This window comes from Phocoena phocoena, chromosome 9, assembly GCF_963924675.1.
Source record: "Phocoena phocoena chromosome 9, mPhoPho1.1, whole genome shotgun sequence".
NCBI lineage: Eukaryota > Metazoa > Chordata > Mammalia > Artiodactyla > Phocoenidae > Phocoena > Phocoena phocoena.
In genome coordinates this window covers 91,274,706-91,511,812 of record NC_089227.1, presented here as the reverse complement: position 1 = coordinate 91,511,812, position 237,107 = coordinate 91,274,706, and the positions used below count along the sequence as shown (strand labels likewise).

At 43.3% G+C, this 237,107-nt stretch overlaps 3 protein-coding genes across 3 annotated transcripts; 2 read left to right on the top strand and 1 right to left on the bottom strand.

Moving 5' to 3' along the window:
• The first annotated feature begins 3,815 nt into the window (after positions 1 to 3,815).
• Positions 3,816 to 12,373, top strand: ZC3HAV1L (zinc finger CCCH-type containing, antiviral 1 like). Its single transcript, XM_065884321.1, has 4 exons — positions 3,816 to 4,189; positions 5,173 to 5,308; positions 10,786 to 11,044; positions 12,237 to 12,373. The coding sequence occupies exons 1-4, from the start codon at positions 3,816 to 3,818 to the stop codon at positions 12,371 to 12,373; spliced, it is 906 nt and encodes a 301-aa protein (XP_065740393.1).
• A 23,647-nt stretch (positions 12,374 to 36,020) lies between these two features.
• On the top strand, positions 36,021 to 183,302 carry KIAA1549 (KIAA1549 ortholog). Its single transcript, XM_065883799.1, has 20 exons — positions 36,021 to 36,180; positions 95,770 to 98,463; positions 99,567 to 99,655; positions 100,945 to 101,122; positions 102,992 to 103,122; positions 105,322 to 105,505; positions 106,651 to 106,710; positions 107,912 to 108,060; positions 117,335 to 117,512; positions 120,501 to 120,688; positions 129,769 to 129,965; positions 131,684 to 131,799; positions 143,420 to 143,622; positions 146,242 to 146,465; positions 147,379 to 147,532; positions 153,383 to 153,700; positions 164,384 to 164,430; positions 169,786 to 169,946; positions 174,561 to 174,706; positions 183,051 to 183,302. The coding sequence occupies exons 1-20, from the start codon at positions 36,021 to 36,023 to the stop codon at positions 183,300 to 183,302; spliced, it is 5,829 nt and encodes a 1,942-aa protein (XP_065739871.1).
• Positions 183,303 to 215,079: 31,777 nt separating this feature from the next.
• Positions 215,080 to 219,749, bottom strand: TMEM213 (transmembrane protein 213). The gene is made up of 3 exons (XM_065884392.1): positions 219,605 to 219,749; positions 216,124 to 216,195; positions 215,080 to 215,249 (listed from the first exon to the last, which is right to left on the bottom strand). The coding sequence occupies exons 1-3, from the start codon at positions 219,747 to 219,749 to the stop codon at positions 215,080 to 215,082; spliced, it is 387 nt and encodes a 128-aa protein (XP_065740464.1).
• Between the last annotated feature and the right edge of the window lie 17,358 nt (positions 219,750 to 237,107).

The following is a 237,107-nucleotide window of genomic DNA, read 5'->3' as shown; positions in this document are numbered from 1 at the left end:
AACCAGTATTAGGGTAAGTCCTAACAGACCATATACCATCTCTGTATGTGGTAAGGGAAAGAGCGTAGTTACGTTAATTGAAATAAGGATAATAGGACAAGACAAATTACAGATTGTCTAAGAGGAAAAAAGGAATTATATTTTCTCAGGCGAGCTGTAAGTCCTACATAAATGTCCAACAGGACGTTAGAAAGTCGTATAGGGTACCGAATAATTCTTTGTGTGGGACTAACCCATACACTGCAGGGCATCTGTTTTCCCTAGCTACATCCACTCAATGCCAGTAAAAGTCCGCAATTATCGTGAAGCCAACAATCCATCAATTTCTAAAGTACCACAGTGAGAACCACTCACTTAGTTAACACCTAGCATCTTTAGATTAGCTTACTAACCTCCATAAGGAGTCCTTCTATAGATTAAATTGGATGCTTGCCTCCCGGATCTCTGGTTTTTAAAACACTTTGCGCCTTGCTTTGTTCATTTTAAACATCTGTCCAACCTGACGTTGTTTGCTTTCCGCATTAGAGTGTGAGCTCCATGAGAGCTGAGTCAACCTGTCTTGTTCACTGTGCCACCCCAGATACCTAGCTGCCCGCTTGATATGCTGATACATTGGATAAATTTTGTTGAATAAAGTAAGCTCAACTTCTTGTAATTCAGTAGTTGTATTCCTTCCTGTTCTTCTCCAAGCTCCATTTGAGATTATCTAATAAAAGGAAATAAATATTAATTTTGGCTCTGCTGCTTTTATTTGCTCTATTTCCAGGTATCTCCAAAAAGGTAATCAATTGCAGACACCGGTTTATTCAATGGGGGATAGAGGATGTGTGTTGCCCCTTCCAGCTTCATCATTCCAGGACTCAATGACCAAGGAGCCTTTAGCACGCTGCCAGGGGAAGGTGGGGTGGCTGTGATGCAGAAGCCTGCAGTTGGTTGGCACATCTTTTGTCTAAGGGCTGAGACAGGGAGACGCTGGAAACTGCTGACGCACCTTAGGGGCGGGAACAGGGCCAGGCTGAGGCACAAAAGTTAAAAAAATGTAAATGATCTTCAGCAGAATTGTCCTATCAGTCACTCCTTCAAAAGCCCTTCTCCACTCTTTTTTTAAAAAATAAATTTATTTATTTATTTATATTTATTTTGGCTGTGTTGCTGCGCGTGGGCTGTCTCTAGTTGGGGCGAGTGGGGGCTACTCTTCGTTGCGGTGCGCGGGCTTCTCATTGCGGTGTCTTCTCTTGTTGCGGAGCACGGGCTCTAGGCGCATGGGCTTCAGTAGTTGTGTCACGCGGGCTTCAGTAGTTGTGGCTCGCGGGCTCTGGAGTGCAGGCTCAGTAGTTGTGGCGCACGGGCTTAGTAGCTCCGCGGCATGTGGGATCCTCCCAGACCAGGGCTCAAACCCGTGTCCCCTGCATTGGCAGGTGGATTCTTAACCACTGTGCCACCAGGGAAGTCCCCACTCATTCGTTTTTCTTTATTATTATTATTATTTTTTTTCCGGTACGCGGGCCTCTCACTGTTGTGGCCTCTCCCGTTGCAGAGCACAGGCTCCGGACGCGCAGGCCCAGCGGCCATGGCTCACGGGCCCAGCCGCTCCGCGGCATGTGGGATCTTCCCGGACCGGGGCATGAACCCGTGTCCCCTGCATCGGCAGGCGGACTCCCAGCCACTGCGCCACCAGGGAAGCCCCTCATTTGTTTTTAATCATAAAGCTTTGGATGGAGAGAGAAAACCTTTATATGGCAACATAGATATGATTAAAGTGAAGGTAAAATGTGCCATTTGATATGGACTTCAATGTAAATAAAACAATGTATAGCCAACTCATTGCTGTCAAAAACACCTACATTCAAATATACAAAGTGGCATCAAACCAAGCGTGAGCAGATGTTTGAGTTTTTCCACTTAGTTATTTGTTCCATTTGTTTATTTACTTTGCCGTAGCAGGCTCTCAATTTTTCAGAAATGTTTGACGTTGCTGCTCCCCAAGGTTCTATCCTCCCATCTCTGTTCCTCACTTTATTTTTGCTGAGTGACCTTATCAACTCTCACAGCTCCGATTACTAGTACTCTGATGTCACTGAAATAGATAGTCTCTTCAATCTTTCTTAAGCTCTTGACTTGTAAATACAACTGCCCAGTGAGCATCTTCTCTTGGATTGCCCACTGCAAACAACACAATAAAAATTGAGATGATAATCCCTCAACTCCTGTTTCTCTTCTGTTATTCCTTATCCTGTCCTGCTTTTCTAGAAATCCATTCTCATTACTGCCAGGGATCTTTCTAAAACACCTATCCTACATTAGAAGTGTTAAGGAAAGTTACAGTTACTTTTGTTAATTATGAAAATGATGTTAGGATTATGTAGGAAAATTTACCATTTTTAAAAGTCATGCCTACTGAAGTATTGAGGATTGAATTATCTAGAAATTGAAATGGAAACTTACAAGTTCTCAGCCAAAACAATCAGGCAAATAAAATAGGACGAGGTGTTAAGATTTTATAACATGAGGAAATAGATATATATGGGTGCTTATTTCACTGTCCTCTAATTTCCTGCTTGAAAAATTGTCTACTACAAAATGTTTTAAAAAACAAAAACAAAATAAAAAAACACCTATCCTACAATATAGCCAGGCACTGTTTTTAAGTGTTGGGGACACAGCAAGGAATAAGACACACAAAATTCCTGCTTTCACACGTTTGAATTCTACAAATATATAAATAAGTAAGAAGTAAAACATGAGTGATAAGTTCCATGCAGAGACCTGGGTGCTACTTTAGGAAAGGCCTTGCTAAAGAGAAGACGTTTAAGATCAGAGTTGAATGACAAAAAGGAGACATCTAGAAGGGGGTGCGGGGGAGCATTCTAGGCAGAGGGATCACCGTCACTCGCCAGCGGAAATTCCTTCAGTAGCTTCCCAAAGTCTTCCGTAAATCCAAATTTCTTAACACGGCAGAGAAGGTCTTCTGGCATCTGGAAGCTAAAGTGGCCTCCCTCTTTGGCTTCTTTATGTGACATTAACTCGTTTAATCCTCACAACCGCCCTGTTAAAGACAGCAACTCGGCTAGTTGAGTTCCTCAATTATGTTTTATTCATCTTTATACTCTTGCTGCATTAGCGGTTGGCTCAAAAAATAGTCATTAAATCAGCGTGGTGTTGGGCAAAAAGATAGCTCCTTAATGTACAGGTCTAAACAGGTGCTGTCCAACAGAAATATAAAGTGAGCCATTTTACATTTTCTCATAGCTACATTAGAAGTAAAAGAAACAGATGAAATTATAATAACGTTTTATTTAAATATTATCAGTTTAACATCATGAATATGAAGTTTACACTCTCTGCATTCTAAAGTTTCCAAATCCGGTGTATGTGTATTTCACACTTGAAGCACGTTCCAACTGGCACTGGTCACATTTCAAATGCTCAACTGTGGCTAGTGGCTAGGTCCTCCTCTCCCAGCTACCTAACGCCGTCCAGCTAGGCACCTTCCACCACATTCCCTGTTTCATCTTCTTTGTAGCCCTTACCAGTATCTCAGATTCCCCCCGACTATACGAGCCCCTCCAGGCGAGGACTTAACCTTGAAGGGTGCCTGGCGCAGAGCAGGCGCTCAATCAAGTCTGTCCCCGCCCGATTCGCGCCTAGGGTGGACCCAGGCCCCGCGGCCCGCCTCTCTGCGCCGCGGCCCGCAGGCGGCCGCCCCTCGCCCACCCTCCCCCCGGCCCGCCCCGGGAACGGGGTTTGTAGTCGTGGACGTGACTGGGAGGAGTGTGCCCGCCTCGGATTTCCGCACAAGGAGCCGGGCCGCGACCATGGCGGAGCCCACGGTATGCTCGTTCCTCACCAAGGTGCTGTGCGCCCACGGCGGCCGCATGTTCCTGCAGGATCTGCGCGGCCACGTGGAACTCTCGGAGGCCCGGCTGCGGGACGTGCTGCGCCAGGCCGGGCCCGACCGCTTCCTGCTGCAGGAGGTGGAGGTGCGGGAGGACCCGTGGGACGCCGAGGCCGAAGTGGCGGCCGGCGCGGGCGGCGCGGGCGGCGGCGGCGGCCCCTTGGCCTGGCGGGTTGTGGCTGTGTCCTCCGCGCGCCTCTGCGCTCGCTACCAGCGCGGCGAGTGCCAGGCCTGCGACCAGCTGCACCTCTGCCGCCGCCACATGATGGGCAAGTGCCCGAACCGCGACTGCTGGTGAGGCTGCGGACGGGTCGGGGCGGCGGGCGGGACGCGGCGGTCAGGGCGCACGGGCCGCGGGCCTGGCCTGGCCAGCCGGAAGCGGTACCCAGCTAAGAAGTAAGAAAAGGGGTCGTTGGTCCGGGCCTGACGCCCTCCTCCGGAAGGGCGGAAGGAAAGCCCCGGGAAGGGGCCCCTCAGGGTCCTTCGCTGGGAGGCCTCCCCGCGCTCCCAGCTGCGGAATGAGGCGGAAGATCATACGGACTTGGACTTCTCAACAGCCTCCCCCTGCCGCAGATTGCAGCTTCTTCCTCCCCCCACCCCCCGCCCCTCGAGATCTTCCACAGCACGGCCGGGATAAATCAGGTTGGGACTTTTGCGTTCATTTCCACCAGTGGCCCTTTGGGGGCCATTTGAGGACCCCATGAGATTCATGGATCCTTTATCCAGAGATCGGCCCTTCCCACTTGAGCACAGTTTTACAGACGCGAGTCTGTGCTCTCTAGGTTTAGAAAGAGCGATTTAGTTTGCCCCCCCACACCAGGAAACTGAGGGCTGGATGATTTGGAAGAGGTCGTTAGAGGCGGCCTCCTAACTCCAGTCTTCCTCGGTTTCCTCTAGCCCCCCAAAGCGGGGTGGGGGGAGGAGGCATGCATTCTGTTTAAGGTTGGTGGATGGTGGGGTGCGCAGCCGCTTGGGGTGGAGAAGGCCCAGTGCGGTCCTCTGCAGTACCCACCCACGGGCACCCTCTGTCAAGGCAGGTGACTGGGGGAGGGGGTCCCTTTGGCCTTAAAGCATCCTCATTCAGAATTAAATGGCTCTGGGAGGGGAGTTGCTTCATCCCAGCTTTCTTATTATCAGAGCTTATTAGACTGTAGTATCCATGGGTTCATGGAAAATTGTATAACTTCACCTGCAAGTTGAAAGTGACCCTAGGGAAGGGATTTGACAGTCTGGCCCCTCCTTCATCTGGGCCTCTGATCCAGACCTTTGTGTTCTAGGTCTACCTGCACCCTTTCTCATGATATCCACATACCTGTCAACATCCAAGTCCTGAAAAACCAGGGACTGTTTGGTCTCAATGAGGCCCAGCTTCGGATCCTTCTTTTGCAGAATGACCCCTGCCTTTTACCAGAGGTGAGTCACTAAGGAGTCACCCTCATATTGTCTGCACCTTGAAAAAAGTCAGGGGAGAACCTCAACAATCTGCTTACAGAGGACAGCCTGAGGGGAAGGGGGGGTGGGTATAATACAGTGCTGGCCTTTCTGCAGTCTATGATTTTATTGGGCTTTTATACACAAGAAGTGTGGTATAGAAATAATAATAATGGCTACTGGTTTTTTTGAGTTCTTACTGAATGCTGAGTAATTCGTATACCTTAGCTGATGAATAGCCTATGAGTGAGGTATGCCTGTCCCCATTTTACAGGGGAGGCAACTGAGGCTCGATTAAATAACTTGCCCAAGGTCACATAGAAAATGGCAGATTTGAATTTAGTTTTGTCTGATTACGAAGCCTGTGTTCTGTGAATTACCTGTTTATACTTTTGTTGACTTTTCTATCCAGGCGTTTGTCTTTTCCTGTTAATTCATAAGATGTCTTTAACGATACAGATCCCTTTTTTGGTCACTTTGTTACAAATACCCCCCCATTTACTTTTTGGGGGCTTTAGATATTAATTTGAATTGTTTTGGAACTACATTATGTTGTTCCAAAGGTACCCATTATAACTGCTATAATGGTAGAATTAGCACATTTGTATCTGTTTAGCTATACACAAAGAATTTTTTAAACAGAAGGGTTGGAATCCCCAAAGAAAGTATTACGAGAGATCTTGGCAGGAAGGGAGAGGAGGATGCGGCAGCTATAGGGTGGCGGTGGGGGGGGGGGCGGTCTGTTTTGTCTCAGAGAGAAGGGGCAGTGCAACTTCTGTTTACCTTTAGTGTTTATGAGTTTTTTTGACTTATAGAAGCTTAACATTTTTCACTTGTTAAACTTAATGCATTTTTTTCTTTATGGCTTCTACCCGAGTACCCTGGGTCCAGCCTCCAGTGTTCTGTGAGCAGTTGATGGGTTAGCTGCATTTAAGATAGGAGCCTGCCTTCGGTCTAATCATCTGGAACTGGAGGTGTGTGGCACGTGGCACAAAACACGGCCACTTAGACAGCAGGGACCGTGGACAAGCACAGTGGATGAGGCAGGAGTGGTACCTCACGTCTCGTGTGTGAAAATGCCTGGTGATTCCTTTCTGCCACACTCCTAAAGATTCAGTATGTAATATAGGTACAGTACACATAAAAAATCAATAAGGGGCAAGTATTGTGATATTGTGGTTTATAATAAGAAATATATATTTGGTCTTTGTCTCTGCCCCTGGCACAGAGTTCCTAAGACCCTTGGAATTTCCTAAATTTTTTTTTAACTTTTTATTTTATATTGGATTATAGTTGATTAACAATGTAGTGATAGTTTCAGGTGTACAGCAGAGTGATTCAATTATACATATACATGTATCTATTTTTTTTATATTGTTTTCCCATTTAGGTTGTTACATAATATTGAGCAGAGTTTCCTGTGCTATACAGTAGGTCCTTGTTGGTTATCCATTTTACTTTTTTTAAAAATTAATTAATTTATTTACTTATTAATTTTTGGCTGTGTTGGGTCTTCGTTGCTGCGCATGGGCTTTCTCTAGTTGTGGTGAGCAGGGGCTGCTCTTCGTTGCGGTGTGCGGGCTTCTCACTGCAATGGCTTCTCCTGTTGCAGAGCACAGGCTCTAGGTGCGCGGGCTTCAGTAGTTGCAGCACCTGGGCTCAGTATTTGTGGTGTGCGGGCTTCAGTAGTTGTGGTACACAGGCTTAGTTGCTCCGTGGCATGTGGGATCTGCCCGGACCAGGGCTCGAACCCATGTGCCCTGCGTTGGCAGGCGGATTCTTAACCTCTGCACTACCAGGGAAGTCCCTGGTTATCCATTTTAAATATAACGGTGTGTACATTTCAAACGTGAGAGCGATAAAAAGTGACTTTTGTTATGTTCATGTGGTGACTTTTGGAAAGCCTCTAGGTAACCTAGGGATGGGAGCTGGTTTCCCTAATAACCAGTCATGTGATTAGAAGGTTGGCACTTTCAGTCCCACTCCCACCTCCTGGGAGGGAAAAGGGCCTAGAGATTGAGTTCAATTACCAGTGGCCCGTGATTTAAACAATCATGCCCATGTAATGAAGCCTCCATAAAAAACCCAAAAGGATGGCTTTAGGAGAGCTTCCAGGTTGGTGAACATGTGGAGGTGCCGGGAGAGTGGCGCCCAGATAAAGCATGGAAGCTCCACACCCTTTCCCACATACCTTGCTTGCCCTATGCATCTCTTCCATCCAACTATTCCTGAGTTATATATCCTTTTATAATAAACTGGGCATAGAGACTTATACCATCATATCTTAAAATATAAACTACTTTCATTAAACAGTGTGATACTGGTTCCAGAATGTACAGGAGATCAAAGAAAACAGATCCTAGACCTAGCCCCCAAGTCAGAATAATCTATTGCTTCAAGATTTACTAGAGCCGAGCAATTAAGACCATATGTGCTTAATACTGTCTTGTAGAAGCCTTAACTTATACTCGTTTTGTGAATTTTTTTACATTTTTATTTTAATGCTTTTATTTTTCAAAAAACTGTTCTGGCTTCCTGTTTCTTTTTTTCATTAATTGATTCTCACTTCTTTCCTTTTTCAGATGAGCTTTGGAATCATTCAAATTCCTAAAACTATTTTATAGGAATTCTTTGGGGGAGGTAGGAATTGCACTAAAATTATGCGTTCATTTTAGAAAATTGGCATCACAATCGTATACCGTGTTTTGGCTTTACTGATTGAAGTATAATTGATGTGCAGTATTATGTGGGTTTCATATGTATGACGTTTAAATACCTATGGAATGATCACCATGGTAGGTCTAATAATCATGTCTCCATACAAAGTTATTGCAGTATTAGTGACCATATTCTTTATGCTGTATATTATATCACCATGACTTTAAAAAAAATTTTATTGGAGTATAGTTGATTTACAATGTTGTGTTAGATTCTGCTGTACAGCAAAGTGAATCAGTTTTACATACACATATATCCACTCTTCTTTAGATTCTTTTCCCATGTAGGTCATTACGGAGTATTGAGTAGAGTTCCCTGTGCTATGCAGTAGGTCCTTATTGGTTATCTGTTTTATATATAGTATGTATATGTCAATCCCAATCTCCCAATTTATCCCTCCCCCTTCTTTCCCCTCTGGTCACCATAAGTTGTTTTTTTTTTTACATCTGCGACTCTATTTCTGTTTTGTAAATAAGTTCATTTGTATCATGTTTTTAGATTCCACATATAAGCAGTATCATATGATATCTTTGTCTTACTTACTTCACTCAGTATGACAATCTCTGGGTCCATCCGTGTTGCTGCAGATGGCATTATTTCATTCTTTTTTTTTTATGGCTGAGTAATACTGCATTGCATGTATGTACCACATCTTCTTTATCCATTCCTGTGTTGATGGACATTTAGGTTGCTTCCATGTCCTGGCTATTGTAAATAGTGCTGCAGTGAACATTGGGGTGCATGTATCTTTTCGAATTACGGTTTTCTCAGGATATATGCCTAGGAGTGGGATTGCTGGATCATATGGTAGCTCTAGTTTTAGTGTCCATACTGTTCTCCATAATGACTGTACCAATTTACATTCCCACGAACAGTGTAGGAGAGTTCCCTTTTCTCTACACCCTCTCCAGCATTTATTTGTAGATTTTTTGATGATGGCCATTCTGACAGGTATGAGGTGATACTTCATTGTAGTTTTCATTTGCATTTCTCTAATAATTTGTGATGTTGAGCATCTTTTTTTTTTTTTTTTTTTTTTTTTTTTTTTTTTTGTGGTAGGCGGGCCTCTCACTGCTGTGGCCTCTCCCGTTGCGGAGCACAGGCTCCGGACGCGCAGGCTCAGTGGCCGTGGCTCACGGGCCCAGCCGCTCCGCGGCATGTGGGATCTTCCCGGACCGGGGCACGAACCCGTGTCCCCTGCATCGACAGGCGGACTCTCAACCACTGCGCCACCAGGGAAGCCCTGAGCATCTTTTCATGTGTCTCTTGGCCATCTGTATGTCTTCTTTGGAGAAATGTCTATTTAGATCTTCTGCCCATTTTTTGATTTGGTTTTTTGTTTTTTTGATATTGAGCTGCTTGAGCTATTTGTATATTTTGGAGCTTAATCCCTTGTTGGTTGATCCCATGACTTATTTTTTTATTTTCTGAAAATTTTTTTTGAAGTATAATTATTTACAATATTATATTGGTTTCAGGTATATAACAGTGATTCAGTATTTTCATACATTATGAAAAAATCACTACAGTGAATCTCGCATGACTTATTTTATAACTGGAAGCTTGTACCTCTTAATTCCCTTCAATTATTTCACCCATCCTCCACCCACCTCCCTTCTGGCAACCATTCATTTGTTCTCTGATACCATTTTGTTTTAAACCAGGTCATTTGTGTCCACTAGAATTTCCCCACATTTTAGGTTTGACTAATTGTGTGCCTCTAATATCATTTAACATGTTCCTCTATCCCCTGTATTTACTGTAAATTGATAGATCTGGACCTTTGATTGGATTTAGGCTTGATTTTATAGAAGAACTTTTTGTATATTTGGTATATTGTTAGGGTGACTAACAGTCCCTGGCTGCCTGGGACTGGGGGGTTTCCAGCCATGGCAGACTTTCATGCTAATACCTGGAAAGTTGTATTTCCTATTGCATCATCTCAGGAGGTACACAGTGTCTGGTCCCAATGAAAATATTAATAGTGCTCCCTGAAAAATGCCCTAGTTTGGATAATAAATTATCTGTTCACGCTTCCAGGTTGGTTTCCCTGGAAGCAGAGCCTGACATAGTGTTTTAGGTGCATGTGATCTATTGAAGGAGGGATCCTTGGGGAAAATCTGTAAAGTAAAAAAGAGGGAAGGGAGAGTTACAAGCAAGGTGAAGTCTGGCCTTGGCTTTATTCATGCCCGGGCTCTACAGCAAAAATTACATTGAAGAATGGTTCTAGCCTTGAGGCAAGGGGGCCAGCCTTTTGTACCTGCATAGAAGTCACTCACTGGCTACAGGCTCTGGGATAGGAGGGCGGGCCGACTGAGAGTCAAGGTCAGAGAGGGGCAGCTGAACATAGTAACAGCTAGGGGAGATATGGGTGGAGGAACTATCATTTACCCATCTGCCTTTCACCCATGATCATTTTTTTGGCGGGGGGGGTTCACGGGCCTCTCACTGTTGTGGCCTCTCCCGTTGCGGAGCACAGGCTCCGGACGCACAGGCTCAGCGGCCACGGCTCACGAACCCAGCCGCTGCGCGGCATGTGGGATCCTCCCAGACCAGGGCACGAACCCGCGTCCCCTGCATCGGCAGGCGGACTTTCAACCACTGCGCCACCAGGGAAGCCCCCATGATGATTTTAATAGCCACTGATGATCAGAAGGTGCCATTTAGAGAAGCTGTCCTTTATTGGCTTAAGAGATACAGTGAAAATGAATGTCCTAAGTGTTGCTTCACTTCTGTACCAGGTCTGTTTGCTCTACAACAAAGGTGAAGCCCTGTATGGTTACTGCAACCTCAAGGATAAATGCAACAAGTTTCACGTGTGCAAGTCCTTTGTCAGGGGAGAGTGCAGGCTGCCCAAGTGCAAGCGGTCTCATCAGCTAATTCACGCTACATCCCTGCAGCTGCTGCAGGACCAAGGATCGAATATTCCAAGTGTTGTTAATTTTCAGATAATTGCTACCTACAGGCACATGAAGCTGCACAAGACGCTTGAAAATAAAGGTGAGACTCTCAGAGGTAGACAGAACACTGTCAACAGTGTACACTGAGCTGAAAGTGAGTCTGGGGAAAAAGCACTTCCTAGGTTAAGTGCTGCTCTGTCCTTGGGGGAGCTCCGTCAGTCAACATTCTATGATATGGAGCTGTGGTTCTAACCAAAGGAGGGAAGGGATGGAGTTTATTTTCAGCGCTGCCAGCTAATAGCCTCTGCCCAAGTGTCTGAACAGTGTAGCTCCTCGGTAAGTTGGGGGTCAGGAAGTAGGAAGAACAGTCTTAACCGCTTTGGTAGGTGAAAAGAGGAGGGAGGTGGGCTAGTGACTAGAATCTAGGTAAGGATAACGTAGGGATGGCTTTCTTTTATTACATTGAGTTAAAGTTTTTTCTTAAATTTTTAGGAAATTTTAACCACATTACAGAAGAATTTGGAAAATAGAGAGTCAAAATAAAAATCACATGTGACTCCACTCACTCTAATCCATAATAACTGGTACTATTTAATTACAGGCCCTTCAGTCCTGTTACTAGAAAATACTAGTCCAGTGGTGGTCAAAGTCTGCATTAGTTTAGTATCTTTCATTTTCACGTTCTACAACATCATAAATATCTTCTCATATTGCCACATAGTCTGTCCTTTTTTAAGGTCTATCAAGTGTGGCTTGGTTTTCTTAAATCACAATGCGGGAGTACTTATTCCATTAGATTTGCTTATAGCTGAAAATCAGTTTCATTGGGTGGTGGGCTTTGGAGAATTGCTGATAGGAAAACCAGATCATCAAAGTCAGAGTCCCTAAGCTTTAATATGGAATTTTCTTGTGTTGGGATGGTAGTGGCCGACTATGAGTGGTGGTTTGAAGGTAGGGAGGGTTCTGCATGTACCAGTGTCAGAGGCTGTGTAGGTGTGTCCCTAAATGGTGGCAGGGACATTCTGCCCTGTACTGTGGGTAGGGCCTGTTATTCTCTCCATCTGGTCTTGTTTAGTGGGTCTCTCCTAGCTATGAAATGTGACTTTCTGCTTGCTGTTGAGATATATAAATATATATGTATATTTTACTCCAGAAGACACGAACTCACCAAATACAAAGTGTTGGGAGTTTTATCGGTGATCTGATTAGCTGGGCTGATGATCCCAATGTAGAATGAAATTTAGAGTAAAGGGGTATGTCAGGAAACCTCATCTTTTTCTTCTTCTTTTTAGATAATTCAGCTTCTTCTGCTGAGCATTCCCAGGGCCTTGAGAAACAAGGAGTACGCGTAGCTAGGGCTGCAGAGGCCGGTCCTCTGGTCTCTGGCCCTACTGAGTCAGCCAAGAAGCCCTGTGCAGGTAAACCTTAGAGGACGTCAGTGAAATAAGAAGAACGTTGTCCAATTGGAAGGTCTGAAAACAAAGCTTCTGTTGAGATTTAATTTGTAACCATTCACTCATTTAATCGTTTATTAATAATAGCCATAATGATACCTACCTCACAGGTTGTGGTGAGAATTAAAGAAGATGGAGAAGGAGAAAATGCCAGATTGGGAGGATAAAATTGGGGGTGCGTGGTTGAGGATGAGGTTAGACATTGAACAGGCAAAGGGAGAGTAAAACCTGAGAGTAGATGAGGTCAGTCCTGGGCAAATCCTGCAGTTCCTGAGAGCTTTCCCCGGGCTGGCCGGCCAGAGCTCATAAAGAGGCAGGCTCCTGCGGACTTGTTCTGAGACCCAGCCAAGTGCTTTTCTGTACGCCCATATACATAGTTTTTACACTGTGGTATTCAGGGACTACATACACTTTATGCTTTTTTTTTTTTTTTTTTGGTTAATATTCCATAAGCATCTCTCCATATTTGTTCACATTTATCATGCGTAATCATTTTCATGCACAGATAGACTAATGTATCATCATTTGCTTAACTAGTTCCATTATTCTGGGATATTTTGATTCTAACAAATTTTGAATATAACTCTTTTCTTAAAATCCACACAATATTAAGTTTTTACGTTATTCTTTACTTTTGCTTCACGTATAGTTGCTGAATGATACTCTTGATTTTCATTTCTTTAAAAATACATGCGGGAATTCCCTGGCGGTCCAGTGGTTAGGACTCTGCACTTCCATTGCATGGGGCATGGGTTAAAAAAAAAAAATATATATATATATATATATATATATATATATATGCAAGTAAATATTCTTCTGTATGTCTTCTTTCCATATGTCTTTATTTTGTGTAGTTTGTACATGCCCTTTAATTGCTGGGGCGCTCCTCTGTGCTGATGTGACTTGGCCTTTAATAGGCTCCTTAATTTTCGTAAAAGCATGTTGACTGTATATGATATGATATCCAACTCTCGTGGATCCATCCTCAGCCGACACTGCAGAGTATATAACTTACGGGTGCTCACCAGAGATTTCTACCTCACTCTGTGTACTCTCCATTTCTTTTACCAAAGTCTCAGATTCCTGTAGTATGAAGGATGCGTAGCTCATACATTCCTCTAAATTGTATCCATTCTTTCTGTGATCAGGATGGACCATCAGAAATCTATATACCTCACCCATTCCATACTGACTTCTCCCTTCCCCCCTTCGCTCTGCCCCTGCCCACCCAGCTGTCTCTTTTTAGTTGTACCTGGTGTTTATTTCCTTGTTTTCATCAAGGGGTACCACAGAGAAGCAGCTTTGTGAAATTCTTTCCTGTGTTTGTTGTATCAATAGCCACAAATGTTGGTGTGTAAAGTTTTTTTTTTTTTTCTATTTAACTGTCTGGCAATAACATAACATTTGAGAAATAGGGCCAACGTAGTGAGCTTTTCATCAAGCTAAATTTATTTAATTTAGAAATTTTTTTTTTTTTTGGTATGTGGGCCTCTCACTGTTGTGGCCTCTCCCGTGGCGGAGCACAGGCTCCGGACGTGCAGTCTCAGCGGCTATGGGTCATGGGCCCAGCCGCTCTGCGGCATGTGGCATCTTCCCGGACCGGGGCACGAACCCGTGTCCCCTGCATCGGCAGGCGGACTCTCAACCACTGCGCCACCAGGGAAGCCCCTAGAAAATTTTTAATCATGAAAACTTTTCTTTTCCATTGGGGGAGGTGTGCAAAACTGTCCTTTTTAAAGTGAGAAGTTGCTGTGTTTTCTCCTAATGGACAGTAAGAGCCATGCAACTTATGTTAAGCTCTTCATTTTGGTTGCCAACAACAGTATTTCTGAAAGCTCTTATGTTTTGCATATTTGCTTCTTTTTTCTTAGTTACGATTTCTCCGGTGCTAATTAAAAAATTATCTTTATATTTTATTATTATTATTTACGTTTTATTCTTCTACTGTTATATTTCTTTTGTAAGCCATGTTAAATCCTTAATGGAAACAGTATAGTGTATAAATGCATATTCTTTACATTAAAAGACTTAGTAGATTTTTACATTATTGTGTTTTTTATATATATATATATATATATATATATATATTTTTTTTTTTTTTTTTGGCGGTTCGCGGACCTCTCACTACTGTGGCCTCTCCTGTTGCGGAGCACAGGCTCCGGACGCGCAGGCTCAGTGGCCATGGGTTATGGGCCCAGCCGCTCTGCGGCATGTGGGATCTTCCCGGACCACCGGGGCACGAACCCGTGTTCCCTGCATCAGCAAGCGGACTCTCAACCATTGTGCCACCAGGGAAGCCCCTCTTTTTATATATCTTATAATTATGCCTTTATATATGAAGTTATTGACCCTTTGTAATCTTTGTTGCAATATTTTATTCAATTCTATAATATTCCATTTTAATCTTAGTTCCATTGGTATTCATCCTATAAAAACATTTTATGTAATCATACCTGTCTCTTATTTTAATTTGATGGTTCAGCTGTTAGAGAGTTATCAGATTAGAATTTCTTTGACAATTTATCAGGGCTTATGAGATGAAGCTGCACATCTGTAGGCTTCACAAATTCCAAATACCCTAAATTGAATGACTGACTTTCCTCCAGACTTGTTCCTCCTTTTGTTCTTTATTTTGGAGTGTCAGCACCAAATGACTTAAGCCAAAAACCTGCAAATTGTCCTATACTTTTCCTTTCTTCTTATTCCCTGTGTCAGATTGGTTACCCCATGTTGCAGAATTTTCCACTTTAAAAATCTTGCAAATTTTTATCCTCTCTACCCCTTTCTTTCCATCCCCAACACACTGCCTTTTTCTAAACCCTCATCACCTCTTGCATTTAATTTACAGATTCATAACTCAGTGGTTTTCAAGTCTGTCTTGGGAGAGTTTTTTGTAGGAAGTGCGAGATGGACCCCTGTTGCACTTCAAGGATGGTACCCCCATTGTAATTTTTAATATAATAGGCTTTTGTGGATGCCATTGATCTCCTTACCACCCTTCTCTCCCCCTACTGCCTGGTTGACCTTTTGAAATGCAGACCTAATCGTACTGCTTTTTTCTGCCATAACCTTCATTGGTCCCCATCACGGAGGATAGAAGTCATAAAACTCAAATCCCTACAGGGACTAGAAAGTTAAGATAAATGGATAAAGTGAGGTGGATGTGAGAGGAATTGGGGAAGAGAGGAAGTGCTGTGGCAAACTGTCCCATCTAAAAGGGACAACTGCCTCTTGCTTCCACATGGGAATGCGGGGCCCAATTTGACGTATCATCCAATTTGTCAAAAGCAGCCACAAACCCAGAAATTTTTATGATAAATTTTCTGATTTTAAAATATTGACTTTTAATTGAGTTCTTGAAATGCAGCCCAATATTGCGTGTATTGACCTACTTGCAGTTTTTGGGATGTGCCGTTTTATCTTGTGACTCTCTATTTGTAAATGATGCTCCCTATAAGTGCCACTCCTTCCCTCCTCCTGCCTCAAAACCAGGCAAAATTAGATTATTTAAAATGTCAGGTTAGCCTTTCCTGACCCCAAGACAGGCAGCTCTCCTAGTGTTCTCAAAGCTCTAGCATTTCGTACATTGCATTGCAATGCTTTTATTCCCCGGCTTTGAGCAAAAACATTATTTATTTTTTTGGTAATTATAACACTTGGTAGTTAAATATTTTTTGCCGTATAATGAATTAAACTCTGCGTTTGAATCTGTTGATTCAGTATCCTATTGCTCTCGTTGATTCTCTTTCTCCTCACATATTTTTAGTGTTCAAAGGATCTTTTTTTCCCTAAGGAATGTGTTATATAAGGTAAACATCATTTTGATGCTTCGGTTTGAATTGTCTAGGTCTAAAATTAATTCTTTATGACTTATGTTTATGATACTAATTCTTTCCATCAAGGAATTAAGTCTTCATTATGGACGTATTTCTTGATTTCTTTCATTATAATTTGTTCATGTTTTTGTCTAGGTCATGAATATCCCTTATTGCATAAATTCTTTCTTGTCTAAATATATCTGTATTGCTACTAAGTATGGGAATCTCTATCTTCAGAATGCTATTGATTTTCAAAATATTTGTCTTTAGGTGAGTTGTCTTTGTTCTAACAGTATTAGATGGCTTGTTTGGTTTTTTTTTTAAATATAAAATTGTAGCTGCAAAAATATTTGTCTTATGTATTTCTATTATATCTTTTTGTTAAATAAAATTGTAATAAGATATTTTTGGATATTTCCTCATTTAATATGAAGTTAATTATTGGTTTTAAACAAATATTCTCTATTATAATAAGGGAAATAACATCCTTTATTCTTGTTTATTAGAAGCTTTTGGTAGGAATTGGTATCTTTTGATATAATCATATAATGTTAATCATTTAAGTTACCTAATATGATTATATTCATGGTTTTCATGATACTAAAACATCCTTAAATTCTTGAGTAAGCTCCACTTGATAATGCCATATATTCTTTTAATGTATTTTTTATCCTATTTGGTAACTTTCAAGTGTATGCATCTAAACATTCATAAATAAATTTCATTTATATGTTATGTGTGTATGTAGTAATTTCCTTTTTATTGCTATATTCTCAAAATATAAATTTTATTCTAGGTACTGTTTTGAGTTTTTGTAAATTGATTTGTAATGTTATTATAATTTTTTTTTTTTTTGTGGTACGCGGGCCTCTCACTGTTGTGGCCTCTCCCGTTGCGGAGCACAGGTTCCGGACGCGCAGGCTCAGCGGCCATGGCTTACGGGCCTAGCCGCTCTGTGGCATGTGGGATCTTCCTGGACGGGGGCACAAACCCGTGTCCCCAGAATCAGCAGGCGGACTCTCAACCACTGCTTCACCAGGGAAGCCGTATTATAATTTCTATTAAATTTTCTTTCCAGCTTTATTGAGATGTAACTGACATATAACATTGTGTAAGTTTAAGGTGTACAAGGTGATGATTTGATACATCTGTATGCACCTATATATTGCAAAGTGTTTACCACAATAAGGTTAGTTAGCACATCCATCCCCTCACATTCATTATTAGTTTTAAAATAATGTATTATGTATCCGTGAATTACTCTTATTATTTAGGAATATTTTTCCAAAAGAATTTTTTGGGGGGGGAAATACAATAATATTGTAGAAGTTTTGGAGAATACAGGAATTAAGTATTAAGAAGGAAGTCATATAATCGCCCATAATATGACTGTGTAGAGACAATCACTGTTAATAATGTAGGATATTTCTTTCAGTCTTTTTCCATGCACATATTCTTAAATATTGAGAGTATACTATAAATACAATTTCATATTATGCTCTTCTGGATTGATATTGTTTTGTAAGCATTTACCCACATAATTGAAAGCATTCACAATTATATTTGATAGCTGCATTATAGTTTTTAATGTATCATTTATTAATCATAGTCCTATGGTGGGGCATTTATTATTTGCTACATTTTAGTACACTTGATTTTTTTTTTTTATTTGGTTGCGCTGGATCTTAATTTTGACAGGCGGGCTGCTTAGTTGCGGCTTGCCAGCTTCTTAGTTGCAGCGTGCAGCCTTCATAGTTGTGGCATGCGAACTCTTAGTTGCAGCATACATGTGGGATCTAGTTCCCTGACCAGGGATTGAACCCGGGCCCCCTGCATTGGGAGTGCGGAGTCTTAACCACTGTGCCACCAGGGAAGTCCCACACTTGAGTTTTTTAGAGTAGTTTTAGGTTTATAACAAAATTAAGAGGCAGGTGCAGAGGTTTCTCATATACCCTCTGCTCCCACACATGCATAGCCTCTCCCATTATCAAGATCACTCACCAGAATGGTGTATTTTTTAGCAAGGATGCACCTACTTTGTTTTTTTTAGATGTTTATTTTTTAAAATTAAAAAATTTTATTATTTTTTTAAGGCAAATCCATTTATTCATTATTTTTGGGTGCATTGGGTCTTTGTTGCTGCACGGAAGCTTTCTCTAGTTGTGGTGAGTGGGGGTTACTCTTCGTTGTCATGCACAGGCTTCTTATTGTGGTGGCTTCTCTTGTTGTGGAGCACAGGCTCTAGTTGTAGCACACGGGCTCAGTAGTTGCGGCGCGTGGACTCTAGAGCGCAGGCTCAGTAGGTGTGGCACACGGGCTTAGTTGCTCCGCAGCATGTGGGATCTTCCTGGACCAGGGCTCAAACCCGTGTCTCCTGCATTGGCAGGCAGGTTCTTAACCACTGCACCACCAGGGAAGTCCCAGGATGCACCTACACATCATTATCACCCAAAATCCATAGTTTACCTTAGGGTTCACTCTTAGTGTTGTATATACTATGGGTTTGGATAAAAATATAATGACATATATCCATTATTGTAATATACAGAGTATTTTTACTACCTTAAAAAGTCTCTGTGCTCTGCCTATCATCTCCCCTCCCCCGCCCGGCAAACACTGATCTTTTTATTGTCTCCATACTTTTGCCTTTTCCAGAATGTCATATAGTTGGAATTACACAGTATGTAGTCTTTTTTTTTTTTTTGCGGTACGCGGGCCTCTCACGGTTGTGGCCTCTCCCGCTGCGGAGCACAGGCTCCGGACGCGCAGGCCCAGCGGCCATGGCTCACGGGCCCAGCCACTGCGCGGCATGCGGGATCCTCCCGGACCGGGGCACAAACCCGTGTGCTCTGCATCGGACTCTCCCCCGCCCCTGCAGGCGGACTCTCAACCACTGCGCCACCAGGGAAGCCCCTGTAGTCTTTTTAGATTGGCTTCTTTCACTTAGTAATATGCATTTAGGTTCCTCCATGTCTTTGGGGGCTCATTTGTTTTTGGTGCTGAATGGTATTTCATTGTCTGGATGTACCACAGTTTATCCATTCACCTACTGAAGGACATCTTGGTTGCTTCCAAGTTTTGGCAGTTATGAATGAAACTGCTATAAATATCCATGTGGAGGTTTTTGTGTGGACATAAATTTTCAAGTTCTTTGGGTAAATACCGAGGAGTATGATTGCTAGATCATATGGTAAGAGAATGTTTAGTTTTATAAGAAACCACAAAACTGTCTTCCAAAGTGGCTGTACCACCCTTTTCTTGTCTTGTTGCATTAGCAAGGACTTCAGCTCCACGTTGAAAAGGGCTGAGAGGGGACAACATCGTTGTCTTAAAGCTTTGAGTTTCTCACCATTAAGTCTGATATTAGTTGTAGTTTTTTTGTAGATAGTCCTTATCAAGCTGAGAAAGTTCCCCTCTACTTCTAGTTTACTGAGAGTTTTTATCACTAATAAGTGTTGGATCTTGTCAAATGCTTCTTCTGCATCTATTGATATAATCATGTGATTTTTCTTTTTCAGTTGGTCAATGTGATGGATTATGCTGATTGATTTTCAGATGTTGACCCAGCCTTGCATATCTGTGATAAATCCTACTTGGTCATGGTGTATAATTCTTTTCAGACTTTTTTGGATTCGATTTGTTCATATTTTATTGAGGAGTTTTGTACATATGTTCATGAGAGAAATTGGTCTGTAGTTTTCTTATTATGTCTTTATCTGGTTTTGGTATTAGGGTAATGTCAGCCTCATAGAATGAGTTAGGGATTATTCCCTCTGCTACTGTTCTCTGAAAGAGATTGTAGAGAATTGGTATAATTTCTTTCTTAAATGTTTTGTAGGAATCACCCATGAACCCATCTCAGCCTGTTGCTTTCTGTTTTGGAAGGTTATTAATTATGGATTCAATTTCTTTATGATCTATATGATTTAAAAAATTAATTACAAGTATTACTTTGATAAACACAACAACATTTTTTAATAATGTGAAATTTAAAAAAAAACCAACAAATTTCTAACAATGCTGGCAGTCACTGTCTACTGAGCATGATGAACTAGATGTTCACAAATAGGACACGGAGATTTATCCCAGTGATTTTCCTTGCACAGTTCAATAAAGACCAATCTGATATTGACCAATTACTGGTAGAAGTTCTCAGGGAAAGAAACCTGAGTAAGTAGGTGGCACAAGGAGCCAGTTCTCATTTGCTACCTTATTGAGTAAACTAAGACTGTTCTTAAATGGAAAAGAGCTGAAAACATTTTCCATAACATTTGCCTCATTAAAATGAGGCTAACTGCTAAACTTTGCTTCTTGGTTCATATTTCATTAATTAAAATACTTTATAGATAAAGATACTGATATAATTATGTCATTAAGAAGAACAATACATTAATGATTCTATATTTGTTTTTTTAATATCAAAGGTTATTCATGTGAATTGAAGGTTTCTAACATGGTTGATGCCCTAAATGTAAATTCACATTTTTTGAGCTTGTTTCTAAGGTATAAAGGATGACCTATAAAGTGCAAACACACTTTTTTGTAGTAACTACTGGAACTGACAAAATCCTCTAAAATACAAATGAAAGCATCTGAAACAAAAGTTTCAGCATCAAAAATCAGTAGAAAAATACTCACAGAAAGAGGAATGGGAGAAAATAGCCTGAGACCAATTAAAAAAAACGTAATAGTACAAAAAGAACAAAGCCAAAACCAACTGTAGAAATACAAATTTCAAGCAGAATGTTAGATCTGCTTGGGATCTCTAGAGGAGATTAGAGGAAAAATAGGTTAGGATAAAACTACTTTAATGTATTTGTAAGTGCTATAAAAATTAAGATAATACTTAAATGTTTTATGCTTAGTAAAAGTATATAACTATATAGTTAAGTCTATACTATAGCCAATCAGTAATGCCAAAGATTAATTGAAAAATCAAATTCAAGACACGGAAGGACTGAGTAAGAGAGTTATAGTATGACCAGCACAATTATTGACCTAAGCATTAGGACACAGCAATACAATTGTAGATTTTTTTTTTTAACTTTTTTATTGGAGTATAATTGCTTTACAATGGTGTGTTAGTTTCTGCTTTATAACGAAGTGAATCAGTTATACATATACATATATCCTCTTCCCTCTTGCGTCTCCCTCCCTCCCACCCTCCCTATCCCACCCTTCTAGCTGGTCACAAAGCACCGAGCTGATCTCCCTGTGCTATGTGACTGCTTCCCACTAGCTATATCTATTTTACATTTGGTAGTGTATATATGTCCATATATACACTACCCCTCTCTCTTTGTCCCAGCTTACCCTTCCCCCTCCCCATGTCCTCAAGTCCATTTTCTAGTAGGTCTGCGTCCTTATTCCTGTCTTGCCCCTAGGTTCTTCATGACCTTTTTTTTTTTTTTTTTTTTGGATTCCATATATGTGTGTTAGCGTACAGTATTTGTTTTTCTCTTTCTGACTTACTTCACTCTGTTTGACAGACTCTAGGTCCATCCATCTCACTACAAATAACTCAATTTCGTTCCTTTTTATGGCTGAGTAATATTCCATTGTATGTTTGTGTCAAGAACTGTAGATTAAAAAGAATTTCTGAGGAAGCACTAGACTAGCAGCTTAATCAGGGTTGTAATGAGGAGCATTTCCTAGAATTGGAAACAAAAATAAGCCGAGCCTGAAGTTCAAAAGTCTTCCCAGTGTCCTGTCAAATATTATCATTTAAAACAAAAAATCTAAATAAATATTTTAAATTGTTGAACTTTAATAATAAAGAATGTTTTGGGCAACCAAGAAGGGATAGATAACATTTAACGAAATACCAAATAGGATTATTTTGGAACTTGGAATCTAAATAAAAGGCCATAGGGCTTCCCTGGTGGCACAGTTGTTAAGAATCCGCCTGCCAATGCAGGGGATCGGGTTCGAGCCCTGGTCGAGGAAGATTCCACATGCTGCAGAGCAACTAAGCCCGTGTGCCACAACTACTGAGCCCTCACTCTAGAGCCCGCGAGCCACAACTACTGAGCCCGAGGCCCACAAAAACTGAAGCCCACGCACTTAGAGCCCGTGCTCTGCAACAAGAGAAGCCACCCAATGAGAAGCCTGCACACCACAACGAAGAGTAACCCCCACTCGCCGCAACTAGAGGAAAGCCTGCGCGCAGCAACAAAGACCCAACGCAGCCAAATATAAAAATAAATTAATTAATTTAAAATAAATAAATAAAAGGCCACAGGGACTTAAATCAGTATCCTTAAGATACATAAAGCTAATATGTCTCATCAATGTTGAGAAATAGTGATAATTATAACAGCTTCCATTCATTGTACCTTACCTGTGTGACGAGTACAGTTCTAAGTCCTTTTACTCATTTAATTATCAAAACATAGATGAGTAAGATCAATACTGCCCTTAGACCTGGGCAAGAGGGCTCTGCCTGGGGCTCTAGAAGCTTCTCTCTGCTCATGATTTACACCATTTAGGCGCCAGGGAAATGCTTCTCCACATCACTTATACTATGTCCTCAACACAAAAGGTGATTGCTTCTGAAAGCTCTGCCAACATTGGAAACGTGGTTTTAGACTTTGCAGAGGATTTCACTGATGTAAACCTGCAGGTAGGCAAAAACAAATGAACTTATCAAGTCCTGCCTTTCAGATAGCGTGGATACAATAGAATCTTACAAAACGAAATAGCTTTTTCCCAGTAGTTTCCAGTGTCCATTTCCCCTCCTCTCTGTGTTCTAATCAGTAGTTCTGGAGATACTCACAAATTATATAACTTCAACATTGCTGCAAGTGCTCATGGCAGCTGGGGAACATTTTTCGTTATTAAGCAATTCATACTCCTCGACATTTGTATAAGTAGTTTTCCATTTAGCACGTGAGAAGCAGGATATCAGTTCTTTCTGTTAGCACATTGAATGTGGGTATTGGATAGTTTGATGTTTTGCTTTTATAAAAAGATCCTTAAGATTTCATTAAAGTTTCAAAAAATTAAATGGGGAGCTGTACTTCACCTCATGATGTAGGAAGTCCCAAGAAAAAGCTAGGTAACCTACAAAATCATAACTTTTCTTGAGCCCAGGAGAACTGTGGTCACAAGTCAACCAACTTCACTGAAGTCCAAAGAGTGGCAAGATTCTGCAAAGAGAGATGTGACCCCAAAACGATTTCATCTTTGACAGAGCATAGGGGTAGCGGCGGCCCTTACGCAAATGGGTAAGATGAAATCAGGTACATTTTAATGAATTCTTAAAGACCAAGTGTGGGCTAGCATGTCAATTTATAATAGGTATAGCAGAGGAAAACACAAAAATTATTCAAGAACAGCCAAAGTAAATAGACTAAAATGATTAATAGGTAATCTCCCCCTAACACACACTTTTGAAGATATGACTCCATATTATAGCAGTGTTTATGAACACAACGAAAGACGAAAAGAAATTATAATACCCAGCTGGACAAGTGGTCTGAAGGCTGACATTCTCAGGCACTGCTGGAGGGAGAGTCTGTTGAAGACAAGTTGGCAAGACCGTAAAAGATCTTAAAAATATACATCTCTTTGATCGAGTAATTCCAGTTTCAGAAATTTATCATGTGATGATAATAAAAATATGTAGAGCGATTTACTTACAAAATTGTTTATATTTGTTAGGGTCCTAGCAAGAAACAGATGGCACACTTAAACTGGATAAGTGGGGAGAATGTAACGAAGGACTATTTCCAAAGACATGAGTCAGATTCAGGGAAGCCTACAAGGGTCGGTGGAGTACTTGGGCGAGCAGTGATGGGGACGCCACCCTACGCTTGAAGGTGCAAAGGGAGGGACTGTTACAGGAGCCCAGGGAGAGTAGCTGTAGGACAGAACCTCCCACCAGATGAATTCAAGTTCTTATGTTCATGGACACCACCAACTAGTAACCCTTCAGGGAGGACCTGGGGAAATAAATACGCTTGTGTCCCTCTTCTGCCGCTGTCTGATTTCTTGTTGGTGCCTCCCATTGATCAAACCCACAGGAGAGGGAGGAAGGTCAACGATGCAGTCTTGCAAAGGTCAGCTTCCTGAAGCAAATAGCATGGTGGAGACGGGTAGAGGATGAACATGGGCTAATAAAATATCTAGCACAATGTCTGATGCAGCACTGCTTATGGTGGTAAAATATTGGAAGCCACCTATGTGTCCAGCATTAGGGAATTTGCTGAACAACTTAGGATAGGTTCATATATGGGAATACAGCGCCACCATTAAAAATGATGTCCTGGAAGTATTTACTAAGGTGAAAAAATATGCTCATAATATATTGTTGAATGAAACAAAATTTGATGTACAGTCTGGTCCCAATTTTATATCAGTATTCTGTGTGTGTGTGTGTGTGTGTGTGTGTGAGCGCATTTATGCATTTGAAGTGTCTGGAAGAGCATGTGGTCTAATGTTAACAGTGCTTCTTTTGGAGTGGTGAGATCACAGGTAATTTTAATATTCATAACTTTGCTTCTTGGTATATTCTGCTTTTTTTTTTTTTTTTGCGGTACGCGGGCCTCTCACTGTTGTGGCCTCTCCCGTTGTGGAGCACGGGCTCTGGACGCGCAGGCTCAGCGGCCATGGCTCACGGGCCCAGCCGCTCCGCGGCATGTGGGATCTTCCCGGACTGGGTCACGAACCCGTGTCGCCTGCATCGGCAGGAGGACTCTCAACCACTGCGCCACCAGGGAAACCCCTATTCTGCTTTTTCTACAATGTGTAATAAAAAAAAATTAAAGCTCCTTTTTAGAAAAATGAGAAATACGGCATAATCCCAAATTAATTCTGTGAGTCAAATACGTGTTGTCCTTAACACTGACAAGGAAAAATCCTTAAAAATTCTATTAGAAGCCAATTTCATTTTTGAACATGGTTACAAAATTCTTAAATGAAATTCCAACAAAGAATTGAGCAATAATAATTATTGTATATAATTAGATGCCAATTATAATACTGAGTGACTTACCTGCTTATCTAACTTTTTCATACAACACTATGAAGTAGGTATTAACATTTCCATTTTTAGGCGGGAAAACCAAGGCTCAGAAAAGTCATGACCAAAGTTACATGGCTATTAAATGATAAAACAGTATTCAAAGTCTTAAACCCTGTCTTTACCTAAACCCTGTGTTGTCAGCCACACTGTGGCTAAGACGAACTTATCTCCAAGCTTACAAGATGAACAGATCACAAAGAAAACTCTGAATATATTACTTCATGTCAACAACAGAATGAATGGTGAACATCAGAAGATTATAGACACTGCACAGGCATTGTATAATATTTAACAGACTCTCAGAAGCTAGAAGCAGGTAGATACTTTATTAACTTGGCATCTATATCTTTAAAAACAAGTTAACGTGTACATCAACTATACTTCAATTTAAAAAAAGGTCAACATCACACTAACTATAAATTAACTGGTCACTGTCATAATTATTTAGAATACTTTTAGGGATTACTGTCATTGCTTTAAGATGGCAAAAGTGGTTAGAAAAAAAAAAGATCAGAACATTTGTCCAGTAGCCTGATGGAAATTCAGTCATTAATTCAGTAAATATTTATTGGGAACATACTGTGTGTCAGGCACTGTACCAGGCATTGACCAATTAATGGCAAAGGATAATAATGGCTAAAGTAGAGCTTGCTATATGCTAGCTTTTTTCCTAAGCACTTTAGATATACCAACTTGTTTAATCCTCATACAACCCCATGAGGCAGTTACTATTACAACTGTTCCATTTCATAGACGAGGACACTAAGGCACAGAGAGGCTGATGCATCATAGCTAATAAGTGATGGGGCTGTGACACAAAATACAGATAGTCCTAGCCTAAGAGTCTGAGCAATTAACCATTGTGTAAATACCCCTCTCTAAACAAGAAGTAATGATCTCTGTCCTCATGGAGATTTATGATTTAATGGCAAACAAAGACATGAAACCAAACACAAAATTAAATACACAGTTTCAAATAGTAAATGCTAAGGAAGAAGAGACTAACAGGAATCGCTTACTTAGGTGGGGGCAGGGCAGTCAGGGAAGACTGGGCTGAGGAGGAACCCATCAGATGAAGGGTGGGTGAAGGGCCAGGGCCAGTGGGAGAGCCCATTAAGAGGCCCTGGGACGATGCCTGGAAGGATGGTCCCAGCGGCTGGATGTCCCTGCAGGAGTCTGTGAACATTTGCAGGTCATGCTGAGCAGCTGGATTTATTTGAAGAGTGATGGGGAGCTTTTGAAGTTTTGTTTTTTTCGTTTTTGTTTTTGTTTGTTTGTTTGTTTGTTGTGGTACGCGGGCCTCTCACTGTTGTGGCCTCTCCCGTTGCGGAGCACAGGCTCCGGATGCGCAGGCTCAGCGGTCATGGCCCACGGGCCCAGGCGCTCCGCGGCACGTGGGATCTTCCCGGACCGGGGCACGAACCCGTGTCCCCTGCATCGGCAGGCGGACTCTCAACCACTGCGCCACCAGGGAAGCCCTGAAGTTTTGTTTTTATATTAATGAAGTGTTTGTTTTCACTACAGATGTTTCATCTGCAGATGTCTTTTATTTTTTATTCACCTGATGGCTAATCCGTCCTGCACATGGGACTCACTCCAACATCTAATGTGGTCACGGGTGATGGCGCCTGAGTTCCGCTCTGGCCTGAGTCTCAGGCAGACCGCCCCTCACACCCAAACCTGGATTTCAAGTTGATTCTCAGAAGTTTAGAGGGACATAGTACTGAGGGTGGTATGACGTAGTTACTATTATAATTATTCCCATTTTGCAGATGAGGAAACTCAGGTACAGAAAGTGGTGTTTGCCATAGATATCAAATGGCCATCATAGACCAAGTCCAGGATTTATTATTGAATCGGAATAGCGAGTTCTACACTGGCAGTTTCTGTATACTTAGTTTACCACACGGCAGTCATTGTACTTTTATTTCATGGTCAAGCTGTGCGGTCCAATATGGTGGCCGCTAGCCACATGTGGATATTCAACCTTAAATTCATTAAACTTAAACAACATTAAAAATTCAGCTCCTCAGTCACACTGGCCACACTTCGAGTCCTCATAGCTATTTGTGTCCAGCAGCTACTTCACTGGACGGCACAGATTAACAGAACAGTTCCATCATTGCATAAAGTTCTTCTGGACAGCGCTGATCCAGAAATGTCTTAATTTGCTCTTTTAAATGGTGAATGAGCTCCACACAGAGCTGTTTGTGGGCAGGTAATTTTATCATCCGGCTTCTCACAATTTTCATCCAGAGCCTATAAAATTCAAATTTTGTAAGCATATTTTATTCTTTGGAGATTGTTATTTCCTAAAGAGCAGAGATTGGTTCTTTCTCTTTTTCCGTGAAGAGCTTTTAAGTTTATTCACTAAATTTAATAAACTTTTGCTGATGCCAATTACTATAGCTTAACAAACTCTGCACGAGGCTGAGCTAATGTCATGTCTGAAGTGATGACCTTTTATGTTTTTTCTAAAATAAATTTATTTTTGGCTGCGTTGGGTCTTCATTGAGGTGCGCGGGCTTCTCTTGTTGCGGAGCATGGGCTCTAGGCGCGCGGGCTCAGTAGTTGTGGCTCACGGGCTCTAGGAGCTCAGTCTCAGTAGTTGTGGCGCACGGGCTTAGTTGCTCCGCGGCATGTGGGATCTTCCCAGACTGGGGCTCGAACCCATGTCCCCTGCATTGGCAGGCGGATTCTTAACCACTGCGCCACCAGGGAAGCCCCCTTTTACATCTTTTGAACAATCTCTTTTATTTATTTATTTTTGGCTGTGTCAGGTTTTAGTTGCAGCACGCGGGATCTTTCACTGTGGGTCTTGGGCTCTTCGTTGCAGCACGCAGGCTTCTCTCTAGTGTGGCGTGCGGTCTTCAGAGTGCGCGGGCTCAGTAGGTGCGTTGCAGGCTTAGTTGCCCCACGGCATGTAGGATCCTAGTTCCCTGACTAGCATTGGAAGGTGGATTCTTAACCACTGGACCACAAGGGAAGTCCCTTTAAGCAATCTCTTGTTGCTAGTTCATACTGTATAGCACAGGAATCAGCATTTCTTGACATACTTTGAAGTCTGAGAAGTTACTCTGTCAGTGTAAGGATGGATAAGTAGATGCCATGGTACATTCTTCTGGCTCTGGTACCAAAGGACTATGGACAAACTCATGCTCCCCTAATTAATTAATTAGCTTAATTGTTGATGGGGGCAGGGATGGGTGAGGTGAGGAAAGAGACTGGCTTTGAACTTGGTTCTTGTACCTCCAAGTATTCATTGAGCCCCACAACCTGCCAAGCATTGCACTAGACACCCAGGAATGAAGGGGTGAAAACAAGAAAGTCTCTGCCGTTGAAGAACTTACAAACATATGAAGATTTACTCCACATGGACAGTGCAGTGACCGAGGTATCCCAGGGGCTGTGCACAGAGGAAGGGCAACACACCCAGGTTGGGGAGATCAGGGACGGATGAGTGGAGAAGTGATGGACACAACTACAGGGGCTCAAGAGCAGAGATCTCTCCTAGGAAGGGTATCCCTCTAGGGATTTGAGTGAGGAAAGAGTTTTCCAGAAAAGCAGGGAAATTAAGACATATCCATAGAGTGGGTTTGGCTTTCCTTATGCATGTAATTGATCCGCACTCATGACCAGAGGGAAGAACGAGGAACTGAGCTAGGGTATCATCATTATTCTCCTTCTGAACTTGAGCCAGAGTCCATGAGTTTTAGAACCCAGTCAGATGTGAGTTGCAGTTAGTAAAATGCCAGAGAAGGAGGGTGATTCTTTCACCCACTGCTGCCACGATTCTCCTGTGGATTTTTGGCACGTCTTAGGGGAGCTGCCTGTGGGTTTGGGGCTATGTTAGGAAATGGCCATGGAGGGTGTGGGCAGAGGATTGAGCCAGTTGATCTGTGACAGTTTGTGTGTGTGGCGGGGAGGGGATTGGGGGAAGGAGGTAAGGGAAAATGCAACAGAGAGGTGAGGCCTGGAAACCTGCTTCAGGAACATTCTTACTTGCCATTAAGGCCACCAGACTGTGCAAGAGGGACAGACGTCTCCAGTCCAATCCATCCAAGACAAGGATCTTAGTTTTAAACCTTGTATCTTCGGTCATGGGCACTTTGTGGATCTCTCTTTTTCCATTGGATTCCCTTTTTTTTTTTTTTTTTTTTTTTGTGGTACGCGGGCCTCTCACTGTTGTGGCCTCTCCCGCTGTGGAGCACAGGCTCCGGACGCGCAGGCCCAGCGGCCATGGCTCACGGGCCCAGCCACTCCGCGGCATGTGGGATCTTCCCGGACCGGGGCACGAACCCGTGTCCCCTCCATCGGCAGGCGGACTCTCAACCACTGCGCCACCAGGGAAGCCCGAGGAAGACTTTTTTATTGAAAGCACAAATATAACAACATCAAAGGACAGAATGCTCATAATCTCATCATCTTAATACAGCAATTTTAAGTTTTATACAATTCCTTTCAAGTCATACTCATCGCTTTGTCAATTCATAAACCATTTTATATTTAGTTTTTCTCCGTTTAACATTATAACCCAAACACATCCTATGTTTCCTCACAGTTATTGTAACAGAAGCATAACGTTGCCTCTTGTTACTGTAATGTAATTAATTGCATCAAGCCACTCTCCTGATACTGGGCCGTGGGTTGCTGGCTCTGCATTTCCAAAAGAATTACATGTTTCTCTTAATTCCATCTCCTCTGACCTCTGAGAATTTAGTCTGTCAATTATCTTTCCCTTGCATTTTTTAAAATAGATTTTATTTATTTATTTACTTATTTATTTTTGGCTGTGTTGGGTCTTCGTTGCTGCGCGCAGGCTTTCTCTAGGTGCGGCGAGCCGGGGCTACTCTTCGTTGTGGTGCGCAGGCTTCTCACTGCGGTGGCTTCTCTTGTTGCGGAGCACGGGCTCTAGGCGCACGGGCTTCAGTAGTTGTAGTTCACGGGCTCTAGAGCGCAGGCTCAGGAGTTGTGGTGCGCGTGCTTAGTTGCTCCGCGGCATGTGGGATCTTCCCTGACCGGGGCTCGAACCCGTGTCCCCTGCATTGGCAGGCGGATTTTTAACCACGGCGCCACCAGGGAAGCCCCTCCCTTGCATTTTATTCTCTCGCTGTCTTCAGACACCTTCTGTTGTACCTACGGGGATGTTCAGGCTTATCTATCCTAAAACATCTCAACCCTGCCAGATACCTTTCTCTGTAGCCTCCATTATCTCCCAACCAGCTCATTCTTTTACTCTTGTTATTACCCTTCTCCATCCCCATTTCAACAGAAAATTTCTTTTTAATGACCATGTCATAGAGTCCAAAGAGATCTTCTCAGTCCTATTGTCCCTGACATTGACCATGGCCTTCTGAAACGGCCCTCTAGGCCCTTGGTGACATCACATTTCAGTCGTTCTCCTCAGCTTTCTCTCAGAGTCTTTCCCTGTCTTTTTCATTGCCTCCTCTTCCGTTTTTTCAGCATGAAGTTCTTTCTCAAGGGCCTGTCTTCAGCCCTCTTCTCTGCTTTCCTCTCTTCCCAGGCATAGTCATTCACGGTCACATCTTTAGCTAATAATTCTCTGCAAATGATTTCCATATCTGTACTTTTAGCCCTACCTGCCTTATCTCCCAAGCCCGAGGCTCACCTGCACCACCCACCACTCGTGCTAACATCACTCCCTGGGTGCTGGCCCAGCTCCCCGCAGCGCATTCAACACCCAACCTTTTTCGTCCTCCACCCCAGCCTCTCCACTGGCTTCCTTTGATCTACCCTTGCACATATGGCCTCAAAACCTCTGAATCATCTTTTATTCTTTTCTCTCCTCATATTTCATGAGCTGATTTAACATCCAGAATGTGTCTCATCCATTTTCTGATTTCCCCTCAAACTCACAAAGTTCTTAGTTAAAAAAAGTTTAAATACAAAAGCAGTATGCTTGTGTTAAAAATGCAAATGATGTAATATTATTATAGTCAGATGCATTCAGATCTAGAGTAACAAATGAATGTTCCTCTCCATGAAAGTGAACATTTCTCTTCAAATATTTACTCCTCAACCCCTCTCCGAATTCTATTTCTTTTCCCAGTGGGAAAGTGGATTTTTTCATGAATGGAATTACACTATACTGTAATCTTGCTTTCTCCCCTCCCTCATGTGATAGATAGATCTTACAGGGAACAGAATAGAAAGTCCAAAAATAGACCCACATGTACATTGTAATAAATTTTGAAAAAGTATAAAATTGATTCAATGGAGAAATGATAGTCTTTTCAACAAATAGTGCTATAATAACTGGACACCTTATGCAAAAAGTTAACTTCAAACTTTATCTAGCAAAATATATAAAAGTTGACTCAGATGAGTTGTAGAGCTAAAACATTACATTTCTAGAAGGAAACATAGGAGAAAATATTTGTGACCTCGGGTTAGATAAAAATTTACTTAGATAGGACATAAAAAGCATAAGCCAAAAAAAAATTACAAATTGGACTCCATCAAAGTTAAAAACTTATGCTTTTCAAAAGATACTGTTAAGAGAATAAACAGACAGGCTTCCCTGGTGGCGCAGTGGTTGAGAATCTGCCTGCCAATGCAGGGGATATGGGTTGGAGCCCTGGTCCGGGAGGATCCCACATGCCGCGAAGCAAGTAAGCCCGTGCACCACAACTACTGAGCCTGCATGCTGCAACTACTGAAGCCCATGCGCCTAGAACCCGTGCTCTGCAACAAGAGAAGCCATCATAGGGGCTTCCCTGGTGGCGCAGTGGTTGAGAGTCCGCCTGCCGATGCAGGGGACACGGGTTCATGCCCCGGTCTGGGAAGATCCTACATGCCGCGGAGTGGCTGGGCCTGTGAGCCATGGCTGCTGAGCCTGCGCTTCCGGAGCCTGTGCTCCGCAACGGGAGAGGCCACAGCAGTGAGATGCCCGCGTACCGCAAAAAAAAAAAAAAAAAAAAAAAAAAAAAAAAAAAGAGAGACGCCATCGCAGTGAGAAGCCCACGCTTCACAACGAAAAGTACCCCCGCTCGCCACAACTAGAGAAAGCCCACACGCAGCAGCGAAGACCCAACACAGCCAAAAATAAATAAATAAAATAATAATTTTAAAAAATCTTTAAAAAAAAGAGAATAAAAAGACAAGCTATGGGGACTTCCCTGGCAGTCCAGTGGTTAAGACTGTGTGCTTCCACTGCAGGGGACACAGGTTCGATCCCTGGTTGGGGAAATAAGATACTGCCTGCTGCACGGTGTGGCCAAAAAAAAAAAAAAAAAAAAAGACAAGCTATGGACTAGGAGAAAATATTTGCAAAAATACTTATCTGAAAAAGAGTTTATATCCAGGATGTGTAAAGATACTTACAACTTGATAATAAGAAAACAATGCAATTATAAAATTAGTAAAAGATTCAAACAGGCACTTCAAGAAAGAAATATTAATGGAAAGTAAGCACATAAAATGTTGCTCAACATCATTAGTTATCAGGAAAATGCAAATTATAGACCACAACAAGATATCACTGCATGGCTACTAGAATGATTCAAATTAAAATGACTGATAAAACCAAGAGCTAACAAAGACGTGGAACAACCAGAACTCTCATACGTTGCTGGTGAGAATGTAAAATATTATATCCACTTCGGAAGACAGTTTGGCAGTTTTATATAAAGTTAAACATACATTTGCCACATGACGTAGCAATTCGAATCCTAGGTTTTTACTTAAGAGAAATGAAAATGTGCTCACACAAAGACCTGGAAGCAAATGTTTATAGCAGCTGTATTCATAACAGCCAAAACAAAACAGAATTGAAGACAACCCAAATGTCCATCAGTTGGTGAGTGGATAAACAAATGGTGCTATAGCCACTCAGTGGGATACTAGTTAGCAATAGAAAGGGACACATTACTGATGTATGCAACAACTTGGATGAATCACAAGACATTATGCTAAGTAAAGGAAACTAGACACAAAAGGCTACGTACTGTGTCATCCCATTTATATGAAATTCTGGGAAAGGCAAAGCTATAGAAACAGAAATCAGATTGGTGGTTGCCAGGGATTGGGGTAGGGGCAGGGGATAGACTGTAGGCTGGCACAAGGGAACTTTTTAGGGCAATAGGAAAGTTCCATATCTTGAATGTGGTGACAGTTACTCATGCCAAAACCCATTAAGCTGTATGTACACTTTAAAAAAAGGTAAATTTTATCTGATTGAATTATTTGGCTGAATTTACCTGTCTGAATTAAGCCTGGCTAAAAAGAAAAGAAAAGAAAGAAGGAAGGAAAGGAAAGAAAAGCAAAAGCAAAAGCAAAAAAAAAAAAAATATATATATATATATATATATATATATTGAAGTGGAATTTTCTGCACCAGATGGTGAGCTGATTTTAAATTCTGATAGATAAGGCTAAATCATCCTCCCAAATGGCTATACCAATTTACACCTCCACCACTAGAATCTGAGAGTGCCTATTTCCCCATACTCTGGCACAAATGGATATAATCAATTTTTTAAAATGTCTATTTGATGGTGAAATACCTTATGATTCTTGATACTTCAGTCATGCACTGCTAAGATCTTATCCTAATTGGGTCTCTCCACTTGTAGTTGTTTCTCTCTCCAAATCATCTTATATATTGTTAATAGAGTAATCCTTCTTGTGCTTAGTTCTAATATCTCCAAAAATCATTAATGATACCCCATTGCCTACAAAGGTAAATCTAGACCCTTTAGCCAGATGTTTGAGTCCTTATTCTATGCCAGCTTCCCTTTTCTCTCTTCTCTACTTCACCTAAGTGTCTGTCTTATTTTTCTAGATCAGGATCTTAGTTCCCTGACCAGGGATTGTACCTGTGACCCCTGCATTGGAAGGCAGAGTCTTTACCACTGGACTACTGGGGAAGTCCCCTGAGCTCCATGTTTTTAGATTTCATAAATAAGTGAGATCATATGGTATTTGTCTTTCTCTGACATATTTCACTTAACATAATGCCCCTAAGGTCCATCCACGTTGTTGCAAATGACAGGATTCCCTTCTTTTTCATAGCTGAATAATATTCCTCTCTCTCTGTGTGTGTGTGTGTGTGTGTGTGTGTGTGTGTGTGTGTGTGTGTACTACATTTATCCATTCACCTGTTGATGAGTGCTTAGGTAGTTTCCCAGTCTTGGCTATTGTGAGGAATGCTACACTGAGCGTGGGAGTACAGATATCTCTTCACAATAGTGATTTTCTTTGGATATTCACCAAAGAGTTGTGGTGCACGGACTTAGTTGCTCCACGCCATATGGGATCTTCCCGGACCAGGGCTCAAACACGTGTCCCCTGCATTGGCAGGCAGATTCTTAACCACTGAGTCAACCAGGGAAGCCCCTCAGCCATATTCTGAGGGAGGGCTATTTCTGATTCTCCAACAATCTTACCACCAGGCAAGAAGCCTAGTTGGGCTGACGCTGCAAGGCTGGGCCCAGCAGGGCAAGCGGACTGGAGAGCAACGTGCATCCTTTTGTTAATGTGGATGATTCACATTTTCCACTGTCCACTATAGCTTCCTGGCGATACCATAGTGTCCCCAATTCACACCTTTCATAACCTGATTGGTGCAAGCATTCCAAGGGGATGGCAATATCCAAAACTGCCAATTCCATGTTCCAAGGCCTTTAACGCCCCCCACCCCCACCCCGGGCGTCCTCGGAGCTCGATGCCCGGCGCATAGCAGGTACTCAACAAATGTTAACTCCCTCCGTTGCTTTCCTGATCCCAGCCACCCACCCTGAACTCTACCCCGCCAAATGCTGATCCTTTGACACTCTCTTCACCTCCCAAGAGCGTTGCTTTCCCTAAAAGGGCCTAAACGTGTGTGGTTCTCTCCAGCTCTGCTTCAATTCGATTCTGCAGGCGCCTTCTGCAGGCCTACTACGTGCGCGGTTTGCGGGTTTCCCAAACTCAGAGCATCCTGCATGTTCCTTTCCCAATGACCTGGACAGGAGGCAAGACCTCTAGACGGGAGGCAGGATGGGTAGAGCTGTGTGCGCCTTTTCTCGCCTCCTCTACTGCACGTCGAGCTCCTGGGAAGGGAGCCCAACCTTTCTCTCGCTTTGTCCACGAAGGCTGTCCTACCAACGCAGGCGCCCCACTCACACCTGCTGACCCGCACAGACTCGAGCCAGAGGAGGAGCGAGAAGCCCGTCACGTTCGCGCCGGCCAGGTTTTCCGGCTCTGACCCCTCCTCGTGGGCCTCCCTCCCGGCGGGCGCCCCCGGGGGCGGGACGCGCCGGGCCATCAGGGCGGCGGACCGGGTGTTCCGTGCGGGTCGGGGCGGCGCCGGCCGCCGGCCGGGCCCAGGCCTCCAGCGTCCCGCGCGTCCCCACCCAGGAGGCGGATCCCGGGGGCGGGCCGGGCTCCGACCCCGCGCCGCGCAGCCCCCGTGCGCCCGCGACCCGCGCCTGCAGCCTGCAGCCTGCAGCCCCGCAGGCAGGAGTCCGGCCGGCCGGGAGGTGGTGCTCGCCTGCCCGCGCCCGGGCCCGCGCGTTGCCGGGCAGCGGCTTGGAGGCTCCGAAGGGGGCGGAGCGGGGAGGCCGGCGTGCGGCTGGCGGCCCCCGTCCGTCCGCGGTTCCGGCCCCCGGCCAGCCCCCGCCTCGCCGGCCTCCCTCCGCGCCGGTGCGCGGCACCCCGTCCCAGCAGTCGCCGCCGCAGCGGCCGCCCCTCCCGGGCCTGAGAGCGCTAAGCCGCGAGGCCGGGCCGGGGCGCCGACCGGGACAGCCAGAGGCGCGGCGCCGACGCCGAGGCGCGGCCATGGAGGGGAAGACCCGCGCCGGGGTCGCGCTGGTCCCGGGGCCGAGCGGCCGCGGGCCTTCCGCCCGCCGCGCCCGCCGCCGCCGCCGCCGCCGCTCGGGGCTGCTGCTCCCCGGCCTCTGGCTGCTGCTGCTGGCCCGGCCGGCCTTGTGCGCCCCAGGTAAGCACCGCGGAGACCCTCCGGCGCGACCCTGCCTTCCTTCCTTGCTGCTATTTTCAAAATCCGGCTTTCCCCGCCCATCCTCTTTTATTCTCCACAGCTCCCTCGCCCTCCTTTCTTGAGATGCTTTTCCATTCTTGTTGGGCCCAGCAAATAAAGACACGCAGAAAATAATACGAAAAAGCAAGCGGGTTCTGGCCAATCTTGCTGAAGGTCTGCAAAGCTATTCTGTCATCCAGGGAGCCTGTGGCGGGTCTGATAGCTTCATCTCAGAATGTGCCTTTATTTTCCCTGCAAAACGCAGGCACTGGAATTGTATTTGTGCATGGCTATATGAATATGGTTACATCAAATATTTGGAAATACTTTATTGTCGGGGCGAAGGGGTACATTCGGCGTGTTTGCTTGAAAACAGTATTGCATTACTCTGGGTGGCTCTGCTTCCCCCCGATGCAGGCAGCTGGCGGTGTCCCCCAGTGCACCAGGACACAAAGAACATTCAAAGAGTATCTCTTGGAAAGCGCCCTGGCCATGGATCTTTCCAGGGAAATAGCTATTGCTGTTACTTCTGCAAAGGCATTAATACAACAGAATGTGAAAATATTGTGATTCTTAAGTGTCAGGGCATGAAAGGAGTAAGGGTTGTTTTTATAATAGATGCAGTTTACTGACTGTTAGCGTGGAATTAGGAGGCATGATTTATGAAGAAGCATGTGGGCGGGTTTTGTTGTTGAGGAAATGATTTAATTCATATTGCTTCTCTGAAATGTTTATTTGTCCACCCCGAGCCTACACAGAGGATGGTCTGGAAACCATCTCTGAGATGACATGCTGCAAGCCAGTGATTGCCCCAGCACACACACACTTGACCACTTTGGGGGCAGGAAAGGTGGAGTGAGCAGTGCGCAGAGCTGCTGCACACTGAACAAAACCAGAAAGCCATGGAAGCCACTCCAAATCCTCCCTTCTCATGGGAGCAGTGCCAGAGGACTGGCAAGTGGCTTTGGAAGGAAATGGAACACATTTGAAGGTGTCCCTGGACCTCACTGTCAGAATTATAACCAGTGCCAGATAGAGGATGGGACAAAAAAGCATAGGAAGGGACTTAAGGGATCATAGAATGGAACTGCTCCTCTGACTGAAGAGGAAACTGACAGAGAAGTGACTTGCTCAAGGTCACAGGCTAGTTGGTGCAGACTCATCTCTTTTCCATTCTCCTTACGGCTCTTAACCCGTGGACTTACGCACACCTGAGACCTCCTCATAGATTTCCCATAACTGGGTAGAGCCCTGCTCAGGGAGTCACACCAGAGCTGGGGGGACAAAATGGGTCTCTTTCATGCAGTACACAGAGAGTGTAAACAGCTTTGTCTGACCTAGCTCCTCAGCTCCCAGTCCTGCCTCTGAGCGTTCTAGCCTGTGTGTCCAGAGGAGCGGAGACCCAGGGCTTTCCACGAGAAGAGGTAATCGTGAAGAGGGCTCTTGGCGTTAGTCAACAAAGCAAGCCCATCGGATACTTGTGGATTCATCTGCTGGGGGACATGGCAAGCTAATTGTTCTCATTTACTGAGTGCTTGCTGTGTGCCAGGTGCCGCATTTTACTTACATGATCCGATCACACTCATTTTACAGATGAGAAAACTAAGGCTTCAGGAGTTTAGGTTAGTTTGACTCCAGACTGTACGCATGTAACCTCCCTTCAGCTTCCCCACGTGCACACGGCCATCTGGATTTGCTGCAGATGTTGTGGATAATATAAGTAATTCTCTTGATAAATTTAGAATAAATGGAGCTGTTTGTACTGTTCCTCCATAACTTTCTCGTCGGTGCAAGTCTGTTCCTGTTCCCCCTTAAACCCCAAATACAAATATTCAACCTGGTGACTTGAAATTATATTTCCGCTCTAGAGCTGACAGCACGGAAGCAGAGACTTCTTCGTGGGTTGGTGTATTGGGCTCCCCTGGTTGAGGCACGCAGAAAATAATAATCATAAAGCTGTTTCTAGGCTGGGTCATAGGATAGGAACTGAGAAGGGGAGGGACACAGCGCCAGTCCTCAAGGATCCAGGTGGAGACCCAGAGCAGCGCATAAGCAGGTGCCACCCCTGCGCGGACTGTCCCCGGATAGGAGAGGCAGTGAGTGAAAGGGCTCCTTAAGGAAGACCTCTTTAAGGTGGCCCCGATCCACTTGAAGGCTGAGAGGAGTGATATTGGTGGAGGGTGGCTTCCTGATGTAGGATAGCTGGGCATGGTGAGTGGCAGGTGATCCTGAAGAGATGCTGCATTTCAGTCCACGTCTTGTCTCTGTGCCACCAGGACCCTCTGGCTCCTCTTCCTGAGTGTTGTATTTTCACCATTGGAGTGGGGCTGGGGAGGCTTTGCCGAACATGCCGTGGTAGTTCTCTTTCTGAAGAGTAAGTGGTATTAGTCAGAAAGTGGCATGTCTTACTCCTGCCTTGGGTCTCCTAGATGAGGCTGTAGTCCCTTCTGTGGCTGCCTGCAAACTCACGTCTCCTTCCGCAGGTTTGTCTTTCCTTGTTAACTTTTGTTAAATGGAGTCCACCCTCCAGTTGCTCCCCTTATTTCAGTCTTTGTTTAAATTTCTGTGTTTTATTGATTTCTTGTCTATTTCTATTTCATTCAGCATTTTGATTGTGCCCTTTTTTGTTTGTTTGTTTAAACATTTATAAGTTTGGTCTTTTGGAAACAAATTGTAATATTTTGGACTTATTTTTGAATGGAGTCCTTTTAGGAGATCCTACATCCACAATATTAAAAGAAAGGGTTGTGCCCATTTCTTCATCTTATTCAGGGATAAGTCTTTCTTAAAATAATAGTTATGAAATTGATAACTTCGGAAATTATTGGAAGGTACAGAAAACAGGTATCCATATCCCATAACCTATAGCTAACACTGTAAATAATTTTGTCTTTCCTTTGTTAACGTTAATAAAAAGAAAACTGAATTATATGTATTTACTTTTTTCACTTAATATTTAACTTAAGCATTTCCCTATTCATTAAATATTGTTCAAAAACAGTTTCCATCCTAATAATTTACTTAATTATTCTTTTATTATTTCCAGCTTTTTCTGCTGTTATAAATAATGCTATGATGAATAGCTATGTAGGTAAGGCTTTGTCTATATTTCTTTGTGCGTGGGCTCTGCTGGGTGCCTAATACGTGTCTCAGTAGGTGGTTGTTGAATGAATCAACTTTTTATGTAAAGCTGTAATGCTGAAATTAGCCCAAGCAGTTTATGCAGTTCACTGTTTCACTTCATCATAACCAGCATGGAATATTATTTTTAAAACTCTTGTTGCTTTAATTTTTTATTACTTTTGAGTTGAATTTTTTAATATAAATTTATTTATTTATTTATTATTTTTGGCTGTGTTGGGTCTTTGTTGCTGCACGCGGGCTTTCTCTAGTTGTGGCGAGCAGGGGCTTCCCTTTGTTGCCATGAGCGGGCTTTTCATTGTGGTGGCTTCTCTTGTGGAGCACGGGCTTTCTGGGCTTTCGGTGCATGGGCTTCAGTAGCTGTGGCACGGGGGCTCACTAGTTGTGGCACGCGGACTCTAGAGTGCAGGCTCAGTAGTTGTGGTGCAGGGGCTTAGCTGCTCTGTGGCATGTGGGATCTTCCTGGATCAGGGCTCGAAACCGTGTCCCCTGCATTGCCAGACAGATTTTTAACCACTGCTCCACGAGGGAAGTCCCTTGAGTTGAATATTTTCTGTTTATTTTGTATTTGTATTCTGCGAATTTTCTGTTTTTGCTTATTTACCTGTGATATATATATATACACACACACACATATATATTTAATATTTTTCTTTATATATTAAAGATAGCAACCTTTTTTTTCTCCTTTTTGTTGTGTTCTCCCCCTCCAAATGGATTTTCTTTTAAATTTTATATAATCTTGAAATTTGATTATTTTGATTAGCAAAGTCTGCCATTTTGTTTTTCTTCATTGCATTTGTGCTTCATGACATGTTAAATTTTTATCTTAATGCACTATTTTATTATTAGCTTTTTGAGGTGAATATTGTTACACTTTTTGAGTGGTTTAGTACCTATAAACAAAGACTTAGATAAATGTTTCGAAGGTGTGATTCCTCGAGCCTCTTGGGGACGTGTGGGTGCTTGTTAAGAATTTAGATTTCTGTGGCTCACCCTTGGCCTACATCAGAATCTTCGGTGGTAGTAACTGGGAATCTTCCTTTTTAACAAGTTCACAGCTGATTTTTAGGCACCTTCACCTTGGAACCAATGATCCAGATACCATAAACCCCTAATTGAAAGTTAATGGCATTTTGGGGATATACCACTTAATATCTTGCCATTGTCTTTTAACTGTTAGAACAGTTGATTTAAAATCATGACATTGAAACTGTTTTTGGTTATATCTTGTTTGCTTGGTTGTCTTTGGGTTGAGAATCAAAGGGCATAGAGGATGTCATTTTATTTATTTATTTATTTTTTTTTTTTTATGCGTTACGCGGGCCTCTCACTGTTGTGGCCTCTCCCGTTGCGGAGGACAGGCTCCGGACGCGCAGGCTCAGCGGCCATGGCTCACGGGCCCAGCCGCTCCGCGGCATGTGGGATCTTCCCAGACCGGGGCACGAACCCGTGTCCCCTGCATCGGCAGGCGGACTCTCAACCACTGCGCCACCAGGGAAGCCCGAGGATGTCATTTTAAATCCTCACCTCCTGGCCCCTAGGGAACAGCTGCTGTGGTCTTTGTCAGGAAATGCCTCATTTAATCCTGAAAACAAAACCCAGCAGGGTTGTGAAAAGTCACGGGGGACCTGGGAGCCACAGGTTTTTTCTCAGTGCCTTGGGTGCTAGAGGCAGCTAATTACTGTAATTATAATTACACTAGGTTGATTTTCCCAGATAGGAAGATGCTGTTCTCACTGATCTAATTTGTTTCCAAGTTGTGACCACCCACCTTTCATCTGCAGCTCACTGTGACATGATTTCTCTCTCATGTGCTTAGGCAGCATGATTTGTTGGAAAGCACATTGAATTGTGAGTTAACATACCTGAACGTGCTCTTCTCAGCCAGTGACTTGCTGTGTGACTGTGGATAGGTCACCGTGTCCTGGGTTATTTCATCAGTGTAATAAGGGGTCGCTGAGATGATCTCTAAGTTCCCTTTAGCTCTTATATTTCAGGTCCACAGGTTGGATACCTTGGAATGCACTTGTTATAGCAACTGTCCTACTTCTACTGAATGTTTGTGAGTGTCACTGTCTCACTGTCCTGTAGATGTTCTAGCCCAGTGACTAACTGAAGGCCATTGTATTCAATACTTCTTTTTTAAAAAAAATCCTCCTCCACTCTTCCCTCCTGCATCCCCACCCCCAGGACACCCACCGTGTCCATTTTCTCCTGATCCCTTGCCTCCTAGATCCCCACTCCCACCCCACCTCATAAACCTAGTCCCAAGAGCACAGGCTGTGGAGTCAGACTCGGAGGTCACGAGAACCACGGGAGCCCCTGCAGGTGGTTAGGCAAGAAGGAAGTGACATGACCAGATTTGCCACCTGTCACTTCACGGTGGCGTGGGGTTGATGGAAATTTTGAAAACATGTATAGACTTGGTCATGTTTATAGGCTTCAAGGAAGAATCAGTAAAGATACAGTGGTTGAAAATTTAAGAAAGAGTAGAAGTAACTGAAGGGTAATTCCCGCAAAGTGAAGAAGCTCCCGGGCAGGCTGGCGCAGCATAGCGAGTGGGGGAGAAATAATAATGGGGGAAGGAATCGGAGGGGACTGCTGGAAGGTTGGGAGTGAAGCCTAAGGTGATGGGAGAAATCTGTAGTGTCGCCAGTGCATATGTGATGCTGTTTGTCCTGTAGCATCTGACTGGCCGTGTGGCCAGGAAACCTGGGCGGTTGGCTTGAGTCAGAGTTGGGAATCTTGGGCAGACGCGGTGAACGGCCGAGGGCAGTGGAGGGATCTGTGGTGGGGATGCCGTGTGGAGTCTGGACTGGATGAGGAAGGAGGGGGAAGCAGTGGATGGAGCAGTGGGAGAAGAGCGGGGATGTAGGACATGCGGGCGGGAGCGGGGACTAGGACGTGTCGGGTGCAGAGTATTCAAAACGTTGGTGCTGAAAAGGGCCAACAAGAGGGGGAAGTGAAAGGATTTGAAGCCTGAGACTTGCCCTCCTCAGATCGAGGCTCAGCCGCAGAGAGGCTGCTTTTCAACTCCAGTTTGTGCTTCGTGGTAACCGGCCGGCAACTGCCGGAGGGCCGAGTCCTGCTTTGGGGGGTGCTGTGTCTGTTCACGGGGGTGAAATAAGGCAGGACGTTAAGGGAGGGTGAAGGGGGAGCGGCAAGTAGGAGTCCCTGGGGCCGGTGAGGAAGGGGAGGAATCGGCCAGTACGGGGTGGGCTGGAGGAGGAGACAGATGTGGCTGGAAGGGGCGGCAGTGAGCGCCGGAGCGAAGGCTCCCGGGGGTTTGGAGGGTATGAGACCCAGGGAAGAGTGGAGGAATTTACTTTATTTATTTATTTTTAAAATAAATTCATTTATTTTATTTATTTTTGGCTGCATTGGGTCTTCGTTGCTGCGCGCGGGCTTTCTCTAGTTGTGGCGAGAGGGGGCTACTCTTCGTTGTGGTGCGCGGGCTTCTCATTGCGGTGGCTTCTCGTTGCGGAGCGTGGGCTCAGTCGTTGTGGCTCACGGGCTCTAGAACGCATGCTCAGTAGCTGTGGCGCACGGGCTTAGTTGCTCCGCGGCATGGGGGATCTTCCCGGACCAGGGCTCGAACCCGTGTCCGCTGCATTGGCAGGTGGATTCTTAACCACTGCGCCACCAGGGAAGCCCTGGAGGGCTTCACTTTAGGCTGGAGGAGAGCAGGAGGAGGCTAGACCTGGGGGCAGAGATGGGCTGAGGGGCTGGTGACTGACCCCCCCGTTCGTGGGGATGGTGGACAAGGCCCTCTTCTGAGAAGAAGGCAGGTGTGAGAGGGGCTCGGGAGCGTGAGGAAGGAGACCACCACTGGTCTCCGGAGGAGATGGAGAGGAGGTGAGTGGATGAATCGCCGGGGGCTGCAATTGGGAGGCCCGTCTTGGCAGCAGGCCCGGCAGGCGCGCTCTGCTTGCCTTTCCTGCGGCCCTGGTGGCCCAGAGCCTGGGCAGAACGTGAGGGGGTGACAGCCGTCCTGGGCGGTGGGTGGCACATCTCGGCGGGAGGTCGGGGCTTGGGGGCCTCCTCGTGTTGACGGGCAGGTGTCGCGGCCCTGTGGAGCCAATGGGAAACTAACTCTCCCCTCTCCTTTCTTTGTTCTCGTGTTGGGGCCTGTGGAAGGAACCCTTCATTACCGTGGTTTTGGGTGCTGGGATTAACTTTGGAGCCAGACAGCCTGAAGGGCTGCTGTAAACGCTGGGGAAATCCTGCTGGGGAGCCTTCAAAGGGGGAACACACACACATACAGACACACAGACACACACAGTCTTCCACAGCCATCTTGTAGGAGAACTTGCACTGAGCCCAGGAGATAGGTGTGGATGGGGTGGGGGAGGGGAGGGGAGGTGGCTAGGCCTTTGCGCGTGCTGCGTGCTGCGTGCTGCGTGCTGCGTGGAGCAGCCTCAGGAGCGCATTAGGAAGGCACGCACCCAGGTCCCGCCCGGATCTGCTGAATCTACATATTAAGGGCCTGCCTTGGTGAGTTGTCTGCACACTAAGGTTTGAAAAGCTCTGGCCCAGGCGGTGTTTCCTTGAGGTTGGGTGCATTTCCAAGACTTTTGGTTGTTGCCTGTTGGTGGGGAGTCTTTAGCTCGTAAACATTCAGGTTTCAAGTTGGTTGGGAAAACCGAGGGAAGGGGCAGCCGCGGGTTCTGAACTGGGCTGGCGTCTGGTGGGACACGTCGCTTAGAGAACTGCTCCTGCTGCTGTTTGCCCTCGGCCTGGGCGCGTTGGGAGGCCTTTCAGCCAGCCCAGCATTGCCCTGCAGCGATCTTGGTGGTGACAGCTGAGGATTACAAAAGCACCTGGAGGCAGCTGAAGCAAACAGGTGTCAAAAGTGAGGTGAACGTGGAAGCAATTCAAGTGCCCAACAGACATGAACACAATGTGGTCCGTCCATACAAGGGAGTTATTATTCCTTCTTACAAAAGAAGGAAGTTCTCATATAGGCTGCAACATGGATGAGCCTTGACATTAATGCTAGGTGAAGTAAGAAAGTCACAAAAAGACAAAAACTGTATGACTCCAGTCATGTGGTATCTAGAGTTGTCAGAATCACAGAGACGGAAAGTAGAGTGGTGCCTGCCAGGGGCTGAGGGGAGGAGGGAAGGGGAGTTAGTGTTCAATGGGAGCGGAGTTTCAGTTTTGCAAGATGAAGAAAGTTCTGGAGATTGGTGGCACGACAATGTAAATGGACTTAACGCCACTGAACACTTAAAAATGGTTAAGACAGTAAATTTTATGGGGGGTTTTATTTTATTTTTAAAAAACATTTATTTATTTATATTTTGGCTGCGTTGGGTCTTCGTTGCTGTGCGCGAACTTTCTCTAGTTGTGGCCAGCGGGGGCTACTCTTCGTTGCGGTGTGCGGGCTCCTCATTGCGGTGGCTTCTCTTGTTGTGGAGCATGGGCTCTAGGTGCGCGGGCTTCAGTAGTTGTGGCTCAAGGGCCCTAGAGTGCAGGCTCAGGAGTTGTGGCGCACGGGCTTTGTTACTCTGCGGCATGTGGGATCTTCCCGGACCAGGGTTCGAACCCGTGTCCTCTGCATAGGCAGGCGGACTCCCAACCACTGTGCCACCAGGGATGTCCCTTATGTGGGTTTTTTAAAATTACAGTCATTAAAAAACCAACGTGAGGCAGAGTAGGAACTAGCTGGTTGGGTAGCAGGAATGAAAGTTCATCAGAGCTGGGAGCCGCCGTGGCCTGGGGGCAGGGCAGGAACACAGGACAGGTGCTCGCTGTGGGAACATGCCGGCTGAGGCAGCTGACAGGCTGGGATGGAAAGGCCTCTGCAGGCCATCAGAGGCCAGATCTGATGGGGGCAAGTCGGCAGCTGGTGGCTAGGACAGCAGTCACATTTCCTGCACTTGGCTCTGTGGCACCATCAGGGATCTCCAGGCCTCTCAGCCTCAGGACCACTTCACCTCACGTCACCTCATCCCTCATCCCTCACTTCTAACCTCACCTTTCACCTTACACTTTATCTCTCACCTCACCTTTCACCTTATGCTTTATCTCTCACCTCACCTTACCTATCCCTCATACATCACTTCTTACCTCACCTCTCGCCTCACCTCACCTGTATTGTTGAGAGAGCCATTTGATGGAGGATGAGATGGGGATGGGGCTAGGGAAGGGGACTCTAGGAAGGGGCTGGAGTTTTCATCCTGGGCCTGAATAGAGTCTTAAGAATTTATAAAACCAGATTCTTCTTCCTTGCCCTTGGAATTGGGCTTTTACATATTTGGATGCATTTTCAGACTTACAATAGTTTTATTTTTTTTCTGATTGTAAAAATGGTATGTGTTCCTTCCACTAATGTGTACTTACTGTTCCCTCTGCTTAGAACATTCTTATCTCAGATACGATCTCCATGGTTTACTGCACCCCTTCTTTCAGGTCTCTGCTCAAGTCTCACGTCATCAGAGAGGCCTTCTCTAACTCTGTTTTCAAGAAACAGCAGCCCCTCCATAATTCCTTGCACCTGACCCTGATTTGTCTCCACGGCGCTTATCACCATCTTATACGGGTCTGTTTATTCTCTGTCTCCCTCCACTAGACAGTCAGCTCCTCCAGGCCAGACTTGATCTGTTTGGTTCTGAGTTGTTTGTTTACCTGTGCGGCAAATCTTTCTGGAGCAGCCTACTCTGGGCTGAGACTGTGCTGGGCCCTGGGGATGCATCTGTGAACAAAGGTAATTACATGATGATGTAATCACCTTTAGGTGATAAATGCCGTGAAGAAGTGGAGGGGTAAAGGGCTTGGGAGTGAGGGGCTGAAGTGTGAATCTGGGTGGTGAGGGAGGCCACGCGAAGAGGGTGACTGTATTAGCTGCTGGGGCCTCCATAATGAAGGGCCACAAACCCGCGACTTAAACACCAGAAGTTTATTGCGGCAGCGTTCTGGTTGCTAGACGTCCCAGGTCAAGGTCTGCAGGGTCGAGCTCCCTCTGAAGGGCAGTGGTGGGGAGGGTCTGTCCAGACCTCTCTCCTGGATTCTGGCAGGCCTTGGCTTGTGGCAGCGAAACTCCAGTCCTCACGTGGGGTTCTCCCTGTGTGCGTGTCGGTGTTCAAATTTCCCCTTTTTATAAGGACAGTCATTGGATTAGAGGCCCACTCTACACCGGTGTGACCTCATCTTAGCTACCTACATCTGCAGTGACCTTATTTCCAAATAAGGTCACATTCTGGGGTATTCGGGGTTAGGACGTCAACCTATGAATTTGGTATGTGTGTGGGGGGACGTGGTTCAAGCCATAACGGTAACACTTACTCTTAAGATTTGAAGGAGGCCAGAGGGTGAGCCAGGCAGGTCTTTGGGGGGCGGTGTTCCCTGCAGATGAAGCAGCCAGCGCAAAGGTGGGAGTGTGCCCGTGTGGGGGGATGGGAAGGAGGCCAGTGCGCCCAAAGCAGAGACGGTCGGGGAGGGGAGTGGGAGGAAGTGGGTGCTGGGTGGGAGTATCATAGGTGTCACGGGACTGGTCGTCACCCCAGGTAAGGTGGGAATTAGAATGAGAGGAGTGACGTGACGAGGCTTAACACGTCGGATTTGTTGCATATTTAGTGAATACCGATGGCACAAAAAGATGTGTTAGAAAGTGAAAATCACCCCAGATCCCTCCACTCAGATATAACCACTATGACATTTTGGTGTTTCTCCTTTCAGACTTTTTTTTCACACGTATAAGCACACACACATACACGTGGAGGAACAGTGCCGTCTTCTACGTGTTGTTGCTGACTCGCTTTTTGTCACTTTCACACTTTATCATAGAGCCTTTCCCTTGTCAGCAAATATAGATCCACATCATGACTTTACTCAGTGCTGTGGATGTTCTGTACTTTATTTACCCGGTTCTCTGTTGATGGATAATTATATTGCTTTCAACTTGTGCTGTGATAAAAAAACACGGCTGGGCTTCCCAGGTGGCGTGGTGGTTAAGAATCCGCCTGCCAATGCAGGGGACACAGGTTCAAGCCCTGGTCCGGGAAGATCCCACGTGCTGCGGAGCAACTAAGCCCGTGCGCCACAACTACTGAGCCTGCGCTGTAGAGCCCACGAGCCACCACTACTGAAGCCCGCGCACCTAGAGCCCGTGCTCCGCAATAAGAGAAGCCACCGCAATGAGAAGTCCGCGTGCAACAACGAAGACCCAGCGCAGCCAAAAATAGATAAATAAATAAATTAATTAAATTAAAAAAAACAAACCAAAATAACCCCACTGCTATGGGCATCTTTGTACATCTATCTTTTTTTTTTTTTTTTTTTGCTGTACGTGGGCCTCTCACTGTTGTGGCCTCTCCCGTTGCGGAGCGCAGGCTCAGCTGCCATGGCTCATGGGCCCAGCCGCTCCGCGGCATGTGGGATCTTCCCGGACCAGGGCACGAACCCGTGTCCCCTGCATCGGCAAGTCGACTCTCAACCACTGCGCCTCCAGGGAAGCCCTGTACATCTATCTTGGCACGCTTTTCCCATTATTTCCTTAACATAAATTCCTGCAAATAGAACTGTTGGACGAAGCAGCGTTCATGTATTAAATTTTGGTATATATTGCCAAGTTGCTCTCTAGAAAGATTGAAGCAATCAACATTCTCTCTAGCAATGAATCTGAGTGCCAGTTTTGCTTCTACCTTTCCATAATATAGGCTGTTACCAATCTGTATTATCTTTGCCAAACTCACAGGTAAAAAATATCTACTTTAAAAAATCTCTTTTGGGGCTTCCCTGGTGGCGCAGTGGTTGAGAGTCCACCTGCCGATGCAGGGGATACGGGTTCGTGCCCCGGTCCGGGAAGATCCCGCATGCGGTGGAGCGGCTGGGCCCGTGAGCCATGGCTGCTGAGCCTGCACGTCCGGAGCCTGTGCTCCGCAATGGGAGAGGCCACAACAGTGAGAGGCCCACGTACCGAAAAACAAAACCAAAAAAACCCCAAAAATCTCTTTTGCATTTCCTTGCCCGTTAGTAGGCACTCAGGCCTTTGATTGAGGTCCCCTTTGCGTTCCTTTCTCTGGTTTCCCTTGCAGAAATCTCAGGGCTGACCTGGGAATAATAATACCCAACAATTACAGAGCGCTAGCCGTGTGCCAAACATTGTGCTAGGCGCAATGTATCATGTTTAATCCATACAGCAACTCCATGAGGTAGGCACTATTGTTATCCCCATTTTACAGATGAGGAAAATAGAGGTTAGAGAGCTTCACAGACTTGCTTAAGGTCACACAATTAGCGGGAGGAGTCCTCACCCTGGGAGTTTCCTTCGCTCTGGGTCCATGTTAGAGAATGACTCCATGAACTCTGCCATTGAAATGCCCACTCACAGGCTTTGCTCGCTTGGTAGAGTGAGCTCTGTGGATCCAGAGCTTCAGTCAGAGCCACCTGTGGCCCCTCGCCAGCCCCTTGCGTGTGTCAGAAGTCTTGGCTGTGAAGGCACACCCAAGGCCGGGCATGTAGAAGAAGGTGCTCACCAAATATTGGTTAAGAGAAATGAAGGAAGCAGGCTTTTGAAAGTTAGGGTATTATGTGAAGGTGCCATTTTGTTTTACTTCAGATTAAAAATTAAAAATTTCAAAAATAGAAAATTTCAGAAAGTTAAAATTCATATTATGAGCCCCTATTCCATATCCTGCAGCACAGAGGGTAATCGTTTTCCTAATACCAAGTGACATTATCTTACTGCATTTCCTCTCTTATCACGTCCTGGATCATGTCCTTGTGGTTTTGATAATATTTCTACTTTGTTTCAACTGTACTATTTTTCTGTAGCTTGTTTGTGACAGCAGAGTGTGTGGTTGTGATACATCCTCTTTATTAATAAACTGGTGTATACCACCGGTTTAAAAATCCATTTCTCATTAACTTGGAAATTTTGGTGGGAGGAGGTCGATACCTTAAAATAAATACATTGTTTGAATCCCAACCAGTGCACCAAGCTGTCCTACTTCCATTGTTTTATATGCCCCTTGAGCCTTTTTAGTTCTTCATAAAACACAGTGTCTTAACACGTTGAATTCTTGCCTGGATCTGGTGTGAAAGTGTAACCTACATAATTTCCAGAAATCTTAGGCCTGAAACTGTTCTCTTTTTTTTTTTTTCTTTCATCACAGTGTAGATAAGACTTTGACCATTGGCATCCTTCACGTTCCTCTTCTCCCTCTTCCAATTCAGGGTTCAGCTCCTCATGAGAACAAAACAACATGTAATTGTAGAATATGTATTCGATCACTTACGATAAACTAGTGCTGCAGAAACAACCCTCAAATCTCAGTGACTTTCAGTTTGTGGCTTCTGGCTTCACCATGCTGATCTTTCCCTTTATCTCTTTCCTGCACCTTTTGAATCCGGTTCTTGAAATTTTGCTTTCTTGGATCCTATGGTTTCTTCCATATTTGTCTTGGGTTTCCAGTGCCAGAATGCATGTCTGCAGGTAGACCAGATGTATGGAGGTCCCGTTCATTCACATATGCATGCATGCTAACACTTTTTGAGCACTCACCACCACTTGCTGAGTGCGATGCTGGGTGTGGGGATACTAAGATAAACATGGCAGTCAGTCATGGCCCTGAAGGAACTCAGTCCAGTAGGAGGGATAGTCCTATACCTAAATAACTGTCCAGCAGTTTGCTAAGTGTTATAATAGAGGACTGCAGTGGTGATATAAAGTAGTAAGTGTAGGATGGAAGAACTGTGTGGGATATTTTGTTTTAAGATGGGATGTACGATGGAGCATTCTTTTAGTGCTGAAGGGGAACATTGTTTCAGTTACCTGTTACTGCATAACAAATTGCATCAAGATTGAATGGCTTAGGTGGGAGGGAGGGAGACGCAAGGGGGAAGAGATATGGGAACATATGTATATGTATAGCTGATGCACTTTGTTATAAAGCAGAAACTAACACACCATTGTAGAGCAATTATACCCCAATAAAGATGTTAAATAAAAAAAGATTGAATGGCTTAAAACAATAATGATATTTTATTTCTAGTGGTTCTGTGGGTCAGGGATTTGGACAGGGCTCAGATGGGTGATTCTTCTGCTCCATATAGCCTGGCCTGAGGTCCCTGACTTCCTGAGTGTGGTTGGTACTGGGACTGGGCTGGAAGGTCCACGAGGGTTTCCCTCACATGTCTAGTGTCTTCGTGCTCTTCCACATACCCTCCCTCTCTCTCCCCATGTGACTGTCTTGGGCTTTCTCAAAGAGAAGTGGTCTCAGGGTAGTAGGTTGTCAGATTTGGCTTCCAAGAGGGACGAAGCAGAAGCTGCCAGTTCATTTAAGATCTGGGGCTTGAAAGTTCCCCTGCTGCATTCTCCTGGTCAGAGCAAGTCACCGGCCAGCCCGGATTCAAGAGGCGGGAGGGACTAGGATCTACCCATTGGTGGATGGAATGGCACGCGCTTGTGAATTGATGGTTGGTCATCTTTGGAGATTATCGACCACAAGCACAAATTGGTTGAAGATAATGGGGAAAAAGGTACAATTACCAGGGCAAGTTCTCAGAAGAGACAGAAATAAATGATAAAAGCAAATAGGCATTACAATAACTAAGCAACATATAATGTGCTCTTAACCACACGCCAGGCATTCTTCTAGCCACTCGACTTGTATTAATTGTATTAACTTATTTCATTCTGGCAACAACCCTATCAGCTACAGTTATTAATTCCATTTTACAGATGAGGAAACATATACAAGGAGGTGAAGTAGCTCGCCTTAGGTCACACAGCTAGTCACTGGGACAGGAGGGATTCACGCTCCGGAGCATTCTTGGACAGGAAGAATGGTGCCTCTTCCACTGAGACAGATGGGACAGAGGGAGTGATGGGTGCAGGTGAGGGGTGGGGGGATGATGCCATTGAGGAACCTAATCTCTGGTTGCCTCATTTCTTTGGGACAGTAGGGTGGTCATCACTTCAGTGTGATAGGGCAGGAGCAGGTTGAGCTTTGTGCAAGGAGTGGTTTATAACTGTAGGGTCAGTGGACCATAGCAGAAGGAGTAGAGCAGGAAGCTGTAAAGTGATGGTGAATGGTCGAGGGCCCACGGAGGCGAGGGTCATTTGTGTACAGCAGCATCCTCCCTGAGTCCTGTGGGGATTTCTGCACCAGGGTTGTCAGGTAGAGAAGCTACATCTTGGGACTGGTTCCATAGTGGCTCTTCAGCCCATAAGAGTATAATCTGTTTTTTTAAATTTTAATTTTACCTTGATGTATAGTTGATTTAATAGATCTGTTTTCTATCCAGCTGCTGCTATGATTGCTCCAGTCTTACAAGATTTCCCTGGTGGCTCTCAAAAAGCAGCATTTCCATCAGTGATTTGAAAAAAATCCCCCTGCATTGACCCTATAGATGTTTCTTGCCCTTTAACTGGGTGCCTATTTAAAGTACCCTTCAAGTGCCAAACTTCAAGTCTTGAGACAGCTCTTAGGACAACTTAGAATTGGATTTCAGCCACCTGCTGTGCCCCCAGAAGAGACTCTGCTGTTTTTGGTGGGCTGGGGGGTGTGGGCATTGGCTGTCACCGAGGTCACAGGGAGGGGGGGATGGCTTCCGCTCTTCAGGTTGTGCTGATGGCCTGCATGGGGCCCGTCTGGTTATGAAGGCACTGAGGGGGAGAGGCTGCATTTTGTGTCCATCCATTCCCTTTAATTGCCCTTGTTGTGTGGGGTCTGTAGTGCTCTTGCAGTTTCCCAGCACTCCGACCAATTATGTTCCTGGAGACTTTGACTGATTCATAGGAGTATATCTTCCTAATAGTTTGATCGCTTTGGAAGGTCCGGAAGGCACCTCCACCTGTCTTCTTAGTTCTACGTGCCTTAGAAAGCATTTCTTGAGAAAAGCACATTCCATACGGGAGAAACAGCTCTACCTCCAGGAGGGCTCTAGGTAAACTCCCGTGAGGTGCCTGCCACTGCTGCCTGGGCTCCAGCCTGGGTGTCTGGGAGGTTCAGCCTTCTGGGATTGGAAACATTTTAGTGTGTATTTTTTGACACATCATCTGTCCTATCTCCCATGCCACAGAGTTCCAGGGGTTAATCCTGTTTCTCCTGGACCCAGGTAGCCCCCCTCAATTGGCCAGCCTTTGAGCAGTTGAGCCTGGGACATAACTCTAATTCCTGCTTTGATTCACCCTATCTTGGATTAACTTTTGAAGCTTCTGACCAGACCAGATTTTATCCATGTCAGGAAACTGGCAGTCTTTTCTATCTTTGTCCTCTAGTCCTGAGCACTGACCTGATACAACACAGCCATGACATTTGGAGCTGAAAATTATTAGTCCTTGAGTGTTTGAAGACAGATCATGTCTAGCTCAGAGACACAGTTCCCTACACAATTGCTCTGTGATCATCACTTTGACCCTGCAGTTTAGCTCTTTGGAATTTACTAACTTATAACTCTGACAGTAACATTTACATAATTTTATAAAGAGATTTGTTAATGGATCATCTAATCAAGAAAAAAATGTTTCTAATTTAACATAAATTTAAATAAACCTTATTTTGTAACCAAACATTCAAGACATATTTCATGCTGAAATAATTGATAACCAGTGTCAACGTTAAAAATGATCATAACAATGATTACATTTTCTGCATTTATAAAATCTGGGTTATAATTGCAGGTTTTTGTGGGAAATAAATACGAAGACTCTTTGCCCTGTGCAGCTTGGGCCTCTCGGCCACACACCTTCATGCCCTTTTCCTATGGTGGGGTCCCTGTTAGAGTCACCTGTATTCCACAGTGCCCAGCACTAGTGAATGAGCGAGTGAATGGATGGATCAATGGTACTTTTTCTAGTTGTTTATGGCCATGATTTCTGGTAGTCTTTTAGTTTTGATTGTTGGCTAATTGCCAAGAGGGAATACATTAATACACACCAGGTTTTTATAATACTACTACGGTTGTTTTGTTAAAAAATTATGGGTTAGAACTTTTGGCCACAGTGCAAAAACAAATGTGTACTTCTCTAATAGTGTAACTTATGTGCCTACCTGAACAGGAACAGTTTCTGAGCTCTGCCACATTGTTTGGGTCATATTGGATTGTTGCCGAGTGATCCAGAAGTGTCTGCCGTCCACATTAGTTAAGGGTGACTAGGCAGAAGCCGGTCCTCTCTGGAGCTGGGAGACGAAGAATAGCTGGTGGGAGAGTAAGGCAGCAAGAAACTGAACGGGGGAGGGAGAAACACAGTTTTAAAAATAATCCCAGGCAAAGCCGTTGTCATGAGAAGTGTGTGACAGGTTGTAAAATAGTTCCTGGATCACAGAACTTTACAGCTGGGAAGTTATGTAAATGTTCATATGTGTGTCAATTTCTACTTCTGTGGCCCTGAAAAGATGCCCCAGGACCCACACCTTCAGGATCCAGGCTGTAGAAGTCGGAGACTGTTCCTTTAGGGCACAGCCCACAGGATGAATTTCAGCCTTTATTATTATTCTGTTCAAGATTCCAATTCTGGGGGGAGAGCCTGGGGCTTGGGTTAGGCGCCCATCCCTTGACCGTGAGGGAATGGGCATCTTGGGTGACAATGGTACCTCGATCATGGTGGAGGGAGTGTTCCCCAAAGCAAGACTGGGGGAGTGGGTGCCATGCAGGCTGAAGCTGCCGATGCCCACTCCTGTGGCCTGCGTGTGCACCATGCCCACTCATGCTCGGCACACCTTTTCACCTGTATACACACACGTACTCACAGGGAAACATGCGTGTACGTACACCCAGAGGAAGACATTCAGGCAAAGATGAGGAAAGACAGAAATATGTATTAGCAGACATTTTCACAAATACAACATACACAAAGACACGCGAGTACATAAAGAAGCCTCACGTGTACAAGTACACAGGTTAATAGCAGTACGTACACCGATACACCTATAGATAGATACATGGAAATAAATGTTTAATTGTACAGACAAGCTCAGGAGTCCATGCCTTTAGCAGAGTGCCCGGGTGCTTGGAGATAAAATGCGCTGGGGAAGGAAGGCTGAATGGTAGAGGGTGGAAGAGGGAGAGAAAATAGAGGGACAGCAGAGATAAGGTCAGGGCAGTGAGCGATATGGGATGTGAATGGGGTCCAGAGTTACACGCGTTAACAATGTAGTTGGCTGAGATTTATCAGTTGACTCTGGGTTTCTGCTTGTGTTTTCATTCATGGGCCTCTTGGCTCTGTTCCTAGTCAGCATGTTCACTAAGTTCATTTGATCAGAAGGGCAGTGTGATGCCACAGATGGCAGTGTCCTTGGTTTGTTCAATCTTCATTTTTCTCGATCTGCCTATAATAGTGGAGCAGCCTTTCCCCCCTTTCCTGCCTCTCCACCACACTGCTCTGGCCATATGGTCATTCCCCTAAGCGGAACTACACTGAGTTCTTTATGTCTCAGTGCCTTTGCACATGCTGTTCCTATGCTCTTCCTTCTGCTAGAATGCTTTTTCTCTTCCTCATTTGCCTGATTTTTCTCCCTCCTCAAAAATCTCAGCCCAGATATCACCTCCTTCAGGAAGCCTTCCAGAAATCCCAGAATGGTTTAGACGCCGTCGGTCCACATGCACCCCTATGATGGCACTGACCACTCTGAGCAGTATTTGTTTCTAATTAGATTGGAAGCTTCTTGAGGGTAGAAAAATGGTGCAGTTTTTGTCTTTGTGTCCTCACTGCCTAACACCATGCCTGGCCCTCAGTGAAAGTTTGTTGACTACTTAAATGAGTGATTGAAGAAAAGAATGATCCTGTCAATGAATGATTGCATGGATACGTGATTGTATGAGCGATTGAGTGAACCAGAATAATGACTCAGTGAATGCAGTACGCTGGATTCATCAGCCGCTTCTTAAAGCTAGACTTTCTTTTATCATTCACTGCTGTCGCTCCCTCCTCCTGAATCCTAAATCAAAACTCTTTTCACACCCTCTTTTCTTTCTTAAAGATTTTAATCAGTATCTTGGCCCTAGGAGTCACCTCTATACATTTGAGCCTCAAAACTGCATCTTTGTCCCAGACCTAGTCCTTGAACTTGAAACCCCTGTGGATGTTAAATGTCATTTTTAAATTACTATTATTATTTTTTAATTTTTTTGCGGTACGCGGGCCTCTCACTGTTGTGGCCTCTCCCGTTGTGGAGCACAGGCTCCGGACGTGTAGGCTCAGCGGCCATGGCTCACGGGCCCAGCCACTGCGCGGCATGTGGGATCTTCCCGGACCAGGACACGAACCCGTGTCCCCTGCATCGGCAGGCGGACTCTCAACCACTGTGCCACCAGGGAAGCCCAAATGTCATTTTAAATTTAATACTGTCAATGTCCAAGTTTCCTACATATCGTTGACTCCTTCTGTCTTGGGGTAAGAAAAGTTTATTTATCTCTGATTATAAATAATACCCATTTATATATTCTTTGGAAAACATGGAAATATATTTAGAAGAAAATAAATACCTTTATTTCTATCATCTAACAATAACTGTAGTATTTCATGAATAGTTTGATATGCGTCTTTCTCATCTTTTAAAAAATGTACATACAGGTATATATAATAGACTTCTTCATAAAATGGGATCATACTATCTGTGTAATTTTCCATATTGCAATTTTCATTTTCTTATAAACATTTTCTATGCTATTACATATCCCTTAAAATATTTCTTGATGGATGCATAGTAGTCCTTTGCAGAGCAGAATTTTTCAAGCCATTCTTGGTTTGGTGTCTACATTGGTAACTCATCCTTTGCCATTTTATACAATGCTCTGATGGACCTGTTTGTACATAGATCTTTGAGCTTCTGGTTATTTCCTTTAGGATGGGTTTATAGAAGGAGAATAACTGGGTCAAAAAGGAAAAGCCGTGTGTGTGTGTGTGTGTGTGTGTAAACAGGAATGCTTTCCAGAATAACTATTCCAAAATATGCCCTCTGTTTGGGGATTTTAGAAACAGATTCATAGTTTGTGTAGTTCAGCAATTTTCCAGAAGGAGAATACCTGGCCAGGACTATTGTTTCTTCCCAGCTGTGTTGTCTGGTTATCTTCTATTTCATCTCATCATGAACAGGTGTTCACCCATGAAGGGGTCACTACCCTGTGCATACCTTTCAAGATCCAGAGCCCAGGAGTCAGAGGGTGTTTGGCAGTGGGAATCATGGCCACACCGGGGATGGGATCCTGGGGGACTGAGGGTATGATCTGGGTGTGGGAGGATGGGCGCTGGAGGAACACAGGCTCTTTTCTGGAACGTCCCCTCTGCTCAGCCTTCAGGGTCCAGCCCCAGCTGTCTTTCCTTTGTTAAGCACCTCTTTCCTGACCCTTCTTTGTGCCACTGCTGTGTTCATTGTCTCGGTTTGACTGTTCCCACCGTGTATTACAGTGATTGATTGGTTATCGTTGTAAGAATACATAAGATTTACTCTTTAACCGTGGTTAAGGGCACAGTTTTTCAGGGTATTAAGTGCTCCCATTGTTGTGTAGCCATCGCCACTGTCTAGCTCCAGAACTTTTCATCCTCTCACACTGAAACTCTTACAGCGACTTATTTTTAATTTTGTTTTTACTCTCAGACTAGGAGCAATTTGGGGACAGGGACAGTGTCTCCAGATCCCAGGAGTCCCGTGCTGTCTCTGGCACATGGTGGGGGCCTGTCAGTGTCTGTATGAAGGGATTGGAGGAGCCACCTGAGGGCGCTTCAGAGGAGCGTGGCGTGGGTGGTGACTTAATGAGTCCTGGCTGATCTATTTGGGGGTCTTTCCTGTGGCGTCATCAGCCTCTTGGGCATCACAGCTCGAATGCTCCAAGGCTTTGTTGTCTCCCTGTTCTCGCGCCGTTGCTGGATCTGCCTTCCTTCTGCGGCTTCTCCTTTTCCCCACCTTAGTCCCCCGTCTCCTGATCCTAGCACTGCTCACTTTCTTCTGCGCTACACACATCTTCCTGTGGTTCTTGCTTTTCTTTTCCACCAAAGTTCCTCTGCTGGAACTTGAAAGTTTGTTTATGATTTATCTATTTATTATTGTTTATTTAGTTTGGTTGTGCCAGGTCTTAGCTGTGGCGCGCGGGATCTAGTTCTCTGACCGGGGATCGAACCCAGGCCCCCTGCATTGGGAGTGCCGAGTCTTACCCACTGGGCTACCAGGGAAGTCCCTGGTTCTTGCTTAAGGCCATCTTTTCCCCAAAATTGAGGAGCTCTGCATGGTCCAAATCCCTTCCTGGAGAGGCAGAAGCTTCAGTGAGCCAGGAAGGGTGGTGCAAGACCACATCTGGAGGGGAAGCGGAAGTGGAAGACCCACTCTGGCATCCTTTGGGAATAGAGGGGCCCAGAGGCAGAGAAATTCCCTGGAAGACGTAGGGAGGAAGCAAGACCATTTTTGGCCAGAGGGCAGGCGCCCGGGGAAGTTCTTTCGGCTGTTGCCTGCGTCTTGGCAGGGAGTGGGTGTTAGGGATGCCAGGCCAGCTTGTTCGATCAGTTCCAAACTGCTTAGTCTAGCAGTTCAGATCCTCAAGAGTCTCACCCCCTCTTCAACCCTGTCTCCCATTACACGAACGCCTAAACTGCCCACCTGACCCAGGTTAATTATGCCCCAGATGGGCCCTCTGTGTTCTGCGTTTAACATCTTACTCATGCTGTTTCCCCCAGAGGCAACACCTGCCCAGGCTTCCCCAGTTTGCTAAATTCTATCTTCAGAGCAAAGTTCAGTGCTTACATTTTACTGACAGAGTTCAGTTGCACACGTCTTCTGCTTCATATTCTTTTAGCAGTTTCTGTTTATTACGTCCATATTACATACAGCCCCTTGTTAAGAGCTAATTTTAATTATTATTATTATTATTATTATTTTTTTTGTGGTACGCGGGCCTCTCACTGTTGTGGCCTCTTCCGTTGCGGAGCACAGGCTCCGGACGCGCAGGCTCAGCGGCCATGGCTCACGGGCCCAGCCGCTCCACGGCATGTGGGATCTTCCCAGACCAGGTCACGATCCCGTGTCCCCTGCATTGGCAGGCGGACTCTCAACCACTGCGCCACCAGGGAGGCCCTAATTATTATTAATCTAACTTCCTCTGCATACATCCTATCTCTGTGATTAGATTATTGGCCCCTTGCCTTGCACATAGTAATACTATTTCTGATTACTAGTATAATATTTCATTGAGGCTAGGATGCCATCACGAGTGCGATGGGCCAGTTATTTTCTGTACCTCTGAGGAAGAGAAATCATGAAGAAAAAACATTGCCACTTAAATGATGGCACACCCTTGGTTGCAAACGCATCCTAATTTCAGATATCTTAGAATGTGGAAAAAAACGCTCCTTTGAATGGATGAGTCATAATAGATGTGAAATAAGTGTTTGTTTAGTTTATTTTGTTTCATGTGTGTGTATTTGTGTTGTGTGGAAGATAGATGAAATTATAGGAAAAGGTCTTGAAATTTTATTTCTTGAAAATTTTAAATTAAAGTCCCATGGATTCTCTTTTTGGGAATGTGAATCACATAACCTCCCCCCCCCCCTTTTTTTTTTTTTTTTTGCGGTACACGGGCCTCTCACTGTTGTGGCCTCTCCCGCTGCGGAGCACAGGCTCTGGACGCGTAGGCTCAGCGGCTATGGCTCACGGGCCCAGCTGCTCCGCAGCATGTGGGATCTTCCCGGACTGGGGCACGAACCCGTGTCCCCTGCATCGGCAGGCGGACTCTCAACCACTGCACCACCAGGGAAGCCCGTAACCTCCCCTTTTGAATGTAGCACTACATTCTTTCCTGAGGTGGCTTTCCTCATTTTATTTCACTCACGTTTTCTTTCATTTTTTTTGTTTTTCACTATGGATTTTTCAGCTTGTTTGTTGTGAGGGTTTTTTTTCGGGGGTGGGGGCGTGCAGTGCTTCATGTAGGAAGGGTGACTTTTTTTTTTTAAGCCTCATAGGACCTTTTAAGAACTCTTCTTCAAGGAACCAAGAATCTTCTCAAGATTATCACAAAGTGACAGAAGTGATAAGAGTTAGTGTCTCTCAAAGTGAGAGAGTGGTAGTGTATATATGGACATATATACACTACCAAATGTAAAATAGATAGCTAGTGGGAAGCAGCCGCATAGCACAGGGAGATCAGCTCCGTGCTTTGTGACCAGCTGGAAGGGTGGAGTAGGGAGGGAGATGCAAGAGGGAGGGGATATGGGGATATATGTATATGTATAACTGATTCACTGGGTTATAAATCAGAAACTAACACACCACTGTAAAGCAATTATACTCCAATGAAAATGTTAAGAAAATAAAAAATAAATAAATTACCACACACACACAAAAAAAGTGTCTCTAATGCCAAGTGCAAATTTCAGTGGGTGAAACATACATTTCTAGACTAGCGTATAAATATTTTGCTAAAGTGGCCCATTAGGTGATTATTATATTAGTGGCTGGTTAGAGCTTCAGGCCCTGGGAGTTCACACCAGCAACTCACGGTTCTTACTCCTTTACCCTGAGTGAGCTTCATGAACATCACTTGATAGATAGAGTCCTTTCTTATTCCTAAGGATGACAATTTTCTGATTTTACTAGCTGAGAAGAGCAGAACAAACCTATCTTCCCTTTCAGGTTCCTGATGATGAAAATGCTCACTTGCCTTAGCCTGATTCTTTTATGTGCTTCATCTTTTTTTAAAAAAAATTAATTTTGGGCTGCATTGGCTCTTTGTTGCTGCACGGGGGCTTTCTCTAGTTGCGGTGAGTGGGGGCTACTCTTCATCGCAGTGCGCGGGCTTCTCATTGTGGTGGCTTCTCTTTTTGCGGAGCACGGGCTCTAGGCACGTAGGCTTCAGTAGTTGTGGCTCGTAGGCTTCTAGAGCGCAGGCTTGGTAGTTGTGGTTCACAGGGTTAGTTGCTCCGTGGCATGTGGGATATTTCCAGACCAGAGATCGAAGCCGTGTCACCTGCATTGGCAGGTGGATTTGTAACCACTGCGCCACCAGGGAAGTCCCTGTGTGCCTTATCTTGTTTAGACCTAGAACCCCGAATTCTTCTTTTCCCAAGCCATATTATGAATGATCATACTGCTACCTGGCATTTTGGCGGGATGGCTCGCCACGTGTTTGTACATTGGTTCTGGACCTTGTGCACATTGGAATCATCTGCAAAGTTTCAAAATTCCAGTGTGTACCCAGAAAGTTCAGTCAGAACCTCTGGGATTGGGACACAGGCATCAGTATTCTGTTCAGAGCCGCAGACGATTCTGATATGCAGCTAAGGGTCCCTTGCGTTGTCTTAGTCTATCTAATGACACTCTGGAGCGTGTGTTCTTTTCCGCATTTTATGGATGGAAACACTGAGGACAGGATTGATCAACCCAGCATTAGTGGAGATTCAAACCCAATTTGTCTGATTCCAGAAACTGTTCTTTCAGTACATATTAGTTATGCTTTGGAGCCAGACTGTTTGGTTAAAACAAAGCAGTGGGGCTTCCCTGGTGGCACAGTGGTTAAGAATCCGCTTGCCAGTGCAGGGGAAACGGGTTTGAGCCCTTGTCCGGGAAGATCCCACATGCTGTGGAGCAGCTAAGCCCGTGCGCCACAAATACTGAGCCTGTGCTCTAGAGCCCGCGAGCCACAACTACTGAGCCCGTGTGCTACAACTACTGAAGCCCGTGTGCCTATAACCCATGCTCCCCAACAAGAGAAGCCACCGCAATGAGAAGGCTGCGCACCTTAACGAAGAGTAGCCCCTGCTCGAGGCAACAAGAGAAAGCCCGCGCACAGCAACAAAGGCCCAACACAGCCAAAAATAAATAAATAAAATAAATGAAAATTTAAAAATAAATAAAAGCAATGGCACCCTGCAATATTTACAGAGGTAACTCTGTAACATCAGTTCATCAGTACCTTTAAATTCCTGGCTATTGTTCAGGCATCTATATTGTGTTCCTTTTTCCTGTAGTTTGCTCATCAGGACATATAGAATTTCTGTCATTTCAGGAGTGTTTTCCGATTAGCATTTGATTAACTCAGTCCCTGAATGATCCCAGAGGGATGATTTGTTCAGTTTTTGGTACTTTGTTAAAAGGTGTACTTATTTGGAGTCAGTTGTTCTGTGGAGAGAGCAGGTGTTATCATCTAACGAGTGGGTTTATAGCTTAAGCCCGTGCAGTTGCTCACTTGGGAGCTGCTTGAGAAACTGCGGAGATGGACGTAAACTGTCCCCTGGGCCAGCCTCGTGAGTGCAGAGCTAACAAAGAGGAAGTGCGGGGAGAGGAGGTCAACTGTGCATTCTAGGAAATGCCCAGGGAAGGGAAGGGCAAAAGAGAAATAGTTCCCGGAGCAGCAACAGGGTTAAGGAGACAACGTTCCAGGGAGAGAAGGCCTGTGATGTTAGAAGGCGAGACGGGAGATCTGAGGAAAAGGGAGAGATGAAGAAGCCGGTGGAGGGAATGTCCTTCGGAGCCTGCATTCTGTGATGTCATGTTTGGGGTTCAGGTTATTCGGAGGAGAAGATGTGTAGGTGGGGGAGGGGAGAGGCACACCTGACCTTGGGGATGAAGGAGTGATAGGGAGGTAACTGTGGCGACGGAGTGGGCTGAGGTGAGGTTGAAGGTGGCAGGGACCTCTTGTGATATGTTGCAGATAGTTTCAGCAGAGTAGGAGAGGTTATCTGATGGGGGTGTGGGGTTTCAGCCCCAGGGGAGGGCAGGAGCACAGCAGCTGCGTTGGGGGCCGGATCGCCCAGCAGTGACATCAGCACAGTATTGGGCCTGAGCTGGGGGGCCGAGGCCTTCTCAGTGCAACCAGGGATGGGGGATGCTGCACAGGAAGATAAACTGGAAGCGATTATTCTTCCATAGTCTTGAAATGATGAGTCCCCGACGGCGTTCAAATGTAATTCCGATCCCAGAGGTAGTTTTCATACAGCTCTTTGAGAATTCATCTCATGACCCAAATTTAAGCTCACAAAGTGTATTCTCTTTTCTTGAAGCCTAGTAAAGCTAGACAGAGGGAAGACTGTAGGCAGCCTTTCCTTTTTCTAACAGCTTAGTTGAGTGGCTTTAAGTGAGTGGCTTAGTGTGAGTGTTTGGATCTGTTAGAAGTGTTTTAAGGATTTTACAAATTTGATAGAAATTTAGCTTTTGAAATTGTTTGTATTTCTATCTCTACTTATCTATCTACACCTTTACTTGTAACTAAAAGTATAATGTATACACAGAAAAGTGCTCTTAAGTGTAGAACCCGACGAATTTGCACAAACAATACAGGCATATGACAACACTGAGCTCAAGCCCCAGAGCGCCACCTGCCCTTCAGAAGCTCCCCATGTGTCCCCTTTCCCCAGGGTAATCCCTATCCTGGTCTAAGAGCTGAAACAGTAAATTAGCATGTGCACTCACGTCACACACAAATTTGGTTACAGCTTGTTTCGCCAGGGTAACTAGTTTTGTGCAGATCTTGAAATAAGACGGCCTCAGCTGTCTTCCTGCAAATGTGGCGTCAGTCAGGAGGCTTATGGCTAGGCACAGGCCGTTGACTTCAGATCTGTTCCTTGCACTTGTGAACTTGTACAGGTTGTCCCCACGCCCCGCTGGGGGCTGGCTTAGCTGTGTTAGCTTGATGTGTGCGACGTACCGATGGGTCTCTAGGAACCTGGTGTGTTGCAGGCGGTTCTGGGATCTGTCCCATATCCTGGGCGCCCCTGGGCCTCTGCATTCATCGCAGGGAACGCAGGCGATTCTCAGGTAACTTTAGGAACTCTTAACTTGATGCAAACATCTCCTGGTACTCTGCCTTCGAGCTGGAGCCTGGCAAAGTGGTTTCATTGGCTTGAAGATTTATTTATTTTTTCTAAATGTTGAAAGAATTGTCAACATTTAAAAATCGGGAGATTTCACATCAAAATGTAGATTTGTCTTCTCTTGGAATGACTGAATACCTGGCTTCACCAAGCCTGCTTTCCTGAGTTGCGGCACTGGGCCCAGGATGAATCTCTGTGGCCCCCTTTCCTTGACCCTGTGCCCTTTATTTTGTGAGGTTCACTCCTGGACCTCTTCTGTCCCTTGCTTCTCTAGGCATTTGTGTTTAAGAGTCTCCTAAGATTGCAAATGGAGAACTTTCAGAATCTCTGCAACTTTTAAAAAATAAATTTATTTATTTTGGGCTGTGTTGGGTGTTTGTTGCTGTGCGCGGGCTTTTTCTAGTTGCAGCGAGCGGGGGGCTGCTTTTCGTTGCGGTGCGCGGGCATCTCATTGTGGTGGCTTCTCTTGTTGCAGAGCATGGGCTCTGGGGGCGCGGGCTTCAGTAGCTGTGGCACACGGGCTCAATAATTGTGGCTCACGGGCTCTAGAGCACAGGCTCAGTAGTTGTGGCGCACGAGCTTCGTTGCTCCGCGGGATGTGGGATCTTTCTGGCCCTGGGCTCGAACCCATGTCCCCTGCATTGGCAGGCGGATTCTTAACCACTGCACCACCAGGAAAGTTTTTGTATCTTTGACTGTGGGTTTTCTTAGTACCGGTGACCTAACTATTTTCCAGTAGGTATATTATCTAAAGCCTGGACCCCAGGCTTCCAGCCAGAAACAGCAGGCATGCTATTGTGTTTTGTTTAAAAATTTAAAAAATTAATCTAGCTTTTATTATGTCATACTTTCACATGGTACTTTCAGCATTTACTAATGGAGTGTGTCACCCCATCAGTTTGGAGACCACCGCCTGGACTGTCTGACCAGAGGGATCAGAGGCACAGGACTGGAGACCTGCATGCAAATCCCAGTTCCACGGCTTATGGAACAGCTGGCCTTTGCAGGTTCCCTGACCTCTCTAGCTTCAGTTTCCTCGTTTATAAAACGTGGTGTTGGGGAGATTAAGTGATATGATACCTGCAAGGCACAGAGCTTGGCACATAGCAGGCAGTCAACAGATATTAGCTCTCATTGATTCTCCAAGTGAATGCAGTGCTGTGGTTTTCTTACACTGGTTGGCAATGGGGGTACCGCTGTGGGTGACTTGGGGGTTTACCACCCTCCCCAGGCCTCCCCAGTGAAGATGCAGCACATGGCAGTAGTTCTTAGCTGGGCCAGGATCACTGCAGGGACATTTGTTGTCATTGTCAGAGTGGGGTGAAGATTACAGACAATGGGTGGGGTCAGGGATTCCAAAGAACTGGGGACCTTCAGGTGCCTCTAACAGGACTGCTATAAAGCCTTTATTTTCACTTTTTTAAAGTTAAAATTCTGTCTTAGGGTATCTTTGGTCTATGAGAGACTTTTTGTCCCTATAGCCAAGCAAAAGAAGGAGTGATTGTATCAAGACAGTAGAGTGGTTTAAAATTCTCACTGAGGATGCCCTGTGTTCCTTATTTAAATAGCATCATTAATCAAGAGCCTTTTTCTTTTTAGAGGCCACTGATTCCTCTAGAGAAGTCATCCAAGGCTTACATACAAGCAAAATAAAGTTGTTTTTTTTTTAAAGAAAAAATTGTAACCAGTGTTTAAAAGCAGAGAATAGAAACCTCCCTCTGTAAATGTAACAATGAACATACTTTATGATTTGGTTTCAAATTCTTATGTGAAACCAGTTGAGGAAAGGGAGAAGATGAGAGGCAGATAAGAACACAGGACTGGGGAGAGCCTGGCAAAGGATGGAGAGAGACTGGGGGAGGGGCAGAGTGTGGTGGGTTAGTGAGCTCAGAGATGGGGGAACCAGCTTAAATGTGTTCTTTGCCACGTTTGCTGTTGAACTAGACTGTGGATATATTTTAAAACTGCCACTTACCTATATTAAAAGAAACCCTTTATAATTTTATGTTAAGATTGGTGTGTTTTGAAGGATTTTAATATGCCTAGAGGAAAACATGTTAGCAATCTGGTTTTAAAGTGGGGATAGTCAGAAATCAAACACAGTCTTTGGGTAAGATGGCATGTGTGAGTTCATGCATAACATTGGTAGATGAAGTACAAACACAGAAAACTCAAAAGTCTCATCAGCCTCAAAAACAGGATAGCCACCTCTGTGGACCAGAAGTGGAACAGAAAAAGAACTTCAAATAGTGGGGGCCAAGGTCAGCTTCTGCCGGGGGACAGGGGGGTCTTGACTTGGAAATTGCAGCTGAGCGCTAAACACAGCAGATGCTAATGGCTCAGAGGTGGTACCCAGACAGCAGCTGCCAGCAGGTGGGAAGGGGGTGATTAACACTTTCCTTTTGAGAAGCTTCAGCAACTGGCTTACTGGCTGGAGGGACAGGGATGGGAGTCTTAGAGGTGGTGCTAAGGCACTGGGGCACGTGTTAAACTGTGCATTTCTGAGTCCCGCCCCCTTGGAGAGGCCTGGAAATCCATATTTTTAAAGGATCTTCAGATGATTCTGAGAGCAGGACCACTCTGAGAAACACTGCGCTGGTAGAAAGGAAAGACAGCTTGAGGATAATGAGAACTTACCAAAGGTAAGTTGGGATAAGGATGTTTACTTTGCACCAAATACAAATGTTTTTGTATTTGAGCCCTGGAATTGGTTGCCTTTTTAAAAAATTGTAGTAAAATGCACATTACCTAAAATTACCATTTTAACCATTTTAAAGTCTGCAGTTCAGTGTCATTAAGTACGTTTGCAGTATTGTGTGCGACTACCATCACTGTCTAGTTCTGTTGCTCTCTCTCCAGCCCCGGCAACCGCTGATCTGCTTTTGTGTCTGTCGGTTTGCCGATTCTGGATATTTCATGTAAATGGAATCATAATAATATGTGTTTTTGTGGCTGTGTCTGGCTGCCTTTCACTTAGCATAACGTTTTCAAGGCTCATCTGCGTTGAAGCGCGTATGAGTACTTCATTCTTTTTTTATGGCTGAATAATATTGCATCATATGGATATACCACACTTTATCTGTTGATGGATATTTGGGTCGTTTCCACCTGTTGGCTATTGTCAGTAGTGCTGCTGTGAACATGCCTGTACAAGTTCGTGTTTGAACACCTGTTTCCAGTGCTTTTAAGTATATACCTCGGAGTGGAATTGCTGGATCCTATGGTAATTCTGTGTGTAAGTGTGAAACTCTTTACCACAGTGGATGCACCGGCAGTGTATGAGGAGTCCAGTTATTCCACATCCTCCCCAGCACTTGTTTTGACTTTTCCTTCTTTCTTGCTTTTTTAAATCCTGGCCATCCTAGTGGGTATGAATTGGTGTCTCACTGTGCTTTTGATTTGCATTTTCCTAATGACTAATGACATTGAGCATCTTTTCTTGTGCTTTTTGGCAGCTCTGTTGCTTTTAAGTTAAAATGTGTTCAGATGGGTGTTGTTTTCTTAATTCAGGGTCACAGTTTTGTGTGTCACTGGTGCTGGAGGGCCCTAGTCCTGACTCTTGCCAGGCTTTGGGCCAACTAGAGCTCTCCATGCCTGCCTTTGGTGAAACGGCAATGCTGACAGTACCTTCCCCGCCTAGGGCTTTGTGACCATCAGGAAGGACCCATTAAAGCATCCGAACAGTGAGCACTCTGGAGCTATTGTCCTCATCGTTGTCACAAGTGGGAAGATCTGTCATTATATCCCTGCTTCTTTCTTGTGGGTCTAGCAAGCTGCCTTAGCTTCCTCAACATTGAGGATAGGCAACCCGGAGGGACACACCGTAGTTGCCCATCTGCTGTGTGAGGCCCCAGGGAGCCATGTCTAGATTGCTGGGGGTAGCGGTCCTCTGTATTCATTGCTTGAGTTTTCCTGCTTTCAGCCCAACCTCCAACTTACCCTGACAGGTAGGGGCGTGAATGTGTTACCAGCCCAAAGCCGAAAGCCTGTCAGCGGGAGAGCTGCCGTGGACCTGAGCAACCGTGATCAGTTACAGGTCCTTCCGTGGCAGCACCTTCATGCAGTCCTGAGGCAGAGCTGACCCAGGAGCTAGCTTCATGCCCCTGTGGATTTTGTGTCGAGATGTTATTTCTCCTGTGTGGTTCTTTTAAATATGGTTGAACGCCCTCCAAGTTGATAGGGCTGTATTGGGGTGCAGTGAGCGTAGTTTTCTTTTCACATTGGGAAGCCATTTTTAATATATAGTTAATATATAGTTTGCTGTGTAATTGTGAAGATTTTTGTGCAGAGCTGTTCAAGAATGATGATTAGAAATGCCCCCTGAAAACTCTTGGGTGCAGCTCGACAGACCTCCCCAGAGAGGCAGTGTGGTGTTGTGAGGCAGCAAGGGGCACAGGCGGCTTTCGGATCCAGGTTCAGATCCGAACCACGTACTAACTGTGGGCCTTGAACAAGTTAGTGCATCTTCTGGAGCCTCGGTTTCTTCACCAATAAAGTGAGAAGGATAAGATCCTAGCGGCTGTAACACAGTGGTGGTTATTGTTGACAAGAGCCTGTAAACCTCTCAGTTGACCATTGCAACATTTTGTTTTATTGTGGTAAAGTATACGTAGCATAACAGTTACCATTTTAATAGCTTTAAAGTATACAGCTCAGTGGCAGTCACTGCCATGTTTTTTTTTAACGTTGCGTTATTTCTTCTCTCTGCGGAGATAAGGCTCTCTCATCATCCTCCCTGGAGGTCACACCTGGGGACAGGGTGCCGTGTCCTCACCCCTCCCGACCGCCCCAGGCTGGTGAAGTTCAGTGAACCACACGTTCCGTAGCGGAGGGAAATGCAGGCACCCTGGGAGGCTTGGCTGTTAATAGAGGCTTTCTCAGGGCCATTAAATGATTCTTCAGATGGTATTAACTCTCATTGCCAGTTTTAGAGGTGGGGAGGGTTCCTGCTTCTGTCCACACAGGTATTACACTGTTTATTAACACCTCTATGCGTATGGACTAGGGAAGAAAAAGATTCAGATTCTTTTTGCCTGTTTTCTAGAAACTCTAGTTAAGAGCTTTGGGAAGAAGTAGAAATTGAAACTGTTTAACCATCATGTCTTTTTTTTTTTTTTTTTTTTAAATTTTTATTTATTTATCTATTATTATTGGGGGGGGGGCTGTGTTGGGTCTTCGTTGCTGCACGCGGGCTTTCTCTAGTTGCGGTGAGCGGGGGCTACTCTTTGTTGCAGTGCACGGGCTTCTCATTGTAGTGGCTTCTCTTGTTGCAGAGCACGGGCTCTAGGCACGCAGGCTTCAGTAGTCGTGGCTCGCGGGCTCTAGAGCGCAGTCTCAGTAGCTGTGGTGCACGGGCTTAATTGCTCCGCGGCATGTGGGATCTTCCCAGACCAGGCATCGAACCCGTGTCCCCTGCATTGGCAGGCAGATTCTTATCCACTGTGCCACCAGGGAAGCCCAACCATCATGTCTTTTTTTAAAAAAAAATTAATTTATTTTTGGCTGTGTTGGGTCTTCGTTGCTGCACGCGGGCTTTCTCTAGTTGTGGCGAGCGGGGGCTACTCTTCACTGCGTTGCGCAGGCTTCTCATTGCAGCGGCTTCTCTTGTTGCAGAGCACGGGCTCTAGGTGCGCGGGCTTCAGTAGCTGTGGCATGTGGGCTCACTAGTTGTGACACGCGGGCTCTAGAGCGCAGGCTCCGTAGTTGTGGCACACAGGCTTAGTTGCTCCGCGGCATGTGGGATCTTCCCGGCCCAGGGCTCGAACCCGTGTCCCCTGCATTGGCAGGCGAATTCTTAACCACTGTGCCACTGGGGGAGCCCAACCATCATGTCTTAAGGTTATTTGAGTACTTCATTAATCTCTCCTTTGGAAAGGGACTGAAATAAATGTACTGCTTTGGGAAATATTCTGCCATTTCTATTTCCTCCTCCCCTGCTCCTTCATAATTGGCGTAATTGCCAAGATTTCCTTTATTCCTTATTCACTATCTTTTTGGAACTTTGAACTCTAGAGAGACAGACAGACAGACATAGAGCTTTAGTCTGTGCAAAGTCAGTGATTTATAAGTAATCCTTCTAAAGAACAGTCTAGAAGTCAGCATCTTTGTATTGAATTCCTAATTAGGTGACTTAAGAAATGTTCTCAAACACACACAAATATGTTATTGTTTCAGATACCAAATAATAATTATTCTTTCTGTAATCATATGTCTGAGCATTAGGAATATCTTCAGTTAAGGCAGGGTTAAAAATCCCAACCTCCCTAATGAAATAACGGATTTAAGCAGTGATCATCTTGACTGCTTCATCATTAGGTGAGAAGATGATGGGAGCTTTATAATGACTAGAGCAGGCTGTCACCACCTAAAGCCCCAAATAAACGTTAGTATCACTCAGAGTGGGACAGCCAGGTATTAGGCACCTCCTGTGGTGATGCAGTGACAAGTACAGAGGACCACCTGGAAAGTATTCTTGATAAAATCATTGATCCCGAATCTAATGAAGCCTCTTGATGTAACACCCAGTTTATAGAAAATCCGAGGTTTGGAAGAACATGTTAAATGACACCATGAGAATACAGTCAGCCAAATATAGAATGTGGGCTATCTACAGGGACAAACGGCCTTTTTCTCTCGCAAGTAAACAATGAGAGCTTAAAAAGAGAAAAAAAGGAGGGGAAAACTGTTACCGAGTAAAAGAGACTTGGGAGAGACATCTATCAAAGAAATGTGTGTGCCTGTTTTGGATCCTGATTTGCAAAAAGCAGTTGTACAAAAATATTATGAGGCCATCAAGGACAACTAAATGTGGAATGGATAATTAGATGATCTTAGGAATTACTTTTAATTTTGTTGGCTGTGATAATGATTGTAGTTATGTTTTGTTTTTTTTTTTTTTTTTGCAATACGCGGGCTTCCCACTGCGGTGGCCTCTTCCGCCGCGGAGCACAGGCTCCGGATGTGCAGGCCCAGCGGCCGTGGCTCACGGGCCTACCTGCTCCGGGGCACGTGGGATCCTCCTGGACCGGGGCTCGAACTTGCTTGCCCTGCATCGGCAGGCGGACTCCCAACCACCGCGCCACCAGGGAAGCCTGCACTGTAGTTATGATTTTTAAAAGTCCTATAAGTGATACTGAAGTATTTACTAGTGAAATAAATGGTGTCTGGGATTTGCTTTACTTTCATTAAAAAAAAAAAGCTGGGAGGGTGGTGTAGATGAAGTGAACATAGCAGAAAACTGTTGTTCACTCATGCTGGGTAATGGGTTCCAGTCTTTCAGCTTTTGTGTATGTCTGATAATTTCATCATAAAAAGTTAAAAATGCCAAAATTGGTTTATTGGTGGCATTTAAACACTTCACTTTATATAGCAAAAACAAATATAGAACTCTCCAGGCTGGTAGAAACCTCAGTTTTGGAAAATTGCCTTTTCGCTTATCTGCATATTTGGTTTGGTTAGTTTCTTGGCAAATTAGTATTAACTTCATGTTATTCCTCATCCTGAAGTCCCAAGGAGCCCTCAAATAAACCAAGACAGGTAATAATTACAGAAACTTAGAGAGTTAACACTGTGGATAATTGCTAATCAGTAGGTTCTTCATACCAATAAACAGGCAGAAAAGGGGGTTTGGGGCAGACTGTCGGTGAATGGAAGTAAATTAAGTAAAGATGAGAATAATTTGTGTGCTCGACTGAGTTAGCTTGTAGAAGTGTATGTAAACAGCGCTCTATTTGGTATGATTGCTAAAGGTGGCCCCTTCAGACTGCTGTAGAATACGGGGTTCTCCTGCCACCCCTTAGATGAACGTAGCACTGTAGAGTGTGGCGGTCAAACTTTGTTCTCTCTCTGCCTTGATGGAGTCATTTGATTTCACTTACCATCTTTCTGCAGGTAATCACCAAATCTGTATCCTTGGCCCCCATTACTCCACTGGGCACCAGAATCACATTTCCACCCACCTGGACTTGGTTCCCTGCCTTCCACGCCAGCCTCGCCTGAGCCAGGCCCCCCTTGCTGGCTGTGCACCGTTTACAGCAGCTCTTCTCACATCTCTCCAGATCTTTCCCGCGCCAGGCCTTTTGTACATGCCATCCCCTCTGCCTGGAGCAGTCTCCCACTCTTCTTCTCCTGCCTGCTCGTTCTTTAGGTCTTGGCTCAGACATGACCTCCTCAAAGTCATCTTTCTTAACCTTCTTTGCCTGTCATCCTCAGCCATAGCACCTTGCTTGTTTGCTTAGCCGTCTTCTCAGTTTATAATTATTGTCTCCTTTCTCCACTGTGAGGTCCGTGAGCAGGACACCTTTTTGTCTTGGTTGACACTTCACACCCAGCACTTAGCTTACATGACCAGTAGACATTTGTTGGATTTATGAATGAATGATTGGTGGACACGTCAGGCCTCGGGCTAGACCTGGGAGGCAGACTGGTGAAAGATACAGTTTTTTCCTCCAAGCAGCTTGTAATCTACTAGGGGAGGGAGATGAACAAGCCAAGTGTTGCCATTTAAGTTTTATGAGAAAAGCACACACAGGGTTCTGGGGATGATGGAAGAGAGAAGTCTGGGAGCGTGATAGGAGTTAGGGAAAGGAGGGATGGGTGTTTCCAGGAGAGGGAACAACTTTTCCAAAAGCGTGGTGGTCAGAGAAAATGCTGAATGGTGGGAGTGTGGGCTGATTTGGGGCAGGTGACACCAGCAGGACAGGCAGTGACCGGAAGATGAGGGCTCTTGTGTCACAGCTGAGGACTTTGGATTTCTGAAGGCTCTTAGGAACCCGTGGAGGATCTTAAGACTGGAATGTCATGGAAGGATTATTTCTTTTCTTCCTTTAGATAAACCTCAGATATACAGAAATGGGTTGATCGTTTCTGCATGCCAGAAAACTCTGGATGGGTTGGAGGCGCCAGAAGAGGCTTAGGGATTTAGGGTAGGTTATAGCTGGTAGGGAGAGACCACAGCCTCGACTGATTTCCGTGGCCAGGAGCACACTTCTGATCAGGGAGAATGTCCTACAATTACAGCATTTCCTAGCACAATTTCCCTTGGCCCTAGAGCCCTAGGGGTTGGGGTGCATGGGAGGGGGTAGTCACACAGCTCTAGGGACGCTGTGCGCGAATAGAAAATGGTCATGTTGGAGGTGCCCAGCCCTTACTGGGCCACCACCCTTTGCACTGGGGTGTACCACACCACTCAAGAAGCACTTATCAAAGCAGTCTCTTCCGTGTCATTGGGAGGACTGTTTATGGATGCTCTGGGTTTTCCTGGTTCTTGAGCCAGACTCAGGGTGAGCAGGGAAGCAGGGTTGGTGTCCAGGGTGTCAGAACGTCTCTACGTCCTGTGCTCTGCAGTACCTTGGAAAGCCCATCTCCTCACAGAGGCTACGAGCAAGCAGTGGTAGCGGCCCGGACTTTAGTAGTGGTGGGGATGAAAGGATTCGAGAGTTAACTACAAGAAGCTGACTGTGAGAAGGACCTATTAACTGGCCCAGAGAGGGAGGATCAGGGTTTTTTAGGGGCCTGTTAGATACTCAAATGGAATTGTCTGTAGTGGGCAGTTGAATCTGTGACTCAGAATCTCCTTGGACTTTTTCTTCTTTTCTTGCCCCATCCATCTCATCAGTAGCTAATTTTATCACCGGCCGGCTGTGCAGTCTCTCTTGTAACATCTTTCCCATGCCCATCCGGTCATACCCTCCTCATTCCTTGCCCCGTCGCCCGTGTACCTGTGTGCGGTAGATCGATGTTTTGTGCTTTGCTCTGCCAGGTTGATTTCTCCGCAGCGTGACTTTGATAAGAAGGCCACTGTGCCCCAAATCTCCCGTGGCTCCCCATTGTCCACCAACATTCTCACGCTCCTCAGCCAACTTTTCTAATATTCTCTCCAACCAAGTGGAGCCACTACTGTTTGTTATGCAAACACACTCCACATTGTCCAGACGTGGAGCCTTTGTCCACGCTGCTGCTTCCAGCCAGCATGGCCCCCTCTCTCCTTTAAGCCTCCTGCTCCCTTTGATATAAAATAAAAGCTTAATTTAGAGCTGAATTAAGGAATTGAGCCTGTAGCATAAGCTCCTGACTGTTGGGAGGAGAACCACCCAGGAGGCATTGATGGCTCCTGGTCGCTTGGTTTTGGGCTTGTGTGTTTGTGTGGAAACTGCTGGCCTCGGGCTCCTGTGTCTTGGGGCGAAGTACCTTCTCTTGCTTAGTCACGGGACGTCGTGTGCCATTCCAGCTCCGAGTGTAATGGGAGACGGAAGATTATCTTGAAGCTGGTGGTATCCTTTTCCCTGTTGTTATGGGACTGTGTTTTGAATTAAATTATTTTGGAAACAGATGGCTGACTGAGAGTTTCTTCGCCTTTGTTCTTAGTGAATTGAGTATTTAGTTTAGTTTGTTTTGGTTACTTAAAGGGCTGACAGCCTTGCTTTCCAGGTTGGTAAAAGAGGATTGCATTTTATTTAGAAGAGAATAAAACAAAGCAAAGCGCCACAGAACATCTTCCAATAAATACTCTGGAACACGCTTTGAATTAAACCAACATGTTAATATCCTTACCTCCTCAAATGAGAAAATTATGCAGAGATAGTGTACCAAATCCCAGCGGGAAGCTATCCTGGTGTTTTTAACTATAATAGTATGAGTTGTTAAAAAGCTTCATGGTACCATTATTTCAGTATTGTTTGGTTACAGTTGTTGTCTTCTGAAGTTGCTCATTAGTTCTCTTCATGGTTCAGTGAAGTCACTAATCGTTATCTGTATCGCCATCTCTAGAGGAGGAAATGGAAGGTGTGACTAACTGCAAGAGATTTCTTCAGGGGAACCGAGCAAGTTTGATATAGAACAGGATGCAGTTCTGTTATCTGTAGAAGGTTCTGGAGCTGTTGTGTCTCTCTCTCTGACTGGGATTGTATTATACCAGTGCTATGCTTTTTATTAGCTTGGATTTTTCCAGCTAAAACTGAAGCCCCCCCCCCGCCCCCCAGCTACTGATGTAGTATCTGTTTATCATTTTGGGGATCACTCTTTCCCCTTCTGGGGAATCCCTATCATGTGAGGGCTGCAAGGTTGACAGGCAGTGTGGCATGTGACCTAGGCGTGGCTAGTGGGACACTCCCAGCTGGACTTTGAACTTTGTGGGAGTGATGCTGTGAAGCAGAGGCCTGGAAGGTCTGTTGGCAGCTGTGCCCGTGGCAGTCCCAGCTCAGTGTGATCGGCAGATGCTCCCTGCAGAGACCCTGGTGAACCCCTCTGCTGCCCAGCCTCACTTGGTTCTTGACTGTTCTGAACCTGAACTACCTTGTCCGTTCTGTGGCCCCTCTGGTGTCCTCCCATTGAATCCCCTCCTGCTTATGTAGCCAGAATTGTTTATACTGCAGCGGAGAATCCTGACTGAGAAACCCTTACAGAATAAGTAAGCGTAGGGTCGCGTGTCAGGCATGTGCATGGAAGGTCCACTCTTTAACACCCATTTTTCAGGTAGTAATTTTCAGTAACCCGGTATCTTATGAGCAGAAGAGGGACCTGAGACCCAGGAATGGGCAGTGAGTTACTCAGGGTTGGCAGTTAATGAACTTGTGGGAGAGCAGGGCTGGACCCGAGGCCCGCAGGCTCTTGTTTCCTGTAATCTCTAAGCCGTCACAGAGCTTCTTGCTTGAACCAGGAATGAAAGATGTTGTCTTGGTCACTCGAGCTGCCGTAGCAAAACGCCAGACTGTGTGACTCAAGCAGAAATTAATTTGCTTCGTTCTGGAGGCTGGAGGTCTACGATCAAGGTGCCAGCAGGGTTGGTTTCTGGTGAGGCTCCCCTCCTGTGCTTAGGGATGGTGTCTTCTCGCTGTGTTCTTACGTGGCCTTTTCTCCGTGCAAGTGCACCCAGGGCCAGCGAGCTCTGGTGTCCCTCTTCTTATGAGGGGGCAGGTCCTGTCGGGTCAGGGCCCCACCCTCACGACCACATTTAATTCATTATCTCCGTAAAGGCCCCATCTCCAAACTCAGTCACAGTGCGGGTTAGAGCTTCAACATAGAATTCTGGGAGACACAATTCAGTTCATGACAGATGTGAACTGTGGCGATCAGACAGCTTAATGTTGTCTGTGACTTGATAAAAGTTGAGAAACAAAGGATGTCAAAGGAAGATTTCTGTTTTTTTTTTTTGGCTGCGTGGCATGCGGGATCTTAGTTCCTTGACCAGGGATTGAACCTGTGCCCTCTGCAGTTGAAGTGTGGAGTTTTAACCACTGAACTGCCAGGGAAGTCCCCAAAGGAAGATTTCTATAAGAAGTTTTTACATAGTCCTGCGGTCTTAAAATACTGGGGATAGGCCGTCAGTTACTCTTCTTTCGCCGTGGGGTTGATTCTTTTCTGTGCAGAGAGCTCTTTAGCGATTGTTCTTTGGCTGAGTCCCTGTATCCACCTGCAGCTTAACACACTGATTTGGGAACAACAGTTTTCCTCGCATGGGACCTGGGAAGCCTGCTCTCTGGTTTCAGACTGTAGCTCCCACTGTAGAGCCTGGCCATCTCATTTCATGTCTGGAGGCAGCCCCTCCCCTGTTTGTGTCACACATTTTCCACTGTCCTGGTCACTCTGCCGTCCCCACCCTGGACCAGAATTCCCTTAAGTTCTCCTCAGCAACTCTGTGCGGTGTGTCCTCTCTGCCCCCACCCTCTCCTCCAGGTGAGGATCAAAGGCCACTTCCCCTCGGGATGCCATTTCCATCTTCCTTCCCTGCCGCCTGGGCTCGTCACTCATCCTTTGTCTCTTCCACTTCTTCCTCTCTTCTGGATTGTTCCATCAGCATTGCTCCTAATCCGACCCTTTACAAAGAAAGGTCCTTGTACTCGGGTTAGAATTACCCGTGGCGTGGTTTAAAACACAGATTCCATGACAGGAACAGCAGCAAACACAAATACCCACACTGAGTCCTGAGCCCCAGGCCCAAGCTGCTGAATGAGAACCTGAGTTATTTTAGTTTTTATTTGGAAAGCGTTTTAGACATCTAGCAAAGTTGCAAAATTAACAGAGTTCTCATAAGCTGGTTACTCAGCTTCCCCTGATATTAACATCTTATAAAATCATGCTAGAGTTATTAAAACTAAGAAATTAACATTGGTACAATGTTGTTAACTAGATTACAGACTTCACAGGATGTCACCCCTTTTTTCTCCACTTTTTCTGTGCTGGAATCCAGTCCAGAGCCCCACTGCATTTGGGTGTCCCATCTCATTAGTCTTCTCTAGACTGTGACAGTTTCTCAGTCTTTCCTTTTCCTTTATGAGCTTGAGATCTTTTTGAAGAGTCACATCTTTTTTTTTTTTTTTTTAAATTAATTTATTTTTGGGTGCGTTGGATCTTCATTGCTGTGTGTGGGCTTTCTCTAGTTGCGGCCAGCAGGGACTACTCTTCCTTGCCGTGGCTTCTCTTGTTGTGGACCATGGGCTCTAGGTGTGCGGTCTTCAGTAGTTGTGGTGTGCGGGTTCAGTACTTGTGGCTCATGGGCTCTAGAGCACAGGCTCAGTAGTTGTGGTGCATGGGCTCAGTTGTTCCACGGCATGTGGGATCTTCCCGGACCACGGCTCGAACCTGTGTCCCCTATATTGGCAGGCAGATTCTTAACCAGGGGAGTCCAAGAGTCAGGTCTTTTATACAACGTCTCTGGGTTTGTCTGATGTTTTCACTTGTTGAGGTTGACGTTCTGCATTTTTAGAAGCACCTTTCATGAGCTCTTTGGTGATTCTTATCTATTGTCTGAGAACCAAACAACCTTCCCTGGACTCTCCACTTGCCATCTCTTCCCTCCCCTGTCCTACACAGCTAAACCACTCAAAAAGTTGTTTGCACATAATCCCGTTTCCTCACCTGTCATTCACTCTTCAACCTGTAGCAACCTGGCTTCTGCCACCACAAGGCCCAAGAACCCTGCTGTCATATGTAGGGGGTGCTTCCTTTTCTTGACCTCTCAGGGCCATTCCACACAGGTGACCCTGCCTGGCTCCTGAACACCTTTGCTCTTTTCTCGTCCTCGCACGTTCCTGGTTCCCCCCACCTTTCGGACTTCCCTTTCTTACTTTTTTGCAAGTTTATCTCTAGCTGCAGATATTCGCTTGCAAACTTGGTATTTCCACATGGATTTCTCTAAAATAAATCTCAGGCTAGTGCCTCCCACTGTAATGGGCACACAAATCACCTGGAGCTCTTGTTAAAAGCATTTTTGACTCAGTGGGGTCTCGATGGGCCTAAGATGCTGCATGTCTCAACACTGCAGGTGATGCTGATGGTCTTCAGACCACAGTCTGAGTAATAAAACTCTAAAAAAAACCCCACCATAACCTAAGGCACCATCATCTCAAGCTTCAACTGCTGTGATCGCATAACTGATCTCTCCGCTTCTCCTTTTGGCCCTGGTTAACCTGTTCTTCACGCTGCAGCAGGAGGGACTTTTAGACCATTATTCTGATCGTGTCATTCTCATGCTTTTATTTATTTATTTATTTTTAACGTCTTCATTGGAGTATAATTGCTTTACAGTGGTGTGTTAGTTTCTGCTTTATAACAAAGTGAATCAGCTATACGTATACATATATCCCCATATCTTCTTCCTCTTGCCTCTCCCTCCCACCCTCCCTATCCCACCTCTCTAGGTGGTTACAAAGCATCGAGCTCATCTCCCTGTGCTATGCGGCTGCTTCCCACTAGCTATCTATTTTATATTTGGTAGTGTATATAAGTCCATGCCACTCTCTCACTTCGTCCCAGCTTACCCTTCCCCCTCCCCATGTCCTCAAGTGCATTCTCTACGTCTGCATCTTTATTCCTGTCCTGCCCCTAGGTTCTTCAGAACCTTTTTTTTTTTTTTAGATTCCATATATATGTGTTAGCATATGGTATTTGTTTTTCTCTTTCTGACTTACTTCACAATGTATGACAAACTCTAGGTCCATCCACCTCACTACAAATAACTCAATTTCATTTCTTTTTACGACTGAGTAATATTCCACTGTATATATGTGCCACATCTTCTTTATCCATTCATCTGTCAGTGAACACTTAGGTTGCTTCCATGTCTTGGCTACTGTAAATAGAGCTGCAGTGAACATTGTGGTACATGACTTTTTGAATTATGGTTTTCTCAGGGTATATGCCCAGGAGTGGGATTGATGGGTCGTATGGTAGTTCTATTTTTTATTTTTTACGGACCCTCCATACTGTTCCCCATATTGGCTGTATCAGTTTACATTCCCACCAACAGTGCAAGAGGGTTCCTTTTTCTCCACAGCCTCTCCAGAATTTATTGTTTGTAGATTTCTTGATGATGGCCATTCTGACCGGTGTGAGGTGATACCTCATTGTAGTTCTGATTTGCATTTCTCTAATGATTAGTGATGTTGAGCATCCTTTCATGGATTTGTTGGCAATCTGTGTATCTTCTTTGGAGAAATGTCCATTTAGGTCTTCTGGCCATTTTTGCAGCTTTTTTTTTTAGAATAATTCTTTATTTTTATTTATTTATTTTTGGCTGTGTTGGGTCTTCGTTTCTGTGCGAGGGCTTTCTCCAGTTGTGGCAAGCGGGAGCCACTCTTCATCGCGGTGCGCGGGCCTCTCACTATCGTGGCTTCTCTTGTTGCGGAGCACAGGCTCCAGACGCGCAGACTCAGTAGTTGTGGCTCACGGGCCTAGCTGCTCTGCGGCATGTGAGATCCTCCCAGACCAGGGCTCGAACCCCGTGTCCCCTGCATTGGCAGACAGATTCTCAACCACTGTGCCACCAGGGAAGCCCTTCTGCCCATTTTTGGATTGGGTTGTTTGTGTTTTTGATATTGAGCTGCATGAGCTGCTTGTATATTTTGGAGATTAATCCTCTGTCAGTTGCTTCGCTTGCAAATATTTTCTCCCATTCTGAGGGTTGTCTTTTCGTCTTGTTTATGGTTTCCTTTGCTGTGCAAAAGCTTTTAAGTTTCGTTAGGACCCATTTGTTTATTTTAGTTTTTATTTCCATTTCTCTAGGAGGTGGGTCAAAAAGGATCTTGCTGTGATTTATGTCATAGAGTGTTCTGCCTATGTTTTCCTCTAAGAGTTTTATAGTGTCTGGCCTTACATTTAGGTCTTTAATCCATTTTGCGTTTATTTTTTTGTTTGGTGTTAGGGAGTATTCTAGTTTCATTCTTTTACATGTAGCTGTCCAGTTCTCCCAGCAACACTTATTGAAGAGGCTGTCTTTTCTCCATTGTATATTCTTGCATCCTTTATCAAAAATAAGGTGACCATATGTGCGTGGCTTTATCTCTGGGCTTTCTATACTGTTCCACTGGTGTACATTTCTGTTTTTGTGCCAGTACCATACTGTCTTGATTAATGTAGCTTTGTAGGATAGTCTGAAGTCAGGGAGCCTGATTCCTCTAGCTCCGTTTTTCTTTCTCAAGGTTGATTGGCTATTCGGAGTCTTTTGTGTTTCCATACAAATTGTGAAATTTTTTGTTCTAGTTCTGTGAAAAATGCCATTGGTAATTTCATAGGGATTGCATTGAATCTGTAGATTGCTTTGGGTAGTATAGTCACTTTCACAATGTTGATTCTTCCAATACAAGAGGATGGTGTAGCTCTCCATCTGTTTCTATCATCTTTAATTTCTTTCATCAGTGTCTGATAGTTTTCTGCATACAGGTCTTTTGTCTCCTTAGGTAGGTTTATTCCTAGGTACTTTATTCTTTTTGTTGTAATGGTAAGTGGGAGTGTTTCCTTAATTTCTCTTTTGGATTTTTCATCATCTGTATGTATGGGAATACAAGAGATTTCTGTGCATTAATTTTGTATCCTGCTACTTTACCAAATTCATTGATTAGCTCTAGTAGTTTTCTGGTAGCATCTTTAGGATTCTCTATGTGTAATATCATGTCATCTGCAAACAGTGACAACTTTATTTCTTCTTTTTCGATTTGTATTCCTTTTATTTCTTTTTCTTCTCTGAATGCCATGGCTAGGACTTCCAAAACTATGTTCAGTAATAGTGGTGAGAGTGGGCAACCTTGTATTGTTCCTGATCTTAGTGGAAATGGTTTGTTTTTCACCATTGAGAACCATGTTGGCTGTGGGTTTGTCATATATGGCCTTTATTGTGTTGAGGTAAGTTCCCTCTCTGCCTACTTTCTGGAGGGTTTTTATCATAAATGCGTGTTGAATTTTGTCAAAAGCTTTTTCTGCATCTATTGAGATGATCATATGGTTTTTCTCCTTCGATTTGTTAATATGGTGTATTACATTGATTGATTTACATATATTGAAGAATCCTTGCATTCCTGGGATAAACCCCACTTGATCATGGTGTATGATCTTTTTAATGTGCTGTTGGATTCTGTTTGCTAGTATTTTGTTGAGGATTTCTGCATCTTTGTTCATCAGTGATACTGGCCTGTAGTTTTCTTTCTTTGTGACATCTTTGCCTTGTTTTGGTGTCAGGGTGATTGTGGCCTCGTAGAATGAGTTTGGGAGCGTTCCTCCCTCTGCTATATTTTGGAAGAGCTTGAGAAGGATAGGTGTTAGTTCTTCTCTAAATGTTTGATAGAATTCGCCTGTGAACCCATCTGGTCCTGGGCTTTTGTTTGTTGGAAGATTTTTAATCACAGTCTCAATTTCAGTGCTTGTGATTGGTCTGTTTATATTTTCTATTTCTTCCTGGTTCAGTCTCAGAAGGTTGTGCTTTTCTAAGAATTTGTCCATTTCTTCCAGGTTGTCCATTTTATTGGCATAGAGTTGCTTGTAGTAGTCTGTCATGATCCTTTATATTTATGCAGTGTCAGTTGTTATTTCTCATTTTTCATTTCTAATTCTATTGATTTAAGTCTTCTTTTTCTTTCCTTGATGAGTTTGGCTAATGGTTTATCAATTTTGTTTATCTTCTCAAAGAACCAACTTTTAGTTTTATTGGTCTTTGCTGTTGTTTCCTTCATTTCTTTTTCATTTATTTCTGATCTGATCTTTATGATTTTTTTCCTTCTGCTAACTTCGGTTTTTTGTTGTTCTTCTTCTTTCTCTAATTGCTTTAGGTGTAAGGTTAGGTTGTTTATTTGAGATGTTTCTTGATTCTTGAGGTAGGATTGTTTTGCTATAAATGACCCTCTTAGAACTGCTTTTGCTGCATCCCATAGGTTTTGGGTCATCATGTTTTCATTGTCATTCGTTTCTAGGTATTTTTTGATTTCCTCTTTGTTTTCTTCAGTGATCTCTTGGTTATTAAGTAGTGTATTGTTTAGCCTCCATGTGTTTGTATTTTTTACAGATTTTTCCTGTAATTGATACCTAGTCTCATAGTGTTGTGGTCAGAAAAGATACTTGATAAGATTTCAATTTTCTTAAATTTACCAAAGCTTGATTTGTGACCCAAGATATGATCTATCCTGGAGAATGTTCCATGAGCACTTGAGAAGAAAGTGTATTCTGGTTTTTTTGGATGGAATGTCCTGTAAATATCAGTTAGTCCATCTTGTTTAGTATGTCATTTAAAGCTTGTGTTTCCTTATTTATTTTCATTTTGGATGCTCTGTCCATTGGTGAAAGTGGGGTGTTAAAGTCCCCTACTATGAATGTGTTACTGTCGATTTCCCCTTTTATGGCTGTTAGCATTTGGCTTATGTATTGAGGTGCTCCTATGTTGGATGCATAAATAATTACAATTGTTATATATTCTTGGATCGATCCCTTGATTATTATGTAGTGTCCTTCTTTGTCTCTTGTAATAGTCTTTATCTTAAAGTCTGTTTTGTCTGATATGAGAATTGCTACTCCAGCTTTCTTTTGATTTCCGTTTGCATGGAATATCTTTTTCCATCCCCTCACTTTCAGTCTGAATGTGTCCCTAGGTCTGAAGTGGGTCTCTTGTAGACAGCATATATATGGGTCTTGTTTTTGTATCCTTTCAGCCAGTCTATGTCTTTTTCTTTTTTTTGTGGTACGCGGGCCTCTCACTGTTGTGGCCTCTCCCGTTGCGGAGCACAGGCTCCGGACGCGCAGTCTCAGCGGCCATGGCTCTCGGGCCCAGCCACTCCACGGCATGTGGAATCTTCCTGGACTGGGGCACGAACCTGTGTCCCCTGCATCGACAGGCGGATTCTCAACCACTGTGCCACCAGGGAAGCCCTGTGTCTTTTGATTGGAGCATTTAATCCATTTACTTTTAAGGTAATTATTGATATATTCCCATTACCATTTTCTTAATTGTTTTGGGTTTGTTTTTGTAGGTCTTTTCCTTATCTTGTGTTCCTGCCTAGAGAAGTTCCTTTAGCATTTGTTGCAAAGCTGGTTTGGTGGTGCTGAATTCTCTTAGCTTTCGCTTGTCTGTAAAGGTTTTAATTTCTCCGTCGAATCTGAGTGAGATCCTTGCTGGGTAGAGTAATCTTGGTTGTAGGTTTTTCCCTTTCATCACTTTAAGTATGTCCTGCCACTCCCTTCTGGCTTGCAGAGTTTCTGCTGAAAGATCAGCTGTTAACCTTATGGGGGTTCCCTTGTGTGTTATTTTTCCCTTGCTGCTTTTATTATTTTTTCTTTGTATTTAATCTTTGATAGTTTGATTAATATGTGTCTTGGCGTGTTTCTCCTCGGATTTATCCTGTATGGGACTCTCCGTGCTTCCTGGACTTGATTAAGTATTTCCTTTCCCATATTAGGGAAGTTTTCAACTCTAATCTCTTCAAATATTTTCTCAGTCCCTTTCTTTTTCTCTTCTTTTTCTGGGACCCCTATAATTCGAGTGTTGGTGCATTTAATGTTGTCCCAGAGGTCTCTGAGACTGTCCTCAGTTCTTTTCATTCTTTTTTCTTTATTCTGCTCTGCAGTACTTACACTATTTTATCTTCCAGGTCACTTATCCGTTCTTCTGTCTCAGTTATTCTGCTATTGATCCCATCTAGAGTATTTTTCATTTCATTTATTGTGTTGTTCATCATTGTTTGTTTGCTCTTTAGTTCTTCTAGGTCCATGTTAAATGTTTCTTGTATTTTCTCTATTCTATTTCCAAGATTTTGGATCATCTTTACTATCATTACTCTGAATTCTTTTTCAGGGTAAACTGCCTGTTTCCTCTTCATTTGTTTGGTCTGGTGGGTTTTTACCTTGCTCCTTCATCTGCTGTGTGTTTCTCTGTCTTCTCATTTTGCTTAACTTACTGTGTTTGGGGTCTCCTTTTCGCAGGCTGCAGGTTCATAGTTCCAGTTGTTTTTGGTGTCTGCCCCCAGTGGCTAAGGTTGGTTCAGTGGGTTTTGTACGCTTCCTGGTGGAAGGGACTGGTGTCTGTGTTGTGGAGGATGAGACTGGATTTTGTCTTTTGGTGGGCAGGACCGTGTCTGGTGGTGTGTTTTAGGGTGTCTGTGGACTTATTATGATTTTAGGCAGCCTCTCTGCCAGTGGGTGGGGTTGTGTTCCTGTCTTGCTAGTTGTTTGTCATAGGGTGTCCAGCACTGTAGCTTGCTGGTCGTTGAGTTGAGCTGGGTCTTAGCGTTGAGATGGAGATCTCTGTGAATGCTTTCGCCGTTTGATATTACATGGAGCTGGGAGGTCTCTGGTGGACCAATGTCCTAAACTTGGCTCTCCCACCTCAGAGGCACAGGCCTGACACCTGGCTTGAGCACCAAGAACCTGTCAGCTACACGGCTCAGAAGAAAAGGGAGAAAAAAAGAAAGAAACAGAAAAATAAAGTAATTAAAATAAAAAGAAAAAGTAATTATTAAAAATAAAAAAATTACAGTGTAATGAAAGAAAGAAAGAACAGCCAAACCAAAGAACAAATCCTCCAATGGTAATAAGTGCTAAAAATACACTAATAAAACCCAAACAAAACAAAAACGGACAGACAGAACCCTAGGACAAATGGTAAAAGGAAAGCCATACAGATTAAAATCACACAAAGAAGCATACACATACACACTCAGAAAAAGAGAAAAAGGAAGAAAAAATATATCATTGCTCCCAAAGTCCACTGCCTCAATTTTGGGATGATTCGTTGTCTATTCAGGTATTCCACAGATGCAGGGTACATCCCGTTGATTGTGGAGATGTGATCCGCTGCTCCTGAGGCTGCTGGGAGAGATTTCCCTTTCTCCTCTTTGTTCGCACAGCTCTCAGGGGTTCAGCTTTGGATTTGGCCCCGCCTCTGTGTGTAGGTCGCATGAGAGCGTCTGTTTTTCGCTCAGACAGGACGGGATTAAAGGAGCCGCTGATTCGGGGGCTCTGGCTCACTCATGCCTGGGGGAGGGGGGCGTCCGTATGCGGGACGAGCCTGCCGTGGCATAGGCCGGCGTGACGTTGTACCAGCCTGAGGCGCGCCATGCGTTCTCCCGGGTAAGTTGTCCCTGCATCACGGGGCCCTGGCGGTGGCGGGCTGCACAGGCTCCGGGGAGGGGCGGTGTGGATAGTGACCTGTGCTCGCACACAGGCTTCTTGGTGGTGGCAGCAGCAGCCTTAGCGTCTCATGCCCGTCTCTGGGGTCCGCGCTTATAGCTGCGGCTCGCGCCAGTCTCTGGAGCTACTTTAAGCGGTGCTCTGAATCCCCTCCCCTCGCGCACCAGGAAACAAAGAGGCAAGAAACGATCTCTTGCCTCTTCGGTAGCTCCAGACTTTTTCCCGGACTCCCTCCCGGCTAGCACTAGCTCCTTCAGGCTGTGTTTACGCAGCCTGTCCTCTCCCTGCGCTCCAACCGAAGCCCGAGCCTCACCTTGCAGCCCTGCCCGTCCCGTAGGGTGAGCAGACAAGCCTCTCGGGCTGGTGAGTGTAGGTCGGCACCGGTCCTCTGTGCGGGAATCTCTCTGCTTTGCCCTCTGCACCCCGGTTGTTGCGCTCTCCTCCGTGGCTCCGAAGCTTCCTCCCCACCCGTCTCTGCCAGTGAAGGGGCTTCCTAGTGTGTGGAAGCTTTTCCTCCTTCATATTACCTTCTAGAGGTGCAGGTCCCATCCTATTCTTTTGTCTCTGTTTTTTTTTTTTTCTTTTGCCCTACTCAGGTATGTGGGGAGTTTCTTGCCTTTTGGGAAGTCTGAGGTCTTCTGCCAGCATTCATTCAGTAGGTGTTCTGTAGAAGTTGTTCCACATGTAGATGTATTTCTCATGTATTTGTGGGGAGGAAGGAGATCTCCGCGTCTTACTCTCAAACCATCTTGAAGGTCTCGGCCATTCTCATGCTGTTAAATGGCTTTGATGGCTTCTTGTTGCATTTATTTTATTGTTCATTGTCTTCAGCATCGTGGCTACCAAGCCTTGCATGTTCTGATCCCCTACCTCCCTCTGACCCCATCTTGGAGCTCTTTATCTTTCGTTCCCTTCCCTCCTAAATTCCTGCTGTTCTCTGTGTTCTTCAGTGGCCAGTACTGCCCCCACGCACCCCACCCCACCTGGCCCTCATGCAGATCCCGCATCCTCTGCCCAGAAAGTACTGGGCAGCGAGCTGGCCTGCAAACCCTTGTTTCCATCCAAGTTAAGATAAGGAGCTTAGACCAGAGCATGAATCAACCCCTCATGGAACATGCTGCCTGGTTCAGCTGGCATGTTTTTGTAGCACGACCTACTCTCTGAAGGAGCAGTGCACACACGTGCGCACACACACACACACACACACACGTGTGCGCGTGCACGCATGTACCTTATACTTCCAGGCATATTTGACTTTAAATGAGAGAGGCAAAACCTTAAAACTTTTAGGAGACAATATATAGGAATATCATTCTGGCTTTTAGTGTAGGGAAGAATTACTTAAACTTTCCATCTTAATACACACACAAATCTCAAACAATAATAGAAAAGATTGATAAATTTGACCATATTAAAACTGAGAACTTCTGTTCATCAAAAGACCACATAAAGAGAATCAAATAAGCCACAAACTGGGAGAAGCTATAACTGACATAGGATTAGTACCTAAAACCTATCAAGAATGCCTTTGGATCAGAAAGAAAAAGATAGACAACCCCCTAACAAAGTGGGCAGTAGAACCGAAAAGACACTAGAAGAGACAACGTGAGTGGCCAGCAGATAGGACAAGGTGATCAGTCTATTGTAATTCGGGATATGCAAGTTACAACCATAAGGTTTTATACTGTCCAGATTAGTAAAAATGTGAACATCTAGGAGTATTAAGTATCGGTGAGGATTTGCAGCAGTCAAATGGGAGGATAAATTTGTTCAACTACTTTGAAAGATTATGTGGTATTATTTAGAAAAGTTTCAGATGACCATATCCTCTGACCTGGCAGTTCTCATGGGTGCATACACACATACATATACGTACACACATTAATACACACTCCTCATACACATACCCATACATATGCACCCACACCCCTCATGCATACACATATACACACATACATGTATGTACCTGCACTACACACATGCATGTACACACATATATATACCAACACAGAAACACACACATAAATGCACATATATACACATGAACATACATAATACTTTATATATACATATGTGTACCAGGAGATGGGTGAGAAAGGTCATACAAGAAATGTCTGGAATAATGAAAATTGGCAATAGTCCAGCTGTCCATCAACAATAGATAAATAAATTTTGGTATATTCATATAATGGAATTCATGTTGAAGTGAAAATGAATGACTTATAGCTTCATGCCAAAAAAACCCACTCACGGGTGAAAAACAATATGGAGTGAAAAAAATAAGTTGCAGTAGAATATATGCAGTATAATTCCATCTTGATAAAGTTTGAAAACATACAAAGCTGAAGAATATACTCTTTAGGGATACATACATATGGTAAGACTATAAAGAAAAGGATATGAGAGATGCATAGTTCCAGATGGTGGTTCCCTCAGTGGGAAGGGAAGAGATGGGAAGGGGTACATGGGGGATGTCAGAAGTAAGGGTAATACTGATTTTCTTAAACTGAGTGATGGGAACTCAGGTGTTCTTTATATTATTATATATACTGTCTGATAAATATATCTTTAATTTTTTTTTTTTTAATATCTTTATAAATAGTAGTTCCTATCTACTTGATATTTGATAATAAAAACAGTACCAGTTGGAGGAGAGAGTAACCTTCCTGGTAGAAGGTATTTAGTATACAGTTGGGGTTGGAGAAGGAATGAGAAGAGAGACACTCTTTTCTAAACCAGGGAGATAAAAATGAAAAGTAGGAAAAGGAGAAGGATGGTTTTAATAATGGCACTAAAATCCTACTTCGGACAACCTGAGAACTAGAGGGATGAAAGTTGCTGAAGATTTGCCAAATTGGGTATTGGTTTAATTATCTGATTACTTTTGTTTGTTTGTTTTAATATTTACTTATTTTGGCTCCCCTGGGTCTTAGTTGCCTCACACTGGATCTTTGCTGCGGTGTGCAGGATCTTGAGTTGCGGCATGCAGACTTTCTTAGTAGCAGCATGCGGACTTCTTAGTTGCAGCATGCATGCAGGATCTAGTTCCCCGACCAGGGATCAAACCCAGAACCCCTGCATTGGGAGCGTGGAGTCTTACCCACTGGACCACCAGGGAAGTCCCTGCCTACTTTTGTTTTTAAACACCTAGAAATTCAGACGGGCTCTCGTTTTGTAGTAGACTTAATATCCACAGAGTTGAGATGACTCATCATGTTTTGAAAACGCCACAGTTTAGCAGAGAAGCAAAAGTAATGGTTCTTCTATTTGGATTAAAGCTCTTTAGAGATTTTTAAAATATATATTTTTTTATTTTATTTATTTATTTGGTTGCACTGGGTCTTAGTTGTGGCTCACTGGCTCCTTAGTTTTGGCACTTGGGCTCCTTAGTTGCATCATGCTAATCACTCTTAGTTGCAGCATGCATGTGGGATCTAGTTCCCTGACCAGGGATCGAACCTGGGCCCCCTGTATTGGGAGCGTGGCGTCTTACCCACTGGACCACCAGGGAAGTCCCTCTTTAGAGATTTTTGATGCTGCTGTCCCTTGGCTTTTCCAGCCCAGCCCTCAGAGGACATTTTGTTTTCTGAGCGCCCATGCCTGCAACTGTGAGCTGTCCCATGTGGACGGTGGGCCCTCACAGTTCACAAAGCGTGCCTTGCATAGGTTTTGGTAGCACAGAATTTAGCATATGCTTTCAACTCATCTATAACATAACTTAGCATGTTTTTCAATGTAATCTATTCACTAGCAGTCTTAATGAAATGGGCTGATGTGACTTCACATGGTGTGGTGTGAAGAACATTCAACCACTGAGGACTTATGAACCTGCCTTTCTAGCCTGGCTCTGCCTTGATGCTATTTTGAGCAAGTCAGCGTACACTCTGAGCCTTGTTTGCATTGCGAGGGGATTGCCAAGGTCTTAAAGGATCCATTCAGCTTGAAAAGTTCATGATTCCATGATCGACTACTATATTTAGGGAAGATTTCCAGATGGAAAAATATGACTTTCAAAAAGGGTAAATATCAGTAAAACACTGAATTCTGCATTGGGAGTGAGACCAAAAAATTCCTAGACAGACATCTCCCTCATGAGTTTTTAAAAAAAGTTTTATGTTTTTTTTTTGTTTGTTTGTTTAAGATTTCATTTTTTTAAAAGAGCAGTTTTAGGTTCACAGCAAAAGTGAGAGGAAGGTACAGCGATTTCCCATATACTCCCTGCCACCACCCATGCTTAGCCTCACCCATTGTTAACATCCCCACTAGAGCAGTACATTTGTTACAACGAATGAACCTGCGCTAACACAGCATTGTCACCCACAGTTTGTAGGTCACTTTGGTGGTTCACCTTTGGTGTTGTACTGTCTGCGGTTTTGTCTTGTGAATTTTTAATCACTGTGTATCTGCATGGCACCAGGGCAGTTCCGGCTCTGTTACATATAGCATGGCAGGGACCTAGCAAAGGAGGAGGTACAAGGTCGGCACTGGATACATATGTGTTGTACCGTCTATACAGGAGAAAGTGGCTTAGTGCTTGCTACTCAGAGTGTGGTTAGGCCTGGCCCCCCCGGGAGCCATGCAGAAGCTCAGTGGAGGTTCCCCCAACCCCAGCCCTGCTGGACAGTGCCTACATCTTAACAAGATATCCCATCATGCGTGTATCATCCCCATTCCTTTCTCTCTATCGTCGCAGAGAACTTTTCACTCTTGTCTGACCTAATGCTTGAGAGCTTGAAAATTGATCTCCAGAGCTTGAAATTAGAGTCTTCAAAGCCTTTTTTGCCGGGAGAGACTCACCTGGGTTTTCTACCTCTTCCTGAATTAACTACAGAAGTGATTCCCATGGTATTTCAGCAGCTGTCTCTTTAGAGTTGATTTCTCTTTCCTGGGGCTTGGCCAAAAGGAGGGGGAAGAAAACCTTCACAGCTTGGCTTACCTCACAGTTCTTAATAGAAGATTTTGTTTTCTCAGTTTTACTAGCTAGGAGAATTTTTCATTCTTTTGATCACTTTGCCTCCCCTGTTCCTTGTCCTTTGTAGGCAGAATTGATTGAATTCTCATTTGCATCAGATACTTGGGCTCATAAATTTGCCACTAAACGCTCCTTTCTTTGCTCTTTTATCTCTGGCAGTTTTCCAGTGCACTTACGAATATGTTTCTGATTCATTTTAAAAGGGATCTTGCTCTCTGTTCAGGTCTTGTATTTCAAAATAAATCCTATCATAGCAGAGTTTTAAAACAGACACATAAAATAATTTATTCTTAGGAAAACCTTAAAATCTTTATGCTACATAGTTGTACATATTGTCATTTTATTCTCAAATTTATAACTTTTTAACCTTTACTGTAGAGAAGAACAGCTGCTACTTTGCTGTAGTTGTAATAAGTATCATCTTTACTTTTACCTATGCTTGGAATGTGGCAGGTAAATACTAAAAGCACATGGACGAGAAATCCTAGAGCCAGGTTGTATGGAAGACAACAAATGCCTAATAATATTGCTATGAAATAACCTAAAATCTCTGAGAAATGGTTTTCTTCTTTTATTGTCTATTCATTTTTAAAAGTCATATTCCATATGAAGGTGTATGACCCTTTAAAGTAAGCAGCTTCTATTCTAACATCTACCCTTCTGAAACTCTTCCAAAAAAATTGCAGAGGAAGGAACACTCCCAAGCTCATTTTCTGAGGCCAACATCACCCTGATACCAAAACCAGACAAAGATGTCACAAAAAAAGAAAACTACAGGCCAATATCACTGATGAACATAGATGCAAAAATCCTCAACAAAATACTAGCAAACTGAATCCAACAACACATTAAAAAGATCATACACTATGAGCAAGTGGGATTTATCCCAGGGATGCAAGGATTTTTCAATATCTGCAAATCAATCAGTGTGATACACCACATCAACAAATTGAAGAATAAAAGGAATATGATCATCTCAATAGATGCAGAAAATGTTTGACAAAATTCAACACCCATTTATGATAAAAACTCTCCAGAAAGTGGGCATAGAGGGAACCTAACTCAACATACTAAAAGCCATATATGACAAACCCACAGCAAACATCATTTGCAGTGGTGAAAAACTGAAAGCATTTCTTCTAAGATCAGGAACAAGACAAGGATGTCCATGCTCGTCACTATTATTCAACGTAATTTTGGAAGTTGTAGCCACGACAGTCAGAGAAGAAAAATAAATAAAAGGAATCCAAATTGAAAAAGAAGTAAAACTGTCACTGTTGGCAGATGACATGATACTATACATAGAAAATCCTAAAGATGCTACCAGAAAACTACTAAAGCTCATCAATGAATTTGGTAAAGTTGCAGGATACAAAATTAATGCACAGAAATCTCTTGCATTCCTATACACTAACAATGAAAGATCAGAAAGAGAAATCAAGGACACAATCCCATTTACCACTGCATCAAAAAGAGTAAAATACCAAGGAATGAACCTACCTAAGGAGGCAAAAGGCCTGTACTCAGAAAAGTACAAGATACTGATGAAAGAAACAAAAGAGGACACAAAAAGATGCAGAGATATACCATGTTCTTGGACTGGAAGAATCAGTATTTTAAAAATGACTATACTACCCAAAGCGATCTACAGATTCACTGCAATCCCTATCAAATTACCAATGGCATTTTTCACAGAACTAGAACAAACGAATCTTAAAATTTGTATGGAGACACAAAACACCCTGCATAGCCAGAGCAGTCTTGAGAAAGAAAAATGGAGCTGGAGGAATCAGGCTCCCCGACTTTAGACTATACTACAAAGCTACATTAATCAAGACAGTATGGTACTGGCACAAAAAGAGAAATATAGATCAATGGTACAGGATAGAATGCCCAGAGATAAACCCACACACATATGGGCACCTAATTTTTGAGAAATGAGGCAAGAACATACAATGGAGAAAAGACAGCCTCATCAATAAGTGGTGCTGGGAGAACTGGACAGCTACATGTAAATGAATGAAATTAGAACATTCCCTAAAACCATACTCAAAAATAAACTCAAAATGGATTAAAGACCTAAATGTAAGGCCAGATGCTATAAAACTCTTAGGGGAAAACATAGGCAGAACACTCTGACATAAATCGCAGCAAGATCTTTTTAGATCCACCTCCTGGGATAATGAAATAAAAACAAAAATAAACAAATGGGACCTAACGAAACTTAAAAGCTTTTGCACAGCAAAGAAAACCATAAACAAAATGAATAAACAACCCTCAAATGGGAGAAAACATTTGCAAATGAAGCAACCAACAAGGGATTAATCTCCAAAATATACAAACCGCTCATGCAGTTCCACATCAAAAAAACAAACAACCCAATCAAAAAAATGGGCAGAAGATCTAAATAGACATTTCTCCAAAGAAGATGTACTGGCAGCTCAAAAGCACATGAAAAGATGCTCAACATCACTAATTATTAGAGAAATGCAAATCAAAACTACAATGAGGTATTACCTCACACCAGTTGGAATGGCCATCATCAAAAAAATTTACAAACAATAAATGCTGAAGAGGATATGGAGAAAAGGGAACCCTCCTACACTGTTGGTGGGGATGTAAATTGGTACAGCCACTATGGAGAACAGTATGGAGGTTCCTTAAAAAAAAACAGGGCGCCATATGATCCAGCAATCTCACTCCTGGGCATATATCCAGAGAAAACCATAATTTGAAAAGATACATGCACCCCAGCGTTCACTGCAGCACTATTTACAATAGCCAGGACATGGAAGCAACCTAAATGTCCATCAACAGAGGAATGGATAAAGAAGATGTGGTACATATATGCAGTGGAATATTACTCAGCCATAAAAGAGAATGAAATAATGCCATTTGCACCAACATGGATGGACCTAGAGATTGTCATACTGAGTGAAGTAAGTCAGACAGAGAAGGACAAATATCATATGATATCACTTATATGTGGAATCTAAAAAAAGCATACAAATGAACTTACCTAGTTACAGATGTAAAAAACAAACTTACGGTTACCAGGGGGGAGAGGGATAAATTGGGAGATTGGGATTTACACATACACAGTACTATATATAAAATAGATAATAAGGACCTACTGTATAGCACAGGGAACTCTACTCAATACTCTGTAAAGACCTATATGGGAAAAGAATCTAAAAAAAGAGGATATATACATATATATATGAATGATTCACTTTGCTGTACACCTGAAACCAACACAACATTGTAAATCCACTATACGCCAATAAAAAATAAAGTAAGCAGCTTCTATGTGCTGCAAGTTTGTAACTTTCAGGTGCTAATGGAACCAGCGTGAAATATTTCATCTATGTAAATATATGACTAAATACCAGTTACAGAGTTTGGTGTATACACACAAAATCTGTTCATAGAATTTTGTCTTAACTCTTGATTTTCATCTCTGCTAGTGAGTCACAAATTCCTCTGGACGCCCCCATTTCAGCTTCTGTGCAATGTAGCAAGCTATTTTAACTCTATGTTATGTCTTTTGTAACCTTACAAATTACGTAGTATTATTGTTCATTTATGCCATCAATGTTTGTTTAGATTTAACCATATTTTTATCATTTGTTTATTCTCTGTTTCTTCTCAGATCTTCCCTCTGGGATAATTACCTTTTCTTTTGAAGTATCAATGTATCCTTGTTTAGAAAGACTTCTTCTGTTGGTATAACCACTTTGTTTAAATCTGAAACTGTCCTTTTTTTTTTTTTGGTGGTACACGGGCCTGTCATTGTTGTGGCCTCTCCCGTTGTGGAGCACAGGCTCCGGACGCGCAGGCTCAGCGGCCATGGCTCATGGGCCTAGCCGCTCCGCGGCATGTGGGATCTTCCCGGACCGGGGCACGAACCCGTGTCCCCTGCATCGGCAGGCGGACTCTCAACCACTGCACCACCAGGGAAGCCCTGAAAATGTCCTTATTTTAACAAATGGAGAGTATTGCTGTTTATTCACATCTAGGTGTCAGTGTCTTCTCTCAGCACTTTGAAGATGTTATTTCATTGTCATTTGGCCCCTAGTTCTGTGAAGTAGTTACCTCATGGTGTGATTGCCATTCCTTTTCTCTGACTGCCTGTACAATTTCTCTTTGTCTTTGGTGTTCCGTGGTATCATCATGTGTGTAGGTATGGGATTAAAAAAAAAAATTCACCTGGTTTGGGATTCTTTGTCTTCCTGAATTCAAGGATTCATGTCTCCTACTGTTTTGGACAGTTCTTAGCACTGTCTCTTTGAATATTGTCTCTGCCCAATTCCTTCCATTACTGTTTTTTAAAACTTTGATCAAATATGTGTTGGACTCATTCTGTGTTCATATCTCTTCTCTTTTTTACATTTCTCCTCTTTTTGTTTCTCTGTGCTACATTCTGAGTAATTTCCAGGTCTGTCCCCCAGTCCACTAAATCTCTCTTCAGCTGTGTCTAAATTTCTGTTTATTGTTTATTACATATTGTATATTGAGTTAAAAAATTTTAATTATTATATTGTTCATTTCCAAATATTCTTTTGGTTTTTCAAATCTTTCTGACCATTCATCATAGCCTCTTGCTCCTTACTCATGTTTTCAGTCCCTTCTTTATTATTTTAAATGAATTAAACACACTTTCAAAAATGTATCCTAGGGCTTCCCTGGTGGCACAGTGGTTGAGTGTCCACCTGCCAATGCAGGGGACACGGCTTCGTGCCCCGGTCTGGGAAGATCCCACATGCCGCGGGGCGGCTGGGCCTGTGAGCCATGGCCGCTGAGCCTGCGCGTCCGGAGCCTGTGCTCCGCAACGGGAGAGGCCACAGCAGCGAGAGCCCCGCATACCACCAAAAAAAAAAAAAAAAAAAAAAAAATGTATCCTATAATTCCAACATCTGAAGTCTTTACAGATCTGATACTGTTTGTGTGGGTTTCTTTTTTTTTACTTCTTGGGGAGGTTTCTCTTGACTCTTTTTCGTAATACCTTATTTCTTAGGTGTTTTGTAAGTTTTAACTTTGCAGTCATGCTTGAGCATCAGGCTGTCTGGTCCAGTGTCCCTCTAAGCTCTCTGTTTCAGTGTTCCTCTAGGACCTGTGCCCTGGGCCTTCATCAGGGGTCTGGGCCATCACATTTCCTGCCTCTCTATACAGTGTATCCGAATTACAGATGGAGATACCTAAGCCACTTAAATGATAGTGACAGCTGTCACAAGGATGAAGAATATGAAAGTTTGAGAGGATGATGGGATGCTTTTGGCACGGATCAGAACTTGGTCCTCAGACACCATTCCTTCATTCATTGATGTATTCATTCACTTAACAGATGTTTATCGAGCTCTTAGTATATGTCACTCACTGTGCTAGGCACTGGGGAAACAGATCAACAGTTTCTGTCCTCAAGAATCTCAGAGTATAATGAGCAGACAGTTCATTTCAGTGGGGCACGATCAGGGATGTGACAGGTAGAACGTAGGGAGAGGCACTAACCCAGCTTTGGAGTAATGAGGAGGGAGGCTGTGCTGCATCTGCAGGGCCGGTAGGAGTAATCCAGGTGGAGAGCCAGGGAAGGGCATCCCAGGCAGAGAGAGAAGAATGTGCGAAACACCAAGCCACAGAGAATCTGAGTAGCTCATTCGGCCAGAGTATAGTTGGGAAGGCATGAGAGTGGAGCAGGGAATGATGAGAGGTGAGCCTGGAGGTAGTCTGAGGTCTGGATGTGGAAGGTCTTATGACTAGGAAACTGCTGAACCCTCTTCCCTGGGTAGTGAGTGATGCTGTCAGAGTGGTCACGATCATTTCTCGTAAGAGCCAACTCTTATGGAAGAAAAAGGACATGGGCTTGGGAGTCAAGGCAGGCGTATGCGCAGATCCCAGCTCCACCTCTGTCCGGGTGATCATGTAATTGATTTAGTTACCTTCTCTGAACCTCTCTTTCTCATGTGATAAATGAGAGAGAACAGACAAGACAGGCCCTTAAGGCCTCTTCCATTTATAGTATTCTGTGGTGTTGCTAGAAAGTAAGAGAAACATGTCAGTGTGTACACGCACACATACACACACACGCTTAAGTAAAAGTGCTCAAATTTACGACTGTTCGCAGGTATTATGCTGACAGGAACTGTGGCAATTTCTGACTTCCAGTTGGTTGTTTAACTTCTAACCGTGAATCGTGGCTGTTCACAGTGAGTGGATATCTGTTGATTGAGGATATCTTTATATCTGAAACAAAATGTTAGCAGTATGACTTTCATTGCCTTGCAGCTAAACTCAGCTGTTATTTTCTTTGTAGATGAGCTCCCTCTGGAACAGCACAACCTTTCTTTATCCTCCTTGGAGTTCGTGCCAAGGGAAAGCACCGTGCACAGCACTGCACACGTGGCCTTAACAGAAACCGCTCCAGGGTCCCAGCAAGGCAGTTCTCTCCACGTGAGATCATCTCCATCTGCCAGTACTTTTGATACAAACTTTTTTAACCAAGGAAAATGGACCCAAAGTACAGCAGATCACAGCATCTTTGTGGCAAATTATGTGTCAGTGACGAGCAACGAGGTCATAGATGATGATGAAATGGATAACTTTTTGCCAGAGACTTCCTGGACCACTTCTCGCGTGGTTTCTCCCATACGATACGTCACACTCAGTCTGCCAGGGCTGCTCAAAGAAACGTTAGACTCCATGCCGACTCCATCGTTACCCATCATTTCTTTACAAGATGAAGAAGTGACATCAGCCTGGCAAAACACAGTGCAACAACCAACAATGTCTGCTGAATCCCCCAATCATTTCAGTGCTTTTCGGTCAGCTTTTCCCACTTCCAAGGGCATAATTCCAACTCCTAGCAGGAACTTGGTGTTTTATCCTACTGACACTTACGGGCATGTTTCAAGTAGGACTTTGCTGGAGATCATGGCTTCAGGAGCAGAGGGCGCAGAAACCCTCCTCAGCTCGCGGTATTCCGAGCCTCGACCGCCACGTGATGGTGTCACTCGGCAGCCTCCTCCCCTGTCAGGGCAGGTCTCACCGCCTCCAGAGGATGCTCTGGCCACAGGTACAGACAGATACTCTGATGTGACTACCGCTTTGGGTCGAAGTCTGGATGAAACCGTCTCTCCGGGCGCTCACGGCTCTGCGGCTCTGTCCCAGATGGCCCTTGCCTTTGGCAGCAGCAGTGCACGTTTGGCTTTGTTTTCAACTCCTCTCGTGTCTGGATTGTTCTCTGCTCAATCAGCCGGTGTTTCATATAACCCCTGTCTTCCCGCCAGCTCCAGTGAGGCATCAGAACTGCCTGGCCATTCCGTGGTCCCAAGTCGTGCGGGTGACGCTCACGTCTGGAGCCCAGTGTCTTCGTTCAGACCGTACACATGGTGCGTGTCGTGCGCTGCGGTGTCGCCTCGGCCTGTGCTGTCAGCGAGCCTCACGGAGAAGGACGTGGGGTCCGGGGATGGTGCTGAGACCCTGTCCCTGACCCTCTCAGAAGCGAGCAGCATCTCTCCACCGAGCAGCGTCATGGTGGACTTCTCTGAATTGGACGAGGGCCCGCGAGAATTTCATACACTTTTCCCCTCAAGACCGATGGTTCCCCTCTCTTCTCCATCTGTGGAAATCTCAGCAACGAGCGCCGGTATTTCAGCTGAGGGGGAAATGAGTAGTGTGATGACTGCACAGATGTACCCTCCCCCAGGCCACCTCTCTGTGCCTGTGTCACCTGACGCTGCTGATTTTGCCTCCTCCTCTGTCGCCGAAACTCAAGTAATGCCATCCAGTGTGACAGCCGTGCTTTCCTCGGTCACCCCAGGTGCTCTCCTTGACGCTTCTTTCCCCATCACAGCAAATAAAAACACCCCATCGCTTGCCGTCAGAGGCCCAGGTCTTCTTACGTCTTACAGTTTGGACCTGTCGGCACAGCCTTCGCTTTTTCCTGACGGAGAACCTGCCAGTTTTTCCCAACGTGAAAGTGCGAGTATTTGGGATTTTACATCCAGCTTTTTCTCCACTCCACCACTGGAATTCAGCAGCTGGGTCTCTCCATCTTCAGAAGTACTTGCTTCTCCGTCTCCGAGGTCAGGTGATCTGTCCACCTTCATTTCTCAGGCATTTTCTACCTTGGTTGCGACACTTTCGTTGACCAACTCTGTCAGTTCTCGGTCACCTCAGCTTTTTGTTCCCAATTCCACAAACCTTGACTTTTCTCAGCTCTGGCCAAGCTCAGATCTTCCTTTAAGCAGCTTCACTTTTCTCCCTAGTTACTCTGAAATGTCACTACAATCCAGCTTTCCCTCCAGTTCTCCAAAGTTTTCTGAAGCACCCACAGTGTCACCCACAGATGCCGAAGCTCATTTTACCTCAGCTTTCACTGCAACTACCTCCTATTTTGAGTTTTCACTCATGTCCCATGAATCTGCAGTCACCACACTGGTGCCCTCCAGTTCTGAGCCCATTTTGACTGCTGAAACTCACTTAACATCACTTCTGACTGCTGTTCCTACTACACCCATTTTAACTGAATCTTCTGTCTTTTCAACCCTGATACCTTCTGATGATGGTATCAGTACTATGAACGATCCCACGTCCATCTTACCCTCTTTCTCTGAAGTCATCCCTGTCACCACAGTGCTGGTCAGCACTGGGTACCTGCCATCAGCATCCTCGTTTCTTCCTGAGGTGATCCGCTCGCCTCTGCCTACAGAGCCAGGTGGTACGCGTGGCCCATCATTCACACCCACAGATTTACCGAGGAACACCTCCACTCAACTGAGCACATCTGATACCAGTGCTGGCCCTGAGAATTCTCTTCACATCACCCTGAACAGCAGAACTGTGGGTCAGAACCGTCACGAGGGCAGCACGGTTCTCCCCCCGCCATCCCTTCATCCCGCGACCACCCCCGCTCCCGAAGCGACGGTTCATACTCCAGTGCTGGTCACCACCAAGTCGCCGTATGTGTGTGATATTACGGTTCCTGATGCCTATTTGATCACAACTGGTAAGGCCCTGCTTCACATCACTTCTCTGGGTTGGGGTGATCTTCCAAAGGTGTTTATACGAAATGCTTATGTGATGTATGGCATCGTGGCAAAGAGTGTAGGCTTTGGACCCAGACGACTCCTGGGTTGTAGTCCTTCCTCACTGCTTTGCCAGCTCCCATGAGTTCTCCGGACAGTTAGACAGTTAGGCTTCTCTAAGCCTCAGTTTCCTCAACTATTAAGCAGGGATGATGGTGGCACCTACTTCTTTGGGTTATTATAAAGATCTAAATGCATTAATGCATATAAAATATTTAACCCAGTGCCCAGCATATAAGAAGCGTCCATAAAATATTACAAATTAGTAGCAATGAAAACAAAGGAAAGATTTAAATGAGCCTTAGAAATGTTTGCTGGGATGTTTGTCTTTGGAGCTCGTAACCCATTGGATGCGTAGATGACAGGGTAAAGCAAAACGCCTTCACGTTTCGTTCAAGCAGTTAGTTGGGCAAATGTGTAAGGGCCACCATTGCAATTTCTTACTCATTTACTGTTCTGACTTTTCCTGGAAGGGAGGGGCCCCTTTGTTCTCATATAGTCCTGTAAATGTCACTTGGAGCAGAGGAACGTGGAGTGGCTCAGCATCCTGTGAATTGGGTCACAGCCTTCAACCTTCTCCCCAGCCTGCAGCCCGAGGCACCAGCCGACAGGCAGCAGCTTCCCTTGCAGCTGCCGGCTGCTTTAGTCACTTGAAGCTGGGATACCTCTGATGTCATGTCTGAACAAGTCTGGTGACTGTGGCCCCTTGATCAGGCTCTCCCACTTGTTCCTCCTGAGGAGTGGCAAGCTGCGCATGAAGTCGGTGCCCTGTTAATATGTACTTAAGTACGGCATGTGGCTGATCAGTAACCTGGCTCTGTGTATTGGTGTCGATGGGGATGGGGGACAGGAAGGAAGAAGGGGGAGAAGGTGGCAGGAGAGGTGGAGCAGGAATGCAGCGGACGGACAGGGAAGGTGGAGGGGAGGAGGGAGGAGAATGCCCTGGGTCTTTTTCCTCCATGCTGAGACCAGGGAGGGCCGTCGGTCCTCTGCCTGTTCATAATGACACTGAGCTGATTTGCAGTGCTGGCCCGCAGAGCTGTGCAGGAGTACATCATTATGTCCATCAAAGAGGTGTTGAGGAGCCACTTCAACCGTGTGGTGGAGCTCAAGGTGGGTGCCTGCGGCATGGAAGTCTGGTGGGGGAGTCCGAGTCGAATGCACATCATAACGGGAGTGGGACATTTGCTTTCCTCTCTCCCCTCCCTTCTCCTGGTGGACACCTACTCATCCTTTGGATCTCTGCTCAAACATTGCTTCTCCAGGGAAGCCCCTTCTGACCCCAGTTGAGGCCAGGTTTAGTCCGTCATGGGGATGTGCTGGCAGAGCTGGAACAAAGGGCTCTAAGACCAGAGTTTGGGGTGATGACCTAATGATCTCGCTTCCCTTTATTTACATGGAAGGGCTTGGATTAGAGTTTAGAGTGAGTGCGTATGTGTGTTTCTGTACATCGAGTGAGATAGAGATAGATTTCTAGATGTTTTTTGCTGGACGTCTGCTGGTGCCTTGTCTCTCCTGATAAGCTCAGAAAGCCCCGCTCTAGGCCTGCACCATCCCGAGCAGAGCCATGAGCCACGTGTGGCTGTCGAGCGTGTGAAATGGGGCTTGTTCCAAGTGAGATGTGCTGTCAGTGCAAAATACACACCAGATTTCAAAGACTTAGTGCAAAAAGGAATGTAAAATAGCTCAATAATTTTTTGCATTGCCTGCAGTTGAAATGACATGTCAGATATATTGGCTTAAGTAAAATGTTTTTAAAATTAATTTCACCTGTTTCTTTTTTTTTTTTTTTTTTGCGGTACACGGGCCCCTCACTGCTGTGGCCTCTCCCGCCGCGGAGCACAAGCTCTGGACATGCAGGCCCAGCGGCCATGGCTCACGGGCCCAGCTGCTCCGCGGCATGTGGGATCCTCCCGGACCGGGGCACGAACCCGCGTCCCCTGCATCGGCAGGCGGACTCCCAACCACTGTGCCACCAGGGAAGCCCCCACCTGTTTCTTTTTATTTTTTTTAATGTGGCCACTAGAAATTTAAAAATTGCATATGTGCCTCACATGTTTCTCTTGGACAGCTCTACTTAGTAGAGTAAGTGCTCCTTTTTATGCGGGGTAAGTACAGTAAAACACCTTGAATTCTCCTTAGTTCCTTATTCAGTTCATATTATTGACTCTTCTTTTGCACTGTCCTTGCTCTTGTAATTTTGTGCTGTTTTTGAGAAAGTTGACAGATAAGTAAGAGGCATAACTAAAATAAAATTTTAATTATCTCTGAAGCAATACCCCTTCATTTAAAACTATTTATTTTTTAAACTTTATTATTTTTCTACTCAGTATGATTTAAGTTTGAATTATGGTACCCTCAAATTTAATAATTATCATCTTTTGCATTTTTTATTTTCATAGGTTTATGAACTGTTCGCTGACTTCACTTTTCTGGTAACATCTGGTCCGTTCGTTTACACAGCAATATCAGTCATAAATGTACTTATAAATAGTAAACTTGTTCGTGACCAGACTCCTTTAATCTTGGCTGTGAAACCCTCCTTCCTTATGCCAGAGTCCAGATTCCAAGTTCAAACGGGTAAGAAAATTGAGCATAGTTATTATGATTTGTAAATAGAATTTCACTTTATTTTTTGTGTTTCAAAATAATTTGGGGAGGATTATGTTAAAATTTGTTAAATTTCAAAAAACTTCATAATTATGGAGAATTTCCAGCATATACAAAAGTACACAGAATAGTTTAATGCATCCCAGGTACTCATTGTATGGCTTCAACAATTTTCAACTCCTAGCCACTTCTGTTACATCTACCCCCCCATCGACACTCCCTCCTCTCATGTCATTTTGATATGGCATCATGTCGATCTCATTCATAAATATTTCAGCCTATGCCTCTAAAAGATAAGACTATTAAACATATATACACACACATAACATATGCACATACATACATATCCATGCATACATACACATACATATGTCCACAATATCATTATCACACCCCCTAAAATTAACAGTGATTCCTCAATGTCATTTAACTTTTTTTTTTGGCCGTGCTGAACTGCATGTGGCATCTTAGTTCCCCGATCAGGGATCGAACCCATGCCCCCTGCAGTGGAAGCGTGGAGTCTTAACCTGGACCGCCAGGGAAGTCCCCTCATTTAACTTTTTATTATGGATGTTTTTAAACATATACAGAAGTAGAGAGAATACCATATTTAGCCCATCCATTCCCGTACAAACTTTAAAAATTATCAGCATTTTCCCAATTTTGTTTCATGTATCTCACACAAACTTTTTTTGAGGAAGCTAGAGTGTTTTAAAACAATACCAGGTATCATGTCGTTTCACCCATAAATACTTAAGAATTCATCTCTAATGAATTTATTTCTATTTGAAATGTTTCAGTGTTGCATCTTTTGATGCTCCAATTATTATCTTAGATATTTTTCCATTTTAAAATGATACAAGTCACCTTCACCTTGCGTGTAGTCATTTGGTACAGTTGGCTTGCTACATTTCCATGATATGATACATATAAATAACACATCATAGACCCTCGTACACTGTTGGTAGGAATGTAAATTGGTGCAGCCACTATGGAAAACAGAATGAAGGTTTCTCAAGAAACTAAAAATAGAACTACCATATGACCCAGCAGTTCTACTCTTGGGTATGTATTCAAAAAAAAAAAGAAAACACTAATTTGAAAAGAAACATGCACCCCAGTGTTCATAGCAGCATTATTTATAGTTGGCAAGATATGGAAACAACCCAAGTGCCCCATAACAGATGAATGGATAAAGAAGATGTGGTACACACACACACACACACACACACACACACACACACACACACACACACAATGGGATACTACTCAGCCATAAAAAAAGAATGAAAAAAGAATGAAAAGTTTGCCATTTGTAGCAACATGGATGGACTTAGAGTGTATTATACTAAGTGAAATATGTCAGACAAAGACAAATACTGTATGATATCACTTATATGTGGAATCTAAAAAATAAAACAAGCTAGTGAATATAACAAGAAACACACTCATAGAGAACAAACTAGTGGTTACTAGTTGAGAGAGGCAAGGGGGGAGGGGCAATATAGGGGTAGGGGATTAAGAGGTACAAACTACTATGTATAAAGTAAATAAGCTTCAAGGATATATTGTACAATACAGGGAATATAGCCAATATTTTATAATAACTATGGATGGAGTATTACCTTAAAAAATTGTGAATCACTGTGTTATACACCTGAAACGTATATAATAATGTACATCAACTATATCTCAATTAAAAACTAATAACACATCATAGTACTTGATCCTGTACCGTGGATCAGAGTTCATTGATTTACACACTATTTTGCCCCTCTCCTCGTTACTTAATACTAAAGAAACACCTTGTTCATGGGACTGTGATACTGTCCTTTTCAGTACTGCAGTTTGTGCCTCAGAGTGTGGATACGGGCTTCTGCAACTTCACCCAGCGCATCGAGAAAGGCCTGATGACAGCTCTCTCTGAAGTGAGAAAACACCACCAGGGGACGTATAACCTCACAGTGCAGGTGAGAATAGCACTGAATGCAGAACAAGATGCTTTATCTTTTAGAGAGGAGCTAGTTTCATAATGTTTTGTTTAAGACATACTTACCTCTTACTAATTCCCTCCAGCAGAGGAGATTTAGTTCACATGGATTAGAAATCATCTCTTTCCATGGCATCGAGTCCACAGAGCATGAATAGGCTAAGTATATTTGAACATTGTAGAGGAGCCCAATAACCAGGGAGTTCAGATACGGTGAGCTGAAGAGAGACGAGCCCATGTAGGAAATGCAAGAATGTTCCAGAAAAGAACTTAAATATCAACTTTAAGTATCAACTTAAATATCCAATGGGGGCAATGCCTAAATACACTAGCGTTTCATATTATGGAATTTCGTTTCATGGAATACCATGAAATGCAGTTCTTCACTCTAAAAACAGAATACAGCTACGAATCAAAGGATAGGTTTTGTAGGTATTACGTGGAAACTGCTGATGTTTTTACATTTCTTTGATATTTATCCCTCCATATTCTTTGTTCTCTGTTTCTCAAATTCATTTTAAGTAGATTTTGGTGATCCTGGATTCACCCTCCCTATTTCTTATTTTTTCCATTTCTTTTTAAAATTCCCTATTTTAACAGATTTCTAAACCTTGTTCTTTAAGTTATTAATTTAGTCTTCAGATGTGTTCATTATGTTATTCAATCCCTCTATTGAATTTTCTTTTAGCCATCATTGTTTTTTCATTTTTATTTGCTCTTTTTTCATTGCAGCCTTTCGTGTTACGATGCAGGCTTATCTTGAATGATGATACAATATTTCCTTGAACGTTTCTGGAGACATTAATTAGTATTTTTAATACGTTGTCTTCCGTGTACTAAGTTGTCTCTGCTCTGCATTCTTTGCCATTGTTCTGTGTTGATCTTGGTCCTTGACTTTGGTGCTGTTAGGTTTCTGTAATCACCTGTAGACTATTGGTGGCTGTCTCTAGGAATGAGGAAGCAGGTGGTTAGTTTTGGCACCTTGTTCATCTTTCCACTTCAGCTGTAGAGTCTGTGTCTACATAAGCCTTGTCTCCTGATGGGAGGATTCATTGGAGCCCTGGGTACCAGGCAATGTGTGGTCATGGACGGCCACCGTGGGCACCCCTGCCTGCCGTGTGAGATGAGGAGGCTGTACCCTGGGGATGGAGTGAGTTAGTGTGTTTTTCATGGCAGAGCTCCTCTTTCTTTCACTCTCTTTCTTTCTCTGTCTCTTGTGTGCACTGCGGTTAACTCCACCCACCTTCCTGCCTAGGGGACCATGCCACACGGGGTCTTCTGTCCTCTTAGGCAGGGAGCTCATCTTCCTCAGGCAGAGGTTCTTCGGGCTCCTGGGGTGAAGGTGGAGCTGCTAGCACTTCTGAGTTGGCCTGGGTGTGAAGTTGGAAGGGAGAAGGGAGGGAGACAACCGACTCAGCTGTTGGCACTCAGTGTTTAATTAGTGACCCGGATCAGGGTCTCAGCTCCTGCAGATCTCTGCCCTGGAGGCCTCCTGGGGCCCCTGAGGGAGACCACTCTCAGTCTACTGTGGTCTGTGCCTGTGTGTGTTTGGGGTCTCGGTTCCCTCCGTTCTGGTTTGTATCAACATGATCCCACCCTCTCTCCATCTTTCAGTAATTTGACAGAATCTCTGGTTTTCTTCCATTCTCAGTGCTGTTGTGGATTTATTCCCCTTTGTTCATCTTGTTGTTATTTCAGTGGGATTTGGGGTGGGAAAGAAAAGGGGAGGGACTATAAATACATGTGCTCAGTTCCCCACTTAATGTAAAAAACGTTTTCAATACACTAAGGGTTTAAGAGTATTACAAAAGGGAACCAGGTTGTGAAGCCAATTACTCTTCCTTTAAAAATGCACCTTTAGGGCTTCCCTGGTGGCACAGTGGTTGAGAGTCCGCCTGCCGATGCAGGGGACACGGGTTCGTGCCCCGGTCTGGGAAGGTCCCACATGCCGCAGAGCGGCTGGTCCCATGAGCCGTGGCCGCTGAGCCTGCGCGTCCAGAGCCTGTGCTCCGCAACGGGAGAGGCCACAGCAGTGAGAGGCCCGCGTACCACACACATACAAAAAAAGCTCCTTTAAAAAGAACTTGGTGAGGGAAATTGTGAGAGCAAAATCATAGTCAGGCTTTTGGCTAGACATTTTAATTTATTTTAGAAGCTTATTCTGATTTCTTTCTTTCAGATCTTGAATATCACTGTGGGGTCTTCAAGGCTGGCTCCTCGCCGGGGCCCAGTGAACATTGTCTTTGCTGTCAAAGGCTCGCAGGGGTTTCTGAATGGGTCTGAAGTGAGTGAAATGCTAAGGAACTTGAGCGTGGTGGAGTTCAGTTTCTACCTGGGATACCCAGTGCTGCAGGTGGCCGAACGTGAGTGCTGCTCTCCTGGGGACGCGGCCGCGAGTGCTTGTGTGGGTGGACCTCTTCTTTTCAAGTAAAATAGCTAACAGAAATCTGGAATATAAATTGGAGCTTCTCAGATCATGCCAGGGTGGGCCTCTAGAACCCTCCTCTCCCACTGGGCTTGCTTTATTATTCTCTTTAGAGAGCCAAGGGCGCTATCAAAGATTATACCGGTTCTGAAAAAGGTGAAACCAGAGAGACTGAGAACAGATTTGTGGTTTCCAGGGGTGAAGGATGCGAGGAAAGCAATTTTCGGGGGGGGGGGGCGGTGATGAGAATTCTTGTATTTTTATTGTGGTGGTGGTTCCACACGTCCATGCATTTGTCAAAACCCATAAAACTGTACACCAGAAGGAGTGGGGTTCACTGTGTGTACACTTAAAAAGAAAAAAGAAACAGAAATGAAAACAAACAAAACCTTCCTTCCTGGTGGAAGCGATTTAATTCACAGTACAAATGGAGTGGAGGTAGGGGAAACGTTTGCTTCAAAACGTTTAAAAATACAGTAGATTCCACCCCAAATACAGTAGATTCCAGAGTTGAAGTCAGGCAAAAAAGATATCAAAATCTTTTTCAGAATGGAGCGGCCAGAAGGTTTAATGGTTCTTGTCGTATTTTCGTGTACTGTTAATTAAATGGAAAGGAATAACTTGTAAAATGCAAAAGTAGACAGGGGTAAAATGGTTATTTACAAATAGCAACTTGCAGTGATAGAAGATTGTCACTTTACCCTGTCTGAGTCATTGCTGGGAAATTCCAGGGCTCTGAGGTGCACGGCGTGAAAAATTCATTGCTCTGGAACAATGACATTTCCCTTGAAAAAGCTTACGGGTGAGCTGTCTGTGAAGTAGTGTCCCATCGTGTTACTTGAGTAAGCCCTTTCTTTCTATTTCTCCCTCTTTCTCCCGGAGACTAAGGTGCTCAGGACCCTCCCACTGACCCTGCCTTCCCCCCAGCCTGACACTTTGTTCTTCCATAGGCAGAGCTAATTGGTATAGGAGAGGCAGTGTGCTGTGACTTACGCAGCGCTCCCTAGAACACTCATCTTTCTGACTGTTGCAGACAGGTTTTTTACGTATCTTTCTCCCTTTCTCACCCTTTCCTTTTTGTAGCCTTCCAGTACCCACAGCTTAACTTATCGCAGTTGTTGAAGTCCTCTTGGGTAAGAACAGGTATGTTTAACTTACGTAATGTTTTTGGGAACTGTAAGAGTGAGAAGTCTGTTGGGCGGGGGGGTATTGAGAAGGATACTGCCTTTCCTGTTTCTCAGTCCTAAATTCAGGGCAAAATGTACCTTAGATTCTTGGCAAAGAATGAATGAGAAAGGGATTCAAATTTGGCTGTGGGAACGTGTCCCACTGAGTTACGGCACAAAAAGGACTGGCTTTCTTTAAAATTCATATATCAAGTTCAGGGCAAAGTCTAACAGGAATTGACCATCTTCTGACCAGAATAGGACAAGGTTCTGAAGCAAGGATCTCTTTTTTTCCCTAAAAGCCTCATATGTCTGGTTTTGTAAGGACAAATAAGGTAACTTGGTGAGCCAATAAGAAGCATGTTTTAAAGTCTTGTGGGCCTGGGTCAGATATTTATAGCTATGGCGTTGCAAATAAAGGCTTTCTAACTTGGTATGCAGAAGTGTAAAAGACAGTTGGATGCTCAGCGGGTACCCAGCATGTAAGCAGCACAATGAGTAAGCAACTGGTCGTGGGGAGGAAACTTGTAGAGTGGGGATAGTCACCACTGACAGGTTCCCGGACCCTGCCAGCTCTCGTTGCTTCACATACAACATCGCATATAAAGGCTCCACCTCTTTGCATGGTACAGTGGCCTTATTTTCCAGATAATTTTCATAGTGGTTAAGTGACTTGCCCGTGGTCCTATCTCACAGGGGATTTGAGCCAGTTCTGGCTGGAAAGCACAAGCTTTTTTCTCCTGTAAAGGCTGACAAGATGTTGTCTGTTTAGATAACCTAGATGTCTGAAGACAGGCCTCCTTATCTCGAGTCAGTTAATGAGTCTAAATTTTGAGTCAAGATAAGATATGAACTCAAACCATTTCCAGAAATTTTGCAATGCGTGCAGACAGAACGTTTGATCTTGTGTAGGAGCTCTGAGCTGCAAAGCTCCCGAACTGCCGAGCTCCTGGGACTTCTGGCCACCGGTCTTTGTAAACTTTAGAGATAAGACCTGTGGGCTACCCTCCCTGGACTCTCCCGCACCCTGTTCAGCTTGCCTCTTTCCCCTTTTAATGTCTCCTCTCTGGGAACTGGCATTTTACAGTAATCCTGCGTTAATTTCTCTTGTGTACACATCCTTTTCTCTCCACTGCTAACTCGTTTTGGGGCCTGTGTGTGTTTCACCTTAAATGTAGTCCTCCTGGGTGTTGTTGAGAAGCAGCTCCAGAATGAAGTGTTTCAAGCTGAGATGGAGCGCAAACTGGCCCAGCTGCTCAGCGAAGTTTCCACCAGAAGGCGGATGTGGAGAAGGGCTACCATCGCTGCCGGGAACAGCATGGTACAGGTAAGAAGAAGGCCAAAGGAGTAGGGAGGGGAAGGAGAGAGAGCCGTCTAAAAATGGGCTGTATCTTCATGCAAGTGGAAAATGCCAGGAGAAAATGCTGCCAAATAGACTGATTGCTATCATAGGCAGCCACTGAATGTGTCAGCATTTCAGTTCCACTGGAGTCTAGACAGATGTTTCCCGAGTCCTTAGTAAGGGTCCGTACAGCAAATGGCCTTGTGGGGGCCACAACAAAAGAATATGTAAGTGGGTTGCCGTACCATTGGAGGACCTGAGTTTTCAAAGAGTAGTTTTTTAATTACCAAAAACGTAGTCAGTTTTATGGAATGGTAGGCATTATTGATAGCGTCATAGAGACAAGTTGTTCAGCTGGAAGAGACCTTGAGAGGCCGGAAAGAGGAAAATGTTCTGCCCTCTATTCTGGCACTCTGTCCTCTCTGCCTCCTGCCAGCCCTGCTTGTCTCATGTTACCCAAATTGCCTTCACTATGTAAACTGGCAGAAAGTTACAAATGACAGATTCATTTGAATCCCAAAGTGACCCCTTTAAAAATGCACACACTCAGAGAGAGCTGGAGGTTGGGCTTTAATTTCTTCCCATCTCCACGTGAATTACACTATTTTGGATTTTTTTCTTTACCAAATGCTGACTTGTAGAGCTAGGAAAAGGGGATATTTAGAGCTATGGCCTTTCAGAGACAGGGAGCCAGGGTGAAACTCTGGTGTGCAGGGGTGGGGAGGTTGGTGGTTTAGAGGCTTTAGAGAGAGAGATGTGAAGCTGACACTGGGTAGGGGAGCTGGGCAGTTTGTGGAGAGCTGACATCATCATCATCCCTCAACCCTTTTACCAAGTTTTCCCCTGTAAGTGTTGCTCTTTATTCTCCCTCCCAGAAAGGTGGTTGTTAGGTTTCTATAATAGTTCCTTTGCCGGATGCAGTAGAATATAGGGAAATTTAAAAACTCATTAAAAAATTGAGAGCGATATTAAACAAATAACTATAAAACTGAGAATAAAAATGAAAATGAATTACAAAAGCCTTGCTTTATTTAGGAGCTCTGGCTTCACAGAGCTCAAGGTCTGGGTGGAGGTTAATTTCTGCACATAAAACAGTTACAGAGTACCATAAAACTACAGAATGAGATGCTTGGTTAGTTCTGCAAGTTCCCTGAGATAGAAATGCGGGATTTATGGAAGTTAACTAAGCCATCCCAGACTAACGGTGCCATCTGATGGATTGCTTAGAAACCGTTCCCTACGTCTCTTCCCCTTTAGAATGACCAAGCACGAAGATGTAGATAAGAATTTATGTACAACAGTACCGGACTCTTCATCAAAACATAGTGGATAAAAGTGAAAGTATTGGAACAACCTAATGTCCAGCAATTGGAGAATGGGCAAAAAAATTGTAGTGAAATCTTTATATGTTGGAAAATCCCATTATCAGTTTTTTTTTTTAATTAGTGAGGGAATATAGAAAAAAGCTCAAGTAAAGAGAGGCTACAAAAGAATGTGTGCAGGGGCTTCCCTGGTGGCGCAGCGGTTGAGAGTCCGCCTGCCGATGCAGGGGACACAGGTTCGTGCCCCGGTCTGGGAGGATCCCACATGCCGCGGAGCGGCTGGGCCCGTGAGCCATGGCCGCCGAGCCTGCACATCCGGAGCCTGTGCTCTGTGGCGAGAGAGGCCACAACAGTGAGAGGCCCGCGTACCGCAAAAAAAAAGTGTGCAGTATATCCAAATATTAATATACAAATCATGAAAAAAATAACAGGAGGAAATATGCTAAAATGCTTACAATGATTTTCTTTGATTGAATTTCAGGTGATTTTTGTTTTATTCTTTATAGTTATTTTTCACGTTTTTCAAAATTTCTCCAATGAACATATAGTTTGTATAGTGAACATGTGATTTTAATCAGAAAATATTTTAAAAAATGAAATTGAGGGCTTCCCTGGTGGCGCAGTGGTTGAGAGTCCGCCTGCCAACGCAGGGGATGCGGGTTCGTGCCCCGGTCCGGGAAGATCCCACATGCTTCAGAGTGGCTGGGCCCGTGAGCCACGGCCGATGGGCCTGCGTGTCCGGAGCCTGTGCTCCACAACAGGAGAGGCCGCAGCAGTGAGAGGCCCGCGTAGTGCAAAAAAAAAAAGGAAATTGAAAATATTGCCCCAAATGATGACTCCATTATACCATGGTTTTATGGATTCTATATATGAATCTGATGAAAAGTCATCTAGAAAGGATGCTGGGATTAGATTTTACTGACTGTTACTTTCAGATTGGAGAAGCTTATAGAATTAAAAAAAAAAAATATTTATTTATTTGGCTGTGTTGAGTCTTAGTTGTGCCATGTGAGATCTAGTTCCCTGACCAGGGATCTAACCCGGGCCCCCTGCTTTGGGAGCGTGGAGTCTTAGCCACTGAACCACCAGGGAAGTCCCTAGAATCTTTACTCAAGGTGGCTATCACTGGATATTTGGGTATATGGTTTCTGCAAGAAGAAGCATTTCTAAAACTTACCAGAACTTTAAAATGGAATAAATAGGCATGTAGGTAGAGGGACAGGTGGATATAATCTATTGCTTTTCAGTAGCCCTTTATAGTATTCCATTCTGAAGGCTAATAAAAATTAACCACTGCAGCACAGTTCCAGGGAAAGAAGTAGGTGGTTAGGGAGCAGAAGTGGTCAAGGAACTAGCCTAGAAACAGCAAACAGAGGGCTGGACGGGCGAGCCGTTATCAAGATATAGAGTTGTAAAGAACAGGGCTTCCCTGGTGGCACAGTGGTTGAGAGTCCACCTGCCGATGCAGGGGACACGGGTTCATGCCCCGGTCCGGGAAGATCCCACATGCTGCGGAGCGGCTAGGCCCGTGAGCCATGGCCGCTGAGCCTGCGGGTCCGGAGCCTGTGCTCTGCAGCGGGAGAGGCCACAACAGTGAGAGACCCGCGTACCGCAAAAAAAAAAAGAACAGATTCTCCAGGGATGAGACTTTGGACCTGTGTTAAGGATCTTTATACATGATCTGGAAGTAGGCGTTCACAATGAAATCATGAAATAGTTGATTTGCCAAAAGTTCCCAGTGGTAAAGAAGGAGGCCAGCAGTTATGTCCAGAGCACAGGGCACTATTACAGTTCTGTACATGTGGCTAGAAAAGTAGCAGCTGCATTTTGCCAATGGCAAATGTAGAGACCAAACATTCAAATTACGTGTACAAAATAGAGGGCTTGGAGTTATCGTTGATCTTTCTCTCAGAACGTCAGTCCACCATTTTGCTGCAGTCTAAAAGGGGCCATAAAGTTGTTGCATATTGCTAAGAGAAATAGCAACAAAATAGAAAGCTATATTTATGCAAAACAGTGATATATCGAGTGTACTAGATTCTAAGGTACTAATGTAAGAGCACGTCACTGTTCAAGGTCCTTTTTGACCCACCTCCTAGAGAATTGGAAATAAAAACAAAAATAAACAAATGGGACCTAATGAAACTTCAAAGCTTTTGCACAGCAAAGGAAACCATAACCAAGACCAAAAGACAACCCTCAGAATGGGAGAAAATATTTGCAAATGAAGCAACTGACAAAGGATTAATCTCCAAAATTTATAAGCAGCTCATGCAGCTTAATAACAAAAAAACAAACAACCCAATCCAAAAATGGGCAGAAGACCTAAATAGACATTTCTCCAAAGAAGATACACAGACTGCCAACAAACACATGAAAGAATGCTCAACATCATTAATCATTAGAGAAATGCAAATCAAAACTACAATGAGATATCATCTCACACCAGTCAGAATGGCCATCATCAAAAAATCTAGAAACAATAAATGCTGGAGAGGGTGTGGAGAAAAGGGAACCCTCTTACACTGTTGGTGGGAATGTAAATTGATACAGCCACTGTGGAGAACAGTATGGAGGTTCCTTAAAAAACTACAAATAGAACTACCATACGACCCAGCAATCCCACTACTGGGCATATACCCTGAGAAAACCATAATTCAAAAAGAGTTATATACCAAAATGTTCATTGCAGCTCTATTTACAGTAGCCCAGAGATGGAAACAACCTAAGTGTCCATCATCGGATGAATGGATAAAGAAGATGTGGCACATATATACGATGGAATATTACTCAGCCATAAAAAGAAACGAAATTGAGCTATTTGTAATGAGGTGGATAGACCTAGAGTCTGTCATACAGAGTGAAGTAAGTCAGAAAGAGAGAGACAAATACCGTATGCTAACACATATATATGGAATTTAAGGAAAAAAATGTCATGAAAAACCTAGGGGTGAAACAGGAATAAAGACACAGACCTACTAGAGAATGGACTTGAGGCCATGGGGAGGGGGAAGGGTAAACTGTGACAAAGCGAGAGAGAGGCATGGACATATATACACTACCAAACGTAAGGTAGATAGCTAGTGGGAAGCAGCCGCATAGCACAGGGAGATCAGCTTGGTGCTTTGTGACCGCCTGGAGGGGTGGGATAGGGAGGGTGGGAGGGAGGGAGACGCAAGCGGGAAGAGATATGGGAACATATATATATATAACTGATTGATTTTGTTGTGAAGCTGAAACTAACATACCATTGTAAAGCAATTATACTCCAATAAAGATGTTAAAATGAAAAAAAATAAAAAATAGAGTACTTCACTGTTAACACCAGAGGGATATAAATTTTGGGACAAATCAGAGTACTGTTTGACCCAGCAGATTATGAATTTATGAAATTTTTTCCAGCTTGATTGTGATGTAATTGACATATAACATTGTGTAAGTTTAAAGTGTACAGTGTGTGGGGCTTCCCTGGTGGTGCAGTGGTTGAGAGTCTGCCTGGTAATGCAGGGGACATGGGTTCGAGCCCTGGTCTGGGAGGATCCCACATGCCGTGGAGCAACTAAGCCCGTGAGCCACAACTACTGAGCCTGCGCGTCTGGAGCCTGTGCTCTGCAACAAGAGAGGCTGCGACAGTGAGAGGCCCGCACACGGCGATGAAGAGTGGCCCCCGCTCACCACAACTAGAGAAAGCCCTCGCACAGAAACGAAGACCCAACACAACCAAAAATAAATTAATTAATTAATAAACTCCTACCCCCAACATCTTAAAAAAAATAATAAATAAATAAAGTGTACAGTGTGATGATTTGATATATGTATATATTGTGAAATGATTACCACAATAAGATAACATATCCATCACTCACATAGGTATCTTTTGTGTGTGTGTGTGTGGTGAGAACTTTTAAGATCTACTGTCTTAGCAGATTTCAAGTATGCAATACAATATTGTTAACTATAGTCACCATGCTGTACTTTAGATACCCAGAACTTTATGGCTGGAAGTGTACCCCCTTTGACCACCATCATCCATTTCCCTTACTCTCCACCCCTGGCAACCACCAGTACACTCTTTCTGTGAGTTTGGCTTTTTTAGATTCCATGTATGTGTGAGATCATACAGTATTTGTCTTTTTCTGTTGGACTTATTTCACTTAGCATAACGCCTCCAAGGGTCATCCTATGTAGCTGCAAATGACAGGATTTTCTTCTTTTTTATGGATGAATAATACTCCATTGTGTGTGTACATGTGGGTATGTATTATGTATCATACCACATTTTCTTTATCCATGTGTCCATAGATGGACAGTTAGGTTTTTTTCCATGTCCTGCCTGTTGTAAATAATGTTACAGTGAACATGGGGTGCAGATATGTTTTCAAGATAGTGATTTCATTTCCTTTGGAAATCCCAAAAGTGGAATCGTTGGTCCATATGCTAGTTCTAGTTTTAAGTTTTTGAGGAACCTCCATACTGTTTTCCATAGAGGCTGTACCAGTTTACATTTCCACCGACAGTGCACGAGGATTCCCTTTTCTCTACGTCCTCACCACCACTTATCTCCTGTCCTTTTGATAATAGCCATTCTGAAAGGTGTGAGGTGATATCTCACCGTGGTTTTGATTTGCATTTCCCTGATGATTAGTGATGTTGAGTACCTTTTCATGTACCTGTTGGCCATTTCTATATCTTTGGAAAAATGTCTGTTCAGATCCTATGCCCATATGTTACTCAGATTTTTTTTTTTTTTGCTATTGAGTTATATGAGTTCCTTAATATATTTTGGATATTAACCCCTCATCAAATAATGATTTATAAATGTTTTCTCCCATTTCATAGGTTGTCTCGTTATTTTGTTGATTGTTTCTTTTGCTGTACAAAAGCTTTTTAGTTTGATGTAGTCCCATTTGTTTATTTTTGCTTTGTTGCTTGTGCTTTGGGTGTCTTATCCAAAAAATCATTGCCAAGACGAATGTCAAGGAGCTTTTGCCATATATTTTCTTGTAGGAGTTTTATGGTTTTAGGTGTTTCCATTTGGAGTTAATTTTTGTGAGTAAGATGGTATCCAATTTCATTCTTTTGGATGTGAATATCTAGTTTTCTCAACAACATTTATTGAAGAGACTATCTTTTCCCCATTGATTATTCTTGGCTCCTTAGTCACCAGGGTTTTTGTGGTTCCATATGAATTTTAGGATTGTTTATTTCTGTAAAAAAATGCCATTGGAATTTTGATAGGGATTGCATTGAATCTATAGATAGCTTTGGATAGTATGGACATTTTAACATTATTAATTCTTTTGATCCATGAACATGGGATGTATTTTCATTTATTTGTGTGTTCTTCAGTTTCTTTCATCATGTCTTATAGATTTCAGTATACAGATCTTTATCTCCTTGGTTAAATTTATTCCTAAATAGTTTATTTTTTTTGAGGCTATTGTGAGTGGGACTGTTTGTTTCTTTTTCAGATACTTTGTTATTAGTGTATAGAAATACAACTGATTTCTGTATGTTTATTTTATATCCTGCAACTTTACTGAATTTACTTACTCATTCTGATAGTGTTTTGGTGGAGTCTTTAGGGTTTTCTAGATATAAGATCATGTCATCTGCAAACAGAGATGGTTTTACTTCTTCCTTTTCAATTTGGATGCCTTTTATTTCTTTTTCTTGCCTGATTGCTCTGGCTAGGATTTCTAGTAATGTGTTGAATAGGAATAGTGAGAGTGGACGGTCTCATCTTATTCCTGATCATAAAGGTAAAGCTTTCAACCTTTTACCATTGAGTACAATGTTAGCTGTGGGTTTGTCATATATGGCCTTTTCTATGTAGAGGTATGTTCCTTCTGTACTCAATTTGTTGAGAGTTTTTATCATGAATGGATGTTGAATTTTGTCAAATGCTTTTTTTGCATCTATTGATACGATCATTTGGTTTTTATCTTTCATTTATTAATGTGATGTATCAATTTATTGATTTGCATATGTTGTTGAATCTCACTTGATCATGGTACGTGATACTTATAATATGCTGTTGAATTTGATTTGCTAATGTTTTGTTGAGAATTTTTGCATCTGTATTCCTTAGAGATATTGGCCTGTAGTTTTCTTTTTTTACAGTGTCTTTACCTGGCTTTGGTATTAAGGTAATGTTAGTGTCATAAAATGAATTTGAGAGGGTTTCCGCCTCTTCAATTTTTAGGAAACTTTTGAGGATTGGCATTAATTCTTTAAATGTTTGGTAGAATTCATCAGTGAAACCATCTGGTCCTGGGATTTTCTTTGGTGGGAAGTGTGTGATTACTGATTTAATTTCCTTACTCATTATTGGTCTGTTCAGATTTCCTGTTTCATCATGATCCAGTCTTGGTAGGGTGTATATGGCCAGGAATTTATCCATTTCTTCTAGGTTGTCAAATTTGTTGGCATGTGATGTTCATGATAGTCTCTTTTGATCCTTTGTATTTCTGTGGTATCTGATGTAATGTCTTCTCTTTCATTTATAGTTTTTGAGTCCTATCTCTTTTTATTGGTTAGTCTAGCTAAATTGTCAATTTTGTTTATCTTTTCAAAGAACTGCATCTTAGTTTTGTTAATCTCTTCTATTATTTTCCTATTCTCTATTTCATTTATTTCCATGCTAGTCTTTATTATTTCCTCCCTGCTGCTAACTTTGGGCTAAGTTTGTTCTTTTTTTTCTAGTTTCTTGAGGTGTAATGTTATATTTATTTGAGATCTTTCTTTTTTCTTGATTTCATTTATAGCTGTAAACTTTCCTCTTTTAAGTGCTTTTGCTGCATCCTGTAAGTTTTGATATGTTGTGTTTCCATTTTAATTTGTCTCAAGATATTTTTAAAATTTCCCTTTTGATTTTTTTTTTGTTGTTGTTCACTGGTTGTTCAGGAGTGTGTTGTTTAATTTCCAAGTATTGGTGAATTTTCCAGCTTTCCTCCTATTACTGATTCTAGTTTCATACCGTTGTGGTCAGAAAAGATACTTGATATAATTTCTGTCTTTTTCGAATTGTTGAGACTTGTTTTGTGGCCTAACATATGATCTGCCCTAGAAAATGTTCCATGTGCATGTGAGAAGAATGTGTATTGTGTTGCTACTGGATAGAATGTTCTATATGTTTGTTAGGTTCATTTGGTCTATAGCATTGTTCACATCTGCTGTTTGCTTATTGATTCCTGTCTAGATGATCTATCCCTTTTTGGGAGTGGGATATTAAAGAATTTACGATATTTATTATTTCAAGAGCAGTGGTTCTCAACTGGGGATGACTTTGCCCCCCCCAGGGTACATTTGGCAGTGTCTGGAGACATTTTTGGTTGTCACAACTGGTGAGGAAGGGCATGGCTGTTGCTACTGGCATTGAGGGAGTAGAGGGCAGAGATGCTGCTAAACATTCTACTATACTTGGGATAGTCCCCCACATCAAAGAATTACCTGGATCAAAAATGGCAATAGTACTAAGGTTGAGAAACCCTGCCCTAGAAGAACAGGGAGAAAATGCTAATAGATTTGAGAAAGGATTGGCTAGAACCGTCAATAGTTTCAGAGAACCAGGGATGTACCTAACTGTTATGGTTGATGTTGGGAGGACAACAGTGCCCTCCCATGACCTGTTGGAGCTGGTTGATGGCTATTCTAGGCTGGACTTGGTATGTTCTCTGTACCCTGCTTGCCCCTTTGTCTCAGAGAAGACTTCGAGCAAGACAAAGCACATTTGTTTTTCTGCACAGAGGAACTTTCATTTTGACTGTTACTCCCATCAAGAGAGCGTCCTGGGCATTCTGGGATCTGGAATGGTGTAATGACCTTATTAGGGATAGGAATAAATCCTGAGTAACACAGTCAAGATTGAGTGCCCCAAGAAAGGGTGTCTGGAAACATGAGCTTCTAAAATGCTAATAGTTTCTGTTATCTTTCAGGTGGTAAATGTGTCAAGGCTCGAGGGAGATGATAATCCCGTGCAGCTCATCTACTTTGTGGAGGATCAAGATGGAGAAAGACTCAGTGCCGTCAAGTCTTCAGATCTGATTAACAAGATAGATATCCAGAGAGCAGCCATCATCTTGGGTTACCGAATTCAAGGAGCTGTTGCCCAACGTAAGTGCGTGAGGTGTGGCCCCTCACAGTCATCTGTGCTGTGCTGGGGTCAAAAGCCAGTCTTTTTCTGACAATAAACTCTGAATTTAAAGCATTCTTATGTTTGCGTAGTAGATATAAGAGGTCAGTCATTAAAATTAATTTGCCAAGACCTTCTTTATTTTGATTGCATGCAGTTGTAGCATTCGCTGTTCTTTTTCCTACCCAGCATTTTATATTCATAGTGTTATAGTGAGTTTTAGTAGCTTGAGTTAACTTTAATAATTTTCCCCTCCTCCTGTACTATTTAAAAAAATTTTTGTCTTAGGTAAAATAATGTGTTTTCTCTGTATATATTCCAAACTCTTACATGTCATATTTTGAATGTTGATGGGGACAGTGGGTCACGCAGGAAGCTGGGAGGTGCCCTCTGCATTTATTGGCTTCCTTCTGGGTCTTTTAACACAAAGAAGTCCTTGATTCTTACCCTTTTCAATCCTGTTTCTCTCCCACCCTGTCCTCCTATCACTCATAATTTAGAAAGAGGTATTTTGGTATTTCTTTATTATTGTTGGAAGAGTCTAGGCTCCTGCTCCCCTGGCAATGGCTACTCTCAGTGCCGTTGTTCCCCAACTCATAGATTTTGGGTATTTAAAATTGAAAAGGAGAGGCATGGAAGAGTATATTTCTCTAAATATACCTTTATGAATCAGACTACTATTTTGATGTGGGTGTTTTTCCTTTATAATCCTGGGAGCAATCCTTGTAAGAGCTCAGAGAAACTTGCTCCCAACAGTAAAGGGATAACTAAATGTTTAGAAGGAATTTAGCATCAGAGAGTGTTGAAAAACTCCCGAGAAACTTCGGCGATGAAGGCAGTTTTTAACAAATGACAGCTTTGAAATTATCCTCCATGATGGAATGTCCTTTGTAAGAGCTATACTTGACCCTGGAAACTAACCAGGATGAGGGCCATGGGCGCACTTTCTCCATTTTATAGGTGATGATGGGAGAGTTGAAGCAAATAACCATTGGTGCTTTGTGTTTGCGTGTTTGAGATATGATTGTATATTAGTGTGTTCTATTTCAAAGCAGTGAGGAAAAAAATAATGAAGCATTTACTTGTATGTCTTCATATATGACATTTCTGATTGTCGGAGAAGTGCCCCACTCCAGCTAAGCACTTCACTTTCTAGAAAAGATTCCTTGCAGGAGGCTCTGGGCACCTTTCAAGACTACTTTCATCTGTTCTTGCACTCCTCTTGCCTCAGTTTCATGCTGAAAACCAACAGTCCTGGGATTGGGAGCCTAAGACAACACCAGGGCCAGCTCCAAAACAGCTGCGGACTTGATGTCAGGCCCTCGTTTTGACGAGTCACAGGGTTTTACTAGGTTAGAACTAAGAAGAGGACCCAGTTGTCTCAGCTCCTCAGTTTGGTTGTGTCACTCCTATATTGTCAGCTGTTTTCATGCAAAATGAACTACATATACAAACTATATTCAGGTCAAATTAAAAAATGCAAAATTTTAACACTTTGCCACTTTCTCCATTTCCCGCATAGTCTTTGCTTTGTGATTTGTGCTTCTTTCATAGCGCTTGTGCTTGAGAGGGCTTGCTCCCCTCCCTGGTCACTCTCTAAGAGGCCTACACCCAAACTTAAACCAACACTAAGCATCTTTTTATTGTTACATCTTTGAGTAAAAACATTCTGATCCCATAGCACGTGTTAACCATTATAGGATATGAAAAGAGCGTAAAAGTTAGTCCCTGCCCAGGAAGACTGATATATATTTGAAGAGACAAGGCTTAGAGTCATGACCATATTAATGAGCAGAGTGGTATAGTATATCAGGATGATACATTTATGTAGTAAAATGCATTGTGAAAGAATAACGAGGTACCATTTACAAGACCAAGACAACCAAGGACAAAAGAACTTAGACAAGGGGAATCTAGTGTGGTCATGGAGAGGTCGTTGTGAAGTGGCCCCAGCGGATGAGAGAGTTGGGCACGGAAGGGGGGCATTTTGGTTTTCAGAGCCTGGTGATTGGAACCTGAGCTTTAAGAGGACCAGGGAAGCAGTTTTAAGAAGAGCTGAATTTTGCGAGAGGATGAGTACGGAATGAAGAGGATGAGGGCCCAGAACTGGGAGGCCAGGTTAGGGAGAGGAGCTGGTGAAAGAAATTAAGGAGGACAGAGAAATTGAAGCATGATCGTCCAGGGCCATGAAAGATGTGGGGCTGAGGCAGGGGAGGGGGTGGGGAGGTTGGGGAGTGGAGGATTCAAAATAAGTAAGTTGATTTAATGTAATTTTAAAAACGACAACAATCGTATAGCAGTTTCAGTTAAAAGTCATGGTTTTTTTTTTTGCGGTACGCGGGCCTCTCGCTGTTGTGGCCTCTCCCGCCGTGGAGCACAGGCTCCAGACGCGCAGGCTCAGCGGCCATGGCTCACGGGCCCAGCCGCTCCGCGGCATGTGGGATCTTCCCGGACCGGGACGCGAACCCGTGTCTCCTGCATTGGCAGGCGGAGTCTCAACCGCTGCGCCACCAGGGAAGCCCAAAAGTCATGTTTTAACTGAAGGGTTGAGGGAGAGATCTGGGTAAGGAAATGAAGGCAGTGCTCATAGACTGCTTACTGGGACTTTCTAGTTTTTGGTAAGGCAACATTCCTGCAGTGAGAATTTAGGGAGAGACCTGGTAGAATAAACTGGACATCAGGAGACGTGGAATAAACCTCACTTTGCCATTGAATTAGCCATTTTCCTTTAGACATGTCATATATGTTGCTGTGATCCCTACTGTATTGTAGATGGAATGTGTTGTGTTTGTTTACTGTGTCCCGTTCCCTGTCATCAGGAGACCATAGTCTCTCCCCAGTTGTCTTGAGCTGAAATGACAGGGACTTTCGTGGTTTCTCATGGAAGAGGGCACATTTACTGCCCAGAAGGGCTGTCCAGTAAAGGAGTGCAGAGGACTCACTGAGAGACCTTTCTTCCTTGTCTGCAGCTGTGGACAGGGTGAAGAGGCCATCATCCCCTGAGTCCCAGAGCAGCAGCCTCTGGGTCATTGTGGGCGTGGTCGTGCCAGTGCTGGTGGTGATGGTGATCGTTGTCATCCTCTACTGGAAACTCTGCCGCACGGACAAATTGGACTTTCAGCCTGACACCGTGGCCAACATTCAGCAGCGTCAGAAGGTAAGGAACAGACTCCTGCCCCGCGTTCCTGTGAGCATCCTGTGGACTGGGGTAGGGCAGGTCAGGTTCCTGGTACTGAAGGACAGGGGGGAGAGCTGGTCAGGAAATCTTTTGGCTTTAGTGGTGGTGTCCCTTTGCCTCCATGTTTGCTTAGAAACCCAGGTCTTCTGTAGTATTAAATACATGCCCAGAAAATGAAGCCATGTGAAGGCTTATCAATGCTGTGGGCTCTGAGTTCCACTGTGATTTTATTTTAGAGATGTTCAGTTAGAAGATCACATCCATTCTGTGTATGAATTCTGATCTATTTTAACCCTGGATATTTTCAGAGAACAGGAGCCAAAGAAGATTTTCTTTGATCTATGTATCTATTTCTTTCATACGCAACTCTGCTGGCCGGCTCCTTTATTTTCTGTCCACCATATTGCAAGCCTACTTGTCCACCTTGATCAAGACCACATAATCATTAAAAAATGGTAATATATGCCTTAAACATTTTAACTATATATATATATACACACATATATATACACACACATATATATACACACACATACATATATATACACACACATATATATACACACACATACACATACACACACATACATATATACACACATACATATATACACACACATATACACACATACATATATACACATACATATATACACACACACATATATACACACACATATACACACACATACATATATACACACACACATATATATACACACACATATATATACACACACACATATATATACACACACACATACATATATATATATACACACACACACAGACATACACATATATATAAAATTAGTCTTTATTTGACAATCTTTTAAAAAGATTTGGAGTATTAGTCTATCAAAAGGAATTCTGTGTGGTCTTGTGAAGAAACAACGCACGTAAGGCATCAGCTGCAGTTTCCAGTTTGGGTTTCTTTAGGGAAGAGCAAAGCAACCTGAGTACAGAATTTTCTAGATTTTTTTCAATATCCCCACTCCCACCCTGCTCTGCAGTCTTTTAGAGTTAATTCTCCTGCACCTAATGTGTCAGCAGTTTCTTTTTTCTTTCTTTTTTTTTTTTTTCAGCAGCTCCTTTTCCATGTGTTTCCAAGGCATTCAGTTTAGTTTTTATGGTAATAGCAGTTCCCTTGTCACACTTAGGTTTCGACAGTTTCTGCAGTATTTGTCACGTACCAATTTCAGAGGAAGACATAGCCTCTTGGTCAGTATCCAGCTCCCCTGGTGAGCAAGAACATGCCAAGTAAGAGAAGAGCTCATTAGGTGCAAACACTGAGCTCAGCACGCAGGTCAGCCACACCCAGGGCATGGGAAGTGGTGCTCGTGGACTCTGTTTATTAACGTGTACCCGCTGTGGGTCTCACGCATTTAGAGGACTCACTCGACTCTAAAAGTTTGCTAAGAAAAAGCAAGCCCGAGGCAGAAAAACAAGAAATAAAGGATCGCCCTGTTAACCTTTTAATTTTACTCTGATTTTCTGGGTATAGAAAAATTCTGCACATTATCAACCTAGACCTGATGGAGGAAACAAATAAGTATTGTTTAAAAATTCATTTTGTTTGTAAAAGTAAATGAAGAGCATTCTTTCTCTTACAAATTAAGAAATGCAAACTCTTGATTAAATTGCAAGCTTATGGTTACCCAGTATTTTGGAAGCAGTTTCTACTAAGGTTATATTTATTACCTATCTTTATTTATTATTTACATAGTCTGCTAAAGTTGTTTTGTTGGTAGACTGGTGAATAGCACGGAAAAAACCTGGAAAAAAGTCCTTACTATACTACATGATTCACAGTGTGAATTTCATCGTAATGAGATCAACAGTAGGTTTGGACATGCTTTTGTTCTGGTCAAAGAGTGTTGTTACAGAGAGATTTAACCAGTGTAGATGGTTATATATTTAGGTCAGTAACGTGCGGTGCTTCCTAACATAAACGCTCCTGTGGAAGCCCATCCATTGTCTGTTACTTCAGTAAACTATCAGAGGACAGCGTCCCTTGAGTTCACAGCAGACTATTCCGCAAGCTTTCGCCTTCTCCCACTTTTACTTCTGAAGGAGTCTCACGTCCCAGATGTTGTTGTACATCAAAATGGACAGTTTCCAATAGAACTTCAAGCCTTTGGAGTCCCTCTTCTGCAAGCGCTACCTGGATTTGTGCATTCCCTTTTACAGCATCTTTGCACGAAGGGCCTTCTGCATGGAGGACTCCCTGACAGAAGAGGTGTTTTCTGACCCTGTTAGGAGCGCAGCAGGGTCTTTGTTTTGCTGGCAAAGGCACTCACCATATAGATCTTGTCATGTTTTTATAGTGAGAAAATGATCATTTCTATTTAGTTTAAAAATAAATCTCTCTACTTCATAAGCATTTCTTCTAAGATTATCTGGCAATAGTGAAGGGCCTCCCGCCTATTCCTTGGAGCACTTTGCAAAGATGCTGTCTTCCCTATGACTGCAAGAGCTCTTTTTCCTTCTTGTGCGGCTCTGTGTTTTCTCTCTACGCTCTGCTCACCCCGCCCCCTGATGGCGCTTCACCACTACTCTCTGAAATCTTTTAGCAAATCCCAGAGCTGCAAACATCTGGAAACGATAAATCTGCTGACCCAAAATCCACACCCCCTTCTTCTTGTAACCAGAAGGAAACCTCTTCATATTGTCTGGGAGTAGGTTAGTTTTGAAATATGATGAGAGAGGCCATTCTGTCTTATTCTGAAGCAGGGTCTTTTAAAATTTCTAATGAGAAAGAAAAAAACCCCTAACCCATGTCTTCCTTTTATCTGTATTCCCTTTAATCTGTAGCCCAAAGGCATCACTTTTTTACTGCTCCCAGTAAAATTGCAGCTTGGACCCGCCTCGCCCTGTTGAGGTTCTATTTAAAGACATGAATGGCATTGGCTAGATGCTGCCGGCCCTGTGGAAACTTGTTCCTTCTGCTGGGGACAGTCCACACCCCCTGGTTGGCCTAGGACCCTGGTTCTTAGCCGGCTGGCACTGTGGGCAGCCAGATGGAGCTGCCTCAGCCACTGCCTGTTCATTCACCAAACACTGAGCACTTGCTCTCAGACAAGCAGGGCTGGGCTGGGTGACAAGCACAGATAACATGCGATCCCTGCCTTCGAGGGCTTTCATAAAGGAGAAAGAAGGGCAAGCAGCTAAAAGCTGACACGCAGCAGCGTAAGTCTGCCCAGGGCACTGAGGGAGTACAGGCAAGGGGCAGCCACCCCTGCGTCTGGAAATTGCGGAGGTGAAGTGGGCCCAGGCAGGAAGGATGGAGCAGAGGTGAGTGGAAGGAAGGGCACAGCCAAAACCGAGGCCACAGAAGTAGGCAAGAGCCATTCTTGGAGGGGTTTATGGGACACGTCAGGGGGCGGAGGTGATGCTGTAGGCCCTGGGAGCCACTGAGGGGGTCTCGGGGTGGGGGGGCTTGGACACATCTATGTTTGGAACCTCCAGTGAAGGGGCTCAATGGGTTGAAGCAAAGTTCCAAGAGGGTTTCTTCCATCTGAGCCGAGTTCATCTCCTCTCCCTCTGCAAGGATCCTGGTAACACCTAAACTGTTCGTGGTTTCAGTGTACCCATGTGATTTGCTGCGGCCTGGGGGCGGGAGAATCTTGGAGGACTGCTCGCTACCTCCTAGACCTCAAGGTGACCAGCGGCCCCATGCTGGGCTGCAGTGGAGACCCGCAGATGGCAATAGGTTCGCCTTGTCTTCACCTCCTGAATGGAAGCAGCATGGTGGCTGTAGTGACTTTTCACACACTACACCCATCAAATAGCAAATGCTTAAACAATGGCTCTCTCTTCAAGGCTGCACATTTTTATTCAGCCACTTTGGGCATTTGCTCTGTGGTTTCTCTTGTCATCTTAACTGCTCCTTCCCAGGGGTTCAGGCTAACCCGAGTACTGGGGACTTCACTGTGTCGTGTTCCATCTGGGTCGCATTATGTTTATGGCTTACATGTTTTAAAATTCATCAGACGTCTCTCCTGTTACTTGGCTGACCTGCTCTTCCAGCCCACCCTGACTTGTCAGCGACATATTCCGATGAGATACAGACAACAGGGTCTGTCTCTTCTGTGATATATTAAAGAAAGAAGGAACAAAAGAGCCGTCTTTCCTCAGAAAACCTGGGTCCTAATGGGAATATTGAAGGCACTAATGAATTGTGACCCTTTTATAAAATGCTGATTGACACTTATTCTGCATGTGGAGGCTGGAGGCACAATACAGCCAAACTTAACTCTAGATTTTTTTTAAGACTTGGAAAAACTAGAAAAAGTGTTCCAGAAAATAAGGATGAAACAAAAGGAGCCAATTCCATAAGTGAGGAGGACAGTGTTTTCTCTAATTTTTTCCTTCTGTGTAGACGGCTTTTGTTTTCTGTGTAAGCAAAAAAATTTCTATTGTTTCTAGAAGGAGGTAACTCACCCATCCTGAGAAAAGTCAGGGGTCTAATGAACGTATTTAAAGGTATTAATCAGGGGGCTTCCCTGGTGGCGCAGTGGTTAAGAATCCGCCTGCCAAGGCAGGGGACACGGGTTCGAGCCCTGGTCTTGGAGGATCCCACATGCTGTGGAGCAACTAATCCTGTGTGCCATAACTACTGAGCCTGCGCTCTCGAGCCTGCGAGCCACAACTACTGAAGCCAGCACACCACAACTACTGAGCCCGGGTGCCAAAACTACTGAGCCTATGCTGTAAGGCCTGCGAGCCACAACAACTGAGCCCACGTGCCACAACTGCTGAAGCCCGTGCGCTTAGAGCCCGTGCTCTGCAACAAGAGAAGCCACCGCCATGAGAAGCCCGCGCACCGCAACGAAGAGTAGCCCCCCGCTCGCCGCAACTAGAAGAAAGCCCGTGCACAGCAATGCAGCCAAAAATAAATAAATAAAATATAATAAATAAATAAAAAACATAAAAGAAAACTAACTGCATTTCCATAAAGACAAGCAAAAAAAAAAACACCAAAACTTACCAAAAAAAAGATATTAGTCAGAATTAACAAAAGCCAGCAGGACTTTAAGGCTATAACAGATGTATATTTCACATGACATCTACCCTTTTCTTGGTTCCCCACAAAATCCAGTAAGTTTGGTGCTTCAGCTGACCTTTTTGAAATTCATTCAGTCATCAGATATTTATTGAGGGTCTACCACGTGTCATGTCCTGTTGCTGAATTACAAAATTTTGTATCTAAATGTATATCTATAGCTTTATCTGGTCTCTGAGAACTCTCAGCTGACTATATTAAGTGCTTGATGTTTCATTGACCAGCAGCAGTAACATTGCTGTCAATCTCATTTGCATGGTGCCTTGCCATTTATGAAGCATTTTGACATTGTCAGGGAGGAAGAAATGTTCTAGGTTTTCCTGGCTGGTCTACAAATTAAATTGACCTGAGACAGGTTAACAGGAGGAAATCACAGAAAGGTTTAATAACGTGTATACATGGGAGAGACACATGTATAGAACTGAGTAACTCACCAAATTGACCAAAACCCTCACCTGAAATATCACCTTCAGCTAAAGACGAAAGAGGATGTTGGTGGTGGTTCGGGACTTCAGAGGGGAGGAAGGCAGTTCACATGGAGATGGAAAAGCAAATGTTTGCTAGACAAATGCCTGCTGGGCCAGTCAGAGACGGGACGCAGAGAGGAGTGGTGATAGCTCTCTTTCTGGAGTAGGTAGGTCCTCTGTCTGTATTCTGTTAGGCAGTTGGTGGGGGAAGGGAATATCAAACTTTCTTCCTGAGTCTTTTGGGCCTTGATTGTTTTCAGCTTGAAATAATCCACATGCCAGAGAGACATTTGGGGGTAGCACATTCTGTTTCCCTATGACATATACATATGTACAATATGTTTCTTACATGAACCTGAGATCGTGTCAGGGAAGGCATTTAGTTCCTGGATTTGGGTACAGGCTGCACCAAGGAAGCAGTGCTGTCCATATTTTTCCCTTATCACTTTGGAGACCTTTGCTGAGAGGAGGCAATCTGGGGCTCCTCCTTCAATTTTGATAAAGCAAATCATCTAAGTTGCAAAGGTGGTGATGTTGATGATTAAATGACTGTTGATTATATCTGTTATTCTTTCATTTATTTATTTAAATCTTTATTTATGTATTTTTGGCTGCGTCCGGTCTTAGTTGCAGCGCTCGGGCTTACTTGCCCCGTGGCATGTGTTATCTTAGTTTCCCCGACCAGGGATGGAACCTGCACCCCCCTGCATTGGAAGGCGGAGTCTTAACTACTGGACCGCCAAGGACGTCCCTATTGTTTCATTTAGAGGCACCTTATGGAGCTAAAATGAGGTGCAGCTGGGGTAAAAGCAGACACACGGATGACGGGTGTGCTGCTTCTATGAAGTGGGAGAAGGATTCTTCAGAAAGGAGAAACCAAAAGTTTATATACAGAAGTTGTCAGTTTGGAATTTGATTCCTTCGAAAGGGCCACATGCCCCTAGGAAGGTATACACCCGCAGAGATTTGGGGAGCCCAGCTGAAGATGGCTGGTAGGTCGGGGGGAGTCATGGAGCTGCAGGTCTGGGCTCATTGTTTGGGAAGCAGCGTTTGTGAGCCGAGGACTGCGTGCCACTCACAATCTGCCCTTGTGTGGTGAAGTAGACTGCTGGTAACACGATATCGTTAACTTAGAAAATACAGGCACGCCAGCCTTTGCCTTTTGTTTCTGAGCAGTGTCTTTGTGAACTCTATTTATAGTAAGTTCTGTCCCCCTCTGCTGGTGTAAGCCATTATTGCAGGCTACTTTCCATCTACCCATCCAGCCTAGATTTTTAGTGCGAAAAGACCTTAAGAGATCACAAATCGAAGCCTTTGACGTCGTCACTCATCTGTGCATAAAGTTGGCACAAATACGCCAAAACCTTTCACTTCTACGTGCAGTATATTGTCTGGAACAGCTCCTTAGATGGGTTAGCCTTTGTCTTCTGACTGATGGGACTCTGTGGGTGTGGAATTCAGCCCGATGGGATTGCAGGTGGGGCTCCTCCCAAGGAGACCCTTGGGACAACTACTAATATGTGGTTTATTTTCCTCTACTCTGTAAGCTTGAATAAAGGAAACGGTTAACACCCACCCCTGGCACTTTCAGTGTCACCAGAATAGTGCCTCACCTTTATTGCCCGCGTTTCTGTTCCTCTTCAGACCTCTTTCTGTCTTAGCACAGGCCTAGAAGCTGACCCTGGACTCTGTGGTCGCAGGGCTCAGAGGGTTTTTGTTGTGGGTTTGCTGTTGGTACCGGGTATCCCCTGGTAGGGCTTCTGCATCCACCAGAGTGAGGGGTGCACTTGAGAAGACTCCTCTCTCCTTCATCTTTGTGCCCCCATTACTTCCATTGGCCACTCCTTTCTAGAAATTCTTTATTCCCTTGGCTTCTGTTACATTGAAGTTTCCAAATTCTTTTTTCTTTGAAGTCGCCTATTTTGTTCCTGGCTTCCTTTTCCTCCTCTTAGCCGCAAACTGTTTGATGTTCTCCGACATTTTATCCATAGGCTCTGTTTTCATCTTGGAAAATCTCAACTCCCCTACCTGTCACCTTCTATACAGATGCTCTCAAGGTCACACCTCCAGCCTGAGAGTTCCCCCAAGCTTGTCCTCTGTTTCCAGCTATGCTGAGCTACTTTTCTTTTTCTTTTTAAAGGTCAAGTTTTTTTGTTTGTTTGTTTTTTATAGATTTATTTATTTATTTGTTTATTTTTGGCCGCATTGGGTCTTCGTTGCTGCGTGCGGGCTTTCTCTAGTTGTGGCGAGAGGGGGCTACTCTTCGTTGCGGTGTGCGGGCTTCTCATCGTGGAGGCTTCTCTTGTTGCAGAGCACAGGCTCTAGGCGCACGGGCTTCAGTAGTTGTGGCACACAGGCTCAGTAGTTGTGGCTCACGGGCTCTAGAGCGCAAGCTCAGTAGTTGTGGCACACGGGCTTAGTTGCTCTGCGGCATGTGGGATCTTCCCGGACCAGGGATCGAACCCGTGTCTCCTGCATTGGCAGGCGGATTCTCAACCACTGAGCCACCAGGGAAGCCCTGAGCTACTTTTCTTTGGAGCTTTTCCTGCCATCTCAAACTAAGCATGTGTGGAGCGAAACCTGTCTTTTTACCTCTTTGTCATCATTCCTTTGCAACTCGCCTTTTTCTCTTAATGTCACATCTGCTGTTTGGGATACCCTGAATGTAGCTTCATGTCAGCACTGGAGTCTTTCTCCCCTTTGCCTCTCGAGTCTGAGTTCAGCTTCCGTGTGCTTCTGCCTGGTCTCTAGAGCTGTTCATTCCTTCCCATTTTCCAGAGCTTTTTATTTCTTCCCATTTTCATTGCTGAGGTTTGGGCCCAGGCTTTCGTCATTTCGTGCACGTAGTACTGTTGGGCCCTCTGACTAGTCTCCTTTTGTCCTAAATGCTTGCATTTTAGAAATCTGCCTCTTTAGAAACATTTAGTGGTTTTCTGCTCTAGAAGCTGGCATGTGGAGTCATCTACATACAGGCTGGCCTTCTCTCATTCCCCTACATCCTGACCGTTCTAGTGCAGTTAATGTAATCTTTTCCCAAGCCTCAAGTCTTCTCTGGTCCTTGACACAACTTATAACAATCTCTGTGTAGCCATCTCTTTTTATTTCCAAGTTTGGCCTGTCCTCTGAGGCCTGGCACAAGTCCCCAGTCTCTAGGAAGAATATCTCAGCCACGTCACCCTCTGGAATTGTGTAGCTGCTCTGACAGCAGTCAGGGATTGTCTTGTGATGTCTTTTGTATTATGTCTTATGTATTTTGTATTATGTATGATGTCTTATGTATTATGATGTCTTTTTGTATTTAATCCCTGTACTTGAATCTGTAGCAAGTGTCTGTCTTTTCTGCAAACTCTAGGTATAAACCTTGCACAGGTCAGTGCTTTAGAGATGCATGTTGAGCTGGATGGGTAGAATTGCAAGCACACTCCTGGATCAGAAGCGGGCCCTCACAATCTCGTCGTATATTCCTCAGATTCAGATTTACTTCCTGTGTGTGTGTGTGTGTGTGTGTTTGTGTATGTCTGTTTCAGTTGCAGATCCCTAGTGTGAAGGGCTTCGACTTTGCCAAGCAGCATCTGGGCCAGCACAATAAAGATGATATACTGATCATTCACGAGCCAGCACCGCTGCCAGGACCTGTGAAGGACCATACCACGCCCTCTGAGAGCGGAGATGTGCCGAGCCCCAAGGCAAAGATCCCTTCCAAGAGTGTCCGTCACAGAGGAAGGTTCTTACTGGGCTTTCTGTATTTTTCTCTATCGTGGCATGCGTTTCTGTGTTCCATTTGTCAGTTTCCAGTAGCAGAAAGGCTGATGGTGAGTGTTGTCCAGGTCTGCAGCTTGGAAGGCTGAAAACATTTGCCCAAAGTCAACGAACCTGATGGCTCTTGATCCACTCTAATGGACTCTCAAAGGAGGCCTGTGTGCTTTCCTTCCCCAAAGTGTTTAAGATTATAAATCACTGTCCATCATGGTTTGGTGGTCCGCCTGGAACTTCTTTAGGGATTGACCAGCTCTAGGGTCCATATTGTGGGGTGACCATGCCAGGCCCTCTGGAGGTGATATTAGGAATAAGGTATAAAAAAATGCATGGCCTATGATACACAGTCAGCCAGTATCAGCTTTGCCGTTGCCCATTGATGCCAGCCACTGGAGCTGTGGCTTCGTGGCTTGGTCTGCAGGTGACCTTCATCATATCCTTCTTGCCTTGCTTGGCTTTTCTCCATGTGCTCCTCTTATCCCCCATGTTAGCATGTGTGCATGGACTCTTCATCGCCTCCCCCTGCCCAGCTCCCCATTCCCAGTTAATTCCCATTCCACTTATCAAAATTAAGTGCACAGAGAACTGCTTGCTAACAGACTACCTACCATCACCCGGTGACCCTGTGAGACGGGCTACAGCTGTGTGAAGACACGGTTCAGAATCAGGTTTTATTAACTTGACTTTAGATCAAAGAATGTTCAGGCTTTGGTATTGAAGCCTCCGATTATCAGCTTTCCTTTGAGCTTTGGAACTCTAAATCCTGATTTTCTGCTGAGAAGGGGAAAGCGTGTGATCATACCAACATTCAAAATGATCTTATTATTTCTGACTTAACAAAAAACCTACTCCAGTGTTTCTGGCCTAGTTTTAACGAATGTTAGAACACACTCTTTACAAAAGAAGATGAATAATGTAGAGAGATATCATTTGCTTAATTACTTTGCAGAGTGAGAGTAAATCAAATCATTAAAGATTATTGAATATGCTAGTACAGCATAGCAAAGTCTTTTTTTACTCCTCATCCTAAACATTTAGTCACAACATCTTAATGTTCTGCATGGTTAATATCATATTTTAGCATGTCTCAGGGGCACCAGAATGTCTCGGCATTTCAGGAAGCCCAAAGAGAAGGGGTGTTAACTGATTAAGGATTTTCACTAGCCTGGTGCAACCTGGGTTCTGTGACACCCTTGCTTTTTATATATAGAATCAAATCTCAGCGATAATCATTGCCTTTGTGTTGTAAGTGTAGGCTTCTTCCAAAGATTTGGAGTTATATGGGGTGACTGCAGAACTACCCTGGCTTCTTAGGAATTCTGCAGACCCAGCTAACGCCTAGCCAAGCTTGAACTCCAGATCCTCTAATCCAACCCACGCCAGCCCCAGACTGCCAGTCTAAGCCCAGGGAGCTGGGAGACCATCCTCCACTGGGTACCTGGTTTCCTACCATTTGTTGAAATGAGCCCACTGAGCCATTTAGTCAGCTGTGTTAAGCTGTCTTCACAAGGTGACCGTGTGCTATTAATGTGTTCCTTGAAGATGCCATGCCACGAAACAATGTTTTGGACTGTTTGATTTCTCCCAGTTTTGCCTGGAAGCCTGACTTCCACATCCAAATGAATGTGACCTTCCCCCCACCTTTCTTTCTTTTTCCTAATGTTTGTATTTGTTTTGTGTCTGCAGAGTTTCTCCCTCAGATGCTGACTCTACAGTTAGTGAAGAGTCCAGTGAGAGGGAAGCAGGGGACAAGACTCCAGGAGCGGTGACCGATGGCAAGTCCCACAGAGCCCTACAGAGTGGTCTGTGACCCTTCTTGTTCTCCACTTTAAAAGTAGTAATTATGAGGGAATTCCCTGGTGGTCCAGTGGTTAGGACTCCGTGCTTTCACTGCTGAGGGCTGCAGGTTTGATCCCTGGTCAGGGAACTAAGATCCCACAAGCTGTGCGGTGTGGCCAAAAAAAAAAAAAGTAATTATGAGCTTCCAATAGACTAGGGTTTTATACTACCTCAAATGCAGAACATTTAAAAAAACCCCAAAACCCGTGCAGTAGAATATTCATCTTTCGTTTAGTGACTTTCTCAGATTGACTGTCACCGTCTAACACTGTTTTTGTATCTGCATCGGGATGGGGCCGTGCTAGAAGTCAGAGATTCACTGATATATTTTGAGGTTAACAGTCACCTTCTACTCTAGTGGCGGCTCCTAAGGATTTTCCTCTCCGAAGGACAAGGAGGAACCAAACTAAAGAGTCTCAAAAACTGCATCCAGGATTCAGTGACCTTTTTGGGAGCCTGTTCAAGTATTTCACAGTTGTCACTGTTAGAAAGTTGATTATTTCTCATAGGTCCAAGTGCATTATATTTGGTCCTGGTCCTAGATCTGTCTTCCAGAAATAGTTGAGTGTGATTAGATGGTTTAGCATATATTTACATGTGTTGTCAGATGCTGTAACTCCTTAGGCCAGGTGTGAAATGTACTTCACTCCCCTTCTAAAGAGTATTGTCATAAAACTTATGCCCTGCAGTAGAACTAAGCCCATAGGTCTTAGTAGACTTGGAGCATTTTTTGGCCTGATGACAAGGTAGGTTGGTTTTAGTTGAATTGATTCTGTTAAATGCGGTAGTACAGCTCTTATACTTGCTGGAGTTGTTTTTTTTTTTTTTTTTTTTTTTTGCGGAACGCGGGCCTCTCACTGTTGTGGCCTCTCCCGTTGCGGAGCGTAGGCTCCAGACGCGCAGGCTCAGCGGCCATGGCTCACGGGTCCAGCCACTTCGTGGCATGTGGGATCTTCCCAGACCGGGGCACGAACCCGTGTCCCCTGCATCGGAAGGTGGACTCTCAACCACTGTGCCACCAGGGAAGCCCTGCTGGAGCTTTATTTATGCTTCAGGGTTGTGTTTTAGTAATGCAAAGAAAATTGGGGTGCCTCAGGATATCATTTTTATTTTAATTAATTAATTTATTTGGCTGCGCCACTTGCAGGATCTTAGCTCCCCTACCAGGGATTGAACCCAGGCCCTTCGCAGTGAAAGCGTGGAGTCCTAACCACTGGACCACCAGGGAGTTCCCAGGATATCATTTTTAATAGTAATTTTTATACTTACATTTTCATCACAAATTTCTTTGTATAAAGATGCAGTACAGAGTGAGCCATATTCTATAAATGAATAGATTCTGGTTGGAAGCTGGAGGGCCTGTTCTATCACTGTCATGTTTGTGACTTTTTTTTTTTTTTCTTGCGGTACACGGGCCTCGCTGTTGTGGCCTCTCCCGTTGCGGAGCACAGGCTCCGGACGCGCAGGCTCCGGACGCGCAGGCTCAGCGGCCATGGCTCACGGGCCCAGCCGCTCCACAGCATGTGGGATCTTCCCGCACCGGGGCACGAACCCGAGTCCCCTGCATCGGCAGGCGGACTCTCAACCACTAGCGCCACCAGGGAAGCCCATGTTTGTGACTTTGTATGTCCCTTAGTCTTTGGGGCTCCTGTGGGATTAAACTAGCTGGTTTTTGAGATTCCTTCCAGTTTCTTCCAGTTGTTTCTTTTTTAATGTTAAAAAAATACCCCTTAGGGCTTCCCTGGTGGCGCAGTGGTTGAGAGTCCGCCTGCCGATGCAGGGGACCTGGGTTCGTGCCCTGGTCCGGGAAGATCCCACATGCCGCGGAGCGGCTGGGCCTGTGAGCCATGGCCGCTGAGCCTGCGCGTCTGGAGCCTGTGCTCCGCAACGGGAGAGGCCACAGCAGTGAGAGGCCCACGTACCGCAAAAAAAAAAAAACAACCCTTAGAATAAGGGAAGAATAAAGAATTTTTTCTTTAGCTCTAATTTCATAGAATCTTAAAAATTATTTAGCATTATGGTAACAGGTGTACTGTTTCAGATAGACAGGATTAAAATCTAATTTTGATTCTGGTAAAGAAATATTTGGGGAAAAAAAATCAGCTCTGGAGTTTCTTAATTTCTGTTAATTGCATATCTGAGAAAATCTTGCTTTTAGTTCCTGTTTTTAAGTCCTTACTGTTAGTATTAGAACCAGTATATTCTACATGGCTAACAAAAATCGAATATCACTCAACATATATTTAAAATCCAAGTAGTAAGCATGTCAGTGTTGGGACTCGACTCAGAGTTGACCATGGAAGGAGACAAGAGGGCTAGATGTTCTCCTGGGTCCTAGAAGCTCAGATGCCACTATTTTGATTTGAAAATGCAGCAGAATTTGTATGTTATTTTCATGCTTTAGAAAGATGGTTTTCTCACTACAAATATCAATTCACCTGTAAAACTTTATTTACTTCTTAAAAATTTTAATGCTGCCATAAAGGTGTTTTATTCCTTGCCTAGAACTTAGTTAAATACCCTATAAAACTATTCTGAATTTTTATTCATAGCCTTTAAATTATTTTGTAATTCACATAAAAATCCATCTTGTGTTGCAAATCCTAATGAAATGCAAATTAATGGAGGCGGAAGATTGCTTGAGAACCATTCTGGGTCCCTCCTCCAAGCTGCCCTGGGACCGGTGTTGCCGCTCACTACAGCGGGCGGCATAGCTGCTGGGTCTCTTTAGACTCCTTGGCAAGGCTTTTGATGGCTGTCACAAGTCATCCAGCATTTTCAGGGCCCAGCTTGCAATGGAAGCTGAGAAAAGACCATTGTTTTGGTTTTGGGTCAATTCAAGGTTGTACTTTATTCTTTCCCAGCTAACCATTTTTGGAAGGTGGCTAGACCATGATGCATACTTTTACAACCTTCGAGACCCTTATGAGATTATTCACTCTGTGTTCAGTGTCCCTGCGTTCACAGTTATTGCAGTTTTAGAATAAGTCACATCATTACCACTGCTTCCCCTTAGCAAAGTTGTGAAGACGGCTGAGGTTTGGAGTAACACATGTTCCTTAAGTGAAGGCAGCTACGTTCAGGCTACCAGTGCTGTGTCCAGGCATAATTCTAGTTTTCTCTGTCTCTTTATCATCAGGAATAAACCACGTAGATAAGGATGGCTAAATGCTGAGTATTTTCTTTATGCTCTCCGTAGGTTGCATGTATGCAAGGCTGTGATTTTTAAGTATTTAGAACTTCATTAATTTGAATTCAGCAAGTCCAGATTCTGGAATCTCACATAGGAACTAAGCTGACATTTACTTTTGCACATGCTAAAGAGTTTGCAAAGCAAATTAAATTTTTAACAACAATGTAGGGTGACTATTTTGACTACGTGTAACATCAGAGTTTTTCAAGTAATTGTGGAGGACACATTTATAAAATGATTGAGACCATAAATTATAACTCTCCTCTTTTCATTATAGTGAATTCCCAGAGTAGAATTTTATAAACTTAGTTGAGATGGCTAGTCATTTACTCATCCAGTTAGCAAATGTTTACTAAGGGCCTGTGATGGGTTAGATGCTAGGATAGGATGAAGACGAAGAGACAGATGTGATCCCTGCCTCACAGGATACTAATGTGGGTCACAGGCCTTAGTATTAATGCAGTGTGATGTATTTACCAATAGATAATGAAATTAATATTTCTTTAAAAATGTTCTGTTGCTTTGGTATTTCAGTAATTCAGATTGCCTTTTCCTGTGTCGTTTTGCTTTGTGGACATTATCCTATAATGTAATTTCTATTATATATATATATATTTTGTTTGTTTGTTTGTTTGTTTGATAATATTTGAAGAGAAAGGACTTTAATCCAAAGTCCCTACTTGCCTGAAGGCAGGATTCACACAGTATTGATCTCTACGTAGCCCTTGTACTTTCCATTGGTCGTTATTATCCAGGTAGTTCTTTTCGAAAAAAATTGTGCAATGCATAGCAAACAATAAAAATAACTGTGTTTATAATATGTATTATATATATATTTCTATGTATAATAACCCAGTTTGTTTATATATATGTATGGAGATATATGTATGTGTGTATATACAATATGTGAATATGACAGATAACAAACTGCTCTTTTCAGCCTTTTGGAAGGGCTGGGTTCCAGGCAGTATAGAAGTTGAGGGTTTTCTGCATGTCCCCTGCTTCTCCTGTTGCAGTTGGTGAATTATAGAGCGAGGATCCAGGTGGGGAGTGGGATGGGGCATGGACGGGAGTCAGACACAGGCCTGCAGCTCCCTGGACCCAGGCAGGCAGGCAGCGCAGGGGGGAGAGGCCTTTCTTCCTGGTCACCTTTGCACCCTGATCTTGTTACCATCCTGGAGGAAAGCAGTCTCAGCCTTAGGTATCAGTAGCTTAATGGGACACCCTTGTGACATCTGCTGTCACTTTAAAAGTTTGGGTTAGCAAGGCTAGCCTTATCTGATGAAGCTAATTATCTCCTTCTAGGCTTCTTGCCTGTAATTTGAGTAGCTGAAGGGATGAATGGTGGTGTCTGGCTGTGCTTGTATTGTGCAAATGGTCAGGCTCCCTCCAGGCAGGGAAAGAAAGCTGGAGAATAGCCTGAATCCAGACAAGTCTGCCTCCTGGACAAGAGAGATGTCTTCCTTCACAGAGCTATGCACATAATTTCTCATCACTTGGGATAGCAAGTGAATATAATTCAGATTGAGAGGGAGTACAAAGATGTATGTACCACTGATGTGCATTCCTTCTATACAATATCAACTGCGACTCCTTACTGCTTTGCTCAACACTTCTTTTTTTTAATTTAATTAAAAAAATTTTTTTATACAGCAGGTTCTTATTAGTCATCAATTTTATACACATCAGTGTATACATGTCAATCCGAATCTCCCAATTCATCCCACCACCACCCCCCCAACCCCGCTTTCTCCCCTTGGTGTCCATACATTTGTTCTCCACATCTTTGTCTCAATTTCTGCCCTGCAAACCAGTTCATCTGTACCATTTTTCTAGGTTCCACATATGTTTGTTAATATATATTTGTTTTTCTCTTTCTGACTTGATGCACTGTGTGTGACAGTCTCTAGATCCATCCACGTCTCAACAAATGACCCAGTTTTGTTCCTTTTTATGCCTGAGTAATATTCCATTGTATATATGTATCACATCTTCATTATCCGTTTGTCTGTTGATGGGCATTTAGCTTGCTTCCATGACCTGGTTATTGTAAATAGTACTGCCGTGAACATTGGGGTGCATGTGTCTTTTTGAATTATGGTTTTCTCTGGGTATATGCCCAGTAGTGGGATTGCTGGATCATACGGTAATTCTGTTTTTAGTTTTTTAAGGAACCTCCATACTGTTCTCCATAGTGGCTGTATCAGTTTACATTCCCACCAACAGTGCAAGAGGGTTCTTCCCTTTTCTCCACACCCTCTCCAGCATTTGTTGTTTGTAGATTTTCTGATGATGCCCATTCAAACTGGTGTGAGGTGATAGCTCATTGTAATTTTGATTTGCATTTCTCTAGTAATTAGTGATGTTGAGCAGCTTTGCACGTGCTTCTTGGCCATCTGTATGTCTTCTTTGGAGAAATGTCTATTTAGGTCTTCTGCCCATTTTTGGATTGGGTTGTTTGTTTTTTTAATATTGAGCTGCATGAGCTGTTTATATATTTTGGAGATTAATCCTTTGTCCATTGATTCATTTGCAGATATTTTCTCCCATTCTGAGGGTTGTCTTTTCGTCTTGTTTATGGTTTCCTTTGTTGTGCAAAAGCTTTGAAGTTTCATTAGGTCCCATTTGTTTATTTTTGTTTTTATTTCCATTACTCTAGGAGGTGGATCAAAAAAGATCTTGCTGTGATTTATGTCAAAGAGTGTTCTTTCAAAGTTTTCCTCTAAGAGTTTTATAGTGTCCGGTCTTACATTTAGGTCTCAAATCCATTTTGAGTTTACTTAGGTGTATGGTGTTAGGGAGAGTTCTAATTTCATTCTTTTACATGTAGCCATCTAGTTTTCCCAGCATCACTTATTGAAGAGACTGTCTTTTCTCCATTGTATATCCTTGCCTCCTTTGTCATAGATAGTTGACCATAGGTGCGTGGGTTTATCTCTGGGCTTTCTATCTTGTTCCATTGATCTATGTTTCTGTTTTTGTGCCAGTACCATATTGTCTTGATTACTGTAGCTTTATAATATAGTCTAAAGTCAGGGAATTTGATTCCTCCAGCTCTGTTTCTTTCCCTCAAGACTGCTTTGGCTGTTCGGGGTCTTTTGTGTCTCCATACAAATTTTAAGATTTTTTGTTCTAGTTCCATAAAAAATGCCATTGGTAATTTGATAGGGATTGCATTGAATCTGTAGATTGCTTTGGGTAGTATAGTCATTTTCACAATATTGATTCTTCCAATCCAACAACATGGTATATATCTCCATCTGTTGGTATCATCTTTAATTTCTTTCATCAGTATCTGACAGTGTTGTGCGTACAGGTCTTTTGTCTCCCTAGGTAGCTTTATTCCTAGGTATTTTATTTTTTTTTGTTGCAATGGTAAATGGGATTGTTTCCTTAATTTCTCTTTCAGATTTTTCATCATTAGAGTATAGGAATGCAAGAGATTTCTGTGCGTTAATCTTGTATCCTGCAACTTTACCAAATTCATTGATTAGCTCCAGTAGTTTTCTGGTGGCATCTTTAGGATTCTCCGTGTATAGTATCATGTCATCTGCAAACAGTGACAGTTTTACTTCTTCTTTTCCAATTCGTATTCCTTTTTCTTCTCTGATTGCCATGGCTAGGACTTCCAAAACTATGTTGAATAATAGTGGTGAGAGTGGACATCCTTGTCTTGTTCCTGACCTTAGAGGAAATGCTTTCAGTTTTTCACCATTGAGAATGATGTTTGCTGTGGGTTTGTCGTATATGGCCTTTATTATGTTGTGGTAGGTTCCCTCTATGCCCACTTTCTGGAGAGTTTTTATCATAAATGGGTGTTGAATTTTGTCAAAAGCTTTTTCTGCATCTGTTGAGATGATCATATGGTTTTTATTCTTCAGTTTGTTAATATGGTGTATCACATTGATTGATTTGCATATATTGAAGAATCCTTGCATCCCTGGTATAAAATCCCACTTGATCATGGTGTATGATCCTTTTAATGTGTTGTTGGATTCTGTTTGCTAGTATTTTGTTGAGGATTTTTGCATCTATATTCATCAGTGATATTGGTCTGTAATTTTCTTTTTTTGTAGTATCTTTGTCTGGTTTTGGTATCAGGGTGATGGTGGCCTCATAGAATGAGTTTGGGAGTGTTCCTTCCTCTGCAATTTTTTGGAAGAGTTTGAGAAGGATGGGTGTTAGGTCTTCTCTAAATGTTTGATAAAATTCACCTGTGAAGCCATCTGGTCCTGGACTTTTGTTTGTTGGAAGCTTTTCAATGACAGTTTCAATTTCATTACTTGTGATTGGTCTGTATTTTCTGTTTCTTCCTGGTTCAGCCTCGGAAGGTTATACCTTTCTACGAATTTGTCCATTTCTTCCAGGTTGTCCATTTTATTGGCATAGAGTTGCTTGTAGTAGTCTCTTAGGATGCTTTGTATTTCTGCGGTGTCTGTTGTAAGTTCTTCTTTTTCATTTCTAATTTTATTGATTTGAGTCGTCTCCTTTTTCTTGATGAGTCTGGTTAATGGTTTATCAATTTTGTTTATCTTCTCAAAGAATCAGCTTTTAGTTTTATTGATCTTTGCTATTGTTTTCTTTGTTTCGATTTCATTTATTTCTGCTCTGATCTTTATGATTTCTTTCCTTCTGCTAACTTTGAGTTTTGTTTGTTCTTCTCTCTCTGGTTCCTTTAGGTGTAAGGTTAGATTGTTTATTTGAGATTTTTCTTGTTCCTTGAGGTGGGCTTGTATAGCTATAAACTTCCCTCTTAGAACTGCTTTTGATGCATCCCATAGGTTTTGGATCGTCCTGTTTTCATTGTCTTTTGTCTCTAGGTATTTTTTGATTTCCTCTTTGATTTCTTCAGTGATCTCTTGGTTATTTAGTAACGTATTGTTTAGCCTCCATGTATTTGTGTTTTCTACGTTTTTGTCCCTGTAATTCATTTCTAATCTCATAGCGTTGTGGTCAGAAAAGATGCTTGATATGATTTCAGTTTTCTTAAATTTCCTGAGGCTTGATTTGTGACCCAAGATGTGATCTATCCTGGAGAATGTTCCGTGTGCACTTGAGAAGAAAGTGTAATCTGCTGTTTTTGGATGGAATGTCCTATAAATATCGATTAAATCTATCTGGTCTGTTGTGTCATTTAGAACTTCTGTTTCCTTATTTATTTTCATTTTGGATGATCTGTCCCTTGGTGTAAGGGAGGTGTTAAAGTCCACCGCTATTATTGTGTTACTGTCGATTTCCTATTTTATAGCTGTTAGCATTTGCCTTATGTATTGAGGTGCTCCTATGTTGGGTACATATATATTTATAATTGTTATATCTTCTTCTTGGATTGATACCTTGATCATTATGTAGTGTCCTTCCTTGTCTCTTGTAACATGCTTTATTTTAAAGTCTATTTTATCTGATATGAGTATTGCTACCGTAGCTTCCTTTTGATTTTCATTTGCATGGAATATCTTTTTCCATCCCCTCACTTTCAGTCTGTATGTGTCCCTAGGTCTGAAGTGGGTCTCTTGTAGACAGCATGTATACAGGTCTTGTTATTGTATCCATTCAGCAAGCCTGTATCTTTTGGCTGGAGCATTTAATCCATTCAAGTTTAAGGTAATTATCGATATGTATGTTCCTATTCCCATTTTCTTAATTGTTTTGGGTTTGTTTTTGTAGGTCCTTTTCGTCTCTTGTGTTTCCCACTTAGAGAAGTTCCTTTAGCATTTGTTGTAGAGCTGGTTTGGTGGTGCTGAATTCTCTTAGCTTTTGCTTGTCTGTAAAGCTTTTGATTTCTCCATTGAATCTGATTGAGATCCTTGCCAGGTCGAGTAATCTTGGTTGTAAGTTCTTTCCTTTCATCACTTTAAGTATATCATGCTACTTCCTTCTGGCTTGTAGAGTTTCTGCTGAGAAATCAGCTGTTAACCTTATGGCAGTTCCCTTGTATGTTATTTGTCGTTCTTCCCTTGCTGCTTTTAATAATTTTTCTTTGTCTTTAATTTTTACCGATTTGATTACTGTGTGTCTTGGCGTGTTTCTCCGTGGGTTTATCCTGTATGGGACTCTCTGCACTTCCCAGACTTGGGTGGCTATTTCCTTTCCCGTGTTAGGGAAGTTTTCGACTACAATCTCTTCACATATTTTCTCTGATCCTTTCTCTCTGTCTTCTCCTTCTGGGACCCCTATAATGCGAATGTTGTTGCGTTTAATGTTGTCCCAGAGGTCTCTTAGGCTGTCTTCATTTCTTTTCATTCTTTTTTCTTTATTCTGTTCTGCAGCAGTGAATTCCACCATTCTGTCTTCCAGGTCACTTATCCGTTCTTCTGCCTCAGTTTTTCTGCTATTGATTCCTTCTAGTGTAGTTTTCATTTCAGTTATTGTATTGTTCATCTCTGTTTGTTTGTTCTTTAATTCTTCTGGGTCTTGGTTAAACATTTCTTGCATCTTTTCGATCTTTGCCTCCATTCTTTTTCCGAGGTCCTGGATCATCTTCACTATCATTATTCTGAATTCTTTTTCTGGAAAGTTGCCTATATCCATGTCATTTAGTTGTTTTTCTGGGGTTTTATCTTTTTCCTTCGTCTGGTACATAGCCCTCTGCCTTTTCATCTTGTTTGTCTTTCTGTGAATGTGGTTTTTTTCCCACAGGCTGCAGGATTGTAGTTCTTGCTTCTGTTGTCTGCCCTCTTGCTCAACACTTTTTTTAGTGTTGAGGGGAAACCTGTATATTTTTCACTTATGCTTGAGGTTTCAAAACTTAGGCTTTTGTTTAAAAATAGTTTTGGCATGCCTTCACTCCTTCTCTTGGCCTGTTGGCCATTTATTTTGAAGCAGTGTCCAGAGTGTCTAGAGGTGACCTGTGGCTTAGAGGGAGGGCATGTGGGATCTTAGTGTGTCTAACTGGAGAGTTCTTTCCATCCATTCAGCCCCTCTTCATCTCTTTCTTTGCCTTTAAAAAACTTTTTTTTTTTAAATTTTATTTTTGGCTTCATTAGGTCTTCGTTGCTGCATGCGGGCTTTCTTTAGTTGCAGTGAGTGGGGGCTACTCTTCATTGTGGTGCGTGGGCTTCACATTGCAGTGGCTTCTCGTTGCGGAGCATGGGCTCTAGGCGTGTTGGCTTCAGTAATTGGGGCATGCGGGCTCAGTAGTTGTGGCACGTGGGCTCAATAGTTGTGGCGCACGGGCCTAGTTGCTCCGCGGCATGTGGGATCTTCCCCGACTAGGGCTCGAACCCGGTGTCCCCTGCACTGGCAGGCGGAATCCCAACCACTGCACCACCAGGGAAGACCCTCTTTGCCTTTTTAAAATTAAAGTTTATTTGAATTATTTCTATTATAAAAGTAATACTGACTAGAGAAAATCCACGTTACAGAAAATACAAGAAATTGGAGAACATTACTCATTATACCAAGATCCAGTCTCTGTTAAAGTGTTTTTCTGTCTTTTTTTCTATACATTTAAATATTTTTCTTTTTTGCAGTTCTGGTTACTTAAAATAATTACCCTTTTAACCATTTTTCAGTGTTCTCTTCATCTGTTTTTTTGTTTGTTTTTTTTTTGTGGTACGTGGGCCTCTCACTGTCGTGGCCTCTCCCGTTGCGGAGCACAGGCTCCGGACGCGCAGGCTCAGCGGCCATGGCTCACGGGCCCAGCCGCTCCGCGGTCCCGGACCGGGGCACGAACCCGTGTCCCCTGCATTGGCAGGCGGACTCTCAACCACTGCACCACCAGGGAAGCCCCTCTTCATCTGTTTTTAAAGTGGGAACTAATTCCATGCAGGCAGCGGCTTTTTCTTCTCCTGACTCTTCATTTTCTTTCTTCATCAGAACTGAGAAGCCCGAAGCCTTAATCATTCACCAGTACTTGCCAGCAGGTCCACAATCCCCTGGTCTTTTGTTATCTCAACAGTGTAATTACCTTGCAACTAAATTTATATCACTTCAAATGAGCATGGACATTCAGAGCTGCCATAAGTGTTGTCCTCCAAGTTCTGTAAATTGCTACTGGCCTACCCACGTCAGGCTTCTCCTGTCCTTTACCCTGTCTTACTGAAGACTTTGAAACACCTTTAGACAAAACAGGGCCATTTGGGGCACAAAATGTCGTAGTGATTTTCATATCTTACCTACGGATATTTGTAATTTTTAATGAGACTGAAGGAGACACTACTTATCCCAGACAATTTAAGCTCGAATGGTGACATTTCAAGTACTCTGCCATGGAGTTGGGGATGTGTTTTTGGTCAGGGGCCCATCTGACGATTCTTTAAGAAATCCCTAATTGTGATGATTTGCTCTTTCTTTACAATGACTTTATTTCTTTTCTTTTTTTTTTTTTTTTTTTTTCTTTTTATTTTTTTTGACTTTATTTCTTAATTTTGCTTTTCCTTCTGTTCCAGGGGCAGCACCCAGCTCGGGGAATGAGCAGCATTCGTCAGCCTCCATCTTTGAGCATGTGGACAGGATCTCCCGCTCCTCGGAGGCCAGTCGGCGGGTCCCCAATAAGATTCAGCTGATCGCCATGCAGCCCATCCCGGCACCTCCCGTTCCACACCCCATCCTGGCCGACCGAGTGGCCGAAACCAACAAAATTAACAAAGAGGTATTTGGTTTTATGAAAAAGTACATTAATAAAAAAAAAACCTTAGATTCTCATTTGGTCACTGCTTAAAAATGAAGTTAGTGTCAAAAATATGAGCTAAAGATATGAGCTGCTCACAGATGTTCTTAATTTAAAATCTGATACTCAGTGTTTTTAGATCATATACCATTCAAGGACACTAGTAGGCACACTGGTGGATGTGCAGATTAAAGACCGGGGGTGGCTATCCTGAGAAAGTCCGCCTTAGCCCGTGGCTGGGGTTTGGGGATTTGGATCTTGGAAAGATTCCCACCATTCCCAGAATGGAGTGGCTCGCTGTGCCTAAACTGTTTGTACAAGCAACATGATTTTTGCTGGGCAACTCTTTCTTCTGGGAGTCTGGAATTTTGGTACATGCTAGGCAGAGGGTGCCTATGTGACCGGCCTCCAGTAAACATCCTGGGCATTGAGTCTCTAATGAGCTTCCCTGGTAGACGTGTCACATGTGTTGTCACAACTCATTGCTGGAGGAGTTCACATCCTGCGTGGCTTTTCTGGGAAAGGACTCTCGGGAGCTGTGCCTGGTTTCCTCCAGACCTCACCCTATGTGCCATTCCTCTGTCCTGGTTTTGCTTTGTGTCCTTTTGCTGTAATAAATTGGACTTACATTCTGAGTCCTGAGAGTTCTCCTAGTGAACCGTTGAATGTGGGGTAGTCTTGGGACCACAGTAGACTCTGTGATCCCTGATAGATCTGCTCTGGCCCCAAACGTCTAGGTAAGTCTTGGGAAGAAACTGTATTTCCAGTGACTCCTGGAACAGTGAGTTAGATCTGCTTTCCTCCTAAGATTTGGGGAACCCGAAGGCCAGGTCACGTCACTGTTAGCTTGAACTTGAGGAGTTTGACCTGGTCTGGACCATGAGTGGAACGAATGCTGTTTAGGGTCGCACACACGGTAGCATCATGACTGTCGGTTTCTTGCCTCTAAGAAATACCTGCTGCTGTTGTGAGTTCTGCCAGGTGAACTAATAATTGATGCAATTCAATCCTTAAAGTGGATCATCTTACAGAAGTCTTAGCAAGAGTTCTTACACATTCTCCTCCCCACACCTCATTGGCTCCTTGCCAAGGGCATGACCAGAAGAACGTGCGTCATGGGTTCAAGGTGACACATGCTGCCCCTTCTCACTGATGCTCAGGAGCCCTGACCCTGCATGACCCCGGTCCTAGCCTAGACCTATGACCCCATCAGTCCTGTGTTGCATGTGCCTCACATGGCCATGAGTAAGCACCCTGGAGTGCATTCTCCATGTGGCCAAAAACAGAAGAGAATAAGCTCACCAGCCCTCACAAGTGGATAGCGCTCATCGCCACTTTTTTCTTTTACTATCTTTAAAATGTATTTGATGCATGCATATGGTATAGGAAACATATATATTGATTATAGAGCGTAAATGAAAACCCAACTTAAGACCAAGAGCATTATCAGTACTGGTGCACCTACCGGTAGGCTCCATACATGTCAGTGGAAATGGTTTCTTTTTAGGAGGTTCTGGTGCAGATTCCTAGCATGTCTTGGTCCTCCTGTGGGGACCTCATATATTTTAAAGAACAGTTAGATCCTGATAGAGTAAGAGTCATCCTGCTGGGAAGTTGTCAAGCATCTCATCCACCTGGCCCTCCCTCAAGCAGCCGCAAGGAGCGTGTGGCTCCTTGTCCACTGTGGCGAGGCCAGGAGCGTCCCACCTTGTCTTAGACGTTGCTCCTGCTCTCTTCTCCTAGTCGGATGCCTAGTTTGTTTTCCCTTTTTCCCTCTGTCTCCATCTCGCTTGCTGTTAAGTCCTCTGAAGCTGGGCTAAGGGCTTAGAAAACAAGGGGATGCACCTCCATGAAGGAAAGCATTCCCCGTCTGCTCTCCCTGATAGCTCAGCCGACCTGCCGCTCCCGGAGCTGTGGCCTCATTCCCCCAGACGTGCATCTGCATTCCTGCTTCTGGCCCTCAGCACCTTGGTGCCTGCCCTGCACACCCTGTGCCTACTTCCCTCCCTCCCCTGCTTCAGAACCAGCCAGCTCTTGGAGACCTAGTTCAGGCCCCTTGTAGCCAGCGAGGATGTGTTTCCATACGTGTCGATTTTCCTCTTTGAGGAGGGGTGTCTCGTGGCTGGGGGCTTGTTTTGGTAACACTAAACATCATTAGTAAATGGGTATTTTATTGTGTAATGCAAATATCTTCTTTCACTCTGTCTTAATTTAAAAATCTCTAAAGTAGTGATATTATTGGGTATGGAAAATATTTTCTCTTTTCTCGGGTCGTATGACATATAGTTGTCACTGTCTCTCAGTATCTTCAGAGTTGCCACTGGCCTCTTTCCCGGGTTTGAGTTCTTTTGCCCTGTTTGGGGGCCAACACCACGGCTTCCCGCATCCCACCCACCACGTGGAGTGTGGGGATACAGCTCCGGATGATGGAGCTTCCCCATGCCCCGTGTGGGTGTGCCTGTCCCTGTCACCCCTTTGGGGCCTCGTGGGAGCCTAGGACAGCCGGGGGCGGGGGGAGGAGAGTCGCAGGAAGGCCTCCCAGCTGCTTTCTCTGCGTGGTCCCAGAGACCGTCAGAATGTTCCGTCTGTCTCGTTTCCCAGATCCAGACAGCGCTGCGGCACAAGTCGGAGATCGAGCACCATCGGAACAAGATCCGGCTCCGCGCCAAGCGCCGCGGGCACTACGAGTTCCCGGTGCTAGACGAGCTGTCGTCGGGAGACACGCGGGAGCGGCACCGCGTGTACCGCAGGGCGCAGATGCAGATCGACAAGATCCTGGACCCCACGGCCAGTGTGCCCTCTGTGTTCATAGAGCCCAGGAAGAGGTGGGCCCCGAGCCGGGCTGCAGGGCTCGGCCGTGGAGGGGGCGGGGAGAAGTCTCTGCAAGCGACTTCAGGCTGGGAGGCTGCCATCCCGCCTGGAGGTCACCTGTGGTGAAGGCTGCATTCATTCCACCCCAGTGGCCCCGGAGCACCTCCCTGGGTTTCGTGTCTCCTGGAATTCAGACTTCTGAAAAGGTGGCGCCTTCCTTCTCAGAGGGCTCCAGGGCTCCCTCTCCCTGCTTCTCTTCTTCAACTCTCACCCCCAGCATCTCCACCTCCCGTGCTTGGTCACCAGTTCGGCCGGACGCACAGCCACTCTCAGAGTCTCGGTCTCTTGGTCTCCCAGGCCCTTGCTCCCTAATGCAGAGGCATTTTCTGTAAGATCAGCTCTCGTTTGTGTCTTGCTCTGCTCACACCTGTGCTGGCTTGGGCTGCCTGCCGGGTGGACCCTGGGCTCCTGTACCTAGCAGGGCATTGCCTTTCACCCAGCTGCTCCCCCCTCCGCCCAGCAGCACAGAGGAACTGCCGCCCCCTAGGCAGTGGCATCATCGCCTCCCAAACTTTCATCTACATTCCTGTTTCTGGCCCTCCACACGGTCCTGCCTGCACCTCACACTTGCCCCACTTCCCTGCCTATCCGCAGATCCTACTCATTTTTCAAGACCTAGATCAGGCCACAGGTAGCCAGCGGTGATATTATGCTCTCTTGTTCCGTGTGTTTAGTATAGTCTGCCCCGGTGGACTGTGAGCTTTCTTAGAACAGAGACTGTGTCTTACACATTGTTTACATCCTGTGGGGTGTTTACTACAGTGGCTAGCAGGTCCTAGGTGTGCAGAAAATACTTGGCGTTTAGTTGATGAGCCCATGGCCGGAAGGTTATTTCCTATGAAGATAAACTCTCTTTACTCCTGGCAGCTCCAGGATAAAACGTTCTCCTAAACCACGCCGGAAACATCAGGTCAATGGCTGCCCCGGAGATGCTGAGAAGGACAGACTTATCACCACAGACAGCGACGGCACTTACAAACGGCCCCCTGGTGTCCACAACTCTGCCTATATTGGTTGCCCGGTGCGTAATGTTGAGCCTTGCTTCTGGTCGCTCTTAGGGAGAGAAGAATGAGCAGTGACGGCTGCTGCCCTGGGTGACGCTGATGCCCAGTAGGGGATGCTCCAGGGCCAGCTAGGTTGTGAGGCATGTAGGGTGGGGAAGGGGTGGGCACTTCCTTTGAAGAAAGACTCGAGTCATAGAGAGCAAGGGGCTGCTGGGGGAGCCCTCTGGAAACACACTCAGTGTTTTTACTTCCTATTAAGCAAACCCTGTCCTCTCAGGCTTCAGAATGGCAACTTCTCGAGGTTAATTGGAAAACAGAGAGAAGCGTCCAGAAAGTTTCTTTTTTCTTCCCTTCATCAGAGAGTTGTTTGGGTTTCATGGTGGTAGGAGGGACATTTAGGGTTTTGTCCCATCTTCTGTTCTTGGAGTGCTAAGAGGATATTACATTTGCTAATATATATATCTAGTTCTAAAGGAAGAAAGAGCTTAATGGAAATTAAGAAATAGGGAGTTAAACAATTTTTTCCAAAGGAAAGGGGCACAGAGTTGCTTGTAGTGTTAAAGCAGACGTTGACGGCATTAAGACACATACAGACCCCACTGAGCAGGGAAGAAAGGGCCAGCCTCCCCAAGGGGCCGTGAGAAATACAGACACAAAGACACCCCAAGACAGAGCAGAAGCCCCACGTTCCCAGTGTGTCTGGCAGCACCGGGACACACAGTGCACGTCTGTAGCCCTGTGCCAGGGTGAAGCCCTTTCTCGTTGCACAAGACCACCTTTCTCCTTCTGGAGACAAAGTTACAGACCCATCCTTTTTAGAGAGAAATTAGCAAAAACACATTCTTGGAGAAGGAGTTTGTGATGTACATGATCACTCAGTTAGAGCTTATGTAACCAGTGATTTCTTATTTGAGTTTTATATTTTATCTCTCAGATTACACAAATAACTAACACTGAGAGACACTAAACATAATTACACATATGTGCCGAATACCATCCTGACATTGGGGCTAAATATAATTGAGTCATAATCATCTGAAAGAACCAGGCTTTTCCTTTGGAACTTACTGTGTTTCTGGTGTCCTGAGACTGACCATCCCTTCGTAACTGGCTCATGAGGACTGGTGTGATTCCCGCGGGTTGGAATGTCTACAAATTAGGCTGCTTTTCTCCCCAACAGAATGAATGAATCATTTCTGAAGGCTGTGAATGAATTCCTCAGGTCGGGGAACCTCAGGCAGTTCTCACAGTAGATGGCGCTCCTGAGCCACTGCCATGTTTTTGGACAGGTGTTTGGGCATCTGTGGTGTTTGGCTTGATCTGGGGAGGGCTGTTCCCTTGACTCCCCAGGATGGTCCCCTGGAGCTTTCGTTTTTGTTTCATCCGGGATCTCAGAGATCCTGTTGTGTGACACCAATGAGCAGAAGAAGGGGGAGCATTTCTTCTTCCCTCTTAGCTTCCAGAGCCCCAGGGCTCCTTCTCTGAGACAAATCTGTAGGAGAGCCTTTGCAGTCCCGCACGTTCTTTTTTCAGTAGCCCTGAGTTCCATCATCCAGTGCCACTGAGTTTTGTGAGGAAATAACCTGTCCTCCCCTTGCTCTCTCAGTGACCATAAATCAGGCCTCTTTCATGGTGGCCCAGACTACCCTTTTTCTCCTTGCTTTTTTTCTTAGCAGAAAGCACAGAGGTTCCTCCCTCAGCTGGTGGGAAGAAGCCCTTCCCTGGAGAACACTAACTCAGTCAGCTGCTTCATCCCACATGGCTCCATTTTTCAAAGATTCCCTAATAAGAAATTCTTCCTCAGATGGACTTTTTACTTTCTTTCCCTAAAAATTCTGAAACATATATTTTCTTTTTTTAATGCTTATATTGTATGATTTTTATTTTTTAATTTTATATTGGAGTATACTTGATTTACAATATTGTGTTAGTTTCAGGTGTACAGCAAAGTGATTCAGTTATACATATATCTTTTTTTTTTTTTTTTTTTTTTTTGTGGTACACGGGCCCCTCACCGCTGTGGCCTCTCCTGCTGCAGAGCACAGGCTCCGGACGCACAGGCTCAGCGGCCATGGCTCACGGGCCCAGCCACACCGTGGCATGTGGGATCTTCCCGGACCGGGGCACGAACCCGTGTCCCCTGCATCGGCAGGCGGACTCTCAACCACTGCGCCACCAGGGAAGCCCCATATATCTATTCTTTTTCAGATTTTTTTCCAATATAGGTTATTACAGAAGATGGAGTAGAGTTCCATGTGCTGTACAGTAGGTCCTTGTTGTATATGTTAATCCCAACCTCCTAATTTATACCTCCCCCGACCTTTCCCCTTTGGTAACCATAAATTTGTTTTCTAAGTCTGTGAGTCCGATGAAACATATACCTTCACAGATAATGCCTTTTTGGGAACTCACCTTTTCTTAGGTAGTATTTCATCTTGAAGGTTATACTAGACATACTTTTTTTTTTTGCGGTACACAGTCCTCTCACTGTTGTGGCCTCTCCCGTTGCGGAGCACAGGCTCCGGACGCACAGGCTCAGCGGCCATGGCTCACAGGCCCAGCCGCTCCACGGCACGTGGGATCTTCCCGGACCGGGGCCCGAACCCATGTCCCCTGCATCGGCAGGCGGACTCTCAACCACTGCGCCACCAGGGAAGCCCTAGGCATACATGTTTTTGAACTGTCTTGAATTATATGCTTTCGCCTCTAAATATCTTCTTCTTGAGAGCGCTCTTCTTCTGAGGTGAAAGAGATATTTCTGGACTTCTTGTAACTAGGGCTACCATTATAATTCAAGCCTCAGCAAACATTGACCCTCAGGCAAATCCGGCCTGCTGTCTGCTTTTGTAAATAAAGTTTTATTGGAACACAGCCACACCCATCATTTTTGTGTTATCTATGGCTGCTCTTGCTACAGTGGCAGAGTTAAGTAGCTGTATGGCTCACGAAGTCTAAACTATTTACTCTCTGGCCCTTTATGGAAGTTTGTCAATGCTGATATAATTTATTATACAAGCCAGACACTTGTGAGGGTGAAAGGAGATGCTGTTAATTATCCTGGGACAACAAGCATGAACTGAGCTTGTCCTGGGCCAACCATGGTGCATGATCACTGTCTTATAATACCAAGGATTGCAAAGAGGCACCAGAATACATCGTCTCTGATGACTAAAGGTAAAAATGTTCTCATGTATTTCTGAGGAGTGATAGGTGAACATGTATCTGTGCAAAGGAAACGAGTTGAATATCAAAGTCATCAAACTTGGGGGCTTCCCTGGTGGCATAGTGGTTAAGAATCGGCCTGCCAACGCAGGGGACACGGGTTCGAGCCCTGGTCCGGGAAGATGCCACGTGCCATGGAGCAGCTAAGCCCGTGTGCCACAACTTCTGAACCTGCGCTCTAGAGCCCGCGAGCCACAGCTACTGAAGCCCGCGCGCCTAGAGCCCGTGCTTCGCAACAAGAGAAGGCACCGCAACGAGAAGCCTGTGCACCACAAGGAAGAGTAGCCCCCGCTCGCCGCAACTAGAGAAAGCCCGCACACAGCAACGAAGACCTGACGCAGCCAAAAATAAGTAAAATAAATTAAAACAAAGTCATCAAACTTGGATTCAAGAGAATGGAATTCAAATTCCAATTCAGGGATCCTGGGTAAATCTCAGCTTCTGAAGATCACAGTTATTCATTTCTTATTAAGTACCATCTATGTGTGAAACACTGTGCTGGATGTTGGGACATAGGAAAATGAACAAGGCCTCTTCTTGGCCTGCAGGTTGCTAATAATCTAGCCTGCGAAGTGTGGAGGCAGCAAGAAGACCAGAGAACAGGAAGCTCTGACATCACGGCTCTGTAGTTCTTTGCCTTCTTGGCAGGATTCATGGGATCAGTGAGACTCCAAGGGGACCTCACTTCACACCTTCACACATGTCTCTCTTGCTGTAAAAGTTAAACCTTCTTTAAAGTTATGACTACTGAGGGTGAGACTGGTAGTGGCTATAGCTCTTAAGGACTCTCTTCAAGTGTATGTAGGGTTTGTCCCCCACCTTGGAATCTCACTTTAGGCTGTGGCCACACCGCTGTCTTCCTTGCAGTGTGGTTACCCAGTCAGCTCCTGGAACTACCGTCAGGAACATCGCTTCTGGCTTTGGAGAGACCCTCTTACTTATCAGTAGGATGTTTTTACAGACATGCTTATCCTCTTCTCCATGAAGTGTTAGGTTGGGGGCTTTCTACTGGCTACATTCTTCCCCATCTGCTCCTCGAGAAAACCAAGAACGGAAGAAGGGCATGAGTGGGGGCCGTTTTTTTGCACCTTGTAAGGAGAGGAACACAGAGTCTTGCCAATGCTACGTCATAAACCAGAGACCTTTGGGGCCCCGAATCCTTACCTTGATGACTAAGTCATTTAGTAGAACTTTACGGGGATATTGTGTTTCGGAGAAACAGCCTCACAGGACTAAGTGTGTATTGTACCTTGGAGTGAGACCGTCCACTCACTGTTGTGAAGGGCAGAGCACCTGCCCATCTCAGGGGAGCAGTCTCTACCTAATGGCACTTGTTTCTGTCGAGGGTGAGGGCCCAGTGATGCCAGGGCTTCCGGGTCTGCCAAGAGAATCCAGAGCTCTTGAGTTTTAGTAGGAAATTTTCAGATTTTTTAAATATTGCTCATCTATTTTTTAAAGACTGGTGCGGGCTAAGCACAACAGGCCCGTGAGCTGTTGGTGGGTTTGCTGGTACGTTTTCTGGTTTTCTTTCTGCTTGGAGTGCTTGGAGTTGAGCAGCTGCTGCTGTTAAGTGTTTGACACTGGTGTGAATAATAACGGATCATTGCTGGACAGACCATAGTCATGACGAAGCATTTTAGGCAGTTGGCTGAGAGGAAGGACGTGTCTCTGCAAGAGAGATTTTCTTTGTAAGAGACTCACTGATCCAAAGAGATCTGGGAACGCCTTCCTTTGGCCCTCATGTAGAGTGATCCAACGAGGGGTCACCAGCCCCTGGAGCAGAACCTCTTCTCTTTTCAGTGTGTCAGTTGTAGTCATTGTGATGTTTGGGCTTCTGGGACCACTGAGACCAGGAAGGCCTCTTCTTCCATTGGTTCCTTGTTTTGTCTCTTACAGTTTACCGAGTATATGTTATGACAGCATTTGGCTCAGAAGGTAGTATCAGGAAATAAGATTTTTAAAAAATCTTAATTGTTACTTATGTCCCTGCCTCTTCGACAGTGGATATAGAATATAATTTAAACTTTTCTTGTTGACTCATGTTATCCAGGGATACCGCCATTTAAAAGAAGTTAGTTTCTGAACAAATAATTGACACTATTTACTGTTTGTAAAGAGTTGTCGTAATAGGTATTAAAATGGTTTATACACACGTAGTTGTAATATCGTGGTGCCTTTGAACTCTTCTGCGGGTGTATGGGGCGAATACACCTATACAACAATAGGTGTATTCTTCCTATTGTTAATAGTCAATAGACTGCTTTAGTTTTGGGTTTCTGTATCTAGGGAAAGTCAACTAGGTAATTTAGTATATAGACTCTGACACATCATTTTTGGTTGCTAGGGGCTTTCAGGAAAACATGTGCACTTCCAGGTACTGAGATACATTTCAGGGAGTTGATTGAGTTTTGCTGGACAAATGACTGTTGAATAATTTTACTTTTTTATTTCTTCTGATTCAAACTTTTTGCCTCCGTGAAAGGTAGTGCACATTCCTCAGCTGTGATTTGAAAAATTCTTATGGTAAACCCATTCCTCAGTGTCAGTGAAAATTGTTAAATTCTTTTTTAGTCCTAGAGTTTTGTTTTTGGGTCTCCACAGAAGCTCGTGTCTGATTCTTCACTTTGCTGTTTCCCCCACTGTAGTCTGATCCCGACCTCCCAGCAGATGTGCAGACGCCGTCTTCAGCTGAGCTGGGGAGGTATCCAGGCCTGCCCTTCCCGGCCTCCCAGTACATCCCGCCCCAGCCGTCCATCGAGGAGGCGCGGCAGACCATGCACTCCCTCCTGGATGATGCTTTTGCCCTCGTGGCCCCCAGCAGCCAGCCCCCTAACACTGCAGCTGCAGGCCCTGGAGTCCCGGCCGGCCTGCCTGTGAACAGCACCCCTTCCCGGGAAGAGAGACGAGCCACCCAGTGGGGATCCTTCTACAGCCCAGCTCAGACGGCCAACAACCCATGCAGTGTAAGTGTGGACCTTCTAGAATTCTCTTATGGGCAAGATGTCGGACCTTTGTTGCCTGACTGCCTTGTTTTCAGGATCCCTGCAATACTCTTGTTGGATTTGATTGGAATTAAAGCTTGGATGATGAGTCTTAGTTTTTATTATCTTCTAGGTTAATTCTCAGTGTTGAAAGCATTCTTTTGTGCAACTCAGGTGTTTTGTGGAGGTATCTTCCTGAGTTCCCTTCGTTATCATGAAATATAGGTGGAGTATGTGTCAAAATATATTCTCATTGATGTCTCCATAAGAGATACAGTTAAGAATGTACTAGAATCATTAAGTTTTTTTGTGTAGGCCACCTGGGACTGAAGAGGTGAGGTGAGGGTCTGGGTGTAGGCAGCTAGTCCACAAGTAGCCAAGCACAATCATTTTCAAATACTAGATTTCCGTCTTGGGAGTTGACATTTCAGTGTTTCATCTGTCTTTGTGATCCTTTATTTTTTTCATATTCAGTCAGACCTTTCAAATGTACCTTCTCAAGTCACGGAGAAGAAGTAGAACTCAAGGATGTAGCATTAAATATTATTTTTTGCTAATTTCAGATTAAACGACCAGACTGAAACATTTGACTCAGGAAAGATGTTAATAGGTTACAATTTAAATTTCTTCTTCAAGGAGTGTTTATACAGGGTTCCTCTAATTTTGTTAACCATATTAAGGTTAAATTGGGTGGTAATAAACATATGTTAAAAGAATTTTCATCTCTGAAATTGGTATGAATTTTGAAAGTATGCTCTTCTCAATAGATTGTTTCCTTCAAGACATGGTGGGCCTGAGGTATAGATAACGGCTACCATGCAGGGGAAAAATATTCAATCTAGTCATTGTTGTTTTAAATATAAAAATATAGATTGTTTCAACAATAAATATTAAACTACTTCATAATTACAGTTGGTATATAATTGTAACTGGTAGTTTATAATCTTTAAGGAAATGGATGATACAGAACACAACTCGGTGATAAAATGAATTTGACTATAGCTGCTGTCTGTTTAAGCTTCTCTCATTTGTTTATTCATTCAAATATATTTATGGAGCACCTGCCACGTTCTGGGTGCTCGGGATACAGAGGTGCATGATGCACAGCTCCAGCTCTTACGTCCCAGTGCAGGTATGTGGACAGTTGAAGCAGTAACTTAGTACAGCACCGTGTGGCAGGTGTCATGGCAAGAGGAAAGTATGTGGGGGGAGCACTTGACTGAAAGTGCTTGGGAGGGATTTTATAGACAAAACGAAATCTAAGTGGAAGTCTGAGGGTAATTAGTGGTTATCAATTAAAGAAGAATATTTCAGGTAGTGGGGAAGCTATCAGAGACACAGAAGTGAAAGTGTCTGGTACAGACTCTCTCTTCTGGACAAGATGGAGGAAAGGAGCTAGATTTACCTTCTCTCCAGAAACAACTAAAGTAACTGAACAAAATATATGGGTTTTCACAACATTGGACATTAGAGATGAGTAGAACCCTACAGTCACCCCAACTGTCTTGAGAGAGTTTCTAGCTACGGTGCAGGGCGGAAGACCCCAGGCAGAGCTCAGTGGTCTCCCTGAGTTGAGAAAACAGAGTTGAGCGTCTGGGGAGGAAAAGGCAGCTAGAGTTCACAATAGACAGTGCAGGAAAGCAGAGATGCACAGAGAGATAATTCCAGAGAGCTGCATGGAATCTTCATTTGAGTACTGACCAGTTTTAAGTACAGAACTACCCCCAGAAGATAAGCGGAAACAATCCTCAGAGCTCACATAAGCGTGGGAATATGTTCCTGCTGTGGACTGAATTGTATTCCCCCCAAGTTTGTATGTTGAAGCCTAAACCCCCATGCGAATATATTGGAGATAGAGTCCTGAAGGAGGAAATTAAGTTTAAATGAGGTCATAAGGTTGGAACCCTGATCTGATAGAACTGATGCCCTTAGAAGAAGAGCAAGAGACGCCAGAGCTCTCTCTCCACCATGTGAGGACACAAGAAGGCAGCTGTCCACAAACCAGGAAGAGAACTCTCACCAACAACTGAACCCTGCTGGAAACTTGATTGTGGATTTTCCAGCCTCCAGAACTGTGAAAAAGTAAATTTCTGTTGTTTAAGCCACCCAATCTGTGATATTTTGTTATGGCAGCCTGAGATGACTAATACAGTTTCTTTTGTACCAGTGTGAAAGACCTCATAATTCATGGAGCCTCGATTAGAGTACTCAGAGCTGCTCTCATTCTACCTAACACAGAAAAAAGTAAGACCTGAACCTGAACAAAGCTCAAGAATATTTATAAAGAAAACCAAAACTATACAGTATCCAGCAAGGTCAACTTAATACTCAAAGTCTGGCATCCAATCAAACTAACCAGACAGCAGAGAAGCAAAAAAAATGGCATAGATGGTAGCATTAGTAGACAAAGATATTAAAAGAATTATAATGGAGCTCTGTATGTTCAAGAAACTAGAGGAAAGAGTGAACATATTAATTAGAAGCATTGAAAATATTAAAGGATACAAATCAAATTTTGAAATGAAAACTATAATGTCTGAGATGAAAAATACATACTAGATGGGATAAATGGCAGATTAGATTTGCAGAAGAAAAGATCAGTAAGCTTGAATGCATAGTAATAAAGACTATCCAACATGAAACAAAGAGAGTAAATATTAGACTAAAAGATGAACAGCTCATTAGTGAGCGGTGGGACAACTTTAAGTAGACTAATATACATGTAATTGGAGTTCCTGAAGGAGCAGAGAGGGTGTCAGAAAAAAATAAAGGAATAATTTTTTCTGAATTTGATTGAAACTGTAAATCTGCAGATCCACAAATTTGATGAACCATATGCACAAGAAATATGAGGAAAACTATACCAAAAATACGATGAAATTGCTTAAAATAAGTGATAAAGATCTTTAAATTATCCAGAGAAAAAGGGCAGATAACATACAGTGGAACAAAAGTAAGGATGACAGCAGAATTCTCATTGTCCAGAAAACAGTGGAACAAATATTTAAAGAACTGAAAGAAAAAACTGTCAACCTAGAATTCTATATCCAGTGAAGACCTCTTTCAAAAACTAAGGTGAAATAAAACCTTTTTCGGACACACAAAAGCTGAAAGAATGCATCACTGGCAGACCTGCTTTACAAGCAATGTTACAGAAAGTCCTTTAGGCAGAAGTAAAATGATACCAGATAAACATCTGGATCTTCATAAATGAATGAAAAGCACTAGAAATGTAAATATGTGGGTAATTATAGGAAACTTTTTTCTTCATTATTTAAATCTTTTAAAAAGGTAATTGACTGTTTAAAGCAAAGTAGTAACAAAGTATTGTGGGGTAGAAGTAAAATGTATGAAAACTATAGCACCCAGACCAGATGGGGAGAAGTAGAAGGGGAATGTTTTAATGTTCTTACACCATGCGCAAAGTGGAATAATAGCACTTGAAGGTAGACTGTGATAAATGAAAAATATATAACATATACCCTAAAGCAACCACTAAAAAAAAAAATAATAATAATTGTAGCTAATAAGCCAACAAAGGAGTAAAAATGAAAAAATAAAAAGGTAGTCCAAAAGAAGGTGGAAAAAGAGGAAAAGGGGAACAAGGAACAGATGGGACAAATAGAAAGCAGATACCAAGATGGTAGATTTAAATCCAGACCTGTCGGTAATCATATTAAATGTGAACAGTTTAATATCCCTATTAAAGGGCAGATATTGTCAGATTGGATAAAAAGCAAGATCCACTTATCCGCTGCTTACAAGACACCCACATTAAATATGAAGGCACGAGTAGGTTAAAAGTATGAAGAAGGGGCTTCCCTGGTGGCGCAGTGGTTGAGAGTCCGCCTGCCGATGCAGAGGACACGGGTTCGTGCCCCAGTCCGGGAAGATCCCACATGCCACGGAGCGGCTGGGCCCGTGAGCCATGGCCGCTGAGCCTGCGCGTCCGGAGCCTGTGCTCCGCAACGGGAGAAGCCACAACAGTGAGAGGCCCACGTGCCGCAAAAAAAAAAAGTATGAAGAAGGATATACCATTGCTAACGCTAATCACAAAACCTGGAGTGGCTACACTAATATTAGCCAAAATAGTTCTCATAGTAAAGAATATTAACAAGGATAAAGAGGATTATTTCATAATAATAAAGTGGCCAGTTCATCAAGAAATCATAAAAATCTTCGAAGAGACAACCCTCAGAATGGGAGAAAATATTTGCAACTGACAAAGGATTAACCTCCAAAATATACAAGCAGCTCATGCAGCTCAATATCAAAAAAACAAGCAACCCAATCCAAAAATGGGTGGAAGACCTAAATAGACATTTCTCCAAAGAAGATAAACAGATTGCCAAGAAACACATGAAAGGATGCTCAACATCACTAATCATTAGAGAAATGCAAATCAAAACTACAATGAGGTATCATCTCACACAGGTCAGAATGGCCATCATCAAAAAATCTACAAACAATAAATGCTGGTGAGGGTGTGGAGAAAAGGGAACCTTTTTGCACTGTTGGTGGGAATGTAAATTGATGCAGTCACTATGGAGAACAGTATGGAAGTTCCTTAAAAAAACTAAAAAGAGAACTACCATATGACCCAGCAATCCCACTACTGGGCATATACCCTGAGAAAAGCATAATTCAAAAAGAGACATGTACCACAATGTTCATTGCAGCACTATTTACAATAGCCAGGACATGGAAGCAACCTAAGTGTCCATCGACAGATGAATGGATAAAGAAGATGTGGCACATATATACAATGGAATATTACTCAGCCATAAAAAGAAACAAAATTGAGTTATTTGTAGTGAGGTGGATGGACCTAGAGTCTGTCATACAGAGTGAAGTAAGTCAGAAAGAGAAAACCAAATACTGTATGCTAACACACCCATACATATATATAGAATCTAAAAAAAAAAAAAAAAAAAAGGTTGTGATGAACCTAGGGGCAGGACAGGAATAAAGATGCAGACCTAGAGAATGGACTTGAGGACATGGGGAGGGGGAAGGGTAAGCTGGGACAAAGTAAGAGAATAACATTGATATATATACACTACCAAGTGTAAAAGTGATGGCTAGTGGGAAGCAGCTGCATAGCATAGGGAGATCAGCTACGTGGTTTGTGACCACCTAGAGGGGTGGGATAGGGAGGGTGGGAGGGAGATGCAAGAGGGAGGGGATATGGGATATATGTGTACATATAGCTGATTCACTTTGTTATACAGCAGAAACTAACACAACATTGTAAAGTAATTATACTCCAATAAAGATGTTTTTTAAAAAGTATAAATAAAAAGAATTTTAGAATAAATGGATCTTTTTAAACAAAACAAAACAAAAAAGTCATAAAAATCTTAAATGTTTATGTGCCTAGTAATAGAGCTTCAAAATACGTGAAGCAAAAACTGACAGAACTGCATGCATGTATAAACAAATCTACAATTCTGGTCAGAGATTTCAACACTCCTCTTTCAGTAATTGATAGCAGGGATGCAGTCAACCCTTGAAATTAGTTCTGGGGATCTAATGGGAAGTGGGAAGTAAAAGTGGTGAGATGTGGGGGAGGAGAGGGAAAGGAAGAAGCGGAGAGGTTAGGAGCCTAGACCTCATCCTGAGGGCAGTGCCTGGATCCTGAAGGGTTTTGAGCAGGCTGGAGACATCATTAGGTGTGCCTTTTGGAAAGATTGCTCTCATTTTACCCTGGAGAGTGGTTTGTCACAGTGCAAGAGAGGAAGAGTCAACATGGCTTCAGCATGTTTAATTGCTGACGGCACTGAGCCAGTGTAGGAGCAGAGCTTACTGATACAGGAAAGGGGATCCAGAGTACTGGTGGAGGAATTATCTTTAGAAATGAAGGGATATATTTCTTCCAGTTTAATGGGAGGGAGAAAGAATTGGGTGCAAGTACAATCCGGTCTGTAGTTGGGTGGCAGTACATTGCAGGACCACCCATGTCATGGTTTCTGTTCTCATAGTAGAGAAAGCAGAGTCATCTATTGAGAATGAGACAAGTGTGGCAAGGCAAGGCAAGAGGGTTGAGGGAGAGTAGAAACTTGAAATACTTATTGTGGAGAATGAGAGATTAGGGACGTGGGAGTAATGACTTAGCATTGAGACCGCTGTTCAGACTGCCGATTGTGAAATTATAGTGGCACAAATTAAAGTTCTGTAGTTTTGTTTATCAGCGTTCAGATACCCAGGTGTAGACAAGGAGAAAACAGGCAGTTGGATTGATCTGGAGCTGGGGCTTTATCAAGCATATGTGATGAAAGGACAACTGGGAAGAGATGTGTGAATCAGAGGGTGCATTTGAAGTGATGATAGATGATACACTGAAAGGGAAAGTGGTGGGCAATTAAACATGCTGGAGCTTTGTAGATTCTTCCTCTCAAATCTACTCACTGCATTACACTGGTTGGAGCCATCATCATCTCTCACCAAGATTATTGGAAGATTTCCTAATCATATCCCTGCCTGTGGTCTTGAAAGTAGGATGTCAGGGTGGTGGCTGACGAGTAAAAGGCCGTTTATTGGTGTTGAGCAGACCAAGAAGCTGAGAGGCTAACACAGTAGATGCATCCTATGGGTGACAGGGGGACTTGGAGTGAAGAGGGAGACCTTCCAGGAGCCTTTTTGCTTAGTTGCGTTTTTCCAAAAGGAGAGCTCTCATCTCACTTCCCGACCTGAACTTGTTCGCTGCTGGCATCTACATGTTGCTTCTCTTTGCTCCTTGAATTGTTCAGCGCAGAAATTTGTGGCCATCTTAATTTATCCCTTTCTGATAGAAGATGTATATGTCATATCCTCTAGGAAGCGTAAATAGTTCTTGGCATTCAACCACTTTTTCTGAATCATTTTCTGCCCTTAATAACCAACGTCCATTTTATCTTTGGATTCAGTTCTTTCATTCACCTCAGGGAAACTTTCTTTTATTTTATTTCTGAAATAATTGTCTTACTCTGTTCTATTTATTGGACTTGAAGGTACCAATTATTTTTATGTTGGCTCATCTTGGTCTCTTTTCTGTATCTATCATTTATCTCTTAGTTGCTTTAGCTACTTTGTTCTGTTTTCTCTGCCTTCAGTTATGGGTATCGTGGGCCTTTTCTCTGTGGCATTGATTTGCTTTTAAACCGTATCTATTCTTTTCCCCATTAGTTGATTTCTTAAAGTCATACTGGCATTATTTTGGTCCTCACATTATTTCCATAGTTCTGCGGTCTCCCGTTGTGTTGTTTTATTACCGTATCTTTGAAGTTAGAAAGAGGAATGGCTATTCTTGTTAAGTTAGGGGCCACATTGTGCTACCAGAGTCTTTCTTTCCCCCCTTGGCCCCTGCTTTTCTCAGTTTAGGGCATATTTTACCCACTTATTTACTTGCTTGGTTTCTGCTGATCAAGTGGATGCTTGGTTTCTGCTGATCAATGGAGCCGTAATTTTTGACAGATCTGTATTACTATTTTTATTCTTTCCTCGTTGTTCATGCGTGTTGCAGATGAACGATTCCGTGATAATGCCTCACGCCTCCATCTTAACCAGGAACGCAGACCCATGGCAAGATTTTTATAAATACTCCTATCGAGTGGTTTGGATGTGAACTTTTGGTGTTACCCTTCATATTTTGATGGGAGTGGTAGCAACTTAATCTAGTGGAAAATCAGAATCATTGGTTGTATTTGGGCATCTCTAATGTAACTTCACCGTGTTTATAAATTGGTTGTAAAGTTACTGTTTGCTGGCAGGAGGAACCTGATCACCATTTATTTGCTCCTGCTGACTGTGGTGAAAAACCACGGGAATGTGGATGTCAGGGTGCCTTCGGTTACCCAATGAACCTTTATTTACCATCTGATGACATTTTTATTTCTTTTTTAGCCAGCGTAAAGACGTTAGTTATACGTTGGTGAGTCAGGCCACTTAATAGGTGGTATTTCTGCTTCCCTGAGTAAAGTTAACCTCCGTGGAGTTGTCCTCTAAGTAGCAGGTGTGAATACCTGAGCTAAGATATTGTACGAGCAGACCTTACCGTCTGGTTGCTTTACCTCAGGCCCCTCCAGACTCCACTCACCACTTGCCTTTCTTGCTCTCTTGGCTTGTTTTATACTGTATAGAAAGAAAGGATGCATTAAAAAGGAATTTTTATTCGCCTAGCTGATTGAAACCTTAAAGTTCTCTTTTGTCCTCCAAACTTTTTTACACGTGTGACCCACTTAAAGGAAGTGCCTGCCGTCTGTCTGCGATTTCTTTTACAACCTTTTCACTGGGGGCATGTAGTCTCTAGAAAAATAGTATCCTTTTTTTTGCAGTACACGGGCCTTTCACTGTTGTGGCGTCTCCCGTTGTGGAGCATAGGCTCCGGATGCGCAGGCTCAGTGGCCATGGCTCACGACCCCAGCCGCTCCACGGCATGTGGGATCCTCCCGGACCGGGGCACGACCCGTGTCCCCTGCATCGGCAGGTGGACGCTCAACCACTGCGCCACCAGGGAAGCCCTAGTATCCTTTTTCTGACTACAATAGATTGGAAATGCGTAGCGCTACAATAATAAAACAGTTAAAGAGGAGATAGCTACTTTGCATTGATTTTCTTTTAGTTTATCACTTATTAGATCTTTTGAAATCCTGATAGGTAAACTGTTAAGCCGTGATCCTTGTTTTTGGTTTTATTTTGCATGTGACTATGTTTAAAAAGTCCAAACTGTGCTGAAAGCACAAGGGCCACTGTAAATAATCTTTATCCAGTCTCAGATTTCTGTTTAATTATTTGGAAAAGGAATTGACTCTCCTTTTCGTCCTATTTCTCTCTTCTTCCATAATCCCCTTTGGCTTTTTTACCTCAGTTGTGGAACTCTACAGAGTTCTAATCTCCGTCCCTTTGCCAAGGGAAGGGAAGCAGTGAGGGTCAGAGGTGAAGTAATTTGAGCACAGTTTCATGTCTAATAATCCCTTCAGAACTCTGTGAGGTACAGAGATTGTTCTGTACTTCTTGGCCTAAGGAAATATACCAAGAGAAGTGGAGTAGTTCCGTCAGTGTGTCTGACTCCAAAGCTCCTACTTCCCCCCCGCACCAAACCCCGCAAAGTAGCGATTTATTCAGGAGGGAAAGTCTGGTTTTAGGAATTATGGGTGGTGTAGCCCAGTGGTTAAAAGCATGCCAGAAAGATAAATTAGGGGGAAATTGTTTAACTTCCTTGTATGTTGGTTTCATCTGTAAACAGAAATAGTGAGCACTTATTTGTGTTGCTGTGGGCCTGAGTTAGTGTTCATACAGTGTATAACAAAATAATAATTCAGTAAATGGCAGCTTAGAAAAATAAAGATCTAATATTAGAGCAGGTCCAGAAGCAAGGCTGACTTACTAACTTAACTTGGAGCGCCTGATCCTGGACAACCTATTGGTTTAAACTGACTGGAGTTCGATGGATGCTGTCCAGAGTTACTGTCCTGCTAAAATACCTGATTCCAAAATAATGATTTATAGTTGTTGAAAAGAAGTGTTAAAATCCGAGTCCCACGTATGCTAGGGTTAAGATATGTTGATTTCAAGAGGAATGCAACATAGGTCTAGGTTTCTTTAAATCTGGGAGACTTCCTTGGTGGCACAGTGGTTAAGAATCTGCCTGCCGATGCAGGGGACACGGGTTCGATCCCTGGTCGGGGAAGATCCCACATGCCACGGAACAATGAAGCCCAGGTGCCACATACTGAGCCTATGCTCTAGAGCCCAAGAGCCACAGCTACTGAGCCCCCATGCCACAACTGCTGAAGCCCGTGTGCCCTAGGGCCCACGTGCCACAACTACTGAGCCCATGTGCTACAACTACTGAAGCCTGCATGCCTAGAGCCTATGCTCTGCAGCAAGAGAAGCCACCGCAGTGAGAAGTCCGAGCACCACAACGAAGAGTAGCCCCTGCTCGCCGTAACTAGAGAAAGCCTGTGCACGACAACGAAGACCCAACGCAGCCAAAAAAAAAAATAAATTCTGGTGCCATCTTGTTTCAGTCAAAGAGCACTTGGTTAGTGCAAGTTAGTTCAAGTAAAAAGAGTTGATTGAAGGATACACGGACACCTTATGGAATTTAAGGGCAGGGAGTATTGGCTGGGCCTCCTTGGTACTAGAAAACTGTCAGAAACTGAAGGTGTTCACTTCACCTTTTAGGGTCTAACTTATGGTTCTCTTTATATTCTTTCTCTTTTTATAGCATTTTACAACATGGTACAGCATTTGCATTGTTTAGTTTCTTGAGTGTATTTGAATTGCTGTTGGGCACCCACTAGATCTGGTGACCATTGTGGCCCATGTTGATAGAGTCATTTGTACTAAATGTGGCCATTTAAGGACCACCTTTTTAGCAGAAGATACAGGTTTGTAGAGGATAAGCCTACAGAGAAGCGCAGGTGCAGAAACCCTGTCTGTTATTAATATTTTCACAAAAGAAAGAAAGGTCTAGAAACTAGTTGTGTGTTTATTAGCCCAGTTCCCCAAACTGAAACTTCTAGCATTACTTGATGGCAGAATGCCCTGATAGCATGCTAACTTTTTATGAGAAAATAATTCTCTTGGAAGTTGATCCTGCAAATCTAAATTTGTAAGTTTGCTGTTGTCACTTTATAATAAGTATTGAATGTTAATCTTCATCTTCTTTTGAATTTCTTCCAGAGATATGAAGACTATGGAATGGCTCCCCCATCAGGCCCATTACCAAGGTAAGGTTTTTAGGAGAAAATGTATCAGGACTTTCTCACATATGCTGTTCCTTAAATTTTGCAGATTTGTTTCTTTTAGCTAATGTGAGCAGATGAAAAACTCTTGAGTTGTGTGTTATCTTGATCTAACCAGAAGAGGGGGAAAAAAGTTGGAATTTAAGTCCTGCTTCCAGTAGTGACAGACTAGATAATTTGCTGATGATAACTGGAAAAGCTAGACAAGATTTAAAAATAAAAACAGAAAACCACGTGGCTAACAGGGCAGTGAAGCAGTATGGGGCCAAGATCCAGCAAATCCAGAGAGATGAGCCCTGCCTTTCTCCCACGGATACCTGCTGATTCCAGAGGAGGTGACTGAGAAGCTGAGCAAAACTTTTGACGGACTCGTGAGGCTTGCTTAAAAATGCACCATATCGAAAGTTGTGTGGTACATGTAAAGCCATGTTAGTGGGGCACTTTGATGCCTTGAAAGACTCAAAATATATTTGAAAAGAAAAATGGCTGAAAATCAATAATCTAAGTGTCTGTCTCAGTGTTAAAAAAAAGACCTAATAAACCTAGGGAAGTAGAATGAAGGAACTAATAAAAATAAGAATAGAAATTAATGAAGTAGAAAACAAATACCATACTAGAGAAGACCAACAAAGCTGAAAGTTAGTTCTTTGAAAAATTCCTAGAAAGAGAAAACCTGAATAGTCCTATAACTATTGAGATTAAAGTCATTATTAAAACTCTTCCCACAAAGGAAACTTCAGGGCCAGGTGGCTTCAACAGTGAATTCTACCAAACACTGAAGGAATAAAAGATACCAATGTCATACAAACTCTTCTAAAGGACAGAAAAAAGAGAAAACACTCCTCAACTCGTTTTATGAGACCAGCATAACTTTGATACCAAAGACAAGAAGGACAAGGACATTGCAAGAAAGGAAACATTAAGGGCCAGTTTCACTCCTGAACATAGATGCCAAAATTTTGAAACTATATATTAGCAAGTATATCCAGCAGTATAATCAATAGGATATCCATCATATCATAATCAAATTGGATTTTTTTCCAGCAGTGCAAGAGTAGTTTAAAATTTTTAAAAATCATTGTAATTCTCCACTTTGCAGTGAATAAAGGAGAAAAATGTTCTCATTTCAATAGATAGAACATTTGATAAAGTTCAGCATCCATACATGGTAAAAATCTTAGCAAACACAGGATAGAAGCAGACTGATAGTAATCTGATAAAAAGGTATCTTGGCAAATATTTCTTAATGGTGAAATGTTAAACGCTTTCCTCTTGAGAGCAAGAGCGAGACAAAGAGGTCTGCTTGCATCACTTCCATTTGGCATTGCCCTGTGGGGTCCTGGCCAGTGTAATAAGGCAAGAAAAAGAAACAAAAGGAGTAAGGAATTCAAAGAGAGAAATAATACTGTTATTATTCACAGGTGATATAATTTTGTAGCAGAAAAAACTAAAATGTCAACACATGAATTGTTAGAAGTAAGTGACTTTAGCAAGATGGCTAAATAGCAAGATAGTTAAATTACAAGGTAGCTGGATACGAAGTTTACAGAGATCAGTATACAGCATTATAAGACCAGTGTACAAAAATCTGTTCTGTTTATGAGGAGTTACAGAAAATAAACAATTTTAAAGATACTATATAAAATAGCATTCAAAAATATAAAATACCTCAGGATAAATCTAACTGAAGATATTCAAGCCTTCTAAAGAAAGATATTCATGGATTGTGCAACTCAGTATTTTTTAAATGTCAATTCTCCCCAGTGATCTATAGATTTATTGCAGTCCCATTCACAATCCCAGTAGTTTGTTGGGTTTTTTAATACATGGAAATTGACAAACTCACTCTGAAATGTATGTGGAAATGCAAAGGGCCAAGAACAGCCAAGACACTTTGAGAAAGAAGAATAAGATGTTAGGATTGTTCTAAATGTTATAAATTGCTGTCAAGGAATTAAGAGTGTGGTATAAAGCAAGACAAATAGACCATTAGAACAGAAGAGAGGGTTGGTAATTCAGACCCACATGTGAATAGACAGTTGATTTATTTCAGTGAAGGAATTGTAGATAAACAGATTTAGTCTCAGAAATCATATTCAACTATCCCTTTAATGATCGAAGTCACACAGGAGTAGGAATGTTATCTGTTTCCTCCTTACTTTTGGTTTTCAAAAAAATTTATTATTTATTTATTTTTGGTTGCATTGGGTCTTTGTTGCTGCGTGCGGGCTTTCTCTAGTTGTGGCGAGCGGGGCCTACTCTTTGTTGTGGTGTGTGGCTTCTCACCGCGGTGGCTTCTCTTGTTGGGGAGCACGGGCTCTAGACGCACAGGCTTCAGTAGTTGTGGCACGTGGGCTCAGTAGTTGTGGCTCGCGGACTCTAGAGCCCAGGCTCAGTAGTTGTGGCACACGGGATTAGCCGCTCCACGGCATGTGGGATCTTCCTGGACCAGGGCTCAAAGCCGTATCCCCTGCATTGGCAGGCGGGTTCTTAACCACTGCGCCACCAGGGAAACCCACTTTTTCTTTATTTTTCTTTTATTTGCCCTCATTTTCAGCAGGGTTTCTTTTATTTTTCCCCAACCCTCCTCCCCCACCAAGGCAGTGCTTTGTGGTCCAAAAGCAACAAAGGGAACAGGTGGAGATTAGGTGATCCCGGGCAGAAGCTAATGATAGGGGGACCAGGTGACCTGATTTGCCCAGTTCAGTCCTAATTTACAGCTGTTGTTCAGCGTAATTATTAATAAATTTCACTCTCAAAAGTGTTCTGGTTTGGATAATAAATTTTACGGTCACCGAAGATAAAAGATTCTAGAGTATTTGGAGTGCACTGAACTATCTGAGCACACAATTTAGGATTAAAAGGATGCAAATGTAGGCAGGAGGGTGCTTATTGACTGGGTAAAGCAGAAATAAGTAAAGGACAAGAGATAGTTCCTGGGTGGATGGTCCAGAGATTATGATTAGGTTAGGGGAGCTCCAGTGTACAGATCTGGAAGAAGGAGTGTGCATTGGCTAAGCTCTTAGATATGTAAGGCCAGAGAGGTCAGACATCTGTTTCCGAGGTCAATCTAAAACAGCAGCATTTATTTAAAGAGATTAATATAGGTAGCCTGAGTTTCAGTTTATGAGCTGTACTCCAGAAATCACAGTATAGAATAAGGGCAAGTTGGTGTACTTTCTCATCGAACAGGTATAATCTATTAATTACTAGTTAACTGTCATTTGCAAGAAACTGTAATTAAATTATCATCTTTTTTAATTCTTAAATTTCTTTAGAAGAGTGGTTCTCAGGGTGAGATTCTTAGATCCCTAGAAGGTCCCTGAGAACCGTTCAGGGAGGTCTGTCAGGTCAAAACTATTTTTTATAATAATATTGTTATCTGACTTCTCTCATTCAGTTGACCCTTGCACCAAGGTGCGAAAGCAATGGTGGGTGAAACTGTGGTGCCTTAGCATGAATCCAGATGGTGGCACCCAGCTGTTGAAGGACTCGCTCCAGTGTTCTTCACTGCTGGGCAATCATAGCTTTTTTTTTTTTTTTTTTTTTTTTGTGGTACGTGGGCCTCTCACTGCTGTGGCCTCTCCCATTGCAGAGCACAGGCTCCGGTCGCACAGGCTCAGCGGCCGTGGCTCACGGGCCCAGCCGCTCCGTGGCATGTGGGATCTTCCCGGACTGGGGCATGAACCCGTGTCCCCCCGCATCGGCAGGCGGACTCTCAACCACTGCGCCACCAGGGAAGCCCGACAGCTTTTTTTAAAATGCCAGTTTTATGTTAGTATGTCATTGATGAAGTAGTAAAAATTAATTTTTTTAAACCTAGACCCTGGAGTCTCTAACAGTCTGGGTGACAAAAGAGGAGATATAAAGCGCTTCTGCTGAATATGGCCTTTTGAAGAAAGGCACTTGTTCACTTGTTTGAGTTGAGAATCGAACTAACTGGTGCCGTGTTTTTGCTTGAACAAACAGCCAGCGGACTTGGGTGTTTGGCCTCGAAAATGGACCTGTCACTTCAAGGAAAACAACTGACAGCATTTGTTGTCAATAATAAAATTGAGCTTTCAGGTGAAAGTTAGAATTTTGGAACCTTGTCTGCCAGCATGCAATTGACAGCTCCCTAGTACTTAAAGCCTTCTCTGATGAGCTCAATGGCGATATTAATGAATGTGATTTGGGGTTACTGTAAAATAAAATGTGTCAGTAAACTAAAAGTCTGCATAACTCATTGAACCAGTATTTTTCAAATGACCAGTGTCGTAAAACCATGCATAGGTCTATTCAAAGTGCAAGAAAGACGAGTGGTTTTAATGTAACAGAGGTGAAAAGTTCATCGATACCGTTTCAGAGTCTGTATTGCCACTCACCCTTAAGGAAATATTGTCGAGTTCTGGTGTGGTTTCAAAGAAGAATATTTAACCGAAATACTATTTGAATATTATCTGGAAAGGCTATTAAAATCTTCCTCCTTTTCCCAACTACATATTTATGTGAGGTGAGCTTTTTTTCTTAAAATAACTGATGGCAACTGATTGAATACAAAGTTTATGAGAATCTAGATGTCTCCTCTTAAGGACATTTTTTTTAAGTGTAGAATTCTTCTCATTTAATTTTTTTTGAGGGGGGTGGAAAATATAGTTAATTTTATAAAAAATGTTGACATGTAATAGGTTTAATAATGTTATTTTTAAATGAAGTTTTAATTTTTTCAGTTTTAATTTTGAACATGAAAACTATCTATAGATACGGTACGCATAAACAAAAGCTCTTGGGAGTCCTCATTTTTATGAGTGCAAACGGGTCCTAGAACTAAATAGTTTGAGAACCACTGCTTTAGAGCACTGGTTTTTAGCCTTGATGAAGCTCAGGATCATAAATGGAGTTTTAAAAACTACCAGTGTCTGGGTCTCACGTCTAAAGAGTCTGTTTTCATTGGTCTCGGGTGCAGCATGGGCTCCCCAGGTAACGCTACCATGCAGCCAAGGTTGAGAACCACCCCTTTAGTTGGGCGCTGGAGGTGACCGGGCCCCGGGGCTTGAGCCACACCCTCTTTGGGTCTGTAAACTAGAGCATTACTTCTTCAGTCATCCAGCAGATTGGACAAGCATCAGCTGTGTTCCAGCATGTATACTGGAGGGTATATATACTTTTCATAGCACTGGAGATTTGTCAGTGAGCAAATAGAGTCCCTGCCCTCAGGGAGCCTGCGTTCTGGGAGAGGAGATGGATAATAAGCCAACAGACAAATAGGTCTTATTTTTCCTTAAGGGCTGAGGGTGGACCTAATAAAGTGCCGGAGTCGGGCAAGTGTGGTCCTGACGCTTGGGTGCGCTTCGCTTTCAGACCAGGTTTTGGCCCCGGTTTGCTGCAGTCTGCGGAGCTGCTGCCTGCCGAGCCCCAGCAGCCCCAGGCCTCGTCTGAAGCCACCTCGTGTGCTGCCCGAGGGATCTACTCTGAGGAGGTGCCATCGGTGGCCCGGCCTCGGCCTGTCGGGGGCACCACAGGTACATGTGGCTATTTACCTTGCGTTTCTTTTTAGCTAACTTCTGCAGAGATCATTTTCGACTTCCCAGAGCATCAGCATCCCGTTACTGGCCTCTTCCGCCGGTAAGAGCCGCGTCCCCTCGGATCCCGTCAAAGGTGTAGGGCTAGGGAGGTAGGAAAGGAGAGAGTGGCTGAGATCCCAAGACTGATGGCCTCTGATTTGTTGCTGAGTAAGTGTCTCGAAAACAGTCCTTTCACATGGAATTCACACCCACACCTCTTCCAGGGAAAACGTTTCTGAAGTCTTACAGTGAACGGAAAGACCTATTTCTGAGTGCTTGCAATGGCACGAAAACAAGCGTTTATTTTAAAGAAGGCACTTTTCCAGTTTGTAATAAGCAACCTAAAAGTTGATGGAAAGTGACCAGAGGGAGATTTGTGTTTTATTTGGTCATTTCTGGGAGGATATAACCACTGTTTTCTCCTTGAGCCTTACCTCCCTCATTTTTTCCCTTCTACCTTTATTAATAATCATCTTTTTCTTGTTCTAAAGTGTCCTCGTCATTATCCCATGCCTCTATGCCTGTCCCTTCCCTGCTGTCACGCATGGGCAGAGTCGGCAGTGGAGGGCCTGGGGAAGCTGGTGGCCACATGGAACTGTTCTAGGTTTTTTTCCACCTCCTCTTTCATGTCATCATTAAAAGAACAATCTTAGTGTCATTTGTGAGTAACCAGTGCAGTCCTTTACTTGGCAATTCAACAGTGAAAGGTCATTACTAAACTTTTAAGTCTTTGCACACTGCTTTTCTTTACTTTTAGTATTTAGGTTTGCTTTAATTACCTGTTGGAAGTCAAATAAAATCTATACCAGATTATCTCCACATAGGAAATTAAAGTTCTCAGTTTATGTTCTTGAAAGAACATAAAGTGCCCAATTCCTGGAGCTCTTGAAGCCGGAGAGAAAATATGTTTTATTTTTAAAGGATTCTAAAATATATTTTTACTATTTGTTTGGGAAACATTACACATAATGTGGTTTACTTGTAAAACTACAGTATTTAGTGTATTCAGTATAAAGATACAGGGAATTTTTTTTCAGACCAAAATTAAAATTTAGGGATTAAAAATTTTTCATATATTCAGTTTTGCTTTTTTAGAAAAAGAGCTGTAAATACCAGTATTTTAACAATCTTTTTTGTCAGTTTTTGAAGTGCATGTAGAGATTTGAGGAAAGGAAGAGCCCTTAGAATTTTGGTAAAGCAAAAAAGGTATAATGGTTTCTGAATTGAGTATCCTCAATAATTATATCCAGATTAGGAATAAATTTATTTTCAGAAAATGAGAAGAAAAGAAAAAAATACATTTGTCTCAGAGTCCCCTGGGAATTTTGTGATAATAGTTGAACCCACAACAAATCCTCATCAAGTTCAGTAGATGCTTGACGTTTATGAGGGATTCATTCTGAGATCTTTGTAAATCCCCAAATTTTCAAACACTGCTAGACCTCATAGTTGATTTCCCTAATCAGTCCAACAGAAGCGTAAGTGGACCAGCTAAGAGACCCTTTCCAGACCCATAATGAGAGACACTGCTGGTTGTTGACACCCAGCACCCAGCACGGCTGAGCTGATATTCTGACAAGGCAGTTGGCTGGTCGGCCTCCACCAGATTGCCTGAGACCCAGTCTTGTGCCCCAGATTACAAATCACTGTTGCATGTCATGAAACTTCATCCCATGAATAGTTGATACTATGAACACTGATTTGTGCATATCACTCAGTGTTCCCCGAGCTCTTTCCATTTCTTTCTTTTTTTTTTTCTTTCTGTTTCTTGTACCGCTACTCTAAAAAGTCCTCAGAGTTCATTATTACTCTGTCTTACTGCATTTTATTACCAGGGCTCAGAGCCCATCTTTTATTTTCCTAGTTCATTTCCTTCCTTTTGGAGTCTGATGCTTTAATAAGAGGAGCCATTACATGTTAAATAATTTCTTTTGCTATTTTCTCATTTTCTGGAGAATATACAGTTTTATAATGTCATCAAATAACTAGTTTAGGCCAATTCCAAATTTGCGATAATTGATGGATAATTATCCAGTATGGTCTTTTTGGCAGTTCTTGTATTTTGCATTGTCTGTCAGTCAATCAACAAAACAAAGAATGTATCCTGATAGCCTACATGATTTCCCATACCTTGCAGGTGCTGTGCTTTGCAGTGGGTCTTGTTTCCCTTATTAATTGTTTTGTATTTGAACCTTGTTGCATAGCACTTATACCAAACAATATTCAGACATATTCATTTTTAATCTGGAGGAATATAGAAATTATATGTATGAAATATTTGAAGAGGAAGTTATTTTCTAATAATTTGCCATAAGGGATTAAATTGTGTATAAATTTGAAATGGAAAAAATACTAAGATATACTAGAAAAGTTACTTTTCTGACTATGTAAAATTATCAAATATGTATATGTCTAAAAATTACCAAAAGCAAAAGGAAAGTAGTACCTAGGAAGATTTATAGCAGATATGACCAAGAGGTAATCTTATTATAGAGAATGGCTCATAAATTGATAAATGGGCAAACTGCAAAAGATAAACAGGCAAAGGACAGAAAGAAGGAATGCACAAAAGAAATGTGTGTGTACCATATGAAAGTAAACATGAAAAATGTCCAGTTTTGAAAATGATTAAAGAAATGCAAATTAAAACCATGATGAGCCACCATTTCAATCATGAAATTGTTTTTATAATAATGTGGTAAAATTAGCATTCGGTTTCTTTATCTGTACAACGGGGATAACATTAGTTCTTACCTCTTATGGTTATTTGATGATTGAAGAAGATAACAAATGTAAAGTGCTTAAAATAGTGCATGGCATACAACAAATTTTAACAAATATTAGCTGCCATCATTATTACTATTGTATTATTTCCGGTGATGGTGTAAATCGTTAAACTTTCGGAAAGCAGCTTGGCAGTATAACTTCATGAGCCTTTGATTTGGTAAGTTTGGGAATATAGGCTCCCCTCACTGAAGAAATGCAAAAAATTGGAGAAAAACTACATGTACAAAGATGTTTATTGGAGCATTATTCAGAATAGCAAACAACTGTGAGCTCCCTCAATACCCAGTTATAAGGGCATCAGTAGTAAACTGTACAGCTATTTAAAATGAAGAGCTCAGATAGAGCCAGAAAAAGGGAATTTAAGATTTCCTGGTTGCCTCCTATGCATTTGGTATTTGACCTATTTTATCTCTTTTAATCCTTGAAATAACACTGTGAGGTAGACTTTTTAACTTCATTTGAAAAGTGAGGCATTGAGGCTAGCTGGAGTGATTACTGGGTGTCCAAGGTCACAGGACTTGTCAGTGGCTGAGCTGCAATGCAAACCCAGGCTTGCTCGGGTTGATGGGCCACTTGAATCATGGGGGAGCTTGTGCTGTCTCGTTAAGTGAACAAAGCAAGATACAGAATCCTGTCTGAACTATGACTTCAACTACTGTTACAATTTTAATACAAAGGTATGCTTTTCTCCCTATGCAGCTGTCTGAACCTTTATAAGTGATGGGGAACACTGGGCTGCATTTCTGTTCTTTGCAAGATTTGCTCAAACAATGTCTGTTGGGCAAACAGTACTGATAGTTCTAATAGTTTTAATACTGTTATGAATCTTCAGTAACTGACAAGCACTCCTGCAGAGTACGTTTTTAAAAATGTATTTGATTAACAGAGGCTGTTAATTAGGCAACTAGAGTAGGAGTAGACTTGAAGACGGAGGGGGCCACCTCCCTTATCTCTGTGAAAACCCTGAACCTTTGTGGGACCAGTCTGAGCATCACAGATGAATTAGACGATCCTAGGAGCATTTGTAAATTGGTATTTTATTTCACAGTGTTTAAAGATCTGTTTTTCCTCCCTCCATCTGTTGAAAAGAGATATTTCCATATGCCGAAGTTGATGGGGGAGAAAAATACGTTGTTTAAAGCCTGGCTTTCACAGTCACACAAGGCCATAGCGAGTCTGAGTGTAGAATGAGTGCTAGAGATCATCTGTCTTTGCTATCAGTATACCTCAATGAGAAGGCTGGGTGGGTGGCGTTAAATTTTTAATTATGATATGACTAAGTTATGAAAACAATGTGAGTGTAACAAAAATGTACTTTAACATTCTGAATTCACACTCTGCCTGTTAAGGAAACAAAAGCATATTGTATTTTCAGCTCCTTGTGAGTCTGAAAGCCATAAGCAAGAACCAGGTTTCAGCTTCTTCATGGCACCAACATCTTTCACCCCTTTTTTCTGAATAGATAAGGTCATCCTTATTTGTAGCCTCTACAGAAATGAACGGAAAGGCCCTCTGTTATGCCCTTTATTCCCAGTCCTTGGATGTCTGGCTGGGAAAATACGAACATCACTATTAGCCACTGTATTGAAAGGAAGTAAAACCCTGCAAACCCGGAAACTCATGGTCTGTTTTTCTTAGGAAATGTCTTCTCTGGAGGTAGAATTGGTGCCACGTTTGAGCAATGCTCGTATCCCCAGGGCGTGCTGTGGTCAGAACCGAAGTGTCTTACTGGGCAGCCTCACCCCCCTACCAGTGTTCACTGGGCCACTCACTGTGTTCCTCCAGGCTCCCAGATCCAGCACCTGACACAGGTGGGAATTGCCAGCAGAATTGGAGCTCAGCCAGTGGAGATCCACCCAGGCAGAGGCAGCCAGTATGGGGGACCAGGCTGGCCTTCGTACGGGGAGGAGGAAGCTGGCCGGAGAGAGGCTGTGAGTACCTTGTGTTGGGATCGTCATTGAGAATTCAGACATGATCACTTAGTGTAGCTGCTGCTGCTTCTGCTCGGGGGATTTCTTTTTAAAACCTACATAAAGTTTTAACTCCCCTCACTTTTTTTCCCCTTGAGTGTGTTTTTTTCTTGCAGTTTGTAGATGGTAAATTCCCTCTGACCAGAGTGCAAGAGTATTGGCATTGAAATTTGGGAAAGTATATAATTTTTCTTGAGGTAGCTTTCAGGCTTGAAGTAGTGAGTTTTAAAAAATAACTTAAGAGGGTGGAGTCAACATGGTGGTGTGGGAAGACACCAAGTTAGCGTCTCCTCACAACTACGGCACCTGCTGGCTGCTGGTGGGGACCCTGACGTCCAAGGAGACGGGAGGAACCCCCAGGTGAACCGGTAGGATGTGGAGGGACAGAGGGGGGAGGAGAAGTGGAGGCCAGGTAATTGGTGCCCCTGAGGCTGGGGAGATCAGGAGGGGCAGGTGGGAGGGGCCCTCCAGGAGGTGCGGGAGAGGAGCGGAGGGCGATTGCCCCGCCCACTCGGGCATGGGGAGCCTGCTGGGTTCCCAGATGAGGTCCCCTGCCCTCTGAGAACAGGGTTGGGGGGCACGCCTGGGCCCCTTCTGTTTCTTGAGCCTAAGCCCTGCCCCCCACAGCCCCCAGGGCCTTTTCCAGCCCTGTGGGTCCTCAGCATAGGCCCCGCCCACTGCCCAAACCTAGCTCTTGCTTAGGCCCCGCCCTCCACAGCCAAGGCCTTTTCCCTGTTTTTTCTTTTTTTCTTTTTTTTTTTTTTTTCTCTTTCTCTTCTCCCTCCTCCTCTTTTTTACTATTGTGGTTCCATTGTTCCTTCCGGTTGTTGATTCATCTATATTTTTATTTTTATATTCTTTCTAACATATCTGTTAGTTTCCTAGTCTAATTTTATTTTTTACTTTGTTATTGTTCTCTCTTTTTTTTTTTTTTGCCACCCCACGTGGCTTGCGGGATCTTGGTTCATGAGCCAGACACCGGGCCGAAGCTCCTGCGGTGGGAGCTCCATGTCAGAACCACTGGATAACAAATAACCTCAGACCCCAGGGAGTATTCATTGGACTGAGGTCTCACAGAGGTCCTCATCTCAGCACCAAGACCCAGCTCTACCCGATAGCCTACAAACCCCAGTGTTGGAAGCCTCAGGCCAAACAACCAGTAAGACAGGATCACAATCCCACTCATTAAAAAAAAAAAAATGAGACAGCCAAAAAATATGTCACAGATGAAGGAACAAGGTAAAAACCTACGAGACCAAATAAATGAAGAGGAAATAGGCAATCTACCTGAAAAAGAATTCACAGTAATGATAATAAAGATGATCCAGAATCTCAGAAATAGAATGGAGGCACGGATTGAGAAAATAGAAGAAATGTTTAACAAAGATCTAGAAGAACTAAAGAACAAACAAACAGATGAACAACACAATAACTGAAACGAAAAATACATTAGAAGGAATCAATAACAATAACTGAGGCAGGAGAATGGATAAGTGAGCTGGAAGACAAAATGGTGGAAATAACTGATGAGAAGCAGAATAAGAAAAAAAGAATGGAAAGAAGACATTCTCAGAGACCTCTGCGACAACACTAAACGCACCAACATTCGAATTATAGGGGTCCCAGAAGAAGAAGAGAAAAAGAAAGGGTCTAAGAAAATATTTGAAGAGATTATAGTCGAAACTTCCCTAACATGGGGAAGGAAATAGTCACCCAAGTCCAGGAAGCACAGAGTCCCATACAGGATAAACCCTAGGAAAAACGCACCAAGACACATATTAATCAAAGTAACAAAAATTAAATTCAAAGAAAAAATATTAAAAGCAGCAAGGGAAAAACAAAAAGTAACATACAAAGGAACCCCCATAAGGTTATCAGCTGATTTTTCAGCAGAAACTATGCAGGCCAGAAGAGAGTGGCAGGATATACTTAAAGTGATGAAAAAGAAAAACCTACAATCAAGATTACTCTACCCAGCAAGGATCTCATTCAGATTCGATGGAGAAATCAAAAGCTTTTCAGACAAGCAAAAGCTAAGAGACTTCAGCACCACCAAACCAGCTTTACAACAGATGCTAAAGAAACTTCTCTAGGTGGGAAACACAAGAGGAGAAAAGGACCTACAAAACCAAACCCAAAACAATTAAGAAAATGGTAATAAGAATATACATAATAATAACCTTGAAAGTAAATGGATTAAATGCCCCAACCAAAAGACACAGATACAAAAACAATACCCATATAAAATGGGTCTGAATGGATACAAAAACAAGACCTATATATATGCTGTCTACAAGAGATCCACTTCAGACCTAGGGACACATACAGACTGAAGGTGAAGGGATGGAAAAAGATATTCCATGCAAGTGGAAATCAGAAGAAAGCTAGAGTAGCAATACTCGTATCTGATAAAATAGAGTTTACAATAAAGACTATTACAAGACAGAGAAGGACACTACATAATGGTCAAAGGATCAATCCAAGAAGAAGATATAACAATTATAAATGTTTATGCACCCAATATAGGAGCACCTCAATACATAAGGCAAATGCTAACAACCATGAAAGGAGAAACCAACAGTAGCACGATAATAGTAGGGGACTTTAACATTCCACTGAACACCAATGGACAGATCATCCAAACAGAAAATAAGGAAACACAAACTTTAAATGACACAATAGACCAGATAGATTTAATTGATATTTATAGAACATTCCACCCCAAAGTGGCAGAATACACTTTCTTCTCAAGTGCACACGGAACCTTCTCCAGGATAGATCACATCTTGGGTCACAAATCAAGCCTCAGAAAATTTAAGAAAATTGAAATCATATCAGGCATCTTTTCTGACCATAATGCTATGAGATTGGAAATCAGTTACAGGGAAAAATCTGTAAAAAAACACAAATACATGGAGGCTAAACAGTGCTCTGCTAAGTTACCAAGAGATCACTGAAGAAATCAAAGAAGAAATTAAAAAATACATAGAAACAAATGACAATGAAAACACAATGACCCAAAACCTATGGGATGTAGCAAAAGCAGTTCTAAAAGGGAAGTTTATAGCAATTCAGTCTCACCTCAAGGAAAAGAAAACTCTCAAACAATCCACCCCTACACTTAAAACAACCAGAGGAAGAACAAAGAAAACCCAAAGTCAGTAGAAGAAAGAAATCATAAAAATCAGAGCAGAAATAAATGAACTAGAAACAAAGAAAACAGCAGCTAAGATCAATAAAACTAAAAGCTGGTTCTTTGAGAAGATACTTATCAAGAAAAAAAGGGAGAGGATGCAAATCAAACTTAGAAATGAAAAAGGAGAAATCACAACTGACTCTAGAAATACAAAGGATTATAAGAGACTACTACAAACAACTATATGCCAGTAAAATGGACAACCACGAAGAAATGGACAAATTCTTGGAAAGGTACAATTTTTCAAGACTGAACCAGGAAGAATTAGAAAATATAAACAAACCTATCACAAATAATGAAATTGAAGCCGTAATTAAAAATCTTCCAACAAACAAAAGTCCAGGACCAGATGGCTTCACAGGCAAATTCTATCAAACATTTAGAGAAGAGTTAACACTGATCCTTCTCAAACTCTTCCAAAAAATTGCAGAGGGAGAAACACTCCCAAATTCATTCTATGAAGCCACAATCACCCTGATACCAAAACCAGCAAAAGATATCACACAAAAAAATTAGAGACCAGTATCACTGATGAAGATAGATGCAAAAATCCTGAACAAAATACTAGCAAGCAGAATGCAACAACACATTAAAAGGTTCATGCACCATGATCAAGTAGGATTTAACCCAGGGATGCAAGGATTCTTCAGTATATGCAGATCAATCAATGTGATACACCACATTAACAAATTAAGGAATTAAAACCGCATGATCCTCTCAATAGATGCAGAAAAAGCTTTTGACAAAATTCAGTTCAAAATTCATTTATGATAAAAAAACTATCCAGAAAGTGGGCATAGAGGGAAGCTACCTCAACATAATAAAGACCACATATGACAAACCCACAGGAAACATCATTCTCAATGGTGAAAAACTGAAAGCGTTTCCACTAAGATCAGGAACAAGACAAGGATGTCCACTCTCACCACTTTTATTCAACATAGTTTTGGAAGTCCTAGCCACGGCCATCAGAGAAGAAAAAGAAATAAAAGGAATACAAATTGGAAAAGAAAAGTAAAACTGTCAGTGTTTGCTGATGACATGATACTATACATAGAGAATCCTAAAGATGCCAGCAGAAGACTACTAGAGCTAATCAGTGAATTTGGTAAAGTTGCAGGATACAAAATTAATGCCTAGAAATCTCTGGCATTCCTGTACATCAACAATGTAAAATCAGAAAGAGATATTAAGGAAACAATCCCATTTACCATCGCAACAACAACAACAAAATACTTAGGAATAAACCTCCCTAAGGAGACGAAAGACTTGTACTCATAAAACTATAAAACACTGATGAAAGAAATCAAAGATGACATAAACAGATGGAGAAATATACCATGTGCTTGCATTGGAAGAATCAATATTGTGAAAATGACTATACTACCCAAACCAATCTACAGATTCAGTTTAATCCCTATCAAACTACCAATGACATTCTTCACAGAATTAGAACAAAAAATTTTGCAATTCGTATGGAAACATAAAAGACCCCGAATAGCCAAAGCAATCTTGAGAAAGAAAAATGGAGTTGGAGAAATCAGGCTCCTTGACTTCAAACAATACCACAAAGCTACAGTAATCAAGAGAGTGTGGTACTCGCACAAAAACAGAAATATAGATCAACAGTACAGGATAGAATGCCCAGAGTTAAACCCACGCACATATGGGCACCTAATTTACGACAAGGGAGGCAAGAACATAACAGTGGAGAAAGTACAGCCTCTTCAATAAGTGGTGTTGGGAAAACTGGACAGCTACATGTAAAAGAATGAAATTAGAACATCACCTGACACCATACACAAAAATAAACTCCAAATGGATTAAAGACCTAAATGTAAGACCAGACACTATAAAACTCTTAGAGGAAAACATAGGAAAAACACTCTTTGACATAAGCCACAGCAAGATCTTTTTTGACCCACCTCTTAGAGAAATGGAAATAAAAACAGAAATAAACAAATGGGACTTAATTAAATGTAAAAGCTTTTGCACAGCAAAGGAAACCATAAACAAGACGAAAAGACAACCCTCAGAATGGGAGAAAATATTTGCAAATGAAACAATAGACCAAGGATTAATCTCCAAAATATACAAACAGTTCATGGAGCTCAATATCAAAATACAAACAATCCAATCTAAAAAATGGGTGGAAGACCTAAATAGACATTTCACCAAGGAAGACATACAGATGGCCAAGAGGTATGTGAAAAGATGCTCAACATCACTAATCATTAGAGAAATGCAAATCAAAACTACAATGAAGTGTCACCTCACACCAGTCAGAATGGCCATCATCAAAAAATCTACAAACAATAAATGCTGGTAAGGGTGTGGTGAAAAGGGAACCCTCCTGCACTGTTGGGAATGTAAATTGATACAACCACTATGGAGAACAGTATGGAGGTTCCTTAAAAAACTAAAAATAAAGCTACCATATGACCCAGCAACCCCACTACTGGGCATATACCCTGAGAAAACCATAATTCAAAAAGAGTCATGTACCACAGTGTTCATTGCAGCACTATTTACAGTAGTCAGGACATGGAAGCAACCTAAGTGTCCATCGACAGATGAATGGATAAAGAAGATGTGGCACATATATACAATGGAATATTACTCAACCATAAAAAGAAACGAAATTGAGTTATTTGTAGTGAGGTGGATGGACCTTGAGTCTGTCATACAGAGTGAAGTATGTCAAAAAGAGAAAAACAAATACTCTCTGTTAACACATATATATAGAATCAAAAAAAAATGATGCTGATGAACCTAGTTGCAGGGCAGGAATAAAGATGTAGACATAGAGAATGGTCTTGAGGACACAGGGTGGGAGGGCAAAGCTGGGGCAAAGTGAGAGTGGCATTGACATATATACACTACGGAATGTAAAATAGTTAGCTAGTGGGAAGCAGCAGCATAGCACAGGGAGATCAGCTCGGTGCTTTGCGATGACCTAGAGGGATGAGATAGGAAGGATGGAAGGGAGGCTCAGGAGAGAGGGGATATGGGGACATATGTATGTGTATGGCTGATTCACTTTGTTGTACAACAGAAACTAACAGTATTGTGAAGCAATTATACTCCAATAAAGATCCATTAAAAAAACTTAAAAATAATAAAAGCAATTTTCATTATGAAAAGTCTGCAAGAGGCCTAAGAAACAGTTACTTTTCCTACCATTTTTTTCAATTATGGTAAAATACACAGCATAAAATTTACCGTTTGAACCCTTCTTAAGTGTACACCTCAGTGGTTTTAAATATGTTCGTAATATTATGTGACGATCCCACCATCCATCTCCATAGCTCATTTCATCTGAAAACCTGAAACTCTATACCCATTAAACCCAAACTCCCCATTCGCCGCTCCCCCCAACTCCAGGCAACCACCATCCTACTTTCTGTCTCTAATTTTAACCTTTAAGGAGTGTGTTTGAACCTATAAAATCTGGACTTGATCTTTGGTGTGATCACTATATAAATATTCATGATCTCACCTACCTCCTTGCTCTCCATTTGAGCTTTGTTGTTGGTTAATGTCATTTCCATTATAACCACCGTGAGTAGGTGCCTTTGCCATAAGCCAACTGTTTGGGACGTCGCAATACATACGTCATCTTTTGGAGGCTTCTTATCACTGTGGTCACTCCTTGATAGGAATGGAATCAATATGAGCACCGGTAATTTCTACAAATGCTTTCATTTTTCTCAAGAATTTTATACCGAAGGGGATTAAATTAATGAATTTGACAACACAAACCAAAATAATATTTTTTGTTTTATCCTCATCACTCTGCCTCAGCTTTCGTTGCACTTACATGCTTTTCCAGCAGATACACTAAATTCCCTTGGTGACTGGATGCTTTTACTCAGTGGAAAGAAATTAACTTTAGGATATAATGTTCCCCTGAAGGACACATGGCTATCCTTATAGTCTCAGGTCTCTGCTTTACATTTGCTGACAGTTTGCTTTTTCTGTGCCCAGCTTAGTTTCATGAGGTGTTCTGGGTTTTCCCGTCAAATCCGACATGCACTTTTAGAGGGCCTCTCGGTCGTGATTTGGAGAAGTGAAATGTAGAAGGTTTTCTAGGGCTTGACTGTCATGTTTACCAGGCTATCAGGTTGCTCTTCGCACAAGTGAAAACACAGACGTAGTGTGTGTGTGTGTAAAGAGATTTTTCACTGAAAAAATATGGAAAAAGATCACTGAAAAGTATAATTCTTTCAAAGGAATGCTCGATCTGTATTTTGCCAACATCAGCAAAACTATTGTATGTTTTGGCGCAGATAGCTTTTTAAAGAAAAGGCTCTACAGAGCACTGATACACAGACACACGGACAGACAGGGTGGAAGATGACTTTGTGATCTCGTTGCTGTCCTGTGGGCCCAGTCTGTGTTCTCATCATACCTTCCTTGGGCTCTGGACTCTGAGCAAAGGCAGTTGCTGTTCCTGTCGGTCGGTCTGCCAGTATGTGCTTATCCCTTTGAGCAGACATCATCATCCGACCTTCCCATCCGTGGGCTGCTCTGACCTCCCTCTCTGTCCAGCTCTTTAGGGCCCTTCCTGGTTCCCCAGCAGCCCATTCACTTCCACACACGGCAGTGCAGGGATTAGCCAGTGGGGCCGACTGCACATTCATTCTTTCTGTCTGTCTTTAAGCAAGTGCTTATAGGCCCTTGTTTTCTGTTTTTTTAAAAAATATTTATTTATTTATTTAGGCTGGGCCAGGTCTTAGTTGTGGCATGTGGACTCTTAGTTGTGGCATGTGGACTTCTTAGTTGTGGCATGTGAACTCTTAGTTGCGGCATGCATGCGGGATCTTGTTCCCCAGCCAGGGATTGAACCAGGGCCCCCTGCATTGGGAGCACAGAGTCTTACCCACTGGACCACCAGGGAAGTCCCTAGGGGCTTGTTAAGTTCATGGGCTTCTTTATTGTACTGCTCTCCCTCGAGCAATTTGTCTGCAGTTACTTCTCTCCATCCCTGTCCTGGGAGGCTGAGTTGTTGGGTGGGAGATGGGCGGAGCACGTCCAATGCCAGTTTGCATCTGATCTTCCCTTCTGTTTTCACGTGGGAAGTACAGTAACGTTTGCCATGTTTTTCAGACACATGTGCTCGGACATCAGGAGTATTCATCACCGCTGTTCCAGGTGCCAAGGACTTCAGGTCGGGAGCCCTCGGCTCCTCCTGGGAACCTCGCACACAGGGGGCTGCCGGGCGCCGGGCTGGCCTACCCTGCCAGCTCCACGGAAGACCTCCAGCCCAGCCACTCCTCAGCCTCTCTCATCAAAGCTATCCGCGAGGAGCTGCTCCGGCTCTCCCAGAAGCAGACCACCGTGCAGAACTTCCACAGCTGATCGGCCTCACCTTGCAGATTTGCCAAGTATCCGCTTCCTGTGGAAGCAAGACTAAAAGGAAATCAACTGAGCAGGTGTTTGGAAGAGGACAAGCATCTCCTGGGCTGAGGGCCCAAGTAAGGGAACAAGTTGCAATTGTAAAAGATGCCATAAGTCACGTGACAGCTCATGATGCTTTTAATACGTTGGCAATTTTGTGACCACCTGGGTTCAGTTGAAAGTTATGTACTTTTGGCTAAAAGCCAGCAGCACTTCACGAAAGACAAACCACGATTCTAAGCTAATGAAATGACTAAGTTAGTCTCTTTTTTAAAGGTGAAAGATGAAAATGTGTAGATGGTGTAGGGATTAAAGGAATCTAGTATTTCCGTGGGAAGATGTGATTCAGACTGGTTTGTACAATGAACCTGCTGCTTTGTTTTCTGAGAAAAGAGATTTGAAGACATTAACAGCTTAATTTCCCTCTTTTCCTCCATAGGAACTTATTTTAATAGTAATATTAACAACACGAATACTAAGACTGTTTGGGAATTTAAGAAGCTACTAGTGAGAAACCAAATGATAGATTGTAGAGCCTGATGATTCCAAACGAAGCCATCAACTGCATTTTCCTTCTACTTCTGGTGCTACAGCTCCAAGAGCCCTTCATGTCGTCTGTGAAATGCAACTTTGGCTTTCTCAGTGGAAGGATATGTGGAAGGTTTCATTTTGTTCTAGAAAGGGGAAAAAAAAAGCCTCCCAAAATGGAAAAAGCTTAATATTTATTTGGTTTTTCAAAATACATATCAGAGTTTAGATTTACATTCTTAATTGTATTTGTGGTTTGTGAATCGGACACATGCAACTGCTCATTGCATCTCATTTGAGTACATGTCTTCATCCAGGCCAGGCCTAAAGAAAGAGGCTTTCAGGAGGTCCTAATGAATCCTTGCACTTTTGAGTTGCTCCCAAATTATGTTTGAATGAGAAATCTTACATAAGCAAAAATGATCTGTCAAAATTCCTAGGACCACTGAATGGTTGGTTATCCATGGATGCATTCATGGTAATCACATTCCCTGTGTTCGAGACCTGGAAATGAAACTGAGTTCTGTTCAGCTTCTTCGTAATGAGTCAAGAAAGGAAAGAAGAGCTTTGAGACCACGAGGGAGAAAAAATGTTCCTTCTGATTTCTGATTCTATTGTCCCTGACTCCGTCTAGCGACTGTTAAAACCGTCTTTGGGCCCAACAGAGGGGTCCTCCTACTTGAGATTGACCCTTGAAGGAAACATGTCTCCCCTTCCCAAAGTGGAGTAAGGAATAGAGTAACAAGGGCTGTTCTGTTTTCTGGGACCTGAGTGAAATGAAGAAGAAAAACAGACTTAGATAACAAATTTCCATGAACCCTTTTTTAGTAGATCAACTGATATCTTTAATTAAATAACAGATACACAGGCAGAACACGGGGTTGTGACTGGTCAAAATCTGTGTATCTGTGTCAAATTTTAAGAACCCTGAAGCAGCTAAAACAGGTTCCTAAAGTGTAATCATTGGGTTTTCAGAGTCATGTTTCAGCCCTTCCTTAATTAAGCCTGTTGTATAGACCCAGAGTCTCACAATCCAGGGGAAGTTGGTTCTGGGAAATTAAAATGTAGCCATTTTTCATCTTTGCACCTCTGAAAAAGGGGGAGTGCAGGAAGACAAGTCTCTTGAGGATGCTAAATAAAGGAATGGGAACTCCTTTTTAGGTGACCCTCACAGGCTCCAAAGAACGGGGGAGAGAAGACCCCGATCTGGGCTTGATTCTTACCTCTTGGTCTTGGTTAAATACCAGACTTGCCCAGAGTGGAGATTCTCCTTGCATGTCATTCAAAAATACCAGGTTTCTTGAATGTGTAATTAAGAATTTCAGAGATCCAAGCAGCATTTTATCATGGACACCTTACGGTGAATTCAGATTGAGTGCCAGCTGGTGGGGTAAATGCTGGCCCCTCTCCTCCCATTCTGCTCTTTGTCCTCAGTGTTCACACGCAGATTGTACGAACATGATTACCTCCTTAGTACATGGCAGGAACGGGCCTCTGTTTTAAATGGGGCTGCAGTAGCAGTTTTGATGCCTTTCAAACTAGCATAAGGAGATTCTACCTGTATTTTTCTTCTTAGAACCGATACACTTTTAAACCGACGTCAAGACCAAAGATGACGTGGAATAAACAACGGCTGATGTGTGGTGGGTGTGAGCAGGCCAGTGGGATCCCCGGCACTCTTGTGTTGGCCATAAAGCATACTCAGTGTGCACTCAGTTTGACCATCACGAGATTCAGAACAGACTAGCTGTCATGGGGAGCACCACTCAGTGAACGGGATCTACGTAACGAAAGGTCCTTGTGGCAGTCACGAGTGGCTCTGGAGTTCCATTTATTGAAGCACCACAAAATGAAAAGTTAAATTTTACGTCTGTTCTTTTTTCCTCTTTGAAAAGTTCTAGTGGTAATAACAAGAGTTATAAATTTGAGTCAGAGTTTTAGAGACGATTGTTTGGAGAAATGATCGTTTTCAGAATCTACACAATCACTAACCAGCTGTGTCAGGTCCCTTCTCTAAGCCTCATTTTCCCCATCAGCCAAACGAGAACAGGCCTCCCCTGCCCGCCTCCCAGGAAAATTCTCATTGAGAGAATCAGATATGGTCACATGTGCACACGTCCCTTGAGGAGGGAGCACAAAGCACTGTGAGAATGTAGACTATCTGTGTGATTGTGGTGGGAGGGGTGATCTGATCTGCTGTGGCCTCCCAGTGAACGAGTTCCCGTGGAGGGAACCAGAGGAAAACTAGAGGCCCCGTGTGACTCCGCTTCCTCTCTCCTGCTTTGCTTTAAATTCACTTCCTTCACCGTTAACTCTCAATTATCATGCATCTTCCTGCTCCTGAGTTACTGCTGTTCCTGGCACCAAATAAGTCAACGGGAGCCCTGCCTTCTGAGATCTTAGAATCTGAATCAGACAATACGCATGGCTATAGAAGATGGAAGAAAAGGAAAAAGAACGTGGTTTAAACATCAGTAAGATTCACCGAAAGGACACAAGTGCATTAGGCACTCAGAAGGAGGAATGGAAGTTGCACATAGGGAAACAGTGGGATCTGGGGGAGAACTCAATGTCAGAAGCTACTTTAAGGAAGACAGGAGCTTCCCAGGCACATGGTGAGATGGTGTGGGAAGAGCCGGATGGAGAAAGTGGGCGAAGCTGCCGTTGAAAATAATCTTGATCCTGATCCGCTCCAATATGGGGACAAAATCCCTAACTGCACGGTCGAGGGAGTTTTATAAGAGGAGGAAGTGATGCTATGAGGATACATTTGCAGGAATACAGCGAGAAAATGACCAGGCTTGGGAAGAAGGTCGGCGGAGGAAGAGACCCGTTCTGAAGGGGAGGGGAGAGTCCCAGGAACTGCTGGATGACCAACGTCAAGTGTGAAAATAGACCTCCACCGGGGTCTCCTGCTTAGAGCAGATCTCAAGGATCAGCCATTCGGCCACATTTAATCCTTTGTGGAGCATAGGTGGGTTATAAATAAATATATCTGACTTCTTTACAGCTGCCTACACATTTTCCTCCAGATTATACTTAATTTCAGAGCGTGTTTTCTTTTTGGTGGTACGTGTTTTGAGCAGCAGACTTAAGCTGTTTTTTGCCAACCAGATTTTTCAGGGCCTGAGGTCTGTGGTGCAGGGCACAGGTGAAGGGACACCTGGAGGCTTCGGGCTGAAACAGGTAATTCCGTGCTTTATGGGCCTCCTGTTGAACTGTGTACAGGGTCAGCGTTTACTGCGTTTGCACAACTTAGTGCTCCAGTGACCAAACCAGTCACTTGGACACTGATTTGCATTTGCAGTACTTCAGGAGTTAATCATTAAATACACTTCTCTATCCCTTTCATACGAGATTCCTAGACATGAATGAATCTGTTGGTTGGAAGGAGAGCTGGTTAAGGTTCTGGGTGGGTGGGCAGGGGGCTCCAGTGTTAAGTACCACGCCCGCTTTCACTGTAGATGTTTTAGCCATTTCATTTCTACCTCCAGAGCAAGTCCCCAAAGCCAGTCTCCAGAGCCCACCTTTGTTCCAGGCAGGAGCGTGAAGAAGTCTACTTCTGCACCTGCATGTAGACCATTTGAACACAAACCACGTTTCTGGGGGTTTTTTTTCAAAGCACATTTTTATGGGATGGTAACTTGAACTTCATTTTTACGTTTAATCCAGCACCGTCATGGATATTCTCGTAACAGGTGAGAGGGGTTTCTCTGAGCAGCTGCTGTAACACACTCATAAACTGTATTAGGCTCACACTTGTTACCTAGCGTACAAGGAGTGTGTGCATTTCAGGTTTCTTTTGATATCCTTGGTGATGTTCATTGTTTAAACTAGGACTCCTTTCTCTAATTTTATGAAAAAGACTTGAAAACCGAAACCTCACGGTACGATCCTCATTCCATGCTGTGTGTGTAACAGAACACTTGACAATTTATCTTAACACGCAGCGCATTGACATTTAGGAAAAGAATATCAGATGCCTTGGAAACATGAAGCCAAGTTGGGAACCAGTGAGCAAGTGAAAGAAGGAAGGAATGTCTGCCTCTGAGGCACTCTGTCCAAATTCCTTTTCCACAGGGTAGATAATCATGCAGGCTCTTTGCTTTTCCTTCTTCCTGTAGGTTTTTCTGCTCTGGGGCCACTTCACATTTAAAGAAAGAGTGGATAAGTAGAAGGGACAGCGAAAATTGAAGTGATTTGGGTCTCGAGGTCCCTGATTCCACGGAATCTTTCTGGACAATTTGGAACATCATGAATAGCCCCTTCTCATGTCCAGCAGATTCCCAGCGTTCCTAACTTGACCCCCTAAGTGTGCAAGGTCGGAATAGTACAGGGCCAACTTCTAGCCAGGCTCCCTGTACTGTTCCTCCTGCAGATGTGGGGAAGGAGGAGGGGGCACTAGGGGGAACAGAGGCTCCACCAATGGGCTCGGTTGCTCTAAGCAACAGAGGGTTAATTTCAGAAAAGGGGAGTAGAGACTCTCCACTTTGCCCTTCTCCGGGGCACAGTCTAGGGAGCATGGGGATCGGGCGAGGCGCACCCTTACGGGAAAGGCGGCTTAGCCGAGCCGCTCTGAGATGCCCACTTGTCTCCTCCGACGTTGTCAAGGCCCATGTCCTTATGACTCTTCCTGCACCCTCATTCCTAGATTATGAGTATTAACGTACGAAAATATGCAGAGTAAATTGAGGGCACTCGTGGGCTCAATACTGCAGTTTGAACTTGACAATCATGGTTTGCTGGTCTCAAACGGGCCCTTAAATTTCAGTATGGGTATATGATTTAGTAATCGAACCCTCCCTTCTTGCTGGTTATGTTTCTACCCTTCAATTAGCTGCACTGTTTTCTAATGTGCTGTAGAGTTTTTGAGATAATTTATGCAAGTGTTTGGTTTCCATGTTTACAATTTATACAGCTTTCCTAGCATTTTAAATGGAAATGTCAATAAATGCTATGAATTGGTGTCAAGTGAGATTTTCTGTTTATTTCCTTTGCAACATGATAATTCTCTCATTTGCAAAATGTGCAAGTTGTGTGAGATGTTTTCTCTAATTTTTGTGTCCCTCATGAGAACACCTAGTACTTTCATCTTCCAAAGAATTAAGTTGAAAACAGTCTATTCAGTGTGTGGAATTTGCAGAATTGTCACTCACACTGGTTGGTGCCACTCCTTTCCACTCAACTGTTTTGCTTTACGGCTCCCCACTAATCAAATTGATGCTTCCGTTAAGAGCAGATTCATTTTGGAATTAAAAGATTAGGACTACAGTCTAGAAAGATAACCGAGAAGATCGACGTTTGTATAATCTGGAAAGGTAATGGGGTAAACCTGGAGTTTATGAAACTCAAGAAAATAAAAACCCCTTGAAACTGAGAAAAACAAGAGGAACTACAAAACACAGTGGAACACAACAAAGGAATGAAATGTGGAAACCTGGATAGGATTCTAGAACAACAAAAGTTATCAGTGGAAAAAATGGTGAAATCCAAATACAGTCTATAGTGTGGTTAGCAGTATCGTACAGAGGTTCATTTATTGGTTCTGCTAACTTTAATATTAGGGGAAGCTATGTAAAAGGTATACAGAAACACTCTATTTTTGCAATTTTTCTCTAAATCTAAAATTGAAAATTTAAAAACTAGTCTGGTACAGATAAAGCCCATAGGCCCCTGCAGAGGCTAATAAGAGCCTGCTGTGGGCATCCATGACCCAGAACTTGCCTTGCTTCTCAAGGCAGTCAGCTCCTGCTGAAGTGGAAACCACAGTTAACAGTTGCAAGTCTTGGCAGAAAATAAGCCTTCGTGAAGGAAAGTTCACAGGATCAACCCAAAGGAGAATTTGAAGCTAAAAATTAGAGAAAGACCACTATGAAGAAATGAATGTGTGTTTCGGCTGTTTACAGAGGTTAAAAAAAACAAAAACAAAAAGAAACAGAAGGACAGGATAACAGGAAAGTTTAAGCACATTTGAGAAAACCAAAAATTAATCCTTGAAAGAAAAATAAAGGGATTTCAGAACATGCATATATTCACACAGTGGTGTCAGATACTCCAATATTTTAGACATAGCTGAAGAAATATAATAGTTTTAGTATATCTTTATATTATGTTTTAATAAGTATACTTCAGATTAAAACCAAAAACACTGTGGACTACTTGGTACACCTCATTCCCCTAAGAGATTTTACATGCTCGAAATGTAAAAAGGTTCAAAATGGTGGAAGGACAAGGAGTTAGGAGAAGCAGCTAAGGCTTAGGAGGAAGGTCAGGCTGGTCCCACACCCAGAGCCTGACCACTGGGTTGACTTGAATGTTAACTTAAACCACAGTTGGCATTTCTTGTCCCTCTTTCTCTTCCACATTGCACCTGCCAAGCACGGTTTAAGGAAAAAGCAAACAAGGAACAATAACAAGAGAGATCCTTTGGTCCAGTGCCTGGGTTAGATAATTAATGAAATGTTTTTATTGTTGTTGGACCGTGCACTATTTATGCAGTAACTTTCTTCCTCTAAAGATCTCCGACACCTTCCTTGCTACACCCACCTGGGGGAATAATTAGAGGTGGTATGTGATTTCTCTGGTGTTGGGAGACCGCAAAAATTGTAGTCACAATTCTAGGTATGTGTCATATTTGTGCCAAAGGATAGCATTACAGAAGCATGAAACAACGTATCTGGAAAGCTCCTATTGTAGAGTTGTTTTAGAGTGACTGGTTCCTAGGTGGTTACATCAGTACCCTGAAACTACGTATTAGTGTAAGTATTTAGACTTTGATTCTGTGATGTGATGATATGCCTCAAATCAGTGGTGTCTTTCATTCAGCATTTTACAATTCTGAGATTGTTCTAAAGAAAACAGTACAAAGGAACCGGTATGTGTTTAGAATGCTGTTTTACATTTCCCTGCTACTGTTCTTTCTGGATTCCTTGCAAGACAAGTTTAGGAGTAAAGTTCTTGAAAAAAGATGTAATTAACCAAATTTAAATAAGAACATCATATTTTTGGGTTGGCCAAAAAGTGCCTTCGGTTTTTAAGTAAAAATAAAGCTCATTTTCACCAAGAACTTTATTGAACAACGTATTCACCCTTTTGTTCCACTACCTTTTGCCATTTTCCAAGCAACTGCATAATTCCATCTTCCCAAAACTTTTTATCTTTTTTAGCAGAGAACTGTTCCAGGTGCCTTTACAGTCTTCCAGGGAATTGAAATTTTTTCCATTAAGGGAATTTTGTAAAGACCTAAATAAATGGAAATCCGAAGGTGAAATGTCTGGTGAATACGGCAGATGAATCAGAACTTCCCAGCCAAGCTGTAACAGTTTTTGCCTGGTCATCAAAGAAACATGCAGTCTTGTGTTATTCTGATGGAAGATTATGCGTTTTCTGTTGACTAATTCTGGACGCTTTTCGTCGAGTGCCGCTTTCAGTTGGTCTGACTGGGAGTAGTGCTTATTGGAATTAATCATTTGGTTTTCTGGAAGAAGCGCGTAATAGAGGACTCCGTTCCAATCCCACCGTATACACAATATCACTTTCTTTGGATGAAGACTGGCCTTTGGTGTGGTTAGTGGTAGTTCATTTCACTTGCCCCACAATCACTTCCATTCCACGTTGTTGTACAGTATCCACTTTTCATCGTCCGTCACAATTTATTTTAAAAATGGAACGTTTTCATCACATTTAAGAAGAATCACATGTGGAAATACAGTCAAGAAGGTATTTTTCGCTTAACTTATGTGGAACCCAAACATCAAAGCGATGAACATAACCAAGCTGGTGCAAAAGATTTTCAGTGCTTGATTTGGATATTCTGAGTCTGTCGGCTGTCTCCCGCGTGGTATAACGTTGATTGTTCTCAGTTAATGTCTTGATTTGATGGCTCTCAACTTCAACTGGTCTGCCCGACCTTGGAACATCGTCCAGCGAGAAATCTCCAGCACGAAACTTTGCAAACCGCTTTTGACATGTTCGATCAGTCACAGCACCTTCCCATACACTGCACAAATCTTTTTGTGTGTTTCAGTTGCATTTTTACCTTTCTTGAAATAATAAAGCATAATATGTCGAAAATGTTGCTTTTTTCTTTCATCTTCAATATTAAAATGGCTACACAAATATTCACCAATTTTAATGTCTTTTTTTAAATGCATGTTTGTATGACAGCTGTCACACTCTAACAAAATTGTTTTGAATGAAAAAGACAACTAAGTGCTACTAGAGCCATCTTACGGAAAAAAACGAACGAACCTTTTGGTCAACCCAATGCTATAGGTAGCCCATTAAACCTAATCTATTTAATTTTACCTTTTCTGGAAAAATTCAGATTAGCAAAAAAGGAAATAAAAACCATTATAACTCCACCATCAGAGATATTGCAATCCAAATTTTAATTAAAAAATTTAAATCTCAGCCAATTTAATCTTTTTTAAAAAACTTTTTATTTTATATAGAAGTATAGCCAATTAACAATGTTGTGATAGTTTCAGGTGCACAGCAAAGGGACTCAGCCGTACATATACGGGTAGCCATTCTCCCCCAAACTCCCCTCCCATCCAGACAGCCAATTTAATCTTGTTTGTTGATTGGGACTGATCACGATGATTTGCTTTCTAATTGATCTTATAAGTAAATAGATTAGGTCAGGAAGAGAGCAAAAGGATTAGAACTGGTGCAGGATGTAATCTGGGAAGAAGGATGGGGGAATGTGTCTGGGATTCTTCAGCTGCTGGAGGGAAGTGGCACCATGACCTTGAGAACCCCACCCCTTTGTGGCTAATTCTGTGCTCCACAGGGGGGCACTGGCCAATTGACCTCCTGACATATTTCATGGCATTTTGCAGGGACTTCCCAGTGCTTGTAGCTGAGATAGAGGACTTCATGGACAGGGAGGCTGGGTCCGGAAAGCCATATTCCATTTCTAGCCTCGGCTTGAACGCAGGTAACTTAAAAGCTTCTGCACACTGCCTTGGGGGGGACCACTGTGAAAAGTGTTTGCCTCGATGTCTTTCCCTTCACTGGCACACACATCAACTTTCCATAACGCATTTCCTGCCCAGGCTGCCTACCTCTTTCTCCCGCACCAGGAATAACATCTCAAGTATTTCTGCAGGGTCAAAAGTCTGCTTTGGCCTATGACAAAGTCCTCCGTGTCTCAACCCCTTTCTGGATAATTAAGGTTTCTGTCTTCTGAGATTACTGTCCCTTGGACCTCAGAAGTTAGGGTTTGTATGCTCTTCACATCAATGAGTTCAGAGTGACTTACTGAACTTGAGAATGCCTCAAAATGTAGAAGGATGGTATTGTGATGGGTGGCAGTCAGAATTACAAATGATATTGATCAGCTAAAACACAGGCAAAGAACATCAACAAAGTTTCATTTATTCCTACTAAATTTAACTACATGTCTATTTTTATTTGCTAAATATGGCAACCTTAAAATTATGGATACCAGACATGTTGTGCACTGATGGGGGTGGCCCATGGAGTGAAGACAGAGAGGAGAGTGAGAAGGGCTGGGATTCAGAGGATAATGGGGGAATTGGTGTTCGGAGGAGCAGGGATATTTCCCATTGTGCAAGGAGGGAAAACAGAACACAGCCCAGATTCGTGTCTGTAGAGATGCGAAAACTGACAACCTTTCTGCTTCTGAGAAAAATTGATTTCAAGTGAATATGTTACCATTTCTTTAGACTAATTAGCTTAGGGTTTTTTTTAATAGGCAGCAAAAATATTATTTCACGGTAGATTGTCTAATTTTGTGCTTTTTAAAAGACGAACTCTGCTTCATTTTCCATGGCTAGAAAGATACATTCAAATTAATAGTGTCTGTTATTTGGGGTAGCATAATGACTGAGTGACACGGAGCTATTTCTTCTCTTTAATTTGTTATGGCCCAGAATATAGTCTATCTTGGTGAATATTCCATCTGAGTTTGAGAAGGATGTGTAATCTGCTGTGGTTGGATGGAATAGTCTATAAATGTCAATTAAATTCAGTTGATTGATGGGGCTGTTCTGTTTAACTATGTCCTTACTGATTTTCTGCCTGATGGGTTTGTCAGTTACTGATAGAGGGGTGTTGAAGTCTCCAGCTATAACAGTAGATTCATCTGTTTCTCCCTGCTGTTCTATCAGTTTTTGCCTCACGTATTTTGTTGCTCTGTTGTTAGGAGTATACACATTAAGGGTTGTTATATCTTCTTGGAAAATTGGCCCCTTTATCATTTTATAATGCTTCTCTTTATCCCTGATAAATTTCCTTCTCTGAATTCTGCTCTAAAATGAACATAACTGTGCCAACTTTCTTTTGATTAGTGCTAGCATGGTATATCTTTCTCCATCCCTTTACATTTAATCTATCTATGTCTTTATATTTAAAGTGGGTTTCTTGTAGACAATGTATAGTTGGGTCTTGTTTTTTTTTTCTATCTATTTTGATATTCTTTTAATTGGTTTATTTAGGCCATTCACATTTTTTTTTTTCCATTCACATTTTTTTTGAATTTTATTTTATTTTTTTATACAGCAGGTTCTTATTAGTCATCAATTTTATACACATCAGTGTATACATGTCAAGGCCATTCGCATTTAAAGTGATTGTGGACATGTTTGCCATATTTGTTACTGTTTTCATTCATTGATTGTGTTGTTTCTGTATTTTTTGTCTTTTTCTGCCTTCTCTAGTTCTATGAACATTTTATATCATTCCATTTCTCTCCTCTCTTAACATTTCAAGTTTCCTTCTCTTTTTATTCTTTTAAGCAGTTGCCCTAGAGTTTGCAATACATATTTATGACTCATCCAAGTCCACTTGCAAATAACACTCTACTGCTTCACAGGTGATACAAGTACCTTATAACAGAGTTTCAGCTCTTTACAAGTTTTACTGAAGCTGGAAGACATGGTGGTATTTAATTCACAATTAAACACATATGCACGTGCTACCCAGACATACATATTCCCCTGTATTTTGTTGCCTGAGGTTACTATGCAGCTATTCAAGCAGCTCTCAACATTTGGGTGAAATTCCTTCCAGACTTTTCCATATGCCTCCTATTTTACCTAATTGAGGGATATACCCTATATACAATTTTTTATTCTGTTTTCTTTCTTAAGCATTGTCATAAACATTTTCCCATGTCACTGAAGACCTATTTTTACCCATCATTTTATGTCTAAATCGACATTTCCCCCCAAATTCTTGTATAATTCATTGTCTTATAGCTTCCATGTATCTGAGTTAATTTCTTTACTAAAAACATTTTTTCCTTTAGCAACTTGATCGTATTTGTTCCTTTGTAAAGTTTTGTGGTTGGCACTTGCATTCCCTTTAACTCTTCAACAGAAGAATTCCTGGTTCCTTCATCATTCTCACTTAAATATGAAAAGTGTAATTAGTTATGGAGGTGGAACTCATAGAGATCAGTGTGTCAGCCTACTGGGGTGAGGCACCCCTTCTGGGTTGCAGACTTCTCACTGTATCCTCACATGGCGAAAGGGGCTATATTTATATTTATTTATATTTATATTTTTTATATTTATTTATTTATTTATTGCATAATACTCCTCTCTGTGCACCTACCATAATTTAACCATTCCCCCAGTGTTTAACATTTGGTTGTTTCTAATGTTTCGCTCTTGTACATAATGCTGTGCTAAATATCTTTGTGTATAAACTGTCTAATTTTCAGATCCTTCCCTTAGAATAAATTCCTAGAGGTGAAATCACTGAGGTGAATGGTCTGAATAGATTTAAAGGGTCTTATTCCATATTATCAATTATTTTTCAGAAATCCTGGGCCAATTTATATCCCCAAGGTCCACTTTGAGAAGACATTTCGTTGTACCCTCACCAGCATTGAGTCATAGAGTATTTTTATATATACTTAATATTTTATAATTTGACCAATAAAAAATTTCCGCATACTTTTCATAGTTATCATCTTACATCTATATAATATTCCATAGTCGTATTATCTTTCCTTGACCTTGTTCTTTGATATTTAGTATTCTTTTCTCAGTAGCTTCCATTATCTACAATAGCAAATTACTGGAAACAACTACTACTTACCCAGATTATTTCCTAAGCTTTTTTTTCCTTTGAATTATTATGTTTTTAATATACGTGGATTTTAAGGGACTCGCTCTTTCTTTTTTTAAAAAATTTTATTTATGTTTGACTGCATTGGGTCTTTGTTGCTGTGTGCGGGCTTTCTCTAGTTGTGGCGAGCGGGGACTACTCTTCGTTTCGGTGCGTGGGCTTCTCATTGTGGTGGCTTCTCTTGTTGGGGAGCCTGGACTTTAGGTGCGTGGGCTTCAGTAGTTGCAGCACAGGGCTCAGTTGTGGCTCGTGGGCTCTAGAGCACAGGCTCAGTAGTTCTGGCGCATGGGCTTAGTTGCTTCGTGACATGTGGGATCTTCCCAGGCCAGGGATTGAACATGTGTCCCCTGCATTGGCAGGCGATTCTTAACCACTGTGCCACCAGGGGAGTCCTAAGGGGCTCTTTCGTAGTGCAATGAACATCATTTCCTGGAGGTCACCAAGCAGACATGTCATCTTTCTTGAGGTATGGTTAAATGCATGTGTGTGTGAGAGAGAGAGGAGATAAAATCTGTTGGCCTCTAAGGTCCCTTCCAACTCCGATTCTGCGACTCATTACATTGTCCCAGTATCCCAGGCAGTCTTGCTGATGAGGACTTAAAGCAGAGAATTCTAAGCCTGGAGAAGATCAGATTTATTATTATTAATATTTTTAATCCAAGCTGAGCTACTTAGAGTGATGTGACTTTGGTCCACTTACATTATCTCCTTGAGTTTCACTGAAACCCACAGGTGCCCGTAAAAATAATTTATGTAGATAACATTAAATGGTAAGCTAAACATCTCCAGGCAAAAAATTTTAAAATATTGTCACATTGTACACCTTAAATATATACAATTTTTGTCAATTATACCTCAAGGAAGCTGAAAAAAATGTTACCATCCTCAGACCATCATGGAGGTCTGATTTGCCTTACATGTGCAGATCTTATCCACCTGGCTCCCTGCCAAACCCACCCTAACCTCTCACCCCCAGAGTTCTTCAAAGGGAATTGCCCTTGGGAAGCTGGAAGTGAGAGGTTTGTTTGCGCCTATTGAGCTGGATGCCTTCCACGTGGCTTTATCCAGAGATGGGCTGGAAGGCTGACAACTCTGAATGTAAATTGGAGATGTTGGGGTACCCTGGGAGGTTCTGTCTGTCCCCTGGAAAATTTAACTCTTGCAGTGGTATATCAAATCTGTGGAAATTATTTTAATATATTAAAAATGATTCTTAAGGGGCAGAGTCAAGATGGTGTACTAGGAGGACCCAGAATTCACGTCTCCTCACAATTAGGGCACCTAGCAGGCACCAGTGGGGGACCACGGACACCTAAGGGGATGGGAGGAACCTCCAGTGACCAGGTAGGACGTGGGGCATGGGGGGAGTGAAGGGGGAGGAGAAGTGGAGGCGGGCTGAGACTGGCGCCCCTGAGGGTTGGCTGGGGGAGAGGAAGGGATCCCACACCCAAAGGAGGAAATTGGGGAACCATTGGGAGGGCAGGGGATCAAAAGGGAGCGTGGCCAGGTTTCCCTTGCCCACTGGGACGCCCAGGAGCCTACTGAGATCCCGGGCCTGATCCTCTGCCCACTGAGGCCCTCTCCAGCCGTGCGGGTCCTGAGGGAGTGGGAGAGAGGGAAGCGGGGAGCAAAAGTAAAGGCCAGACCTCTGGGACAGCACCCCTGAGGGGCGACTGGGGTAGGGGAGGAGTTCCTACACCCAGCAGGACCCACCCAAGGTTAGGGGTCCAGCAGCGACCAGGGAGACCCTGGGGGAGATGGTGGGGCAGGGGTGCAAAGGAACAGAAGGGAACGGGACCAGCCTTTCCCTGTCCACTTCGGCACCGGGGAAGCCTGTTGGGCTCTGGGGCCTAATCCTCTGCCCTTGGAGCTCGCTCCTGCCACATAGAGCCCAAGCCCCGCCCCTACACCCCACCTAGGGCCCTACCTCTATACTCAGAGACCCCCTCTGAGACCCCCTCCAACCTTCTGGGCCTAAAGCCCACCCACACACCCTCACTCAGGGCCCTACCTCCAAACTCCAGAACTCCACACTCCAGAGGCCCTCCTTTCCACCTGCTGCCTCTCCCCTTCTGCACAGGTCCTGAGCCTAGGCCCTGCCCCATGCCACCGAAACGTCACTCCCTGCACCTGCCTAGGTCCCACCCCACCCTAAACCCTGCCCCTGCCTAAGTTCCACCCCTGCCTAAACTCTGCCCCCATAGCCAAGGTGCTTTTTTTTTCTTTTCTTTTTTCCTCTTTTACATTGGGGTTCTGTTTTACCTTGTTGATTCACTGTTATTGATTCTTTTATATTTTTATTTTTCCTAATCTTTTATTTTTCTAATTTTACTTTATTCTTTTTTTTTTTTTTTTTTTTTTTTTGCGATATGTGGACCTCTCACTGTTGTGGCCTCTCCCGTTGCGGGGCACAGGCTCCGGACGCGCAGGCTCAGCGGCCATAGCTCGTGGGCCTAGCTGCTCTGTGGCATGTGGGATCTTCCTGGACCGGGGCACGAACCCGTGTCCCCTGCATCGGCAGGTGGGCTCTCAACCACTGCGCCACCAGGGAAGCCCCTTACTTTATTCTTTATACTTTGTTAGTTATCTCTCCTTTTGGCTTGCTCCCCCCCACCTTTTTTTTTTTTTTTCTTTTTTTTGTCGTGGTTTTATTTTACCTTGTTGCAGTTGTTTCAATTATAGTTTTATTTTCCTAATATATTTTTTATCTTTCTAATGTTATTTTGTTTTTTATTCTTTGATATTGCACTGCTCCTTTTTTCTTTCTTTCTTTCTCTTTTTTTTTTTTTTTTTTTTTTCTACCGTGCCACAAAGCTTGGGGGATCTTTGTCCCCTGGCTGGAAGTCGGGCCTGAGCTCCTGTGGTGGGAGCTCCGAGTCCAAACTGCTGGACTAACAGAGAACTCAGACTCCAGGGGATATTAGTCAGAGTGAGGCCTCCCAGAGGTCCTCATCTCAGCACCAAGACCCAGCTCTATCCAACTGCCTGCAAACTCCAGTGCTGGACTTCTCAGGCCAGACAACCAGTAAGATAGGAATACAGCACCACCCATCAAAAAAAAAAAAAAAAGAAAGAAACGACAAAAAAATATGTTGCAGATGAAGTAGCAAGGTAAAAAGACCAAATAAATGAAGGCAAAATAGGCAACCTTCCTGAAAAAGAATTCAGAGTAATGATAGTAAAGATGATCCAAAATCTCAGAAACAGCATGGAGAAAATACAAGAAACCTTTAACAAGGATCTAGAAGAACTAAAGAGCAAACAAACAGTGATGACCAACACAATTACTGAAATTAACAATACTCTAGAAGAAATCAATAGCAGAAGAACAGATAAGTAAGCTGGAAAATAAAATGGTGGAAATAACGGCCAGGGAGCAGAATAAAGAAAAAAGAATGAAAAGAATTGAGGACAGTCTCAGAGACCTCTGGGATAACATTAAACGCACCAACATTTGAATTATAGAGGTCCCAGAAGAAGAAGAGAAAAGGAAAGGGTCTGAGAAAATATCTGAAGAGATTATAATAGAAAACTGCCCTAATACGGGAAAGGAAATAGTCAATCAAATCCAGGAAGCACAGAGAGTCCCATACAGGATAAACCCAAAGAGAAATACACCGAGACACATAGTAACCAAACTATCAAAAATTAAATACAAAGAAAAACTATTAAAAGCAGCAAGGGAAAAGCAACAAATAACACACAAGGGAATCCCCATAAGGTTAACAGCTGATCTTTCAGCAGAAGCTCTGCAAGCCAGAAGGGAGTGGCAGGACATATTTAAAGTGATGAAAGGGAAAAACCTACAACCAAGATTACTCTACCCAGCAAGGTTCTCACTCAGATTCAATGGAGAAATTAAAACCTTTACAGACAAGCAAAAGTTAAGAGAATTCAGCACCACCAAACCAGCTTTACAACAAATGCTAAAGGAACTTCTCTAGGCAGGAAACACAAGAGAAGGAAAAGACCTACAAAAACAAACCCCAAGCAACTAAGAAAATGGTAATAGAACATACATATCTATAATTACCTTAAATGTAAATGGATTAAATGCTCCAACCAAAAGACACAGACTGGCTGAATGGATACAATAACAAGACCTGTATACATGCTGTCTACAAGAGACCCACTTCAGACCTAGGGACACATACAGACTGAAAGTGAGGGGATGGAAAAAGATATTCCATGCAAATGGAAATCAGAAGAAAGCAGGAGTAGCAGTTCTCATATCAGACAAAATAGACTTTAAAATAAAGACTATTACAAGAGACAAGGACACTACATAATGATCAAGGGATCAATCCAAGAAGAAGATATAACAATTGTAAATATTTATGCACCCAACATAGGAGCACCTCAATACATAAGGCAAATGCTAACAGCCATAAAAGGGGAAATCAGCAGTAACACAGAAATAGTAGGGAGCTTTAACACTCCACTTTCACCAATGGACAGATCATCCAAAATCAAAATAAATAAGGAAACACAAGCTTTAAATGATACATTAGGCAAGGTGGACTTAATTGATATTTATAGGACATTCCATCTGGAAACAACAGTATACACGTTCTTCTCAAGTGCTCATGGAACATTCTCCAGGATAGACCATACCTTGGGTTCACATATCAAACCTTGGTAAATTTTAGAAAATTGAAATCGTATCAAATATCTTTTCTGACTATAACACTATGAGACTAGATATCAATTACAGGGAAAAAACTAAAAAATACAAACACTAAACATTACGGTACTAAATAACCAACAGATCACTGAAGAAATCAAAGAGAAAATGAAAAAATACCTAGAAACAAGGACAATGAAAACGCAATAACCCAAAACCTATGGAATGTAGAAAAAGCAGTTCTAAGAGGGAAGTTTATAGCAATACAATTCTACCTCAAGAAACAAGAAAAATCTCAAATAAACAACCTTACCTTACACCTAAAGCAATTAGAGAAAGAAGAACAAAAAAACCCCAAAGTTAGCAAAAGGAAAGAAATCATAAAGATCAGATCAGAAAAAAATGAAAAAAACGAAGGAAACAGTAGCAAAGATCAATAAAACTAAAAGCTGGTTCTTTGAGAAGATAAACAAAATTGATAAACCATTAGCCAGACTCATCAAGAAAAAAAGGGAGAAGACTCAAATCAACAGAATTAAAAATGAAAAAGAAGTAACAACTGACACTGCAGAAAAACAAAGGATCATTAGAGATTACTACAAGCAACTATATGCCAATGAAATGGACAACCTGGAAGAAACGAACAAATTCTTAGAAAAGCACAACCTTGCAAGACTGAACCAGGAAGAAATAGAAAATATAAACAGACCAATTCACAGGCACTGAAACTGAGACTGTGATTAAAAATCTTCCAACAAACAAAAGCCCAGGACCAAATGGCTTCACAGGCGAATTCTATCAAACATTTAGAGAAGAGCTAACACCTGTCCTTCTCAAACTCTTCCAAAGTATAGCAGAGGGAGGAACGCTCCCAAACTCATTCTACAAGGCCACCATCACCCTGATACCAAAACCAGAGAAAGATGTCACAAAAAAAGAAAACTACAGGCCAATATCTCTGATGAATGTAGATGCAAAAATCCTCAACAAAATACAAGCAAACAGAATCCAACAGCACATTAAAAGGATCATACACCATGATCAAGTGGGGTTTATGCCAGGAATGCAAAGATTCTTCAATATATGCAAATAAAGCAATGTGATACACCATATTAACAAATTGAAGTAGAAAAACCATATGATAATAGATGCAGAAAAAGCTTTTGACAAAATTCAACACCCATTTATGATAACAGCTCTCCAGAAAGTAGGCACAGAGGGAACTTACCTCAACATAATAAAGGCCATATAGGACAAACCCACAGCCAACATCATTCTCAATGGTGAAAAACTGAAACCATTTCCTCTAAGTTCAGGAACAAAACTAGGTTGCCTACTCTCACCACTATTATTCAACATAGTTTTGGAAGTTTTAGCTACAGCCATCAGAGAAGAAAAAGAAATAAAAGACATCCAAATCGGAAAAGAAGAAGTAAAACTGTCACTGTTTGCAGATGACATGATACTATACATAGAGAATCCTAAAGATGCTACCAGAAAACTACTAGAGCTAATCAATGAATTTGGTAAAGTAGCAGGATACAAAATTAATGCACAGAAATCTCTTGCATTCCTATACACACAGACGATGAAAAATCTGAAAGAGAAATTAAGGAAACACTCCCATTTACCATTGCAACAAAAAGAATAAAATACCTAGGAATAAACCTACCTAAGGAGACAAAGACCTGTATGCAGAAAACTGTCAGACACTGATGAAAGATGATACAAACAGATGGAGAGATATACCGTGTTGTTGGATTGGCAGAATCAACATTGTGAAAATGACCATACTACCCAAAGCAATCTACAGATTCAGTGGAATTCCTATCAAACTACCGATGGCATTTTTTCCAAAACTAGAACAAAAAGTTGCACAGTTTGTATGGAAACACAACAGACCCCAAATAGCCAAAGCAATCTTGAGAAAGAATAACAGAGCTGGAGGAATCAGGCTCCCTGACTTCAGACTATACTACAGAGCTACAGTAATCAAGACAGTATGGTACTGGCACAAAAACAGAAATATAGATCAATGGAACAGGATAGAAGGCCCAGAGATAAACCCACACATATGTGGTCACCTTATCTTTGATAAAGGATGCAAGAATATACAATGGAGAAAAGACAGCCTCTTCAATAAGTGGTGCTGGGAGAACTGGACAGCTACATGTAAAAGAAGGAAACTAGAATACTCCCTAACACCATACACAAAAATAAATGCAAAATGGATTAAAGACCTAAATGTAAGGCCAGACACTATAAAACGCTTAGAGGAAAACATAGGCAGAACACTCTATGACATAAATCACAGCAAGATTCTTTTTGACCCACCTCCTAGAGAAATGGAAATAAAAACAAAAATAAACAAATGGAACCTAATGAAACTTAAAAGCTTTTGCACAGCAAAGGAAACCATAAACAAGATGAAAAGACAGCTCTCAGAATGGGAGAAAATATTTGCAAATGAAACAACAGACAAAAGATTAATCTCCAAAATATACAGGCAGCTCATGAAGTTCAATATCAGAAAAACAAACAACCCAACCCAAAGATGGGCAGAAGACCTAAATCAGCATTTCTCCAAAGAAGATATACAGATTGCCAACAAACACATGAAAGGATGCTCAACATCCGTAATCATTAGAGAAATGCAAATCAAAACTACAGTGAGGTATCACCTCACACCAGTCAGAATGGCCATCATTGAAAAAATCTACAAACAATAAATGCTGGAGAGGGTGTGGAGAAAAGGGAACCCTCTTGCACTGTTGGTGGGAATGTAAATTGATACAGCCACTATGGAGAACAGTATGGAGGTTCCTTAAAGAACTAAAAATAGGACTACCATATGACCCAGCAATCCCACTACTGGGCATATACCCTGAGAAAACCATAATTCAAAAAGAGTCATGTACCACAGTGTTCATTGCAGCACTATTTACAGTAGCCAGGACATGGAAGCAACCTAAGTGTCCATTGACAGATGATTGGATAAAGAAGATGTGGCACATATATACAATGGAGTATTACTCAGCCATAAAAAGAAATGAAATTGAACTATTTGTAGTGAGGTGGATGGACCTAGAATCTGTCATACAGGGTGAAGTAAGTCAGAAAGTAAAAAATAATGTATGCTAACACATATATATGGAATCTAAAAAATAACCGTGGTTCTGATGAACCTAGGGGCAGGATAGGAATAAAGACACAGACGTAGAGAATGGACTTTAGGGCACAGGGAGGGGGAAGCGTAAGCTGGGACAAAGTGAGAAAGTAACATTGACATATATACACTACTAAATGTAAAATAGATAGCTAGTGGGAAGCCACCACGTAGCACAGGGAGATCAGCTCTGTGCTTTGCGACCACCTAGAGGGGTGGGATAAAGAGGGTGGGAAGGAGACGCAAGAGGGAGGGGATATGGGGATATGCGTAGCATATAGCTGATTCACTTTGTTATACAGCAGAAACTAACACAACATTGTAAAGCAATTATACTCCAATAAAGATGTTTTAAAAAATGATTTAAAATTATTAAAACCCCTGCCTCTCTGGCATTTACATTCTAGTGTTTTATAGAATCTGAAATACCCTCACTATAAGCCTTGTAAGTCACGATGTCTGAGGTTTCCTCACCATCTTAGCATGGAACACAGGTGTCATCCAGCTTCATAGCCCACTCTGCTGTTTGTTCTCACTTCAGGGACAGACTTTCAGAACTAACCAGACGCTATGTTTTGGTTCATTTCTGGGAAAAACACACTGAGGTCTCATCATAGTTCTAAAAATGTCCTTCAGAATTGCTCTCTTGAACAAAAGAGCTTCTCCACATTTCCCCAATCCTGGCACAAACCTGGTATATCTGAAGGTGAGAAATCTGCCCCGGAGCCAGGAATAGAGTAACAGGGCAGTAAATTTTATTTTTCAATTCAGCTAAAATGTACACTTGCATAGAATTTCTGTTATAGCTAACCTTTAAAAAAATCACATTTAAAAGAAAAATGCTAACTCTGATACAAATTGATTAGCAGTGCTGTCTTCATGTTCAAGATAAAATTGAATTCAATAAATTGAATTCAATATCTAACAGTGGGAATGTTATGTGTATTATTCTTGGATGAGGCGTGAATATGATTGATGTCTATCCTGGAACAGGGAGATAGAAAGAAATAATGAAAAGTCAGTTTCAGTTTCTGGGACAAAATGAAATATCTGTGTGTTGATTTAAAAAGAAAGTTATCCTGTAACACTTAGTTTAATTAAGAATGTGTTTCTCCTGTGACCGTGTGTTACTGCAGCTGGCAGTATTGACCTGGGGAATACATTCCCAAGCCCATAATGGGAGCCTCTGAGGATATTCGTGGCAGTGTGATGTGGAGATGGGCTTGGAGCCAACCTGGGTGTCCATCTCCCTGGAAATGGTTAAATGAGCCATGGTTGCTCACATGGTAGAATCCTGTGTAGCAGCTAGAAGCTCTGGACTTACGGACATAGAAGTATAAACAGATCTTCAAAACATTACTAGCAAGTGAACAAAGTAAGAGGCAGGATGAAATCTAGCTTACGTGAATTCAAAGTACCTAAACTTATAATAAAACTTCATATTTTATAGGAGTCCATATAGGGACCAATATGGTTGCCTTAGAGGGTGGGCGCAGGAGAATGAGAGAGAGAGAAATGGGGGTAAAAGTGAATAAAGAGTAAAATGAAGAAAAGCTGGGTTGACCGTTGGCTGTATATCAGACATTTTCCCCCAAATAAATAAGTACATAAATGGGTACAGTTATCTTAAGAGTAAACAAGTACTTACACTTTTGATTTATTCAGTGATCCTAAGAATGGACTTGATAAACTAGGCATTAAAGTTTGGTGCTAGTGCATACGATATGGAAGTTATTGTTGTATAAGTAGTCTTTTATTCAAGATTTTTTTTTTTGCTGTACGCAGGCCTCTCACTGTTGTGGCCTCTCCCGTTGCGGAGCACAGGCTCCGGACGCGCAGGCTCAGCGGCCATGGCTCACGGGCCCAGCCGCTCCGCGGCATGTGGGATCTTACCGGACCGGGGCACGAACCCGTGTCCCCTGCATCGGCAGGCGTACTCTCAACCACTGCGCCACCAGGGAAGCCCTATTCAAGATTTTAAACTCAAGGTTATTTAATTTGATGCATAAAAAAACCACCCTTCTCAGGAGTGAGTACTAAGATTCTCCCAGATACTTGTAAATCCACTTCTAAAAAGAGACTTAATTTTTTAGGTTAGGTCTTTAGGTTCACAGCAAAATTGAGCAGAAGATGCAGAGATTTCCCACATACGCCCTGCCCACACATGCATAGCCTCCCCGGCTCTCAGCATCTCCCACCAGAGCAGTACATTTGTTACGATTGATGAACCTACACTGACACATCATTATTACCCGAAGTCCATGGTTTACATAAATGTTCACTCTTGGCGTACATTCTATGGTTTTGGAGAAATGTGTAATGACATGTATCCTACATTATTGCACCATACAGAATACTTTTGTGCCCTAAAAATCCTCTGTGACCAGCCAGCCTATTCATCCCTTCTCACCCCCAATCACTGATCTTTTTTACTGTCTCCATAGTTTTGCCTTTTCCAGAATGTCATATAGCTGGAATCATTTAATAAGTAGCCATTTCAGATTGGATTCCTTCACTTGGTAATATACGTTTAAGGTTCCTCTATGTCTTTGCATGGCTTGATAACTTATAATTCAGTTTTTAAAAAGAATATTTGATCTCAGCATCTTCAAAGTATGATTTTTCTCTGTATTTCATATACTGCTTATAACAATACAAAATTTGAGGAATAAGCTACTTGCTCAACCAGTGAAAACAGAGAAATAGTTGCTTACCTTTATAGAACCAGTTAGCTCTTATTCCTTCTTGAGAGAAACGAACATGTCACAGAAGAAATATGATAATTGCATTTGTGGGCCTGGCTGCTTTAGTGGGGAATAGGAATGACTTCTTTGCCCGTGCAGATTGCATGACTGCGTGTTTGTAGTCTACCGACAGTGTTGCATCTGTGCTGTGGCCTTTTTTATCAACGGCGCTTTGTCAGTCTGGCCATTGTGAAGTATAGTTGGTAATCAAGTTTTTTTTTTTTTTTAACTTTAGCCTTTTCTTTTCAGTACAGTTTGGTTTTGTTTTTGTTCTTGTTGTTGTTTTTGGCCGCGCCATGCGGCATGTGGGATCTTAGTTCCCCCACCAGGGATTGAACCCATGCCCCCTGCAGTGGAAGTGCAGAGTCCTAACCACTAGACTGCCAGGGAATTCCCATTTCAGTACAGTTTAAACAATGAATTTACAAATATGCTATATAGCAAGTGTGTTTTGTACCAGACAAGCCTGTAATTGAAGCCAAATGTTACATCTTATGTGTCATTTCTTTTTTCTTAGGTTTTGGCAGCCCTTAGGCCACCTCTATGCAACTTTTAAAAGGTGCCCATTCCTCAAGGAAACCTGAGTAAGTGCGTATGAACGACCTGAGCTGCTCTAGAAGAGCTTCCCAGATCCCAGCTGGCAGCAGCCTCGGCCGCGTACTCGCTCTCCCGCTCATGTGCCCCCAAGGCGCCCTGCGTTGGCTTCTCAAACACTCCGTGTTCCTCTGCCCAGGACCATTCAGAGTCAGACGGGGGCAGTGGGGCAGGAGGGGACGAAGCGTGGCAGTGTCAGGCAGTAAGTAGGGAGTGGGCCAGTGAGGGAAGCGAGCTCAGGGGCCCCAGGTGTGGCCAGAACAAGGCGACAGTGTGCACAGCCATGGGTGCAGTGTGGGTTTATTATAGGGTTTTCTAGAAGGGGGCTTCCTGCTACCCCAGGACTTACATGAGAGCCCTCAAGTCCTGCATTCTCCACCCCTGGCCACTCCCAGCCCTCACGCAGGTAAGTCTGGATGGAATGGTGTTTTTGTGCCGTGCACAGGATGTATGTGACCCTGGGGCTGGCATCTGGCACCTCTAGTCGTCCCGTCTTCCAAGGCAGCATCTCCACCCTCCTGACCTGTTCTTGAATAGGTAGTGTGTGGTGTGGGAGAGGAGAGCCATCCCGGGCCATGGGGAGGTGCAGGAAGACGGCCCGGGTCTCTGGTCCCCAAGTGTGACTCACTCACTCACTCCACATGACCACAGCTTGAAGCTCCATGGGAAACCATCCTGCCTATCTGTTCATGTTCAATCACTTCATGTCTGTGGTCCAGGCATTGCAAACCCTGGGCACTAGACTCCCCTTGGTTTCAAGTTGAAACTGCTCTTTTTTCAAAAAACCATACTCCTTGTATTAGTTTGCTATGGTTGCTCTGATAAAGTACCACGAACTGGGTGGCTAAGACCAGTAGAAATGTACTGTCTCACTGTTCTGGAGGCTGGAAGCCTGAGATCAAGGTGTCAGCAGGGTTGGTTCCCTCTGAGGGCCATGGGGAGCATCTGTTCCAGGCCTCTCCCCATCCCCCCAACTTCTGGTGGTTGCTGACGACCTTTGGGATTCCTTGGCTTGTGGGCATCATCCTGATCTCTACCTTCATCACACGTTGTCCTCTGTGTGTGTGTGTGCCAAAAAATCTTTTTTATATAAGGACAGATCAGATTAAAGGCCCAATAGAGGTCTGTTCCAGGGTAACCTCATCTTAATTAAATTGCAATGACCCTATTTCCAACTAAGGTCACATTCTGAGGTACTGGGGGTTAGAATTCCAACATATGAATTTTGGGGGTCACGCAACTCAGCCTAACACTCCCTCTCAATAGCGTCTCTCATTTTGACCTGGTGACAGGAATCTCCGAGGTAAAAAGATCTCCTGCAGGGTACAAAGAACAGGACAACTGTTTCAACAAAGAGTTCAACAAATAGTCACTGTGGAAATAAACAAGACCACCCAACTGAAAACAAGCAAACGCTATTTATTCGGGGAGTCGGCCACCATCATTTACATTTGGAAGAGACTCGAAGGTAGGCAGTGGGGTGGGAGAGCTTGATGGTGAAAGGAGGAAGACTTCAGGTCTTCAGGTGTGCCCCATCGGAGGCTGTTGGCATGGGATGGCTGTAGATGGGCTAAGTAGGAGCAGGGCATCCTATGTGATTGGTCAGGGGTACTTATTTGGCTTTCTGTGGTTGGTCCCAAGTTGGAAGTTGGGGCAAGAATTGATTAATTAGGGCTTCCCTGGTGGCACAGTGGTTGAGAGTCCGCCTGCCGATGCAGGGAATTCGGGTTCGTGCCCGGGTCCGGGAAGATCCCACATGCCGTGGAGCGGCTGTGTCCGTGAGCCATGGCCGCTGAGCCTGTGCTCCGCAACGGGAGCGGCCACAAAAAAAACCCGAATTGATTAATTAATTAAACTGTCTGAAGCTGTCCATTATTAACCAAATCCTGGCTGTCTGGGCTGATTGCTATGGAGGTTGTTTGACTTCCTGGACTAGTTGCTGAGGGTAGTGGGTTGGCTTCTTGGACTGGTTGCTGCAGACTCTCGGTTAAAGTTCTATTTTTATATATGGTCTGGCCCTTGTCCATTTGTATATTTAGTCTCTTATCACGGAATCAACTTTCGGGGTAGGTCTGCCAGATACTTGTTTCCACAAGTAACTTAATTATGTATACTTATGAACTTATGAAAACAATAATTTAAATGTTTCCCAACCTCGAAACCTCAAATTTTCCCAAGAGCCTCTTTCTTTGTCCTCACAGCTCTTCTGCTTCACTGTGGTTGTTTGCACAGGCCACGTTCGTGGGTCTCCTCTGATTCACTAACTCATCAGATGTTTATTGAGTTTTTGCTTCACACTGGTTAGGCAGAAGGAATCAGAGGTGAAAGACACAGTCTCTGCCTTCAGAGAGATCAGTGGGAAAGGCAAGCATGTAGATACTATAGTCCAAAGTGCTCAGTTGTCAAAGATAAACAAAGCTGGACACTAAGGTGGTGAGGACAGATCTGAATAAGAACTATAACTATTGCCATAGATAAGAGAGTCCACTATGACCTGAACTCAACTGTACAGAGGTGGCTGGGCATTTTACGCGGAGGATGAGGGAGAAGGGAGAGGTGAGTGGGGCTCAGGAGAGTCAGGGAATTGAGAAATTACAGAGTTGGTCACTGTAAATGCTGATCAGGCCAGCTCTACCTGCTACCTGGAAGACCCTGAAGCTAGGATTCTGTCCTCCCACAGAGACCGGGGGACAGAGGGCCTATCCTTCTTGATGAATAAATTTTAAAGGAACAGGTTTCAGGTCCTGAGTTGTCGGAGATATGGATGGATGGATGGATGGATAGGTAGATAGATGGAGAGAGAGATATCTCGAAGGGACAGTGGAAGGACTCACAACTAAGCCCTTTTTAGTAAATGTTCTAAGAAAATATGCTCAGGGGCCTATTGTCAGGCATTGATTAGAACAAACAGCAAATTCTTTTGGCAGCCTTGAGAAAAGAGAGGCTAGGGTCATCCTAGGGATGCAGCCTTGAGCTGTTAGAAAATATGTTAGAGTTTATTCAAGCCTTTAATGGGGGGGATGAAATCATTTGTGTTGAGAGTCTGTGGTTTTTAGAGGCTAGGTTGAGGTCTAGTTGACAAGAAGGCACAAAGGAGTTTGGTCAAGGAGAGAGTCTTTGTGTGTTTTTTTAAAAAAATTGAAGTGTAGTTGATTTACGATATTGTTTTAAAGACATACAGCAAAGTGATTCTGATATATATATATATATTCTTTTGAAAAATTCTTTTCCATTATATGCTCTTATAAGATACTGAATATAATTCCCTGTGCTATACAGTAGGTCTTTGTTGTTTATCTATTTTATATATAGTAGTGTGTGTCTGTTCATCCCAAACTCCTAATTTATCCCTCCTCCCCCTTCCCGTTTTAGTAATCATAAGTTTGTTTTCTATGTGAGTCTGTTTCTGTTTTGTAAATAAGTCCATTTGTATTATTTTTTAGAGCCTACATATAAGCAATATTATATGATATTTGTCTTTCTCTTTCTGACTTACTTCACTTAGTGTGATAATCTCTAGGTCCATCTGTGTTGCTGCGGTGGCATTATTTCATTCTTTTTTATGGCTGAGTAGTATTCCATTGTATATATGTACCGCATCTTCTTTATCCAGTCATCTGTTGATGGACATTTAGGTTGAATCCATGTCTTGGCTATTGTAAATAGTGGTACTATGAACATTGGGGTGCAAGTATCTTTTCACAGTATGTTTTTCTGCAGATATATGCCCAGGAGTGGGATTACAGGATCATATGGCAGCTCTATTTTTAGTTTTTTAAGGAACCTCCATACTGTTCTCCATAGTGGCTGTACCAATTTACATTCCCATCAACAGTGTAGGAGGGTTTCTTTTTTCTTCACTCCCTTAAGGAGAGAGTCTTTTTCACAGTGCTGCCCTGGAGGTGAGCACAGGCCATTGAGGTAGGGTGTGCATGCGTGCGTGCTTGCACGTGTGTGTGTGTGTGTGTCCATCAGGGAGGAGGGATAATTTGACTTGGAGGACCAATCCCAGTAAACCAAATGAATTCAATCAGGAGAGGGAGATGGGAGGGAAGAGCAAGGGCAGGTCCAGTTTTACGACCTAAAACATGTGCAATTAGAGTTCCTGCTTTAAAAAAACCAAAAACATACAAAATTCGGAATACAAAATTAGGTAGAGGACCTTGGGGTGGGGGGCATACAAGAAAGGGGATCAGAAATTTTAGCTTCTCTTGGTTCATGGCAAATCTGCCTCTTGGGAAGCGTATGTTCCAGGCTGTGTGAACAGCAAGAACGAAGGTTTGGAGGATAGTGAGAGAGCTGAAATAATTCAGAACTGGGTATGTGTGAAGAATATAGAACAGATAAAGCTAGTGAGGGTCTTATGGGTCAGGTAAGAGTATGGAGTTTCCTCTGTCAAATGTGAGGAGTCACTGGAGGATTTTAGGCAGGGAAGAGTGACTCGATCCCTTATTTATGGATTAGAAAGATCACTCTGGAAGGAAGTGTGGAGGATGGGCTGAGCCAGGTAAGGCTGGTTGTAGACATCGGGTAGAGGTTGTCTACAAGGCACTCCTCCCACATAGTGATGAAGACCCATGGAATGTCACTGTATGTGTATGTGACTTCAAAACAGAAGCCAGACCTCCAACAGAGAGAAATGTTCTTCATCAAAAAAATTTCTAGGGCTTCCCTGGTGGCGCAGTGGTTGAGGATCCGTCTGCTGATGCAGGGGACACGAGTTCATGCCCCGGTCCGGGAAGATCCCACATGCAACGGAGTGGCTAGGCCCGTGAGCCATGGCCGCTGAGCCTGTGCGTCCGGAGCCTGTGCTCCGCAACGGGAGAGGCCGCAGCAGTGAGAGGCCCGCGTACCGCAAAAAAAAATAAAATTCTAGATTGTTCTTTCTCTAAGTTTAAAAATATGCCTACATGTATTTTTGTGGAAGAGAGGCCCAAGTTACCCTAAGACTTGTTTTTAATTAATTTTGCATGGCATAACGTTTCTATACATAAAAGAAAATTATATATTTGGTTTATTTGTCCTTGGGTATCATGCATCTAAAAATGAATAGATTTAAAGATGATGATTTTAAAAGCTAGGTAATTGTGTCACACCTTAATGTTTAAATATTCTATTTCTGTGTAGGGCATTTTGAGATATTTAGAAATGTCCCAAACTGGATGTGCCCTGTGTCACACAGTCTGTAATGGTGCTGAGGACAGCCTTGGTTGCTGGGGGCAAAGTTTTTAAATGAAAAGTACATCTACTGTTAGGCAGGTCCTGCTGCCTTATCCCAGAAAACTCTTAGATGGATGTTGATCCTCAGTTTTCCCTCTCAGGTTTTCCTTTTTTTTTTTTTTTTTTTTTTTGCGGTACACGGACCTCTCGCTGCTGTGGCCTCTCCCGTTGCGGAGCACAGGCTGCGGACGTTCAGGCTCAGCGGCCATGGCTCACGGGCCCAGCCGCTCTGCAGCATGTGGGATCTTCCCAGACTGGGGCACGAACCCGTGTCCCCTGCATTGGCAGGCGGATTCTCAACCACTGCGCCACCAGAGAAGCCCCAGGCTTTCCTTTTTAATTTACTAACAAATCTTTGCTTTGCTAGAATAAAGAGATTCCATGTTGAGGATGGATCTGAGAGACAGCATCTGGGTAGCATAACCATCAAATTATAAAACCATCTTTCTTTCCAGTCTCAAAGAAAAAAGTGATTGTTTGGATTTGATCTATCCTTCCTATTGTGAAAGAAAAGCAATTCACAAAATGCCTATATTTTATTGTGACAGTGGCAGCAACTAAACACAATTCATTTCAGTGTAGTCAGAGAATCTACACGTTGTCCCAGGCGCCAACTGGTGCTCTGACTGTCCGTTCTCTAAGGCAGCAAATGCAATCTTGCCACAGAGGTCCACAAACGTGTAAAACAGATTAGAGCCCTGCTGCTCTGGTTGCAAGGAAGGGCCTCCTGCACACCCACTTTCATGAAGCACCTTGCATAGCTCCCTGAGCTTTTGGAACCTAGTTTGCAACCGTGTATTCGGTCCAGTTCTTACATTTTCCACTTAGAAAATTGAAGCTCACCAAGGCAACATGAGTCAATTCTATTCACATTCGTTAGAAATAAATCTTAATTTCCCTTCTTTTTTTTTTTTTTTGCTTTTGTGAGCCCATGCTCTTATCACTATTGCCCACTGATTTATTTCAAAACTGTTCACAGATATTAAATCCAAGTAAGCTCCACACTGAATCTTTTCATCTCGAAGGAATTAAACCATTCATGTATTGTGGAAACTCTTTCCTTCAATTTCTAAAAAAGTGGAACACACATCCACGTGTATGTCCATGACATCGCTCGGGGCTTACATAGACACTTGTGTCCACATGATTAACCCTTAGGGACAATAAATCCATCCCGTTTCACTGATTAAACAACTGAGATTCTGAAACCATCTGGCTCTTCAGAAGATAGCAAAATGTGCCAGGCGATCCTTTAGTTCCCATTGGCAGGGAAATTTATTCAGACTTTCTGAAAGAGCAGTTGGTTGGCTTTGGGTCATTTGCCACCTCTAGAAAATGTTTCTTCCTATTTCAGAAGCCTCTGACTTTTCTTTTTTTTCTGTATTATGATTATTTAGAGTTTATCCTTTCGAAACACATATTTGCTCTCAAAGGGAAGACATGTTTTCATAAAGAAAGAGTCATTGTCCTTTCTTCCTTCTCATGAACCCACCCTCCTTTCCTCCCGACTCCCACTGGAAGAGTGCACAGTGATGGGGGACACCCTGGTCCTGAGGGATTCCCTGAGTCAGCACGAACTAAGTAGAGGTCAGTTGTGTCAACCATCTATAGAAAAACAGTGGTTCTGAATGCAGAGCGATGATCGTAAATTCATCTAGGGCAAGAACTTATTCATTGGCTCATTCATCCGTTCACTGGAAAACATTATGCCCCAGAGTGTGAAGAGGCCCATTCACAATGGCTTTGCTCAGGGCAGCACGGAAATGCCCTAAGACCACCAGCTTCTGGTCTCCCAAAGATGAGCAGAGAAGGCTGCAGGCAGAGCAAGCATTAGAGCTGGACTTGGAGGAACGGCCTTCATTCTGGAGGTGGAGGTGGAAGTAGCCACCCTAGAAGAGGGAATGACAGCAGAGAAGTGGAAGACATCGGGATGAGGGGAGTGACAAGCCGGGGGTGCAGATCCTGAAGCAGTTAGAATGAAATGAAATATTCCTGACGTGATGGTCAGACGGTGTAGTGAAGGCCAGAACTAGGGTGCCGGCAGGGAGAATGGCTAGGACAGCCATGGGAGATGCATCACAGAAAGAACAAGAGCTAGAGAAGCATCGGACATGGGCGTGAGGAAGCTGGGGTGTCCAAGGTGAAGTTCACATTTTGAAATGACAGTGACGCCCTTGACTGAAGTACGGGACAAAGGACAACACCTTGTTTTTGGTGAGAAGGTTCTGAGTTCTGTTTCGAATGTGTTGACTAAAAGACTGAAGCTTATGTTTCTCGTGTACCACACCCTTGGAAGCCAGAAGAAGGTGATAGTTAAACTACAAGCAATTTTCATGGGGGCCATCTTGAGAAAGGAGATGATCAGGGAGATACGAGATTATAAAGAGCCCAAGTGCTTTTTGAAATTAGGTGTGACGGCAGCAGCACTGATCTTGTCTTCCTTGGACCCCCATTTCCTTCTTCTTTCCCTTTTAAAATTAACTGAACTTTAGGGGTGAAAAGACTTTGGGAATTCCTTGGAGGTCCAGTGGTTAGGACTCCGAATTTCACTGCCAAGGGCCCGGGTTTGATCCTTCGTTGGGGAACTAAGATCCCACAAGCCGCACTGCACGGCCAAAACAAAAACAGAAACAAAAGCAAAAACAAACAAAAAAGGATTAAAAGACTTTAAAGCAATGGAAATCACATTAGCGCTATCCCTGCCTGCTATTACCTACAACTTGGTGGTGATTGACATTCTTGGGACAAAGATTCTAAGTCTCATGCTTGCAAGTCCTTGGGCTCATCTGGAGTCAGCTTCATCAGTTTGTCCACACAGAGCAGGATGAGGGTGAGAAACAAGAGACTCCAACCAACGGCAGCTGCGATCCAGCCGTATTCATCCACTCCGGTGTGGCAACACCGGGCTGCTTGTGGGCAGAAGTCGACATCTGGTGGGAAGAGAGAGCGGGAATGACAGCGTCACACCAGCCTCCCCTCCCCCGAGCTCTTCTCTAGTATTCATAACACTGAGACCAGTAATAATAGAATAGCCACCATTTACTAAAGCACGCCATGTACTAGGCTAAGTGCTCTACACACATTACCTTATTTATTCCTCACAGAGTGATAGGCACAGTTATTCCTGCTGTTTGACATGAAGAAACTGAGGCTGTCACCTGTGCAAGGTCACGAGATGGCAGAACTAGAATTCAAACCCAAGCCTGTAGGAGTCCAAAGTCATGTTCATAACCTCTACATGTTATTGCCTATTACCCTCCTTTGTAAGTGCCCAGAAGTAAACACATCTGTTCATCCAATGAAGGCAGAATCAAGGAGGCAAACTTCGAATAAGGCAAACTTCCTGTTAATTAGACACGCATAGCAGTGGTTGCTTTATGAAGCGGTAGGCTCCTTGCCACTGGAAGACTTCAGATAGAGGATGAACTCAAATATACAAAGGATACCAAAATGAAGCTCCTGCCTTGGGCATAAGTTGGACTGGCTGATGTCTAGGGTCTTTCCACTTCCAAATTTCTATAAGCATTTGAAGGTAGGGGGATTTTGACTTCTGTCCTGGGGATGGGCCATTAAAGCCACCTGCACCAAAGAGTGTGAGCTTAGATGGGGACCAAGCCCAAGAGAGCTTTTTAGACGTGCTCTGCAGACAGTTCTGGGGCTGTGAACAAACCACACCGGTGCACAGGAGGGCCAGGCAGGCGCTCAGCCACCTGATGCCAATGGGCAGAAAGCAAGGAGGCTTAAGTGTCCCTCCCCGCTCCAGGATGAGCCCTGGGGTTAGGGAGGTTGCCAGGAGAGGCTTACTGGGGCACTGCTCCAGGGTCTCAAGGCCTGGATGGTGGACAGTCAAGGTTGAGTTGCTGCTGCCGCTGGCTTCTGGAAGAAAAGACAGAAGATAGTCTCAGGCACTAGGAGAAGCCATTCTCAGGCATAGAGTTTGCAATCATTTTTTGAATCAGTAGTGAGTATTATGAAAGTGTTATAGAAGTTCCAGTAGAGGTACATTGAAATTTCATGCAACAAAGCTAACCCTCTGTCATAGCCTGCACTATGTCCCCCAGGTTCATAGGTTGGAGTCCTAACCCATTTTATGGAAATAGGGCTTTAAAAAGGCAATTAAGGTTAAATGGTTAAATGAATCCAATATGACTGGTGTCCTTGTAAGAAGGGGAAGAGACACCAGGTATGTGAACTCATAGAGCAAAGACCACATGAGGACCCAGCACAGACGGGACCATCTATAAGCCAAGGAGAGGGGCCTCAGGAGAAAACAAACCCGGTGATACCTGGAGCCGCCAGAATGGTGAGAAAAGAAGCTTCTGTTGTTTCAGCCACCCAGGCTATGGTATTTTGTTGGCTAGCAAACTCACACACTCCCCTTTTCCTATCACTCCCGAGTCCCATTCAGAGATGCTTTATCTTCATATCTCATGTCCCTTCCGTCACCAAGGGCCTCTAAACACTCTCTTTTATGTGTTTTCCATGCAGATAGGTACATCTATAAACTTTTTTTCTAGTATATATTAACACAATCACTTAAAAATCTGGAATGTCTTTTCGTAACTAGCTTCAATTTCCTTCAAAAACTGGAACTAGTAAACATTGAAGTCTGACCTTGATTCTTCATGATGAGAATGATGTTATTACTCAGAGAGAGGGTTTAATAAAAAATTAATTAAACACCCTACAAGCCAGTTGAGAGGTTTCTAGAATATGCAGCACTTAGAATTGTCCCTTGATTAATAAACAAGGAGCACAATGATAAAAAGAACTTTAGCAGAAATATCAGGGTTTGGGGGATGGGGAGGGGTTATGGAGAGGAACATAAGGATCCCCGAGGGAGAAAAACCATGGCCCACGTTCCCTCTCATCCCTGAGGATAAGAAGGTAGATGATTGGACTTCCCTGGTGGTCCAGTGGTTAAGACTCTGCCTTCCAATGCAGGGGGTGCGGGTTTGATCCCTGGTCAGGGAACTAAGATCCCACATGCCATGGGGTGTGGCCAAAAATTAAAAACAAAAGCAAAAAACAGAAGGTAGATGGTCTCGGTCTCTGTTCAACACAGTGACCACTAACCATTGTGGCTGTTTAAGTTCATTAAAATTAAATGAAAAATGCAGCTACTTGGTCATATCAGCCACATGCCAAGTGCTCAATCACCACATGTGACTAGTGGCTACCATATTGGAAGCACAGCATAGATAACGGAACATTTCCATCATCAAAAAAGTTCTGTTATGGGCTTCCCTGGTGGCGCAGTGGTTGAGAGTCCGCCTGCCGATGCAGGGGACACGGGTTCGTGCCCCGGTCCGGGAAGATCCCACATGCCGCGGAGCGGCTGGGCCCGTGAGCCATGGCCGCTGAGCCTGCGCGTCTGGAGCCTGTGCTCCGCAATGGGAGAGGCCACAACAGTGAGAGGCCCGCGTACCGCAAAAAAAAAAAAAAAAAATTCTGTTAGACAATGCTGATCTAGGTAGAGCAAAACCAAGAGACCATTTAAAAGAATCTTTCTGGAAATTATGTTGTTGTTCAATCTACTTCTTTGGGAATGAAAAAAAAAAAAGAGTTTGGAACTCTCCAGGCCCCACTGACTCTAGGTTAACATGTCCTTCAAAATTGCTTGTTGTCACATAGCAGGACGAGTCAGGAGGAAACTTCTGATTTAGCCAAAGCCATGAAATTGCTGCTCAGACTAATTTAATGCCACGCGCCCCCAGCCGCTCCAATGTCCTGCGTAAGTATAGTAATTACCTTGATGCAATCTGATGGTTACTGTAAATAATTTACAGCTAAACGCCTTAGAGCTTGGTCTTTATTTGCTTTGGAAAAATTGATTCCTGAATGTTTTAATTTCCCTTGTTACCCGAATAACTTCCTTGACCCTGACTTTCATCTCCCCTCTACCCTAGAATGGAAGTGGTCCCAGTCTAGAGCTAGTGAATGGAAAAAAACCTAGTTAATGGAATACTAATATTAGGTTCAACCATATGAAATTGGCATTTCTGTAGGTCAAAAATTATTCAGTATCAGAAACTTTACATGGTTCAAACTAAATACCCTGTTACAAATTCTTAAGAATTTAAATATCACCCACCTCCCTCATAAGCAAAGCCAGCCAGGGACTGGTCCCACTTGGAGTCACTTCCAAAGTAAAGGCTGCTGGCAAGACCCAACCATTCAGGGCAGTTAAATTTGTCAAGTGTTTGAGGCCCTCTCTTAAGCATGGCCAGGTAAACAGAAACCACTCTCATCTGGGGAGGGGTGATTTGGAAAATAAAAGGAATGTGTTAACATTCGTTGAGGGTTTACCATGTGCTATTTTATTAGAAGTTGTTTACATTCAGTAACCTATTTCATCTTTACAACAAACCTATATATAAGCACTATGATTATCTCCATGTTAGAAATGAGGAAACTGGAGCACAGAGAGGGTAAGTAATTTGCTCAAGGTCACACAGCTAGTAAGTTGTGGAAGCCAGAGTTGAGTTGAGCCTCAGTGGCTTGAGAGCCCACGCTCTGAACCTCCATAGGAGAGACCGTGAGGATGGGAGAGATAGATAGAGCCTGGAGGGGGGACAGCGAGGGTTGGTTTCGAGAGAGGGAGAATCTGTCTGTCAGAGAGGAGGGCAGACTGTTCTGAGGAGCAAGATCAAAGCCAGAGGCAGAAACCAGGAGCGTGAGAATGTGACTGAGGTCTCTGACGTGCAGAGCCCAGCCTGGGAGAGCAAGCCAGGGGAGGCCACCTAACATCTCCCTTTAGCCTCCACAAGAAAGTCGGGACATAACCCAGCATCTCCTGAGCCGGGCAAGGTGGGAGAAGGTTAAACAGCGTACGACAGCTTTGTGTGTTGAGGTTTTGTGAAAGTTGCAAAGGGCGCACAGGGTCGAGGGAGGGACAGAGGTCCTTAGGTGAGAGGAGGGCACGCAAAAGCAGGATGACAACCACAAAATATGGGTTTGCAACACAATTATGCTGACAAGGAGCCATTGAGAAACAGCAACCCAAAGATATCATTTTAGGCCAGTTTGGTCCCCTGATGGGAGAGACTCTTTGTGGCAAAGGCCAGCAGAGGTGGCTGCTCCCATACTGGCTGACGCTGGTCTTAAGGTAACTCCCGTCCCACCCTACCCTCTCTTGCCTAATCCTTCAGATGAGAAAGTACTGTTTCCTCTTTCCTTTGTGCGGGACCAACCCTAGCCAAGGAATCCTTCTCCCACCTCCTTCTTTCCCCCCTCCCCTCCCTTCTTCTTCCCAGCGTGGCAAGAATAAAGCTCACAGTTCTACCTGCCAAGCAAGCCGGGTGGAAAGAGGCAAAGGCCAGGCTGAGGACCAGCGTGGCCCAGGGCGCAGAGTTGAGGTGCTTCATGCTGAGGAGGGAGGCTTCTGTGATCACAGTCCCCGCAGAGGCGAGCTGAGGGCCGCCTGCCATGCGTCCTGTGTGTGGCCCGTCTGGCAGGAACTTGAAAACAACGCTGGCAGAGGTGAATTTCTGTTCTGTGTTTGGGGGAAGAGAGGGGGTGGAGCAAAGGGAACTCGGGCTGTCACACCTGGCTCTCACCTCTCCAGGAGGGAAGCTGAGCTACGTTGGCTGGGGGAGGAATGGACGGTGACTCAGTTGGTTCTTCCTTAGCTCACATTTTGTCCCTGCTGTGAAAAAAGAGGACAGGGGCAGGAGATCTGTGTCGTGCTGGTTCCTTGAAGATGAGTTTACTGCCTCTTCCACCCTCAGGCATAGTCATCCTGTCCAATATTTACCGAGCACCTACTGCGTGCACTACCCTCTGCTCAAGTCTGGAAGTACCTGCCCTCCAAGTGCTTTATTACAAACACACATCGTTAAAGCACAGAGCGGTGTTTCAGGGGTGGAGGACAAAGCACTTTGCTTCTCAGCAGTAAGAGGCCTCACCTCCCAATGGCTGCTTCATGAGGAACGTGGCATTTGGGTTGGGCCTTGAAGGATGGATAGGGCTTTGACAGGCGAAGAGGAGAAAAAGGCATCGTATGCAGAAGGGACAGGTGAGCAAAGGCCCGGAGGTAAGAGGTGCTCAGAAATCCACTGTGACCAAGAGGCTGAGCATCCGATGTGCCAGGCTGGGGGTGGAGGGTTTGAAACAGTCAGGAGGCCAGAGGGAGGCTTTGTGAAGATTTTGAATTGAGTAGTAACTTGATTGAAGCTCTGCCTCCATTCTAAGACGTTTGTTGAATGCCAACCATGTATTGTAAAGGCACCATCCCAGGCATTTGAGACTCAAAGATGATTAAGATGTGACGCCTCGTCTTGATTCCTACTCAGTACAGCAGTGAGACTAGGCAGTGAAGAAAGAACTGGGAGGCAATATGGTAGGACTCAGTATGGGTATCTTCCCCGGTGATGGAGATATAAAAGACGGAGGGGGAAGTCTGCCTGAGAGCAGTGGAGGAGAGATTCACAGAGGAAGTGACCTTTGGGCTGGGTACTAAACTTTGCATATGCAGGTGGGAGGTGTATGGGCCTTTTGAGTACAAGGAATAGCAGCATGTGTGCATGCTGGCCAGCTACCACGTGTGGATACGTGTATTATGTTCCTAAACAAGCTTGGGTCTGGCTAAGAGAGTGAGGGATGAGCTTTGAAGCTCATTCAAAGCTCAGTGGAAGTGTTGCAGGAAGGGGGACCCCTTCCAGGGCCCGAGTGGGCTCTTGTCTAACACTCAGAAATGAATCGTCCGAGGAGACACACGTGTTGACAAAGCAAGAGACTTTATTGGGAAGGGTGCCTGGGGGGAAAGCAGGAGGGCAAGGGAACCCAGGAGGACTGCTCTGCCACGTGACTCACAGTCTCAGCTTTGATGTTAAGGGGGATAGTTTCCGGGTTGTTTCTGGCCAATCATCTTGCTTTGCCCATAGTTGGTCTGACTCAGGGTCCTTCCTGGTGGCGTGCATCTCTCAGCCAAGACCGCTTCCAGCGTGAGAGCTTCTGGGAGGGTGGCAGGACATATTTTCTCCTCCCTCCTCCTTTTGGCCCCTCCTGAATTCTTCAGGGTTAGTTTCAGGGATGGTTTCGGTCCACAGTTCCCTAACAGAAGGACGTATAAGCCATGTGTAAGCCCAGAATAAGGATGTCTCGTTGTTATACATCAGCCTGGAGGGGGCACTTTTTTCTAATCCGCCCAAACGTACCAATTAATGGTGGCCCTATACTCTTGGATTTGGGGATTGGGAGCAGAAGAGCTTTAAGAAGGCTGATCTTCAGGCCGTGTACAAAAGTCCAGCTTAGGCCTACCACTTGGTTGAATATTCAGTGATTACCAAGTAGCTGGTGTATCCAGGCCCTTGGTATGAGGGAGGGGCTTTGACATGGGTAAGGCCGCAAAGCCCCTGTCCTCAAGGAGCTCAGGGTCCAGTGAGGAAGATGGACAAATAAGTAATGACAACACAGTGAAATAAGTGTGGCGAGGAGGGTTGACGACTAGTGGATCCTGAGAACATTTCACAATGGAAGTGGCATCTCGACCTGAAACTTGCGAGATGTGTAGTTCTCCAGGCACGGGAGAAGGGACCAGTGTGTGCCTGGTCTCTGAGCCATGACCGTGTGCCCCTCGCTTTGGAGGAATTACTGTCCTCGGGGCATGGGCTGGGTCATGGTGTGTCTGGTTAGACTAAGAGATTGTAAATGGACCTGCATGCCAGACTAAGGAAACTGGACTCTCATCTTATGATTGGGGCACCCTATAAGGAAACTGTAGATGTGGCCACCTTTGTATTTCAGAAAAATGGAGGAGGGAGGGCAGGTCTGTATTCAGAGAGATTATCGAAGAAGCTGTTGCAGAAATCCCAGACAGACATCAAAAGAGCCCTGAAATAAGCAGCTGGACTGAGGATAGAGGAGGGGGGGGACAGAATCAAGAGGTATTTAGCAGGCCGAATCAACAGAAAGGAATCCAGGAAGAAAGCATCCAGGATGGAGGCAAGGTCTCCAGCTGGGGTGAGTGGGTGGCCATGAGGCCAGTCTGGGCTAGAATCACAGCCTTGTGTTTTATTGGCTGAGGGGCCCTGGGCAGGTTACTTTATACATCCAAGCCTCAGGTTCCTCATCTGAAGAATAATAGGAGGTGCTCCTATCTCAGGAGTTGTTGTGATGACTTAATGAAGTAATCTACGTGAAGCGCGTTGCCCAGTGCCGGCTGATGGCAAGTACTCAGCCAGTGGTAAACATCATTATAATAGGAGGATCATTGTAAGTAGCAAGTATGGGAGAAGGGCAGTTTTAAGGAAAAATAATGCTATTTATGTATTCATTTATTTATATCCTGCCTTGGTCCAAAAAGGATTTAAGGAAGCTTACATACATTAATTAAGCTAGGTAAAATAAAAGAAACAAGAAGAAATGAGGCAAAGAGAAAGTTAGGATAGTAAATATAAGAGGGAACCATGAGTGAGTTGAGAGCACAAAAATGGCATGCATGTTTTCTAAGCTTTCTGGTAGCCAGTGCCAAGAGGGTCACATGATCGCATACATGATTCATGACCTCACAAGACGAAAACAACAGGGGAAGTACAACTGCTATTCATGAATTCATTATTGATGTATAGTTGATGTTCAGTGTTTCAGGTGTACAGCAAAGTGATTCAGTTACACGCATATATATATATATATATTTTCAGATTCTTTTCCATTACAGGTTATTACAAGATATTGAATATAGTTCCTTGTGATATAGTAGGTCCTTGTTGTTTATCTATTTTATATACAGTAGTGTGTATCTGTTAAAAGCACAACTGCTCTCGATACCAAAACCAGATAAATGCTCTTGATACCATTTCCCCTTGGGTGCCCACAGAGATGACACTACTTAATAGGATGAACACTTCCTTTGATTTTTTTTCTCCTATCTTTTTTTAAAAAGATTAATTAATTTATTTATTTTTGGCTGCATTGGGTCTTTGCTGCTGTGTGCGGGCTTTCTCTAGTTGTGGCGAGCAGGGGCTACACTTTGTTACAGTGTGCAGGCTTCTCATTGTGGTGTCTTGTTGTGGAGCATGGGCTCTAGGCACACGGGCTTCAGTAGTTGTGACATGCGGGCTCAGTAGTTGTGGCTTGTGGGCTCTAGAGCACCAGCTCAGTAGTTGTGGCACACGGGCTTAGTTGCTCCATGGCATGTGGGATCTTCCCAGACCAGGGATTGAACCCGTGTCCCCTGCATTGGCAGGCGGATTCTTAACCACTGCACCACCAGGGAAGTCCCTCTCCAATCTTTTGATCTCTGTTTTCGACATTCTCCTCACAGTACACCCCTCAGTGAGCTTCACAGATTAGGGCTGATTTATCCAAAGGGCAGTGGAGATAACAGCAGTGTGTGTGGTCCACGGAATTTTCAAGGGCCCCCCAAATGTTTGAGACCTGAAAAATGTTCTCAGGTCCAAAATATGAACAACAACAGCAACAAAAGCTGTGCAATCCAAAAAATTTATTTCGGGACTTCCCTGGCAGTCCAGTGGTTAGGACTTGGCGCTTCCACTGCAGGGGGCATGGGGTCGATCCCTGGTCGGGAACTAAGATGACATAAGCTGTGGCATAGCCAAAAAAAAAAAAGGAAAAAAATTATTTCAAAAGCAAAGTTATACAATTCAAACATTTAAACAGAAACAATTTAATGTAGGATGTTGGGTGTATTTTAATAGGTTTGATGTGAGCAGAGCATGTCCCTCCAAAATAGTGAGAGCCTGGGACATAGATTCAAAACAGCCCTATGTGGGGTTTTTGTGATGAGGGTTTAAAGAGCATGCACCTGTCTAAAATGACAGCATCCTATCAAGTCATACAATGGAAAGTAATTCTGGGAAGCAGTGGATGTGAAGAGGACAGGCAATGATCTGTCCTCTCTCTCTCTCCCTCTCTCTCTCTCTCTCTCTCTCTCTCTCTCTCTCTCTCTCTCTCTCTCTCTCTCTCAACACATTGTTAGTTGATTGGGGACTGTTTTAGATAAGGTGTTTGCAAGTCAGTTTAAAAGACACATATTCTCTTATTGACAGATGAAAGGATTTTATTATTCTAAAATAGGATGGACTTGACTGGTATCTGATCACTCATTAATTCCCAAAGGAAGGGCCGCGTGGCAACAGTTTTACAGGTGTCAACATTATTAGCTGTCTTTCATTTTAACACGTCTATAACTAGCAACTCCATGCAGGTGGTTACCTCACCTGGTAAGTCTTTCATTTTACATCAGATTTCCTTTGGAAAGTATACCAGGAAGTTGCATTGCTCAAAGCTAGACATTCTGCAGGAACTTTCTCAAGATTTTTTTTTTTTTTTTTAATGGTTGAGACAGGTGTTTGGTTACACATACTTTAAAGTCCAAGTTAAAATGTCTGTGACCAGGCTCCATGTTGAGGTTGGGGTGGCCTAGAGCATGGGGTTCCAGGGCCCTCACTGCCTCCAATTTGATCTGTTTTCCCTGATATAATTTCATGTGAAAAAGAGAAGGAGGGGGGCAGAGGGTTTCCTGTGCTAAATGATTGAAAACCAGCATTCTGTGGCCTGGAATGGCCTTTGCCTTCCGGAAGGATATTTTATGTTGAGGGAACTTCCTCTGTGATTCTTTTTATTTATTTTTTTATATTTATTTTATTAAAGTATAATTAATTTCTGTTCTACAGCAAAGTGATTCAGATATATATACATATATATATGTATATATATACACAATCTTTTTCATATTCTTTTCCATTATGGTTTATCACAGGATATTGAATATAGCTCCCTGTGCTATACAGTAGGACCTTGTTTATCCATCCTGTATATAATAGTTTGCATCTGCTAATCCCATACTCCCAATGAATCCCTCCCTAACCCTCCTTGTGATTCTGATCGCCTCCTCTAACCGCCCCTCCATCTCTGGGAAGAGACCACTGGCTTTGAACTTGGGGCTTTCATTTCCGGTTCATCCACTCTAAGAATCATGGCCCTGACCACGCCTGTGCCTGCTATTCCCTAATTTCTGAGCAGAGCTGGGGTCTGCGGCTCTTCCTGCATGCAGCTTTGTCAGGATCCGTTTTCACAAAATAAGGTCAGTCTCCAGTTGCTCATGCGACTGGAACATCTAGACCTTCCCCTGAGCAGCACTTAGTTTGTGGAGGAGCTTAACCTCACCCACTGCCACTCAGTTATAGGCATAGGCTTTGGAGAGAATGAGGAGTACCCTTGTAAGAAAAATGGAGAACTACGTAGTGTCCAATTTGAGATCATACCATAGAGCTGATAGAAGGAACAAAGTGACGAAGGCCTGGAGCCCACCATTTGGAACCGTTTTCTGAGCAGTTCCAGGGTGACTCAGCTTGCCCTTAATCCACAGTTGCACTAGAGCGCGGTGATATGGTGGCCAGGACAGAGGTGGGTTTAATAAAAAAGAATGGAACTTCCGCTTGGCTAAGGCCGTATTCTGCCTCCATCCTGGATCTCATTATTTCACATCTTCTCAAGAGTATATTTCTGAATTTTCAAATATATGGAGGCTTTCTAGTTATCTTTTTGTTATTGATTTCTAGCTTAATTGCATTGTGATCTGCAAACACACTTGAATGACTTATTTTGTGTATTCTTGAAGAACCATCATATGGTCAAATTTTGTAAATGGTTGATGGTGCTTGTAAAGACTGTATCGTAGTTGTGGGGTTCAGTATTCTACGTGGGTCTATTAGATTACTAATTGTGTGGTTCATATCTTCTATATTTTTCCTGTTTTTTTTGTTTAATTCTATTGACTACTGAGACAGATGATTGTGGATTTCTGTCTTTTCCTCGTAGTCTTGTCTATTTTTGCATGAAATATTTGAGGTTGTAATTAGGCTTCATACAAACACAGAATTATGATACCTTCCCAGTGAATTGAACCTCCTTTAAAAAATAATTTTGTAACATCCATTTTCATCTCTAGTAATGCTTTTTGCCATAAAGTTTACTTTGTCTGCTATTACTATAGCTATCCCACTTTTCTTTTGCTTAGTTTTTTTTTTTTAGTTGGGATATAGTTGTTTTACAATGTTGTGTTAGTTTCTACTGTATAGCAAAGTGAAGTAGACTTCCCTGAGCTATATAGCAGGTTCTCATTAGTTATCTGTTTTATACATATTAATGTGTATATGTCAATCCCAGTCTCCCAATTCATCCCACCCTCTGCTTTTGCTTAGTTTTGCATACTATATCTTTTTCCATCATTTCTTTCAACTTTCCTAAATTTTTATTATGTTCTTAGATATGTACCTTATAAAAACATAGTGTAGGATTTTTAAAAACCGTTTCTAACCATGTTTGTTTTTAATTTGGCCACTGGCTCTATTCCCAGGGACTGTATTTACTGATTGGTTTAGGTTTTAATCTACCATCTTACCAAGTGCTGTCTGGTTTTCCCATCTGTCTTATGTTCCTTTTTTTCTTTTTCTTACTAAGTTTGGATTGAGTTTTTTATTATTCAGTTTTTTAGAGGTTACAGCATGCATTCTGATCTTATCAGAGTCACTTTAATTGATACTTTTACCTTCTTCATAGATAATGCAAAGACTTGGGAGCTTTACTTATCAACTCCTGATTTTTATACCATTATGGTCATATATTTTTAACTCTATACATACATTTTAGCTCTAAGTCATTACTACTATTTTATAAAATAAATTAAATTTATCCCCATATTAGCCAGTTTATTGCTCTTGACTCCTTTCTGCATGTCTGTTCTTCTATCTGCGATCATTTCCCTTCTCCTTGAAGAACAGCTTTTAGTATTCCCTCAATGTAGTGGTTAATGCTCTCAGTGTTTGTTTATCTGGATATGTTTTTATTCTTGAAGATATCCTTGAAAGATATTTTCCTTGTGTGTAGTATTCTAGGTTGACAGATATTTTCTTTCAGTGCTTTGAAGATATCATTCTATTTCTTTTGACTTTTATTGTTTTTGTTGAGAGCTGTCCATCTAATTGGTGCGTCCTTGTAGGTAATTTGTCTCCTTTTTCTTTGATTGTTTCTAGGCATTTTGCTCTGTCTTTGGTTTTCAGCAGTTTTATTCTGATGCACTCAGGTATTGATTTCCTTTTATTTGTCTTGCTTGAGGTTTGTAGGCAATTGAATATGGAGTTTGATGTCTTTCATCAGTTTTGAAAAGTTCTCAGTCATCAAATACTACTTCTCTCCCATTCTTTTCTCTCCTTCCAGGACTCCAATTACACACATAAGTTAGGCTTTCCCATAGAATCTTCTAATTCTCTACCCTCTTTTCTATTCTCCATCCTATTGTTTTCATGTGCTTTATTCTAGATATTTTCTTCTGCCCTATCTTTTATTAAATCTCTTGTCATCTGTGTCTATCCACTTTTATAACTACCCATTGGGTTCTTAATTTCAATTATTTTAGTTTTAGTTCTTAAATTTTCATTTTGTACTTTAAAAAATAGCTTTCTGTTATTCAGTCGTGTTTTTCATCTTCATGAACAGAGTGAACATGATTAAAAAAAAAATCTTTGTGTGACAACTTCAATATTTGCCCACCTCCATTGGTCTGTTTCTATTGTCTATTATTTCTGTTGGTTTCCATTCATGTTGTTGTGTTTCCCTGTGTACCTGGTTATTTTTTATTGTGTGAAAAATTGTAATTACATACAATTGATCGTAGAAATAACTTGTGACCTAGGATGACCTAGGATGAGACGTGATTTTTTTTGTTGGTTGCTTTAATCAGGTGCTTGGGGCAATAACAATGTGCCATCATGTCAGTCCAGGCTCAGTAGTTGAGATGATTTATAGCTAAGTTGTAGACTTTGTTAGGGTCAGCTTAGTTTGGTCACCTTTCCTTCTATAGAGCAGCTCTTGGGAATATTTTTCCCCAAGGAAATAGTCAGAGATGAGCACACACATGCCCAAAATGTATATCCAAGGCTCTCTATCTCAATATTGCAATATTTGTAAAAATAAAAGCTTAGAAGCAACTTATAATGGAATAAAATGTTAAACAATTTTTAAAATTAATATTATGTTTGGAATAACATTTAGTATTTGGGAAAACACTTGCTACATAATACAAAGCAGAAAAAGCTGGATATAAAACTATATATTCAGTATCACTGCAGTTTTGTAAGCACACGCATATATAAAGAAAAAAGTTTGGAAAGCATCTTACCAAGATGTTAGCAGTGGTCATATCTAAAATTACACTTTGATGATTTTTATTTTCTTTTTTATACTTTTTTATGTCTTTCAAATCCTCTACAAGGAATGTGTATTACTCTTATAGTCAGGAAATAAAATCAAGTTAATACATTTTTTAAAACAGTAGTTCACAGGAAAGCAATGTAGTCACAATGGAGCAGATAGACTACAATTTACAATGTCTGACTGCTTGGGGAAAATTTCAATGTCAGGAAATCTTCTCCATTAAAAAAAAATCTTAATGAAGTTTCAAGTTGCATATGGTACAGAGAACTGCTTATTGACAGCCTCTGCTCTTGAGGTGCCCAAGGTGTATAACAGAAAGTGCAGACAAACCCAAGAATGTCAGGACAAGAAGAAGACTAGAAATAAGACACGGGAAAAACCACAACAACGACAACATGGAATCTCAATGTTGGCAAGGCACCTAGAGACCGCCTGGCCCAATCCTTAACCCGTAAGAATTCTCTCCTACAATTCTCTCCTCTCTGCTGCATTTGACTTCTCAAGGTTGTTCCTTGGACTTTGCTAAAATGCCTTAAGTGACAGGTTTATTACTAACTTTTAAGGCAGCCATGTCCACTGTGGGATAGCGCCAGCTGTGGGAATGTTAGTGAGTTACTGGCATGAAGCAGGGACGGGCATTTTAAGGTGAAGTTAAACAGCAACGGAGGGGAGATCCTGTTCAGCTCCGGGCCTCTGTGATTGGCAGTTTCTAGCTCCCTTCAGTTCCCAGTCTGACCATTTGTGCAGAACATTTCTGTTGGTACAACAGTGTTTGTGGTCAGATTCATCTTTTGTTTAATAAACAGAGATGTGTGTTCCCCAAAAGTAATTTTAAGCTAAGGTTTTTGGGAAATAAGCTGCATGTTTGCAATAAACACTCGGTCAATTTTTCTTCTCCAGTTCTGTCCACATGAAACTCAAAAGGACCAGGTAGCCAAGTGAGAGATTGTTGGTCCTCTCTTCCCAACATCTAACTTCTCTCCTCCCTGGCCTTCCAGTCTCTTCTATGACTTTCCTTCACTCTCTCTCTCATTTTCTCATCTCTCCTGTCCAGGCTGCCCAGAGCCCCTTGGGATCAGCAAAACCAACCCTGGGTCAGGAGTCCTGGATTCCAGTTTTCATGTAGTCACTTCCCGTGAGACCCTGGGGGAGTCACATCACCTTGCCGATGATGTTACCCAAGAAAGATGATGGTCGTCTCTCTGGGAGGGGGATACAGGGGGGAAAATCTAGGGAAATGCTGCCTTCAATCCTGTGTGGGAAGACCTTTGTCTGGGGTCCTCCGGACTCCCCAGAGGGGATAAATTATCCCCAGAAGGGGTTTTGCTCCATATGGTGCCTACACAAAGGGATATTAACTCCCGTGAGAAACAAACTGGGAAGCTACAGGGATGAAGCGAAAACCCTGTGTCCGGAGCCCTGGGTTCTGCATCCAGCTTGGTCACTGATTAGCTGTGTGACCTTAGGCAAATTCCTTCACCTCCCTGGGCTTGTTTCCTTACCTCTGAAATAAAGGGACTGGATTAGACCTCTAAGTTTTCTTCCAGTGGCATGATTTTATGACTCTGTGCTCAGTATTATATATTAAATGGAGAAAGAAGAGAAATGAGGTAGTAAAGTCTTTTTTTTTTTTAAGAAAGTAGAGGTAGAATCATGCTGAAAAGAAACTCCCTAATAGAATTTAGAGTAAATATTATTACAGAAAAGGTGAATAACTGGGGAAATGCTCCCCAGTGAAAAACTTGGAGAGGTGATGGGTAAAGTTGGCCAGTGACAAACTTAGAGGCGTTCTGTTCTCTTCATGATGAAATTTTATTTCCCTAAATCTCACTCCCAGTCAGCCTGTGACTTGAAGTGAAGACAGGAATGAAAGGGATGTAAAGTAATTCTGCTCTGGAGAGAAAGGAAACAGAGACAAGACCAAGGCCTGTTGAGGTGGAGAGAAGGGAGCCGGAGGGTGCCATGATGGAGGGTCTTTTCCTCAGGAACGAGGTGGCCGTGTGCTGAGGCAGGGAGGTGGTATGGGATGGAGGGTGGAGGAGGAAGTGGCTGTCACTGGGAGGGCTCTTTCTCTCCGGGTGTGATCTAGAGGATGGAAAGCTGTAGAACCACAGTGAGGGCCAAATGGACATTGGATGGCACCAACGCACCATGAGACCCATCACTGGAGAAGGTCCGAGGCTAGGAGGGAGTGGGGATGCTCACGGCAGGGGACGGTCCTGGCTCCAGCATACATAATATCATCCTCAGTGTGCTGACAGCATAGACTCGTGAGCTCATGAATGTTACTGTCAACAAACTGCACCTAATCGTGTGTGTGTGTGTGTGTGTGTGTGTGTGTGTGTGTGTGTGTGTTTGTGAAGCTGGATGTCATTCTCTCTCTTTTGAGCAACCTCAAATCATTCTCTTTCTATCTCCAGCACTTTCTCTGTTAGAGCCTGTTGTGAAGGCTCATGGATGGTGAGCTCAGTGCCTGGCCTGTGGTGGACAAGTGCTAGGTAAGTGGATGGGAAAATCAGTTCTTTGAATGAAGGTGATCTGGCTGGGATTCAGTTTAGAAAAATTAGACACTGTTTTAGAAAAATCAGGTTGTTGCAGCTTACCTTTTTTGGAATTGCTGATGTAAATTTCTTGCAAGGGTTTTGGCTTGCTTTCCACCTACCCCTTTTCATTTTTTAAATTATGTGGCGATCTCCTGTAAATTGATCTTGTACAGCTGAACATGTGGTGCTCCCAGTATCGTCCTAATCCCGGGTCCAGGGCTATGAGAACAAAGGAGGCCCTTTGTTGAAAGGAATGTCCACTTTGAAGTGCTGTAAATCAAGTGTTCCCTCTTCAGCTCCTCAAGAGACATTTTATAGACAGTCCTCAGGGCACGAAAGTGTCTTGCCAGAAACCTGCACAGACAAGTGTATAGTGGCCGCAGCTGGCATTGTGCCCCAGACTTGTCTAGGGAATGGGGACTGTGGTATTAAACACTCGGTATCAAAAACAATGTTCATTTGGATAATATAGGGGATTGATTCTGCTCTAAGAACGTAGTTTCTCTCAAGACCTAATGCCAAATTTAAGTGTTATTGGGGATTCTGAGAGTATATTAAAAATATATAGTATTTAATGATTAATAGGAGAATTACTTGCATTTTTTTAAAAAGTCAGTGACACAAATAATTAAAGAAATGCGAGTGTCCTATGTGGCTTTGGTAAATCTTTTAGCCTCACAGGCCTCCACTCCAGTGAGTGGATTGGAGTAACTCTCAGTCTCTTTTCTACCAGTCACTGCAAAACCCTTTTAGGGCCGGAGCTGGGCTTGGTTCTTCTCTCACTCTCTCTCTCCTTCCTTCACTGTGGAGATTTACAGTATGGCTAGAGAATTCAGGAAGTTTACTTTGGTTTTAGACTAACTGGGCTGTGGTTGCTAACACCTTCTCTTTCAACCTCGCATGAGTCAGCAGTGCTATGAAAAGTTGCCTATAAAATATTGAGCTCAATCAGGAAACTTCCAGAGAAATTTAAGTGATATCCTTGTATGGTTCAAAGTGATTGTCTCAAAGGTGCTTAGTGGGTGAGAAAAAGTAGAAGCTGCTATTTTCTAGAGTGCAACTAGAGCTCACAGAGTTCTCTTGGATTGTCAACTGTCTCTGCCCTTAAAAAAATAAATGAAACCTCCCATGATGCTTTATTTTCTCATCAGCTCCTGCCCTGGTCCCTCGTTCCCTTTCATTAGCCTGATATTTTGAAAGAATTGTTGTTATCTACCTTCTCTTCACCAGCCGCTGACTTCCCAAGTCCATAGTCTACTTTGAATCCTGCACCTTTCATTCCACTGAAGTAAGTCCATTGGGGTCATCAGTAACCTCCAGGTGCTTCGCAGCCCTCCTCTGGCATGACCAATCCATGGTTCTTGAGACACTTTCTTCTTTAGAATTCTCCTTCTTTGGATTATCCTTCTCCCTCTCTGTTTCTTGTCCATCTACTCTGTCCTGTCTTGAAACCTTGAGTTCTCCCATGCTCAGGCCTGACTTTATTGCTTCCGCCTTCTTATGGGCTGAGTTGTGTACACCCCCAAATTCATATGTTGCAGTCCTAACTCCAGTCCCTCAGAATGTGACCTTATTTGGAAATAGGGTCTTTGCAGAGATAATTTGTTAAGATGAGGTCACACTCATACTCAGGTAGGCTGGGCCCCTACTCCAGTATGTGTGGTGTCCATGTAAAAAGGGGAGATTTGGACACAGACACATGCATGTGAAAATGAAGACAGAGATCAGATGATGCTTCTACAAGCCAAGGAACCCTAAAGATTGCCAGCAAATCACCAGAAGCTAGGGGAGAGGCATGGACCAGATTATCTCTCACAGCCATTAGAAGGGCTGATTTAACCTTGCTGACACCTTGGACTCTAGCTTCCAGAACTCCTAAATGATAAATTCTGTTGTTTACACTATGCAGTTTGTGGAACTTTGTTCAGGCAGCCCTAGCAAGCTAATATACCCCTCTGTTCTCTCCCCAGGCCAGTTCCAATGTTTTGGTCTAGGTGGCCCTTTATACCCTTAAAAATTATTGAGAACCCCAAAGAGCTATGGCTTATGTGGATTCTATCCACTGATATTTATCACACTAGAGATTAAAACTGAGAAATTCTAAAGATACTTAGATATTAGCTCATCTAAAATAATATGAAACCTGTTGTATGTTGATATCATATATAGGTTAATGAAAACAACTCTATTTTCCAAAACAAACAACAATTTAGTGAGAAGAGTGACAATTGTTTTATTTTGCAAATCTCTTGAATGTCTGACAATAGAAGACAGCTTTTGTCTTTTGTATCTATTTTTGCATTCAATCTGTTGCTATTTGTTATTTTTGTTTGAGTACATACAGAAAGTCTGGCCTCACATAGATATATAGTTTCAAAAAGGGGGAAAATGTTTTACCGGCTTTTTCAGATAGTTGTGAATATTTTCCTTTAACACTACACCAAAACTTAACAAGTAGTAATTTTTATTTTTATTTTCTTTTTAAACAATATTTATTTATTGGGCTTCCCTGATGGCACAGTGGTTAAGAATCCGCCTGCCAACGCAGGGGACACGGGTTCAAGCCCTGGGCCGGGAAGATCCCACATGCCGCGGAGCAACTAAGCCCGTGTGCCACAACTACTGAGCCAGCGCTCTAGAGCCCGCGAGCCACAACTACTGAAGCCCGAGCACCTAGAGCCCATGCTCCTCAACAAGAGAAGCCACCGCAATGAGGAGCCTGCGCACTGCAATGAAGAGTATCTCCCACTCACCACAACTAGAGAAAGCCCGCGTGCAGCAATGAAGACCCAGTGCAGCCAAAAATAAATAAATTGATTTTTAAAAAATTTATTTATCTATTTATTTATTTGGTTGTGCCGGGCCTTAGTTGCAGCAGGCAGGCTCCTTTAGTTGCAGCTCGAGAGCTCCTTAGTTGTGGCTTGTGGGCTCCTTACTTGTGGCATGCGGGTTCCTTAGTTGTGGCATGCATGTGGATCTAGTTCCCTGGCCAGGGATCGAACCCAGGCCCCCTGTGTTGGGAGCACGGAGTCTTAACCACTACACCACCAAGGAAGTCCCTTAAATTAGCTTTAATACCGAATATTTCCCCAGGTCGTGAGAACCTGAAATTCATTTGGGTTAGTTTCTATTATATTTCTGAGAGTTTCTGTAAGCACTTATTTGTTTAAGCCAATTAAATAGAGCTCTTTTACAAATTAATTTTGGCCATACCATCTGGATATAGACAGACACAACCAGAGATCTGATAGTTTTCATTTTAAAACTGTAGTCATTGGTGGACTTCCCTAGTGGTGCAGTGGTTAAGAATCCACCTGCCAATGCAGGGGACATGGGTTTGATCCCTGGTCCAGGAAGATCCCACATGCTGTGGAGCAACTAAGCCCATGTACCACAATTACAGAGGCTGCGCTCTAGAGCCCGTGAGCCACAACTACTGAGCCCGTGTGCCACAACTACTGAAGCCTGTGCACCTAGAGCTGGTGCTCCACAACAAGAGAAGCCACTGCAATGAGAAGCCCGCACACCGCAACGAAGAGTAGCCCCTGTTCGCTGCACCTAGAGAAAGCCTGCGTGCAGCAACGAAGACCCAATGCAGCCAAAACAAAAACAAAAACAAAAACAACTTTAGTCATTTGGGATTTCCCTGGTGGCACAGTGATTTAGAACCCTCCTGCCAATGCAGGGGGACATGGGTTTGATCCCTGGTCCAGGAAGATCCCACATGCTGTGGAGCAACTAAGCCCATGCGCCACAACTACTGAGCCTGTGCTCTAGAGCCCACAAACCACAACTACTGAGCCCACGAGCCACAACTACTGAAGCCCATGTTCCTAGAGCCCATGCTCCATAACAAGAGAAGCCACCGCAATGAGAAGCCCGCGCATCACAATGAGGAGTACCCAGCTTGCTGCAACTAGAGAAAGCCTGCGTACAGCAACAAAGACCCAATGCAGCCAAAAATAAATAAATAAATTTAAAAAAATAAAACTTTAGTTATGAATTGGTGCACTACAAAACTCACTAGTTTATAAATAACAGTTGGAATAAATTAGATAATTAGATTACTTGCTCAGTTGGCTAAAGTCTTTTATAGTCTATGGAGAAGACTTTTAAGATCTGTCTTTGCCTTTGACAAGCAATTTTAAGGGGGCTCTTTGGGCAAGAGGGTCCTTTTAGAAGTTTGTGTTTAAAACGGTCTCTCTCCCTCTTTTTTTTTTTTTGTGGTACGCGGGCCTCTCACTGTTGTGGCCTCTCCCGTTGCGGAGCACAGGCTCCGGACGCATAGGCTCAGTGGCCATGGCTCACGGGCCCAGCCGCTCCGCGGCATGTGGGATCTTCCCGGACTGGGGCACGAACCCGTGTCCCCTGCCTCAGCAGTCAGACTCTCAACCCCTGCGCCACCAGGGAAGCTCCCTCTCCCTCTTTTTTTCTTTTTAGTTTTGGGTTCTACTGATTGAGCTAAGGCTGCAGTCTCAGGTGATGTGGCTGTGTTTATATTTCATTGAAATGATAAGATTTATAACTTTATTGGACAGAGAAAGAAAATGTATCCATTATTATAAGTCTTAGGATGATGATTATTTAAAACATTTTTAAAGTACAGGACATTTTCTTTTCTGATATCCTGATCTTTTATAATATCTATAATCATTTTGAGAGGAATAGGTGAGGCCTTGGGGCTGGTGAAGGTAGGTGGGTAGTAATAGTTTGTAGGAGTTGTAGAGATTTGCAAAACAAAAACAGTTGCTTCTAGTAGCCCTTGAATATTGGCTTGCAGCTGATTTATTTTCTGATTACTTGTAGGAAGGCCTGGGGAATTGCTGAGGCGCCAGGGCAGGTCTTTTCTCTTGTCCAGAGGGCTTAGTTTTAAAAGGGTCTGCCAGGAGGGAGGTTAGAGGGGAGGAAAGGAGGAGGAAGGAGATCCGGTGGAGAAGGAGAAGGGGGGGGTTCTTGCAGATTAAAAAAGAGGAGTTTGGAAAAAGGTGCATAAAAGGATAGAGAAGATGCAGACTTTGGGAGGGGGTAGGAGGGGGGCAAGAGAGTTCATTCAACTGATTTTTCAAGTTTAGAGACAGTCTGAGTCAACTTTTCATTTACAGCTTGGAGGGAAGCAGTTTTCTTGATATTACATTTAGAGGCCTCCAGACACTAATTAAAATATGCTTCCTATTATTTGTCTGTTTCTGAAACATGTTTAGTCATGCATGAAGATAGACTAATTTGGGAATTTTGAAAGTTCGCCATTTCGGCCAATGCAATGTAAATCATCCCAGCTTAAATGGACCCATTTTGATAAGTAGTTACAGGATGAGGGTCCATAGATGTTAAACGTAAGGCCAGCAGGGGTTTCTGGGGTTGGATGTGTCATCTTTCTTTGAATTTCTCTCTGTAAGAGCTTCCCATTATTCCAAATACTCGTGGAAACATGAAACCCACATCTCAAGACAGAAAAATAAACAAACAAGAAAACCCCATTCTCAGAAAGGGAGCGGGGCTAGTGTCGACACCAATAAAACCCCCAAATAAAGGCCTGAAGCTCAACCGGAAGGACCCTGGCCAGGAGACCTGATGCAGCTGAAGAGACGGCTGGACACAATGGGTCCGTGTAGGTCCTTACACCAAATCTGAGGAAGTGCCGATTGCCACTGAATCTTGCCGGCTACACCAAGTATATTCATTTTAGAAACAGAAAATTTTAGAAACAGAGACCTGATTGAAATAAAAAGGTGTTGATTTGGGGTTTGTTAGGACTGCAGCTTGGGAGACACAAATTCAAGAAGCACGTGAATTGTGTTCTGCTGGACTACAAAATGGGGGAGACTTAGGCAAAAATGGCAAGGTCACAGTGGTTTATCAAGAATTACAATCGGAGCTGGCAAGAAGTAAAGGTGCTTGTTGACTAAAGATTGGTTGGAGTCCAAAATGGTCGCATAGTTACAAGGGGAGACCTTGAGACCATAACGCTGCAGCCGGCAGGTGTTGTTTGGAATAGAGCTGGTAATGTCCTTGGATCTGGTATAGTTCAAAGAAAGTTCAGGTTCTCGGTGGTACAGAGACATGTCT

Coding starts and splice junctions, on each gene's coding strand:
- ZC3HAV1L (XM_065884321.1), top strand. CDS start 3,816: ATGGCGGAGCCCACGGTATGCTCGTTCCTCACCAAGGTGCTGTGCGCC. Junction 5,309..10,785: donor ACCCCTGCCTTTTACCAGAG/GTGAGTCACTAA, acceptor CTTCTGTACCAG/GTCTGTTTGCTCTACAACAA. Junction 11,045..12,236: donor CAAGACGCTTGAAAATAAAG/GTGAGACTCTCA, acceptor TCTTCTTTTTAG/ATAATTCAGCTTCTTCTGCT.
- KIAA1549 (XM_065883799.1), top strand. CDS start 36,021: ATGGAGGGGAAGACCCGCGCCGGGGTCGCGCTGGTCCCGGGGCCGAGC. Junction 99,656..100,944: donor ACCGTGTGGTGGAGCTCAAG/GTGGGTGCCTGC, acceptor TTATTTTCATAG/GTTTATGAACTGTTCGCTGA. Junction 105,506..106,650: donor AGTGCTGCAGGTGGCCGAAC/GTGAGTGCTGCT, acceptor TCCTTTTTGTAG/CCTTCCAGTACCCACAGCTT.
- TMEM213 (XM_065884392.1), bottom strand. CDS start 219,749: ATGGCAGGCGGCCCTCAGCTCGCCTCTGCGGGGACTGTGATCACAGAA. Junction 216,196..219,604: donor CCACCCGGCTTGCTTGGCAG/GTAGAACTGTGA, acceptor CTTTTCTTCCAG/AAGCCAGCGGCAGCAGCAAC. Junction 215,250..216,123: donor GACCCTGGAGCAGTGCCCCA/GTAAGCCTCTCC, acceptor TCTTCCCACCAG/ATGTCGACTTCTGCCCACAA.